This window comes from Mauremys reevesii, linkage group 6, assembly GCF_016161935.1.
Source record: "Mauremys reevesii isolate NIE-2019 linkage group 6, ASM1616193v1, whole genome shotgun sequence".
Lineage (NCBI taxonomy): Eukaryota > Metazoa > Chordata > Testudines > Geoemydidae > Mauremys > Mauremys reevesii.
In genome coordinates this window covers 86303467-86525287 of record NC_052628.1, presented here as the reverse complement: position 1 = coordinate 86525287, position 221821 = coordinate 86303467, and the positions used below count along the sequence as shown (strand labels likewise).

The 221821-nt window shown below is 42.6% G+C and overlaps 1 protein-coding gene and 3 long non-coding RNA genes across 9 annotated transcripts; 3 read left to right on the top strand and 1 right to left on the bottom strand.

The window, feature by feature from the left end:
* The first annotated feature begins 63586 nt into the window (after positions 1 to 63586).
* On the top strand, positions 63587 to 67875 carry LOC120408490. The gene is made up of 3 exons (XR_005600724.1): positions 63587 to 64080; positions 65806 to 66114; positions 67217 to 67875. It is a non-coding gene; the product is annotated as an uncharacterized LOC120408490 (long non-coding RNA).
* Positions 67876 to 94767: 26892 nt separating this feature from the next.
* On the bottom strand, positions 94768 to 218356 carry SLC28A3 (solute carrier family 28 member 3). 6 transcript variants are annotated; one of them, XM_039545388.1, is made up of 18 exons: positions 218196 to 218312; positions 144061 to 144144; positions 137785 to 137864; positions 131688 to 131779; positions 129150 to 129339; positions 125464 to 125608; positions 121948 to 122061; positions 119109 to 119186; positions 110836 to 110916; positions 110647 to 110727; positions 109748 to 109873; positions 108403 to 108533; positions 107340 to 107508; positions 105566 to 105763; positions 101738 to 101819; positions 100672 to 100770; positions 97699 to 97822; positions 94768 to 95102 (listed from the first exon to the last, which is right to left on the bottom strand). In XM_039545388.1, the coding sequence occupies exons 1-18, from the start codon at positions 218205 to 218207 to the stop codon at positions 94976 to 94978; spliced, it is 2013 nt and encodes a 670-aa protein (XP_039401322.1). In that variant the 5' UTR covers positions 218208 to 218312; the 3' UTR covers positions 94768 to 94975. The 6 variants fall into 6 exon arrangements, with proteins under 6 accessions (XP_039401322.1, XP_039401325.1, XP_039401320.1 ...); XM_039545391.1 differs by lacking the exon at positions 131688 to 131779 and adding an exon at positions 167180 to 167244 and having other exon boundaries at positions 218233 to 218256; XM_039545386.1 differs by lacking the exon at positions 218196 to 218312 and adding an exon at positions 156659 to 156774.
* Positions 110490 to 131875, top strand: LOC120408443. Its single transcript, XR_005600688.1, has 4 exons — positions 110490 to 110600; positions 129179 to 129334; positions 130910 to 131091; positions 131776 to 131875. It is a non-coding gene; the product is annotated as an uncharacterized LOC120408443 (long non-coding RNA).
* On the top strand, positions 193642 to 196437 carry LOC120408442. Its single transcript, XR_005600687.1, has 3 exons — positions 193642 to 193738; positions 194958 to 195111; positions 196174 to 196437. It is a non-coding gene; the product is annotated as an uncharacterized LOC120408442 (long non-coding RNA).
* Positions 218357 to 221821: the final 3465 nt, after the last annotated feature.

The window sequence follows — 221821 nt, the reverse complement described above, 5'->3', positions numbered from 1 at the left end:
CCTTTGATATGCGCAGAAGGTCTGAAAGCATTTGTTTTTTTGTTTTTTCCCTTGCACCTTTTTTACAGTAGAAATTTGAATCTACTGTAAAAAAAAAAGGTGATAATACTTTTTCTTCCACCTTTATGTCGTCTATTTAGGTTGTAAATTCTTTAGAAGAAGGACTGTCTCTTTATATGTTTTACACTGTAATACAAACTACAATATATAATGGTCTTAAACCATTACAGTGTAAAAACACACACCAATCACACTATAATACAAACAACAACAATGGTTTAACTCTTTTGACACCAATGTAGTTACTGCTGATGAGAGTAGAATCAGACCTGTTGCCTTTATTGGGGAGTACTGCTTAAAACTCAGTATCGAAATATTACCCTTTGTTTTCTGGAAAATTAACACAAAGGCTGATTTTTGCACTCAGTCAGACAAAATCCCCCTTGACTGTGTGTGCGAAAAGTGAACTGATAATTATTTCTATATTGAGGAGGAAATGCTTTCTTTGGCAACACTGAGAATAAGCACAGAACAAGCATGGTGAAAATTGCATTAAATTGCATTGTGGGGAAAATGGTATTAAATATGGCAGATGAATAACTGATTTTAGGTGGGAGCACCAGCATTCACAACACATTTCTAAATTGTATAATAGATTTTAAAAGATGAATGTCCAGCTTGGAGAGCACACTTACCATCTCTTGACTGTTGTGCACATCTGCCCAGCTGACCATGCCAGCTACATGATCCAGATGTGCTCCTGCTTGGAGTAGACAGGAGATACTGGATCTCCTGGGTGCATGGAGAGATGACACTGCAAGCACAGTTGTGGATTAGCTATAGAAACAGATATCTACAAGTAGATTGCACAGGGGATGCAGGAGAAGGGGTACGATGGGGAAAAGCAACAGCAGTACCGCCTGAAAGCAAAGGAATTGTAGTAGGAATACCATAAGGCCAGGGAAGCCAATAGTTGATCTGGTGCCAAGCTGCAGACCTACCCCTTTTATAAAGAGCTTTGAATGCCATATTTGGCAAAGAAGCCATCACCAGCCCACATGCCACTGTGGATACCTCCAAAAAGCCCAAGGCACAGGCTCCTGGCATGAACAGTGAGGAGGAGGAGGAGGATGGGGGACATGCAATCAGAGGGTGCAGCTATGCCATGAGCCAGGACTTATTTGAAACTCCACCACAATCCAGTAAGTCCCAGCAGTTGAGCACAGATGAACCTGATGCAGGGGAATAAATCTCAGCCTGGGTAAATGTGTAAATTTTTTTCCAATTACAGTGATCGCACCGTCAACTCAGCAGGATCCAGCTATCGACTTTTCATTAATGTACTCATACTAGAAGAGGTAACGGTCCAACAGAGAGGCAGAGTTATCTGCCTTTCATTCCCCATTAGGCGGGGCAAAGCATGCTGATCAGTTTATGTTTATGTACACAGTGATGTCCCTTCAATCCTGAGAGATCTTGATGAAACTTTCATGGAGGTACTGTGCAATCCTTTCCCCAAGTTTTCTGGGAATGGCAGCCTTATTTCTTCCTCTGTGGTAGGACACTTTCCTGCACCAATCAGCAATAAGTCACAGTCCGGTGTAGCAGGAGACGATTAACAGCCCTGCACGCTTGCATGACAGTAGCCCCCAAGGTGGATTTTCTAACTCCAAAATGAATTTCCACTGACTGGTAGCAAGCCAGTGTTGCAGGTTTCCACAGTTTGATGGCTGCTTGCTGCTCCACTGTCAGTCCAGTTCTCATTTTGGTGTCCCTGCTGGGCTGGGATGAGCTTGGCACACAGATCCAGGAGTGTGGTGGCCTTGTGCATCCAAAAGCTCAGCAGCTACTGCTTGTCATCCTAAACGTGCATTATGTTGTGATCCCATCAAACAGTGCTCATTTATCGGGTCCAGAAGCAGTGTTCCATGAATAGCACCAACAATCTTCAATTGGTTCTCGTTATGTCCCACATGCTTCTATCAGAGATCACATACAGTTACAAATCCTGCATGGGTTTGTGGGATTTTCAGAATAGGAACAAAGTTATGGGACAGAGATGGCATTATAGGGTGGAGAAAGTTGCATGATAGGAACTTGCTCCCAGTCAACCTTGCATGATTTGTTTCAGCCCCACCGTGCATGTCCATAACTTTCCAAAAGATAGTGTGTTGTATGGTGGCGAGTTGCATTCTGGGACACCTATCCATGGTGCACCATATCATGCACTGACACGAGAATTCCTAGTGGGCAGAGATTACCTGTGACTGCCGATAGTGGGGTGGCAGAGTGAGGGCAGCTGGCTTCAGCAGTGTTACTGAGCATGCTCAGTACAAGCCAAGCATAAAATCTGGAGAGTGGCACGTGACCCTGAATGTCCCCCCACACAGTCACCTCTCCTAGTGAGCATGCGCAGTACCAATCTATGGCACCAATTATGCATGCACACAAGCTATATGACAGGTTTCAGAGTAGCAGCCGTGTTAGTCTCTATCTGCAAAAAGACCAGGAGTACTTGTGGCACCTTAGGGACTAACAAATTTATTTCAGCATAAGCTTTCGTGGGCTACAGCCAGTGATGAGCTGCCAAATTTTTAACAACGGGTTCCCTCCTCCCTCCAAAATTTTAACAACGGGTTCCCTCCTTCCCCCCCCCCTCCGGGGGGGTGGGAGAGTCGTGCCCCATCCAACCCCTCATGTTCCTTGACACACATACTCCGAGACCCCTGACCCATCCCCCCCTTCCCTGTCCCCTGACTAACCCCTTGCCACCCCACCCAACCCTTCCTCTCATTCTCAATGGCCCCCCAGAACCCCTACCCCATACAACTACCCCTTCTCTCTGTCCCTGAGTGCCCCCACCACCTCATCCAACTCTGCTCTTTCCTGACTGCTCCCCCGGACCCTTGCCCCCGTTCAATCCCCCTGTTCCCTGCCCTCTGACCCCCCCACCCCCCAACTCCCCAACCCGCACTCCAACACCCCCCCCCTGCCCCCTTACCGCGCAGCCAGGACGTGGCTGGGCCGGGACAGGAGTCGCGCGGCCGGAGCCGGAGGATGCAGCGGGAGCCCAGTGGCCGGAGCCAGGTGGCTGGCCGGGTGGAGCCAGGGAGGGCTGCGGCCAGAGCTGGAGCCGGGCAGCCGGGGCCGCTGCCACGCCCAGACCCGCGCTGCCGGAGCCCGGCCCCCTGGCAAAACAGCAGGGGCGGCTGGAGCCACGGGGCCAGGCCGGGCTGGAGGTGGGGGGCCGTGTCCAGAGCCGAGCATCCCGGTAGGTGGGGGCACGGCAGGGCCGGGGTGTGCGGCCGAGCCGGGCGGCCGGGAGGGGTTCGGGGTCGGGACGCGGGCCGTGCCGCAGCCGGTGAGGGTCGGGCGGGGACCCGGGACGGGGGCCGGGCAGGGCGCGAACGCGGGGCCGGGAACGCTGGGGCGTGGCCAGGAGGGTCGGGCGGGGACCCGGGACGGTAGGTGGGGCATGGCAGGGCCGGGGTGCGGCCGAGCCGGGTGGCCGAGGGGTTCGGGGGAGTCGGGGACGCAGGGCCGGGCAGGGTCGCGGCCGGGAGGCGGAAGCCTGCCTGCTTCTCCCCCCCCAGCTTTCCCGCCGAACAGCTGATTCGCAGGAAGCCGCATGGCAGGAGGTGGAGGCAGACAGAGAACTTTAGCATCTGGCTACAGCTCACTTCTTTGGATGCATAGAATGGAACACAAGCTATATGCTAACTACAGCAGCTTTATGCCAATGTAATGTGCTGCATCAAAAGTTTGTAGTGTAGACATGCCTTAAGTCATTTGGGCCACTGATTTTGAGTGCCTCAATTTTGGGTGTGGTATTTTAGACATACTGGACATGATTTTTAGACATGCAGAGTAACCACCATTGGAGCTGTGGGGGGTCAAATTTACTAAAATTTGGTATCCAAGAACAGCCTCAAACATGAATGGACACCTTTGAAAATTGTTACTTCAACCTGAGCCTCAATTTCTCCATCTTTAAAATAGGTATAATACTTTGACCCACCTGGCAGGGTTATTGTGAAGATTAACTGCAAAGCATTGCAGAAAATTCTTGGTCTGATTACATCTCTCCTCTTGATCCAACTTCTGTCCTTCTCCTGCAGAGACTAAATGATCCATTCCCCATACCACACCAGAAAAGCTAACCGATGTTCTAATATTGACTCTTGGGGCTGAATAATCAGTGGTTGCATGTGCAAAAATGCATGCACAATTACAATCCTATTTTGCCTATACAATTACTACAAGTGCTCATACAAACAGCTAAGTAAGGGGTATCAATTTGCATGTGTAGTTACTCAGTTTATATAAGGTGGTGCAGCAATTGTACAAAAATACATGCATGAAACTGCACAGACAAGTGAGTTTTCGTTAATGAAATTTGTCTACATATGTGCTCTTTCGTTCAAATGCCCTTTTGTCATTTCTGTACCATTGGCAGCTGCACAATCACTAGTATATGTTCTGAGGGAACTAATTTTTAAAAAAATGTCTGATTTGCAGACAAAGGTGAAATATTGTTATCTCTTCTGTTTATGATTCTGTGTAAAGAAGATTTTTTTCATCTGCATGTATATTCCTATGTGAATCAGACTGAAATAGCTTCATTTTTAGTATTCTATTTTTTCTTTCTCACATACTATTACAATAACTGTACCAGTCTGATATATTCACAGGTCAGCAATGTAAAATAGATACAGCACCGCACTGCCCTCGCCTGTGGGTACCTCCTCTGAAGCTCCCATTGGCTGAGGTTCCCCATTTCTCAACCAATGGGAGCTGCGAGGGGTGATGCCTGCGGGCAAGGGCAGCGCACAGAGCCCTCTGCCCCCCCCCCATCCGCATCCAGTGGCTGCAGGGATGTGGTGCCGGCTGCTTCTGTTAGCGGCACAGGGCCCGTGGTGCCATGGGGGTGGCAATCCTGCTGGCCCTAGTTTGCCCACCCCTGCTGTAGATAATGCTGAACAATATGGACTAGTATAGTGTTTATCATTTATCTGTGACGGACATCAGGGTTCTTTCTGATCTTTCAGGATCCAAGAGAAAGATATGTTCTATTAAAGGAACAGGTGTCTAACAGACATGCATGTTGATGTTGCTCAGTTAAGGTTTTGCATTACTGTGATTATGAGGTATGTGACATACTTTTTTGTCATTATGTGTGTTAGAGGTATATAGGTTTTATTTATAGAGGTGTGTCGTCTGTTAGTGAAATGAACATGTGATGGAGGTTAAGATATAAAGAAGGATATTTCAATTGGATATTCCCTTGCTTTTAAGGGATTATGTGGGACAGCATTCTCCTTAACTAATTTTTAACATTTTTAACAAAGTTTTCTCTTTGTGGAAATATATATTTAAACTAAGGCGTCTGTACTAGGTAAGGAAACAATGGCCCTTACATACCCTGGCCCTAGGTATTCATGTTGTGTTGTTAGCCTTTACAGTGTGAAAGCCTAGCCGTGCTGAAATCAATGGCAAGACCTCAGTTGACTTCAATGTGGTCAGCATTTCAGCCACAGTGAATGCCTTCCAATATTTCTGCACTGCCCACAGATTTTCAATAGGAAAACTGTAGACTGCTGAGCTTGACAATAGTGCCACGTCCAGCATATCACAGGGACCAATAGCTTTGATGGTTACTTCAGGGAAAAGACCTTTAAAAAGCTCAAAGTTCTTGGCAAACCTGTGGCCTCATCCTACTAAGAGATTTTTGCCAGTGTAGTTATACTGACATAGTTAAATTGGCAAAACCCATGGATGTTGTTTTATCAGTGTAAAAGTGCTTATAATGGTCTAGTTTATGCCAATTCAAGGAACTGGCATAAGACAAACTGGTATAAGCACAGCTGTACTGATATAACTGCCTCCAGAATAGGGCTCTGCCACTATAGCTAAGGCTCAGATTTTGTCACGGATATATTTAGTAAAAATCATGGACAGGTCACGGGCAATAAACAAAAATTCACAGAAGCCCGTGACTTGTCCGTGATTTTTACTAAAAATATCCCTAACAAAATGGGGAGGGAGGAGAGTCCAGCACCCACAGCAGCTGGGCTGCCGCAGGCACCAATCCCAGCCATGGCGGCTGGGCAGATGTAGGGGGTTCCCACTGCCTCCGGGGTGGGCTCCTGCTGCCCTCCGCAGCTGGACTGCTGTGGGGTCCCCCTGCCCTCCTCCTGCCAACCCCTGCGGCTGGCCGTGAGTCCATGACATAATCGTAGCCCAACTATAGCTATGTCAGTAAAAAGACATCGCTAACTAACATAGCTATAACAGTATAACTTTTAAGTGTAGACCAGGCCTGAGACAGAAGTGGAAAAAGAACAAGGAGTAGATCATTTTGGACACAATGCAGTTTCTAATGAATTGGGATGATGAGAGAATTGTTGTCTTTTTGAATTGGCAGGAGGAAAGGAGGAAAAAGATATAGTTAACGGTCAAGAAAAAAGGCAAGATAGGAAAGCTGAGATGGATTCAATTGTTTGAGTATAGCTAGAGAAACAGCTGGTCGAACCCTTTCTTTTTGTCTGTTTCTGTCAGCCCAGTTAGGAGCACAAAGGGAAACAAACAAGGGGAAAAAATCAAAGATACAAAACAAGTGATAACTAGGCTGAAAAATGTCAATAGCCGTAGAGAGTCAGACTTGAGTGCAGGAGACAGTAGAAATGGGAAAACAAAACAAAAACACACACAACGAAGAAAAGAAAATAATCCAAATACCACTTATATGAGTAAGGATGTCAGAAACCTGAAATGCTGGGAAAAGGTTACTTAAATTAATAGGGTTTACCATCCCCAAGCTATTATCTGCTTGGATTTTCATTTTTTTTTTAAAGGCAGGTACAGTGACAAAATATTTGTTCTATACAAAATGAAAGTTGAATAGAATACTAAAGTCTAAAATACCTGAAAATATTTAGTAAGTCTGTTTCTCCCTCCAACCAGAGGGTATGCCTCAGTGTAATTTAGGGCCCAGTTCTGCTACCCTATACGGTGAGTAGTACATTACTCTGCCAATAGACCTACTGAGTTCAACTTAGTGTGAGTATGGACTCAATTCTGCCATTGCCTTCATTAGTAATTAGAACACGTTCCCTCATGCTCACTGCCGTACTCACCCCTGTAAGAAATATGTTTTCATATGAAAAGAATCAGACGCGGCCAGTTCCATTATGTAGACTACTTAAGCCATTAGAAAAGAGCCCTGTATGGTGAATATTGTAGCATTATTTAAGCATGGGAATAGTAGTTAGGAAAAAAAGAGAAAGGATTATGCTCAATGCTAAGTTTTCCCCTGCTGCTTTTTAAACAATGCATTTATCTGGTCTACATTTTTCTAAGTATCTTCTCCAGCTGTGCAGTTCTAATTTAGCAGTAGTATGTACTGTCACTTCTGCATTAGTAAATACCCAGGTCCTGCTGAGTAATTACTGAATAACCTCATAATGAAATGCAGCAAAGAGTTCTAATTAAAATTTAAAGTTGCTTAACAACTACTCTACTTAAAATGAGAATTTTCCAGCTATGTACCCTAATGAGTTCTCAGAATACATTACTAAAAATTTGTAAATGATAAGGTAAATATAGACTATTTCCTCCTGTGTGTGAAGAACATTTGTAAACAAAATAAACACAATATACTCAAAATATTAAAATGCTAAATAATATTAAAATGCTGGGACAGGTACATTAAATGATTTATGAACTCTTGTATTACAAGTCAGGAAAATGCAAAGATAAGGCTAGGTCTACAATATAAACTTTTGCCAGCATACTAGGGGTGTGATTCTTTATGACATTTTTAAAATCATACAAAGCCCAAGATTTGGTGGTGATGGGGGACTTCAACTATCCAGATATATGTTGGGGAAATAACACAGCAGGGCACAGACTATCCAATAAGTTCTTGGACTGCATTGCAGACAACTTTTTATTTCAGAAGGTTGAAAAAGCTACTGTGGGGAAGCTGTTCTAGATTTGATTTTAACAAATAGGGAGGAACTCGTTGAGAATTTGAAAGTGGAAGGCAGCCTGGGTGAAAGTGATCATGAAATCATAGAGTTCACAATTCTAAGGAAGGGTAGAAGGGAGTACAGCAAAATAGAGACAATGGATTTCAGGAAGGCAGATTTTGGTAAGCTCAGAGAGCTGACCGGTAAGGTCCCATCGGAATCAAGACTGAGGGGAAAAACAACTGAGGAGATTTGGCAGTTTTTCAAAGGAGCACTATTAAGAGCCCAAAAGCAAGCTATTCCGCTGGGTAGGAAAGATAGAAAATGTGGCAAAAGACCATCTTGGCTTAACCACAAGATCTTGCATGATCTAAAAAATAAAAAGGAATCATATAAAAAATGGAAACTAGGACAAATTCCAAAGGATGAATATAGGCAAACAACACAGGAATGCAGGGGCAAGATTAGAAAGGCAAAGGCACAAAATGAGCTCAAACTAGCTACAGGAATAAAGGGAAACAAGAAGACTTTTTATCAATACATTAGAAGCAAAAGGAAGACCAAGGACAGGGTAGGCCCACTGCTCAGTGATGAAGGAGAAACAGTAACAGGAAACTTGGAAATGGCAGAGATGCTTAATGACTTCTTTGTTTCGGTCTTCACCGAGAAGTCTGAAGGAATGCCTAACATAGTGAATGCTAATGGGAAGGGGGTAGGTTTAGAAGATAAAATAAAAAAAAGAACAAGTTAAAAATCACTTAGAAAAGTTAGATGCCTGTAAGTCACCAGGGCCTGATGAAATGCATCCTAGAATACTCAAGGAGCTAATAGAGGTTTCTTTGGAAAATCATGGGAGACAGGAGAGATTCCAAAAGACTGGAAAAGGGCAAATATAGTGCCCATCTATAAAAAGGGAAATAAAAACAACCCAGGAAACTACAGACCAGTTAGTTTAACTTCTGTGCCAGGGAAGATAATGGAGCAAGTAATTAAGGAAATCATCTGCAAACACTTGGAAGGTGGTAAGCTGAGAGGGAATAGCTAACATGGATTTGTAAAGAACAAATCATGTCAAACTAATCTGATCGCTTTCTTTGATGGGATAACAAGTCTTGTGGTTAAGGGAGAAGTGGTGGATGTGGTAAACCTAGACTTTAGTAAGGTATTTGATACGGTCTCGCATGATATTCTTATCAATAAACTAAGCAAATACAACTTAGATGGGGCTACTATAAGGTGGGTGCATAACTGGCTGGATAACCGTACTCAGAGAGTAGTTATTAATGGATCCCAATCCTGCTGGAAAGGTATAACAAGTGGGGTTTTGCAGGGGTCTGTTTTGGTACCGGCACTGTTCAATATCTTCATCAATGACTTATATATTGGCATAGAAAGTACGCTTATTAAGTTTGCATATACCACCAAACTGGGAGGGATTGCAACTGCTTTGGAAGATAGGGTCATAATTCAAAATGATCTGGACAAATTGGAGAAATGGTCTGAGGTAAACAGGATGAAGTTTAATAAAGACAAATGCAAAGTGCTCCACTTAGGAAGGAACAATCAGTTTCATACATACAGAATGGGAAGACACTGTCTAGGAAAGAGTATGGCAGAAAGGGGTCTAGGGGTTATAGTGGACCACAAGCTAAATGAGAGTCAACAGTGTGATGCTGTTGCAAAAAAAGTAAACATGATTCTGGGATGCATTAACAGGTGTGTTGTGAGCAAGACACGAAAAGTCATTCTTCTGCTCTACTCTGCGATGATTAGGCCTCAACTGGAGTATTGTGTCCAGTTCTGGGCACTGCATTTCAAGAAAGATGAGAAATTGGAGAGGGTCCAGAGAAGAGCAACAAGAATGATTAAAGGTCTAGAGAACATGACCTATGAAGGAAGGCTAAAAGAACTGGGTTTGTTTAGTTTGGAAAAGAGAAGACAGACGGGACATGATAGCAGTTTTCAGTATCTAAAAGGGTGTCATAAGGAGGAGGGAGAAAACTTGTTAATCTTAGCCTCTAAGGATAGAGCAAGAAACAATGGGCTTAAACTTCAGCAAGGGAGGTTTAGGTTGGACATTAGGAAAAAGTTCCTAACTGTCAGGGTGGTTAAACACTGGAATGCATTGCCTAGGGAGGTTGTGGAATCTCCATCTCTGGAGATATTTAAGAGTAGGTTAGATAAATGTCTATCAGGGATGGTCTAGACAGTATTTGGTCCTGCCATGAGGGCAGGGAACTGGACTCGATGACCTCTCGAGGTCCCTTCCAGTCCTAGAATCTATGAATCTATACTAGAGTCCTATTGTTGACACAGTTATAATGGCAAAAATGTCCCTTTCTCAGCATGATGATTCTTGCAGCACCCAGGACTGAGAGTCACCTTGTTACCCCCTGCGTCCAGCATGACAGTCTTGCTTGTGCCTAGTGGGGTGTCAGCTCCCTAATACTACTAGCCTGTTAGCCACTCAAGCACTCCTCTGACAGGGAACTATGATAGCCCTGTCTCCACACTGCAGGTTAACAATAGGTGCATCGCGGTCCCCGAATGCCTTTGAATTATTCCCCTGTGATATCCAGCCCCTGACATTGGCTATTTACAGAAATCCCAGATCCTCACCCCGCAGAGAAGCAATGTAGATTACTAGTTTTACCTTAAACTACTCATCATATAAAAATCACACAGAACTTGTGAGCACTTATTTTAAAACCAGAGGTTTATTGAAGAAAGAATAAAGATTCAGCTTGAAACAGGAGAGAGTGATGGAAACAAATGGTTACAATACACAACAAAATAATCAAACATGAACCTGGGTCTACACTTATTAATAGTTACCTTTCCTAACTAATAAAGTAGGTTCCCCCCACCAAAGTTCAGTCTCTTGCAGAGCTGGCTGCCTTAACAAGAACCAGGATCCAATTTTTCATGAGAACATCCTTGTGTCCCAAGATGTCTCCTCTGTGAATGGATACAGAGTTCCTTTCTCCATCCTATGTTACACTGAAAGAGTCTTTTGTCTTCATTCATAGGCAGCATGATTCTGAAGCATGGAGCCCGCACAGCATTCATCATTATCATGAGCACTGCAAGCACAAGACACATGATCCTCCGGTTTTTGCAGAATCAAGAAGAGCTGTGGGGAATATGACAATTTCTGGGACTCAGATTGCTGTGGGACATAATAAGAACCAATTGAAGATTGCTGGTGGCATTCACAGAGCAGCTACAAATGGTGGAGCGCCACTTCTTGGCCTGAGAAACAAGCACTGTTTGGTGGGATGGCAATGTAACGCAGGTTTGGGATAACGAGCAGTAGCTGCAGAACTTTTGGATGCACAAGGCCACATTCCTGGATCTGTGTGCCAAGCTCATCCCCAGCCCTCCTCCAAGGGACACCAAAATGAGAACTGCACTGACAGTGGAGCAGCAAGCAGCCATCAAACTGTGGAAACTTTCAACAGTGGCTTGCAACCAGTCAGTGGACATTCATTTTGGAATTGGAAAATCCACCTTAGTGGCTACTGTTATGCAAGTGTGCAGGGATGTTAATCATCTCCTGCTACACAGGACTGTGACTTATTGCTGATGGTGCAGGAAAGTGTCCTACCGCAGAGGAAGAAATAAGGTTGCCATTCCCAGAAAACTTGGGGAGAGGATTGCACAGTACCTCCATGAAAGTTTCATCGAGATCTCGCAGGAGGACTGAAGGGATGTCCCTGTGTACATAAACAAACTGATCCACATCCTCTGCCTCATCTAAAGGGGAATGAAAAGCAGATAACAACTCTTCCTCTCTTTGTACTGTTACCTCTTCTAGTACAAGTAATTTAATGAAAAGTTGATAGCTATGTCCTGCTAAATCAGGAGTGCCATCACATTAATGGGAAATAAATTTACACACTGATCCGAGGTTTCTTTCCTTGTGTCAGGCTCATCTGTGCTTGATTGCTGGGACTGACTGGACTGTGGTGGAGTCTCAAATAAGGCCAGGCTCACACAGCATAGCCAGACCCCCTGGTTGCATGTCCATCCACCTCATCTTCACTCTTCGTGCCAGGGGCCTGTGACTCAGACTCCTCTGAGATATCCAGAGCGGTGTGCGGGCTGGTGGTGGTGTCTTCACCAAGTATGGCATGCAAAACTCTTTATAAAAGGGGCAGGTCTGCAGTTTGGTACCAGATCAGCTGTTGGGCTCCCTGGCCTTCTGGTATTCCTGCTACAATTCCTTTGCTTTCAGGCAGCACTGCTGCTGATCCCTGTCGTGCCCCTTCTCCTGCATTTCCCATGCAATCTGCTGGTAGATGTTTATGTTTCTATAGCTAGTCCATAGCTGTGCTTGCACACACAGGCGCTGACTTCCCCTCTTTCCCCTGGGTGCTCGACCCACCCTCTGCCCCCCTCTGCCCGAAAGGCAGGTCATAGAATGGACATGAGCAACACATCTCGAAGAACACCATTTATGGAAAAGGTAACTGTCTTTGCTTGGAGTGCTTGCTCACGCCCATTCCATATTAGGTGATTCCATAGCAGTAACCCTGGAGGTGGGTAGGAGTTCATGAATGTATAGATTTCAACACAGCTCTGCCGAACCCAGCATCGTTGCTGGCCTGCTGAGTGATGGCACAATGAGCGGTAAACGTGTGAACAGAGGACCACGTTGCAGCTCTACAGACGTCCTGGATAGGGATGTGCACCAGGAAGGCCGCTGAAAATGCCTGAGCTCTTGTCGAGTAGGCTCTGACAATCAGCGCTGGCAGAACCCCCGCCAGGATGTAACCGGTCCTTATGCATGAGATAATCCAATTGGAAATCTTCTGCAAGGACACTGGATAACCCTTCATCCTATCCACTGTAGCGATGAAGAGCTGAGTTGATCTACGGAAAGGCTTGGTACGTTCTAAGTAAAAAGCCAAGGCCCTCTGGACATCCAGGGTATGAAAACGACTCTCTTCACTGGTCTTGTGCGATCTGGGACAGAACACTGGAAGGAAGATGTCCTGGTTCATATGGAAGGTGGAGACCACCTTTGGCAGGAAGGCCAGGTGGGGCTGCAACTAAACCTTATCTTTGTAAAAGACCATGTATGATGGTTCTTAGGTCAAGGCTTTAATTTCCGAGACTTGTCTCACTGACATCACTGCCACCAGGAATGCGACCTTCCATTACAGATGGGAAGGGGAGCAGGACCCCAGCAGTTCAAAGGGCAGGCCAGTGAGCCTAGAGAGGAACAAGTTAAGATCCCACTGCAGGACAGGAGCCTGCACCTGCGGGAAGAGTCTCTCCAGCCCTCTCAAGAATCTGACCGTCATGTCATGGGAAAACACTGCCTGTCCTTGGATCAGTGGGTGAAAAGTGGAGATGGCACTCTGATGGAAGAGTGTGCCAGGCCCTGGTTCCTCAAATGGAGCAGGTAGTCCAGGACAGCCTGTACAGAGGAACGCAAGGGAGAGATCTCCCATTCAGATGCCCAGTGAGAAACCTCGTCCACTTGGCCAAGTAAGTCAGTCTGGTTGAGGGCTTCCTACTTTCCAGGAAGACCTGTTGGACTTCCTGTTCCTCCGGGTTCAGCCACACAGCATCCATGCCAAGAGGTGGAGGGGGACCCAAGGTTGGGGTGTAAGAGCTGACCCTGGTTTCTTGGGCATGGGCCAAAGAGAGGCTGCTGACAGGCTCATGAGCGTGCCGAACCAGTGCTAGTGAGGCCACTCTGGGGCGATCATGATAACCTGCACCTGGTCTCTCTTGATTTTTGCCAGGGCCCTGCTGATGAGTGGAATTGGAGGGAACATGTACATCAGGCTCCCTGACCATGACAGGAGGAAGGCATCGGAGAGGGAGTCCTTGCTCAGACCCTATTGAGAATGTCGGTGGCATTTCCTGTTCTGTCTGGTAGCGAACAGGTCCACTTGGGGAGTTCCCCACCTTTGGAAGATCGTGCAGGCTACCTCTGGATGGAGCGACCACCCATGGTGAGAGGAGAAGTCCCTTCTGAGTTGGTCTGCCAGCGGATTCCTGACGCTGGGAAGGTGACAAGCTTCCAGGTGGATTTTGTGGCTGATGCAGAAGTCCCAGAGACAGAGTGCCTCCCGACAGAGAGCCAACGAGCATGCACCCCTTTGCCTGTTGATGTAGAACATCAAGGCTGTGTTGTCTGTCAGGACTCGTACCACTTTGCCTGACAGGTGGGGCAAGAAGACTCCATATGTCAGCCGGACTGCTCAGAGCTCTGACATTTGTGTAACCGCACCTCCTCCGTGGACCACATCCTCTGTCTGGAGGTTGCCGAGATGTGCCCCCCAGCTGATGTCTGAGGTGTCTGACACCAACTCAATGGAGTGAGGAGAGTTGTCGAATGGAACCCCGTCCAGGACAGTCCTGCGGTCGGACCACCATCTCAGCGAGATAAGTCTGCCTGGGGAATGGTAATGATCTTTTCCAGGGGGTCTCGGGACTGGGAATAGACTATTGCCAGCCATTGTTGCATGGTGAACCACGTAAGTGCATGCTGCCACGTGGCCCAGCAGGCGCAGACAGACCCTGCCTGTAGTCAGAACACAGAGATTTCTGCGATGAGGTTCGCCATCGTGTGGAACCTTTCCAGCATCAGGAATGCTGTGGCACAGGTAGAGTCGAGGACCACTCCAATGAACTCTATCTTCTGCACTGGCACTAACATCAACTTTTTGTTGTTCACCAGTAGGCCAGAGAGCGGCACTTGGCCTGAAACACCACGACATCCCTTCAGACTTGAGACCTGGAGCCGCCCTTGACAAGCCAGTCATCGAGCTACGGGTAGATTTGGATACCCTGGTGCCGGAGGTAAGCCGCTACCACCAATATACACTTGCTAAACACCCTCGGTGCTGTCACTAGGCCGAATGGGAGGACTGTAAACTGGTAGTGGTGGGGCCTCACCATAAACCAGAGGAAGCATCTGTGTCCTCGAAAGATCATTTTGTGGAAGTATGCGTCCTTCAAGTCAAGGAGGGCATACCAGTCTCCTGGATCCAGGGAGGGGATAATAGAAGCCAGAGAGACAATGCAGAACTTTAGCTGCTGTAGGTACTTGTTAAGGTCTCACAGGTCCAGGATGGATTACCGTTGGCCTCTGGAATTAAAAAGTATCGGGGATAGAACCCTTTGTTCCTGTACTCGAGAGGAACTTCTTCCACTGCACCCAGCTGTAGTAACCCCTTTACCTCCTGCATGAGGAGACTCAGGGGTCCCTGAAGAGGGATGGGGAAGACAGGTGGGAAGGGGTGGGGGGGTAGAAAGGAACTGGAGGGAATAACCCTGTCCCACTGGGCTGAAGACCCAGCAGTCTGAATTTATAGCAGTCCACACTATAGAAAGGGGAAATGCGGTTGGAGAACACTGGGAAATATCATAGGCAGCGACTTCACGGGTGCTCTGGGGCTGGAAAAATTGGTGGCTGCTTAGCACCCAGCAGCAGCTCCCCGCCCCACCCCAGCTCACCTCCGCCTTGTCCAACCAGTGCCAGTCACTGCATCCCAAAGTCGACCTGTCTGAGCAACTGTAGAGGTGCTGGCCGGGGCTCAACTCTCTCCAGGGTGGCGGGGAGCCACACTGACTCACTGCACACTCCTGAGGTTTAGGGAATTAGTCCGGCTGCAGGAGTCTTACCTGGTGGCCCTTGCGGTAACTGGAATAAGTACCATAAGCCCAGGCCCTGGGTCAGGGCGGGGCAACAATGAGTCAGGTGCTCAGGCCCTCAGGCAGGGCTGAGCAGTAACAGTACAAATAGTATCAAGCCCAGGCCTTAGGTCAGGGCGGGGCAATACCGAGTCAGGTGCTCAGGCCCTCAGGCAAGGGCTGAGCAACAACAGTACAAAGAGTAGCCAGCCCAGGCCCTAGGTCAGGGTGGGGCAATAATGAGTCAGGAGCTTAGGCCCTCGGGCAGGGCTGAGCAACAACAGTAGGCCCAAGCCTCCAAGGCCTGGAAGAGGGGGAGACTGCCACCCACAAGTTGGGTGGCAGGGGGGATGAAGGCCCTCCCACTCCACTGCATCCCAGCCCGGGGCCCTAGCAGCAGCAGAAGACCCGCTGCTGAGAGAGTGGGGATCCTGGCCGCAACCCCCTCTTGTGGTACCTGAGTCACGGTGGTGTCCTCTGGGGGGTCCAGCACCATGGGTTCCTCAGAGTAGTGGTCCAGCGGCCGGCCCGGCAGTTCCACAGGGTAACGAGCTCAGGGCAGGTCTGGCAACTCCTCTGGGTAGTGGCCGCAGGGCAGGTCCGGCCAGTCCTGGCAGGCACCTTGGGCCGCGGGGGTTTCCCATTTGTGAGCTAGGCAGGAGGCGTCTGGCCTCCCCGGTGGCTGAGGCCCTACTGAACTCTGAGAGCGAGCCTTTATACTTCCAGGTCGCCGCCTGACCCTCTGAGGGGCGGGCTCAGAGATCCCTAGCCCTGCCCACTCCCGCCTCTGGATGGGCTCGTCCTGCTCCGGGGTGGCGGGGAGCCACACCACCTCACTACAGCGACACTATCTTGGTCAAGCTTTCAGGGACTGACAGTGTTCGGTGGCTCTGTGTCGGCTACCCGGCGATCCACACCTCATGCTGCTTGACTGGTACCGGGATGTCAAATGGGACTGGGAGCTATTATGGGTTGGTTCATCCTGAGTAGGGCAATCTCCTTCTTGGAGACAGGTGATGACGGCCCAATGATCGGCGGTCTCTGGCGTCCGATTGGTCCCAGGATCGGTACCAGGCTCTTGGAGATGGTTGGGGCCAATCCCAGAGTTCTTTCTGGGTGGCACGTGCCTCAGAGGGTCTGCACCAATCTACCATTGAGGTATGCCTTGAGTCCCTTGATCACTGCCCCCGGTGTGGACACAGAAGAGGGCCTGAGCCTGCCTCTCCTATTCTGAGACATGACGGTTTTGGGCGGGAGAATGCTGGTGGGACGTGCCCCTCGATGGGGAATGGTGCTGCTGAGGTGGGGACTCACGCATAGGTCCCAATAGTGGGTTTTCTCTGAGACTAGGGTACCACGGGAGCCAGTGTGGGTGGCACCAGAGCTTCGGGCGTCAACGGCACCTGAAGCTGGCTAGGGCCTGCACCACTATCCAGGGTCGCAGGCAAAGCATGGGATGGGCTGCACCACTCAACTTGAGCTGGGGCCCGACTTCCAGAAGGGGGTGTTGAGTTGCCTGGTGCGGGTCGTGGCTCACCCCCAGTCCTCTCCTGTCCCTTCTGTGAGGTAGGAGATCTTTCCCTCCCAGTCTTTTTTTGGCTTCTTCCCCAGAGCCATGGAGGGGGACTGGCACTGGCTCGTGGACAGTGCCGGCAGAGCACTGTGCACAGAAGCCGTGGTGCTTAGTGCGGAGTTGGATGGCTGCTCCAGTGCCGGAGTGAGTGCCGACTTCATTAGGAGCACTTTCAAATGGATATTGCACTCCTTCTTCATCCTAGGTTTAAAGGACTTGCAGATACGGCACTTGTCACTTATGTGCCCTTCGCCTAAGCACCTTAGGCAGCTGGTATGTGGATCACTGACGGGCATAGGCTGTTTGCAGCGATCACAGGGCTTAAAGCCTAGGGACTGGGGCATGCCCCATCCCTCCGCTGAGTCCCATTTGGTATGAACGAAAAGTTGAGAACTACTACTAAGGGTAACTAAGAAACTACTAACTATATACAACCAGTGATGAGCTGCCAAAATCTTAACAACTGGTTCCCTCCTCACCCTACGAGGGGGCTGTGCCCACACCCCGGGACTCCTGCCCCATCCAACCCCCCGCATTCCTTGATGCCTCCCCGGGACCCCTGCCCCTTCCATGTCCCTGACTGCCCCCTGCAACCCCATCCAATCCCTCCTCTCATTCCTGATGGCCCCCTGGGACCCCTGCCCCATCGAACCACCCCTTCTTTCTGTCCCCTGACTGCCCCTGGAACCCCTGCCCCTGACTGCCTCCCACCGCCCCATCCAACCCCTGCTCCTTCCTGACTGCTCCCCTGGGACCCTTGCCCCCATTCAATCTCCCTGTTCCCCACCCTCTGACCGCCCCAACCCTATCCACCCCCCCACCACCCTGAACTCCCCTGCCCTCTATCTAACACCCCCTCCCTGCGCCATTACCGCACTGCCTGGAGGTGGCTTGTGGCGCTACAGCCACGCCGCTCAGCTGGAGCTGGGCCAGGCCACTGCCACCGCGCACGACGTGGAGCACTGGTGTCTGGCAGTGCTATAGCCGTGCCGCTCGGCCTGGAGCACCAGGTCAGGCCGAGCTCGCCGCCCGCCGCCCAGAGCATGCGCTGGCGGCGGGGGGAGCTGAAGCTGTGGGGGAAGGGGGACAGCCGGAGACAAGCCTCCCTGGCCAGGAGCTCAGTGGCTGGGCAGGAGGGTCTCGTGGGCCACCGTAGTGGGTGCCCACCCCGCCCTGCCCCTAAGAGCCAGAGGGACTTGCTGGGGGGTAAGATGGGGAGTCCTGGCGGTGCTTACCTGGGGCGGCTCCCAGGATGCATCTGGCAGGTCCCTCTGGCTCCTAGGGGCGGGGTAGCGTAGCTAGGGGGGAGCAGGGGGTTACCTGCCATGGCGCGGGCGGCCCTCCTCATGCCCCCCCGCCCCAGCTCACCTCTGCTCTGTCTCCAGCTCCCTGGGCCTGAGCACAAAGCCACCACTTGCTTCTCAGCCCTCCCAGACTTCCGCACAAACAGCTGATTTGCAGGAAGCGGGGGTGGGGGAAGAGAAGCGGGGTGGAGCGTTTAGGGGAGGGGGAGGAGGTGGAGATGGAGCGGAGGTGAGCTGGGGCCGGGGGCGGGGCGGGGAGCTGCCAGAGCTCATGGAGTTGGCGCCTAAGGTGCCACTTTAAATTTAAAAGCCCTTTTAGAACCAGTTGGACAACTGGTTCTAAAATGGCTTCTAAATTTAACAACTGGTTCCCGCGAACCGGCTCCAGCTCACCACTGCATACAACTATGTTACAGGTTTTCAAAGTTCACAAGAACAGAAAATGAAACAATACTAGCCGAAGCAGCAGATGTTCCAGAACCATCACTGGTGGCAAGAAGGAACTGAGGATGGGGGGAGCCGGTGGCGCACCATGTGCCATGCTGTGCGGGCTCCATTCCAGGGGGGGCCAGAGCCAGTCCCCTATGGATTCTGCCGAGGGAAAAACTTCTGGCACCAATGCATGTGGCGAGCACACACACCTAATATGGAATGGACATGAGCAACACATCTCGAAGAACACCATTTACAGAAAAGGTAACTGTGTTTTTCATTCTGGGAACTGGTACAATTTATATCGGCTGGGATAATCTGCATCTCCACTACGGGGGTTTGACAGTACAGCTATACTGGTATACTCATATAGCTATACTGGCAAACTCTTTGTAGTGTAGAGTGTTACCCAGATTTCACTAGAAACCAACCCAGGGTTACACTTATATTGGTTTTATTAAATGCTGCTATTGGATCAAACAGAAAAGGGATGGAGCTTACTCATGCACACACATTCACTGCATTCATACCCTCACGCACCCACACACTCACGCAGGTGGAGAATTACCGGAGACAGCAGAGGAAGCTGCGAAGTTGAAGCATAGCAGATCTGGTGTGTCCGCCTGCGGACACGGATCCGGGCCGGCGAGCAGGTCAAGAAAAAGAGAGCTTGTGAGCATGCTTTCTTCCTTTTATTGGAACTGGGCAGTTCCTGTCACTTACACTGATTTTTCCTTCTGTGTCTGTCACTGAGAAACATTCCCAGTCCTCATTCTTTTCATGCATACCAGGTTCTTCTTTTCTTTACAGCTCCCTGTGACTGCCTTCTCAGGGCAGATTACATCAGACAAACCTGGCTCCTGGCTCCCAGTTCTTTTCTCTTTGCAGTTCCTCTATGCCCAGTCCCACATACACTCCCTTGTTCACACTCCCTTATCTCCCCCCCTCACACTCCCTTGTTCACACTCTCCCTGATCGCATGATGGAATATTGCAAAGCTTGGAGGTTGTACAAGTGGTAACTGAAAAGGTTACAAAGCTTGCAAAAGTTACAAAATTTAAAAGGCTATGCTAACAATGACTAAAAGTTACAAAGTTTGCAAAAGGTTACAGAACTTAATGATTATACTAGCAATAACTGAAAAGTTACAGATCTTACAATCGCATTCTACTGGATTGAGTGGAGGCTTTACATGGCATAGAGTAGGTCTAAGTCATCAAGGGATGCTATCTGGTTTAAAAAAATGTTTTTTTCATAGTGGTTTTATTATATATATTTTTTATTTTTTAAATGCAGGATAACTTATCATAACTAACCAACCAACTAAATAAAACATAACTAATTAAACATTGCTAACCAATACCAAACAGGCTTAAGCATAGTAATGGAAAATAATAATTATATGGAGTACAACTTAATATTTATAGTAATATCAAGTAAAATGGTTTATCACATTGACAGAATTCAGTATCCAGTTTATAATTAGTTATTGAAGACCAATTAACTCAAGCCTAAATTGAGAAAAAATGTTTTAAAAAACTAATTATATTACTGGGAAGAAGGATGGTCTTGTGATTAGGGCACTGGGTTTGGACATTGGAGTCAGTTCCTGGCTGGGCAGGTCATTTAATCTCCCTGTGTCTCAGTTTCTCATTTACAAAAAGGGAGATGACAATACTTTTTGTTCTCCCCTCCTTTCTGTGTCTATTTGGACTGTAAACTCTTTGGGGATAGGGACAATTTCTTACTGTGTGTGTGTACAGTGTCTAACATACAAGTCAGTGCTGATGTCAGTTGGGACGTCTAGGCGCTACCATAATACAGGTAAATAAAACAGATTGCCTTACCTGTGGTTCCATATAGTCTCGTCTGCAGGCTTTCACTATTTCAGGAACAGGTAATTCAGTGGGCTAGACTCTCAGGTGAGCAAGAACCCCAACTTTCAATCTGTCCCCACCACCCATAATCCTGGGGGAATCTGGGAATTGTTTTGGCTGTTGGCACAGTTTAAGGCAGCCTCTGCAAGCTGGGGATTGCCAGAATGACAGACAGATACCCAGCATGGAAAATTTCAGTTTAAACAGTTAAAGGTTTACAAAGGTATGAACAACTGAAAGCAGGATCTTGTACTCGGCAACCTTAACTATTATAAGCATTGCTACCTTTGCCACCTATAATATCATTAGCAGAAGTTTTCAAGGAGATACTGTCACCGTACTTGAATTAAATGTGTAAAGAATCTAATTACTATCTATTTAATATATCCAATAGTTAATAATTGTGTTTACCTACGTCTTACACTATCAGATTTTTTTCACGCGTAAGCAACTTTTTACTTATTTATTTAATAAACGTATATTTTATTTTAAGTCAGTGAACGAGATGAACCACACTGCAGAAAGGAATAAAGGAAAAAGATTTACAGATTTTATTTGTCCTTGAATGAAGTTTATTCTGGTTTAAGATTCACATTAATGCTGGATAAATATTACAGGCCTGATTCTCCTCCCACTTTCACTGAAGCAAATTAGGAGTAACTCCACCAAAGACAATGAAGTTACACTGATGTAAAATTGGTATTGGTAAGAGGAAAATCAGGCCATATAATTTGGTAAATTGCCCTGACTGTAAAACTTTTAAGCCCAGTTCTGACTTCACATTGGTTTTTTACCCAGCTCTCCACTGACTTCAGTGCCTGAAGTATATTGTGGTACTAATTGTTTAAAATTAGTCATGTAATCACCAGAGGGCCTCCCAGTGGAATGGATCTCTCACATGATTCACCCTCAGCCTGGATCTGCATGCTCAGAGACTAACCTCTGTGGGAGATATCTTGTTACATAACTAATAAAGAGAGTTCTACTTTAAAGTTTATATCCCTGGTCTCACTCTGGGTTGCTGAAGTGGCATATTCACAAGGACAATACTCTCTGCTGTATCATTGCATTGCATAGGAAGCATGCAGTAGCCTTGTCTAGACTTGGAGTATTTTAAAAAAGGCATTAACACATTTTCAAACACCATCTAATACCTAGTGTAGAAAAGGGTTTAAAAATGTGCTAGGTGGTTGAGGTCAAGAGGTTGACCAGGACCAGCTAATATTTTTTTCAAGGTGCTAACACTGTTTAAAAGTGTTAAACCATGTCTATACATGTATTTAAAATGTGTTAATTAAAACATGTTAGCTAAAACATTTTTAAAGAACAGGATATAGTTCTTGCTGAATCAACTCCTTATTTTAGACTCCGTGGTAAGGCATAGAAAATATTTTGAAGTAATAATGTTATAATACCTTGTACTTATATAGTGCCTTTCATCAGAGGAACTGAAATAATTCACTTCTTAAGGGAACTTGTATATCACAATCTGATACTGTGAGGATTTGTTTTCAAACAAATCTTTTAAAATTACTTTTGTTTTCTTCCTAGATGTTTTATGGCACTAATAAAGCACTTTGAGATCTACTGATGGAAAGTGCTATATGAGAGTTAAGTATTATTATAATTATGATTAATATAATTGGGACTAAAATAGTCTTAATGAAGAGACTCTGAAGCATTGTACACTGGGCCCAATCCTGTAAATCCCTGCTTCCCTGAGAGTTCTTATTCTTGTTATTTTTTCATTGAAGTGAATGAAATTAATTAGGTGATTAAGGATTATGCCTTCAAGAATGGATTTGGAATACTGTGTCTATTGTTGTAATCCCCAATGATGTAATCCCAGGGGGGAGGGATAGCTCAGTGATTTGAGTATTGGCCTGCTAAACTGAGAGTTGTGAGTTTAATCCTTGAGGGGGCCATTTAGGGATCTGGGACAAAAATCTGTTTGGGGGTTGGACTAGATGACCTTGTGAGGTCCCTTCCAACCCTGATATTCTATGATATGTACTATGATTTGCTATAATGGGCAGTATTAAGGATAATGTTCAAGCCCCTTTCTAAGGGTATGTCTACATTGCACTTCAACACCTGCATCTGGTCCATGTCAGCTGACTTTGGCTTGTAGGGCTCAAACTACAGGACTGTTTAATTGCATTGTTGATGCTTTGGCTGGTCCCTGAGCCTGAACATCTACACCACAATTAAACAGCCCCAGCCCTGTGAGCCTGAGTCAGCTGACACAGGCCAGCCACAGGTGTTTAACTGCAGTGTAAACATACAGTTATGTCTTTTCTGTTTTATCTATTTTCATATAAGACCTAGAAATAAGTAAATCTATGCTGATTTCATGAAGATCCATCCATTTCAATCTATCCATTTCCTGTTACAAAAAGTGTTTCTGAAAGCAGTTTCGCAGTAGGTGGGGCAAGTAGCCAGATGAGAATAGTCACTAGGTTTTTGTGCTGGAGGAGATGGAATGGTATTTTCTATTCCTGAAGATGTGGTCTTATTAAACCTTTTATCAAATAATTTGGTTTCACAATACATTTCCGGGAATTAGTGAGATTGATTATGTTCCTAATTATGTTTTTTAAAAAATGTCCTTAGTCTACTTTGAAAAATTTTAAAGTGGACCTTTATTATAGTTACAGAATTGTATAAAAGAGCATTGCCCTCATAAAATGAGGGTCACAGGTGGAATGTAGCAGGGCTAATATGAAGGGTAATGGAAAAATCCACTACATGTGTTCACTACTTAAATGACATGGTTGGGTAAATGGATTTCTCTCCTTCCTAGGAGTGTGCTTCTACATTAGTCTAGCAGCAATTAGAGAGAAGAGGTTGCTCTGCAAATTGGCTCTGCGAACCATGTAGTTCATCTTTTTATTGTGTAAAACATAAAAAATTGCTGCTAATCCATCCACTTCAACTCTCTGTCTAAAAATTATTTACCATCCCTTTCAGCCTAGAGCACTTGGCGAATGTTTTCCTTAAATTCACTAAAAGGAGGAGGTATTTGTATCAATAAGCAGATTATGGTTATGTGGGATAAATCTTACCATGGTAGCAGTAAAGAAACTGCATTATTACTCAAGAGTTCTTAACAAATTGATTAATGCTTTTAGAATAATTAGTCCACATTTCAGATGTAATAGTGCTGTCTTATTTATTAAATCAGAGATGCATTACTTGACCATAATGCTAAAACAGTTTGGTTTTTTTCTTAAATAGGAAATAAATTGTTTTGAACTTTTCTTTGTTAACAGACAGTAAGTCACTTATTAAGCACAATTTGGCTTTCACAATAACATGTCTCTCTTTTTTTCAAATCTACATTGTGACTTGGGCTTTTCCGGACAATGACAATAATTGAGGTTGTGGCTTAACTATAGTCAATAGTTTCCACATCTTGAAAGAGTGATCTGTGATCAGTCCACCGGACTGGGTGTCGGGAAATACGATTTCTACAGCAGGCTTTACCATTCACTATGGACAAGTTACTTGACCACTGTGTCATATTTTCCCCATCTGTAATAAGGGAATCATATTTACATGACAGGGGTGTTGTGAGGCTTAACTATTTGCACTTTGAAATTCTTGGAGGAAAGATGCTCTAAAAAGAAAAGTATTATTATCCAGATGGACATTTTGAATCCAATCATTTAGTCTTCACTAAGACAAAGCTGAAATGCAAAGCATCTTTATTGATTGTTACAGCTGACTGGAGAATTACAGTTCAGTTTCATGAAAACCTTTGAGTTTTCAGAATTTGTTTTTATTTTGCATTAGAACAAAAACAAAAGCTTGTGAACATTATCATGAAACAGAATGATATTGAAACATCTGTTTCTGGACTGAAAAGGTTCAAAATAATTTCTCTTTGTCTTGCTTTCTTTGGTCAGAACCCAGAGGTGACCAGGGAGTCCTGGACCTCAGAAACTTTACCACTGAACACCTCACTCGTCAACCCCTTTTCCAGATCATTTATGAATATGTTGAACTGCACAGACCCCAGTTCAGATCCTTGGAGGATCCTGCTATTTAACTTTTTCCATTTATTCCCATCCTTTGTTTCCTATCTTTTAACCAGTTACTGACGACTTTCCCTCTTATTCCAATACTGCTTACTTTGCTTAAGATCCTTTGGTGAGGGACCTTGTCAAAGACTTTTTGAAAGTCCAGGTACACTATATCCACTGGATCACCTTTGTCCCCATGCTTGTGGATACCCTTAAAGCATTCAAATAGATTGGTAAGGCTTGATTTCCTTTTAGAAAAGCTATGTTGACTCTTTCCCGTTTATCTGTGAGTCTGAATTCTATTCTTTACTATAGTTTCAACCAATTTACTTATTACTGAAGTACCTACCAGCCTGTAATTGCCAAGACTGCCTTTTTCAAAAACTGGCATTACATTAGCTACACTCCAGTCATCTGGTACAGAAGCTGATTTAAGTTACAGGTTACATTCCACAGTCAGTAGTTCTGCAGTTTCATATTTGAGTTCCTTCAGAAGTTCTGGTGATTTATTACTGTTTAACTTAACAATTTTTTTCCAATACCTCCTTTATTGACACCTCAGTCTATGACAGTTCCCCACACGCAAGCCATTTTTTAAAGGTGATAAATGTGAGGATCTCCCCCATATCCTCTGCAGTGAAGATCAATGCAAAGATTTCATTTAGCTTCTCTGCAACAGCTTTGTCTTTACCATGTGCTCCTTTAGCATCTCAATCATCCAGTAGCCCCACCACGTGTTTGGCAGGCTTCCTGCTTCTGATGCACTTCAAAAAACAATTTCTGGTAGTTTTTGTCTCTTTTGCTAGCTGCTCTTCAAATATTTTCTTGTCCTTCTTACTATACTTTTACACTTGCCAGAGTTTATGCTCCTTTCTATTTTCTTCACTAGGATTTGATGTGAAATTTTTAAAGGATGCCTTTTTGCCTCTTTTAGCCTGCTGTTTAGCCATGGTGGTATTTTTTAACCTCTTTTTTTAATTTAGGGTATATATTTAGTTTGAGCCTCTATTATGGTGTTTATAAATAGTTTCCATGCAGTTTGCAGGCATTTCTCTCATGACTGTTCCTTTTAATTTCTGTTTAAAGAGCTTCTTCATTTTTGTGTAGTTCCCAGTTTTGAAGTTAAATGCTACGGTGGCGGGTTTCTTTGGCATTTCCACCCCTTACAACAATGTTAAATTTAATTACATTATGGTTGCTATTACCTAGTGGTTCAGCTATATTAATCTCTCGGACCAGATCCTGCACTCCGCTTAGGCTAGATAAAGAATTGCCTCTCTCTTTATGGGTTCCAGGACAGTCATTTATGGTGTCTTGAAATTTTATGGTGACATGTTCCCAATCAATATGAGGATAATTGGAATCCCCCATTATTACTGTGTTTTCTAATCTTCCTGATTTCCTCTCTAGTCTTCCTCACATTTCACAATCACTGTAACCATCCTGATCAGGTGGTCAGTAGTATATTCCCATTGCTATACTCTGATTATTCAAGCCTGGAATTTCTATCCATACAGGTTCCATGGTACAGTTTGAATCAGTTAAAATTTGTACTTTACTTTTACATATAGTGCCCCTCCACAACCAACATGACCTACTCTGTCATGCCTATATATTTTATACCCTGGTATTACCATGCCCCATTGATTATCCTCATTTCACCAAGTTCCCACAATGCCTATTATATCAATATACTCATTAGTGCCAGCCACTCTCGTCCACTCATCTTAGTATTTAGATTTCTAGCCTTTATATATTAGCATTTGTACATTTTGTCAATATTCAGTTGCTTGCCTTCATATGTTACATTTAAATGAGACTCCTATGTTTGTCTGTTGCTCACTAGCTTGTACCTGTACTTTACTAACTTCTTTCCTGTCCTCTTTACTAGGATATAGACTTTCCCCTTTAATAAATTAATTCCTAAGGGATATCTTTGTCTGAAATGTATGCTCCTCCACATCTTTCAGCTCCCCCCCAGCCCTTAGTTTAACAATCCTCTACAACTTTTTAAATTTTACATGCCAGCAGTCTGGTTCCATTTTGGTTTAGGTGGAGCCCATCCTCCCTGTATAGGCACCTTCTTCCTCAAAAGGTTCCCCAGTTCCTAATAAACCTAAAATCCGCCTCCCTACACCATAGTCTCATTCCTGCACTGAGACCCTGCAGTTCTGCCTGTCTTTCTGGCCCTACATGTGGAATGGGATGCATTCCAGAGAATGCTGCCATGGAGGTCCAGGACTTTAACTAGTAGCCTAAATTTGGCCTCCATGACCTTTCTCCTCACAATTTGACATCCAGGTTGAATTTGCAGGATTGGGAGGTAGAACAAATGTTTTTAAACTTGTAAACTGATCAGATTTGATATGGAAATCATAGAGACACAATGAACAAGAAACTCTATGATGACATTTTTATAAGATTATTTTCAGACTAGAATAGTACTTTAATTATGGTGATTCTGACTTTCTAGCTGCAGACACAACAAGACAACTGCACTGGGACATGACATACAATAACAGTATTATGTTTACATTGTCAAAGCTAACTTCACAACCAAAAGTCAGAAGTGTTATTTATTTTAAATTAAAGTTTAGATCCTGGAGAAAATGGCAAAATTCACTTTTAATTTGGTTATGGTCACAGACAAATGCCTGGTTCTCCTGTGCTCCAAGGAAGTGGGTTTGAGGGACGAGCACTCAATCAGTATTTTAAAAAACATTTCAGGGTACTGAATGGCTGCACCAAAAACTTAGTTGGGTCACAAACACACACACACACCCTTACACAACAAACTGCTTGTGAGTAGCAGAGAGGGAGAGAGACATTTGATAAGAATCTAGGAAAGATGGAAGTGAGGATAAGAGACTGGCAGGAACAGAAGAACATAACAGGGGTGCAGAAAAAGTATTAGATTTACGGTCATAAGTTTGGAAAAGCAACTGAGGGATACTGCAATACTACATCATGTTGGCCTTGTATATACTGCTTGCTAACAGGCTCTGGACTGGAACCCAGGGGTAGAGACCTGGGTTCCCCTACCGTTCACTGAAGAGTGGCATTCCTTGGGGCAGTGAACAGGAAGACTATCAGAGTCACTGCAGGAGTGACATAGTCAAGGCAGCAGGAATGAAGACTGTCTGACACTACTTGTGCTGAGTGACTTGGAAAGACGCCCCCGGAAGGGGAAATCACAGTATGGCCCAGCTGGAGGACCAAGTCATGAAGCAGCCGTACTGCGACTCCATGAGTGGGAGGATAATGTAATGGTGGAAGAAAAGAAAAGGGGTGCTGAACTGGGTGGAGCTAATCCCAGAATCGCCAGAAAGGGGTGCCACCCAGTGGTGAATAGAGCACTTCATGACAACACCTCAGATACAACTATACCACACTGGACTCATATCACCTATAAAATGAAGACATTTGCTTCTTTACATACTGTTTGAATATACTGCGTCTGAAGCCGTAAATCAGAGGGCAGGTTCTCTGCTGCTGCTGAGTTTTGCTCAGTGCAGTGGAGGGTGTGGGGTATCAGGGAGTTGCTTATAACTCCTTGATTAGTTTGGCTCCTCTGCAACATTGACTAGTAAAGATTAGGAGATGCTTTGACTTACACCAGCTGGCAAATTGTTCATCAGCAGCATTCTCCATTCACATGCTTCCCCACCCTCTACAGTAGTGCTGCAGGGGATAGAGGTGTAGGTGCTGACTTTACCAGCTCTGTGCTGTCTGGTGACTCTCCAGTACTATGCTAATCAGCAGGGGAGATACAGTACTTTCTGTTTTTTTCCATTACTCAAAGAGAACAAAGGGAGAGAAGTAGGGCAATAAATCTGCTCCCAGGAATTGTTTAGATTCATAGATTCCAAGGCCAGAAGGGACCTCTGTGATTATCAAGTCTGACTTCCTGCATAACCCAGGCTATAGCGCTTCCCCAAAATAATTCCTAGAGCATATAATTTAGAAAAACAACTAATCTTGATTTAAAAATTGCCAGCAATGGAGAATCTACTATGACCCTTGGTAAATTGTTCCAACAGTTAATTACACTGCTCTACAGCCAAAATGCTTCTGAAATAAATGTAGTCAAACTTTACTAATTCTGGGTCACTGAATGAAAATGATGCTTAAAATTGTTGATTGGCTCTAGTTTTCAAGTTATGCTATTGGGTCAGTATATACGACCCTTGACTTGGGAATGGCAGAGGATAAGTGAGTTATAAAGGGAAGGGATCTCAATTTAAACCAGAAATGACTAAAATACATCTTTGACTGGATCTATGAATAAATCTATGACTGGGTTTGGACAGTACTTGCTTTTTAGGCAAAACAATGAATGATGCAATCTGAAGCTGGTATTGCGTCATACATGATATGAATTGCATCATGTTATTCCTAGAAGTCATGGATGATGCAATCATAATGAAGCTTACATCACTCTGCTGAACAAATTGCCCTATATCAGCTCTAGAAATCATACAGTGTTGTGCTCTCTTATTTGTCAATGTTTGATTTTGCAAAGGGACACATTTCTGTTTTAGCCAAAGTGAGCAGAGATGCCTCGTACTTGTGTGAACAGTGCAGATAACTTCTGCTATGTTTGTGGTTAAATGACTTTTGCATCACAAAAGCGCAATATAACCACTATGGTTAAGAAAGCCTATCACCTTTATTTTGGCTGCAAAATTGGAGATCAGGACAAGAGGTGGGCAACTTTTGAGGTGCATAAACTATGACCAACATCAGTGGCAGCTTTGTGGCGATTTGAAGGTTGTTGCTCTCTTGCTTGGTCTGCAGACTGGATACACAAAGTACTGCTGTTTTCTCTGTGAATGGGATAGTCGTGCAAGAGATTCCCACAACATCAAGAAAGATTGGCCACTCCGACAGTCATTGGAGCCTGGGAGGAAAAGTGTTTAGCATCCACCACTTGTTGAATCAAGGAAGATTTTGTTACCACCCTTACACATCAAGCTGGGTCTGATGAAGAACTTTGTCAAGGCCATTGACAAAACACAAGCAGCTTTCAAGTACCTCCGTGGAAAATTTCCAAGGTTAAGTGAAGCTAAGATAAAGGAAGATGTCTTTGTTGGTCCTCAGATTTGTGAACTTCTTCGAGATGATGCATTTGACCATGTACTACCTGGCAAGGAAAAGATGGCATGGAAAGCCTTCCAGTTAGTGGCAATAAATTTTCTCGGAAACAACAAGGCAGACAACTACAGGTTGTTGGTGGAAAACCTCCTCAAGGCATACAAAAGCCTTGGTTGCAACATGTCACTAAAGATACATTTTTTGCACTCTCATCTAGATTTTTTTCCACCGAACTGCGGAGCAGTGAGTGACGAGCACGGCGAGCGATTTCACCAGGACATTGCAACAATGGAGAAACGCTATCAGGGCAAATGGAGCCCATCAATGCTTGCAGACTATTGCTGGACAGTGACAAGAGATGCTCCATTTAATGAATACAAGAGACAAGCCAAGAAGCGCCGAGTAGACACTGAATAGGACTAAACTATGTACATAATAGTTTTTTGCCTTTTGTTTCATAATAAATTTTATTTATATAACCCTTTTGCTGATTTTTAAAGTGTTACATAAACAGGACAGGTGAAATATTATCATGTAAAGCAACCATAAACACATGAAAAGACCTAGGTTTACAATTTATGATTAAAACTCTACTATCTACACAATGTACATAGACATAAAATGTAAAAACTTAAATATCTTAGAAACAGTAGCCAATCAGTTGTTTTAATTGTCATATTTTAATTTAGCACATCAAAATACATAATAAATATCACATTTTATCTCTGAAGCAGATGAATTCAAAAAAATTGTAGACCAGTGTTACCCTTGCTTTCAAAAATTTACACCTTATGTCCAATCTGAATTTGTCTAGCCTCAACCTTCAGCCACTGGATTGACAACAGACTCTTTTGTTAAAGGTTTTGTAACTGGAATTTTTCTAAACTATCTTCTAATTCAAATGAAGGGGGATAATTCTTCTACTGATAGCCAGACAGCTGAAATTTCTAAGCATTTGGATATGTCATTGTCAGAGAGTTCAGATGCTGATTACATTTATTAGTCCTTCAAGGACTTTGGTATACTTTCCTTTGCTAGTTTGTGTCTAGTACAGGTTTATAGGTTAAACACAATTTCTGAGGCTTTGTGAAAAGGATGCAGCCTAGAATGTTTTTAAATAGGGTTTAAAATTCATTCTCGTTCTCTGTTGTTCATAAAAATTCTTTGGTAGTCTGACATTGAAATTTGTTTCCAGACTCAAGTTTATTTAATAATTTTTATAAAAATAAAAAAGTAAGCAGTGTGCAACACCTGAATTTAAAAAGAAAAGATTTTAGAGGTTACATTAGCAAAGTCTTAACTCCATAATTACAGATTTTTTGTTTAAATGCTGACTGCCCCAGTTGCAAAAGAGGGGAAATGAAAAGACAAGATTTTAAAAGTACTGTTATTTTATTAGGTAAAGGATGGTTGGTCTTGTAACTTGAGCATAGGACTGGAAATCACCTCAGGCAATTCACTTACCTTACCTATGCCTCAGTTTGCACAACTGTGAAATTGGGATATTAATACTTCCTTCCTAGAGGGGCAGTATGAGGTTTAATTCACTAATGTTAGACTTCAAGCTACAAGATGCTTGAATAGAGGTGCCATGGAAGCACAAAGTATTATTTTTAGGTTCTTAAAAGCCATGATTCTGACTCTCTTATCTAAAATGTCCCAGCATGCAGTATGCCAGTAACACCACATCACCAGGGAACCCAGCTAGAGAGTGGAATCAAGGTTTGGGGATCAGATTAGGTATCTAATGGCGCTGGAGTTTGGCTAACAGAAGTAGCAAGTCTATAATGGTAAGGGATGAGTCAGTGTTACTCTCAGTGTCAGATCCAATACTACATCAGGATTTGCTAGCATGACACCTACATCCCATGCAGACTTTAATGCAGGACTGAGTCTTTAGATCATAAAAACGGAACATGCTTTCACTAATATAAGGAGAGGGTACAATACAAGCAAAACTTGGCTGGCTGCTGCATGACAACCCATCAGCAGTTGGAAAGACAGCTACTATGCCCAAGCCACACGATGGTAGTTATTACCACTTGGGCACTCAGATACTACAGTGATGGACATAGTCTAATAACCTAAATAGATGGATATACTGCAAGGTAGTCTTTAGTTTCAACATATTTGACTCCTCAAAAGTTACCTTGCTTTCTGTATAATACTGTATTTTTTGAAACTGGATGTCCTCTGCCTTGCTGTTTATCAATGGGTATCACAATATGGATTGTTGCATGCACTGTTTACTCCCTTCCTCTCTCCATATTTATTTGTAGTCCTAATAAGACACTGATTTTGTGAGTGGAAACCCCACCCTGCAATCATTTTCAAGCCATGTATCTTCTAAGGCTTTTCTCTATATTTTGGAAGTCTTGCATTTGGGTCAGAGAGAGAAATAAAGTAATTCCATTTACATAGAGATGCTAGATGGAAATTCTTGCATGTATCTGTTGGGCTTTTCATTGTTAAGTGCTAGAGTTGCACAGGGATATTACAGAAGAGTAATTTAAAAAGTAAATTTTAACCCCCCACCAATTTCTAATTTGATTACTGGGCATTCTTGGAAACAAATCTTTTGAATGTCATTGTGAGAAAAGAATTCAAAAACCTGGATTTTAATGGATATGCTTGCATTGAGAAAGGGGTGAGTAGGTACAATTAATGAAATGTTTGTGCCCATAATAATAAAGTATTTACCTCTACAGGAGCATGCTGTTTATATAATTAAAATAAAAATGTATTTCTCAACAAGTTACATGGTACTTGAATGGCAAATGTTGCTATGGCAATACTGAAACAAACAAGAAGGAACTGCATTCAGATGAATCATGACATTATATGTAGAAGACAAAGAATCAAATGTTTTCCAAATGGGGCTAGATATAAAATTATAGCAAACATTTTAATGAGTCTTTTCTTAATTGTTTCATACTGTATGATAAACAAGAGGAGTAAGTAGGAGCAGGGAATTATGTTTCTTATACAGTGTTTCAGCAAAATGCAGTTGAAGGATAATCTCTCTCACACGCTCGCTCTCCCCACCCTATTGCTCCAGTAGGGCTTATTGAAAGTGGTGGTAAAGGAAGGCAGTATAGCTTAGTGGCTAGAGCACTGGACTTGGACCGAGGAAACCACAGTTCAATTCCTAGCTATGCTACTCTCACCGGCTGAGTGACTGTAGGCAGGTCTATTCCCATCTGTAAAATGAGGATAATGAGACTGACCTCCTTTGTAATGCACTTAGAGAGCTAAAAAACACTATATAAGAACTCAGCATTATTATTAAATCGGGAAGGCACACCAGCCTGCTGTAGATGTGCCTCGAACATCCTCTTCACACAACATGTATGTATTTTCCACTGCTAGGGATGTCAAGTTCTAGAAGCTAGTGTGGATAAGAGAACATATTTCTATACCTAACTATATAAGGATCCTGGGCTAGTCAGCTTTACCACTGACATGCTGTCCTATCCACAGTAAGATTAAAGAAAACGGTTAGAGCACAGAGATCCCTGGTGGTGATGTTATACAATAATTATATAATTAAAAAACACGCTAGAACATGGATGCCCTTGACTGTGGGAGACAACTCTGTTAACACATGACTATACCGCTTGTCTGAAGCCTTCTCTCTCTCTCGGTGTACTACTCTCTAACAGCCATTCAGTGCTCTGAGTACCTCTTTATAAGTGTGGAGTGTCTTCAGCTTCCTTCAGTGGGAGGACTGGTAAAAAGGACAAGCTTCCAAGCATCATTAATAAGGGAACAAAAAAGGACAGGAAAAGGTACTCATGTAACAACAGGAAATAGTAACATCTGAAACGAGACAACTGAAGTGGGGAAAGGCAGGACAGGGCCTGTGAAAAGTAAGATGATGAAGTGCTTGATCTCACCAGATAGAGGGAGGAGCAGAGAGTTGGAGGAAAAAATATTTTAAAACTCTCGGTGAAAGTAGGGGAAATAGGCTCTTTCATTCCTAGAGAAAACGTTTGCAAACTATACTAATGGTGTGAAAAGGAGAGATGTGCCACCGGGGGGAGGAGGTTATTGACATGGAAACATCTGCTTCAGGAAGCCACTTGTAAGGTAAGTGTGCGCTTGAGTGGAGGAATCACCTGCAACTGGCCAACAGCAGAGCAAAAGAGGCCAGTCTCCTCTTTGCTCCTGCAAGTAGAAGAACCTTATTTTCAAGTTCTCTCTGGTCATGTTTTATGATAGTAAGACTGGTCAAAAAGTTGGGGGACCACAGTCCATTGCTGGAGATAGTCAAGTATCAAAACATGTTCTTGCTTTTCCCTTGCCACACACTCTCCTGCTTCTTTATTTTTTGTTCTCGTCTTTACTATTTCTCAACCTCTGTACTCTGAATGCCACCACATGTCCCCCAATCAACCAGTTTGGGTTCTACAACCAAAAGAGTAAACAGAAACTCTATCTTGCAACTAATTGGTTCATGCTCTTTGACAAACGTTAGCCAGTTTCCAGAAGGCAATTGGAACCCACTTCTGCACTACTATCGCCTCCCTCACTCAAGTGGTCTGGCACTGGATGGTTGGTGCAAGCTCCTCAAACAACTCCAGGGACATTTACTTTCTCATGCGGAAGTTCTAGAGCCACTCCAGGTCATCCCAGAGCTGCAGGACAATTTGTTCCCATTGTGCTGTGGTAATTGTCTTTCACAGAAACACTAGTTTACCCATGGAAAATAAACAGCAACTGTGGCATTCATTAGGTCTGTCCAGTCCACCATGAATTAATCCCCCTCTGAGTACCACCACTTTTTTTTTTTTTGGGTCTCAGAAAGTGCTCCTGGAATGCCATCCAGCATCTTGCTGATTGTTCTGCTGCATGAATCATTTATCCACAAGCAGGAGCAGCTGATCAAATAGATCAGGGGTCAGCAACCTCTGGCACACGGCTCACCAGGGTAAGCACCCTGGCAGGCTGGGCCAGTTTCTTTACCTGCCCCGTTGGCAGGTTCGGCCGACCGCGGCTCCCACTGTCCCAGGCCAATGGGGGTGGCGGGAAGCCGCAGCCAGCACATCCCTTGGCCTGCACAGCTTCCCGCAGCCCCCTTTGGCCTGGAATGGCGAACTGCGGCCAGTGAGAGCCACAGTCAGCCGAACCTGCCTATGCGGCAAATAAACAAACTGGCCCGGCCCGCCAGGGTGCTTACCCTGGCGAGCCGCATGCCAGAGGTTGCCGACCCCTGAAATAGATCCATGCCGTGTCTCTGGGTTGGAATGCACAGAAGTGAGGAGCATGCACAGCCAGATATGCCTCAGAAAAAACCTGCATTTGAAATGTTGCTGGCTGAAAGCACTTATGCACAGGGGTCTGAAAAGGACAGACAAATTCTCCCACAACACACCACAAATCAAGGATTAGAGCAGCTCCAGGTGGTGAGGATGTACAGGACTATGGGATATGCACCCATAAATCCAAGCACGAATCACATGTAGCTACAGCACCACTATGGACACAGCTACATGTGTCTGATGCATGTGTGAGTCTGCAGAGTGGACTCTGGCAGTGGACTTAGCTAACACGCGAATGCATGTGCACAACCCAGGATGCAAGTTACACACACTACAAGAGCTTCTTTTCATAAGATGACACTAGAAAACTGTAAGCTCTTTGGAACAGGGACCATCTCTTTGTTATGTGTTTGTACAGTGTCTAGCAAATGGGGTCCTGATCTATGACCCAGACCTCTAGGCACTTCCCTAAGTAATAGTTAATAATAAGAGCCTTATAATGACTAACTAGGTACTTACTGAAACTCTGGCCGCTAAATAGCAATCTATAAACACTTTGAAACGGGCAAAGTATTTTCTTCATTTCCCAAATATGTGCGTGTGAGAGAGCATGCGTGCAAGCTTCCAAAATACTAATATATTGTAACTCTGTACTACAGTCAGCGGCAGCTCCAGGCACCAGCGCTCCAAGCGCGTGCCTGGGGTGGCAAGCCGCAGGGGGTGCCCTGCCGGTTCCTGCAAGGGCGACAGTCAGGCAGCCTTCGGCGGCTTGCCTGCGGGAGGTCCACCGGTCCCGTGGATTCGGCGGCAATTCAGCAAGCCTGCCTGCTTGGGGTGGCAAAAAAGCTAGAGCCACCCCGACTACAATTGCAATGAGATGTTTAACATTTCATTTTCTACAAGCACTTTAAAAGGATGCTGAAAAGGACCACACTGGAAATGCTGAGGCTTATATGTAAGCAATGTTTGCCTGCTCAAAGCAATTCTACTAGGCTGGCACTATTTTAATCATTTAAAAATTTTTTTTTTAAATGAACAAGGAAAGCACGTTACCAAACAGAGGTACTGACTTCAAGCCTGTGTAAGTATAATGACTAAACTGGAGTCAACAGGCCAAATTCTGCTCTCATGGGTGCAACTCCCATTCATTTCAGGGGGAATGACTTCTGTGTAAATGAGAGCAGAATTCTTTCTTACTGAGTTCCAGTGTACCAGTTGGCTAGAAGTGTCTGGGAACAATGAACAAATACACTAGCTTCTAACAGTTTGTCCATCCACAGACAGAACTGTGGGCAGGAGTTTTCTGTGAAGTGGAATGTGCAGGCTTCTAACTCCTGTTTAAACCTATCATTCTGTTATGACTATTTACTATTTGTATTACTGCAGCACCTAGAAACTCCAGCCAAGATTGGGTCCCCCCATGCTAGCCACTGTACAAACACCTAGTAAATGGCAATCCCTTCCTCAAAGAGCTCATCTTCTAGCCAAGATAAACAAAGGGTGGGAGAGGAAACGGAGATGTAAAGTGACTTTGCCAAGGTCACACACCAAGTCAGTTGTAGAGCCAGGAACTGAATTATCCTAACTCTCTGTCCAGTGCTCTAGCCACTAGACTGCACTGCTTCCCCCTTAGAACCTTTTCCCCGTGTTTGCTGAAACTGAAAGGCGCATATATCTACACAGTGTAGGAGGTGCCCATCCTCCACCACTTCTGATCAGCCCAAACCCTCTTCTCTTTGTGAAGCAGAAGTGCACCTCTTGCACTGCCAGGGGACCCTCTTTGGCTACACCAGCAGTATTGCCCCAGAATGAAATTCAGTTTGGCAGTGAGAGTTTGTGCAAGGTGCTCTACACCACTTAAATCCTGCCCTGTTCCCATGCAGAGAGAGGCCAAGTGGAGGAAGATTTTAAGGGTGTGCTGCTGGAGGAACTACTGCAGAGCCAGTGGCTCAAAACCAATGGACGTTAATTGTTGACCTCTATTCTGGGTCATAGAGGGGCTGCTCTTTACAGCCCTGCAGACTGTGTGTGTGTGTGTGCGTGTGCGTGTGCGTGCGTGCGCATGGATTCCATCTTCCCAACCTCCCTGGAGTTTCCCCACACAGAGCTTGACCCCTGAAGGCTTTGTTAGTAGAGGAGTACCTTTTACCTCCCTAATGAAACCACCTTATTGCAAACACTGCCTTGTGTCTAAAAGGCCCACAGAGCTGATATGGGGGCATCTTATGTCATCTTCACTGAAATGGAGTCAATGCGATAGGTGGATTAATTAGAACAGTTTCATGTATATTAGCTCCAGCTGACCCATGGACCTGAAAAGTTGTTAAAAGGATTTATCTGCAACATTAATGTCTCATGGACTTGCATTCACATCAAAGCCATAAAGACGTCAATGCAAATGAGACTGAGATGTCAGTGGGAGACTTTTTTTTAAATACATGTTTATTTTGTATTAGTTATTTTATAGGCGCATTAAAACAGCAAAGGGAATTAAATACAAACACAACTGTAAAATGTCTGAAGCCAGCAAGCTATTGTTATTGTGTCCTTTAAGGGGCACTGTCAAATTGTTGAGGACCATAACGTAGGTCTGCTTTTAAAAATTAAATAAAAATAAGACTTGGTCATGCTGAGCTCTGGGCTCTCAGCATCTGGCCCTAACCTTTAGAGGTGACATTCAAGTAGTGAGTGGTATTTATTCCTTGCCCTTCCCTCAAAAGCTGTTGTCTCCAGGTGCTGACATCTGTGAATACTATATTTTGGTCTGGATTTTGAATGTGAGGTGGAAACAGGAAACTGTATGGAAAACAGTAGGGAAGACAAAATATTTTTGTTTCTCTCTTTTTTCTCCTTTACGTGTTCAGTATGGGGGGAGGGCTATAAAGATAGTGATCTTGCCTTAGCCATTAGCTGTAGTATATTATGTTGTACAATATGGGATTTACCTAACCCACTTCCTGTGACCACTATCTTTTAATCATAGAGCCTGGACATGAACACCTCAATTCTGCTAATACACACACCAGTACAGTGTCCCACTGAGGTCAATGGAACTCCATGAAGATGCAAGGGCCTGTATACCCAGCTCTATTTGAAGGGATGTGGCCTATATTCTGCCTTTATGATACTAGGAGATACTAAAGTAGAATTTTTTTGTGATTTTGATATTGTTCCTTACCCCCACATACCATGTAATTTGAGCATATGCAGTGGCTTAGTCTATAATGTAGCCATGATTTAATTCCATTTTTGAACTAGAGCTGAGTGAATAATTGATTTATTTAGTTCAGGGGCCAAACTGAAAAAAAAAAAACCTGAAAAGAATTTCAGCCAAAACTAATTTTGCCCCCAAAGTGAGAAAAAAAATGGTTTGGGTAAATCAAATGTTTTGTTCTATCCAAAATGGTTTCCCCCCCCCCTGCCAATTTTTGGTTTTGTTTCAAGTTTAATGAAACACTTCTTGAATTTGAGCCAAATCTGAACTTATGAATCATGTAATCTTTAACAGAACCCCTTAAGTGCATAACAGCCAGAAAAGAAAAAAAATGACCAAAAGAAAAATGAAATTGAAATATATTATTATGAAAACTGAATGAAATGCAAAAAGCAACATCATAAATGGGAAAAAGGACATCAGATTTTAAAATTATTTCAATTTCAGTAATCTGTGATGGTGGTAAGTGTCACATGGAAGGAGAGAAGACAAACATTTCAGGTGCCTACTACCCCTCAGAATTTGGTTCCATTAAGTGTCTCTGACATGCAAAGGCATACAAGCTTATAGTATATTATGTAAGGTCACCCACTGTTCTTGTGGGCTGCAATATATGCAAGCACAGCAGAGGGAGTCAAGGATAAATGTCAGACTTAGGAATTTTCTAGCTTGAGTCAGTTTGACTTAGTTCCCAGAGGACTTCTGTTTAGCTGTTTCAGAGGGACTTGGATAAGCATCTCCAATTATCATGAATGAGAATTATGTGCTGCAGTTCTTCATGCTCTGTTCCTAAACTTAAACATTACTTTGTGTATCTTGTTTGCATTTAATAAGGTTATAATTTAATATAGACCAACAGTCAGCTTTTCCCCTGCCTGAGTTATTCCTTCATACGGTGAATGAAAAATCCACAAATTCAAACTTGGGAAGTTTCCTGATAATTCTCTGTTGGGAGGAGCATGGGGATTTCCCCTCTTCACTCCAAAAAATAGTCAGGAGAATCCTCAAAGATCTGCATGGATTTGGGTGACCACAGGAGGAAAAGGGCTTCCACACATAGCCACTTGCCTCCCAGCCCCTACACAGCCTGACTTCTACAGTAGCCAAGATGCCAGTTACTCTCCATATTGAATCCTGAGCCCTAATTTGTAGTAGTGGATGGACAGTCAGGCCAATCACTATAGGAGTGTAGTGGATGCAGTCCACTGCTTTCCACTATGAGGGATTTTTGGCCAGCACATGTGCAATGTGCATGGACATGTTGACAAAGCTCTCATCTGCCCCCAATCCATTTCGTTAGGGGCGAGAACCTCTGTGGAGCACAGCTGTGTGATTTACAGGGGCTGCAGAGTTTCCCTGCACAGAGGTGATGTGGCATTGCAGCTACTTTGACATTTAATGTGGCCATGTATTTGCTTATCTGATCCACACTAGTCTAGGGTTTAATTTAGCTGCTTCATCTTGAAGGCCGAGGCTTTCTTTCTTTCCATTATAAGCCTGATTTTGGCTTACTCTCTAAAATCCTCAAGGTGGTCCTTCTCATTTCAAATGTGTCCACAAATTGTATCCAATTTGAAGAAGAAGAAAATATATTTTTCAAAATTTCTAATTAGATATCTAGCATACTGAAGGCAATCATTCCCCACTCATCATTTAAATTGCAAGTGGCATCAATTATACAGGTATAACCAAACACAGATTGTGTATCTATATTATAAAGATATCCTGGACCCAGTTCAGTATAGAACTTGCATGAAAAGAACAAAGATTAGTATAGGATGAAACATCATGTTTGGTACTGGAAAGTCTCTCTCTCTAAAATTTGAAACCAATGATAAAAATGATGTTTGGTGGTTGCTCTTGTCAATACTCTATCTGTAAGATGTACAGTACACCGTCTTTTCTCAATTTAAAGATGTGCACAGACTGCAGACTTCTTAAAACTCTTGTGAAAAAAGATGGAGGGAAGATAGTGGTGGTAAAGTCACTGTATCAATACAGAAATCTTTTTCCAAATGTAAGATGTCCACAGATATACATCTTGATTCTGCACCATTCAAGTCAATGAGAGTTTTTTCATTGACTGGAATGGGAGCAAAATCAAGCCCATAGTCTATGAACTACTTAAAGCAGTGGCTCTCAACCTTTCCAGACTCCTGTACCCCTTTTAGGAGTCTGATTTGTCTTGCCGACCTGCAAGTTTCTCCTCACTTAAAAACTACTTGCTTACTAACAGCACCAGCTCCAGCTTTTTTTGCCACCCCAAGTGGCGAAGCAAAAAAAAAAAAAAAGAAAAAAAAGATAAAGCCGCTTCCTTCTTCGGCTGCGGGTCCTTCACTCCCTCTTTTCCTCTTCGGCGGGAGCTCGAAGAGGAAGAGAGGGACTGAGGGACCCGCCACCGAATTGCCGCCGAAGACCCAGACGAGCTGCCCGTTTCCATTGGCTGCCCCAAGCACCTGCTTTCTTCGCTGGTGCCTGGAGCTGGCCCTGCTTACAAAATCAGACAAAAATACAAAAGCATCGAAACACACTATTACTGAAAAACTGCTTACTTTCTCATTTTTACTGTATAATTATAAAATAAATCAATTGGAATATTTATATTGTACTTACATTTCAGTATATAGAGCAGCATAAACAAGTCAGTGTCTGTATGAAATTTTAGTTTCACTGACTTTGCTAGTGCTTTTTATGTAGCCTGTTGTAAAACTAGGCAAATATCTAGATGAGTTGATGTACTCCTGGAAGACCTCTGCGTATCCCCAGGGGTACCTCTGGTTGGGAACCACTGTCTTAAAGTTCTTAGAAAATCACTGATTCAAACATAACACTTTTGAGGGGACAATGGGAGGCTGGCATCACTATAGGGGAAGAATCAAAGTTGTTTGGGTGTTCTAAATTGTGGATTTATATACTTTCAAAGGTTTGGGTTTCATTTATTTGTAACCTCAGCTTTCCTGAGTGTCTAATTGTTGTTTTCTTAAAATTGTTTCTCTCTGCCTTAATTTCATATTAAAGTTTTCAATCTGATAATACAATGTAGCCAGACAATTCTTGTCTAACTGCTAGCAGTGGAGTTCTGTGGCTGGAGGACTATAAAAACCACATAGAAAATGATAAATTCAGAGATCAAAGACGTTTGAGAAATGTTTGCAAGCGAGTGTGGTCAATCAAGTAAAATTAAGCTTTCACGTCTGTGATTTAAAATAACTCTCTTAAAAAAGATTATTTGAAAATTAGGTTAATTGAGTCCCACTAGGTAATACCAACTAGACAAAACAAGATGTTCACCTTTGTCTGATGATACCAAGTCAGACTGTTAAGATCTCTCTTTTCCTGGTGTACCATTTTGTTATTTGGTTAGAAATATGTCAGCCTTTTGCAACTGTTAATCTTTTTATTTTGACTCCATAAATAACCTTTAAATAAATGATACCTAAAAAAAGGCATATGTCCAGCAGCTGTAACCCATAACCTTTACAAAGTTAAAATTTAAATCTACACACTCTAAATATTGAGCAGATTTTTTTGTTTTGTTTCACATTTTCTCTTCTCTAACAAGGGGAAATTGGTTTGCTCTGTGTTTCCTCTGGGCCATCAGCATTAATACTGATGGGAAGCAAACAGCCATCTCACTTTCCCCATGCCAGGTGTTCACTGATTGTAAAACTGAATAATGGATAATAATACATCCTAGTCTATTTATCAATCCACATATCTTTTTACAATGCAAAAGAGGTCATTTGAGACTCTGTGTAGGTTTTTTCAACTCTATCTATTCATCAACAACAAGCTGTCTGTAAAGGCTGCTGTGTGAAAAAGAGGCCACATTACCTGGAAACAATAATGGAGTGTGACACTGCATGAAATTGTAATTAGGTTTGACCAGGGCCAGGATACAGTTGCTATAATCAGTATCACTCAGAATTAATTTCACACTTATGAAAGGATTTGAGGTGAGATTGATTTAATGGTGACCAAAGCTACCCTATTTCCCATAAACCCAAAACCTTTTGAAAGGGGAGGGAGGGAAAAGAGAAAGAAAATTGAGAGATGCTCATCATATTATTAGCACCATGGCGAGCACCCTGATCCCCTTAAAGTAAAAATGTGTTGCCATTTTAGTGAGCTCTAAGGGAATAATAACATGGTGATTATCTTCTGAACTCCTAGACCTTTGTATTGCTCTTTAGGTTTCTAAAGGTAAAACTAAAGCACTAAAAATGTAATTCCACCCTTTCATAAATTTCACATTTAAAAAAAGAAATGTATGCAGAGAGCAGCATTTTAATCTTTACAGGGCAGAGGTGAAACAAATAATGAAGTTGGGAGTATATTTTATTTAGAAAGCACTCGATAGACAGACAGTCCACATGCACATCTTATTTTTCTGTGTCTTCAAATGAGTAAACAGGATTTTTCCAAGAAAAATTAAGGGGCAAGAGAGAGACTAGTTCTCCCATTGCATCTTGATTGCTGTGCACAATCATTTAACTCCCCCCTTCAGGAATGGAAAACCAGTTAACCAATGGTATTTTAGAGTAAATGCAATGTAATTTTCTTTTTAGCTTTATAATTCAGAAAAAGAAAAAGCTTGTGAAGGATGAAGGATGGGGCAAGAAGAATGTAGTGCATTTTGGTCTTAAGGCTATGGAATTATTTTACCAATGTGATATCCCACGTTATCTATTTTCTTGCATTCTTCCTCTTTTTCAATCTCACTGCCAACTGACTGCTAATGAATAGACTTAACATGTACCATCTGTTGTTATACTCTGGACCTCTCCACGGTGCCCTCTTGTTTACTACAGCATTACATTTAATCAGTTTTCATTTGCCTCTGACATTTAAAAACCACAGAGACACAGGTGAACCAGACCATTTCAAATCACTGCTAAGCTGCATAAAACACCTCCTCATACATATGTTACTACATTTTCTTCTCTTTGAATTTTAGGAGCCAATTAGTCTTGAGATACATCCTAGTTCTGTTTGTTTGAGGAAGGGAGGTTGTTATTAATGTACCTTACTGGAAGGGCAGAGGTGGAGATGGAGGTCAAACCCTATATGGTTTAAAACATTAGATTTGGTAACTGAGGATTAATAGATTAGATAATTAGAGTTTGCCCCCTTAATCCCCTTTCCACTTTTATTAGGTTTCCTCCTTGCTCAGCTGCAATCTAATCAGGAGCCAAATGCCGCTCTCATTGGAGTCTATGAAAAAATGCCATTGACTTCAACAGGAGCAGGATAGGGGCTATGGAGCTAAACACTTCTATTTGCAGATCAAAATAGTCTCATCTTCTCTTCTTTACCCCTTAAATGGAAGCAGGAGCTCTTCAGAAATCAGTTTACTAATGTTCTTAAATTCAACTCAGGCCATATGCAGGGTACCTGGGCATTTAACATAACATTACTTCTGAATACCACAAAGGAGCTGTAGTGGGTGAGTACACACACATCAACTTCATGATGAAGAAATAAAAATATTTTAGAAATGCAGCTGACTACTATGGTGAAATAAAACTACATTCCTGCCTGAATGTGATTCAATACTGGGAAATTTTAGTCCAGGGTATATCTACACAGCAAAAAAAAGATCTACCGCAGTGAGTTTCAGAGCCTGGGTCAACTGACTCAGGCTCATGCTGCAGGGCTAAAAAACAGCAGTGTACATGTGTGGCCTCAGGCTGAACCCCAGGCTCTGAAACCTATGCAAGGGGGAGGGTCTTAGATTGCAATTTTCAGCCCCTCAGCACAAGCCCTGTGAGCCCAAATCAGTTGACGTGGGCAGATACTTGCTGACACTTTTTTTTTTTTTTGCTGCTGTGTAGACGTACCCTTACTCACTATTGTCATTATGATTACATCACTTGTATAGTTTTAGACCATTTCAACAATGGCTATTATGTGCTTGTAAACTAGTGGAGTTCCCACTCTACTCTGCAAATAATTTACACACATTGGCTACCATTTTCAGATCTGAGTGCCTCAAGTTTGGCTCCTAAATCCACATATTGTTACATGAATGAGGGTGGTCTGATTTTTCAGAAGTTCTGAGAATGCACAAATCCCATTGAAGTGGATGGGAGTTGCAGGTGGTCAGTATTTTTGAAAATCAGGGCACTTGTACACAGTGACAAGATATGGATTCATTTCTTCACCTCTAGAATAAGAGCAGGATTTGGGGTGGGAAGTGAATGCAGATCTCGGCACTTAACTAAAAGTGGCTGATTTTCAAAAGGTATGGATGGCTTTAGAGGAGGTAGAGGATGCAGCCACATAACCCTATGGAAGGTAGGGGTCCCTGGTTAAGGAAGCTCTAGTTCCATGGAGGGCCCCCCCCCACCCTGCTCTTACTCAGCAAAATCCCTCTCCCCACCTTTAGATGGGAATATGATGTGTTGCTTCTTCCCTCCAACTCACTACTCTACTTCCCATAGTTTCATGGAGCACTGACCCTATGGCGCTTTAGCTGAGGGACTTCAGTGAGGTTCCCCAGGAATGAGAAAGGATGTCATGGAACTGCAGCTGCCCCCAGCAGGATGTATCGTTTTAGGAGTGGAGAGGATGATTGGGCCCCATGTTATTTAATTACTAAACTGTAATAGCTTTTTTCTAGGATTTAGGCATCTTTTAGATAAATAGTTGTTTTAGATAGCCAGAGCATAACAGTTCAGAAGGGGCAATGACACATGCATTTTATATAACTTGTAAGTTAATTCTTGCCGTTTTAAAATTAAATTGATATTTAGAAACCTTGTTATCAAGATATTCCAGTAAGTATTGGTTTAGACTGAAATATTGTAATGTTATTCTTGTTGCTCCCAACCTTTGCAGCCTGAACATTTTGCAAGCACTCACAGTGCATTCTGTGCTAGAGTGACATAATTCTAAACCTGCTTTCCTGCATATTTCTCCGGTCTATTTAATTTGTATTGAATTTTTTATGATAATATGAAACTAAAAGGAATCATGAATTTTATTAACATATGATGTATTTTACTGATAAATGCAGAACTCAAAGACCAAAATATAGCACAGGCCTTTTAAAATGTACGCAATGCCCCTAAAGTTGTATTAATTTGCAAAAAAGTGTCCAACATGCTAAGGGTGATGAATATAAAATACAATACGCAGCACACAAAAAATAAAGTATCAGGAGAAAAATATAAAACAAGAAGCAAAATAAACATGCTTGATAGCCAAAATAGCAATTCACTTATTATTGTTTAACTTCTATATGTTAGTAGTAGCCAGAAAATGCCCCATCAGGACCATGGCCCCATTATATTAGATAAATACAAGATATTTAGAACTGACAGTCTTTAAGACCCCAGTTCTGCAACAGGCACCTCATCCCTACACCCATGCTAAGCCCCATTGATGTCATTGGGACTTCATTGTCTCCAATGGAATTATTCATCTGCATAAAGTTAAGCATGTATATAAATATTTGGAAGATCTGCACGTAAAGACTTGGACAGGAGAGAGCTATATTTATAGTTACAAGGGCCCAGATGTGCCTATAAATAGAGATAGGCACTCTTGAAAATCCCACTGTGTGGATATCTGCACCATTAGGTGCCTAATACCTTTAAAAAATTGGCCCAGAGACAGGTCTCCTTCAAGGCCCAATCCTCCATATTTTCTTTAGGGTGAGATTTATCACCACACCCCCTCCCTTCTACCTGAAGTAATCATGCTTTGTATGGGCTCTCTGCAGGGGGCTGCAGAATATAGAAGATTTCAGCCTTTACTTTTCTTTGCTGAAAATTGTATCTTCCTAATGCTTTCAGAAAACAAAAGCTCCCTCTTTGTAATACATTCCTGCTCTACAATTTGAAGCCATTATTATGCTAATAGAGCTATGCATATTAAAATATTTTAAATTTTGTTGTTGTAATATTCAAAAACTGTGCCTTAAATTTTTAAGTTTTCTTTTTAAAAGATACCAAAAGTCCGCATTGAGGACTAAAACCCTTTAAAACATCATTATAAATGAACAGGAGTACTTGTGGCACCTTAGAGACTAACACATTTATTTCAGCATGAGCTTTCGTGAGCTGTAGCTCACTTCTTCGGATGCAACCGAAGAAGTGAGCTGTAGCTCACGAAAGCTCATGCTGAAATAAATGTGTTAGTCTCTAAGGTGCCACAAGTACTCCTGTTCTTTTTATTATAAATGAAGACATTTTGAGTTATAACAGCTCAAATATTTATATATTAAAAAAAATCAGGAAAAGTCAAATGTATATTCACTTCCTATGAAATTGGCAGTCTGGATTTAATTAAAAAAAATTATTTAAAAGGAACCACCAGTTAGGTCCTCCTTAACTGGACCTAACTTTAAGACCACAGAAAATCTTCACAATTTAATCACCCGTCTTAAAATACACTTGTACTTTAGAAGAAGGAAAAGAAATCCTGTCAGGAGTCACGTAAGGGGAGGTTACACCAGGTCTGGAGACTTTTTACATTTACAAATATTTCTATGAAGGGACTGGATAACTCAGGGACTTGGTAATGGGATGCCAAACCTTTTGCCTCTAGGTCACCAGTCTGTTTGTTAATAACTGATCATTGTTGAGTGTTGGCTAGTGGCCTGTATGAAAGGGGTATGTGGTCTCAGTTCAGTTTCAAGTGAACAAGTGACCCTTCCACAAAAACCTAACCTCCATCCCTGGCACTTCTCTTACTAATCTCAGCAGAGCATCAAGGGAGCAGACAGACATGAAGACTGAACTGTCCTCTTGGCCCAGAAAGGTGGTCTTGCCAAACAGAACTGAGGCACACTGGCTGCATAGTGTGGGGGACACTTGGTGCTTTTGCTACATGTGCTGGACCTTGGGAAATCTGGAAGTTTCATGAGCAGCAAATTTACTATAAATAAAATAAAGTTCTTCTGTGAAAACTGTTCTGATAATAATATAATAAAACAGAATTTTTCTGAGGAAGTCTTGTTAGATTTCCTTCATATACACTGGAAAGCTTTGACTGAACCAAACAGGTATATGTTTAAAGTGCCAAAAACCGTTTGGTGATTTGCCTTCAATTCTCTGATGATTTTTTCAATATATACTTATTTCTGCAAGATACCTTATCCTGCTTCCACTAATGATTAAAAGCCCAATTCTGCCACAGATTAAATGGGACAACTCATGAGTAAAGCACCAGTTATGAAAGGAGATGCATGCAGGTAAATCCCTCTATCACCCAGAGCCTGATTAGAATCAGTGGGGCTCCATGCAGGGTCAGGTGTCTACCTGCCTCTCTCTGTAGCATCTGTACCGAACATAACTAAGGGTAGGTCTATACTTATCTGCCGGGTCGACGCGTAGCGTTCGACTTCTCGGAGTTCGAACTATCGCGTCTAATCTAGACGCGATAGTTCGAACTCCGAACGCGCTCCCGTCGACTCCAGAACTTCACCACCGCGAACGGCGGTGGCGGAGTCGACGGGGGAGCCGCGGACTTCGATCCCGCGGCGTCTGGACAGGTAAGAAGTTCGAACTAAGGTAGTTCGACTTCAGCTACGCTATTCGCGTACCTTAGTTCGACCCCCCCACCCTAGTGTAGACCAGGCCTAAGGGTGAGAGAATTACACCCTAAACATACATGGGGGAAAAAAAGGCAGCTGGAAATAGATTTTGTCTGAGAATTATTGGATCAGCTGCTTTTGTATTTCAGCATTTTCACTTGAAAGTTCCAAGAGTAATCTTAAAATTACTTGTAAATAGCAAGAAAAGGAGGATCCATAATGCACTCATGTCTTCTCTGATGCCTAAGTGATTATAAATATAACAAAACTGCTCTTTTAAAATTCAGAAACTGCATTCTGGAGCGTTTTAAAGACACCATCTGAGACCTGAAGCAAACCACAAAGACATTTAGAAGGAGCAAAACATGATTTTTTAAATTGCAATTTACAAGAGTGCAGCTGAAAGATGGTCTGCAATATTAAATGAACAGTATATACCATTGTTGGCTGTAAACAGAGTGCTTCTTCTAACTCCAACTAAAGCTCCAATTCATTTCTAATTATGGTGTCTCTTGGAAGAGCCTTTCACATTTCTGTATCTTTTAGAGATACACACATTTCTGGTAATTAAACACAAAACAAAAACAGTAGCTTATCTTGTATTTGGAGGGTGTGTTTCTACCAGGAAAGTGGAATTATTATAGTTCAGTCATAATTTATACTGGAGGTAGGCGAAGTGACATACATTTTAATTCCAGGAGAGGATACAATGAGCATGTTCTAATTACATTACAAACCCTGCATTTAAAGTCCTTCAATAAGAAAAAATGGTTCTAATTATTCACCTTCATGATGAATCAGTTATACAAGAAAAAATCAGCCATAGGAAATGCCAAAATGTTTTTTTTTTCCTGCTTAAAACTCAAGTGATGCATATTTGTGCAGATTTTTTTCCCCCCTCAGAAGAAAAGTTGGATTCCCATTCCATTTTAGGGCAAAATCCCAAGCTCCCTACTCATGGCTTGTTTATGCATGGGCCTTATATGCACACACACACACACAGTCCCACCCGCCATGGTGGAGGTAGAGCACTACAAAGTCAGGCATAATAGCAATCCCTGCATTCAGGAGAGCTGAGGTGCTGAAGGGCAGGGAGAAAGCAGAACACAGCTTGTAGTGCAGGACTGGTGCAGCACCCAAAAGTGGCCTGAGGAGTGGAGCTTGCAGCTGTTCCCTCTGGAGCACAGTAGAAGGTGGTCTTTGCATTTATTATTTTCATACATCACATTTTTAATTTTCTTTTTATTCACTTTAAAGTATTTAAAGTTATAACAATCAGCCATCACCAAAAAGGAGAAAGAAAATAGAAGACAATATCTACCTACTGCATATCTAATTCTATGGACATGGTGATCAGCATTTGGAGTTGATTGGCTTAACTTCCCAGTGACTTTATGGTATCAAGGCCTTTGTAACAGCTGTGTTATAACGACATTATGCCCACACACAAGGCAGCATACCAGGATTACTAGGTCATTCATACTATGCAAGGGCGGATCAATATGCTCAGCCAATATAATACAGGACTTCCTGTCAGACCTTGGCAGGAAATCCTTGGTCTAAGATAGAATGTCATATTGATGTCTGGTATCTCTTGATCACAACTCTTAATTCTTAGGCACCAAGAGATTCAACAAACAGGAAAGAAAAGTAAAATATGCAGTCCAGCTGATTAAATGTGGCTGAGTTTTATGGTTCTTAGGGCAACAGTGACTTTCCATCTCCTGACATCTGTATATGTAAAAAGTGTGATGATGTGCTAGTGTACTGTAGTCCTTTTCATTTAACTTCCTCATCTTAAAAAAAAAAAAAAAAGAAAGAAAAGAAAAAGAAAAAAGAAAAGAAAAGAAATAAGGTACCTGTGATTGACTACACATTCAGATCAACTCATCATCACTTGTACATGCATGTATTTGAATGTGCAATAGGCAATCAAATGATCTCACATTTCAATATGGTATTTATATAAGTTCAGAGTCCATACATCTGAATTTTCTCACATGCAGAGCATATGTGATCTCACAGTCAACTCATATCACACATGCCAAGTTAGAACATATATAATGAAGAAAATTTGAGTTATCTAAGAGAACAGTTTTGAACAATTTTGCTAATGCATGAAAAAACTCCCACTTTTATTTTGCAATTTGACAAAAAGCCCAAATAGATTTTTTTTCCAAATTTTCCAAAACAATTATTTTTATATTTGTTTTTTTACCCAAAAGTTACCAGCTAAAAGGGTCAATTTCTTGAAAAATTACTGGTGTTTTTAATGAAAATGCTTTCTTAACTGTAACTGTAGCATTGCTATCATGGCTAACACAAAGGGTCAAAATCCTTCCCACTTTACTCACACAAAACTCCCATGACATCAATGAGAGTTAGGTGAGTAACATAAGAAGGATTTGGTCCTAACACAGGAAGAAGATATGTTTTATAAAACATGACGCCATGGCTCAGGTGCTCAGATACGGGATGAGACACATACATATGTTCAAAGGCATTTTTCCTCCAAGTATTCTTCAAACATTTGAGTTATATAGCAGATTAAATGACAAATATGTGTAGCCTGGAACAAATGAGTATGGAGTGTTCAGAGTGGTCTTTAGAAACGTATTAATTAACTACCTTGAGTTAACTGACAAATAAGTCTGGGTAAAACCTTTAGGTGCATTCATGTTAGGATTTTTTTAAACCACCATGTTAGTTAACACACTGTAACTAATATGTGATAAAATCCAAGTGTTTAGTTTTCACATATGTGAGCAGGATGACTATGGGAAATCCAAGGGCTCACCTTCATTACCTAACATGTGAAAACTATGAAGTGCCTTGTCCACACTAGGATTTTACCACATAACACATGCCAAACAAACACCTCTTTTCCTAGTGAGGACAAAGTCGTAGTGCAGACACAGCTATAGGATCTTTCAAGAAAGAGTATACAAGAGCTGAATTGCTAATGTAAAACAAACACAGATCAAAAAAAGTTGATAAAAACAATCATATCAGGTCTTCATCAAACAGGACAAAAACAAAAAAGGGCACAAACCCCATTTCCCCCTCTTTTGCAGTCTACCTTTAAAATAAATGTTTAAGAGAGTAGAGAAAAACAGAAGGAGGAAGAGAAAGAATTTTGAAAGTTAAATACAGCCTGCATGATGGCTGCTTGGATTTCCTTCAGTTATACAGACTACAGCTGTGATACAGTGTTTGAGTTGCAATACAACTTATCAGGAAGAAGCAAAAGGCCCAATCCTGTATTCCTTAAGGACTCGGTCAAAACTTCCATTGAAGCTAGGCAGTTTTTCCAGAGTAACTACCACAGACAAAAAATTTTTAAAAGCGCCTGAGTGACTAGGATCTTAATGCCCAACTCACTGGTATTTGGGCTCCTAAGTCACTTAAATGCTTACAAAAAATGACTCAATAGGATCAGTTCCCAAGTTTTTCACATTGGTATTTTTCTGCCCTTTTAATAACTTCTCAAAACACAGATTGCTTAAGAGGGAGTTTTATACACTTTGGCCCAATCCTACAATGTGGCTAATGTTTGCAGCAAGGTATTTAGCAATCCCTAGTCCCGCTGGATTATAATTGGATGCACTCAGTCCCCTTTGTTGGATTGGGCTCCCTTAAACAACAATTACAAATAAACAATTTATGAGGAATTCATTATAAACATTTTGTAAAAATAAAACCTTTTTTTCAGGGACAACTACGCAACTTTCACTTTCAGGAAGCTTGTTGGCTGACAGAAAATCCACTGCATATTCTAAAGCACTGAAACATGAACATGTTTATAACAGTTCTTTACTGCATTATACTTTGTACTAAATAATCTGGTTCCATGAAAGGTACCTTTTAATACGGTAGCACTTATTTCCCACTATGCTTCTAGCATGAACAATTGTGATCCAACACCATCAATACCTGCCACCTGTATAGACTACATAATGAATATTTTAGAAGCAAAAATTTACTTAGGAGTTAAAACCTTGGATAGTAAATATTCATTAGGCACTTAAATTATTGTTTTAAAACAGCTTTTGTGATGTGGAGGGCATGTTTTTTTGTCAGCTGCTCAATATTTATTTTAAATGTATTAAACCACCTCAGAAATATTCATTGCACGAAAACCTTTTTATGTTTGAGTGGATTAAATTTACAAACCCAAATTAATGCTATAAATTACATTTACATAATTCATTCTCCACAAAGCAGAGTTTGTTTTGCATGTGTAGCTGCTAATATATGCATTGAAGAAGAAAACACAGCACAGTATTGTTGCCCACACTGCTAATTTGGCCTAAGCAGAGCTTATGAACCATTTCCGCACCCCTCTGGTTGTAGGATCTTTTTTTCAGTAGCTATATTTCACAATTAAGTATCAGGTACATGTGTTCTCAAACAACAAGGACCTTGCTAAGTAAACTCAAGCAGCTCTCTCTCTGGCTCTTAGTAACATAATAATGCTTAAAAAGCAATTATTAGTATTTTGCTTATTACTGTAAACAAGAAAAGGCAACTGGGGAGAAGTGAAGTAATTGAACAGAAGGTTAGACACTAACGTCTTTCCTTGTTGATTTGAAACATCCACAAGAAAAAACAAGCTGAGCTCAAATTCTTGTTAGTATTTAACTTTTTTTTTAAGTTGAAATTTTCAAAGCCTACTACGGGATGTAGCTACACAACTCCACTGAAATTAATGGAAGCTGTGTGGCTAAATCCAAATCAGCTTTGGAAATATCCACCAAAAGTCCCACAGTAACTCCCAGTGGCTGAAAACCAAGTTGATGTGGTGCGTGTGATCAAGTACATGTGATGTGGTAAAGCTGGTAAATTGTTCGGCAAAATTCAATGAAACAATTCTATTCACACATTTTCTGGTATAGAAAGCATGACCTATGAGGAAAAATTGAAGAAAAAATGGGTTTGTTTAGTCTGGAGAAGAGAAGACTGAGAGGGGACAGTACAACAATTTTCAAGTACATAAAAGGTGGTTACAAGAAGGAGGGTGAAAAATTGTTCTGATTAACCTCTGAGGATAGGATAAGAAACAATGGGCTTAAATTGCAGCAAGGGAGGTTTAGGCTGGACATTAGGAAAAAACTTCCTAACTGTCAAGGGTAGTGAAGCACTGGAACAAATTGCCTAGGAAGATTGTGGAATCTTCATCATTGGAGGTTTTTAAGAACAGGTTAGACAAACCCCAGCCAGGAATAGTCTAGTTATTACTTAGTCCTGCCCTGAGTGCAGGGGACTGGACTAGATGGCCTATTGAGGTTCCGTTCCAGTCCTATACTTCTATGATTCTATGACAACAATCTAGGGCCACTAGTCCTCCAATGCTTTCCCACAAACCCCCAGAACCCCTCTTCCCTCTGGCCTTTTCTTGCCATCTTGTCTAATCACTATTTTCTGACCAGAAGCTACCTACCATTGCAAACAGGCCTGCTCAGAATTCTTCCCACCTGAGGCACACACAGCTTCTGGTAGCAGGAATTGCGCACACTGCTGGAACAGACTATTGTATTTTGAAAATAGCCTCCAGGCTGACATCATCTCAGTGTGCTGTCAGCTAGACAGAGGCTGGTACTCAGGCAGGTACTGGTGGATTTCTCATGAGAGGATAGCAAGACCTACAATATTGAAAGCAAGAACCAAAATGCAAAGTTTTACTATTAAATTTCTAAGAAGTTATGGGATAACAGTTTAGGGAGAAAATCAAAGGCATTAAGACGCAGGACAGAATAGCCAAGGACCATAGCTCCCAGGCCAGTAATTCCATGATGATGTGCCCATATTATGATGAGATGGATTGTGTCATTAGCAACACCCCAACCATGGACCCCCATTTTAGACTGGGCTGTTTAAAGGCACCAGGCAGATCAGTGGATTAGGTGGACAGGGGGAGCATACAGAGCCAGAGGATGGCGAATTGGAGCAGTTGGAGCTAGGTCCAGAGTCCAAAGACCTATTCACGGAGAAGTCCAAAGTGGCGGGAAGACTTGAGATGGATGTGGCAGAAGGTCTGGCATCATAGCCTGTTAAGATGTGTGCTGCCATTCTGGGTTAATTACAATGAGGGAGGGAATGGGGGGAGAGGGTTCACCTGCTAAGGGCCATTCTCGATTACTGTTAGGAGTGATATTACAAAATGGAGTGTGGCTTTTTGCTATAACCAATATAGTGGTATCTGGAGAGAGTCTAGAATCACAGCTATGAGAGGTCTGAACTGTTCTGTTAACCTCAGTTAGGCATTAACACAGACACCCAAAAATGATAATATAGATATCAACTATGTAACTACTATGTTACTGACTGGACACAAATCAGATATTAGGAATGGCAATACACAAAAACCTGTAGGAGAACACTTCAATCTCCCTGGACACACAATAGCAGATTTAAAGGTAGCCATCCTGCAGCAAAAAAATGTCAGGACCAGACTTCAAAGAGAAACTGCTGAGCTTCAGTTCATCTGCAAATTTGACACCATCAACTCAGGATTAAACAAAAGACTGTGAATAGCTAGCCAACTACAAAAGCAGTTTCACCTCTCTTGGTGTTCACACCTCAACTGCTAGAAGAGGGCCTCATCCTCCCTGATTGAACTAACCTCGTTATCTCCAGCCTGATTCTTGCTTGCATATATATACCTGCCTCTGGAAATTTCCACTACATGCATCCGACAAAGTGGGTATTCACCACGAAAGCTCATGCTCCAATATGTCTGTTAGTCTATAAGGTGCCACAGGACTCTTTGCTATGTTACTACTGAGCAATCATGTAAAAAGAGGGTGGGGGGGGGATTTGATAGCTGCTTTCAACTACCTGAAAGGGGGTTCCAAAGAGGATGGGTCTAGACTGTTCTCAGTGGTAGCAGATGACAGAACAAGGAGTAATGGTCTCCTGTCGCAGTGGGGGAGGTTTAGGTTGGATATTAGGAAAACCTTTTTGACTAGGAAGGTGGTGAAGCACTGGAATGGGTTACCTAGGGAGGTGGTGGAATCTCCTTCCTTAGAGGTTTTTAAGGTCAGGCTTGACAAAGCCCTGGCTGGGATGACTTAGTTGGGGACTGGTCCTGTTTTGAGTAGGGGGTTGGACTAGATGACCTCCTGAGGTCCCTTCCAACCCTGATATTCTATTATCTAATCATAAAAATTAAAATATCTGGATATAACATGATACTCAAATACACTTATGTTGCCATAATACTTTGGGTCAAGTTAGCAGTTGCATACATGTATTTAAGAACTTAACTTGGCCATTCCTGTATAATTAACAGGAAAAAAAGCAGCATTTAAGTAAAGTTACTCAGTGACCAAAGACAGACAATTCACAATTAAGCTCCCCCGTAACTTATGTTGTTAGCAGTACACTTAACTCAGCAACACCACATTTCACAGCTCTTTAATAGTGTGTGTTAGCAGTGGCAGATTAGTCACTGGGCCATAAGACCCATGCTCAGGGGCCCCAGCCAACTGGGGGGCCCTCAGAAAAATGGACGCCCCCGCACAATGACCCACTCTGCCCGCCTGGCACTCCTGTGGGCAGAAGGGGCGGGGAGGGGCCCCCACTTGTTCTGGCCCAGGGTCCCACAAACCCTTAATCCACCTCACTGTGTTAGTGTTTCTTACCTTAGTATTATTAACACTTTTGTGTGTTATTATAGTAGGGTGTTTCATGGATGGTAGCACTGCTTATTTTGAAACACTTAGTTTATCACTCATTTCTAGATAAACAGGAATGGATTTCAATTTAAGAGCCTGCCCCTGCTCCTATAGAAGTCAATGTCAAAACTCAAACTGACTTTAATAGGAATAAGATCGAGTTCTTAAACTGTAAGGTCCATATCATGAAGAGTTCATGGCAAATTCTGGGTGGGAGGAGGATAGGAGTACTTACAGATAAACAAAATGTATGTTTTGAACAAACCCAAGAGCAAACATTTTGAAACACTGCATTTCTTATGAGTCAAAATCTGATAAGCTCAGAACATGTATTGTTTTCCCATTGTACAAAGTGCTTCTCCTGAGAATCTTCCTCATCAAAAAGTTCCCTGAGGCCTGGTCTATCCTGGGATGGGGGGGATTGATCTAAGTTATGCAACTTCAGCTACGTGAATAATGTAGCTGAAGTCGACGTACTTAGACCTACTCACCGCAGTGTCTTCACTGCGGTAAGTCAACTGCTGCCGCTCCCCCGTTGACTCTCGCAGTGGTGGAGTACAGGAGTCGACGGGAGAGTGCTCGGGGGTTGATTTATCGCATCTAGACTAAATGCGATAAATCGACCCTTGCTGGATCAATCGCTGCCTGCCGATCCGGCAGGTAGTGTAGACATACCCTGAGATTCCCTTATTTCCCACCCTTTTCTGTGCAGGACAGTTTCACTCAAGTTGGTCCTTATTAAAATGAGTGCTTGACAACCTCTGGGCAATAATTATATCCATTCTCTGCTTGTTCTCACCTCTTGATGCCTATTGGGAAGCATTTAACATCTTTGATTCCTCTTACAATAGTTTTATCCAGACAATTTGGGCAAAAGCTGGTTATCAAACAAAACATGATTTGGATAACTTGTGCTATCCCTAAGCATACAGAAAATCATTTAATCTAGCTGTTTTCATTATACCATTCAGCTTCTCTGATCTCCTGCTTGAACTTTGCTCCTGTTGATGATGTCTCTCTCTCCCCTCATTGAAATATATCTGGTGGCTCCCTCTCCCAGTAAGACTCCTGGCAGCTGGCCACTAGGAATGGACAGTAGGCATGACAGACAACTGGAGTCTTGCCCAGCTTTTCTGGTGAATGGTTTACAATCTACAAGAGGTGGTGAAAAGCTGGAATTTTCCTGGAGTTGCAGCCTAGTTGAAAGGTTATGCCTTTCCTCTTGCTTCTTCAATACAGCTTAATTTTCTCTATCCCAACTCACTTTGCTACATTTTGTTAAAAGGAGTTGCCTTGTGTACCTTGATTGCTTCTGAACATTTTAGTGTCACTTGAACCAAACTGCTCCTGCTGTTTTATGTATGAACACATAATGAATGAACCAGGAGTCTTACGTTTCTCATGCTACAGAATCAACCAAGTCTATTATCTCTGTCACATTTGGCACCTGCGGCTGCTTAGAGCTGTATATGGAGGAGCAGGAAACTGTGTGGGCCTGCATACCAGGGAGCCTTCAGAAAAGAGTTGGATCTTTGTTTCTTAAACCCTTTGGCAGCAAAATGTAGCCTTTCTGGAGAAGCACATCAATGTAAAATGCAAGTAGATTTAAGAGAAATTCACCAGGAAAATCCAATTCGACATACGAACTTCTGAAAATTCTCTTCTAAAAAGTTTCAGCTACATGAGTTCTGAAAAGGTTTATTTTGGTGCCAGAAAAACTGTTCAGGTGCAAACAGGAGGCTCCTCTCCTCCAGCCAGGACTGTCATGTTTTAGTCTACTGAAACATGATCCAGAAAGTGCAACTTGCATTCAGCAGATGCTTGTGTGATATTTGTATTCTGAATTTGTGCGGTGCCATAAAAGGAAGCTTCTCCAATGGCTATCCTAGAAGAGCTCTGCATTCTGGGAGTCCAGCCCAAAAGCAGAGGGAGGAAGAGTGTTTGGATTCCCATTCCATTTTGCTGAATTTGTAGTCAACAGATGACCCACAAACGTGAACTTCTCCTGATTTCTCGCTTACACCTCAGGTGTCTTGCCATGTGAGGACGGCAAACTCATGAGTTATGGTGGAGCTTTCCATTACAAGTCAAATTTTTTTAGAAGTTCTTTTCACTTCAGGTTTTGCATGTGTGCTCTGTGTCCAGGAAAGATTTTTCCCCTTGATTCTCAGGTGATTTGGAGAGCATTTTGAAATCTGGGACTCAGGAAAAAAAATGTATGGAAAATTCTTCTAATGGTTTTTTGCCACATTTCATTCCCAAAACAACTTGTATTAAAAACTTGACATGAAGTTCATTTGAAAGATCCTAATGAGATCCTTTACCATGATGGGGAAAGGCATAAGAAACTTAGAAAGTTAGAATAATCTTGTAGGTTCTAGAGAACCAGATGATACCAAATGACTGCTGGAGATCTAAGCTTTCATTACAAAGTAACAAAAAAGTATGTTGGTCTCTTTTCCTTGCAGAGTTAACTTTTTAAAACCATAATAAAATTATTTCAAAATGTAAAGAGATTGTCATGGAAGTTTATCATAGAGATTTTATCTGGGAAAAAAATTAAATCAAAACATCACAGACTGACTTCCCCACCATCTTCGCTTAACTCTCCTCTTGGTTGATAACCCTCCAGCAGCAGAGATCCTATCTTCTCCTTCCCCCTGTGGTCCACCAAAAGGAGTTTTCATTCCCCTTTGTACTCCTCCTAGATTTTTTGCATGTGTTTCCAGTGACAGTAGTAGCATTGCCACCAGGAGAAACTGGTGGTGTTGTGTTATGCACTATTTAATAGTGGCTGTGTTGCACCCAAGAGCTGGCTACCATACGTGATGGGAGAAGCAATACCCTATATGTAATTATTACAACTTTGTAGGGTACTGTGAGGCTTAATTTCTGTGGCAAAGTGCTTTTAGCTCCTTGGATGAAAGATGTTACAGAAATACAAGTATTATTGATCCACCAAAAATTGTGATTCATGAAAATTAAAATTTAGAAAACATTAATTGTTCTAAAGGAATCAATCTTCTACTTCACAGCACTTACAAAGTAAAAATGATCCCCATCCCCAATGTTCATTATATGCTGCATTGCCACTTAAAGGAATGATGCTGGAAAATGGAGAGCAACCAGGAAAATGTCTGACATACAGTTGCCAACCTTCCAGGATTGTCCTGGAATTAAAGATTAATCTTCAATTAAAGATTTTGTCATGTGATGAAAGCTCCAGGAATATATCCAACCAAAATTGGCAGCCCTACTGGCATATTCACTTAAAAACAGAGCAACAATAATAATATAACTTCCATTAATATCCAACATAATGGGGAAGTAACATCAAATAAGTAAGTAGATAAAGTCTGTAGGCTAGTGTCAGCAGATATATACTTTGAAAATCCTGATTATCCTGATGTACATAAAAAAAATGGATTCCTTAACAATCTACAGATGCCCCAATCTACAAACACACACATAAAAGGGTAACTTAGAAAATGCATTAGATGAGAAGACTATTAATGCACTAAATAATGGGAAAACAGAGGGCCTGGATGGTTTACTAAGAAAATACTCAGAAGTCTTTAAAGAAACTCTGGGCTCCATTTTGTGTGCAGTACTCCATGTAGCCTCTGAATGTGATAAATCGCCCAAGACATTCTGGAGCATTCTTATGTAAAGCTACAGATGTGTAGCCTTTATCTAGCTTATCAGCAAAGTACTTGTAAAGGTATTGCCAAAAAAATGAAATCTATTATTCAGTAAAACATGAGAATTAGGTTAGCTTGTTAATTTTTTTTGACAATAAACTTATTAACTTTGATAAATGTTAATCAGAATAAATACAACAGAGGCCATTGACTGCAGAGAGTTATTTTTTAAGCACTGATAATGTCCTTGTTCAGCTGTAGGAGTTGTCCATACACCAAAGAGTTTACAATCTAAAAAGACAGATAGAGAGAAGACGGTATATGCTGGGAGAGACCCAGAGGAGGATTTTTTTAAAAATCTAAAATGTATTTTGGGGGATTATTTTTCTAAGAAAATGCCAGGAAAAAGAGAGGGAAAACATAACAGAAATTTAACTTACCAGCTAGAAGAGAAAGAGACACAGCTAGTTACAAAGCAGCCAAAAACAAACAAAAATGTGCCATTGCATTTCTGCACTGCAGATCCAGAGGCATCATCACCACTAGCTCTTACAGTGCTTTTCATCCGTAGATCTCAAAGTGCTTCACAATCTGTAATGTATTTACCCTCACAATACCCCTGTGAGGTAAGGAAGTGCTAGTATCCTCATTTTACAATATGGGAACTGGGGCACAGAGAGACTAAGTGACTGGTCCAAGGTCAGACAGTAAGACTGTGGTGGAGCAGGGAGTTGAACGCAGGCCTCACAGTCTTAGGCTAGGGATCTAACCACCGGACCATCCTTCCTTTCTTCCTCATGTTAGGGAATAGACGATTCCCTCTTCACTCTACTGTTGAGCCTGTGGTTAGAATTATGGGCACCTCAACCAGAGGAAGACTGCATCAACAAAAATGCTTCATCTCCTTAGAAGACAAGATTAAATGGACTGTTGTAAATATATTAAACTTGATGAAAGGATGGAAGAAAGTGGTGGAAAATAATCAGTGGAAAGGTGGAAACACTTAGGAGGGAGGGAATGATTTAGTGTGGTCCAGGGGGTAGGACTGGATATAGGTCTATTAGGCTGAGGAATAGCTTGCTAAGTAACATGGTTGAAGCCCCATTGCGTGAATCATTTAGAATAGACTACAGAAAGCACATGCACAATACTTCATCTGGATGTGGGAGGAAGTGCTGGTCTGTTCCCTCCTGTGGGCCACAAGTCTGAAGACAATCCACATACAATGGTGAGCAGGCCCAACCTGAGGGCTGTGTGTCTTACACAGAGCCATAGGCTCTTCCTACCACATACATCTCCAGTAAGTCAGAGAATTGTCCTTAACTCCCTGTTGTCTTCCCTCACTGAAGGACAAGCAGGACAAGCAGCCCTGTGGCTGGGCCATAATGAAATAGAAGATTTTCCCTCCACCCTGTCTAGGCCAAGGTTTGCCCAAAGACTCACCCTGGGCTTAATCTGGACTGTCTGCCTCTCCCTTCATCTGCACATTTCTCATGGGGAAAAAACAACAGCAGCAAGAGGATTTATACATAGACAAATTCTAAGTACAGTTATGCATCTTGCTTTTCTTTTCCTTGTTTCTCTATTCCTCTATTTATCTTGTCCCTATATTTTCCCCTCCCACTTTCATGTGCATTTCATCCCTTTTCTTTCTTTCTCTCCTTCTATTGCTTTCTGTCACCCTTTCTTAGGTTCACTCATCTCCCTCTCTCATCTTGTCCAGGTTACCCCTTTACACTCTTTCCTGCCACCTTTTCTAGTTACCCCTTTCTGTCTCCTCCTCCCCGATTTTCTCTTCTCTTGGCTCCCTGATTTCTCTTTTCTACCCTCATTCTTCTCCCTCTCTTCTGGTTCTTCAAATATTTCTTTCCTTCTTCTCTAGCTCCCATATTTTCTCTTGCTTCCATACTTCTCCCTTCCCTGCTATTTCTGGCTTCCTGTAAGTTATAAAGCTGCACAGTAGTTGCTGTTTGTCTCAAGGTAGTTAGTGCATTACAAAGAGAGCAGAGTTAAGACTGTTCCAGTGACCGTAACTGTGCATTTTATATTTTGTGAATTATTAAATATTAAAGTTAATATTAAAAGAAACCCATTTCCTAGCTTCCTAAATGTTTGTTATTTGAGTATCACAACCAGGCTCTCACATGTTCCATGAAGCTACATAGGGTGTCACACCTTTATACGGCCCTGGCTGCAGATTAGTGCCCCAGAATCCAAACTTCTATTAAATATTTTTCTAGCCCTTATGGTAACGAAAAAAGCATTTAAAACATCAACCACGTATAACCAGTGCAGTGAGTCTGCACATGGCATGAAACAGCTCAGAAATATGAGTTATTCATCTATCTCAGTGGGAGGTGAACTCTGAAAACTAATGATGACAATTTACAATACTAACTATTTTGCAGCTAATCATTTCAGCAGAAACATCCAGATAGTGTACAATCCCCAAATCCCATGCAAATCATACATGAAAGTTTTCCGAAGAGGATTTTACCTAGAGGAGAATGACTTTGTAGCCCACGAACAGTCCCTTGAGCTGTCCAGTCATATATTTTCATAGTTCACCCTCCTCTCCCCACCCCAAAAAAGAAGAACAAAACCAAACACAACAAAGCAAAATATAGTAACAAGACTAAATTTTGACTTGGGTTGTGTGCATACAATGTCCTTTGGAGAGACGAGGGACACATTTTTTCTTCTTAAAAACATTGGGATAGCCTCTCTATATAAACCACAATGCAGATAAAGTGTGCTTAAAGCTAGTTACACACACAGACCCCCCTCAGGGTCTTGATAATATTTCAAGCTACTTGAGAGTCGCTCTTCTGGTTACCATGTCATCAGACCCTTGATATGTTTTCACAGAATTATAGCTCATGGCAGTGATTTTTCCTCTCCCCACAAAACACACTCAGTTAATACAAAATTTAATTTGAGAATTTAATCCCTAAATAGTTAGGAAATTCAGAGTCAAGCTTCCCACATTAACTTCAATTCTTCCTTTTGCAACAAGGCCTGGTTTTTGGAGGCATGTTGCGCTAGTAGAATAAATCCAGGTGGCAGTACGTTGATTTACATAGGGCTTGATCCAAAGCATACTGAAAAGAGGCAGCACAGTCTAATGGGTAGAGCACCATGCAGCTACTCAGGAGAGAGGGGTTTTATTCCCAGCTTTGACGTGGGAAAGCCACTTTTCTGTTTTCCCTCTCACCTTTTGTCTATTATGGGCCAGACAGAAATCATATTTGTTTGTGAATACTCTCACTGACTTCACCTGGATTAAGGTACTACTCAATGTGAGTAAAGGTATTAGAATCTGACATTTAGATTGTAAACTCATCAGGGCAGGACCCATTTCTCACTTTGTTTGAACAGCCTCTGCAGCTCTGATCTCAGTAGGTGTCACTAGCCACTACTGTAGTGCAAATAATAAATAACAACAAATGAAATCAACTAGAATCTTTGGACTTCAGTGGAGATATCACACACTTTTCTGCTACTCTCCTCAGTTTAACGTCTCCCAGCAACTCAGACTCATATACAAGGCTGAATAAAATAGTAATGTATACCCTTTGGGAAACAGCAAAAACAAATAATAAAGCCAACCCATCCAGAAGAGACAGTAACTTACCTAAGACCCTATTGCTTGGCTCTGCAGTCTTTGGTGTCGTCTTCTGAGCCATCACACAGGAGCTGCATGGTATCATTTCAGTAGAACTCTAAAAGGAGAAGAAATTGAAGTTTTTAATTGTTTGCATAATGAATGGCCCGTTGGCCTGGTTAGTTCAGTACATATTTCTGTAATAAAGTACATGTACTAATTGTATTTTAAGATCCCCTTCCAGAATTCCTATATCAGGCATAACATATATACAGCACATGCAATTTACTAAACCCATTCCTGCATTATATTTCCCTGAAAGCAACATTGGTAGAGTATATGTGTATTTCTTTTCCTGTTCATACTGTATATTTGTATGTGTTACAGAACGCAAGGATAGCTTACGCATACCCTTAACCAATATTTCATGGCCATAAGCCTATCTTCCTTATGCTACATGTACACTATACTCTCTGACTCTGATTCAAAAACCCATTGAAATCAGTGGGAGCCTGTAACGGAGTTAACAAACTCCATATTGGGTATAGGCACAAGGGACAGGAAAGTCTTCCATGTTACAGGCAGTCAGGCTGATCACACCCTGCACAGCTGCCAGAAGTGCCAATCATGGAGACATGCACCCACAGCTGTGACCAATAAAGAAAACAAGCCCAGTTATAGGGGAGGGGGAACACAGAAGGAAAAGGCAGCAGAAAGGCAACAATCCCACATCATGCTGCCTCTGAGAAACCAGCAAGGAGACAAAATGAGACTGTAGCCTTGGAGCTTAAGGGCTGATAACTTAATTGAGTTAAGAGTTTATGGACTGATCTAATTGCAGATGAATTGAAGGGGACCAGTTAGGAACCAGCTGGGACCCCTAGAGAGATTGCACCAAGAGCAGAGGACAAAGCTTTTCCATTAACTTTAGGGAACTTTGGATCAGGCCCTACACTACTTAGCCAGTAATGCTGTGATCCTTTAACAATACATTAGATTGGAATGATTTTAGTACTCTGTATACTCATATTTTAGTCTTTACAGCTTATATAATGCCATAGATACCTAGAACACCTTGTAGAAAAGGTAAAGAATTCCCTCCCCAGAAGAACTTATCTTAATTTATAAGAACAACAGGAAGAGACAACACACAGAGGAGTTGGGGGAGAGGTAGGATAAGGAAGAGGACAACATGATAATGCAGTCACTTGAAAGGTTAGTACATGGTTAAAATATTCTTAGTTATATATTAGGATTAAGTTTAAAGTGAAGAAATGGATTTGGAGATGGGATTTAGAAGAGGAGAGGAATGCAGTGTAGCTGATGGGATCAAAAAAGTCATTCCAAGAACAGGGAGTTGTGTGAAATAAAGTAACAAAGTGAGGCCTGGTCTAAACTACAAAGTTAGGTCGACGTAACTTGCATCAACCTATTTGTGAATAACTACTCTAAAACTTGTCTGTGGCTGATGTAAGTGCCCTGTTACAGTGACACAGTAAAACTGTCACTGAATGCTGTGGAACCATGGTTGACCTGCTGAGGCAGTGTGAGTGTGACCTGTGTCAACCCTAACTGTTTTCCAGAAGCTGTCCCACAATGCCCCATTCCTTGGGACAGTGAATGCTGTAGTCATAACTGTAAATGCCACTGTCCAGAGATCATGGAGACTGGAAACCTTCATCCTCTTTAAAGCCCCCCTGTGTATTTTTGAAATGACTTTTCCTGATTACCCACCTTGGGAAGCACATCTAGCAGCTCTCCCTTGTCGTGTGCAGCTGCCCAACCAACCATGCAGGTTCCATGCACTAGATGCTCTCCAATGCCAGGAGGCATTGGATCTCCAGGACTTGTGGGAAGAAGAGGCTGTGCAAGCATAACTATGGACCAGGTGTAGAAACGTGGACATCTATGAAAAGATTGCATGGTGGATGTGTAGGGATATTAAAGAAGGTTTATATTGAGCATGGTTTATATGAAAAATGATTTATTGTTAGAAATAATTTATTGTTAATTGATACTTTATAATTTAAGATTTATGTTAGAAGTAAATTTGTGATTCCCAGCATTTAGCCTCTAACCTGCAAGCCACCAGCTGTGTCTGTGTAAAGCCTGCTCAAAGAGATACTTGGTATAAAACTTGTTAAGCTCAAAGAAATACTTTGTATAAAACTTGTTAAACATTAATTATCTCTAAGTAAGCCAAAACAGTAGCTGTTATAGTGTATAGATAGAGACCCCCACCCTTTGTAAGTTTTCATCTCACTTTATCTTTGCTTGTTAAAAGACAGGGAGTCTCACATAAATTGGTAACACCCCAAAAAGTAAAGAGACAGTGAAATAGATGTGATTAAGATAGAGAATGTATGTGACTGAATGGTTAGGGAGTCACCAGCCTGAAGAATTCAGTGTCGGCTGAAGAAGGTGTCAAGTGGGATCAACCAGATGACCCCCGGAGGGCAAACTGGAATCCACCCACCACACCTCAAAGGAAGGAAAAACAAAACACCTATTAACATGGAGCCAGCCATCTGCTGATTGATTTAGCAACAGCAAAATGAAGCAACTCTCATGAACTGACATAGGAATAAATTCCTATAAAACTGGACTCTAAAGACTGAGGACTTTGAGTCTATGGTTCTGCCGCCAGCCTCCAGGAGCATCAGATGCATCTGACACAGACTCGGCTCCATCCTCATGACCAAGATACCTGGCCAGTAACTTGGCATGAGCAACATCTAGGCTGGTAACTATAACATCTATACAGAACCTGAATGAAAGATTGAGTGTGTGTGTGTGTGTGTGTGTAAGGAATAAGTAGTAATAGAGACAAGTAGAAAAACATTGTTTTTTGTTTTGTTATGGTATTTACAATAAATGTGGCATCTTTGCCTTATCCCTCTTAATAAGATCCTGCTGGTTTTTATTATATTGGTATAACAGATGCAGGCAAAGAAGTTAGGTCAAGGATCATCATCAGTGTTGCATGAAAGTGAAGGACTTGCTTATTTTACAATGAGCCGCATGCCATGTTGGGCGGAGATCCCACCAGCTCCTCACAGACCACCATGGATAGCTTAGAGGAACCTGAAACACAGACGCATGCCATGAACAGTGAGAAGAAGGAGGAGCAGAAGTGCTGGGGGGAGTGGGCTCCAGCAATGCCATAAGCCAGGCCCTGAGGCTCCACTGAAGTCTAGCCAGTCCTGGTAGCCACATACAGACGAGCCCAATGAAGGGGAAGGACCTTGGGTAATTGTGTGCATGCATTTTTCCTTACAAAGTTTAAATATAAAGATGTTGCCCAGACCATCCCCAAGTTGACAAGACATGAGTATCAACTTTTCATTATTTTACTTTTATGAGAAGAGGTAGATACAGGGGTAGGCAACCTATGGCACGAGTGCCGAAGGCGGCACGTGAGCTGATTTTCAGTGGCACTCACACTGCCCGGGTCCTGGCTACCGGTCCAGGGGACTCTGCATTTTAATTTAATTTTAAATGAAGCTTCTTAAACATTTTAAAAGCCTTATTTACTTTACATACAACAATAGTTTGGTTATATATTATAGACTTAGAGAAAGAGACCTTCTAAAAATGTTAACATGTATGACTGGCACGCAAAACCTTAAATTAGAGTGAATAAATGAAGACTTGGCACACCACTTCTGAAAGGTTGCTGACCCCTGAGGTAGAGGTACAGCAAACAAAGGTAGAGTTGGCATCTGCTTTTCATTCTTCTGTTGGATTAGGTGGGGGCAGAGGGCATACAGAGCCGTCAGTTTATGTACACAGGGATGTCCCCTTTATTCTCCTGAGAGGGCGTGAAACTTTCATGGAGATACTCTACAATTCTCTCCTGAAGCTTTTTAGGGGTAGCAGCCTTAGTTCCCTCTGTGTGATAGGTCACACTTTCTCACACTACTCCATGATGAGTTCAGCTGGCATCATTGCACTAAACGGATTAACAGCATATGGGCCTTGGCAGCTTTGGGACACCAGAAGCAGCTCTCTGTGCCTTTGTTAACCTCAGAAATGAGATATCAGATTAACCATCACCGCCTGTGGAAAATGCCAATATTCAAAACCATTGCCCTATACTTGTACCCATGGAGTAGGAACCAAATTTTTTTTGTTTTATGCAGCTGAAGTTCTTTCCCCAACTCACCCTTGGTGGGCCACACTCACAATGGCTGGGGCTGGAGAAGTGCTGTGCAGGGGCGTTCCAAAGCTGAAGCGTCAATAAGTCTGTCTTATTAAAAGTTATGAGAATAAGGCAAGGAAGTTTTGAAATTCTCTCTCTTTCCATTGTGACTGTAACTCCAATGACACGTCTCTCTGTTTTTATCAATAGCCTCTTGCCATTGTGGCCTTGAGGGGTCCTCCTCCAAACCTGCAGAATGCATGACCCTGATGAGAAGTAGAAAGAAAAGGACTAGGAGGACATGTTCAGTGAGAGATTCTGCCAGGAGGTGCTGCACTGGATTGTAAGCAAAGGGCCTACATGGCAGATGGCCTGGAGAAAGGACCAGGAATTCCAGCAGGAAAAGAGGGAGATGTATCAGGAAATAATGGGTATTCTCAAGAAGCAAACCCAAATGCTGCAGACCTTAGTTGACCTACAGGTCCAAAAATCCCAAATTCCTCATCCTTTGCAGTCCTTGGAGAACTCCATGGCTGCAGCTCCCTACATCCAACATACCACATGACATCCCAGGCTGCATCCTTACCCCTATCACTTTACATCAGAGGACAGCAAGGAAAACCACCGTTTCACATACACTGATGTGTGAGAACCATTATTGGTGTATGTGCAACCACAATAGACTACATTTGTGCACTGAAGCTGACAAAAATGTTTGCTGCCTTTTCAATTTCAAAATCCCATTCTGTTAGTTTGTTTAAAATTTGCATTGTGTTGCTTGTTAATGCAGAAAAACAATGTGCAAAAACCATTTTTGCCAGTCAATAAAGTTCACAACACATACTGCAGAATGCATAGCAGTACTTAAAGCACTTGGTACTTGTAAATGTACAGCAAGCATCACATAACTCATAACTTCAGGGAAACACAGTTATATTTACAAATGTACAGTACGTACTACACCATTGCTAGCAGCACACAATGCACCAGCCCAGAGAACAGTCCAGGACAGAACATTACTGTGGCTGACCATTGAAGCGCTCTTTCAAACCTCCTTTAACCCCATAGCTCCATGCTGAGCTCTGGTAATGGCCCCTTTGTCTGGCTGTTTAAAGTCAAATGCTTCACCTCTGCCATCCACCCTGGTGGCAGTTTTTTTTCCCTTTACCTCACAGATATTATGCAGCAAGTGGCTATAACAAGTGGGATATTTTAATCACTGAAATCAAATCTAGTGAGTAAACACCACCAGCATCCCTTCAATCTATTAGAAGCACATTCAACTGCCATTCTGCACCTGCTGAACCAATACTTGAATCTTTCCTTGGTGCTCTTGAGCTGGCTGGTGTTCAGTGTTATGAGCAAGGAATAGGCTGGGTCCTGCAGAATCCCCACTGACCCTTCAGTATCTTCAATGATAATCCTCTGGTTGGAAAAGAATGTCTTTAATTACAGCTTTCTGAACAGTCCTATGTTCTTAGAGAGACAAGTATCATGCACCTTCCCTGAGCTTTCCACACTGATGTCGGTGAAGCATCCCTGGTGATCTACCAGCGCTTGTATAACCATAGAAAAATAGCCCTTTCTGTTAATAGGTGGGAATAGGGAAGGTGGGTTTGTGCCAAAATAAAGATATGTGCGGTGTCTATTGCCCCACTGCAGTTCAGGAATCCCATTGCTGTAAATCTATCCACTACATCAGCGGTTTTCAAACTTTTTTTTCTGGTGACTCAGTTGAAAAAAATTGTTGAAGCCCGTGACCCAACGAAGCTGGGGATGAGGGCTTTGGGGTGCAGGAAGGGGCTCTGGGTTTGGGGGGGCTCAGGGCTGGGGATTGGGGTGCAGGGTTGGGGCATGGGCTTAACTTGGGTGGCTCCCGGTCAGTGGTGCAGCGGGGGTGCTAAGGCAGGCTTCCTGCCTCTCCTGGCACCTCAGACTGCACTGGAGCTAACAGCAGGTCTAGCTCCTAGGCAGAGACGTGCAGGTGGCTCTGCACAGCTCTCACCCACAGGCACCAGCCAATGGGAATGCGGAGCCAGTGCTCGGTATGGGGGCAGCACACGGCGCCCTATGGGCCCCCCGCCTAGGAGCTGGACCTGCTGCTGGCTGCTTCCGGAACAGGTAGGGACTAGCCTGCCTTAGCTGGGCGGCACCGACAGGACTTTTAACGGCCTGGTTGGCGGTGCTGACCAGAGCCGTCACGACCCAGTGCCTTACATTCCATGACCCAGTACTGGGTCACAATCTGCAGGTTGAAAACCACTGCACTACATCTTGCATGCTGCTGACAGTCATAGTCCTGCATAACAGGAGACTATTAATGACCCCACATAGTTGTCTGACCACAGCCCCCACTATGGATTTTTCCAACTCCAAAATGATTTCTCATTGACTGGTAGCAATCTGGCCTTGCAAACTTCCACAGTGTGATCACCACTCACTTCTCCACTGTCAATATAGCTCTCATTCTTGTGTCCCTGCACTAGAAGGCTGGGGCAAGCTCAGCACACAGATCCAAGAATCAGGGGGTAGCCGTGTTAGTCTGTATCCACAAAAACAACAAGGAGTCTGGTGGCACCTTAAAGACTAACAGATTTATCAGTTAGTCTTTAGGATCCAAGAATGTGACCTTTTGCATCCGAAAATTCTGCAGCACTGCTTGCTGTCCTAAATCTGAATTATGATGCAATCCCATCAGTCAGTGCTCATGTCTTGGACCCAGAAGCAGTGCTCCACTGTCTGCAGCAGCTCTTTGAATGCTACCAACAACCTTGAATTGTTTTTTTGCTATGTCTCTTAGCAAACTGTCCTCAAAGAAATCATCATGTCTCCCATCATTGCATTACTTCTTGTGGGTTTGCAAATACAGGAGAATTGTGTGTGCTGTATTCGTAACATTGATGAGAATAGTGCAGAGCTCTGTGGGCTCCATGCTTTTGTCAGAGATGATGGACACCAAAAAGTGCCATGATGGGGCATGGATGGCATTAGGGGATGGAGAAAGCTGCATGCTGGGAACTTGAGTCCTAGCTCCCAGAGATCCCAGCACAACTCATTTCTGTCCCACAAAACACTGCAATCAGTTTCTGAAAGGCATTGTGCTGGAGGGTGGCACATGGCACACTGGGATATCTATCCATGATGCACTACACTTTGCATCTACACAAGTACTCCTGATGAGTATGCCCCGCACCAATGCAAGCAACAAAGTGTGCATGAACGAGTGATATACAAACTTCAACAGTTGTATGCTATGTGACAGACCCAGGCCAGTGGGGTACAGGAGTCTGGTAGAGGGCAAATATACTGGTCACTGGATGAGTAGTTTTCTGTTCCCTGAGTGACCAGAGCAGGGGCTGCACTAGAGTAATCAGGAATCTGCTAGAACCAATTAAGGCAGACAGGCTGATTAGAACACCTGCAGCCAATGAAGGCAGGCTAATCAGGGCACCTGGGTTTAAAAAGGAGCTCACTCCAGTCAGGGAGGGGGGAGCCAGAGGAGAGGAAGTGCGTGTGAGGAGCTGGGAGCAAGAGGCAAGGAGCTGAGAGTGAGAGCGAGAGCGTGTGCTGCTGGAGGACTAAGGAGTACAAGCGTTATCAGATACCAGGAGGAAGGTCCTGTGGTGAGGATAAAGAAGGTGTTTGGAGGAGGCCATGGGGAAGTAGCCCAGGGAGTGGAAGCTGTCATGCAGCTGCTATAGGAGGCACTATAAACAGCTGCAATCCACAGGGCCCTGGGCTGGAACCCGGAGTAGAGAGTGGGCCCGGGTTCCCCGCAAACCTCCCAACTCCTGATCAGACACAGGAGAAGTTGACCCAGACTGTGGAGAAGATCACTAAGGTGAGCAAATCTGCCAAATAAGTGCAGGACCCACCAAGGTAGAGGAGGAACTTTGTCACAACTGGTGTCAGAAGTGGGATTTGGTGTGCACAACGCGGCAGAAGGAGGGTGATTTAAAAAAAAAAAAGAGGGTTTATTTTTTTTTCACCACAATGAATGACTTAGTGCGGGCATTGATGCAAGCTACGGCGGCCCAGCAGGAGGTTACCCGTGTCCAGGCAGCCGCCCAACAGAAGGCAGTGCGGCTGCAGCAAGAGACTAATCGCCTGCTAATGGACCAGGCTTCTCAAGACCGAGCTATGTTGCGGGAACTGGTAAACCAGGTAAAGACCCTTACAGAGCTGAACCGCGGCCATGATTGGACGCAGATCATACGGGCCAGCCATTGGCTGCAGAAAATGATGCGGGAGGATGATGTAGAGGCATACCTTCTGGCCTTTGAGAGGACAGCCCTATGGGAGGCCTGGCCTTGAGATCAGTGGTCTGGCATCCTTGCCCCATTCCTCTGTGGGGAGGCCCAGAAGGCCTACTATGATCTGCCTGAAGAGGCTGCAGTAGACTACCCCCAGCTGAAAGCAGAGATCCTGGACAGATCTGGGGTAACAACTGCAGTGCGGGCCCAGCGGTAGCATGAGTGGAGGTACCAGGAAAACAAACCCCCCGCGGCTCCAATTGTATGACCCCCACCCTAACGCTTCTGAACCAGTAGAGGCAACAGAGACTGGGCCCCTAGATCTTGGGCAGATTAGCCCCAGAAGAGGAAATTTTGGACGGGACCAGGCTGAAGACCCAAGGTACGACAACATTAGAAAGGAGGTGACTGAAATAGATGGGGTCCCTGTGAAAGGGAAAACCCAGGGACCATGACCCTATTTCATAATGAAGAAGAATCTCTTATACCAGGTTGCACCAGTACAGGGGCAGAAGGTACAGCAGATCCTAGTACCTCAAAAACACCAGAACGCTTTATTAAGTCTTGCTCATAGTCATCTTTTTGGGGGGCACTTGGGGGTAGAGAAGACCCTGGCACGAGTCCTACGATGGTTCTTCTGGCCCGGAGTACATGAAGAAGTGCGGAGGTACTGTGTGTCCTGCCCGGAGTGTCAGCTGCACAGTCCCCGTCCCCACCTGAGGGCACCGTTAGTACCCCTTCCCATCCTAGAGGTCCCCTTTGAGCGAATAGCCATGGACCGAGTGGGACCCCTGGAGAAGACAGCTCGGGGCCACCAATATATACTTGTTGTTTTGGACTATGCTACTCGCTACCCGGAAGCCATCCCCCTGCGGAACACAGCCTCTAAAACGATAGCCAAAGAGCAGGGGGGGATTTTTGCGTGAGTGGGGCTACCAAAGGAGATATTAACAGACCAAGGAACCCCATTTATGTCAAAGCTAATGAAGGACCTCTGTACGCTGCTCCATATACATACCCTGAGAACTTCAGTCTACCATCCGCAGACTGATGGGTTGGTAGAAAGGTTTAACCGAACCCTCAAGGCTATGATAAGGAAGGTGGTAAGTCGGGATGAGAAGGATTGGGACACCCTACTGCCTTACCTTATGTTCGCTATCCGGGAGGTACCTCAGGCCTCGACTGGGTTTTCCCCATTCAAGTTATTATACGGGCGTCACCCCCGTGGCATACTAGATATCGCCAAAGAGATCTGGGAAGAGGAACTCAATGAGGGGAGAAATATAATAGAACATGTAATACAGATGCGAGACCGGCTAGCCCAGGTCACCCCTATTGTACGGGAACATTTGGAAAAGGCCCAGGAGGCCCAGAGAACCCATTACAATCGCCAGGCAAAAGTCCGACAGTTCCAACCAGGGGATCGGGTGATGGTGTTGGTACCCACAGGAGAAAGCAAGCTTCTGGCCCAATGGCAGGGGCCCTATGAGGTGGTTGAACCTGTAGGGGAAGTAACCTACAAGGTGCGGCAGCCAGGGCACCGAAAACAAGAACAGATTTATCACATCAACCTTCTAAAACCCTGGCATGCACAAGAGGCATGCATAACTGTCCAAAAAGACCTAACCCAGGAAAACAAGGCTTCCAAAGAGGTGGGAGTGTCTCCCAATTTAACACCAGACCAGAAGAATGAGGTGTCTGAGATGATCTTCCGGAACCAAGATGTGTTCTTGACAAAACCGGGTTGAACAACCGAGACATATCACCACATCGTCACGAACCCTGGGGCCAGAATAACAATGAGGCTCTATCGGGTGCCAGTGGCCAAAAGGGAGGAAATAAAAGCAGAAGTAAAAAAAATGCTGGAGTTGGGGATCATCGAAGAATCCCACAGTCAGTGGTCCAGCCCAATCATGCTGGTGCCCAAACCTGATGGCACCACAAGTTTTTGCAACGACTTCCGGCGACTAAACAAAGTATCCCAGTTTGACGCGTACCCCATACCTCGCATAGATGAGCTAGTGGACCGTCTGGGGATTGCCCGGTACTTGACTACCCTAGACTTGACAAAGGGGTACTGGCAGATTCCCCTTGCAGAAGAAGCAAAGGAAAAGACTGCATTCTCTACACCAGAGGGTCTTTTTCAATATACTGTCCTCCTTTTTGGACTACATGGGGCCCCAGCTACTTTCCAGCGCCTCATGGACAAGCTATTACGCCCGCATAACAGTTATGCTGCTGCCTACTTGGACGATGTGGTCATTCATACCCCAGACTGGGAAACCCACCTAGAGAAGGTGGAGGCAGTCCTTGATACCTTCAGGCGAGCTGGCCTTACAGCAAACCCTGCCAAGTGCGCTGAGGGTTTACAGAGGCCAAATATCTTGGCTACATTGTGGGAAAAGGTCTGGTAAAACCCCAAGTGAACAAGTTGGAGGCCATCCAAAATTGGCCCCGACCACGTCGCAAGAAACAAGTCCGGACATTCCTAGGTGTAGTGGGCTATTACCGACGATTTATCCCCCACTTTGCCACAAGGGCAAGCCCTCTGACAGATCTAGTGAAAGCCCGTGGACCTGATCTGGTGAGATGGTCTGACACAGCAGAGGAAGCATTCTCAGACCTACGGATTGCCCTCTGCAGTAACCCCGTACTGATAGACCCTGATTTCTCCAAGGAATTTATCCTGCAGACAGATGCATCGGAAATAGGGTTGGGGGCCGTTCTATCACAGATGGTCGGAGAGGAGGAACACCCAATTCTCTACCTCAGTAGGAAACTCCTTCAGAGGGAACAAAAATATGCAGTGGTGGAGAGAGAGAGAGTGCCTCGCTGTAAAATGGGCCATGGAAGCATTGTGCAACTCCTTGCTCGGGCGCAGATTTGTCCTCGTGACCGACCATGCCCCTCTTCAATGGATGCAGCGGAACAAGGAGAAGAACACACGGGTGACCAGGTGGTTCTTATCCCTCCAACCTTTCCAGTTCCGTGTGCAACACAGAGTAGGGAGCTGTCACGGTAATGCCGATGGCTTGTCACGTGTGCACTGTCTGGCATCCCAAGCTGCCCAACCTCTTGGTGTTGAGCAGGGGGGAGGGATATGTGACAGACCCAGGCCAGTGGGGTACAGGAGTCTGGTAGAGGGCAAATATACTGGTCACTGGATGAGTAGTTTTCTGTTCCCTGAGTGACCAGAGCAGGGGCTGCACTAGAGTAATCAGGAGCCTGCTAGAACCAATTAAGGTAGACAGGCTGATTAGAACACCTGCAGCCAATCAAGGCAGGCTAATCAGGGCACCTGGGTTTAAAAAGGAGCTCACTCCAGTCAGGGAGGGGGGAGCCAGAGGAGAGGAAGTGCGTGTGAGGAGCTGGGAGCAAGAGGCAAGGAGCTGAGAGTGAGAGGGTGTGCTGCTGGAGGACTAAGGAGTACAAGCGTTATCAGATACCAGGAGGAAGGTCCTGTGGTGAGGACAAAGAAGGTGTTTGGAGGAGGCCATGGGGAGTGGTAGCTGTCATGCAGCTGTTACAGGAGGCACTATAAACAGCTGCAATCCACAGGGCCCTGGGCTGGAACCCGGAGTAGAGGGTGGGCCCGGGTTCCCCCCAAACCTCCAACTCCTGATCAGACACAGGAGAAGTTGACCCAGACTGTGGGGAAGATCACTGAGGTGAGCAAATCTGCCAAATAAGCGCAGGACCCACCAAGGTAGAGGAGGAACTTTGTCACAACTACTATAACTTTTTTGGACCAAATTTGTCATATAGACATGGCCTGAGTCAGAGAAAAACATGATAGGGTAACATTGAGATGTGTGGGAGGAGGAACAAGAGCAGAGAGGTGTGAGGGAGCTAAATTGTGGAAGGGATTTTAGGAAGGGCTGAACATGGCAGAAGCAACTGGCAATGTAGATGATTTTAGCATCAGATTTTTGCATGGGCTGGAGAGGGCTAGGGTGACCAGATATCAAGTGTGAAAAATCAGGATAGGGAATAGGGGGTAATAGGAGCCTATATAAGAAAAAGCCCCAAATATTGGGACTGTCCCTATAAAATTGGGACATCTGGTCACCCTAGAGAGGGCTGAGATGAGTTTCAGTGAAGGTAGGGAGAAGGTAGCAATAGTTCAGGCATGAGACAATGAAAGCCTGGATAAAGGTCATGATGATGCATATTTTCTAGTGGTATGCTTGCACAATGTAGCCCAGCTTGGATTCAAGTATTATTAGTCCAGCAAACACATGAGATGGAAAACTCGGGTCTTAGAGTACTCTTAATGTTCTGTTATTTCAGTCCTGAGAATCCTCTTTATGCCTAGATAGGATAAAGCCAGATGAGACTATTAACAGTGGAATGCCAGGAAGCTCAAAGTGAGGTCACCATCTCATAGAGTGCCTGGTCTAGGGGATAAGTGCAACTCAATCTAAACTATTTCTAGAGTACCCATCACCATAGTATCTAAGCACTAGCGAACTGAAGGGATGTTGTGGCAGCCAAAAAATGAAACTAAAAGTTTCTCCAAAGTTGAAAAAGTTTAAAGAGGGAACATTAATTCCAGTCTTGAAAAATTTCCACAGAAGGCACACTTAAATTTTACTGTAGCAATTACATTTTTTGAAACTGGGTAAATCTAAGAGCCAGGAGGAAATGCTGTTGCCAGACAACATAATGAATGAACGATAAATGTTTGTGCGCTTATGAGAGTTTCATGGTGGAGGGTCAGGCTGTAACACTTGTCTGACCTCATATACATTTCATGGGCATAAATCTTGTAAAAATATTTTTAGCAAACTAGGTTTTAAATGCAAACACTATGTGCTTATTATCTCATGAACAAACATAGGTTTAAGCAAATTGATTTTATCAGTTACTGTAATTCCCCTAGAGAACCTATTGTATTTCAGACTTATGACATATGTATATTTCTTAATATTACATATTCCAAACACAGAACATCAATAAAAGTCAGAATTATAATATTAATGAATAAAAAGCTTCAGTCAATCCTGGATAACAACGTACTCTCCTGTTTTAGAATATAGATATAATATGGAAATCCTGCCAACAATTCTAAAATATTTTATACTTTGACTGTTTCCTAATAGTTGATATTTTTAAACTCCTCTCTCATTTTTTTTAAATTAATCAGTCCTTTATTTTGGTGTTTATGGGGTCAGTAGTGGGGAGTGTATGTTTGGGGCAGATTAAACTTTTCAACAGACTTGTTTTGAATAGGACAGTCCTGAGTGTTCCAGGTTCTCCTATCTGTCTTGAGAAGTCAGTTAACAACACTGCCCAGACATTGTGGTACGGCTCACCCCCAATCCCACCAGATGTGGATAGCAAGCCACTAAGCTTCTCCACAAGATGACATCTTGTGAAGAGGTAAAGGAGAGTCTCACAGGACCTGATGGTAGGTGCTATAAATTCGGATAAGCAACCAACATTAGGATGCTCTTGAAGCTTTGTGGTCCACATCACTAAGCATGTTTTGGTATTCTGATGGAGTTTTGAGGCTCATATGAAGCTCAATACGTTTCCACAACACTGTATCATAGGTATGAAATATTGTACAATGATGCAATATCAGGATGCAATATAAGAAGCATAGAATGAAGGGGTTTGTAAATTTTGGGGGGAAATTTTTAAGAACTGTCTGAAAACTTTAATTTTTGATGTGCTGATAATTAAAATACTGGTGTTTAGAAGGAAAGAAAATAAATCCAACATAACGAGGACATAACCCTTTGCAAGCTGGACACCTCACAGCCCTCCTGTTTTCTTGGAAAATTGTTCCAGGAAAATTTAATAATACAGTGGCAACCACAGACAACCTCTACATCCCTTTCAGAACTCTTAGAAGCTGCTTGTACTTCCTTATCTAGTATCGAAGTCTTTCATGTGGTCACTATCCCTTCAACTGAGAGCGGATAGGACTATTTCTTGATTGGACAGATGCAGAAGATATGCACATACACTTCACGCTAAGGAAATAAGTGTTCCCCTTCCTACAATCCCCTGTATTGGGTCTCTAAATCACTATTTCAGACCTTGCTATATTTTTTCAGGGTTTAGCTTTTCCACAATGCTTATGCTGTGAGTCAAAGAACCTGATTTCCATCTGGAAAGCTCAAACAAAGACAACGGCAAGGGCAATTTTTAAGGGGTTGGAAGATAAAGGTAGCTTTAGGTGACCACTCTCAAAGGACTGTGACTGCCTCCAGTGGGGCTGCAGATCACTAAGGACTTCTCTGCACTGTGGCTTTGGGGTGTGAGGGTCAGAATTTCAGAAGAACTCAGCTCCCTAAATAAGGGCCAGATTTTCAGAGGGCTTCAGCTCATTTGGTATGGAGCTCTTTGAATATCTGGCCACAAGTATCACATGGCGAGTTGCTGGGACCTGAGCATTTTGAAAATGTGGCCCTTATTTAGGTGCCTAAAAGGGAGCTGAGCTCTTGAAAATCAGTCCCCAAAGTCTTGTTTACACTGTATTTTTTGTTTGTGTATAAAATATACCAGTGTGGCTGCACTAGGGTGAGTCACTTTTTACATTGGTGCAGCGTAGCTGCATTAGGGGTTGTATCAGTTCAGCAAAAATAAAACCCAGCATAGACAAGCTATCCAGGGCAAGTAGGATGGACACCAGAGTGGAAGCAAGAGGCATCTGTTTTCCCTTGTCCCCTTCAGAGCCTCTAAAATGGATTTCACCTAGTCAGGAAATTCACTGTAACTAAGTAAGCAAGATTAAAAAGAATACATTTTATCCTTAAGTGCTCCTATAGTTTGTGTCAGAGTAATGAGAAAACAACAGAGATAGAGATTGCACTAACTAGAGGCATTAGACCTGTACCTGTATCACATTTTTATGAAACTAATAGTCAAATAAGGTAGTTTTGTATTTCTGATTAGGCCGGGAGTTAAATTAAGGTGATGACTCAGTGGCATTTCCATTAGAGTCATTTAGTGTGTTTGTGATTTTTTTTTTAATATGTAGCATTTAGGCTTTTGGAGTTTTGTTAGTTTTAAACTCCAATGTGCAGGGCCTACCAAAACAGTTTTAGGGTCTAACCTTGGAAACATTTACATACAGGAGTGGCACGTTGAGACTTGTGCTAAGGACTACTCCCATGAATGAAGACTGCAGGTTCAGGTCCTTGAAAGCGAAGTCTATAGGCCAGCCATAACATTTCTAATCTTACAGGATAGAGACGCCATTATCAAACTGTGTTTATGGAGTGGATTGGGTACCAGTGTCTCAACTGCACCCAGAAGTGGTGGGCACAGCTGAAAAAAGGGGAGTATGCAAAAGAGCCCTTTGCATCCCCCATCTCCAGTGTTGGGTCCAAGTTTACACTCACATCGTCCTCAATGTAGATTGAAGCAACAATCTTAGAGCTTCTCTAAGCTATATTGGCTGACAACAGACTCCACGGGTGGTTCTGGCAGTTGGGGATCTCTGGGATATAGTGATGTCGCAAACAATGGCATACACCCGACTCCAGGGGCAAGGGCTGGTTGGTGATACTGGAGCTCCTCTGGCAGTTCTACACCATCTACATAAAAAGAATCCTCCACTGGCCAGATCTCATCTGCCAGGTTTTAAGGATGCTTTTTGCTCGGAGACTGGTGCAGAACTACACTAGTGGACCAGTGAATTGGGCCCAATGCTCATTTTAGCATTGACTATATGTTTAAGGTTGTATTTTCTGCAAAACTATAACACATAACATTATGTATATTTAAAACCCCATAGAACCACATATTTATAAAATGAAACCCACTCCAGCTCCCCCAATGCAAGCAAGACTGGGAGTACTAGTGTAGAGTGGCCACCAGCAGCTTTAACCCCTGGTCTGCCTACACTTGAAAACTATAGTATATCATCATGATGAGTTGTCTGGCATGGACACAGAGTCTCAATGGCCCTGTCCATACAAACAAACTGAAGCTGCAATTCACCACCAGTGCTGAATGACAGCTCTGGAGTTTGTTGGTGTAGTCACAGCCCCAGTGTTGTGTTATACCCTTGACACAATAGTAAATGAGAGATATTATTCGGCTCAGTGTAGTAGTTCATTAAAATCCAGGGACTATGCCATAGAACTAGTTTAAAACAAAGCTGGATGTTCATTCTCTTGACTGGAAAGACGCTAGGGTATATTTGTACTATACTTCAATATTGTACCATCAGTGTCTGCTTCATTTGTACTGTTTTTAATTTAATCAAGAAGGCACCTCTATGATTACTAATTTACACAAACAAACCTGTCTCTCATTACCTTGTCCACCACACCTTCTTTAGCTTGTTCTGCTCTAACAACTGGATTGAAAGCTCTCTTAGGCCAGGACTGTCTTTGGGTTATTCATTTGTGCAGTGGGGCCTACTCCTTTTTTGGGGTCCTTAGGAATAAATAATAATAGTGTATTATTTTCATAATGTGTTTTGGGATAAGGTTTGCCTCCAACACTGCTGCTGAACAGAACAGTGTCAAGACCAACACAGACTTATTTTGGCCTATTCTGGAAGAAATGTCTCAGTGCAGCATTTTGAGCTGGGACATATTACTATCTGGGGCTCTTTACCAGATGTAGCTGAATCCCACAGAACCAACAACTGAAATCATAACAATAGTATTGAGTAGATTATTTCTAGTGGGAAAATTTAATAATTTACAATGCCGCCAAGATAACCCCAGGGCTGGATTTACACCTTATGTGTCCCTAGGCACAGCATCTTCAGCCCTGCGCCCCTGCCCCACACCTACAGCTGATCTTTGTGTTGCACACAGTTTTAGAGAGGTAAGGCAGCCCTAGAATGCTGGTGCCCCTAGGCACATGTCTACCGTTCTTAACTGGAAATCCAGCCCTGGTTAAACCTCATTTCATATGTATTCAGGGCTAAGGGTTTGCATACATCTGAAATGCTCCAGCAGCACCGCTGCAGAGCTTCTGTTTAGATACTCACTGCAATGATGGTAGTGTTCTCCCATTGGTGTAGCTAATCCACCTCCCTGAGAGACGGTAGCTAAATTGATGGGAGAATTATTCTATCGATGTAGCACTGTCTACACTGGGAGTTAGGCGGGCTTAACTACGTTGCTCAGGGGTGTGGATTTTTCACACTACCAAGTGAGATAGCTGGATTGACTTCACTTTTGAGTATAGACCTGGCCTATGTATTGTCTCCTTGATCCCTCTGCATTGGGAAAGGAGACCTGCAAAAAAGAGGGAGCTGTGCCTTTCAATAAGATGCAAGTCTCAACATTTCCCCCTCAAAATAAATGAAAATAAACTATTCAGATTATCATTTTTCCCTCTGGTTATTTTTTACATTAGAAATATCAGGTCAGGTCTTACAGGTCTTTGGTGGTCTCAGATGTTTACATGTAGAAAAAAGAGATTTTTCTTCTGCTAGTGCTGCAAACTCAAACAGGGTTTTGAGAATCAAGTTAGGTCCTTTCACTCTTGTACATCACCAGAGACATCTGGTAACTATTATTACCTTAACGGTGTGCACAGAGATGCTAGGAACATTTCTTTTTGATGATGCACAAGGAGGAACAGAATGCAGCTCATTGCCTCTTTGCTGTGTTGAATCTGTAGTGCTAGTGGGAGTAAAAAGCAGTAAACTATTAATTTTGCCACCTAAATAAGCAGATATGACTAACTACACCCAAGGAACAATTCTGCTGAGTAAGAAGAGACCATTTTTGCCACGTCCTTTTGTGGACAAGCTAATATTGTTAGGTAGGAATATGGTGTGCAGCTGCAGAGACCAAAAGTCATTGTGATGGGGTGCCTGCCCCACACTGGGCTCTAAGGGGTCAACAGAGCCCTAGGGAGGCTGTGCAGGAGGCAGCCAATCAGAGGAAGACTGAAAGACGCAGACAATCAGGACCAAGCAGGCCCATATAAAAAGGGAGCTGCAGGGCAGAGGAAGGTAGTTCTCTGCTGGGAGCCCAGAAAGGAAGGGCTGTGTCTCTGGAGGACTGAGAAAACTACCAGCACTCTGTACGGAGCAGTGCTGCTAGCAGGGACCAGGAGAGTGAGAAACAGCTCCTGGCTGGCTGCTGGGATTTGCAGGCAGAGGGCAGGGCAAAGAGAATGCTGGGGCCATGAGGAAGTGGCCAGACAATTTGCTGCAGTAGCCACTAAGGGAAGTGGCTGAACAGTGGACTGTAGAAGGGGGGAGTACAGTGTGTGGCATGGCCGGAGGGCTGTGTCGCTGAAGAGGACGCTGCGGTCTTTGGAGAGATGTGGGTCCAAGAGGAGAAGTGATGGTGGCAAGGCACCACCTGAAGAGGGCACACTAACATGCAGTGCTAATCCCCAACACAGCCAGCAGGAGGTGCCAGAGTGGTGAGTGAACCCCATTACAGTCATCCTCTATTTTTTAAGACTCTATTTCTGGACTGCTGGGAGCTTTTAGCTGGCTTCATTGCTGTATTATGGAAAGTTCAAATAATAACAATTTGATTCTTAAATGCAAGCTCTCTGTGCCTTAATAAGAACAATACAATCCATTTTCAGAGAACAACATATTTTGTTAATTGTTCTGCACAGCTGTTCTTTGGATACAAATATTGGACTTTAGGTATCAGTAATTTAAAGTAAAGTAGAATGGTAGAAGGCCAGAACCAGGCATATGCAGCTCTGAAGTCCTGCTTACATCCTCAAAATAGGCCTTTTGCACAGTGATGAATTTCATCTATACTGATGAAAATAGCAGTGATTAGCTGAACATTTTTTTTCTTTGCTATTGAGATAGACCTGACCTGGAGCAGGAAGTCTCTCTCTTTATCCCCAATGCGCAACACACTCTGGAAAGAATTTCTAGCATTATGCTTCATAGAAGGGAAAGGTATTAATATATGTAGTACCGTCTCTGAGAATAAAAGGAATAGGAAAAAATACTGCAATGACTTAGCATGGTACTCACTCCATTTTATTTTGACTTGATCTTTTTCTTTTAATCTTTATTTGACAGCTTCTGCACTGAAAGTCTGCAAGCCTGCAGCTCAGAACTGCAGCATTTGGTACAACTGAAAGCATCTCTAGAACATATGCTGTCCTGATTAAATAGATATCTATAGGCCAGCCATAACATTTCTAATCTTACAGGATAGAGAAGCCATTACCAAACTGTGTTTATGGAGTGGATTAGGTACCAGTGTCTCGGCTGCACCAAGAAGTGGTGGGCACAGCTGAAAAAAGGGGTGTATGCAAAAGAGCCCTTTTGAGGCTAAATTGCTTCAATGGGAGATGGTTCAGTAAAGTAGCCATCTTGAGTCAGTGCATCTGAAGTAAGTGGAGTGAATTATGTTATGAAAACTAGGTGCTTGGTTACCACGGTGATGAGCATTGCATAAGAACCTAGCTAGAACAGTACTAGAAAATGAAAACAGCTCACTTAAACAGATCTAATGTGTGTATATAAAAGCTTTCTCCAGCAGCTTGAGAAGCTTGTAGGCTTTGTATCTCAGCCATACCACCTCCAGTTTCTAATCCTTTCCAAGTTTTTAGTGTGTTTTGGGAATGGTTTCAGGTCATTTTTCCATGAGGTAAGAATTAGTTCTCAGAATACTTCCACCTCCAAGCATGCTTTTTCTTGAAGCAGTAAATAATTCAGCCACAGCTCCGAGAGACAAGAACAGCCAAGTAAGCAACACTGTGGTTTGTTGTCACACGTTAGAAGGTGGAACATCTCAATCTCTCTCTAAGAGAGAAAAATGAAGGACACCATCTTACTTCTATTCTGAAAAGATTTGATAAGAATTAAAGAGCCTTCTTTGTACTGTAGAAGCTCTTGCATCTTACTGAAAACAGGTTACTGTTCTGTGAAGTGGATTACTTTTCCATATTTAGCAGTGATAAGTATTTAAGCCCATGAGCAGGGTTTCTAGCATCTTTGGAGGGCAAGGCTATTTGTGTTTCCTTCAGCCTTCTATATAAAAGTTTACCAGCATTAACAACTAATGCTTTCCAAGAAACATAACATTTTCCATCTGGACTAAGTTTGAGGTCAATGATCATACTTTTTGCTAAAGTTCCTTTTCATTATCCCTCTGCAATACTTCCAACTCCCTCTCTTTGCCCGGGCTACTATTTTCTAGCGCCACTAGCTTTGCCACCTTTAATATCTTATTCCACTTCTTAGATGGCTTGACCACATCAGCTTCCCCTTACAATTAGAATCCAGCTGGGGAGAATTCCCCAGTGCACAAACTCGATAAGCACCTCAGGTTGTCTTATGAGGCTCCTTTGCAAATGCCATTGTAGGGGGCATGCTGAGGCCTGGAGGGTGGGACTCCAGCAGAGGCTACTAGAGTTATTTGGGTCATAGAACTGCCTATAGTCAGTGTGGCAGGGCTGCTGTAACTCAGGCAGCCCGCATTCTCTCCCCAGCTTCTTAATATTACTGTGGGCCATTTTGCCTCCTACAAGCAGCCCAGAATTAGGAGGATACAAAGGTGTCATAAAACCAATTTTCCTTACTTGCAAGTTTTGTGCTTTGTCTCTTAGTATAGCACAAAATCTCACCCTAATTGTTTTTAATTGCAATATTAATCACTTGCCACCATAATTCTACAACAACCTCAGTGAAAACAGCTTTTAACATCACTGGCCAAGATTTTTCAAAAGTGACTAGTGATTGTGGGTGATGAATGAAAGTCATTGAGGGGCCTGATTTTCAGAGGCTGGATGCTCTGCACTTTATAAATCGGGCCCTTTAAAAGAGTCGCAAGTTGGGGATCCTAACAATGAGACAGCCAAACTGACTAGTCACTCTTCAAAATCGTAGTCCAAAATTGATGGTATTTTTGTATTAAACTGGTATTGGACTGAGTTAATAAAAATATTTCTGCTTTCATTGTGGGCAACAGACATAAACAACTTGTCTCAGAGTAATACAGTGAACTGGTTTGTTACAGTATGCAGGTTTTCTTGTGAAGAACTTTCACTGATGATATTCTGCCATCTAGTGATATTTATCTGAGAAGGGAAACATTCCAACATTCTGCCAGTACATGAAAGGCGTTACTGCAAAGTACCGGTAATACATGTTTCAGAAAAAGGAAAAGATGTTTGGGAGAAAGGAAGCCACAATCTTAGTAGCATGAAAGTCACATGAGCATAGAGTAAAAGTGCAACCGGAGGTCTCATTCTGGGCTACACTGTGGACTAATTATGGCAGCTCAGCCATCCTAAAGAGGGTGTAAAGAGCTGCTTGACCATTCTGAGGGAATCCCTCTAGTGCAGGGGATTTGCTGGGTGTGGTCAGGTCAGCATAATTGAGATCAAACTCTGGCTGGGCCAGATTCTGCCCTAGTTACATTGGGGTAAATCTGGTATAATTCAGTTTACATGGTAGCATTGCTCTGGACTGCCATTAGAATAACTGCATGGATATAGAGCTGAATTCTACTCTCAAACAGTTTGAGCAAAATTCATGGGCAGTTTTTTTTTTCCAGAATTTATGGGGCTACATTTCATTCATACAATACTGTACACCTACCACACTGAATCTTTGCAGTGGCCTCCTTGGGTACTACATGCAACACAAATGATTCAAGATACATGGAAGAGCTATTATGGAGCTTATGAATTGTGTAATCAGTGGTAGATTAGGGCAAAATTGAATGAGTTGCATGCAAGTATATATGTAAATGATGGGACCCAGTTTTGAACACTTGGCCCACAGAGTTAATAAACTAGGTAGAGTAGGCAGTTGTGGATCACATGATGGTAAACAGTGACTGCTTGCTACTGCATGAATTTAAATGCATCTCCTGTTATTGTTTCCTGCCTCATTTTCAATCAGGTCCTATAGTAATTGGTTGGTGTTGCATTAGATAATAATAATTTCCTTTCTGTCATCTATTAAGGGCATAGGCGCAGACTTATATGGGGCTCTGGGGCTTTAGCCCCATGAATAAATCCCAAGCAGGGGCTCTGCCCCACCAATGTTTTTTCTCCCCTGCTTGGAGCGCCCCCCCCGCCGCTGCGCCGCCGTCGCCACGGCTGCCCAGAGCCCTTTAAATCCCAGCCGCTGCCGGGAATCAGAGGGCTCTGGGCTGCCTGCTGCAGCGGGAAGCCCAGAGCCCTCTGATTCCCGGCTGCGGCTGGGATTTAAAGGCTCTGGGCTCCCCGCGGTTGCAGGCAGCCCAGAGCCCTTTAAATCCCAGCCGCGGCCGGGAATCAGAGGGCTCTGGGCTGCCTGCTGCGGCGGGGAGCCCAGAGCCCTCTGATTCCCGGCCGCGGCTGGGATTTTAAAAGCTCTGTGCTCCCCGCGTTTGCAGGCAGCCCAGAGCCCTTTAAATCCCAGCCGCCGCTGGGATTTAAAAGGCTCTGCGCTCCCCGCGGTTGCAGGCAGCCCAGAGCCCTTTAAATCCCAGCCGCCGCTGGGATTTAAAAGGCTCTGCGCTCCCCGCGGTTGCAGGCAGCCCAGAGCCCTTTAAATCCCAGCCGCGGCCGGGAATCAGAGGGCTCTGGGCTCCCCGCAGCGGAAGCCCAGAGCCCTCTGATTCCCGGCCGCGGCTGGGATTTAAAGGGCTCTGGGCTGCCCGCCGCAGCAGGCAGCCCAGAGCCCTCTGATTCCCGGCGGCGGCTGGGATTTAAAAGGCTCTGGGCTGCCTGCCGCAGCAGACAGCCCAGAGCCCTCTGATTCCCCGCCGCGGCTGGGATTTAAAGGCTCTGGGCTGCCGCAGCAGACAGCCCAGAGCCCTCTGATTCCCGGCTGCGGCTGGGATTTAAAAGGCTCTGGGCTCCCCGCGGTTGCAGGCAGCTCTGAGCCTTTTAAATCCCAGCCTCGGCTGGGAATCAGAGGGCTCTGGGCTGCCTGCAACCGCGGGGAGCCCAGAGCCCTTTAAATCTCAGCCGCGGCTGGGAATCAGAGGGCTCTGGGCTGCCTGCAACCGCGGGGAGCCCAGAGCCCTTTAAATCCCAGCCGCGGCTGGGAATCAGAGGGCTCTGGGCTGCCGGCAGCAGCGGGGATCCCAGATCCCTTTAAATCTCAGCCTCAGCTGGGAATCAGAGGGCTCTGAGCTGCCCGCTGCGGTGGGGAGCCCAAAGCCTTTTAAATCCCAGACGCAGCTGGGAATCAGAGGGCTCTGGGCTGCCTGCAACCACGGGGAGACCAGAGCCCTTTAAATCCCAGCCGCGGCTGGGAATCAGAGGGCTCTGGGCTGCCTGCAACCGTGGGGAGCCCAGAGATCTTTAAATCCCAGCCGTGGCCGGGAATCAGAGGGCTCTGGGCTGCCCGCTGCTGCGGGGAGCCCAGAGCCTTTTAAATCCCAGCTGCAGCTGGGAATCGGAGGGCTCTGGGCTGCCTGCAGGGGCAGAGAGCCCAGAATCCTTTGAATCCCAGCCGCGGTGGCTGGGATTTAAAGGGCTCAGGGCTCCCGGCGGCTGCCAGCAGCTCAGAGCCCTTTGAATCCCAGCCCCTGGCTGCTGATTGCCCCCGCCCCGGACCCCCACCCCCTATCGAAGCACCACTGGTCCTTGTCCCCCATTACCCACTCCCCAGACAACTGCCCCTACCTGTCTCTTGGGACCCCAGCCCCTATCGAAGCCTCCCTGCTCCTTGTCCCCAACAGCCCCCACCTGAGACCCCACCCAACTTCCCGCCAGGACCCCACCCCCAACCTGTCCCCTGATAAACCCCCTGGACTCCCATGCCTATCCAATTGCTGCCTGTCCCCTCACTGCCCCTCCGAACCTCTGCCCCATCCAACCCCCCCTGCTCCGTGTCCCTTGACTGGCCCCTGGAACCCCCTACCCCTTCTCCAACCTTGTAATCTTGTGGCACTGATGCGTTATAGCTTCATTTTATATCGGCTTACAGGGCGGGAGTGGGGGGGGCACCACCATTTTGGGCCCCACCAAAAATTATACAAACCTGCCGCCTATGATTAAGGGATTATTTACTTCCTCCTTTTGTGGACTAGAGTGGTCCTATTCTAAGTCGAAGGCCCAAGACAATAGAGTTGCATCTCCTTCTACCAAGCCTGAATTTGAGCCTATGACTGGGGGTGGGGGGAAGTATTTGCTCTGTGATTTCTACCTCGTCCTTACTCACATGCCTTACAATGATCCTGCCCTCACAATCCATCTGTCTAACAACGGCCTGGTCCCCATCACTGTACTAGCTGACCACTTCATAACCACTGATGAATGTACTTTCACAACATCTCTATGGGATGGGGAAGTATTATTCCCATTTTACAGCTGGGAAACTGAAGCACAGGGAGATTAAATAACTTGCCCATGTTTCCACAGGAAGTCTAGAGCAGAGTCAGAAATTGAACCCAACTGTCCTGGAGTCTAAGTCCAGTGCTTTTACCACAAGACCATTCTTCCTAAATGGGGAACTCACTTTCCTAATGTTATTAGGTCATATGATTTTTGAAGCTGAGTGAGAGAAACATTCTCATAGACCTAGGAAAAGCCTCAGGAAGAAAAAGCTACAAAAATGTGACGTTTCTTAAAGATTAAATAATTTTATTACATTTTTCTGCACTATTAGTAAAATGCAGCCTATTTTCTGGTTTCCTCTTGACAAACCAAAACCTGAGCTCCAACCCACACTCACAACAACTGAACACAAACCTACATGCTAACACTTTGATGAAAGGCTATTGCAGCTGCCTGACATCTAGCTACCTGGCGCCAAAGTCATCAGTCAATAGGGAGAAAAAAATCCCTGGGTCTGTTTTCACCATGGCAACCCATGCATAGTAATCAATGTCTCTCTGGTTTGTATGCTGGTTGCTATAGTGAGTCCCTATGCTGCAGTATACTATAGCAACAAGAAAATGCCATAATTCTTGTTTGTTTACAAGGCAACCTAAAGAGGCTGTTTAATCCTGAGCCAAGACTTGATGATATTCCCTAGTCTGTTGTGTTGCATTTACTTAGCTACACAAGGAAAGACAACAGTAGTGTGTATAAATACACAGGACCTGATTCAGATCCCATTTACACTAGCATTGTAATATCAGGAATAACTCCCCTGTCTTCAATGGAGTGATATGAGTTTTAAACCAGCATGAGAGCAGAATCAAGCCCAGAGAGTCAGTTTACCCTCCTTTACGCTGTTGTAAATGCAGAGTAACTCCAACTTCAGTAGAATGGCTGCAAATTTATACTGGTGTCAATGAGAGTAGATTTTAATTAAGGGTCCCTGACCTGAAGAATTTACATTTTAGGCCTGAGTCTGTTGTTCACATTCATGCTGAGTATTGCCTTATTCTGCAAGAAGTTCCATTCATCCCATGGGGCTACTTGTAGCGTACGACACTGTTCCCTGTGAGTAAAGGTCTGGGTTTAGGGACTCCATTTTCAACCTTATTCACACTAACAGTCCCAATGACTTGAATATGGCATTGTTCATGTAACTACTTTTTTAGCACCAGTAAGAGGTGCAGAATCAGGCACAGTTAACCTTCCCATCCATGACCTGAAGAGCTCTGTGTAAGCTCTCTGACCAACAGAAGCTTGGCCAATAAAAGATATGACCTCACCCATCTTGTCTCTCTGGGACCAACAATGCTACAACGCCACTGCATATTTCCCATCCATGGAAGTTCAGAGTTCCCTTCCATTTTCTATGAAGAAAAAGCAGCTCATTTTAATTAACATCCTGTGTTCATTTTGTTACTTTATAGACTACATGCCATGCCCTCTAGTTTCACTATTCCGCTTTCTGACAGCGTGTTTTGGCAGTCATTTCAACAACTCCAGTCGTAGATCATAAGAAAACTGTTTGCTTAATAAATGCCCTTGAATTGTGTCATTATTGAAACGTATCTTACAGGGGTAGCAACTTCTCCATATTTAACTTTAATATAAGCTGTTAAATATACACAAATACAGCTCTTGTACTCTCTAGTGGGTAAGAACGAATTTCTCATACAAGATACACACTCTCTTTAAAGGGACATCATCAACTTGAAATCTAGCCAATTTTTTTTTAAATATTAAAAGTAATTTCAGGTATTGCACTTGCCCTAAGTTCCACTGCTAAGTGTTGTGTTTTTACAATCATGTTTTCCTACTTTTTAAAATAAAGGGTGGGATAGTCTGGGGGAAAGGCAATTAAAAACTTAGGAAAATGGGATTAGAAAAACCACAAAAATTCCCAGAAGGACACAGTGGCAGGTATAGTACCTGAAGTTAGCCTTAATTTATTTTTAAACTGACAAGATTTAAAATTGATAGGGGCTATTAAAAATATGCCTACTCCTGCAGTTCTAATTTAGGCCAAATTGCCATGCTAATGGCAATAGGAGTCCTTTTAATTTCAATGGAAGTTCTACCAGAGAACTTACTCCTGGGGGAATTCTGCACCACAGCTGGCGTGCATAATAAATGTGTAGCTTCTGTCAGAAAGTTGCTGCAGTTCTGCCTTTTGCCCACTAAAGGGCACTATGGTGCTAGAACAGAGCAGCCGCTCCCAGACAGCTAGGGAAGAGAAAGAGCCTGCTGTGCTTTCTTCACAGCGCCTCTCGTGCCAGGTCAGGAGACAGGGGATATGGAGAGACAGATAGAATGGGGTTGTTGGGGGGTCAGATAGAGGCTCATAAGGGCTAATGGGGGCGGACAGACTGGGGCAGAGGCTGAATGGGAGAGGGAGGTGCAGGGACACATGGGGATATGGGAGAGGGTGCAAGGGCACATGGGGGAAGAGGGATGGCTGAGTGGGGGCACAGAGACACATGGGGACAGAGGGGATGGGGTATGGGGACAGAGGGGATGGGGTGCAGGGACACAGGGGGTTGGGAGTGGGTGTCTGAGTGGGAGTGGAGGAACACGTGGACAGGAGGTGCAATGATACATGGAGGTGCAGGGACATATGGGGACAGGGGCAGATGAGCCTGATTGAATGGGAGAGGCTAGGGGGTCAGCCAAGGTCTGCATGGGGGAAGCTCCTTAACAATCCCTCCTCCCCACCCCCCGACAAAACCCTGTTCCATACTTTCCACACCCATATCCAACAGCCCTCCAAGCTCCTTCCCAACAATTACTTCCCTCTCCCTCAGCTCCTCCATTACCCCGACTCCTCCAAGCCTATTCACTGCTTTGGAGGTGTGCAGGAAATATGGGTCTATATTGTAGTTAAAATTAATTATTACTCAGAGTTCTGTATTAATATCCCTAGTAAGGAATCTATTTGTCAAAAAACATTTCCTGAATCTTTTTTGTTGTCTGTATTGTTACTTGCTGACAGGTATATTGAAATAAATTACCAAAATAATTGAAACTGGTGTGATTATATTTTGTTATTTTGACAAATAAAATATGCAGAATTTTAAAATACTGTGCAGAATTTTTAATATTTGGCACATAGTTTTTTGGCACACAATTTCCCCAGGAGTAAGAACTGTAGGAGCTGGCCCAAAGTTTTGACAACAAGGCTATTTTAAGAGCATCTGTAGCACACAATACTTGTCTGATAATACAATAGATTGTTATGGGTTGGGTGAAACTTCATTGAATTTAGTGGGTGTAACAGCTGCATAGTTGCATTCAGGGTAAATGTAAAAAGCAATTGAGGGTTGTTTTTTTTTTAATTGAATCAGATAGCTGAAACACAAAAGAAGAAGCAGAAAGCCAAAAGACACAGCCCTGTTAGTGTGATCCTGAGGAGGGATGGTGGGGGAAGTTATAGAGTGCTTTTGGATGAAAGATGTTTGGAAATGTAAATGAAGAAAATATCTCTTGTTGTTTCCTTCTTATTATGTTGAAGGAAACAGGACTTTATGTACATTCTTTGTAAATAAACAGGCTTGCCTCAGAGAAATACCTGACTCCACCCGGAATCTCTCCTACTAGCCAAAACAACCCACCAGTCCCCCCAAATTGGCTAACCGCTGGGGTCAAAAAGGGCTAACAATATTCTAAAGCAAAAAATAAATGTTAGCATTTGTTTTTTTACTCAGATTTTTTTCTGTGTAACAATTATGCTGCTAATATAGATTATTTCCTGGTTTTTGATATTCACAGAGGCCTTGATCTAGCAAAACACTTAAACACATCCATAACTTTAAGAATGTGAATAGTCCTCTTGATTTAAAATGGGATTATTCATGTGCTTAAAGCTACACAGACTCTTAAGTGCTTTGCTAGATTGTGCCCAGAGAGATCTTGTGTTAAAATTAAAGCAATTTCCTTTGATTGTATATTTCTTTTGCATTATAAAGAGTATTAATATGTTTGCTGGAATTATAGTCAATAGACTGACTAGCTTAGCTAACTTCCTAACCATACTATATAACAAAACTCCTCAAGGCCTTGGAATACATCCTTGCATCTGGTAATTAGCATACATGATGTAACTGAGCCTATTTTAACAAAGCACCTGGATTAGATCCAACACTTTATATTCTGGTTTGTCAGTAACATAGGATAAAGTTGCAACCTTCCCTTGTGTGTGGGAACTGTAAAATGGGGATAATACTATTTAGGCCTCATTGCATCCTCTGAGATACTTAATTAGATGTCATTTGAAGAGTGCTTTGAGATCCTTAGATGAAAAATGCTAAACAAAGTATTAGCAATTTGATTTAAAAAAAACCCAACCATTTATTACCTCTCTGTCCCTCATTTTCTTCATCTGTAAAATGCTTTGAGATCTACTGATAAGTGCTATGTACGAATGAGGTATTATTATTATTTAGCTTTGTGCCTACCAATGCATAGTTAGTGTGAATTATTCCACAATAATTCACACTCTGCCATGGTTTACTGATTAATAACAATCACTGGTTTTTACAGAAACCATTAAAAAAAGTAGGAACAGTATGACAATAAACGGAATATTTGCTGTATATATACACTATGTAAACTTTTAATAGGTTGATTCGCTCCCCCCCTTCTGTTTTAGGAGATAACCTGTAGACTGATGTTCGCTGTGTGACAATGTGCTTGTGGAATGACTCTAGAAATGTTATCACCAAAGGAGCCTGAGCTTTTAAACATCCTGGGAATGTGGTTAGGAGACCAGCACCACTTGTTTATGAAACTCTGGACTCTGAGACAAGCAGAACTATTGGCAGCTAGGCTGTTAGAAATTTGGCCTGCTCTGGGCTTTTCCAGTTTATTGGATTAGTCCTAGCATATATGAGACTTGGATCTTCCTTAGCACGTTGTCACACCACTACCACAGAAGCTCTGACAGTGGAGATTGTCATTGACAGAAAGTGGTCTTTTGGAAAGCATGAGTGCCCTTGATAACAAGTTCCTTCTGTACTCTCTGCCTCCCTTGTTCTGTCTTAAGAGCTCTAGGAACAGGGTGGGCTGAACACCTCTGTCACTAGATTCCTTTAATTTAATTTAATTCCCTCCTCTAGGAAGGGAACATGCCAAATCAACCAACTGGTAAAAGGATTACTCCCTCAAGTCATACAGGAGTCATTTTTGAAAGTGAGACGGGACTTACCACTTGTGTACTTTTACTAGAGAGAGTGGTCTTGCAAGCCAGGCTTAGAAATACAGTCACAGCAATGGCAGCCATTTTAGAAGGCAGAACTGGGGTGGAGCATGCTAGGAAATAATGAGAAGTAGAGAGAGTCTGTGGGTCCTATTAAACAGGATCCCTCTCTCATTGATAGGAAAAGAGGTTCTACATCAGGGAAGTTTGGAGGAATGTATCTGGTCCCAAGTCCCACTGCTACCTAGGAAAGAGATTTCAGGTTTAGCTCTGACTTTGCTTTTCTGCATAGCTAATATTTTTGATTTTCTGTTTATTAAGAGTATATGTTTCTGCATTTCAGTAACCCTAAACTTTCAAAAATCACAAGTCAGGCTCCACCACATATCATGAGATTGACTAAAAGTCATAGGATAAAAATATTCTGGGTTTTTTTCTTCCTTTTGGTTTTTGAGCTTTTAGGATGAACTTATTTCATGTTTTCAAGCTTTCATCTGCAACCCACGATGGCTATAAACTTACCTTAAAAAAGAAAAAGCTGAGATTCTCAAGCAATCTCATGATTCTAACAGTTGGGGCTTTTTAAAAACAACAACAACAAAAAACACAACCCAGCAAGTATGTGAGCCTTGCAATAATGAAAGATGGCAGCACTGGCATTTGCTGTTTGTGTTGGGGCTGAGGTAATAGACATCCTTCCTTTTATACACACTCTTCCTCCTCAGTTTTACAGAATATGGACACTTTTCTTAAGGAACCTAGAATCAGAAGTGAGTATCATAAATCCCAAGAAAATAGCGCTAGCAGCAGTGGCCTAAGGGCTTGACACAGCCATGTAAGGATAAAAATTTAACAAACCAATCAGAAGTGCCAAAAACAGGTTCTCAGGTGTTTAGATGGAAAAGTGAAGGATTTGTTAGTTCATATTTTGGTAGAACTGGTTGACTTATCCCATACCTGTATGAGTTAAGGTTGGTGTGGGAATCTCAACCAACAATTTCCTCATATTTAAATTCTTCATTTTAGCTTTATAGTAACATCTTTGGCATTAACATGGTCTTGTGCTATGGAAATATATACTAAAAGCTTTAAAAAAGTAAACTCCATGAAAATGTTTTCAGGCTCAAAAGACCTTGGTGTAACTTATCATGTGAAAAGAATAAAGCCTAAATCATGACACATATACTCTTCATTTTTTTAAAGAAAATTCTTGACATAGGCTAATTATCATATTTTCTCTAAATAACAATTAAAAAAGCCCAGATATCTCAAATATAGAATAGCTTTATTATGAAAAGGCACAAAATATTTTAGTTTGTTCTGTCAATTTAATCTCAACACATTTTAATAAAATATATACAGCCAGATGACAAATAAAATGAGCTAGTTTTCCCAAAAGAAGGATTTTTGTAATGCTGATAGATTTTTTTTTTCATGGTTAATTTCAGTGTTCAAGACTCACAGATGTTCTCCCTATGTCAGTGACAGAGCAGAGGCCTGATTCTGGTATCATTCACACAGGATTTACATCAACTTAACTCCATTGATTTCAATGGAGTTACTCCTGATTTAGCCTGGTGTGATACCAGAATCAGACCCCAGAATTGCAATAACAAAGGAACCAGTAGTGATAATACAATGAATTTCACCTGGAATCTCATCTGATTTGGAAATTAAGTCACAACTGGACCTTTCCAATTATACAGTTACCATCTTTCTGCAAGAGCACGAAGAATCCTGCTACAGAGATTTCAGACAGCAAACAAGGTCATTTGTCTTAGCAAAGCAAAAAAACTTTAGACTCAATATTATAAAAAGAAGAAATACCAATGGCAGTAGATGACAATTTTGAACATGGGAAAATTATGAATCAAAACTGAACAGCTACCAATGCACTAGGCCCTATTCTCTCCTCACAGCAGTTTTACACTAGACAGATTCCATCAAATTCAGTGGAGTTACCCTGATTTACACTGGCGCAAGAGAGAGGGGAATCAGATCCAGCAGGTAGGCCCATGATGGTAGTTCGCACATTCTCTTCAGGCTGATTTCATGACTGGAGAACTGATCCGGTTGTCTGGGCCTGGTTGTCTTTTTATTTACCCCAGAATAATTTAGGAGTAATTCCACTAAAATCAAAGGAGTTGTACTGGTGTGAAAGGAAACTAAGGCTCAAACTATTGCACATTCCTTAAGCAGAAAAATATTTCTCCACTCTTAATTTCTTTCCACCTGTCCAACAAACAGATGTGACCCTATTCCAGCCTCTTGGTTATGACTGGTCCCAGTTCAAAATAATGAAGTGGTCCAACTGCAATTAAAAGTGGGAGAGTCCAGTATTTGGCAACATCCTCTCAAAGAGCTTAGGCTGTAGTTTCCTCCTAAGACGATCTCTTGAGAATTGTTTGCAGTGGTGCTGGTGAAGGAGGGGGAAAAAAGGAAGTTAGGTTTATTTTTACAATATACATATTTTGGCCAGGGGGGTTAGAATGTTAAATTATCATACTTGAAATGGGACTTAAAATAGACAGTTCTAAACCCCTGCAATGCTAAAATGCCCATATGTCCTGGTTTTATTGGGGCAGTCCCAGGTTTCCATATGAAATCCCTGTGCCCCAGGAAATTCTTCCAGGACAACTGAAACATTCCACTGAAGATTAAAAAAAAAATCTGATTGAAAAAATGAAACAAACTGTCTGCTCAATATCACTATACTGAGTAGAACTTGCTCTGTGTTTACCAGGAACAAAGAATCAAGCAGAATGAACATTCAGTGTGATGAACATTGCTTGGAGTGAATGGAATATGCCAAGGAGAGAGGATCCCAGCGGAGCTGGATTTTTTGCTCTAAGTAAATGTTAGCCACATCTGTTCACTGTTTTGTGATAAACTCATTCAGAACACTGTTACAGGAAAAAGTCCTCCACTCCAAGTAATATGCATTTAGTCAGAAGAAGCTGGTGGTAATGGCACCAACATGCTAGTTTAAACAAATAAAACCGTGTTTGCCTATAAGTTTTTGTAACCATAAAAATGTCATCATAAAAGCCTACAAGGTTTTGATTTTGAAAATATGGTCATCTTTCCCATTGAATATGCAATATAGAAAGCTACTTTTCATATAAAGTCATCCAAGCTAGAAACATATTTAGAAATCTTAAAATGACAAAAATAGAAAATTAATGTTAGGACTGTGACCTAGATCTGTATTAGAAAGAGAGAAATTTCAGCTGGAAGTTTAAGTTGCCACAAGCCTGCAGGATGCTCTGCAAGATCACATTTCCAGACTCTTGCATGCAGGGACAGGAATGAATAGCACAGCCTTCGATGATGTAAATTGTCATAGCTCCATTGAAGTCAGTGGAGTTAGTACAATTTACACCAGCTGAGGATCTGTGCCAGAGAATACAGCCAGGCTACATTACAGCAGCATCTATACTGTATTTACTTTATAAATTATATTTCGGGGGTTTTTTTGTATATTTGAATAACTTTCCATAAAAGATTTAGTGGGACAAACTAAATAGAGATATGAAATAAATAAGGACTATATTAAACCAAGTTTATGGAAGTGTTTCTATGATTTATCCTAAAGTCTGTCTCAGTCATCACTGCAATTATACAAGGGCTACCTCCTCCCCCCACACGCAGAAAAACCTGGAGTGGAAGGTTCCTTTGATTTACATTTGTGTAAGAGCAAAAAGAATCAGACCCTTGATCCTTAACAGATAATAGATTTATTGTGGAAGTGAAAGGAAGGCATATTAGAGTGAATAAAATATGTGCCTGCCATAACTCAGAAAACATAGACCTTTGTTGCCTCATGTCACAATCTAAACTTGGTTTAATATACTCCTTATTTATTTAATATCTTCATTTACTTTGTCCCCTTAAATCTTTATGGAAAGTTATAGAAATATACAATTTACCTCTAGACCTGTTTTGGTTCAAATGTATACAGTATTTTCTAAAGAAAAAATGTTCTCTTTTTAACCAGACACACAGACTGTTGGAGGAAAAGACCCTGGCCTATCTCAGATATGTGGTTATGGTCATGTACTGTGGTCAGGGCTGGCTCCAGGCACCAGCAAAAGAAGCAGGTTTTTGGGGCGGCCAATGGAAAGGAGCAGCACGTCCGGGTCTTCGGCAGCAATTTGGCGGCAGGTCCCTCAGTCCCTCTCTTCCTCTTAGAGCTGCTGCCGAAGTGTCGCTGAAGAGGAAGAGAGGGAGTGAAGGATCCGCCATTGAATTATGAAGCGTCGCAATTGAGCTGCTGCTGAAGTGCCACTGATTGGCTTTATCTTTTTTATTTTTTTCCGCATCGCCACTTGGGGCAGCAAAAAAGCTGGAGCAGTCCCTGACTGTGGTAGTTCAAATACTTAAGGTTTTAATAGGTTTAGAGATTATCCCTAATCATAACACAGGATCCAACAATACTCAGACTTTGGGGATGTGTGCTTCTGGGTCAAAAATGTGACCACCAAAACAATGATTCAAATGAGAGTTCCAGATCTAAAATTCACTTGAATTTCACATTTTGTTCTGAACTTCTCAGCTGTCCCATCTCTAGTTGATATCTGATAGAGAGGAAATGCACAATTGCAAGAAAAACAAACCGGGTTAAAATAATTTCTTTGAGGTGTGCAAAAATCACCTGCAGCCAGTGGATGGAGATAGACCAGATATTCAAAATAAAATCAGGCTGTTGGATGTCCAAATGCAAAGCTAAAGAGCCAAAGTGAGTGAAAAATTCCATATGCTCTGGACGGTAACTCTTATATTCCATACTTCTGAGGCACCACATGCATTGTTCTGGTTATTTACAATGGAAAATGTTATTTTGGCTCCAAAGCAATGTCTGTGGACATTGATTTTTTTCCCCTTATATTTCTATTACTTATGCCTTTATTTACCACGGTTTCCTAAAAGACTGCCATGAAAATACAGCAGCCCTGGGGAATAACTGACTTCACAGAATTGACTGCAAGAGAGAATGACGCACTCATAAATACCTGTTAAAGAGATCTTGGCAGCATCCAACTACTTTTGTGGTGTTGCTTGGCAAATTTGTTACATTGAAAGCATCCCCTAATAAAATGTGGCATGGAACCTCCACAACCGCTACAGATAATATTCCTGGAAATTGAATACGGTAGTGTCAGTTTCCTTTAATAATAGAAATCGCTAGGTGGGTGTCTTCACTAGGAAAAGAGATGTGTTCTTACCGCATGTTAGCTAACGTGGTAAGGAACACGAGGTAAAATCCTAGTGACGACAAGGCAAGTTGTAGGTTAAATAGGAATTAGCAGGTCAAGGTAAAGGTTAACTCATGTGAAACTACAAACAACTGTGTCTTCATTAGGATTTTTTATCTCATGTTACTTACATTAGCTAATGCACAGTAAGGTAAGAATATTCCTTTTTTCCTGAATACAGGGCCTAAGATACCACACTAAACTCAGAGAAGAGTGATGGACAGTTTCTCCCATTCATATCATATGACACACAATGCTGCTGACACAGGAGAGGCCAGATTCTGGGTGAAGCTCATTCATTTCAGACATATCAAATCCTTTGTTCCAGTTCTGAAATAACCTCTTTTTAAAAATTAGTGGACAGCTGTCTGCCTTCCTCACACTTCTTGCTAGGCACTGAGTGATGTCATTTTTCAAATAAGTTCTTAAGTAATGGTTGACATTTCGAGGGTTTATCTCCTGCCAGCCAGGAAGGAAAAGCCTTTTTAGTGATGGTGATATCAGGTCTGTATGGGTGTGTCTGCACTTGGAGCTAGGGGTGTGATTACCTGCCTGCACAGGCATGCTCACGCTAGCTTGCATTGAGCTAATACACTGCAAATAGTAGTGTAGCTGGGGCAGCATGGGCAGCAGCGAGTAGCGGCAGGGGCTAGCAATGCAGAGTACAGACCTTCTTGACCCCCCTGGGTACATACTCAGCATGGCTAGCCATGCCACTGCTCCCTGCTGCCTGTGCGACCCCTTGCTATGCTACTATTTTTAGTGCACTAGCTCAATGAGAGTTAGCACAAATATATCTACATGACCTAGGAGGTATGAGCCCATTTCCAAGTGTAGAAATAGCCTCTAAGAGACCAACAGCGACTGGAGTTTGAGCATGGCAGTCAGTGGCCCATGAATTTATAGGGAGCTTAAGCCTAAGGGTAAAATATTTGAAAGTGTCTAAGTGACTTAGGAATCTAATGGGACTTAGGTTCCTAAGGGTCAAATTTTCAAAAGTATTTAGGTGCCTAATATCAATGGGAGTTAAGTGGTTAACCTGCTTTGGCACTTTTGAAAATTCCTCTACGTGACTATCTGCATCTTTAGGCACCTAAATACATTTGAAAATTCTAAGTCACTTAATCCCTTCTGAAATTTTACCCTAAAATCTCCTCTCATATTGGTTTAATGTCAGTGTGACTTTGTTGACTAATATGGAGTCACTCCTGATTTACATCAGGGTAAGTAAGCCCATTGTTTTGGTAGCTTTGGGCATAAATTTTAAGTTCTGTTAAGCATTTTCCAAAATATAAACTATACAGGTATAAAATGGTCTGAGGAGAACCATGTTCATTAATGTCTATGGAGTTTCAGGACTTGGTCCCATGTCTCTATATACTCAGAAAGTGGGAGGAGGGATAGCTTAGTGGTTTGAGCAAACCCATGGTTGTGAGCTCACTCCTAGAGGGGGCCACTTAGGGATCTGGGACAAAATCAGTACTTGGTCCTGGTAGTGAAAGCAGGGGGCTGGACTCAATGACCTTTCATTCAGCATTCTTTCCAGCTCTATGAGATAGGGTTACCAGAAATTACTTGGATCTCAGAATTTGTTCTAGGCATAAGAAAAGCATTAACTATGGCAGAAGTGGGTGGAATACAATTTTCTTTCCACAATAGATTTTAATATATACAGATTTGCCTATGGATGTTCTGGATTCTTAGTCAACCCAGGACCTTCAAATTGTACTGTTTGCTAAGATTTTCTAATGCTTCGGTTTTTCCATGCAAGGTAAAGTTGTCATTTGTCAAAAACTCAGAGAGCTGTAGAACTAATGTAATGTCAAGGGTACTAGTTTCATAGCTTTCAAAAAATAGAAAGAGCTACATGGGGCCATAGTGAAAAAAACTGATATACTTAAAAGTGGACTTTTCTGATTTGGGACATGATCTGGCTGTGCTATTTATGCACCAAGATCCTGTCTAAACTAAAGAAACATCAATTCTTTGATTTTGATAATGACAGTTCTGGATATTACATGCTCAGAAAGGAAACTGCAAGTTAGGGGGAAAAACTGTTGCACAATTTAATCACAGCTGATTTTTTTTGGAAATCTCACTAACTGGCTAATGAATTAAGCCCTACAGTGGTATGATTCCTGATATTGCGTCCTCTTTTCATTTCCTCTCTGAGATAGTAATTTCTTTGTAACTCATGATTCAGCTTGAGACTTTTACCCACATTTTGATGGGATTTTGAAAATAAAGGCCTCGTTTCTGATCTCACTTATACTGGAGTAACTTCATCGACTTCACTGCTGTGACTCCTGATTTACCCCACTCTGAGAATGGAATCAGGCTCATTAAAAAATAAAAGTACTCTATTTCCCCCACTCCTCCCCCTCTTGTACCTCTTCTTTGCCTTCTAGTTCTAAATTAAACCAGGATAAAGATGTGGGGGAGTCCTATAACTCACCTGTAACTGGTAATTATCATTTCTTCTAGATGTATCAGTAATTATACGTTGACTAAAAATTTTAAAATTGATATCTTAGATGTAAAAGACAATCTAGGCAAAGTCTTTTTATATGCCAAACTCCAGGAGCTCTTCCTCACTAACAACTTTTAATCATCTCAAAGCGAGGAGTAACTTACAGGTAGATAACATGAATGATCTCATTATAAAATTAGTGTACTAACATACTGACACCTCGTGGTCAGTCAGAGATATTACAAATTTATACACAGTACCTGCAATACAAGCTGTCATGAAGCAGGCGACAGTACCAGCAATCATCGCCCTAAAGGCACTATCAGCAATGTCCCTTTTTTTGGAAGGAGCCATAGATGCTGGGAAGAAAATTAGAAAAAATCAAATAAAAAGAGGATGAAATTCCTAGGAAGCATATCCTCTAGAAAAGCAAATTGCAAATCATGGGACTGACAAATAGGGGCAAGTAAAATAAATCTGAAATTCTCAGGGAGATATGCAAACACAAAGTATATACATGTTTTTCTTTCTACTAAAAGGTGAGCTGCAAATAAAAAATGTAATTTCCATTTACCTCAACAATATGTGCTGAATACCCGACTGAAGCTGGCTAATAGATACCAACTACAGTGAAACCACTTTTTTCCCCTTGTATCAGAATGTCACACCCATTGATTCCTGCTCCTCTGTGTTGCCCCAGCACGCACCATTCTCTGACAGCAGAGCTGTCACAGAACCCAGTGCAGACAGGAGACAGCCTATATAGGATCAGGTCAGACTATTTTAAATGGTACATTCTGGTTTTCAAAGTTCATTTTTAATTTTTTGATACTCCTGAAGAACAGGGAAGTTGGAAGTTTATAAACTGATTCATTTATGTGGCGTTCTTACAGAAAGTTAACCAATATTTTCCAAAATACCAGCAAGAATACAATGAAGCTAATGAAATGGTTTATTTTGTGCAAAGTCTGAGGGTCTGCTCTGTAGCACTGGCTGTCAATGGCCAAGAAGGGAGGGTACAACAGCAGAGGACCGCCAGGGCATAGGACTGCCCTGACCACACCCACAGCCACAGGAGTGGAGCATAGGGACTGCCACAGCAGCTTTACACCACCCAAGGATCAACTAAAGCTCTTTGCTGGCTGATTCATTCAGGTTTAGGGCAGCTTTACACTGAGGGAGAGGCAAAAGCTGCCCTAATGCAGCTAAGATTCCGGGCCTTGTTGATGTGTAGCAGTTCATCAAGAATGTATCCCACAGAGTAGTTTTATTTTTAATTATACATGCAAAAAAAAGGTCAAAATGAGAAAAACATATTGTTCTTACTGAGTCCTCCTATCACCATTCCCAGAGAACCAAAATTTGCAAATCCACAGAGGGCATAGGTGGCAATGGTTTCAGAACGGATCTACAAACAAACAAACAAACAAACAAACACACACCTCAGACAAAAAATAAACTATTCAATTGTTTGAAAGTTTGCAGCTGATACAAAATTACTCAAGATAGTTAAGTCCAAAGTGAAGAGTTATAAAGGGATCTCACTAAACTGGGTGACTTGGCAACAAAATGGCAGATGACATTCAGTGTTGATAAATGCAAAGTAATGCAGATTGGAAAACATAATCCCAACTATACATACAAAATGACGGGGTCAAATTAGCAGTTACCACTCAAGAAAGAGATCTTGAAGTAATTGTGGATAGTTCTCTGAAAATACCTGTGCAATGTGGAGCTGAAGACAATGTTAGGAAGCATTAGGAAAGGGATAGATAAAAAACAGAAAGTATCACAGTGACACCCATACTTTGAATATTGCAGGCAGTTCTGGTTGCCCCATATCAAATATATCTTTATATATCTATATACCTATATATCTATATCTATAGATTAGAAAAACATCCAATCTTGATTTTAAAATGATCAGTGATGGAGAATCTACCACAACCCTTGGTAAACTGTTCCAATGGCTAATTACCCTGAGAGTTAAAAATTTCTCTAATTTCCCGTCTGAATTTGTCTAGCTTCAAATTCCATCCATGGGATTGTGTCATACCTCTCTCTGCCAAACTGAAGAGGCTATTACTAAATATATGTTCCCCATGTAGGTACTTATAGACTCATGGTTCTCAGCCTATTTACCATTATGGTCTGTATAAGCAGCTGTGTGTGTGTTATGTGGGCAACATCAACACATATATACTACCTGTACATCTACCAGAAAAATCAAATAAAAAAAAAAGGTTTAGTATTTGTTATATGACAGCCAGATGATTACAATTGATATAATACCTTTCATTTCAACACTGGCAAATGTCTACAAAGAGCATTTTAAATTAGCAAAACAAGTCAAAGCATTAACTGTTAAAATTAATTAATTTACTATAAGGGTTATACCTCTGTGCAGTTATAGTCTATAATCAAGTCACCCTTTAATTTTCTTTTTGTTAAGCTAAATAGACTGAGCTCCTTGCGTCTATCACTATAAGGATTTTCTAATCTTTGTCATTTTTGTGGCTCTTCTTTGAACCCTCTCCAATTCATCCTTGAATTGTGGGCACCAGAACTGGACACTGTATCCAGCAGTGGTCACACCAGTGCCAAATGCTGAGGTAAAATAACCTCTCTACTTCTCTTGAGATTTCCTTCTTTATGCATCCCAGCTCAAGTTCAGGTGATTAAAGGGTTGTCTGGATTGGGATTGAAAATCCCAGAGGGTTTGATTATCCAAACTGGTTTAGGGCCCCTGCACTAGCTGGAAATGCTGCAGCTTAGGAGGCATTCACTCTGAGGTAGGACAGGTGGTGTTACTTACTGAATGCTTCCTTCAGGAGAAAAAGCACATTTAAATTGTTATTGGGCCTCCCCAGGAACCCCAGGGGCAGAGTCGAGATCAGTGCATCCCCTGGCTGCCCTTGTCCATACCTGCTCCCTGGCCAGTGCCGTCTTCTTTTGGGGCAATACTTGCTCTCTATGGACCTCAGAGCAAAGAGAAGTTTGTATTGCTTTCCATTTCCAGATGCTCACCTCTTTCCTCAATGGACTTTCCACTGACAAGAGCCACTTGCAGGGTATATGATAGCTTCCCGAGAGGGTGAAACTAGGCTACAGTCCTTGAAGAAGCCAACCTAGTTGAAAGGTATGGGAAAACAGGGAACATGGAAATGGAAAGCTTTGCTCCCTGCATCCCTTTTCCCATTAACTGCATTTTAAGCCCATACTGAAGTCTGAGGAGTGCTCTCATAGGTTTCCTGTTGATTAGAAGCTCCTTTGTTCCTGCTCCTGTTTTCTGAGAACCAATTTGTAGATATTTGCAGTCAGCGGCACATATGCAAGAGAATGCTTGTCAAGTACTCATTCTATCTGCTTTCCCTAGAAACGGCTTTGTTTCCTGTGATTTCCCTGCCTTCACTTGTACTCTCCTAGCTTTGAAAAACAGGAAGCCTTGTTGTTATAGGCTGTGGGGGTGGATCAGAGTGCTCTCTCTCTCTCCGAGCACATAGATATATTAGAGGGGTCTGAGGTTGAATAGAAGTTAAATCTGAAAACCTAAACACCCTCATGTCCAAGCCATCAGGTCACACTTAAAATTGCTACTAGCAATAAACAATTCCTGCAGTAATGATAATAATCCTTTGCACCACAGCATAGGTTCAGGAGGATGAAGGGGACCTGTTCCTCTCAATGCTGATGCAAGACTAATGCAGTCCCATCCTTGATTCCCCCCTTCTCTCCAACCTTTGTATGTGGTTGCATCACTAATTCCTGGCTCTGCCATTCCCTCCCTCCATGACCTTGGGAAAATCTCTTAACCTCTGAGCCTCCCATGTTTCTACATCTGTAAAATGAGAGTGATATTTATTTTACTCAAATCTACCTTCAGTCAGGGGGAAAATGATACTTTGCAAAGTGCTTTGAAACCTATGGATGCAAATTCTTATGAGTGCTGTGCATGATTTTTATTTTCTCATGTGAGGATCTCAAGCTCTTTACCAAGGAGCGTTAGTTTGACTGCCTGTATGAACCAACAACAGTAGCTCTTCTGTACCACAGAGGATAATAATAAAGTGAGATGTGACCAGGTAGTCAACAGCATCCATCTTTCAAAGCTCAGGTTTACGCAGAGATTTAGAGCCACATACTGTTCTTTGTTAGGGTACAATGAGTTAATAACTCTGCTGTTGGAAAATATTCCATAGGATCTTTAATGACCATAAGTGGTTAAGATATCAATTTTAAATTTTATCTGAAGAGAGGGCACTTGCAGTATCACACAACATTGGGTCATAGATTCAATCCTGGCTCATAAGGATGGATGGCCAGAAAATAAGGATTCTGTTTTGTTGAAAACATTTTGAGGTTTTGACATATGGTTTTGTTCCCATGCAGGACAAAAATGAGACTTTTGAAATTTTTCATAAAAAAACATGAGAGAGCCCTGCCTGATTCAGAGCAGGTTCTTGAACCTGGGTCTCCCACATCCCCAGTGAATGCTCTAATCATCAGGCTATTCTGAGGTGGGTGGGTCTGTCTCTCTCTCTCTCTCTCTCTCTCTCTCTCTCTCATTTTGACCAGAAAATCTGTTGGGAAAATTTTGATAGGAAGAAGTTGTGTCTAAATTCATTTGACCAGCTCCACTCAGAAAGAAGAATGCCACCTAACTAGGTCTTGTCTACCTTGGCAATTTGCCTTGATTCCACCAATTGAAACCAAGCCCGGCCCTATTGGTGCAAACCATGAGCTTGGGCTTCCAACTAGTGTAGCTACATTTGTGCCTGGCCATTCTGTACTAGAGTCAGGACAAATTCCCAATAGGGACAAGACCTTAGTCTCTAACGCCACTTCCTGTGGCACACTGGGCTTTCCTTGGAGTTCTTTAATCCTAGAAGTGACCAGGCCTGACCTTGTCTGGCTGGTGAGATCTGACATGCTCACAGCCCAGGATGGCATGGTTGCAAGAACATAGCTGGGTCTGGAGAAGGATGAACTTGTAACTGAGGTCCATTGGGGAAAGATCAAAGGAGGTTTAACACAAGAGAAAATGTCAGAGTAATTGGCCATATTCATCCCTGTTGTGATTCCACTAAAATCAGTGGAGCACCATCAGGTAAGAATTGGGCCCAGTAAATCAGTAGACTATAAAATGTTACTCACGGTCATATATTGCTTCACACCACCAATGTACATGGGCCCACCTTTCTCCCGCAAGTGGATCAACATTGAAAGACGCTCATAAGCCACAAATTCATTGAAGAAAGTCTTGTAACCTAGGAGTCCACCGACAATAAAACTATCTTCCCAGTCTACCCCCATCATAAAAGAAAATGGCATGAAGACATAAGCGCAAATGATCTGCAAAATATATAAGACAGAGAGAAGGGCCGGGTGCACAAGCCCAAATATTTGCTAATCACAAGAGAAAACGTCAATCAAAGAATGAAGGTATCTGCTAAATTCTTTAAAATAAACTTCTATATATATTTAAAAAAAGTATATAAAAATAGTTCTTGGCATCTTGCTGCTATCTCTCTAATAGTCTGGGGATTTTTAATGGTAAGGTCTACCTGAATTATCACAAAAGTAGCAATTTAAGGTTCAGATCCAACCAAAGTACTTAAGCATATAGTTTAATTTTATGCCTCAAGTTAAACACATGCTTAAAAGCTTTGTTGGATTGTGGCCTAAAATGAGGGCCGTGGTTCAGGGAATTGGTAAGAGAGGTGGAGGTTTAATTTCTCATCTGACATAATCTGGTGTAGCTACACTGAGAAAATGAGCGTTAAAAAATATGTTAGCTAACATTTTTTAATTACTATGTTGACCACCACCTAGGGTAGACAAAGGGGTTGTCTATGTCTAAAAGATGTACAGCTTTAGCTATACTGGTATAGTTAAGCCGTATACTCCCTCCTTGTATTGATATAAAAGTGCTTTTAGCAGTATGGCTTATTCCTGTATGGGAAGAGGAATAAGCTATACTAGTACAAGGCACCTTTATACCGTACAATTGTGCTTGTAATATTTTGGTAAAAAATACCTCCCCCCTCCTCCTGACCAAAATAGCTATATCTATACAAAAACAGCATGTAGACCAGGCCAGAGACCATTTGGTTTAAGAAGTCTCTTAGCCCAGCAAAATGATGTAGGTATGTCTTACAATTAAAGATCTACAAACTCAGCTAACACATTTTTAAACACAACTTTGTCTAAACTAGGAACTAAGTGCTGTTCAAAACCGTGCCAATTAAAACAGTTTCTGATACACCTCATTTTCCCTGTGGAAGGGCTGGTCTAAACTGCAAAGTTAGGTCACCTTAACTACACTGCTATGGGCTGTGAAAAATTTCACACCCTGTGTGATGTATTAAGCTGACGTAAGCCCTGGTGTAGACACTGATAGGCCAACAGAAGAATTCTTCCATTGACCTACCTCTCAAAGAGGTGGATTTATTACAGTGACGGAGGAACCCCTTCAATCAATGTAGTAAATGTCTACACTACAATGCTATCGCTGTGCTGCTGTGCCATTTCTTGTGTAACATAACCCTCACAAGCTTTGTCTAGGTAAGGATAAAAGACTCAGTGCAGTGGTCTGAAGCGAAAGCCATTGTGGGTGTTTAGTGAAGTGTTAATTGTGTGGCTGGTGCATGCAAATAGCTCTTCTGGTTTTTCTATTAATTGATGGTAGCTCTGGCACAGATTAGAGCCAAAGCAAACTCACTCCGCACAAAATGGCAGCCTCTTTGGGGTGAAGTCATAGACATTGATGGCTACAGAATGTTTACATTGCAACAGGTATTTTTCACAGATTATTTTGTTATACAGGGATTTAAAGGAGTTGTTCTTTTTAAAAGAAATATATATTTAAATATCCAATGTTTGATTAAAAGAAAGACAAAACATGAAAAAAAAGTTATGGGGACAATACCTCGAAGTTCAGCTGTGGGTAGTTAAACATATTCCCCAACCAAGACAGTGCTGAATCAACGAAAGAGAGCAAAGCAAGGAAGGCGATCAGGTTCACAGCAATGTTCGCCACCAATGGGATGGAGGCAGAGGCACCCTGACTAGCAGCTTCCAGCAGGTTTTTTGAGTCTCTTTACCAAGGAAAACAAAAAGAGAATTTGAAAAGTAGAGACATTTTCCAGTTCACGGACAAGTTGAGAAACAGTAAAGGTTACACTACAGTTGATTATAAACTAGCTATTTACTCGCCTCGCTCTCTCAGGTGTTCTGGAGGGGGTGCAGAGGGGCCACCATGTGAATGAAGCCTCTAAGAGAAATTCTGGCAGATTCAGAATTCCTCCCAGGAGATCCTAGGAAGTGACCTTGAGGATGCCCTCAAGCTTTGCCATCCTTGGAAAGAGTGGAACATGCTCCTCATTCTTCTCTGGCTCTTTGGGGCTTTGATCCAAGGCCTACTGCAGTCAGTTGCGGCACTCTTTCTATTGACTTCAGTGAACTTTGGATCAGGCCCGGGCACTGCTCATGCCTGCAGAAATGAAGGTGTGGGCACTGTGCTCACCACAGGGTCAAGGTCAGGCCTTACACAGAGGTGCAAGCTGATGAAGAGAGGCTCCTTGCATTTTCTGCCTCTTTGCACTCCTCCACAGGGATTTTCTTGATCAAAAATTATATGCACTGAATTCTCTGATTTTTGTATGCAAAATAATCCACTCACCTTCACTTTTGCTTACAGGCATTTAGTACATGCTTCTGAGTAAAGCAAAGGCAACAATAAACAAATAGAAAAACATCCCATAGAATTGCACTGGACTTTTGCAGTTCTGTCTCTGTGAAAATGCCAGTGGGACAGCTACACCTCTGTACAGATCGGTCTGTTGGTTCTTCATCTGAGTTCAGAAACTATTTACTTTTGGTTTCCTTAGTGTGTAATTAGTGTAATGTGTGCAAAAGCATTGTATAGCTCTCATCAATATAATATTTGAGCACCTAGGTATATTGCTGTTTCTAGGCATAGATCTACTTACCCTTTCTCCATTTTTACACCACTCTTCAGAGTTATTTGGGGTATTTTAGTCTCAGGCCAGAATAGTTTGGAGATAGCCAGTGATGCTGGTGCTGACATCACAGAAGCAGTTAGTAAATGGGAGGCTGAAACCTGGAATTCCAGATGCCAGAAAATAAGCTTTGGTCAATTCATCTCAACAGAACATAGAAACGGAAAAAAATTCCAGAGAAAGGCAATGAAAATCATTAGACACCTGGAGGATTTTTCATATCAGAAGAGCTTGAAAGAACCAGCATTGTTTATATGGGAGAAGAGTAAGCAGAGGTATGATACAGGGATACAAAATAGTGAATAGTATGGAGAAGACCACCTGTTTACCTCTGATGATAACACCCTCCCCACTGGCAGAAGCTGTGGCAAAAGCAGCGATGGGGGAGTGAGAATCAGACCCCATAACCTCAAAGCCCCTGGACAGCAGTGATGTCAGCAGACTGCATTCCTCAGCTGGAACTCTGGACATTCTTTTCTTCTTGATTGTTTGGCCTGATCTCCTCCTGCCTATATTCTTTCCACCCTCTCCCACACAGCCCCACATGCATCTTTTCATCCCTCACCTCCTTCAGTGTCTTGCATCCCTTCCTTCCTTTTCCTATTCCCTTAGTCCCTTAGCCCCTGCCCTTATAATGTATATTTTTAATGGCTTGACAAACATCAAGTTAGTTCCACAGTCACCCTGATCATTCTGCGTGTATGTTGTATCCCTTTCCCTCATCTGTCTGTCGTGTCTGTTAGACTGTAAGCTCTTTGGGGTGGGGAGTGTCTTATGATTGCCTAGTACAAAGGGGCCCCAATCCTGAATGGGACCTTTAGGAGCTACCATCATATAACTAAATAATAATAAATCTCAGAAATATCTGCTTGAGGTCACTGCTAGGATCCTGGAGCAGTTGAACCATGGGTATATTCCACTATTCCAGTTCCTACTGCATGTAAACTATAAATATAAATACATAAATACATCCATTATTCCCTCTGCCCTAGAGCTGGATGAATCTCTATATTACCAAGGTAAACATTTCTGCTACTGAATGCTGCACTAAAGGTCAAGTCAATGGGTCTAGTTTCCCATACACATATGAAGATAGTCATAATGGGAATTACACATATAAACCTTGGACACATTGATGGAAGCATTAGACCCACTATTGGTCAGGAATCTCAGCTACAGACATTCTTCTGATTCAAAGTGCTGTTTGAATTTGAATCCATAATACCCTGAAGGGAATTAGGACTGCTACAGGTGCAACATGTAAATGGGATTTGAACACACACTATATTTTCATGATTTATTTTCCCCTCCTTACCCCAAAAGAAATGTATGCTCCTAAGACACTGCCGGCGATGGTTGAGAACCCTGAAGTCATGATCGAGTGGAGTTCAGACTTGGTGACATACGGTAAATAGGGCCTCACTAGAAGAGGAGATTCTGTCTGAAAATGAGAAGCAACAGTCAAATGAATAATTTTTGTATAAACCCTCACAGAGTGGCCAGTTATTTTATGAATTAATGCTAGACACAGTTCAATCACAGTGTCTTTGGTGCTATCAGACAGTTAATGTTTGTGCTGACGAGTGCTCTGAATATGGGGCTTTCTCAAGGCTAAGTGCTGTTTTTCAGGTAGTGCAGTTGTGCTGGATACCCACCCCGCCTGGCTGAAGGTCATTTCTTGGTTGCTTTAATGTAGTGGTTCCTAATCTTTTTTTTTTTTTTTTTTACTGGAGTCCCCATTGTCCTGTATGTCCTAGGGCCATGTCCTCACACAGTTGACCCCTTATCTTATGTTTCTGCCATTGTCTCTCCTGTCCTTTTCTGTTTCTGTTCCCTTTCCCCCATTCTTATCCCATTTTCATCGTCTATTAGTTTTTTTCTTTTTTTGCTTTCTTTCTATTTTTAGACTAGTGCCCTCTTGAGGGGGTCTGTCTCCCAGCTTCATGCCAGAGCTTCATGTGTAGACATAGTATAACCTTCAGAATTTACCCGATTGTGTGTCATTGCTGATTTATAAACTGACGGAATTCTGGCCTCCAAAAATCCAAGCACCTGACCTGGTGCAGTAGAGTCCTAACGTCACACAGAAGGGATGTTTATTGGAAACAGAAGCTCATTAAACAGTGGTATTTCACTTTCCACAGTCCAGGATTTCTGTCTTTCAATAGGTGGGTGATTAAGGGTACTAGCCTATTTTTCTATTTCATAACTCACCTGTCCCACAAATATGTTGCCAGCTGCTACCAGGGACTCAACGGGAGTTGTCCCCAAGGTAACCTGCATTATCCAACCAACCTAAAAATGATAAATATTAAATTTTAAAAATGCCACAATTTGACTTTATGGGTGCAACAGCTGAATATCTCAGATAAAAAGCATTAACAAAATTCTGTGCCGTGGTACCTTTTTAATGAGCCATTGCATGAATCCAACATGGTAAAGCATAGACACGACTGTGCTGAAGAAAACCACTATTGGCAGGACCTAATTTGGAAACACAAAATTAAGTAACTTACAATTTTAAAGAGTTTTTCTTTTCTCTCTGTCTGAAAGAAAAGGCCAATGTCTTTGACATACATTCTGGTTTTGAAATCTTTTAAAGATCTTGCAAGCTCAATCATTCAACCTCAACTATTCAGTTCAGAAATTGTTTTACTCTGGAACTCTTAGAGTTGTTTTCCGTGTAGATGTGTTGAGTTTGGATGAATTGCTTTTCATGGATTTGGATACTTTCCAGATCAAACTGTGATAGTTTTGAAACGGTTTCATAACCATATATTGCAGGTTGGCTGTAGCCATGTTTAAAGCACCTCAGTAGTCCGCACTCAGATACCTACTGGACATTAGCAGCTGCAAATATCTGGATCAAAATTCTGTAAACTTTGTGCGTGTTTCAGATGTGGGGTTTGGTGGACCTGCATTGCAAAGTTCAGATCTGGAACCAAATTTAACCATTGTTATACGAGAACATAAGAATGGCCATATTGGGTCAGATCAATAGTCCATCTAGCCCAATATCCTGTCTCAGACAGTAGCCAGTGCCAGATGCTTCTGCACTTGGAGGTTTAGGGGTACCCAGAACATCAAGTTGCATCCCTGACTATCTTGGCTAATAGCCATTGATAGAACTATCTTCCATGGAGTTACCTAATTCTTTTTTTAACCCATTTATACTTTTTAGCCTTCACAAAATCCTCTGGCAATGAGTTCCATAGGCTGGCTGCGTTGTGAGAAGAAGTACTTCATTTTGTTTGTTTTAAATCTGCTGCTCATTAATTTAATTGGTTGAGCCCTCATTCTTGTTTTATGTGAAGGGGTAATTAACACACCTTTATGCACTTTTTCCACACCATTCAGGATTTTATAGACCTCTATCATATCATCCTTTAGTCATCTCTTTTCTAAACTGAAAAGTCCCAGTCATTTTAATCTCTCCTCCTATGGAAGCTGTTCCATTCCCCTAATCATTTTCATTGCCCTTCTCTACCCCTTTTCCAATTTTAATATTTTTTTTGAGATGGGGTGTCCAGAACTGTGTGTAGTATTGAAGGTGTGGGTGTAACATGGGTTTATATAGTGGCATTATGATATTTTCTGTTTTAATATCTATCCCTTTCTTAATGGTTCCTAACATTCTGTTAGATTTGTTGACTGCCACTGCACTTTGAGCGGATGTTTTCAGAGAACTATCCACAATGATTCCAAGATCTTTCTTGAGCAGTATCTGCTAATTTAGACCTCACAACTTTGTATGTATAGTTGTGATTATTTTTTCCAGTGTGCATTACTTTGCTCTTATCAACACTGAATTTCATCTGCCATTTTGTTGCCCAGTCACCCAGTTTTGTGAGATCCCTTTGTAGTTCTTTGCAGTCAGCCCCGGACTTAACTATCTTGAGTAATTTTGTATTTTTGGCAAATTTTGCCACCTCACTGTTCACTCCCTTTTCCAGAACATTTATGAATATGTTGAACAGCACAGGTCCCAGTACAGATCCTTCAGGGACCCTGCTATTTACCTCTCTTCTTTGTGAAAACTGACCAGTTATTCCTACCCTTTGTTTCCTATCTTTTAAGCAGTTACTGATCCATGAGAAGACCTTCCCTCTTATTCCATGACTGTTTAGTATGCTCAAGAGCCTTTGGTGATGGACCTTGTCAAAGGCTTTCTGAAAGTCCAAGTACACTGTATCAACGGGTTCACTTTTGTCCACATGCTTGTTGGCCTCTTCCAAGAATTCTAATAGATCGGTGAGGTATGATTTCCCTTTACAAAAGCCATGTTGACGCTCTTGTTCTGTATGTATGAATGAAAGGAAAATTTTAATTTGGATCTTTATAGGTTCAGGTCCAGATCTGGATCCAAGTTTCCCAGAAGTTTGAGAGGGTTTGAATCAAAGGTTTTGGTTTGGACCCATTGACCTGACATTCGCAAGATCAGGGGCAACTTGCTTATTACACTCCCATCTAGTTTAACTGTAGATTAACAACACACACAGTATTAACAAAGTCCTCTTCTTGTCATTATTGAGGTGAGCTCTGCTCCCCTTATAACACTGATTATGTCAGTGTTGGATGTTTGAGCTTTGCAGCAGTGAGCAGAGTCACTAAGTTCCTTAAAAGTAACTCCACAGGGATCTATCCATTGTATGGCAGTGAAACTGAAGGAAAAGAACTTTCTTTAAACATATGGTTTAAAAGAATCACAAACGAAGTAACACAAGCATGGCCCACAGTCTGGCAGGTAATTAGCTGCTTTCTGTTCTTCATCCTGAATTAAAATTGGATCATTTGGTACGTATATATCTTAAACACACAGGAACTCAACATTTCTATGCTAGTATGTAATAGGGAAAAAACCTCTCAGTACAGGTTCACGATAAGCCAGAGAGATAAGTAATGTTTAAACCAATACCTCTAAAGCCAGAAAGCTTTTTAATTGTGCAACTGAAGGAGTCACACGTCATAAATAATGAACATGGACAGAATAAAAAAAAAGTATAAAAAATCAAATGCATCAGTACTAAAGTATTTGTCAATAAATTCAATTCTTAATTCTCCAGAGGAAAGTTACTACCATAACTTATACTGATGAAGTTTGAAAAACACCCTCTCTCAAAATATATTAATGTGACTCATAGCCATAACTGCCTCTGCCCTTCAAAAGAGTTACTATTGGGATACTTCTAGCTTGACTCTATTCCTCTAATGCATTTAATCATTTAAACTGATATTAGCTGACAGTCAGGGGAACCTTTAGCATTAGCTTGTGATGCACTGAGGGTTCAGGAATTAGGGAGAAGTATCACAGAAGTGAGATTAAATAAACCATCAAACAGCCACCACTCTCTTTTTCTAGGCATAATCCTTACAATGGTCCCAACTTTCTTCTTATCCCATATTCTGTACTTAAACTTGTGTCCCTACAAGAGATTAAATGGAAATTCCTCAGATTCTAGGAACATGATTATCCAGCAGGAAAGCATTGCAGGGAGAGGAAGAAGCCTGGTGGCCATGAACCTCAAGTAGCATATGATCAAAATTACAAGCAAATATCTTTCCTTTCTCACAGCCCAACTGGAGGCAGAAGGTTTCAGTGTAGCTGTGGGAGTGTGTGACAAGTTGGAGAGGGAAAGAACGAACGTGCCATTTAAGAAGTGACACTTACTACTCCCTGTCATTCTCACTACACATGTCACTGGCCAATGCTGTTACAGGCTTGTCCCTGATAAAATCACTTTACAAACTGACTTTAAGAAACTGAGTTTTAAAAGTGGTTTGCCATTGTGCACCTGAAGACAATTACAGGTCCAGTTTTTGTTCCCAAAAGTCAGGATGTTCCAATTGTGATCATCTGCACCCTTGATTGGATATGGAACTTAGCAAGTTAGTTTTTAAAAAATCAGTCCCTGATTATTTAATATGATAGCAACTTTTGTGTCAATGTCTTCAACAGAAAGTGGCACACAACCAATTAGCATGTATCTAATTACTGAGATGACCTCTCATACCCAGGCTAGCTTTTATCTAGAGCATGGAGGAGTCAATTTGAAAATGTCAGACTTTCCTTCCCTAGTGTGACCGAGAAGAACTGAACTACATGCAGCATGTGATAAACTATTTTCACATGTTGCACCCACCCTGATTTCTCAGTTGTGCTGTGCTCACTGGCCCATATTAGACAAACACAAAGAAAAAGACCTTAAGTTAACGTTAGGGAGGCTGCAAAAGCAGAGCTGTTTTGAATGAAGGAATAACAGCCTTAATTCTCACCAATATGCCTAGGTCTTGCAGGGTTTTCTAAATAGGGGGCAGTCACATACATTGTAGATACAGAAAAATCTATGCACAGCAGGCCAAGTTAAGGGTACAGTATCAGCCTCTCTTTCCTTTGCTTGGTTAGTTAGACTGTGAAATGTATTGGACAATAAAAGGTCAGATGCTCCCCTCTGTTCTTCACCAGGGAGCAAACATGCACTGATTGCATGAAACTGGGCTAGAAAAAGCAGAAGGAGTAGGGCGGACACCAAGTGTCGTGCTTCTTGGGCCCCCAGGTAGCTCTTCCTGTGCACCACTCATTTGTGGTTCTGCGGGTGTATGGCTACCTGAATCAGAGATAAAAGGGAGATTTTTCCTGTATGCCCTCCCCTCTTACTTTCTAGGCTGTGACCAGGCATGAAAAATGTCAGGCCAAAGAGAATACATAAGAGAAAGTTATGAGTAAGGCTACTATTTAGTCACAGGTATTTGTAGTAAAAGTCATGGACAGGTCATGGACAATAACAAAAAAATCATGGCCCATGACCTGTCCATGACTTTTACTAAAAAGACCCCTAACTAAATCTTAGGTGCTGGGTAGGGGGGCGCTCCCACGGATGCTGCTGCTCTGGGGAGAGGGGAGGGGAGGGGGGGAAGAATTCAGGTGGATGCTGCTGCTCTGGGGGGGGGGGCGCCACCGCCGCTGCTTCAGGTGGGGGGCGGTCTGGGGCCCTGCCACCACTGCTGCTCCCGGACCGCTGCTCTGGGGCAGTGCCCGGGACCAGCTGCCTGGGGTCAGCCGCACTGGCCACTGCTGGAGTCACAGAGGTCCCAGAAAGTCACAGAATCCATGACTTTCCAGGACCTCCGTGAAAGACTCACAGCCTTAGTTATAAGCAAATGTTAAGACGGTCAGAATAGAAGCTGGAACTCAGCCTCAACTATGCCCTGTTCTACCTGTGCCCACTGTGCTATGCTAATGCCCATGAAGGTGAGTAAGGGCTTGTTTATGTGGAAAAGTTTCACCAGTTATACCAGTATAATTACACTGCTGTCATTAAACCATTATAGTTATACCAATATAACTCCCTGGACACTCATCTACCAGAATACAAGAGTCCTCATAGGGAGTTATGTTGGTATAAACATAGCGCTTCAAATTCACATTCTACCATATACCAGAATAATTTCCTTGTGCAGACAAGTCCTAAACCAGGAATAAATTAAATAAAAGTGAACATCTAAATGGAAAAAGTAAGTCTCAAAAAGCTTTTTACGATTGTATGTCTGTTAGCTACAAATGTTACATTCATTGCTATTAGTGTAATAACCCTCCAAAGAAAATAGAACTCTCTCGTTGTTATGCCTTTATAATGTGTTTTTGATTAGCCACACTGTTACACATCCACTGCTAATTCTGATAAATATGAGAAATCACCTTTGGACCTATAGAAGTGTCATTTGACTTCTCAGCCATGTCACCTACTGTTTATGTGGCACATGACTCTGAGATGCTGAGTACTCATAACTCCCATGGAAGCTGGGCATTGTGGGTGCTCAGCATCTTGCACAATAAGACCCCAAATAAGAAGCAGGCGGCAGATGATGTAAAGATGCATTCTAGGTTTGAAACCCTTGGAAGATTCTCCAACCTCAATCATTCAAACTAGACCCTTATACTTAATGAACCAGAAACCTCTTGGCATAAATAAAGAGCAAGCAGTCAAAAAAACCAAAATCCAATAACATGTCACCTCTAAAGAAGTATAAAAGATTTAATTCTGACAAGTAAGTTTTAGCTGACCTATCTTTACTTATGTCAAGAGGCAATTGGGTGTGATCTTCTTACTTTATGGAGCTGGGAAAAGGGTAGCATCACCTGCCTACAGAGATTATATTTATAACATCTCTGTTTGTGAGAGTAAATATTTAAATAATGGGTTTAATCTGGGCTATATTTTCAAAAATAGGTCTACATTGTGCCTGAAAAATATGCACGTACACACACAAATATGCAATAGTATGCATTTTAAAATTAACCATTTTCTGCACGTATATACATATTTTGCCTCTGCCTGCCTATTTTGTGGGCACATCTTGGATACCTGCTTTTGAAAATGTTGCTCTTTGTGTATTTAGTGAATATGACTGCAGAGGATAAATCCTAGCCCACATTTTCAATTACTCTTGCCCATGTATATAGGGACATGCTCTTCTGTGTGCACAGCAGGATGGCTATGTACAAAGTTTTATGCATGCACTTACTCTAATTAGCAATCTGATTAGAACTGTGTGCAGCCAAAGTTGGGGTCTGGATACTGAGTCTCATTGCAGGCACTGGGTTATTGCAAAGGGGCAATCCAATTATCCTGCTCATTTCCCCCCCCGCCCCCCACTCCTGGGCCAACACAGTTTTGGGTGGTACCTCATCATCTCTTTGAAGCTACCGCAAAATACAGTGCGTTAGAATTCCACTTGCAAAAAATGGAAGATAGTAATATCACTTTTGACCAGCTTGATACCCAAGCACTGGAAAAAATATTGCAAGGGTTAGAATATGCAGGAGGTAAATGGACTGGGTGGGTCTGTCTCCTTAAATGTATCTTTTACTCAAGTTGGAGGAAGTCAAAATCCAAGATAAACCATATTGATGATCAGCCAGAGGGAGGATAAGAAGCTATTTATGCACCAATGAGTCCCAGCTGCTGCTTTTTTTTTTTTTTTGGCCTACAGTAGGTGGCCCATAGGCCAATGGAGGGCCGATGGGAGACTCAATCACCTTCAGGCTGGCACCTGCTTGACACATAATTAGCATGCATATTCCTAAACTGAGCCATGTGCAATTCTGAAAATAAGCAGCATACACACAGTTTTGAGGCCACATCAACCATGCAGCTCATTTTGAGTTGTCTGTCCTTCAGTGTGAACATTTTCTGCTGGTATCCAATCCCACTTTAAAATTTCCATGTGTGTCCTTCTCCAGTTTATTCCATAGAAAAAGGCACATATGGATGTTTGAACACATGCAAACTTTTGAAAATGTAGCCTTAGCTAACATATCAGTCCACAACATGCCTTTATCATTGCTGGAGCATTTTTAAAAAAATAGGCTATAGCTCCATGTGCAATCAAACTCTTATTTGTGCAATGCACTCATCATGCTTTCACAAAACATACAGTGACTGAGCATAGAAATGGTCCTTTAGGTGCCTGACTGTGTAAAAGTGAGAGAGAGTTGGAAAACTGAAAAAAAAATATTTGAAAGAAAAAAAAATATGTTCCCTTCTGGTTTTTGTTGAAATTTTGGGGTTCTTTTGCTGATTTTTTTTCTACATTTTTCTAACTATCCTTAGAAATAACCCACTATAAGTGCACAATCATGGGAATTGTGCATGGAAACAGAGGCGTACAATTTCTTATGAATTGTGTACTATGTGTACCTTGGGCCTTCAAAGCGGCAGAGTGATTCAGTGGGTCAAGTTTGAAAACACAGTGTTCCCCTGACTGGATCTTATCACTCAGTGTTTGTGTTCAAAGTGCACTAACTATCGTCTACAAAAGAAACAAACCAGGTTGGTCTTATATAGCTAGGAAGCTAAATGAAAATAATTCCAGTCTGGGCTATCACCTCCGTCCATGGGAGAGAGAAGGTATAAGAGCTTGGATAGAGAGACATTTCAGCTTCTTATCTCCTGCAACAATGGGATCAGTGATAGCCCATTTCCCAACCTATCTTCTCAGGAAGGGAAAGGAGAAAGATAACTTGCCTAACTGTCAGCTCTTTCAAAGAAGGGAAGTACTGTTGACCTGTGATGAGCTGCAGAGAGAGCCTTGGGTAAAAAAATGCTTAATTCAAAACAGCTTCTCATTTAGTCCTCTAAACAGCTATTTTTATGGAGTTTCTTGCCTTCCTACTGATGAACCTTATTGGCCTGCACCCTCCAGCCCTGCCTCCTCTAATTCTTTCCACCTATCCATGGTATTTATAAGACACCTAGTTCCATGGTATCTCAGTACTCACATCTTTCATTGAGTACTTGTGGGAGGGAGGATAAGATAGGCAGAAGTTAACCCTGTGCTTACCACTGACCAGGTAAGACCCCTGTATCCTGCCATGCCTCTATTTTGAAAATGTGTCTGCTAATACTGTCATCCTGTCGAAAATGTAAATTGCTGCAGCTGGGTTAAACAAATTTAGAGCAAACAAATGCATAACATGAAATGGCAAGTTTAATCCCCAGTTCCCCAACTTTTTCATAGTGTGGGTCACATCTTATTGGGGAGATTGTCCCCTGGACACTTCCTCTCCCATTGGTAATTTCAAACATGCTGTAAATCATACATGGAACATGTTTTCCAATGAAACTCTTTTTGTGGCCAACTATATGTAAAATACCATATATATAATAGCTGTTTACCTTAAAGGCAAATAAATGATCTGTATATTTTTCACCAAACACAAATTTAGCACCGTCATCAGAGTATTCCAGGAAAATCTAAAGAGAAAAAACAAACAAACAAAGCATCTGTTATAAGCAGAGGGTCACTGCTAAATAATAAGCAAATATTGCACAGATTAAAAAAAATCATAAAGAGTGAGATTGGCTGCTGGCCCTATTGCAGGCTTTTGGGGGAGGTGAGGCGCCTTCCTTCTGTTCTGCATCTTGTCCAATGAACAAGTACAATCGTAGTTCAGGATCTGCTCTCTAGGACCCAGTGGTGAACATTGCCTCAAAGGGAGCAGATGAGAGACATAGCCATAAGTCACACTTGCCCATCTGTACCAGACTACTGAGCTGACCAGCTGTGGGAAGGGGAGTAGTGTGCACTATCCTAAACCTTCCCTTGTGGTAGGGCAGAGCCACCCAGCCATCTGCTCATTATTAATTAGTATTTGTGTTACAGTCGTGGCTAGTGGCCTCAGCTGAGATTGGGGACCCATTAAGCACAGTTCAACATGTAGTAAGAGACAGTTCCTGCCCCAGGACAGTGGCGAAATGCGAGTCCAAAGGAAGTGTTTATTTTTCACTCCGCACAGATGCCATTGAGGTGCATCTGCACATTCTACATGCTGTTGGCAGAACTTCACAGGGCAGCTATGAGCAATAAGTTAACCATTTTCAAACTGAAGCCTGAGGGCAAAAAGAAGGTATTGTCAAAAGAATGGCCATGTGCCAGGTGGGATCAATGTTTGAGCGGCCCAGCTCCATCTGAATCAGAATGGGAAGGAAAGGATGGCAGGGACTCTTGTTTCCTGGAGATTAGTGGCCATACTTTAGGGTTAATTTCTGAATGGGGGTCAGGGGCGGCTCTAGGCACCAGCAAAACAAGCTGGTGCCTAGGGCGGCAACATCTAGGGGGTGTCCCCTGCGGTCGCGGGGGGCAGCGGGGCTGGGCCGGCGGACCTGCCGCAGTCATGCCTGCAGGAGGTCCACCGGAGCCCCGGGACGACTGGACCTGCCGCAGGCATGACTGCGGAGGGGGCGCTCGTCCCGCGGCTCGGCTGGACCTCCCGCAGGCATGACTGCGGCAGCTCAAGCAGAGCCGCCGGACCCGCGAGCCGCCGAGGTCCTGCCGAGCCACGCGGGACCAGCAGTCATGCCCGCGGGAGGTCCGCTGCTCCCGCGGCTCCGGGGCGCCTCCCGCGCATGACTGCTTGGGGCGGCCAAAAAGCTAGAGCCGCCCCTGATGGGGGTAATTATATTTTAATAAAATTTTTATGTGGGAATAGTGCCGCATTATTTGTCTACATTGGATTATTCACCTGTACCTTTTAAGGGCTATCAGAGAGGGACACAATATCTTTTTGTGCCAAAAGTTTGAATTCTCCTCACTGTATAACACACTGCCCACCTTTTCCACTGTTACTCTCCAGCAGTGGATGTTTTTTTTACATCAGTTGTCTTGCAGGTTGGCCACATGTAGGAGCTCACATTGGATGCAGCCTCCACTCCAGCAATGCTACAAAGTCACGCTAGTTTCAATGAGCAGCTTCTTGTGCAGAATTCTATCTCCATCTCCACTTATGTTTCTGCCACCAATGCTTGAATTTTATTCCTTCTGTTTCTTCTATCGCAGGTCATCTGAGAACCATGGGGTCTGTGGGGGCAAGGAGTGTAGGCTTTGGTGCTAGCGTGACAGTGGCTGTGGTGATAGTATTTCATTAGATCTTCTACTACATGGCATTTTAGTGGACAGAGTTTCTTGCAAGGATGTTTCAGAATTGGACCATGAGCTTCTGTGAGTGGACCAGTGTGATACTCTTGCCTGGTGATGGGGTGGGTTCTGATTTCAGCCCAAATGAGGTGATGGTCAATCAAGGATGGGGCATGTTCTAATTACTATTTATTAGGCCTGCTCTACATTACAGGGCTGGTCGACATTAAGTAGCCTTGTGTCAACCTAGCTGTGGAAATGTCTTCACTTAAATTTGGCTCCCAGCAACAGAAGTGGCTCTCTACACCGATTTAGTAACACCACTTCCCTGTGTGGCATACCCTTATGGTTGATGTAATAAGGTTGACCCAGTGTCAGTGTAGACACTGTGTTGCTTATGTCCACTGTTACTGGCTTTCAGGAGCCATCCCACAATGCCCCACCTGACAAAACAAATGATACAAGTGCTCTTGGTGAGGACATGCACAACCAACACAAGAAGTCAAGTGTGCACACACACAAGTGATTTAATAATGGTGGTGGCTGTATGACAATGTAAGTTAGGTCGACATAATTCTGTAGTGTAGGCATGGCTTTAGGCCTGACAATTTGGCATAAGAATAACATGCTCATTTGACGACAGTATGCAGAGAGAAATGAGGTGACTGGGTCTGATTACTGGGCAGGTTACCCCCCAGAGGACCCTATTTCTCCCAGGAAGTCAAAACAGTAAGGATCTGATTCTGCTCCCTTTGACTTCTATGGCAAAACTCCCATCGACTTTATGGAACACCTGGTGCATTAGCCTAGGAACATTTCATCCCAAGAGGAAAAGAGGGTGACAGTTGTGTTCAAGAAACAAATGTTTGACTCTGATAATCTGGCTAACTGACTGTTTCTAGTGCCGTATTCATATGTAACAGAAGGTAGCTCTTCTGAATAGTAGGGGACTGCAGACTTATACTGTGTAGAATATATAAAACTTTCTCTTATTAGTGTCTTGTTTACTTTTGTAGTCAACATGCTCCTGTTCTAATATAAATACCCCAATAAAGAAAATGTTAAAAAGAAAAGAACTTTTTTTTTTGGCTAATGCCTTACCTGTATCTGCCTACCCAGCCAATTAAATACATCAAATCCTGCTTTAGTCCTCAGAGTAACAAGTCCAAGAATAAACTGCAATCCAATTCCCCAAAATACTGGTCTCCAAGCAACCTAGCCATACAGAAAAATGAAAATACAGAAATCACTTGATATGAAAACAAATATGTTAGTTTAACATACATATAATTAATGACGATTTAGCTACATTGTAGTGTATTGGGGCTGCCAAATGGAACATAGGGAGGTTTCATCTCTTTGGGTTACCACAGTTGCCCTCCTCTTTACTATGGAGTGATGGACTAATGCCAAATCCCTCAGTGTGATGCTCCCTTTTGATCCAAGTTAGAACTGCTCAGATAAAGATGGAGCATTGAATGCTGAGCACTGAAGAGCACAAACCATGAACAATAAGAACAATAAGAAAAGAACAAGAGGCATATCCCTCCCTGTATATAGTACAGAGGTGAAATAATTGTTATGTGAATGCAACAGACAATGAAAATGTTATCACATGAGTCTTCTTTCATCATAGCAGTGAATATATCACTACATGCTAATATAACATCACGATGTTGCTCATATAAATGGATAAAGCATTGGGCTGAGAAATAGGAGACTACTATTGTCTCACTATGTGATCTTGGTAAGTCATTGCACTTGACTATGCCAGTTTCCCCATTTGTAAAATAGGGAGAAGGATGCTTCCTCAACTTTGTAAAGTGCTTGAACGTCTATGAATAAAAAGGGCTTAGAAGAACCTGTGGGCTCTAGGCTGCTGATGCTTCTGCATAGGAAGTTTAGGCTGGGTTTTTGTTAGAGGAGCCCCTGAAGCTAGATACTGCAGGAAGTACCACCGAGCAGGGCCTGAGCGGCTGCCCGTGCAACCCACTGATAAACTAGGAAGCCAACACAGGGAGCTGTCTGAGCAAGAATGCTTGCTTGCTCATGCTCTAGGCCTTGCCTTGCTGTGGACCCTAAACTCTGACATTTGACACTGGTTCATCCCTGACTGCTACTTGCCTGCTGCCTCTGACTAGGTGCCTAATTCTGACTTCCTGGTATCCTGACCCAGCTTGATGCTGACTTTGCTACTTCCTTCCTGCCTGCAAGTGTTCCTGAGCCTAACTTTGTGGTATCCTGACCTGGCTTGCCCCTGACCCTACTACTTGTCTTCTGACTGGAACTAGCTAACTGACTGGTGTACACAGGCTGCCCACGGCCTGGCCCTGCCAGGGCTACATGAGTGTTAAATGTTATGATACAAGCATTCATTATTGGGTTATTCTAGGGGTGGCCAACCTGAGCCTGAGTAGGAGCCAGTATTTACCAATGTACACTGCCAAAGAGCCACAGTAATACATCAGCAGCCCCCCGTCAGCTCCCACCCCTGCTCCCAGTGCCTCCCACCCACTGGCAGCCCTGATGATTGGTGCCTCCCCTTCCCTCCTGATCAGCTGTTTTGTGGCATGCAGGAGGCTCTGGGGTGGGGAGGGCCGGCAGGCTCAGTGGATGGTGCGGGAAGGGGTGGAGTGGGGGCAGGGCCTGCGGCAGAGCCAGTGAGCACTCCCCAGCACATTGGAAAGTTGGGACTTGTAGCTCCAGCCCTGGAGTCGGTGCCTATACAAGGAGACGCAGATTAACTTCTAAAGAGCCACATGTGGCTCCGGAGCCACAGGTTGGCCACCCCTGGGTTATTCCATCTGGAAATGTGAATGGATGACTATAACCCTATACTTCAGGCTTTCTGCTCTGCTATCACAGTTTGCATATTGTAAATCTGATCAATTTACAAGGACTGAAGTAAGGTACAGCCTTGCTGATTTGCTCTCACTTTATTAAAATAGGCCAATTAGATGTAATGAAGACCCATGGGAGAACACCAGATCTGGCACTTATTAATTCTCACTTCAGTTGCTGGTAGTAATGCTTTGAAAGGGATTATAGAGTAAAAGCCAAACAGGCATGTCTCAGGAATGGAAGGGGCTGTCAGGAGGACAGAGTGACAAAATGAGCATCCTCTGGAGTTCTATGTGTTGCTCTTTCCCTTGGCTGTGAAAAGCTTCAGCATAGATATAGAAGTGTTCCAGGAGGCTTTGCGCAATCTAATGAACCAGACAGTGGATTAATGTATGACTCAGATGAAAAACACTAGTGCTATGCATAAAAAGAGCAAGTAAAAACTGAACAGGGATTTCTGGCAATAAAAACATAACCTTTCAAAAAATCTCTCCAGTGCAGAGTACTGAAGCGGCTATCACAGTTCCTTGGAAAACAAAGATAAATAAACCAACAGGCATATTTAGAAAATATAGTGAAGGGGTAAATAGAGTGAATTAGAGCATAAGCCTTGCACCTCTGAGGGCCTTTGAATTAATACTTTGCACTCTACATGCTTCCTCCCTCTTTCCATGGAGTTATACCCTACCTAATGCTATAATAGGCCTGGTCATTGCTACTAGGAAAAACAACATCTCTGAAGTACAGATTCATTTTGTACTCAGTCCTTAAATAGGCAAAACTCCCATTGTGGCAAATCCTGAAATTAATAGGAGATTCATCTGATTAAGGACACAACATAAAATGAATAAGGACTGTAGGATATAGCTCATTGTTTTTTAAAGTTTTAGGAGATACTGAAGTGTACTTCATTCCTTTTTTCCATTGATGCTCCCCTTCTCCCTTTTACTGGATACTACTAAAACAGATTCATGCTGCTACCCTTCTAGCAAATGTGTCTTCATTGTCAATAGGATTATTTGAACATATGTAGACAGGGACTTAGACCATTGAAGCCTGAATGCCAGCCAAACAACAAAGATAATTTTCACCAATTGACCCTGAGCTATTAAATGTAACTTGTACTGTGGTTTTTACACAAAGTCAGAGTGAAATGGTTTCTTTTCTTACTATAGAGAAATGGTGAAAATGTTCTGCATAGACTTGTATTTTAATTGTACAGAGCATAGAAATAGTTATAGTCAGAGTCTAAATCTAGAGAATCTGGGATTTTCTATTGCTCTTATTGGGCACAATTTTGCAACTCCCACGTGCATTTTCTTATTCAAATTGAGTAGTGTTGTATGTAAGCAGTTCCACTGTCTTCACAAAATACACATTGACTTCAGTGGAACTCTTAACATGAAGTACCACTCAGTGTTAGTAAGGGTTTCAGAGTCAGGCCCACTGTGACTGCTGGTTATCAGAACAATGATTAAGATTTTTGTAAGTGTACAAGTATCTGACCAAATGCATCCATGCATATTACCATATAGGTATCTCTCAATACTACATTAAAACTAAAGTTGCGAAGTCCAGCACTCAAGTTAGGAAATGCCAGAATTCAGGTTGCCTGTGCAGTACAGTAAATATAGTAACTAAAGTTAGGTTTTTAGAAAATTTATATCATTACGCGTAAATTGCAGTTGGCTGGGTGAAACTGTTCAGTCCCAGTGAGTACATTCTTGAGACCTAGTCAAAATGAAGGAAAAGATCAAGAGTTAGCCAAATACTTACTTTGGTTGGGTATTTGGAAAAGATCAACATCAAGAGAACATACATCACAAGCCCACCAAAGGAGATGAGCTGATTGGTTCCCTGTTTGGCAGTGTCAAAGATGAGCCAGCAAATGATAGCTGCAATGAGAGCTATCCACACCACCCTATTAAAAAGGAAACAAATATATCATCATACACAATATCTTGATAAAAAGAAGAGCTATCAATTACTCCAATTTCTATTTTATTTTAGTTTTTTTCAGATCAATACTGCTACATCAAAGACCACCCATCCCAGCCTCTGAGCACTGGTGGCAAATCCTTAAAAATACATTTCTACATAAATAGGCAATTACCCAGAAATAACATTACCCTAGCAGCAATAGGAATATAATAAGAATCTGTCAATCACATAGGGTGACCGGATAGTAAGTGTGAAAAATCAGGATGTGGAGGGTGGGTAATAGTTGCCTGTGTAAGACAAAGCCACTAATATCAGGATGGTCCTGATAATATTGGGATGTCTGGTCACCCTACAACCAAACCACCACCAGAATCCTTCTCCAATCACTGCCAAAATAGAGGAAAAATAGTTTTGCTTTTTTGCACAACTGTTGTTTCCATTTTAAATACTTTGTTGAACTTTCAGATATTTTTGGACTAGCTCTGGCTTATCTCAGACACAGCTATTCATATTATTTATTACTATCTTAGGTACCTATTTGGCCCCCATTTTGGCTCCTTCACAATCTTCAATGTAGGTATCCTAAAAGCCCTGTGAGAGACAGAAGTGCTAATATCCCAAGTGTATAGATGGGAATTGAAGCACACAGAGCCTAAGGCCCAGACCCTCAAAGGTATTTAGGTTCCTAACATCCACTGAAATTAATAAAAATTAGGAGCCTGAATAACTTTGAGGATCTGGGTCTAAGTGGCTTGTCCAGATTATACAGGAAGTCTATGAGAGAGCAGGAAACTGGACCTGGGTCTCTTAAGATCCAGGATAGCACCCTAAACATGAGACCATTCTTTCTCTCTCTATAATTGTTTCCCAGGAAAAAATAATATGCCTGCCCAATAATAACATGCCAAAAGCTACACATAAATGAATAAATGTGTGGCACAAACCTATCAAAATTAAGAAAAGTCTGTATTGCAGGTCTTACAATAGGGCAATGATGTGATGGGAATATTTGAACAAGCTACTCTAAATTTTTTCCCATTGTCCTGTGTCAAGTCCCAGGTAACAGAAGTACATGTGCCTGCAGAGGGGGGAGGGATTGAGGAATCTGTTTGTTAGCCCATTTTAACAACAATATCTTCTCTTACCTATAACCAAAGAAGGAAGCAACAAACAAGTTGCACTTGGCTGGATATTTGTATAGCTTGTCTCAATTATTGTACATCAACACAGTATACTGATAATTTATTTTATATGGCCCTCACTACTGTAATATCTGAACACCTCACAAACATTCGTAAAACCTGTCTGTTGTAGGGCAGTACTGTTATCCCCATTGTACCAATGGGGAACTGAAGCATGCAGACCAAATAACTTGTCAATAGTCAAGCTGAAAGTCCCACATCAGCACAGAATTGAACCTAGGTTTGTCAGGTCCAAGCTAGTACCCGAACCACTAGACTAGCCTTCTGTGTTATTAATCAGCATGCTTATTATGCTAGTACCTAAGATGGTCACTGCCCTGAAGCACTTACAATCTAAACAGGTGAGACACAGGGTGGGGGGAGGGGTAGAATGCACAAGCAGAGTGAACAATGTGATGGCAGAAAACAGCATGTTAGTGCCATATTTTTTATTAATTTTGGGGGTGGGGTTTACTTAGGAGGGGATCAGAAGGGGAAGGAGGGTTAGGGGGACAGAGAAGGGGAGAAGATGGTAAGAGGGGCAGGTGTGGAGTGAACCTGAGGTAAAGAAACAGGGTGGGAGGTGGGTTGGAGCAAAAAGGGCAGAGAAAGTCCAGTTAAAACTAGAGAACATTCTCTGGATGTCCAGAGGTCCTGGCTTTGGCTGCTTCTGTCCCTGCTGGCTAGAGTGTCTGATTGGTTCCTCTCTGCAGTTTTCTACCACATGCACCATCTGAATCCTACTGCCCCCAGAGTGTGTGTGGGTGTCTCCCCTGCACAGTTCTGGGTTCAGGATAGTGCTGGGCAGAGGAGGTGTTCCCAGCTTGTTTCCATTTTGACCCCTCCCTCCCACTGAACATGCCCCCACTGTGACTACTTCTGTTCTGACTGCCCGGAGACAATATAATGTTCAACTTTTATAACTGGATTGAGTGGTGTGTGTGAAGACCACAGGATGGATACACTGGCGTCAGTCAGGATTAACTCCAGTGAAGTACTGGATTTACATCAGTATAGAGGAGAGAAGAATCAGGCCCTTTATGAGCACATATGACTGGGGGCATTCTCCCCAGAGAAACACTTGAAAATTCCCGCTATTAAGTGCAAACAGATCCCTACCAAAGACAAAAAATAAAATACAATAAAATTGCTCTTCAGAAATATTCTTGAGCCCTAGAATAACTGAGAAAGGGTGTGAACTGCATCAGAGGCAGGAATTTTGGCCAATTTCCTTTCCCTTTTGTGTCAGGATTTTAACAGGATGGGAACCTTTAAGATCAGGGGCGGCTCTACCTTTTTGGCCGCCCCAAGCAGTCATGCGCGGGAGGAGCCCCGGAGCCGCGGGAGCAGCGGACCTCCCACGGGCATGACTGCAGAGGGACCGCTGGTCCCGCGCGGCTCAGCTGGACCTCCCGCGGCTGCGGACGGTTCGCGGGTCCGGCGGCTCCGCTTGAGCTGCCGCAGTCATGCCTGCGGGAGGTCCAGCCGAGCCGCGGGACGAGCGCCCCCTCCGCAGTCATGCCTGCGGCAGGTCCAGTCGTCCCGGGGCTCCGGTGGACCTCCCGCAGGCATGACTGCGGCAGCTCAAGCGGAGCCGCCGGACCCGCGAACCGTCCGCAGCCGCGGGAGGTCCAGCCGAGCCACGCGGGACCAGCCTGCCGCCTCCCCCCCCCCTCCCCGGCTGCAGGGGACAGGCCGCTCCTCGGCTCGCAAGGGCAGGATGAGCTGGGGCCCCAGCCTTTTGCCGCCCCCTAGATTTTGCCGCCCTAGGCACCAGCTTGTTTTGCTGGTGCCTAGAGCCGCCCCTATTTAAGATTCCCCTCCAGCACATCACTCTAATGTGGTATTCCTTTTGCTGCCAGGTAGGGGCCAGGAGGACTTGATGCTAAGTGCTCCAAATAACCAACCACTTTGTTAATAACATGTTATTTTGCACAGTAGACATGTTTGTCTCCTGAGGAGTAAAATTATGCTCAGATACCACAGTGATGGGGCCATACAATACCTAGACAGATTAGATATAGATATAATACATTGCAGGCTTCAACAATTTATTCTTCTTAGATATGTATAAAGCCCTGAGAATTATACTTTATAATGGGGAACCTGACACAACTTGAGTGCTAAGGAATGGTTTGAATAGCAGTGATCTAATATTGGAGAAAAATTCATTCAGGGTGCTTATTAACTTGCATTTACATTCACTTCCCAGTGAAAACAGTAAAATGTTTTTTTAAAAATGGTCCCAGTGAAGTCATAAAATGTATAAACAGCTAAAAGGCTAAATTAACTTAATGATATGATGTCCCTCTGCATAAGTAAGAAGCCAGTTTCATTTACCATTTTAGCCAAAACCACTGTTGTTTCAGAAACCTTTCACAAGGGGAAAAGAACTCAGCTATTTTGTCTTCATATCTGGCTATTAAAAAATCCCAGCAGATGAAGAAGATGGCTAGAACAGTGAGTACAAAAAGCGCCAGGGCTCTCTGAAAATTCAGGACACATGCTGCGATGACTATCATCAGGTAAGCTGTCAAGGAAACAAGCATATGTATGTCAGTTACACCTGTCCTGTAAAAAAAAGCAAACAAGCAAAACACACAACAGATGGCTATTTACTTACTTGAGCTTTAATTAGGAAATAGGAAAGCAAAGCCCTGATTCAGGAAAGCACTTGAACATGTACTTAAGTTCCACTTGATTTCAATGAGACTTAAGGATGAGCTTGAAGCTAAGCATGTGCTTAAGTGCTGTCCTGGAGGATAGCTTCCTGATTCCTGGCTGAAATGTGGACAGTATTATTATATGCAACATATTCAGTCACTATCAAACCCCATCACTGGGAAGTGGGGAGAGAAAGGGATTCTGGTGTGTGGCCAAAGCAAAGTCCATTTTTAAGGTAGCAGCAAGGTAATAATAATAAACCAAACTCATAAATAGCACTATTCATCCTTAAATCTCAAAGCAGTTTACAAAGGAGGTAAGCACCACTAGTAGTGTTACATATGGTAGTAGAGTAATGTCCACAGTTTCATTAAAAACAAAACCAGTAAATGTTCATTCAGATTACAGGTCTGGTGCCAGAAGTATGGGGTGATGCGATGCAAACAGTTGTCAAAAGTTGACGCAGAATTTGGATAATGCCCTGCAGTTGGGTTAAGGGAGTTTTGAAGGCTGAAAGCCTACTAGTAAGAGGGCAGGAAGTATTTCTAGGAGAGAGAGAGAGAGAGAGAGAGAACTAGGCTTTGCTGAAGTAAGCGGCAACAGTAGATACCAAAGCTACTACATTGATGTGCGCACTATAAACATTTCAGGGATAAATAGTTCTGAGGAAGGGGAGAGCAATGCAGTTAAATAAGAATGGTTGGAACCTATAGCTAGCAGATGGGATAGGAGGAGAGATGAGATAAGACCTGGCTCATGGACATGGGGCAGGGATGAGGAAGGGATAAGTAAAGAAACCAGCAGAGAAGAATCTAATAACAACTCATTTAAGGTGTACATTAGACAATAATCCCCAGATTAAACAAGAAATAATTTTGCTCCTGTATTCAAGTAATCCAAATAAAAATGGGCTTCTAGGGGCTTCCATGATATGTTTCTGGCTGAACAAAGCCTACCATGTATTAGAAGAAGGCAGTTTCTTTGATCACTGGGTCAAAGTGAAACATCCTATGAAGCAGCATGTGTTCTGTGCACAAACAGAGTGATTTAAAAATAATGGTGCCTATTCCATAAATAAGGAGAAGCATTCAGAGATTTACCTCTGTAAACTGGGCTATGCAACAAGGGCCTGACTCGTAGCCTGCTGAGATCAATGGGAGCCTTTCCAATGACTTAAATGGGCTTTGGATTAGGCCCCAAATTTGCTGCCTGCAGTAACTAGCTACAAACGGATTTGGCACATGACAGTTTCCTGGATAAAATGTGGGGCAACAGAATACTTAATACACATAAATAATGACCTGCTTTTGCATGCCTATAACAATGAAGCAGTAGTTTCTTTTCCTTTTGTAAGGCAAGTTGTATATATTAAACACTGACATGTTCTTGGGAAGCCTCTCTCTTGAGTTATTCTGAGAGTTATTGTAAGAGTTTAGGTCGGAGACCTCAAAAGGAAGCTCATAAAAGGACAGAATGGAACAACCCAATTTACTGCACAATCAGGAGAGGGACAAACAGGACCATTTGAATGAGTTCTCTACGTATGCTGGAATGCTGAAGCTTTATGGCATGACGTCTCCATAAAGAAACACTTTGGCGTGGGCACTGAATGGCTCAGGTAGGAGAATGTTAATAGGAAAAGGAGCCTTTCACTTCTAGAACACTGATTTGAATCCAGTCTAAATCAGTACTAACTAAAAGACTTTAGTATCTGATTGCTGTTTAGTGGTGTCTCGTATAGGAATTTGTAGTCTCAAGCAAGCTCCTAGAAGATATAATTTAAGATAACTGACCCCACTGTCTCAGCAGAGAAACTGATCACCGAATGGACATGGTAACTGAACTACCCTTTTCATCCCTAAATGTAGTCTGTCCAGGTCAGAGATAAGCATATTGGTGGCACAGCATATGGAAGCTTCCACTATTATTGCTCTTGCTGTACTTGTCTGCTGAATAAATGGAGAATTTCAGTCTGGAACCATTATCCAGGACTAGAATTCACTTTAATCTTCTATATCTTCTCAAAAACATTCAGAAAGATTTGATGGACTTTTATCTGTAAAAATGTCTTATAGTTTTCCAGTATGTTATATCAATTAAATTCTACTTCACACTTTTAATTCAAACATTGACAGCAAAACATGCATAGCCTGAAATCAAAGTAAAACTGAAAGAGGGTACAGTTGTTTCCTATGGTTTTAAAAAATAAAGTACCTGCTATTAAAATTCCATATATCACATATCGAATTCTGGTTTTGTATTTCTTGCAAAAGTCACAGACTTCCTCATATTTCCTTTCCAGATACCTAGAAGTATACACAAGCAACCAAAGCAAACAGAACAAAGAAATAAATTCCACCAAAGCAGAAAGAAGAGTAATTCATATAGGAACATTGCAGAAGATCTATCAAAGCTCCTGGACTGCCAGAGAGTTAATTTTGCATTTCCAAAGTGCAAAATAAAACTCCTTTGATAGTCTTGGCTATCTTTTTGGAATTATTTTAGTATTAGTTGTTTGACTTTGGACTAGTAGGATGAAAATGGATTTGGGAGACCCTTAAAGGGCCAAAATTTTGAAAGATTAAGATGTGGGTCTGTCCACACAAAATGCACATGTAAATGCACAACTGCACGTGTCTGCAATTACTGTAACTGTGTGGAAATTAGATAATGGAATTAACATAAACTAGTTAGACTCTTAACTAGTCATTAATGTACTCGTTACCAGATTTGTGTGCACATCTGCAATAATCCTGAGCTTTATTGCAAAGGTGTAGTTTTTTGTGCATGCCAAGCTCCATGCACAAAATCACTGTAGTAATTCTGGATCTCTTGAAAATATAGCCCATCATTACAGGCACTCAACATTTATCAAACCTTTGATTATATGGAAGCTAAAATTATCTAGTGTGTCCAAATACTGTGAGCGTATCTTAGCATCTGCCCTTCCCAGGTGTTAAGTGATCCATTTTTGGTTCTTTTTTCATATCTATAGTGAATGCCATGGGATTTTACCATGGTGCACTAAGATGTAAGGGAAGAACAGTGTAAGGGAATGAATTCACCCAGATTTTCATTAATATGATATATGGTGGTACAAATTATGTGTCTAGACCAGTGATGCAGCTCTCTGTGTGTTATGTGGGCCACCACAGAATATATATACTACCTATATGGCCCTGAGGATGTCACGGGGCCGCAGATGCGTGCTGATTGGTCTGCAAGCACCCCGTGGGCTGTGGGTTGAGAATCACTGAGCTAGACAATCACCTAAGCTTTGTGTAAGCTTGGAAAGAATTCACAGCTACAGAAATGACTCTTTAAGTCAGTTCCTGACAACCTTTAGACTAGAAAAGCAAAGATATATTTAAGGATAATAATTATCCAGACTGTATTCACATGGTAAACAGATGCAGCTGGAATCAAATATACAGTGAAATTTAGCATGAGCTTTCTCCTTATGCTGTGGTAAATAATGATTAATTTTAAAGAACCAGGAAATGACACAGGCCACTGTAATGTGACTCATTTTTATCTAGTTCAGATTAGCACTCAAACAACAGATTAGGAAGAAGTTTGCTCACCAGGTCAAACAGTAACAGGTCTTTGATAAATGTTGTTTGCTTCTGACCTGTCAGTTTTTGTTACTGGAATTTCTATTGCCATACAAATTATAGCTATTATTTCATAGGACGTTAAATTACCCACTAAGCCTCTGCAAAGAGATTAGGTACAAGGAAAAGGAAAGAAAGCTGAAGAGAAAGACACATATATAAGACAGAACAGCCTTATCAATTTTAATTGTTGGTGAACGAATTAAAGATTATTGGCGATTACCTGCAATGGTGTATTCTTACAGTGATATTGTAATCGACAGATTTATTTTACAACTTAGTAATAGATAGTTAAGATAGGGTATGTTCATGAAAGGATACTGTCACCCTGTGGAACTCTTTGCCAGATGATGTTCTGAAGGCCAAGACTATAAGTGGGTTCAAAAAAGAACTAGATAAATTCATGGAGGATAGGTCCATCAATGGCTAGTAGCCAGGTTGGGCAGAGATGGTGTCCTTCACTTCTGTTTGCCAAAAGCTGAGAATGGGCGACAGGGGATGGATCACTTGATGATTGCCTGTTCTGTACATTCCCTCTGGGGCACCCGGCATTAGCCACTGTCAAAAGACAGGATACTGGGCTAGATGGACCATTGGTCTGACTTATGAGAAGAGGCTGAGGGAACTGGGATTGTTTGGTCTGCAGAAGAGAAGAATGAGGTGGGATTTGATAGCTGCTTTCAACTACCTGAAAGGGGGTTCCAAAGAGGATGGATCTAGACTCTTCTCAGTGGTAGCAGAAGACAGAACAAGGAGTAATGGTTTCAAGTTGGATATTAGGAAAAACTTTTTCACTAGGAGGTTGGTGAAGCACTGGAATGGGTTACCTAGGGAGGTGGTGGAACCTCCTTCCTTAGAGGTTTTTAAGGTCAGGCTTGATAAAGCCCTGGCTCGGATGATTTAGTTGGGAATTGGTCCTGCTTTGAGCAGGGGGTTGGACTAGATGACCTCCTGAGGTCCCTTCCAACCCTGATATTCTATGACCTCCAGAGGGCATCGAGTCCAGTCCCCTGCACTCGTGGCAGGACTAATTATCTAGCCTGTTCCTGATGGGTATTTGTCTAACCTGCTCTTAAAAATCTCCAATGATGGAGATTCCACAACCTCCCTAAGCAATTTATTCAAGTACTTAACCACCCTGACAGTTACGAAGTTTTTCCTAATGTCCAACCTAAACCGCCATTGCTGCAGTTTAAGCCCATTGCTTTTTGTCCTATCCTCAGAGGTTAAGAAAAGCAATTTTTCTTCCTCCTCCTTGTATATGTTGTTGTTAATGGATTGATTTGTTTCAAGGCTTGTGACACAGGAATGCTAGGCTATTGGGAGTGATTTTTTTTTTTTAAATAAATCAGTGAGGCATTGGCCTTCAAAATAAAGGACACATAATGAATGGACTTTTCAAGAACATGGGAAAAAATAGTCAGGCTAAATGTTAGGTCCATCTTGAAGTTTTAATTCACAAATAAAAATTTTATAGGCATACCACTACCCCCACCGTATGCCTGATATTCTACTCCCACTCTGTGTTCAGTGACATCAAAAGCTAGCTTCAGAGTAATTCAAGTGAAGCAAAGTGCTCTTTGTATTACTGTGTGAATAGAGATTTCTTTACTGCAAGTAATTATATTTAGCTGCTGGTGGAAGAACAAAATGACCTGGAGAACAATAATAAAGCACTGTGGATAAACCTTAATTATGTTGGAACTTTCAATGGTATTATAAATAAATCAGAATTAATAACTTCCTAACATGTGCCCTTCATCTTCTTTGCCCTTACTCATCTTTCCACTCCTACCTATCATAGATTCATTACTATTCTTTGTTCGGTTTTTCACCAAGAAGGTTGGTGGTGATTGGATGTCTAACGTAGTGAATGCCAGTGAAAAAGAGGTAGGATCAGAAGAGGCTAAAATAGGGAAAGAACAAGTTAAAAATTATTTGGACAAATTAGATGTCTTCAAGTCACCAGGGCCTGATGAAATGCATCTTAGGATATTCAAGGAGCTGAATGAGGAGATATATGAGCCATTAGCGATTATCTTTGAGAAGTATTGAAGACAGGAGAGATTCCAGAAGACTGGAAAAGGGCAAATATAGTGCCCATATATAAAAAGGGGAAAAGGACAACCCAGGGAATTACAGACAAGTCAGCTTAACTTCTGTACCCGGAAAGATAATGGAGCAAATAATTAAGCAATCAATTTGCAAACATCTAGAAGATAATAAGGTGATAAGTAACAGTCAGCATGGATTGGTCAAAAACAAATCATGTCAAACCAACCTGATAGCTTTCTTTGACAGGGTAACAAGCCTTGTAGATAGCGGGGGAAGTGGTAGACATGGTATATCTTTACTTTAGTAAAGCTTTTGATACTGTCTCGCATGATCTTATCATATACAAACTAGGGAAATGCAATCGAGCTACTATAAGGTGGGTGCAAAACTGGTTGAAAAACCGTTCCCAGAGAGTAATCAGTGGTTCATAGTCATGCTGGAAGGCATAATGAATGGGGCCCCGCAGGGATCAGTTCTGGGTCTGGTTCTGTTCAATATCTTCATCAATGATTTAGATAATGGCATAGAGAGTACACTTATAAAGTTTGCAGATGATACCAGGCTGAGAGGGGTTGCAAGTGCTTTGGAGGATAGGATTAAAATTCAAAATGATCTGGATGAGAAATGGTCTCAAGTAAATACAGTAGGATGAAATTCAATAAGGACAAATGCAAAGTACTCCATTTAGGAAGGAACAATCAGTTGCACACATACAAAATGGGAAATGACTGCCTAGGAAGAAGTACTGCAGAAAGGGATCTGGGGGGGGTCATAGTGGACCACAAGCTAAATATGAGTCAAGAGTGTAACACTGTTGCAAAAAAATTGAACATCATTCTGGGATGTATTAGCAGGAGTGTTGTAAGCAAGACATGAGAAGTAATTCTTCCGCCCTACTCTGCTCTGATTAGGCCTCAACTGGAGTATTGTGTCCAGTTCTGGGCACATTTCAGGAAGGATGTGGACAAATTGGAGAAAGTTCAGAGAAGAGCAACAAAAATTATTAAAGGTCTAGAAAACATGACCTGTGAGGGAAGATTGAAAAAACTGGACAAGGAGGAGGAAGAAAAATTATTCTTCTTAACCTCTGAGGATAGGACAAGAAGCAATGGGCTTGAACTGCAGCAAGGGAGGTTTAGGTTGGACATTAGGAAAAACTTCCTACTGTCAGGGTGGTTAAGCACTGGAATAAATTGCCTAGGGAGGTTGTGAAGTCTTCATCATTAGAGATTTTTAAGAGTAGGTTAGACAAACACCTGACAGGGATGGTCTTCTAGATAATTAGTCTTGCCACGAGTGCAAGGGAGTGGATTAGATGACCTCTCGAAGTCCCTTCCAGTTCTATGATTCTAACATTCTAAACTTTAGGGGCGTGATTCTGAGAATGGGAGTCTCTGCTTAAAAATGTGCACACAATTGCATGTTTGCAGATGCTTAGTTTGTACACACAACTATGGTAATTGCAAATGGTTATTTAGACATTCAAATGCTTAATTTGCACTCACAATTACAGCAATTTCCACCCTTTTTTTAAACATGGCCCTAAAATGCGAAATTGTTTCATAAATGCTAATAAAACCACAAGTTTCCAAAGAGCAGGGAGGAGTGACTAGAGAAGAATAGTTCATTTGATTATGTAAAAGTAGTTAATTACTTTACAAGTTGTGTGGCATAAAAACTAATGCTAACTGTTTAAGAAATATTTTAATGTTATGACTGCTTGTGAAACTGACCAAATTATGGGCCGGGTTTTCCAAGTTAAGTGTGTAATGCATATTTTTTGCATATACTTAATTTATGGATCCAAATTCCCAAATTGTGCATATAAATTAGGTAATTTTACATGCATATGGCCAGGTCAAGTAACCCAGTTTGAATGAGATAAATTCAAAATACCTGGCTACCCAGCAGCTGAGTTTCTAGAGCTTGCTGAACTATAAAACAGGAAGACTAAGATTCAAAACTGAAAGTTGTGAAGACAATACCTAACAAAGCAGTGATATAAATTGAAGGAAAGAGTAAAGCAGAGCACAATGTGCTTATATGAAAACTTCTCCCAACCCAATATGGCAGAAACATGTTAATTCAAAAGTCAGTATTTTATCTCAAGCTCAGGAACCTCTTTTATGGAGATGGGATGCGCACACACAGGGACTATCAGCTCAATTCATTGTGTAATCACTGATATCTGTGCAAAGTAGTGTAAAACACTACAAAACAGGATGGTAGTGGTTTACATCTACTTTGCACTGGTGTGAATTACTATACAGTATGCATGGCAATGATGAATCTTGAACTTTCAGTAGGAATCCATTAACAGGCTCAACTGTGCTACTATGCAAAAGTGGTGCTGTTAGATCAAACGGGCAAATCTAGTTTATGTAAAACTATTAGCTTCTCTAATTTGCAAAGATTCCTGATCATAATCACATGCTCAGTTCCGTGATCATATACTTTTAAAAAAAATTTAAATATGTAGTTTTTTCAATACACAAATTACTAGGAGATACAAAGGACTGCCTGGCTTAGTAATATGGCAGCTGAATTTTTGCCTGTCATGAAGGAGGCTGAGACATTGGCAAATTTTTGTTTGGAGTGAGGGTGAAATGGGTGGAAAATTTGCTCATTAAAAAAAAAATTACCCTTTTAAGAATGTTTTCTCAGCTACTGAGTCTTGTTTGTTTTTATGCTGATCACTCTCGATATTGATGTATGTATCCTCCTGGAAAACAGATACATAAAAATATAGTGAATATGACATATTTCCTGAGTAGTTTTCAAAAGAGAAGATTCTCTTAAAGACAGCTGGGTGAGGTGGTTTTACAGGGCAAAATTTGGTTTCATTCTGTAGCTGAATCACAATCCGCATGCAGTCTCAACAGGAACTCTTTTAAGAGTAACATCTCATTCCACTAGCTCTATTCATGACACACATTCTCTCTCTCATTTTGCATACACAGCTCTGATTCTGCTGTGTGGTACCAACACTGTTATTAACATCAGGCAAACCCAGTAGTTATATAGCATAGCTGTCAAGTGATGAGCTTTTTTAATTTTGAACCTTCTCAAAGCCCATAAAATTTAGAAGGGGGAGGTAAAGAAAGAGACTAGCTTGTCCCTTCTGTTAAAGATGAGGAAAAGAGCCAAGAACAGAACAGTTTTGTATAGATGATCAAAAGTGAATCTTATATTGTAGGTGGATCTTGTAGCACTGCCTATTAAGGTTATCTGACACTTCTCATTATAAGACCGTTTTCAGTTAATTATAACTTTGCCAAACTTTAACCACTTAGGCTGAAATTTGCCATGCCAGGTGTTTGCCCCAGGGTCAATGTTTTTTGGCTAGTTTCAGTCAAAGTGGTCCAGCTGCTTCCAAGAAGGTGGCTAGGGAAGACTATGTAGTTTTGCCCATGTTTAAAAAATTCTGGAAACGTTTTATTTGAAAATCTCTAGCACCCCCCATGCTTTGGAATAAGGACTTGAAGTTTGGCAGGGAGGTAGCCTTTTTGTCAGGGATATCCTTTTAGGCCGATTTTCATAGAAACAACTAAATCTGGCCAAGTTATAAGCCTTTGAAATTTTGTAGTTTACATATGACAGCTTTTGATTTTAACAGCTAAAAACGCTACAGATTTTATCCACCCTGACCATGCTTGAGCCTCTCACAGCTCCTAGTGCTGACCAGACTGCATGTGCAATCCACATTGAACAACTGAGCATGCTCTATCCATGGCTCTACCCTCACAACTTTTACAGGTGAACAAACTGGACATGCCCAATCCCCAAAGAGTGACTGAGCATGCTCCAGACCAGTGATATGGAGGCTCAGAAGGACTTTCCCTGTAATAGCAGTTCCCAACAGCTCAAGACTGGGGTGGGGCCAGGTACTGGAACTGAGAGCAAGGAGCCCGTCTCTCCTGTGCTCTCTGTGACCCTACCCCCTGCTGGCACCCAGACAGTGGGAAGGAGGAAAGCACCTGATTTGAATGCAGAGGGGACAAAAGGCAGCATTGGAGGAGGGAAAGAAGTAGATTGAGACAGTTACTTGAGGGAGGAAACTGACTAGAAGTTGGCAGGAACATGCTCCTTCATAAACCATATTTCTCTGAGGTATAAAGTATGCATCAAACATAGCCAGAACACTTTACTGATGCAACCATACTATGGACTATACACTAGTCTCCAAAGAAGTTTTTTTTCAAGTTGGCTGGCAGTTTGGAACAATTGTGTGTTGAGTAATTTTAGTCTTTGTACGCAATAAATATTTATGCTACATACGTTCACAAAACTAGTTTATAAATCAAGACCTATCACTGGTTTTTCTCCCCTTCAATCTATTTTTTTCTGCTGCATATTATACACTCTGTTGAAAGCTCTGAAATGCCCTAAGTTAGTTTCTAGGGAGACCATTTGAAGCAAAACAGCTCAATGGGAAAACTAACAAAATAATTAAAGTGGCATGTAGGGAAAAAATTTTTTTGCTCAGAAGCTGCCACTCATTTTCCTATGTGATAGTCCAAAACTACATGGATAGAGGTCTGTTTTTAACCTTCGTGATTCAAATTTCCATGAGAGGGCCTTGAAAGCCTTTCAGCTATGTGGAGCTAGACTATTGTATATTATCTGCCCTATTCTACTTAACTTTGATTACTCTCTTTTTGATATTCACTGGGAAATAAAATGAAAATCAAAAGTGAATTAAGCCACCCGTACTTTTAGGTAGTATTTGCCAACCAAGGGGTTCTTTCCACTGTACCTCTGTAGCAGGGTTCTATCCTGATAGATCTAAAGGGATGTGGCTATCAGAGTGCCATTTTCTCTATAGTTAAATTAGGGTTATACTGCATCTGTTCATTTTGGATAGGTTGAATCAAGACACTCAAACCTAAATTACAGCTGATCACATACTGCGAAGTAAATGTGCCCATTTTTCATTCTATCTTCCCAAGTCAGACCTCCTAACTCTCAGTTTTGCCATGATACAGTCATGTTTAAAATACTTGAGCCACATTACCCAAAACAGTGGGGGCTAAAATATTATTCTGATTGTCTTGGGAAGAGAGCACTCGTGGGAGTCATAATTAAGGCTACAGTTTTGTCATGGAGGTTGTGGAAGTCACGGAATCCATGTTTACAAAGACCTCCATGACTTCAGCCTCAGCAACTGGGAACTGCAGGGTCCCACCACCTCCTGCAGTGGCAGGGAGCTGTAAGGTATCACCTCTGCCTGAGGCAGCAGGCTCCCAAACTCTCAGTTGCCATGGGCAGCAGAGGTACTCCGCAGCTCCCAGCTGCCACAGGCAGGGAGGGGTACCACACAGCTCCCTGCCAGCCAAAGCAGCAGAGGGACCCCCAAGCTCCCTGGCTGCCATCGCAGGGCAGAGGAACCCCTGTAGCTCCCCGGCTGCTACCGCGGGGCAGGGGAACCCCTGCAGCTCCCTGCCGCCACAGTGGGGCAGTGATACCCCCCACAGTTTTTATCTCATTTCCTCAGTTTTTTTTTTTCATTTTCAACAAAAAATACAAAACTGACAAATGTTGGTTTTCAGCAGTTTTTGGCTGAAAATTTGTTGTTTTTGTTGAAATTTTCTGTAGAAAACCCCTAATTTTCTTATCTTTTCTTATATACTCCTCATCTTCCTAGAATCTTAGTGCCTCACAATCATTAATGGATTTTATCCTCATAGCACTCTTGTGAGGTAGGGCAGCACTATCCCCATTTCCTTAGAGAGGGAACTAAGGAAAAGGGTAGATTAAGTGACTTGCCCCAAATCATGCAGGAACTCTGTGGGTGAGCCAGGAGTCAAACCCAGCTCTCCCAAGCCCAGTGCCCATCTTTCTGCCTTCTAGCATGGGCTGGGTCTTAAGGGCACAATCTTACCTTACCAGTACTCTTTCTAACCTGAAGAATTTCACTGATGGCTCTTTAGATTAATTTGTAGTTCCACTTTAAAAAAAATATTTTTATTTATCTCTAATACATAACACCCTTATAAAGGAATGGCTGTTTGTAAAGTGGGTTTCTTTTGTCCCACTCTCCTATTTAAAGTAGACTATAACAAAGGTACTGAATAGTTAAAGTTTTGAAAATAATGATACTTTGCCTCAGAAGCATTTGGAATTGTCTCATGTGACACCAGCTCTCTTGGCTGACACACCAGGGACTGAATGCGTTGGGTGACCTCCAGAATTAAAAGCATGAACTACTGCAACTTGAGCTATAGCTCTGTAGCTGTGGTCTGTAACAACTCATATCTTCAGGGGATTGGCACAGAGGCGGAATGGTAACACCCTCCCCCATCCCCGCTGAGTTATACAATGTTAGCAATTTCTTTAAATATCCCTGAATCTATGTCTATTGAGTTAAAATATTTAAAAAATATGAACTTGGAAGAGAATTTGATTTTTTTGGCTTTCAGACTCATTGTGTCTGGAAACATTTGTTAGGGGTCCCACACTGCTGTGCCCTTTTAAGTCTACAATATTTTAACCTGAGGACCTCCCCCGTAACCCTCCCAGCACTGCTGGAAATTACTGTAGCATATGAGCTGCTGGAGTGTGGTACAGACTGCTGGAGTTTTGCTAGTGAGCATTTACCCCATATTTCTCCAAGTGATTGGATTTACTTCCAAAAAATAGTATTGTTGGGCCCACCACAAACACAGTGGGCCAGATTCTGATCTCATCTTGACCTATGTATTTTAGGAGTAACTAGAAGGATTCCAGATTTACAGTGCTGCAACAAAGATCAGAACCTGGTGTAACATGTCACCAGTGGAAGAGCAGAACCATTGTAGGCAATCAGAGTAGCTAGTGATGAATTAACTCTTTTTCTTGCCCTGGATGAAGTCTAAAAAATGTTGGCCTTGCACACTCACACCTTACTCCTTGCATTTAAGGGCAGCAAATGAAAAACTTGTTACCACTGCTTGCAGGCCTCTTGCCACCAAACTCAATCACTAGACAAGACTTCAATATAGGCAAATATATTAACTAAAGCATCTAATGGAGCTGCTTGAAATATGAAGATTTTTTTGTGAAAATATTGATGAAATCTTTGCTATGCACTAACTTCACCATGCAGACAAGCCCTAAGTTCAAGTTCCGGAATTGTCTGACCTTTCGAAGGTAAAGGAAGGAATGAAAAGTTTTGAATTTCAACATTTTTTGACTAACTCTAGTATATCTAAGTGATTAGTGACTCACCACATAGAACCATAGGACCATAGAAGATTAGGGTTGAAAGAGACCTCAGGAGGTCATCTAGTCCAACTCCCTGCTCAAAGCAGGACCAACACCAACTAAATCATCCCAGCCAGGCCTTTGTCAAGCCAGGCCTTAAAAACCTCTAAGAATGGAGATTCCACCACCTCCTTAGGTAATGCATTCCAGTGCTTCACCACCCTCCTAGTGAAATAGTGTTTCCTAATATCCAATTTAGACCTCCCCCACTGCAACTTGAGATCATTGCTCCTTTGTCTGTCATCTGCCACCACTGAGAACAGCCTAGCTCCATCCTCTTTGGAACCCCCCTTCAGGTAGTTGAAGGGTGCTATCAAATCCCCCCTCACTCTTCTCTTCTGCAGACTAAACAAGCCCAGTTCCCTCCGGCTTTCCATGTAAATCGTGTGCCCCAGCACTCTGATCATTTTCGTTGCCCTCTGCTGGACTCTCTCCAATTTGTCCACATCCTTTCTGTAGTGGGGGCCCCAAAACTGGACACAGTACTCCAGATGTGGTGGGCCAAGTCATACAGCCAAAGGAAATGAAATAGAAACATTTGATGTAAAACCATCTGTATAGCATTTCTGTCACCCTTTGACCATTGGATGTTGCCTCTTATTTACTCTTGCCCTGGGATTTGGGCCATCTAGTGGATGGGTAATTACAGTGCAAAACCAAGTATGTGCTCAAATCAGTGAGAAAGGGTCTCATTTTATGTCCTGTCTGAAAAATAGCCTCACTACAAGTGTTGGTGAGCCAGACCAACATTTTCACTGTGGTTTTCCAAAAAACAGCAAAACCTAAGAGGAAGAAAATACTTCTTTCAGTGTCAGTGGATTCTGGAAAGTGGAATTCCATTTGCTTATGGTCAAAAATGTTTACAGTATAGAATCTGCCCATGAGGTTTTAAATTAATAAGTTAAATAAAACCCATAAAAACTCTTTTGATAAAGACAGAGAAAAAAATCAGGGGCCCCATAGTAGCAAAGAATTTACCATAAAGGACCACATTCTACTCTCAGTTACATAGATTTGAATCTGGAAGAGCTCCATTGCTCTTTAGACTATTTATAATACTTTCTATGGAAAACTGTCACCACCCTCTCTGCAGGTATATCAGCAAATTGAGCTGGAGGTGTAATTTCCAGATTTAAAAGGTATACCTTTACTAGACCTGATCGAGCTAGGAAGCTAAAAATGGCAGTGTACCCACAGAGGTGCAAAAGCAGCAGGAGGGGCTAGCCACCTGAGTTTGTACCCATTCAAGAAGCTAGGCATATACTTGACATGGCTAGCCTGTTCCACTGCTATGGTTACACTGCTGTTTTTAGCTTCCTAGCTCGTTCAGAGCTAGCAATGTCTCTTCAAGCTGGAAATTACATTTACAACTCAAAGTGCAGACATACCATATGTCAGCTCTCTGCCTTTAGTACTCATCATGACCAGCATTGCTATGCCCCATGTACATTTTGGATAGAGCTGTTTTGATGGATTTCTGAGAACAGGACTGGCTCACTGATTTCAGTTCTAATTCAGTTATTCATTTTATTCCTGGATGTACTATCACAAGTGCATATTTATTTTCTGCCTTGACAGTATTACCAACCCTACTATGTTTATGGTTCATTCTGAGTGTAAACATGGTTACTCTAGTGACTGGATATTATTTAATCTGAAGAAAAACAAAAACTTACCGGGTTACTATGCACAGCATCCCTGTTTTGTAAATTCCTGCTTCTTAACCCCTCCTCATTTATAACATCACCTTCAGAGTCATTCTGAGAAATATCAAAATTGTAAACAAGACGTTAGTTCAAAACCAGAATCAAACATCTTTCTTTAATGTAGGAATAGTTGACTCCAGTTGTGACAATCATGCTTCTGTGCTTTACTTTAGCAAGACAGCAAAAGTACAGAGTTGCTCTGTGCTCAGATACTGATCTGCATGCAAAACTCAAGGGTTGAATGGAGGAGAAAGGGGTGCTGTTCTCTAGATAGGTTAAGACCAAAGTATATTATTCCCCCATCAGCAGTGAGTCCAATCTAAGTGTATGAGAGATGATAAAAAACAGTTTATAGATGGGTGAGGGAATTTAATTTAAGGGTTGGTGAATCATGGCTGGACAGAGGTAAGTTGTCTTAACTAAGGCCTTGTCTACACTACAGGGAAAGATCAATCTAAGCTATGAAATTTGAGTTATGTGAATAGCATAACTCAAGTTGATGTAGCTTAGATCTACAGTAACTCCCGGCTTAACATTGTAGTTATGTTCCTGAACAATTCTACTTTAACCGAAATGATGTTAAGCGAATCCAATTTCCCCATAAGAATTAATGTAAATGAGGTGGTTAGGTCCCAAGGGAAAAAAGATATATATATACTGTGTGCACACAGTATAAGTTTTAAACAAACAATTTAATACTGTACACAGCAATGATGATTGTGAAGCTTGGTTGAGGTGGTGGAGTCAGAGGATGGAAGAGGGTGGGATATTTCCCAGGGAATGCCTTGTGCTAAATGATGAACTAGCACTTGGCTGAGCCCTCAAGGGTTAACACGTTGTTAATGTAGTCTCACACTCTACAAGGCAGCACAAATGGAGGGAGGAGACACAATAGACGCATGGCAGTGGCTGCAAACATTCCATGCGGAAACTGAACCCACACTGATGAACCCACGCTATCTCACTGGAGTGCACCACTCCCTCCACTTTCCAAACTGCCAGCGAGTGTGCATGTGTGTGTGAGTGAGAGAGACAGAGACACATACCATGTGTGTGTGTGTGTGAGAGAGAGAGAGACGTGCATTTCCCCTTTAAGTCCACTGACCCTGCTCTAAGTATGCTGCCTTTTTAAGTAGATCAGCAAGTTGAGACAGCAGCTGCTGCCAGCAAGCTCCCTCCATCCTTAGCCCTGTAGTGTCCGCCCCTGCTCTGTGGAGATGGGGTACAGAAGCAGGGGGCAGGAGCAGGGGAGGGGGACACCCTGACATCAGCACCCCTCTGTCTCCTCCCCTCGCCCCCATGCACAGCAAGCAGGAGGCTCCTGGGAGCAGCTCCAAGGCAGAGGGCAGGAGCAGCACATGGCAGTGGGGGGAGGGACACCTGAACTGCCCAGCAATTGATAGCCTGCTGGGTGGCTGCTGCACAGGAAACTTAGGGGAGCAGGGAGCTGATAGCAGGGCTCCTGGCCCACCCTGGTTCCAAGCCCCCACCAGCTAGCTCCAACAGGCTGCTCTTCCTGCAAGCAGTGGACAAAGCAGGCAGCTGCCAAACAACGTTATAGGGGAGCATTGCACAACTTTAAACGAACTCCCATGCCCCCTGGTGGAGGGGATCTTGAGGTGGGGTGTGTGTAGTGGGGTGGTCACCTGCTCCTGCTCTAAAGGGTTGAAATCAGCCCTTGGAGAGGGCTGTGGCAGGGGGCAAGCAGACCAGGCTGGTTGGGGAAGCAGCCTCATCTGTAGCCACATCCCAATCAGGGCTCAGCTGGCCCTTATAAGAGGGCAGTGGGCCAGGAGCAAAGACAGTTTCCTCTAGCTGTAGAGGGAGATGGGCCTGGCTGCAGGGAGCTAGAGGCAGGGTACCTGAGTGGAGCAGGGCTGGGGAAAGGCTACGGGAGCTGGGGAGCTTCAGCCTGGAAACCCCGTAGGCTGTGGCCTAGTATAAGGCCAAACAGGTACTGGGGTTGCAGGGAACAGCCCAAGGTTAGGCAGAGGCAGCAGGTCCAAACCCAACCTTGCCAGTGATGAGTGGCTTATACTGCAGTCAGCTCCAGTGAGTGGGGGCTAGTTGGTGACTGGCAGTAGCCTACAACTGAGGTGAGGTGGGAAAGTGGGTGGGGGTTCCCCTGGAAGAGGGAGACCCAGAGATGGTTGGGTTACTGCCGGGGGGCAGCACCCCAGTGGAAAGGGGCACTGGGGTCCGGGAGGGACATGGGGGCCCAGCGGTCGTGAGACACTGGCCTGCAGAGGGCGCTCTGATGGCTGGCAAGCTAATCCCCAGGACAACCAGCAGGAGGTGCCGCAGGGGTGAGTCCTACACCATTACACCCGTCAACTCCCCTTACTCTTCTAAATTCGGTGGAGTACAGGAGTTGACGGGAAAGCAATCTGCGGTTGATTTAGTGGGTCTTCACTAGACCCGCTAAATTGACTGCCGATGTATCGATCACCATGTGTGGATCCCCCGATAAGTGTAGACAAGCCCTAAGTCCTATGACCTGAAGTAAATATTTCACTCAGTTACTTAAAAGAAGCCATTTAAGAGTTACTCAACTGAAATAGCAATATTTCTTATGAACTCATTCAATTGCTTTAAGGATCTTGACACAGGCAAATATATGAATGCTAAGAATCTTAAATTCAAATAAGTCCCAACATTTCTCTCTTTTCCCCGAGGTTACTTTATATCTCTTCTTCAGGAGTACATAGTCTAAACAATCTGGTGTTTAACAGAAGTTGTTGGTACCTTAAATTACAATAGCATTTCAATATGAAAATTATTACAGGAATTATTTAAGTCTAGTCTATTGGCAGTGCTTTTGGAAACATTAAGTCATCAACGATGTTGATGTCATCACATTGCAGAAGTAGTGCTGGACTGGAAGGTTGCTTCTTAACAATGCCGTGTTGTGGCTTGTTTGTTCTTTGTCATCTTGATTCTGTTTACTTGCATGGCTGAGATGAGATGAACAGCCTAAAATGAGAGTGCTGAGTGGTATCTCAGTTCAGATAGCTTTATACCCTTCTCTTTCCATAGTCTCACTAAAGGTGGCAGCCACACTGTGCTACAGAGTAAGTCTTCCAGAAAACGTAGAGATGCCACACCGTGTGTACTCTAGATGCAGTATTGGGTTTCCTGGGATGCACTTCCTGCTGGGACAGAAACAAAAGCAGCCCAGTTGCAGGCTGCAGCTACACAAAGCAGTAGGAAGTTTGTTTCCTCATTGCTGTTCATGGTTCTGCCAAAAAAAGGATTTATCTTGAGGCTTCAGTAAGATACTATATACACACCTCTTTCAGAGGCTTGGCTGGATCCAAATACCTGTTGCTGTCACCTCTTCACAAGCTCCTTTATGGGATGGTCAGCTACTGAATATGTAATCTGCTAAAGCATATGCAGCAAAGTTGTACATTTTCTTCACTTCATATTACTTTTGTCTTTGTGGTATGACATTTTCAGAACATCTTTACAGATAGAGTTTGACTCTTTCTTTTATTTAACTCATTTTCAGAGATGCCCCTTTAGTTCCATCAGGATTTAATACACATTGAAATTCCCTTTCAAATGAGTCCAAAAGCTTCTGTTTACTATAAAGAAGTCTTTGAGCTTTCAAAATACGTCCTTTTAAATGTAAATGATTCTTAGAGAGAGTCTTTAAATTTATGCGGTCATCAAAGAAGGTATTACCTCTTCTTAACAACCTTTGGTTCTCGTCTAAGCATCAGGATCCACAGGTCTCAACTGCCATCCCAGGACTCTCTAGGAGTCAGTATGTTCTGACCCGCCTCCCAGTGATCTGTTAACAGTTGCTAGAACTCAAAGCTCAGCTCAGTAGAGGATGACAGTCCTGGGATCTGACTGGCAAAGCTCTAAGGTTCCTGACTGGTTCTCTGCTTCTATTTAAACCAAGCAGAGGAACAGGAAGTCATTTGTGGAACTGGAGTGTTCCCTGCATAGGACTGCCTCCCCTACACTACCTGATCCTGCTGCCTGGCTTTGACCTCCTGGTATCCTGATCCAGCCTGCCACTTGACCCTGACTTCCAGTCTGCCCTCTGTCTTGTCTCAGACTCTGATCACCTGGTAACCTGAATCTGCCTGGCTCCTGACACCCAGGGGTGAAAGTAAAGTCAAAGACTTACCAGTACGGGGGCCGGCTCCACGCTCCATCCCTTCCACGCTGCCTGGCCCATGCCGCCCAGGGTTCCAGTGGCGATTTAAAGGGCCCAGGGCTCTGGCCGCTGCCATGGCAGCAGCAGCGGCCAGTGGCCAGAGCCCTGGGCCTTTTAAAATTGCTGGCCCCGGGGCTGCTGCTCCTTCCCGACAGCGGCAGACAGGGGCGGGGAGGGGGAGGGACAATGACATTAAAGCACTGCTGCAGGGTCCTTTGCCGCGGCAGTGGTTTAAAGTCAACTGGGTATGGGCCAGTACTGGCAGCCACTTTTTATCAGTACACCATACCAGCCCGTACCGGCTTACTTTCACCCCTGCTGACACCTGACTCCTGGTCTGGTCTTTGGCCTGTCTCAGATTCTTGTCTCCTGGTATCCAGACCCAACCTATCTCCTGGCTCCTGACTTCTCTGACCACTAAGTCAGATCACTCATGTCCCAGTCGTGAAACTGAGTTTGGTCAGGAAGTTGCTTAACCATTGCCTGAAAACTAATTAATTCCCCAAGTAATATAAATATTTGATACTCAAGTGGCTTCTTATATTAGTAACCATTTATAAGATTACTTTATTCCATATCAGTACATAAAAGATATTACTACTCACACAGCACTGGTATCAGTAAATTGTCTTACATGGTTGAATTTAGATACAAACCATTTGCAAGTGAACATCACAAAAGAAGGTTATAGCATCTTAAGCACTTAAGGAATAAACGATCTAAGGTTTCCACCTTTTAAGTGGAAATGTGACCTTAGATATAACCAAAATATTTCCCAACTATACATATTTTCCTTAAAGTTAAACAAAGGAATACTTTAGGCTATATAAAAATCAGTGTCCCTAAGAATATTTCCAGAATTCTTTGTATGGATTTCAAACTGAGGTTTTTCTCCTTGAAGAGAGGAGGGAGGAAAGAAATAATGACAAGAGACTCCTGGTTCAGCTTTTGTGGCCTTGATATATCGAGAATCAAACATCATTTTTCTTTCAGATACTAGGAAAAGTCTATCTTCAGATCCCAGTCGAAGGGGGAGGAAAACCACTGTTGTTTGTTCACACTGACAGATGCTTGCGCAATAGCGTGTTCACACTTGCAGCGCTATTTGGAGCGGTGCACTATGGGCAGCTTTCCCACAGAGCACCTCTTTCTTTTTTGCCGCTAAGAACTGTGGGAAGGCGGAGGGAGTCATGGGACATCCTGGGTCCAGTCCCAATGCCCCATGATTCATTGCTTCGCATCCCAGCAAACCCTCTGCTTCCATCCGCATTTGGTGCCATCTTTCAACGATTTGTGTACCGTGTGCCCTGCCTGTTTTAGGCTGCAGGAATGGATCTTGAACTGCTGATCAGTAAGCTGCTTGCTCTGACCAACACATCATGAATAGTAGTGGAGTTATTCCTTAAACTACAAAGTCAAGAGGAGTGCGATGTTGATCTTGCCACGCGTAGTAGCTATGATATGAGATTGCTTGTGGCTTTCACCGAGGTGCTGACCACAGTGGAACACTGCTTTTGGGCTCGGGAAACAAGCAGTGAGTAGTGGGATCACATCATAATGCACGTCTGGGATGATGAGCAGCGGCTGCAGAACTGTCACATGAGGAAAGCCACATTAATGGGACTGTGTGATGAACTTGCCCCAGTCCTGTGGCGCAAGGTCACGAGGATGAGAACTGCCCTGTTGTTGGAGAAGTGCATGTAGAAGCTGGCTACTCCAGACTGCTACCCATAGGTCGCTAACCAGTTCAGAGTGGGAAAGTCGACCATTGGACTCTTGTTGATGGAAATGTGCAGGGCCATTAATCGCATCCTGCTCTGAAAGACCATGACTCTGGACAACGTGCCTGACATTGTGGATGGCTTTGCACAAATGGGCTTCCCTAATTGCTGAGGGGTGATAGATGGCATGCACGTTCCAATTCTGGCACCAGACCACCTAGCACATTAATCACAAGGGGTATTTCTCAGTGGTTCTCCAGGCGCATGTGGATCATCTCTGTGAATTTTAAATGCAACATTTTACAGAAATAGTATGTTTGCAACACAGAAAACACTGATTCAGTGCTTTAAAACACAGCCAGTACTCACACACCTGTCACTAACTGGCTGACCCCAGGCAAACACACATGAGCCACAAGACCCCCACAGCCGCAGGGGCAAGGTGAATGATTGTTTCTGGACCCTCCTGTACACTGGGCACATGGCTCTTGTGGGGGGGCCTGATAATCATTCCTGTCCCCACACTTTCCACAGGATGGAAGATATCTCACTACTGAGGGTGAGCAGGAAATCGAGGGACGGTCTTCTTCAAGCCTGTGGCTTCCGCCTTCGCCCCTATGTGGCTCCCCTGTGTGCAGCAATGGTCCCCCTCCCCCTACTGTGATGGCACAGAGGCACAGGAAAGTTACGGTTAATGGGGCAAGAAACAAAGCAGCTCTGCCGAGGAACCTTCGGCAGAGGATTGCCCAGTATCTCTACGAGAGTTTCCTGGAGATCTCTGAGGGAGAGTCCTGTGAAGTGAGGGATTCTATCAACAGCCTGTTCTGACATTCAGAATAGGCATGCAATGGGAGACAAGCCTGCTTTCTGCAACCCTCCTTCCCCCAACAAATTGCTTCAGCAATTCCCCAAATCAGATCCACTTACCAGAGGCCTCCTCTCCTGTTTGCGCTTTGCCAAGATCCGACTGCTGTGACTGGCTAGGCTCCTCCGGGGTAGAAAAGAGCTCCTGTCTGCATGCATCTCTGGCCTCTGAGCCATCCTCTGCCTCTGGGTCCTCCTCCCCATCTTCGTCCAAGATTTCCTCCTCCTGGCTCGGTCCACTCTTGACTGGCACGTGAGCCAATGAAATATCCACAGGGGCCTTCGCAGTGGAGGTGGGTTTGTCATGGAGTATTGTGTCCAGCTGTTTGTAGAACTGGCAGCTCATGGGCGCAGCATTGGAGCCGTGGTTTGCCTCCTGAGCCTTGTGGTAGGTGTTCCACAGCTCCTTCACTTTACCCTACACTGCAATGTGTCCCAGTCATGGCCCCTTTCTATCATGCATCGTGAAATCTGTCCACAGGTATCATAATTCCTATGGCTGGAGTACAGCTGGGACTGGACAGTCTCCTCTCCCCAAATGCCAGCGAGGTCTAGCAGCTCGGCATTACTCCAAGCAGGGGATCGCCTGGTGCATGGAGCAGGCATGGCCACCTGGAAAGATGCGCTGAGACCACTGCACGCATCACTGAGCAATCAGGAAGGGGACTTTCAAATTTGCAAAGGAATGTATGGGGTGGGGATGAGGGTTGGTCACCTGAGGGCAGGGCAGTAGAGTTCAAACCAATGACCAGAGAGGTGAGAACAGGCATTGTGGGACAACTCCCAGAGACCAATCCCAGCACTGTAATCGCCACGTCTACACTGGCACTGCAGCGCTGTAGCCCTGGCGCAGAAAGCTGTTCGCCTCTTGGCGGGGTGTGTGTGTGGTTTTTTTTGTTTGTTTTAAGAGCACTACAACTGCACAGTTTCTGCACACTAAGTGGCTTGGCAGTGTGTATACCTTGGGAGTTACAGCGCAGAAAGCTGCTTTACTATGCAGAAACTTGCCAGTGTAGACGAGGCCTAAATGACATCCTCTTAGTCTAAGAAGACAGGTCTCTTTGCCGTAGCCTTTCTACATAACCATGTCCTTTGAATTTGGAACCATTTGGTTAACTTCTTTTGCACTTCCTCCACTTCTATCATACCAGTTTTGAATAAGAGTATTCTAGATGTGACTCCACAGCAATCTGTTAAACAAAGCCAGCATAGTTTCCATTATCAGTGTTTAGTATTCTGTCTAGACATAGTACACACTCAAGAACTTTTCCAGATGATGATGATGAAAGATGGGCTGGCATCAGAGCACAGAGGTAATTACTTAGAGGTTACAGATTGTTTAGGAAGGATCTGTTATATTGTTGTTAGAGATTAGTCAGGATAACTTTGAACCCCAACGAATATCTGGTGTCTACTGATGTAAATGACGCTTAGTTGCTTTTAGTGTGTGGAAATATTTGATTTGTTTGCACAATTAGAATAGTTGCATGTTCAAATATAAGTACATAATTGTTCATGCTTTTTTCTGTCTGGACATCCAAAGCCTTTGGTTTCTAATTGACCTGTAAAGTCCATCTTCTCAACATTTCAGACATTCATTCATTCAGTCAATTGCAAATGAAGATGTCTTTTATGTGATTCACCAAATCCCATTTTCCCCCCCACCCCGCAGCACATTGTTCATCCTGGCTTCGTTCTTCATCCTGCCTTCTCTGTTAACTAGCATGTCACTATCATTTATAAAGGCATCAATCTGCATGTTCTATCCTGAGACACAATTTTCCAGATCAGTAATGCTGAGGTCCAGGAATAGTGAGTTAGGAATTTTTAAATCAATTGTTGGCAGCATATGCTGAAAGAGTTCAAAGTTACTGAACAAGAGAGAGAAATTGTATTGAATTCAAGCAAATGGCCCTCCCATGTACAGTGCAGAGAGATGGATGATGAGCCAGCAGATTTAAATTCAGTGGGCCCAAAGTGAAAGTGCACAAGTAGTGTAAATTAAGCCCACTTGTGTACATTTGATATTTTTAAAGGTTTAAATCAGCTGTGCGGAACAAGGCAGCTGTAAATCCATGATACAGTGGGTGGACCGATGTGACAGACCGGCTAAGTGTGTTGCACAACTTGGCTTATAGAAACCAATAGAGAGCTGCTCACTGTCACAGCAGACAACACTTTAGACAGGCAGAGAAGTAAAACCACAGGAACTGAAGTGGAAAGAGAAGAAGCAACTCTTGAAGCTGCTCATAAAAAAAAAAAAAGTCAGAGTCATAAATATGATCCTGACTTCTGGTCTGCCCTCTGGCTTGTCTTGGGCTCTCATCTCCTGGCAGTCTGACTCTGCCTACCTCCTGACATCCCCATTGCTGTGACATTCACAACCTACCTGTGTTTAACTTAATTTATACTTTGTTTGCTGGGTACTTTAAAAGTCAGGTGGTTTTGAGTGTATTGGAGTCCTTCTCACAACTCCTCACTATGTACCACCTCCCATGGCTCTGGGGAGGAGGAGTTGAAACTTCTTGGTTATCCACAGTTATAATAAGAGCCCAGAGTCTTAGCACTGACTTAGAGCAATCTTCAGATAACAACCCAATTAGGGTGTTTGAATGATGAGCCAAGTTAGTTTCATGGATATATAAGTGGGAACTGAATTTTGTTACTGAATAGATTGTGGCTCTAATGCCACAGCCTTGAGTAGGTGACAGCATGGCACAGATGTCCAGAAATCAAATCCATGAGGTGTTCACAAGTGTGACATTAACAGTATTCAAAGTTAGATGACACAATATTGCATAACCTCTGTACCACACTACTAATGTATATTGTAGATATATTATATATATATGAGAGAGAGAGAGAGAGGTGAGACACAGATATTTCAACATCTAACACTGATGTTCTGTTCAATAAATACATAGCAACTATCTATGCTTAAACATACACAATAACAATTTATGTTCCTTAAATTATGTGACATTTTCCAATGCATACATCTGTTAAAAGCCTGAAGACATTGACAAAAATGATTTGTGTTAATTCATGAGTTCTAGCTACAAGGTATCTATTGAAACAAGGAATTTAGCATGTAGGTTTTATAGTTGCAGTGAGGCCATCTTGTGTTATTCTGCAGGGGTAAGAGTGTGCTATGGGGGTTGGATAAGATTCAGTGCAGGAGGAGCTACATATGTTGTGAGCCATACATGTAAGCAGCTGACACTTATGAATCTCCATCACTCCTTTTTGCTACTTCAAAATGATTTTTTATACACTAAACGGTGCCAGTTCCCTGATATGGTTTTAACTGTAGTTGGATTTGTAAGGGGTGCAGTGGCTGCTGTACAAATCGCAGGCATTCCTCTTGTTCTTTAGAGACACTTATTAGAAGCTGAAGCTGCAAATGATGAGGGGAAAGTGCTTATATGACAAAGACAGCAGTTTCTTAGACATACGTATCATCACAAAGCAGTTGGGAGGGGAGGTGCACTGGGGCCATTACTACAACTAGCTCCAGTGGGATCCATGTAACACAAATGAGAAGAAGTTGATCCTAAGAAGGGCTGAAAGCAGGAACCACTAAAGACATCAAATGTACTATAGAAAAGGTTATACCCATGTGGTACAGTGAGAATGCTGTTATATTAGCTAGGGCTCTGTGAATTGTTTAAGTATTTGTAGACAAATGGAAACTGAAAAAAGCTCAAATAGTTATACAAATAATAAAAATAAGTAAGAAATAATAAGTAAAATAAATTGCTCTCTTTACTTGTGTTCTAGCCTGTCTGTCAATGTACACTCTCTCCACATTGCGAGGCAAATTGTCTTTCATGCCTGATGAAGGGAAATGCAGATATGACCCTTTGACCACAAACCATTTACCAGTCAAGTCCACTGAGCACCATTGGAAGCTGTCTTATTTACTTTCTAAAACAAACTTACTGCAGCAGATTTACGTCGTCCCTGTCTTATTTTCTGTTATTTTGTGGTTTAGTCATTAAACAGTTCATACACATCCGAGAGTTTGTTTATAGCGTGGTACAACAGATTCAAAGGGATTTAAATTAAATTAATCACTTTCCTCAATGCCATTATATTTATGGCCTGGAGAATTGCTGACTACTTTGACCTTTTTATTGTATAGCAGGGAAATTATTGGTTGTTTAATATAATATAACCAGTACAACAGAAACTACCAGACATCATGTCTTTGAAGACAATAAGGGCCTACTCTATGCTTAAGAGAAACAGACAGAAGGAAATAGGGGGAGCTGACGATCCTATTTTTCTCCTTGGCCTCTGTCAAGTGATTTATTTTTGTGCACAGGAAGCTAAACATCATCTTCTGATTTTCGTCCTTTGATGGAATGAGTAATATGTTACAAATAGAATCCCTATATAATGAAATCTTTTTGTTTTCTTCCAGCAAAAACTTCCCTATTGGTCAAATTCAGATATGATAATCTGGAGTATGCACCACTGAAGTCACTTGGATCAGGTCCTAGGTGCATTCCACGTCATTGATTTCCTAGAATTTGAACCCTCTCATACCAAGTCTGAATTTGTTCTGTAATTTAGCTGTAGCACCAGAATTGCAATGTGCCCTTTGTGTGTTGAGGTAATTCCACTTCACTATGACTAGGGTTTCTGTCTGTCTGAGCTCACTGTAAGACATTGCACTAGTAATAACTATATACCATTGCTGGGTTTAGTTCAGTCAGCAAAAATGTTTATTTGGAAAAAAAACAACCTCTGCAGATGATATCTGGTTGGTGTGAATGTTCCCATTAGCATGCAGAGTATAATAGGAGTCACATATTATTCTGGATGCTCTGTAATATGATCTTGATGCCCTATGTGAACTGTGACTGGCATATGTGCATGGCCCGCAACAGTAAAAGCCAAATACTGTCCTTCCTGCTGATCCCCCTTGCTGAGCTTGGAACAAGGTGGGTTTGGGGGTTGTGGGAGGAGAGGAAGGAGTCTGTCCCGCACAGAGCAGCTTCAGGACCATAGTCTCTCCCACACGTGTGCCCCAGTACTCAAGGTGACAATGCTGCCTGATGGTGGATCCATTGGCCTCTCTGTTCCTTCTTCTCCTGTCCCTACCCTGCTACTTATGTCTTGCTGTGCATGGATATGCAGGGAACCTTTGCTAAGCTGGGCTCCATGTCCCTCCTTGTAAATCCTACCTGTTCCTTGTCCCTCCCTGTAGCAGAATGTGCTTTTGCAGTCACTGCATCTAGTGAAGGAGCAAGATTTGCCCTGAGTGATTATGTGTGTGACTGTTTCTCTTAAGCAAGGGCAGCTCTTTGATTAGAAGTTAAGGTTTGTGGGGGTCTAATACTTTCCTCCTATTAATTTTCCTTGCTTTGATGAGAAAGCTGTTTGCACCACAGTGATGACTAATTCCAATGCCCTCAGCTGCAATCAAAGCAGGCACTGTAAATTAACAATCCTAATAACTGAATACAATTTTAGTCTGAGATGCTCTGCACAGAGAAGATAGTGGGAAAAGTCAGTGGTGAGATCTGTGAGCACAGGTGACACACTGAATTCAGGAGGCTGAATGTGAACAAGAGACTTCTCAGCTATCCCAGCACACTGGGTAACAAAGGAAGGCAGTAAATGGAGCCTCTGTAAGTGTGCCAGTTCTGGTCAGTCCCTTTATTTAAGAGCCTTGCACACTGGCAGGATAGGTTTGCAAGCGTGCTGTAAAATATTTGTAGGTGCAGAGCAGAAATTGTTCTCTCCGTGCAGATTTCAAAAGCCCAGTAATTACTTTCCAACCCCCTACAAAAATCAGGCTTACCTGAAATGAAGCATTATAGAATCCATCCGCCCCAGAAAGAGCACTGCTATTTTCTTTCAGCTCCATGTGTGTAACTTGGACAGGGATTTCTACCTCTCTGTTCAAAAAGGCAGGTTGGCAGCAGCACTTCGTTAATCTAGCTAGTATTCTGTTTCTATTACTTACAGTTTACCTGTGACCACTCCCATTCTGTTATTTCATGGCCCCACCTTCTAGCTCTTTTGGAACATCCCCCTGCACATCAAAGCAGGGTGAAGCAGAATTCCAAGCTTATTAAAATGACAGAAGGATTCATGCATGCAACAAAAGAAAAATGCCTTCCAGAGTGATCCAAAAGCAAAACATGTATTTTTACATAGCCTTCATTCACTCACACACAGAAAGCACATAGTGCACAGAAAATCCTCCTCATCCAGATCTTTGAGAGGCAGCACTCATTTAATCTTTTGTGATGCTTGTCTCAAAATGTCAATCAAAATCTATGAAAATATCTGTTGGCAGCTATTGAAACAAATGACTAATAAAAATAGTCAAAATAGACAGAGCCCTAGGATATTAAAAGGCTTGCTTTTCAAAAGATCAGGCCCTGGGATAATGTACAAGTGAGTGCAATTGCACATTTAAGTGGCATGCACTGTGAATGTAGTTGTACCTGCAAACTGAGAGGACAACTTACACCAACGGAGTCTCTGCCTCCCAGAGTGTAGTGTAAAGGGGCCTTTGTGTACATAAGAATAGATTCCAGGTGTTTCTAGTTGAAGCAAGCAGCCAGCCTCCACCCCCACCAGCCCCTTCAGCTCTTCTTTATCCAGTATAAAGACGCTAAAGTCAAAAACATTTGTTTCTTCTCTGCGGATCACCGTTAAATGGGACTGTCTCAAAAACAATTACTGGATTCCTAGTCATTTTGGGAACTGGAAGAATTACTGAACTGAAGGGCCCATTGTCTCTTCCATATACACAAGTAACTTCCATTAGTGTTCCTGTGAGTTAGCCTATTTATACCCACCGTGGAGAGAATTGACTATAGAATCAAAGAATTTTACCTTTACAAAGACTGATACATAATTAGATACAATGAATAGAAAACAATATCAAAAAGAGAACCTACAGCTTTTTATTTGTAGTGTTTCCTTATCAAGTTTGTACAGGAATGGAGATAAATTTTAAAATACCAAAGTTATTTGGGAAATACATACTCCTTGCATAGTCATCTTTCTTATGTCTGGGGAAATCTGAATTCAGTGGAGTTACACTCAGTGGTGTAAAACTGCTATCAGTGAGCTCAGATTCAGACCTATGGTCCAGGAATTTCAGATGAGGATTGACAATTTGCATGCCTTCCTTTCTCCTGCACCACTGAGCTCCATTCCCTTCCCTTGTTCAGCCCAGTACTTTCATACCACATGGGTGTAGCTAACATTCCATCGTCTCCTTTTATTAAACAAAATGAGCAAATGAAATCCTGTATGTGTTTACAGTATTGCAGGGTGTCAGATGCTGTTACACAATGGATAGCCATCACTTCACAACAGTTACAAGAGAAAACAAGAGATTAATGCTCTACAGAGGACAACAATTGTTGAAAAGCATCCATTTAACATCTTTCCCTTTCCCCAAAACAGATGGGAGGTTTTTTCAGTGCTGCCTGAGAAAGATATCAAGCTATTTGAAAAGACTGACTGCAAAAAACTAACTTTCTTTGTGAATCCTGATAGACATATAGACAATTGTAAAGAAAAACACAAGTCCTGCTAAATGGATAAACCTTCTGCCTGAGCTTTGTGCTTATATACAAATTTACCTTTGAATACGAGAAAAGGATGGGCAACCTACAGCTACTGGAGGTGAAACTGATAGCCATCTTCAATGCTTCTTGGGCAACAGACACAGAAATGTAAGTAGTAAAAGATGAAGAATTCTGGCAAGCAAATAAAGGTTCCAGTCTTCAAAACAAGGCTGCCGCCACAATGTGACTCAACTACATTAACCACAAAACTCTAATCACAAGAAACAGCAAACAAAACACTAGGACTCTGGAGTGTTGAGTAATGGGGCAGCATTCAATTTGCTCTTCCAAGTCTGCTTTGAAAGTCATTCATTCAGCCTTGCGAGACCATATTATGCAAATCAAATTGTTTCCGTATATTTCCAGTAGCTGAGCAGATTAGAATTTTTACAGAACCCAAAGGCCTCAATCCACATCAGGGCCTCATTGGTGTAGGCATGGTGCCAACACATGGACCTTGTCTACACTGGCAAGCTTAAGCGCAGTAAAGCAGCTTTCTGCGCTGTGACTCCCAAGGTGTACACACTGCCAAGCCACTTAGTGTGCAGAAACTGTGCAGCTGTAGTGCTCTAAAAGAAAAAACCACCCCGACGAGAGGCGTAGAGCTTTCTGTGCCAGGGCTACAGTGCTGCGGTGCCAGTGTAGACACCGCGGCAATTACAGCGCTGCAATTGGCCTCCGGGAGTTGTCCCGCAATGCCTGTTCTCACCTCTCTAGTCATCGGTTTGAAATTTACTGCCCTGCTCTCAGGTGACCAACTGTCATCCCCACCCTGAAAATTCCTTTGCACATGTGAAAGTCCCCTTCCTGTTTGCTCGGTGATGTGTGCAGTGGTCTCAGCGCATCTTTCCAAGTTGCCATGCAGGCGCCACGCACCAGGTGATCCCCCCCTTGGAGCAATGCCGAGCTGCTGGACCTCATCGGCATTTGGGGAGAGGAGGCTGTACAGTACTCCAGCCATAGGAATTATGATACCTGCGGACAGATTTCATGATGCATGATAGAAAGGGGCCACATTGCAGTGTAGGGTAAAAGTGAAGGAGCTGCGGAACACCTACCACAAGGCGCAGGAGGCAAATGCCTACTTAACAGTCATTCTGCACTTGCTCGGCATGTTGTTGAACTACTCCTTGCTGCTGTCAAGTTGCCCCGTGTATGGCTTCATAAGACATGGCATTAAGGGGTAGGTGGGGTCTCCCAGGATCACAATGGGCATTTTGACTTCCCTTACGGTGAACTTCTGGTCTGGGAAGAAAATCCCTGCTTGCAACTTCTTGAATGGGCCATTTCACTGTGGTTAGTACCTCCATGAATGCCACAAGCAATCTTGTGTTGTAGCTACTAGGCATGGTGAGATCAATGTCATGCTCCTCTTGCCTTTGTAGTTTAAGGAATAACTCCACTGCCACTCGTGATGTGTTGGTCAGAACAAGCAGCACACTGGTCAGCAGTTCAGGATCCATCTCTGCAGCCTGAAGAGGCTGGGTGCGCTGTACACAAACCATTGAAAGATGGCACCAATGCGGACGGAAGCACAGGGATTGCTGGGATGCAAAGCAATGGATCACGGGGCATTGGGACAGGACCCAGGATGCCCCACGACCCCCTCCACCTTACCACAAGTCTTAGCTGCAAAGGAGAAAGAGGTGCTCTGTGGGATAGCTGCCCAGAGTGCACTGCTCCGAATAGCGCTGCAAGTGCCACAAGTGTGAACACACTATTGTGCGGGCAGCTGTCAATGTGAACACACAACAGCGGTTTCCCTTCTGCGCTCTCTGAGCAGCACTCTAACTGCCGACACTGTAACTTTGCCAGTGTAGATGTGCCCATAGGAAGATGTTGTCCCAGCCCCAAAGAGATTACAATCTATACAGAGAAGACAGACAAAGGTTTGAGGAGAGGAATGCAATATATAAACAGAGTAAGGGTTGACAAAAAATTTTTTTTAAATCATGAATGTGGTGGTAGCAACTTCATAGTTAAGGGCACTTTGGACTTTTTCACTTAAAACAGCACTAATATTCCTCTGCTGCTGTGGTTCTCGACCTCTTCAGACTCCTGTGCCCCTTTCATGAGTCTGATTTGTCTTGCGAACGCCCAAGTTTCACCTCACTTAAAAACTACTTGCTCTTAAAATCAAACATTCAAAAAAGTGTCACAGCACACTGAACAATTGCTGACTTTCTCATTTTTACCATGTAATTATAAAATAAATCAATTGGAATATAAATATTGTGCTTACATTTCAGTGTGATACTTGAGTCTGTATTTCACTTGAGCCTTGTCATTCTGGGAGGCACTGAAGTGACAGCGACAATTAAGTTTTTCTTCACACTGAGTCCATTCCTACTCCTGATGGCAATCATAGCAGAAAATAAGACTAACAGAAAGATATGTTGACCCAAAAGGTAACAGAACATCCAAAGCATGGTTCCCAAGGTCAGTGTATTCTTTTGTACTCAACACCAGAACTGGTTGGTGTGGAATCATTAAACTTCATTTGCAGACCACGGTCTGAGGACAGCTCAAGAAGATTTTCTTGCTGACTGGTAGAGAGGTTAATGCTGCTTACATCTGACAAAATGAATGTGTTTCTGACCCAGCTGGGTTGAGCTGAGTTGTGCTGAATGTTGGGAAATATGACTTGAGCTCAGATGTCAAATGGGCCAAATGATCTACTGTTATTTCTTTAATTTTGCTCTGCTCAATTTCCCCAGTTCAGACATCAGTGACATATGCATGAAGCAGTGGAAAACAGGTAAAGTCTTTGTCTCCACATTTGCACTTCTGGAATTCAGTTTTTTTTTATAAAAGCATCCACTTGGTCATAGAGAGTCAGAATGTTAGTGTCATGGCCTCACATGGACAAATTTAGATCATTCAGCTTGCTAAATGTATCTACGAGGTAGGCAAGTTGAGTTAACCACACAATACTGTCAAACATAGAGGCAAGAGGGGATGAATAATCAGAAATGTGTGAACTTCTGTGCATAATTCAAAGGCTATCAAGTACTTCCCCTCTTCAGAGCCACTGAATCTGTGTGTGAAGCAACAGTTGCTGATATTCTGACCCCATCTCTTTGCAAAGAATGTGAAACAGGTAAGCAATGAGTGGCTTGAACTTGATAAAGTTGAGAATTTTGAAAGACTCATTTAAAATTTCATGCAGCTAAGTCCCATCTTTTTTGAAGTAAGTGGCTCTCTGTATATGATACAGTGCACCTACTGCAAGGAAGGCTTTTCTTTCCTGATCCTAGTTACAAGTCTGTTCACTCTCCCAGTCAATCCAGCGACCCATCAAGTGCAGACAAATTTGCATAAATTCCAGCTCAAATCGTGTCCAGGAAAAAAAGTCAGTTAGTTTAAAAATGGCCTCTCCAATTGAGTTTGCCTTTCTAATTTGCAAAACAGTATGTGCTGTTGAGATCAGTGGTTTCAGGGCATCAAACTTAAGCAATTAGCTGAGCTTCTCCACTAATATCTGTGGACTCATCAAGCTGAAGGGCAAATGTTTTTGCCATTTTAAGTTTCTCTACAAGTTGACAGACAATATGCTCAGTCATTTCTCCAATTCTACAATACAGGTGTCATTTGATAAGGGTATTTTCTTGAGAGTATCGACTGCTTATTGAGCATGTTTTCTGCAAGCGCCACAGTGGCAGGCAGAATCAGATCTTCTGCAATTGTGGATGGCTTCTTTGATTTTGCTACAAAAAGGCAGACAGCATACGAAGCTTCGAGTGCTTTTGTAGAAATAGTTGAAGCTTTTTTTTCATTTTAAGATGGCAAGTCTGGGACTCAGAAAGCTTGCTTTGAAAAAGTTCTACTGGCTTACCCACATGCACAGGGTGTTTTGTCTTCAAATGACATTGCAAATGCGCCAGCTTCATACTGTTGTTTGATAGAGTTTCTCTGCAAAGGAAACACAAAGCTTGAGGTGGATTGCTATTTGTGGATATGAATCCCAAAGCAATATATTTTTGCAGAACTATGTTTTTTTTCCCCCACTCATTTTCAATTCCTTACAAATTTCACTGTCACCACTACTGCTGCTTCCAGCTCCTCATTTTAAAAATATATTTTTACAGTGCAATCTCATATACACTGTGATATAGCACGGCCAGAGGGCAGCAGGAGAGTGATAGATGGGAGATATGTAAGCCCCAGGATGATAAGAGCCTTATTCCCTGTAGAGGGAAGAGATGCTGCTACAGATTAATTAGAGCACCTGAAACCAATTAAGCCAATTAGAGCACCTGAAGCCAGTCACCTGATAACCCCCGCCCCTGCCACTTCAATCAGACAGTTGGAGGAGTTGAAGCAGAGTGGTTTGGTGTTGGAGCAAAGAACAGTTTGGAGAAGTGCTGTGGCAGGCCAGAAGACCAAGACCCTAGGTAAAGGGAAACCTGGTTTGTGCAGAGCAGAGGGACTCTACAGACACAAGGGGTTGGGAGAAACTTGGCCCAAGTGGAGAAAGGGCAGGACGCCCCACAAGCTGAAGGCCTGGAGAGAGAAGTAGCCCAGGGGAAGGAAACTAGTTCAAGTGGTTCATTGCTATACCTAGGGCCCCTGGGCTGGGACCTGGAGTAGAGGGTGGGCCCAGGTCCCTCCCTCTTCGCTCCCCTTTTCTGGGACACTAGTTGGACAGTTGATACCCCAGTTCAGGGAAGAGAAATGTTGCCCTGAACCCCCACAAGAGGAGAAAGCACGGGACGCATCATAATAGTGCCGGCAATTTGCCACAACACCATGACAACTTCTACTTCATTAATGTGCTTTCATGCATCAGGAAATGACATAAAATGCATGTCTAATACAGTGCATATATGCACATTATGTTACCTTATAATATATAGAGAGCAATATAAAAAAGTCATTGTATACAATTTTAGTTTGTATTGATTTCACTAGTATTTTTTATGTAGCCTGTTGTAAAACTAGGCAAATATCTAGCAGGGTTGATGTGCCCCCTGCAAGACCTTTGCATAGTCTCCAAATTTACCAGCTACAATTTTATTTTCTAGAATATTTGGGTAAAATTTGCAAAAGTATCTAATCCATCAACTTCCTATGAGACCTACGGTTTTCATTTTTGAAAATGGGACTTGGCACTTTTGAAAAAATTTACCCATTCTGAATAAAATATTTGTCATCTTTGCTATAGAAAGCCATTATAGTATAGTCTGTCAAAGTGTTCGGTAGGATAAGAATTAACTCAAAAAATTCTTGGGAATCTATTTTTGAGTCACATATGCTGCCCTAACTTGTTATGATCTCTGCAACACCCAGCACACCTACTGCAGTTGCTAAAAATATGACTCTGATTAGGTTTAGGAGAGAGAGAAATATCGACCAAATTGCTCTGTGCCTTTGTCTCATGTCTTTCACTAGAAAGATTTTTTAATTTGATCTTACTCCACTAAACTGTAACTTGTCTGGTCTGTAAAACTGAAACAGATCAGGAGCTATTACCCTCTCTGAGATTTAGATTCTTTAGAAAAAGTGGAATTTTTGACCCCAAAGGCTAATTGCTCCTAGGGAGTTGGCCATCATATCCATTCTTAAAAGACTGATTCACTGTTGCCCTGCACATAAGCAGTTATCTACATCAGTGCCAAATGGGTGTAAAATAATACCATTCTGAATTGGAAGCATTTTATACCCAATTTGTATCAATTTTGAATAGAAATTGGGTAGAAAATGTAAATTGATGCAGTTTGCAGGTCATAGACCTGGTAGACTAATTATTATGATACAATTACAGCTGCTTACACTCTACTGTACTAATATAGGCTTGTGTGCTAGAACATTTGAGGGCATCTTCACTTAAAAAAATAAAAGTAAGAGATGCCTGGGCAGAAAGTCATTTATTGGGTTTGAACCACTTAGTGTGACTGATCCATAAAGTTTTTAAGGCATCTTCTAGGGTCCGGTATATGCTATAGAATAGGTTTGAACATGGTCGTGAAGATACAGGGTTAACTGGGATGGTGCTGAATGTGAGTTAGTGATCAAGAAAACGTATGTACAGCATCTTGTCTGATGGGTGTAAACATGATTGGCTGACATAATGCTGAACAAAAGTTGTTTTAGCCCACTCTATTATTCCTAAAAAACCTCCCAAACTGACTCAAGTCTGTTGCATCCCTTGGGATAAAACAATAAAAAAGGTATTCCACCACAACAGGAGTACAGAAACCTTGACTTCAAACCAAAGGAGCTGAAGGTTAGGCCATGACATAGATATATCCTCTCCAAACCCAATCCAATCCAATACTCCTCTGCTCTGAGCGCTCATGGGTTGCTACAATTATAGAATCAGTAGAAAATCCAATCAGTGCCCACTATTTTCTGCCTGAGTCCCTGCTGGTCAGGGTTTTTGTCAGTGCAGCTGATAACTCCACAGAAATGGCCAATAGCAAAAAAGTGAGCTTTCGAAAGAACGAGGGAAGAACTGTACATGGACAAACCTATTTACTGTTGGGTGTAATAGTTTAGCATAGATCTCAAAGGAAAGGTGAGAAACAAAACATGGCCACTGTTTCCAATGGTGTAAAATTTCCTCATTTTGCTAAGGAAAATATTTGCTCTGAAAACTAAGCACCTGATCCTGCACACATTGTCATTACCAACCCTGCACTAGTCTTGACTTCAATAGGTGCAGTATCAGTCCTGTACAGTTTTGAAAAACTTGGACCGGTGAGAAATGTGTCATTAATCCTTATAACGGCTGTGGAATTTCATAATCTCACCATTTTACCACATACACAGTTTTTCATAACCACTTTCTCTAGCAGAAAATTTTTACATGGTCATGAAAATGGTAAGGGTGACGGGAAGGAGTGAAGCTACTTCTCAATACAGGGGAATATACAAAATAATTCCAGGTAGATAAGTAGTAATTTGGTCACTTTTCTTGGCAAAAGCCCAACTTTTTGGGCTAACAGAGAACATTTTTGTGGGTGTACTTCTCTGCTATTGCTCTTGAAGTATGGGTCTTTCAGCAGCAGTACAGACGATCAGGTTAAGATGAGATACTTTGTATTTTCCAAGAATATTTACAACACCGCTTACAGAACAAGCCACATCTCATGGGAGAGATCAGGGGGACTACCCTATAAAGAGCAGTGAGAGGCTTCAATAAAGAGGAGAAATCAGGACATGGTAGGGAGACCGCAGAGTGTGAAAGGCTCCCGCAGGGAAGACTTAGGGCACGTGTATATTGCAAAACACAGAAAACAAAACACCCAACCCATTCAAACCCCCGTGGCAGTGAGTCTCAGATCCTGGATCTATAGACTTAGGCTCATGCTATAGTTCTAAAAATAACTGTGTAAACATTCTTGCTTGGGCTCTGACAAACGTTCCCACTGAAATGGTTTCAGAGTCCGAGCATGAGCCCTGAATCTGTAGACTCATGCTCTGAGACTCGCTGCCATAAACATATTTCCCACCCCCCACACCCCTCCCTCAGCATAGACATAACTTCTGAGGTCCAGGGAGCTGTGAGAGAGGAGCTAAAGTGAGCAGGAGGCTTCTGCTAGAGACCCTGACTTGCAGAAGGACTTGGGCCTTGAAGCCAGAACCACAGGGCTGAAAAAGGCTGAGCTTCAACTAGGTCAAGTCTGAGATCCTGACTGGGAGAAGGACTTGGGGGCCTGGAAGCCATAGGGCTGAGCTCCAGCCATGTAAAGCCTAAGGGCTGACCTACACTAGAAAGTTAGGTTGGCTTAACTACACTTAACTGATCAGCCCCAGTTGTCATAAAAAATAAAGATAAGATCAAAAGGTCATTTGTTGGGGTAACACTTTGAATAGACACGTTTCTCTCCTCCTTTCACTGGCTATGATAAGTCTCAGGTATCTTGGTGGGAATCCCTGGTCAAAATCAAAATAACAAAACATTGAGAGACAACTGTATCAACGTGCTTCATGAAAGCTATGTGTAGGGCTAGGCATATATGTAGGCTGGCGGTTACTTGATGTTTGGTTGATAATGGAATTCCTGCTTCCTGCTCATGCCTCTGCAGGGGGACAGCACGACATCCAAGTATAACTGAAGTATCACTTGAATCAGAGGTGGGCAAACTACGGCCCGCGGGCCAGAGGCCTCCGGGACCCTTCTGCCCAGCTCCTGGCCTGGGAGGCTAGCCCCTGGCTCCTCCCCTGCAGTTCCCTGTCCCCCGCAGCTGCAGCTTGTTGCCACCGGTGCAGTGCTGTGGGCGACAGGGCTGCGAGCTCCTGGGACAGCGCAGCTGCAGAGCTGGGGCCTGACCCGGTGCTCTGTGCTGTGCGGTGCATGGCTGTCTCCAGCTGGGTGGCCACCAGCCACCGGTGCTCCAGGCAGCATGGTAAGGGGGCAGAGGGCGGGTTTGAATAGAGGGCAGGGGAGTTCAGGGTGGTGGTCAGGGAGCGGGGGTGTGGATAGGGGTTCCGGAGGCGTTCAGGAGACAGGGAGAAGGGGTGGTTGAATGGGGGCAGGGGTCCCAGGGGGCAGTCAGGAAGGAGAGGGGGTTGGATGGAGTAGCAGGGGGAAGTCCCGGGGAAGGGCAGGGCTTGTCAGGGGACGAGAAGCGCGGCGGGGGGCACGGATATGGGGTAGGGGCTGGGCCATGCCTGGCTGTTTGGGGAGGCACAGCCTCCCCTAACTGGCCCTCCATACAATTTCTGAAACCCGATGTGGCCCTCAGGCCAAAAACTTCCCTGCCCCGACTTAAATCCTCAAGACAAACCTGAAATGGTACTTCAGCGGTGCCTGGGTCTAGTGCTGGCCCTCTGCAGATGTGTGAGTTTCTCCCTAAGACAATAAATGATACAATAAATCTGTTATAAATGATACAAATTCATTAATATCGCTTCAGTGGGAGATGCAGGATATGACCTATATTAAAAATCTCAATTTCCTGGTATGAGTTATTAGCACTCAATCTTGATTTGAATAAATCAACAATTTTTTTAAAGTCTTTTTAAATAGTAGGCGTAGACATCAGTGGGCAATTCAGTCATCAGTGTAATACAATCTCACACAAAACCAGTAGTTGGGTAATGCTGATCCTCTGGGTCTGGCAGCATAAAGAGTAAATGTTTCTCTTAAGATTAAGTATTTGCAAGGAGAGCTATTGCTTTAGCACAAAAGAAGAGCCTTTGTGCAGGGAAACCTGAAGAACTGGAAAGTCCTGAGAGCAATTAAATGCCAATGTACCAGGAACAGAGGTACAAATACAGTACTTTGCAGGTAAATCCCCTTCTTTATGATTATAATTTCCTTGACATGTTTAACAATAATTCTGAGCGAGGGACTTCACAAATACATTAGGAACTGCTGGATCTAAGTTACCTGGAAAGCACTTAAATATTCTGGTGATAAGCATTACAAAAAATCCTAAAATAAGTAGAACAGTGTTTCTCCCTAATCTGTCAATAGTTCATGTTTACATTAGCTCTCACTAGTCTTGGAGGATCCCATCCTAGAACTCAGCTTCTGATAGGCAATACTATGCTGCTTCTTTTGAATGCCACACATTCTGGCCCGTATTAAATTCCTGGGCATAACGATGGAGGACTACTGGACAATAAGGGAGATGGACCTTTTGGAGGGTCAGAGAAGAAATAGGGTGTTAAAAAGAAGTTGAAAGGGAAACCCTTGAGAAACTCATTCTGAACCTGAATGTTAGGCTCCAAGTACATTTTGATAAAGTGGTACATGAGCAGCTGGTAGTAGCAAGACATCATGTAGAACAAGCATCTAGTTAAACTGAATAATTCCAGGAAGGCTGAATAAAAACAAAACAAAAAAATCAGTGAAAGGCAGGATTGGATAACCACATTAATGAACAGGATGTTCTTATAAAGATAGACTCTGGTGCAGAACATAATGTAATGACAGATGCAATATACTAGCAAATGCTGCAGAGCATAATTCAAAAACTAGACAATTTCACATGTGGGTCACCAAGTAAATAAACTAATTTTTTTTTTAAAAACTAGGCCTGGCAAGGCTACGTAGTCCTGAATTCCTTGTCCAATCTTATTGTTGTGGCATGAACAAAGTCTCTGTTCACACATCTTAGAGCTACTGACTCATCTAACTGGGGAAGTTTACTCTTCCTGTCATATACAGACACACACAATCAGTTAGCTAAATGCATCTTTGTTTCTGACTTACTATCTAAGGGTATGTCTACACTCTGACCAACACGTCACGAGTGGCAGTGAGTTATTCCTTAAACTACAAAGGCAAGAGGAGTACGACATTGATCTCGCCACGTGTACTAGCTACGACACGAGATTGCTTGTGGCATTCATGGAGGTGCTGACCACAGTGGAACGGCGCTTTTGGGCTTGGGAAACAAATACTGAGTGGTGGGATCACATCGTGATGCACGTCTGGGATGACGAGCAGTAGCTGCAGAACTTTCGGATGAGGAAAGCCACATTCATGGGAGTGTGTGATGTGCTCGCCTCAGCCCTGCAGCACAAGAATGAGATCTGCCCTGTTGCTGGAGAATTGAGCAGGTTAACACCTAAAATTGATGCATTAACATATGTTGTTGCCCCAAAACAGGTAACTGCAGGAAAAAAAGGGCACTCCTGCAATCTGTTTGGCATGCAGACAAAAACAAGACACTGGAGGAACAAATTCAGGTTTTACAAGAGCAGATAATGACCCCCACTCTCATCTCAGAGCCAGGATAAAAACCCAGGGTGCAGTTTCCCAATTGCTTTTACCCACAGAACCACACTCAGCTAAAAATATAAGCTTCTTTCTCAAATATTTGTACATACCAGTATGTTTTCTTTTATTTCCTTTATCAGTTTGCTAAACTTGCTGCTGCTGCCTGTACCTTAAGAGTTAATCACTCTTGGCTCAAGTCCAGGGGCGGCTCTACAAATCACGCTGCCCCAAGCAGCGCGGAGCGCTGCGCCGCCCTTCCCCGGTCCCGCGGCGGGTCCCCTCTTCCCGCGGCTCCGGTTGAGCTCCTGCCGGCATGTCTGCGGCAGGTCCACCGGAGCCCGGGACCAGCGGACCTGCCGCAGTCATACCTGCGGGAGCTCAACCGGAGCCAAATGCCGCCCACCCGGGAAACGGCCGCCCCAAGCGCCTGCTTGGTGCGCTGGGGTCTAGAGCCGCCCCTGCTCAAGTCTCACTAAGTAGCTCTTCACCCCCCCCTCGCCTCTCCTTACTTTTCCCCTGCCTCTCCCCACTTCGACTCTTTCTCTGTTTTAAAAGTTAAATGTTATAGGTTTTACAGAAACCTCCAAAAGATAAAGCAGTTGAAAACAGAACAAAACAGGAAACAAAAAGAAAACAAGGTAAAAACTTTACTTTAAATAAATCCAGTTAATTAATTAATTTAACCCTTCAGGAATGCAACAGCTGGAATTATTCCTAACTTTCTTGAAGATATGGTTGCTAAGCAACAGAAATGCAGACTCTGCTTCTAATCCTAACCACTGACTAAGATTTGAAACATGGGCTTTCCTTATTTCCAGATAGCAGAGTTTTAAAATAAAGTTTGATATAAAGTAATAAAAACGCCTTAAGTTACTAAATTAAGACAAGAAATGTGGCAAATAACCTATCAATTTTTATTAAAAGTTTTAAATAACAAGGTAATAACTTGCTTATTTAAATGTTTAACCCTTTTGTTTATTTTGTATTTTTGTTTGCCTTATTTTGTATAGTTATAAATAGAATTCTGGCACCATTTGTTTTTAACTGTAAGCTAGTCCTGTATGTCATGTATGTTGTCCTGTGTTGTGTGTGTCACATGACTACTTTTTATTATTTTTATTTTGTTGCAACAAAAGTCAATTATAAATATGAAGAGAGTATAAGTGGTACCACACTATTTTAATATTGTGGTTGGGGTATAACCCTCATATTATGAATACCATTTGTTTTTTCAAAGTTCAACAAGGTCTCAGTTATAAATATATGTACATATATTCCTGCCTCAACAAATAATGCAATTGCAAGCAAAAAGAATTCTCTTTTATTAATCACAGTTTTTGTTTGTTTTTTAAGCTTTTTTGATTTGTTATTCAAAGAAAAAATGTAAGGGGAAACTCTCAACATTAAGGTAAAGATAATATTAACAAAATGTCAATTTCTTGTTTGGGCTTTTTATAAACTTGTTTGAACTTTTAAATACAGTTATAAGAATGTGATAGCAAAAATGTTTAAAAATAACAATTTATGCATAAAGCTAACCAAACAAATTCAACAGGTTTCCACATTTCCAACAGGTTTCCACCTTTGGCTCCCAAACACAACAAAGCATCATGAAAGTTTAATACCCTCAAAGTATTTGCATGGACCTGTATTTAAAATTTATTTTGGTTTAATTGTATAGTTGGTTTAAGTTTTACGGCTTTTCTTTTGCTATGTTATGTTACTGGGAAGCAGTGGTTGTTAAAGTTTGTGCTTCTAAACAGTTAACAAGAGTGAAATAGGTATCACAAGAAATTAACTCTAAAAAGCTTGGTAAAAATTATGTTATTGACTCTTTTGCTAACATAGAATGTTCAGGGGGGGGGAGCAATACACCTTCTCACAGAAGATTGTGAGCATTTATTTTAGCAGTTAAGCATTACATTTGGAATAAAATATTATTAATACACCTCAAATGAAAAGGAATGTCTATACAACAATTGCAAAAGTATAGCTTGTGTTATAAAAGACTCGGTCCTATTACATTGTCCCTATTACATTGTAAACAAACTAAGTTAAACTTTGTATTAAGTTTGGGTTACTGAAAACAAAAACAACAAACAAAAAACTTTACTGTGTTAACTAACAAAAGTTGTTTAAGTTGCATCCCACAGACCAAAGACACCAGAAGATATCACACCACAAAAACACCAGATCGTATCAGTATACTATGGAAAAAAACCCCAGGCATCAAGAAAAGAAAAATGAAGTGCTTTATAAATAAGAGACTGGTCAAATACACTTCAATCTACCATATATGAACAATTAAGTTGGCAATCAGCTAGAAATTACTGTCAGTTAATTTGAATTTGGCTACTGTGTAAAAGCAACTATTATTGTTATATTACTGCTGTAGTGTTGTATTATTGTTGTATTACTGTATTATTGCTCTATATCATTTACAATGTGCATAATATTGCTAAACTGTTTAACCAACACACAGGTAAAAATTAACAAATGAATGGCAGCAAACAACATGAAAGCAAGGGAAAAACAAATTGGTAAAGAAATTGTTACACAGTAACTATACCAGTCATAATTTGGGCTACTAACACTGCATCCTAACTAAGGCATATGTTATTCAAAACAATCTTGTTCAGTGTCTGGATACCAATACTACATCCTGGCACAGCAATATTTGATCAATTGGTTACTGTCCATTCAGTAGATTATCTGGAAGACACCACACCAGTGATGTCTGACGACACCCTGTACCCTTCTGCCAGTTGTTTATGTTTAATTGCAGCTTGTGACTGCTCGTAAGAGTCTGCAAACTCAGCCAATCGACCCGCTGCATCCACCTTTTTGACCCACAAATACTGTTTTCCATCATCACGGCACATATTCAGGAATTGTTCCTGAGTAACCAAATCACACATTCCCTCAAAGCTTGTAATGCTTTCCCTCCTCACCCACTTGTCTAACAAATCTTTCATTTCATTTACATAAGCCACATTACTCAATCCAGATCCCCTCTTAAGACTCCTGAATTTAACCCTGTAGGTTTCAGATGTAATCTGAAATGGTTTTAAAACCAGTTCCTTAAATTTACCATAGTTTGAAGCATCATCAATTGGCATCTTATTGACTATGTCCAGAGCTCTCCCAGTCAATTTTGCTACCAATGTGGTCATCTTTTGATCTTCAGGAATTGCATGGAGGGTGCATAGTCTCTCAAAGATGATGAAATATTCAGCAATATCACTGGATTCATCATACTGTGGACATAACTGTTCCCATTTGTGGATTTTTGGGGCAGTGGAGACAGTTGCTGAAGGATTTTGTCTCTTCCACTCCATAACAGTCAGTTCATGCTTCTGGGCCTCAATCTGGGCCTGTATTCCTTTGTCTTTTAACTCCAGAGCTAGCCACCTCTCTCTTTCCTTCTCTTGCTGAGCATCTTGTTGTCCTAGCCTCTGGGCTCTTTTGTGAGCAGCTTCCTCCCTGGCTGCCTCTGCTTCTTTGAGCTTCATTTGAAACTCGTGGTCCTTTGCCTTCTTTTGTGCTTCCTGTATGGCCAGCTCTAGTTTTGTAGCTGCCTCACTGGAAGTCATTTTCCTGCTTTGTTGTGCTATTTTCCCTCACCCAAAATAAACAAACAGAAAATAACAAACCAGTAACCATTTTGTCTGTTCTCCAGCCACCACACTTAAAACTCACTTAAAATCACTACCAGTGTCTCAAAGCAATCAGCTGTGCACAGTGGTTCCAAGTAATAACAGACAGAAGTAAGTTACCAAGTAAAATAAAGCAAAACATGCAAGTCTAAGCCTAATATATTTAAGAAACTGATTGCAGATGAAATCTCACCCCCCAGAGATGTTCCTATAAGCTTCTTTCACAGACTGGACTCCTTCCTAGTCTGGGTCCAGTAATCACTAAGACACTCCCATAGTTACTGTCCTTTGTTTCAGTTTCTTACAGGCATTTCTTTGGGGGTGAAGAGGCCATCTCTTAAGCAAGCTGAAGACCAAATGGAGAGGCTTCCAGGGCCTTTTATATTTTCTCTCTTGTGGGTGGAACCTCCTTTGTTCTGTGCAACAAGATGGAGTTTGTAGCCACCAGGCAAGTCACATATCCATGAATAATCCAGCTTTTTGCAGGCTGATGCCATTGTTTATATGTTAGTTTGAATGTTCCTAGGAAAGCTCAGATGTGGATTGGCGTCTCCCAAATTCCATGGTCAGTTAAGTGTTTCTTGATTGGGCACTTACTGAGAATAGTCCTTTCTGAAGAAGCTGACCAAATGCTACTTAGAATCAAAACACATTGGGATACAAGTACATAGCCAATATTCATAACCTCAAATACAAAAATGATACACACATACAGACAGCATAATCATAGCCAGCAAATTACAGCCTTTCCATAGACACCCCACTTGACCTCTCTGTACAAGATGGACCTTTGGACTCTGTATAAAGGTCCATCTCCCTTATAGGACCCTGGTTGCAACAGTGATCTATATGGTCACAGTTTATGTCAATAACGTCACACCTCCGAGTCATCCTCTGCCTCTGGATCCCCCTCTCCCTCCACATCCTTGTCCAACATTTCCTCCTCCTGGCCTGGTCCACTCTCGACTGGTATGCGAGCCACTGAAGTATGCACGATGGTCTTTGCAGTGGAGGTGGGGTCACCACCGAGTATCGCGTCCAGCTCTTTGTAAAACCAGCAGCTTGTGAGTGCAGCACTGGAGGGGTGTTTTGCCTCCCACGCCATGTAGTAGGTGTGTTGCAGCTCCTTCACTTTGACCCTGCACTGTAGTGTGTCCCGGTCATGGCCCCTTTCTGTCATGCATCGTGAAATCTGTCCGTAGGTATTATAATTCCTACAGCTGGAGCGCAGCTGGGACTGGACAGTCTCCTCTCCCCAAATGCTGATGAGGTCCAGCAACTCAGCATTGCTCCAAGCGGGGCATCGCCTGGTGCATGGAGCAGGCATGGCCACCTGGAAAGATGCGCTGAGACCACTGCACGTATCACAGAGCAAACAGGAAGGGGACTTTCATAATTCCAAAGGAATTTAGGGGGTGGGGATGACAGTTGGTCACCTGAAGGCGGGGCAGTAGAGTTCAAATCAATGACCAGAGAGGTGAGAACAGGCATTATGGGTCACCTCCTAGGGGCCAATCGCAGCACTGTAATCACGATGGGGTCTACACCAGCACTGCAGCGCTGTAGCCCCAGCACAGAAAGCTCTGCGCCTCTCGGCGGGGTGGTTTTTTTTTTTTAAGAGCACTACAACTGCCCAGTTTCTGTGAACTAAGTGGCTTGGCAGTGTGTACACCTTGGGAGTTACAGTGCAAAAAACTGCTTTACTGCACAAAAACGTGCCAGTGTAGACGGGGTCTAACACTAACTCCTCTAGGGACAGCTTCAATTATTTGTGATGGATTATTTATTTTACACAGTTTAATACTTAACTACTTTAAAGTTTCCAATGGAAGAAAATTAACTTCCATATCTGCCTAAACCAGCTGCAGAAAAGATAGTCAGAATCAAACCATAATGGATTGGATTCACACTATAGCTGTAGCAGTGACTGGGGGTTGGGGGTACTTAATGCAAACAGAGGAATTACTTGGTTCTATTGCATTGGAGTATGTTCTAGAGGCTGAGGGCCAAATTCTGCTCTCAGTTCTTCCAGTGTAAACCTGGAGTAACTCCACTGAAACAATAAACTTACTTTGTATTTACTCTAGTGTAAACAGGAGAAGAATTTGGCCACTGTTTGTAGCATATTGCTGCTGGGACTTGAACCAAGGGCTATCAAAGTGAAAAGCAGTAGATCTACTGCTTGAGCTAAAAACATATTACCAGCAGCTGTTTGTCTTTTTGTTGACTTGGAGGCTTGCAAAATGGATATAAACACTACCATGTCTATTATTCTTATGTGGACTGTAGCTGGCTCCCGGCTGCAAGTGGCTGCTCTTGACCAAGAGTCATAGGCACTCATAGCTGACGGGTTAGCGGCAATATGGTCTGACCAAGAAAGACTAAATAATGGGACAAACATTTGAGTCAGGAGTATGGATGGATACACTTGTTTAGCATAAATCTGAATTTCACTCTGCCATTGTGAGTTCAAAGGTTTGACTTGAATTCAAACATTATTGGGCTCATCTTCTGCTTAGGAGTTCTTTTCAATATCTGGGCTCCTGCTAAATCTCATGTTGTCTTCCTCTTTATCAATACCAAAATTCAGCCTTTCTTCATTGTCCCAATTACTATAACCAGGGCACAGAAAAAGGGTATCTCTTACCTTGATTTACAGTAACCTCTTTTCTGGCACATTTGTCATATTTTCCCTCTAGTATTTTAGCTTCCTTGCCCTGAAGGATTTGCATTTTGTCTTTCTGAGAGTGCATAGCACACAACACAACAGCCCTCTAATGCCAGTCGGTATATACGGTAAATATTTAGTTAAAAACACTAACAATAGTTTATGCCAGTCCCTGGTGATAAAAATCATCTTCCTGTTCCATCACTCTGATCACATCATTTGGAAAGCTTTATTGGTTTCCTTTCTCTTGACACATGATATTCTGGCTCTTAGTCCTCACCTAGAGACCCTACACAGTCTTCCTCCTGCCTACATTAGGGTCTCACTTTATTTTGTCCTCACCAACAAGGCTCTATATAATCTTGCTCTTGCTTTAATTTCCAATTACATTTTCTCCTATTCCACTCAGTTCCTATGCTTCTCCCAATCACTCAACTTTCCTGTTCCCTTTCTCTCCTTCTCAGCTTCCCATTTTATACCATGCTGCTTCTTGGACTTGGAACAATCATACATTTTCTGTCCATAAAGACTCCTCTCTCTCTGCCTTTCGAAACCACTCCATCCAAGAATCCTTTCTCCCTTCTCCTTCTCACTAATAGTCTCTCTGTGCACTCTGTTCCCTGCTATATTGTCTCATCTTTCGTTTTGTTCATCTCTTTTGCACTACAAGCTCTGAGGCAGGGAACTTGGTTTATTCAGTGATTGTAAAGCACCCTGTACTTATACGTGTTTGGTACTAGAAGTGCTTTTAAATAAATAAAAAATAATAATATGAAGAGAAAATAATGCTTAATGTTCTAGAGAGATGATGTGGACACTGTACCAATGTTTAGCCTTATTTTGTGCAAGGTGGTAATGAGGATGATCATAAAACCAGAAAGAAAAATGTTAAGGGATTGATATCTCCCTGATGGGATAGGTTGCATCTCCTTTCTCAGCAGGGACAGCTATGCCTAGGGAGATTCATACCTTGTGGAGTGTAGGTGATGTTTCTACCTCCACCCTTTGCTGGGATTCTGCTAGGGAGAACTGATTTAATTTGTGATCAGAGCTTTATAGGAGCCCTACTAGTAAGTGCTGCTTAGGGGATGCTCTGAATTAGTAGAGCTCTTTGTGGGGGCCTTGCAATGGGACAACCCCCTTGGGAAGGAATTTTCCTCCAGAGCAGATTGGCAGAGGCCCTGAAAGTTTTTCGCCTTCCTCTGCAGCATGGGGCACAGGTCACTTGCTGGAGGATTCTCTGCACCTTGAGGTCTTTAAACCACGATTTGAGGACTTCAGTATCTCAGACATAGGTTAGAGGTTTGTTACAGGAGTGGGTGGGTGAGATTCTGTGGCCTGCATTGTGCAGGAGGTCAGACTAGATCATAATGGTCCCTTCTGACCTTAAAGTCTATGAGTCTATGGGTGAACTTTCCTCTGCCACAGGTTGCAGCCTTGGGCTAGGTATTCTAGGTTCCAATCAAGCCCGTGGATTTGAAATCTTTTTTTAGGACATCAAGAAAAGGAATAGACTGTATATGTACACAGGCACATATATAGAACCAGTTAGTTACACCAGTGTAAATCATCACTCTGACTGCAGTGGTGTCACTGGGTTAACATTGTGTAAATGAGATCAGAATCTGGTCCATACACTAAGTATTTTATGTCTTGCTCTGAATAGATTTTTGTGTTAGCAGAGTTGCCATGTTTCTGCGCTTGTTTGCATACAGGTGCTGCTGCTGAAGCAATTTCTTCAGTGATGATGTAAAATGGGCACTTGATGGCAGTATTTCACTTGGATTTGCCTTAACTCTAGTAGTTAGCAAAAGTTAAAGAAGACTTTATAATAATTTGTTAGTCTTTTTGCAAGTACTCCTGTTTTTTTTGCGGATACAGACTAACACGGCTGCTACTCTGAAACCTGTCTAGTAGTTAGATCACTGGTTTCTATCATAGCCTCAGGAGAACTCTAGCCATTTCTGGGGAACTAGGAAGTAAATATAATTTACACTCAATTCTTGTTTAGTCCACATCATATAATCAAACAATATTCTTCATACATTTCATTTTCTTGGTTATTAGTATTATCCTTCTGTCTTGATCTTTGAGTAAACATATCTGCTCAATCACAGGACATTAGTGACTGTGTGCTTGGATAATCTCAATATATGAACTATCCCAGCACAGCTGATAACATTTATCTGTGTTAAATTTATTATGACTGGGGTTAGGCTTATTATGTCAGCACTAGCCTCGAGTAATCATTGCACTCAAGGGGCCAGATCTTTGGCTCTGATACAGCCACTTTGCACTCCTCTGGTGGTGCAAAGAGATATCCCCATGTGGGGCAGCAGAGCTGATATTGCTGGCTCTGTGCCACTATCTCTAGCAGATCCCAGAATAGGGCAGGGGAGGGGCTAAAGCACTGCTATCTCTTGTGATCCCTCTGGGGTTAATACCAGCTAGTATAAATTAGAGCAGCCCTGAGGCTGCTCTAACTTGTACTGGGGACTGAACCAACTCCCAGTAGATCCCAGGAAAAGGAGTGTGTGTGGAGAGTATAAAGGTGGCATACAGCCATCTTTGCATTCCTATTTTGGGTACTCCACCAAGTGCATCTCAACCAGACCCAACTATTGGAAGTTCAAGGAATATGCCCCCACCTCCAGAGGGATAGAAGAAAGGGAGATGCTCCTTTCCTCTTTCTACCCCTTCTACAGTTGGACAGGACTATTCTAAGCCTATTCTGTAAGTAAATTTCCACATTACATTCTGAAACTGGTGTGGGGTGGAGGGAAGGCAGATATTTTCAATCCTCTATTAGCAGCAAACTTGATCCATGGAAAAATTTGGCAAGTGCTACCTGTAATGTGCAGACATAAATCACAAAGAGCCATGCTTTAAGCACCAACTAGAGAATTCTCTAACCAGGAAGTTCCTACATTTATTAAGCTCCCTGCTGCAACACATCCTAGTCCTCCCCTCTGGTAACTGTGGAGAACCAGGAACTTTATAACCACACCACATCTCTTTTTCTTTATAATTAAATATTAAAACTTAAATTATAAACCAATATACCCCCCCTTTAAAATAAACTTCAAATTACTTAAAATTGTTTATACTACTATGTCCCCTTACCAATTGCATTTAAATAGTCCTGAGCAGTATTCTTTAAAAGATCAAATCTTTGAGGGGGGGTCTGATCAGTCTTCCAGACCATTATTCTCACTTCAGCTGAGTTTGTGCATAGAGTTCGCTGTGGAGAGGGTTAATTTCTGACAGAGTATTTGAAGGTCTCTGATTTCTCTTTATTGTGTTGGCAAATACTGAAAATGAACCTGATTTCCTCTGGGACAGCCTTTTGGAGTCTCCACTAGGTAGGATCTGGGAATTTCTGCCAACTTCCAAACAATTCCAGCTTTTGAGCCAAACATTGTCCTCTGGTCTCAGCTCAGGTAATGTTTTAGTTCTGTGTCAAACACTGAAGTTTTGTTGCTGCCAAACTTTTACTTCAGCATCCTATTTTTTAATTTCCTTCAGGTAAGGCCACTTAGGTTTTAGCTATTTTGGTGCCATAGGTTAAGACATTCTTGGTCATCTTCCCATCAGAAGTTCTGTTGGAGACAGGCCAGATAAGTGCTGTTGACTGATATATCAGGAGTGCTTTATGTGGGTCCACTGATTTTTGTAGAAGTCATCTTAAAGTCAGCACATTTTCTTCAGTTCCCATTGCTCTGGGTGTAATGTGGACTACTATTGCAATGTTCAAAATCAAAGTGCAAATGCTAGGAATTGGAGGTAAATTGAGACCTATTATCAAATATGAGCACTTCAGGAACTCCATGCCTTGGAAATACTGACTTTAGTTTCTGGATGACGTGTGCCGAGAAAGTCTGTAAGTACAGCCAAGTCAATATATTTAGGGAAGGAATTGACTCCAGTAATGTACGTGTCCTTTCCAGAAAAATAAATCTGTGGCTAGCTGCTGCCAAGTCTGTCAGGTAACTTATCAGAGAGTAACGATTTTGGTGGGTTTCCCCAGCCTTCCCACCCTCCCCCCATTATTACTTATCTCATAGCCCTCTAATAAGGTCTGACTTTGCTTATCCAGACTGGGCCACCATACAGATTGTTGTGCTCATGCCTTCACTTGTTTATACACCTTGATGTATCTGATGGATTTTGGAGAGCATTTGTTTCTGGAGTACCATGGGGATAAGAATGCACCATCTTTCAGAAGCAGGCCATCAGCCACGTGAAGATCATTTTCATTGTACCAATATGGTAGGATGTCTGTTGGAACTTGATTCCTTCAATCCCGCCCCTCTCTGGCAAAGTTGAGTCAGTTTCTGGCAAATCTCATCCTTTAGTTGTTCATCTCTAATTTGCTAAAGTCAGCTGGCAGATGCTAGAATTAATGCCAGATCAAGATCAATGTAGACTTTGATATCTTTCCCTAAAGCCTTTTCTTCTTCCATTGGTAGCTGCTTAATTGGGGCTCTAGATAGCGTCTGCTGATATGAAAGCTTTTCCAGGTATGAGTTCAGTGTTGAAAGAAAAGCACATCTGCTATAGTCAAATTCTTTGAATCCTAGGTGGGAGGTCAGCCAGTGGCTTCAAACCCAATAATGCAACCAAGAGCTTGTGGTCTGTTGTAGTGTTAAAATTCAAGCAAACAGATATACACTGAGCCATTCACAGGCCCATACTCCACTTAAGCATACCACTGCTCTGTTTCTGTGAGGCTTCTTTATATGAATGCAACAGCTCTCTGGTCTCCTTCTGGTTGCTTTTGTGTGAACACTGCTCCTAAACTATATGAAGATGCATCCACAGCTACTACCACTGTTGATTAGTTTATTGAATATTGTGCCAAAACAGGTGGAGATGTCAGTAGTTTTTATTTTAATAAATGTGTTTTTTGTTGTGGGCTATCCTAGATCCACCTCTTGTGACCATTAAGGAGATATCTTAAGGGTTTTGATAGATGAGCTAAATTTGGTAAGAATTTCCCTCAATGATCTGTCATGCCTAGGAATTTTCTTACTGCAGAAACATCTTTGGTTCAGGTAAAGTGAGTAATGCCTTCAGTTTGCCTGAATCTGTCTGAATTCCCTGTTTGCTAAGTACATGGCTGTGACAGGGCACTCACCTCTGGAGTGCCTCCTGCCAGCCAGGTGTGGTACTGTAATGCCTTGCTAGGCAGGTCTTCACTGGTTCAGCCCTCTGGCCAACTCACACTCAAAAACTGGAACCCTTCCAGGATAGCAAAGAGTTCACCAAACTGTCCGTTCTCACCTGCTTCTTCAGGCCCACGTCTTGGCTCTTTAAATCTAGTCCTTTGCTCAGGCTTCTAAAGCAGCCTTGCCCCTTCCCAGGGTTTAGGCCGCTTTGCTGGTGGGGGAACCCGGGCCCACCCACTACTCTGGGTACCAACTGAGGGACTCTATAAATAGCATCCACATATGGCTGTCTCTAATTAGTTGCTGGTACATTCCCTGGGCTTCTCCCCACCTGGTCCCTTCACCTCCACTCACTACCTTAGATTAAAGTTCTAAGGTCTTCTCTCCCTAGGGCCAGTAAATGCAGCCAGTTAAGCTCCTTCGTCAACCATCTTGTTCCAGCCACAAACTGATCTGCTCAGGCCCTGCAGCTTTTTAATCTGAGCATTCTGGGCTCTGATTGGCTGCTTCCATGCAGCCTTTCTAGGCAGGTATGTAGGATCTATCTTTGCTGCTCCTTTCATGGGGTGGGGTGTACTAGGATCGCAGGGCCTCCAGCAGGGGTCCACAAAGGGTCAGGTAGCCCCCGTCACAATGTCCTGTAAATTGTATCTGCTACTTTCCAAATTCACATTTCTCATGCAGTGAGGCCAGCTTGTTGGAAGTATAAAATTGTATGTAGTTGCCCATCCTGTTCACTTTTATCTCTGCCATATATCATCACATCATCTATATGGCAAAGATGCCAGGAAAACGCAACGTGATCTGACAGATTCTCTTTTGGAAATGTTCTGGTGCTGAAGAGTTCTCAAATGAAAGATAATGGAAACAGTACTTCCAAACTGAGTGGTGAATGTAGTTAAAAGTAGAGATTCTTTAGCAAGGGGAATTTTGCCATTAGGCTTTGGCACTACATACAGGTCAGTTGGTTCTTCCATCTGGGAAATAACCCCCATATCTATCACTCAGGTTTTTCTTTGACTTTCCCTAGCAAGAGTCTAGGGATGCAGTGTGGGGCTGAAAGAGCAAAAGACAATCATTGACAGCAACCGGTTTATTTTATACTCCCCTAACAGCTTTCCTAGCCCTATGAAGACGTGTGGATACATCTCTTATATAGTTTGCTTTTTGCCATTAATGTGTTCCTGTTTCTCTCAGAGATGGGGAGTTGTCAGTCTATTACATATAGTGTTTGATAAAGAACTTTCCATCCTTACCCCAGTTTCCCCAATTTACTGTTAGTAGCCCCACAAAATTTATTTGGTCTTTGCAGATCTCCAGCCTGGGATCAATTATAATATTTTTTGAAACAACGGTGACTGCAGTCCCAGTATCAGTTTTGAATATAAGGTTCTGACTGTTTAGATTCATGCTAGTGTATCAGTTGCCTATTCTACTGAGGATATAATTCCTATAAGTATGGACTCATTGTCATCTGAAAACACTTTCTCTTGGAGTGATTCCAATACTCTTGGTGACTTGCATGCATAAAAAATGTCTCATTTTTTGGCATTTCCTAGATCCTGCCTCTCTTGCTGGATGTTGCTGCGAGCTGTGGCTTGGCATCTTGCCGCATTCACAGCTTTCCCAACCTTTGCTCCTATTAAGATTCTTTTTTTTCCCCCTTCCATTCTCTAGTTGTGCACTGTTCTTATGTTGTGAATTGCGTATGTCTGCTCCTTTCACACTTCTCTCTCCTCTTTACTGTGTTAGTATTTTCTGATGCAGTCTCCCCCATGCTGCTGGCATGTAAGTCACATTCCTGGTTCTTTATGGCTTCTTGCTTTTGCTAGTATGAGCTCGGAGTCTAACTGAAGCCGTGCTGATAAATTGGTGTGTCTTCTACCAACAACTATCCTGTCTCTTATTAGTTCTTTTAATATTCCACCTTTGCAATGTTCAGCAAGACTGTGAACTGCAGTAATAAAAGCCTCAGCTGTTTCCCCTTGATCCTGGCACCTTCTATTAAATCTGGCCATTTCACGTATAATATTCTGTCTGCCTATGAAATGGGCATCAAAAGACTTTCGCTTTAGCATATTCTTTCTTTTCCTTATCAGTGAGGGGTAGGGCATAAGAGGATATCATCTACAGCATCACCTATGGCAAATATTAGGGCATTGACCTGGTATTCTTGTACTTTCTCTGAAAGCAGAAGCCATCCAGAATAGCTCAAATCTATAGATCCAGCACAGTCAGTTGTTTGAGTTGCCAAAATCAAAGCTTCTCTAACATGGCCATTTATGTGATTGGCTCATTGCTGCTCTGAGACAAGGGTCTGCCTCCTTCCTGCTGATTTCACAGGTCCCCCCACCCCCGATTTTTCACTTTTCCTTATTACTCACTCATTCACCTCCCTGGCAGGCTGGGGCGTCTTTTCCTTTCTGGATTCACTCACTTCTAACTAGTGATGAGCTGCCAAAATCTTAACAACCGGTTCCCTATAAAAAGTTCTGATTTAAGGGGGGGAGGAGCAGGGGAGGGGCCGGAGTGGGGGGAGACATACTCGTGGGGCCGGGGGCCCCTGCAGGGCCTGGGCCAATTGCCCCACTTGCCCCCTCTCCTCCCCTCCCCTCTGGCCAGCCCTGGAGCTTGCAGCAGCCCCCCGCTCCCACCTTGCCGGGCCACTCAAAAAGCAGCAGCAGGACAACTCCTGAGCTCAGCTCAGCTGCCCAGCTGGTGCCGGTGGCTGGCCACGCTGCAGCTGGGGGGAAGCGGGCGAGGGGCCCGGGGAGCCTCAGCCTCCCCAGCTGGGAATCCTGGGAGCAACAGGATGGTCCGGCCCGCGGACCGGAGTTCTTTGCCCACCCCCTGGCCCTTTAACAACCGGTTCTCCACGGAGGTCTAATTTTAGTAACTGGTTCTTGAGAACCTGTGGGAACCGGCTCCAGCTCACCACTGCTTCTAACACCATTTAGCACGAGGACACAAACACAAAAAGCCATGATTTAAGCAGCAAATAGAGAACTCCCTAACCAAGAAGTTCCTATGTTTAAGCTCCCTGCTGAAACACAACCTGTTCCTCTCTGGTAACCGTGGAAGACCAGGAACTCTAACACTCCATTATACCAACTGCTCTTAACAAAACTGTGAACTTTGAGGCATTTTCCCCAGGGGATATTTGCCTTCCCTACTACAGTCAGCTTTTTGCAGCAAATTAGTTGGAGGGGGAGAGACAAAACTGAGAAGTATTTAGTTTTTTTTTCCAGGGTATTTGGTCTTTCTCCCCTTTGTTTTTCGCAAAATGTTGTTTTTCTTTAGTCTCATTCCATCGTATGAAATGGCTCTGGATGTTTAGCAAAACCATGCCTATTTTATATTCTGGTGCTTCTTAGTGCTTAGGTATGGATGTTACTTACGCGTTCCTCTCATAAAAATAAACATTTCTCAGAGGGTGGAAAGGAGAAAAAATCCAAACAACTCTGGGCCAGGTCCTCAGTTGGTAAAAAAACAAACAAACAAAAAAAACCCATAGCTCCACTGATGCCAAGACCAGCTGAAGATCTGATCTAAATAATTACTTAGAGATTGGCGCACCCCAAATCCTGATTTTGAGCACCTCAATGTGCAGGAGTTTTCGAGTCCATGCTTTTGATTTGGGCCATCGCCAAGTGTTTTAAACTGCTAAGGCTTGAGTCCAGATATCCCATAAATAAGAGCTTCCAACTTGCTCTCAGTTTCACAGCTGATGTCTTTATCCAGCTGAATTATTCCTCTCTTCCCTTGAAATGCTCTGTAATAAATTAATAATTTATGCTAATTGAAGCGATACTGCTTGGAGCCAAGCTGATCAAATACAAAGGTTGCTGGGCCCACTGAAAGCAGTTGCTGAAATCCTAATGGCCCCCAAAGAGATCAAAATCTATTTGTGTGTAGGGGTGGGCAGTTCAGTGATGGGAGGAGAGTTAGGCTGATGGAAATTTGCTCAATTTTGTCCCTTCTCCCTCTCCCAAAGGAAAGACTGGTGTAGCCAGAATCCTGAAACACAGCAACACTGTGCTGTTCTTTAATAGGCGGGTTACGTTTCTGAAGAGTTGATGCGTGATGGTTCCTGTTTCTTTATTTACCTCTTTAGAGCAATGAATCAGACTGTAGACCCCAAAATCTCCTGTGGTTCACTAGATCCAAGCCCCTTCAGCCAACAGGGCTGCATCCTGTTTTATTCTCTTTATTATCTAATTTTTTTCTTCAAATACCCCCAAGAGATGCTCTATTGACTACCTCCCTTGGCTGACTAAGTGCCTAATTGCTCTGGTTTGGCTGTGCCTTTAAGGCACAGTTTTGTGTAGTGGGAGCTGCAGAGCAGTCCGGACGGCTTTGAGATGATGTGTTACAGAAGTACTCTATAAGAGCAAGGTGTGTGTGTGTGTGTGTGTGTGTGTGTGTGTGTGTGTGTGTGTGTGTGTGTGTGTGTGTGTGTGTGTGTGTGTGTGTGTGTGTGTGTGTGTGTGTGTGTGAGAGAGAGAGAGAGAGAGAGAGAGAGAGAGAGATGGGCTAGCTGAAAATTTTCAGTTTGAACAGAAAATTGGGGATTTGATTACATAAACATTTTTGTGGAAAGTGTCTGCTTTCCTTGACATTTTTTGATGTAGGTTTTCAGTTTGCTAATGAAAAAAAAAGTTCTATTGGAAACAGCACAAAATTCAGTTTTCAGCCAAAAGCCTAAGCTGTCCCTTGAAAATTTAATCAAAAGTTAAAAATTGCTCTATGAAATAGATCAGATGCCAGCAGCTGGTACTCAAGAATATGCAGCAGGACCCATATATAAATCCGTGATAGAGATCATTCTCGATTTGAGGGATTGCCATGATGATGATGATTGTTCCTGGGGTTTGTAGGAGCAGTAAAACTGCTTGCTGTTGTGCACTGAAGAAGCTATTTGTAGTGCACCTCCTGGAGTTGGAGGGAGAAGCTTACCCTGCGAGGAGCAGTGTCTGTATTTCCTTGAGCGCAGAGACCACAAAAGCCTGATTTCCAAAGATACTGAACCCTGTAGCCACAGCCTGCAAGTGCTTTAGTATCTCTGAAAATCAGGTCCAGTTGTCCCTAGCTTTTGCAACAGGCATGCAAAGGGGGAAGGTCCCTCCCACTCCTCGAGCGCTCCCTGAAAGAGAGGAGCCTCAATGGGGAAGCAATCTGCACAGCTGGAAATCACTGTTCAAGACTGCATATGTTGAGCTTCCTCAGCCACCTAGGACTGGATGTTATTTCTTCCAGTCCTCATATCACTTCAGCTGCCCTTTTCTCACTGATCAAAAGAACCCATCATAAACCTCCTCAGAACCTTTTGTAATTCTGCTCTTTGAGGGGATGGGAGTTCGACCAAGATTTTCCACAATGTGTGCCCAGTTTGGCTTCTGAATCCATATTGAGGAGCCTAAATAAGGCACTGAGGAGCCCCCCCCCCAAAGCTTATGGGAGGTACTGGGTGCTCAGCATGTCTAAATATGGACTTAGGAGCCTCATGTTAGGTGCTCACTATGGAAAAACTTGACCCATGACTTTGGATAGTCCCTATTCAACACATGCCGTACTGCTGGATGCTGCAGAAGTAATATTCATAATTACTGATATTTAATGATATACTTTTGGTACATGATTCAGGCCCATGAATTTGAGTATATAGTTAGACTTGTTACTGATACACTCACCCTCTATTTTCCCTATTGATTTTTATGCTCATTTGTTGCATCTTGTCTTAAATTTGATCATAAACTTTTAGGCACGGGCAATATTTTCCTGTGTATTTGTACAACACCTAGCACAGTGGGGCTCGGATGCTGATTAGAAACTTTGGGTACTACAGAAATAATAATAATTAATAATAATAATAATGATAGTAGTAGTAAATAACATCCTGATCTTCTGGGCCTTTTAAAGATAACTAGCCAAGACAATGATGTTTGCTACAACATTCTCTGTGAATGCACCCAGTCTTTTTTATTTTTATTTTATAAACATAGCAAGAAATCTGTAGTATCAAAGTCTTGATTCACTGCAGCTGTAATCTCCTTTATGCTAGTGGGTTCAGGAGTTAGAGATAGTCATAGATACACCACCAACCTTGAAAGCTGAGAGTTTACTTTGAATGTTACAAGCAAATGTATTAAACAAAATGATAAAAAAGTAATAAGGCTAAAACAAATTTTCATTGCTCACCAAGCAACATTTGGTGCATGACCTGAGGGGAAGGCAAAAGTGGCTGCATGCTACCTTTGTGCTCCTCAATCCCTGGGCTGCAAGGGGTAGGGTTAGCCTCTGGTTTAAATTAGAGCTACCTCAGGGCAGCTCTAATTTATGCCATTGGATAGTGGCTCCCTCTGAGGTCATTACTTGTCTGGGAATCACCAGAGCACAGTCACACTCTGGCTATGTTCTCTCTCTGGCTGTGTCCCCAACATATACCTATACCACAGCCTGCAAAAGGGGGTCTCTCTATTATGCCTATTCCAAGGCAATCCTCAAGCTGCCTGGTTAAATCAGCTTTACAGAGCCTCTTTGCCATCAAAGACATGCAAAAGGGCTGTAGCAGGACCAATGATTTGGTCCAGATAATCTGTATAGAGATTGTGCTGAGCTGCAAAATTCAGTTTTGAGTTAAGATCTTGATTTCAAATGCCACAGAGTTGTGGGATGTTTGAACCCAGAGCTTTTTTTTGTACTGCTCTAGTGATAGCCTCAAACTTCAGAGCCAGGTTTTGGTTTCTAAAACTTCCTTAAAGTATGGAGATGTTTGGCTCTGTGGTTTTGGTTCAGGCTTATCTCTAGTTTGGACACATTAGATAAAATATAATAAAGGTAAAATACACTTCACGGAAATCACAAAGATTTCTTCCTAGTCTTCACCTGTCCCAATATGATGACCATTGATCTTTGAAGTGTAATTTTAAAAGTATGTCAATGAATCAGTACTCAAGCCACTAGTTGCATTATTTATGCAATCAATAATGATGGCCACAAAGATGTTAAAATGAGTATGTTTGATGGTTGCTTGGGATCTTTGGGGAGTTAAATTCAATAAGAAGAGAATTTCAGGATACTAAAAGAGACCAAAATCAGGATTCATGACAAAGGGCATCCCACTTACACTGAGATAAATCAGGAATTCATGAAGCTACACCAGTGTAAAACCAACATAAGTGTGATATTTGGGCCAGATTCTGATACCCTTATCACACCAATGGTCCCAATGGCATCCATGGAATGACTCATGGAATAAGGTACTATTTAACATAATATAACGGTGTCAATGTTGCCCTGATAAGGACTTAATCTGCTTCCTCAGTCTGCACATTCTCAAACAGGCGGCTGTATCATCCCTGTAAAGTCCATGGAGTTGCCACTTTAAAAAACAGAATTGCTCCTTTTAAAATTATTCAGTGAGATGTGTGAACCCTTCACAAATACTGAAAGCACTAATCCCACTATAACAAAACACAAAGTGGGAACTAGTGGAGCAGCTAAAAAATGAACAGGTTTGAAACATGGTAGTGGTATAATTGTTGTCATGTTCATAGAGGAATGTTCTTGAAGGATAGGCTTTTAGTGTACACCAGACAAGTTATAGAGGAATGTTCTGAATAGGAAAGAGTTAAGGTGGTGCTGCTTAAAACTAAGGGGCTGATTTTTCATCACTTTACTCCAGTGTCATGTTGATTTCAGTGGAGTTATACTGGCACAGACTGGTATAACTCCCTAGAGAATCAGGCCCTAAATATGGAGTTCAGGCTTCTGTGAACCTTTGAAGTATTTCTTTGGATTTGTAAAGTTCACAAAACTAGTTTGATCTTACTAACCTTTGAAAGGAAGTACGTATACCAGCCCAGAGTCTTTGAAGCATAGGTGCCGACTTCGTGGGTTGCTCCAGGGCTGGGCAGAGTGGGGGTGGGAAGAGGCAGGATGGGCTGGTATACGTACTTCCTTTCAAAGGTTAGCTTGGGGGAAAGGGACAGGTGGGGGTGGGACCTGGGGAGGAGCATGGGCCGGTGCCTATGCTCTGGAGTGTTCAATTCCTGCTAGGCACAGCACAGAGCAAGTGCTATCAGGGAGCAGGTTATGGCTACTTGATTCTCTATATGCTTCCAACCCTGGGTGCCAGTTAGAACAGCCTGGGAGCTGCTCTACTGTGTCCCAGATCACTATGGTCCCCAAAGGATCATACACCAGCAGGGATTTGTTGGAGTTCATCACTCTCTGGCCATTTCTTCTCTCCATCTCCGCAGCAAAGGCAGTCTGAGTGAGGTATAGGAGCCACACAATCTCTCTGCCTGCTAGGGATGCCCTAAGGAAGGAGATATCCCCAGAGAGAGATTTATGGTCATTCTCTGCTGGTTTTGTACCACATTAGCCACACACAAAAGAAAGGGAAAAAAAAAAAAGAAGCAGAGCACAGTGGATAATCTTGTCCATCATATTTATATTTTTACCCTAGAATTGCTCTCTCCTTTCTTGTGTTTCTCTTTGTCACAGCTTCTCCATGTGGGACTTTCATTCTGTTAACTGCCTGCTCCATATTTGTCTCCTTTTCCCCCCACGTTGGATCTTTTCCATCTCTCTCTCCCACCCGAAGAAAAACTTCCAACAACATTCAAGTCAAACTTTTGAACCTATGATGCCCAATTGATTTCAAATTGGGAAAAAAACTAACTTGCCTTGTCTTCAAAATGTATTGCTAATATGTACTGAGAATACCCATAGTATAATACAGAGTAGATAGGAGTGACTGGGAAGAGTATGTATAAATAATGGGCATGAAATTGTGGTTCAATTATTAATAGATTATCACTATCAATAAATAAGTATATAAATCTCACATGTTTACCATAAATTACATCCATTAGGTCCTGCTTTCCTCAAGCACATAAATCCATATAGTCTGAGCATACATAATATATTTATGGATTTAAAGGAACTGGTGTAATAGTTCTCTTTGAGGAGATAATGTTTTGGTCAATAGTTTGTTAAAATGTCTCAAATGAAGCAAATGGGCTTCGAGGGTATTATTTATGGAGGCTCAGGAGTGCAACGCATAAAACATAAATAAAATCTCTCATCAGCCAAGAGAACACAAAACCACTAACTTCTAACACTGAAGGGAAGCCAGTGAAAAAACTGACCCTGGTATTTTGGATTACTTTGCAGCTTGAAGATCTTTGTAATGGATCCTGGGTGATCTCTGAGGGCTTGGCTACACTTGCAGATGTAGAGCACAGGGAGTTAAACCAGCCTTCATAGACAGCAGCAGGGAAAATGCTGCCATGCGTTTACAATGTCAGCTGCAAGCGCAGTGGTGTGGCCACATCAGCAGCTCTTGCAACACCACAGAGAGCAGTGCATTGTGGTACCTATCCCAGTGTGCAAGCGGCCGCAGCATGCTTTTCAAATGAGGGGGGATGGAGTGTAACAGGGAGTGTGTTGTGTGTATATGGGGGGAGAGACAGTGTTTTGGGGAGCAGAGAGTGTGTCAGCATGCTGTCTTGTAAGTTCAGACAGCAGCAGACCCCCCCCCACCACCTCTCTCTCTCTCTCACACACACACACACACACACACACATATATGCACAAATGCCTGCCTCCGCAGCAGCAGCATTCCACAGTAATGGTTTGCTGTGTGCCCCGGGGCAGATAAGCATGCTGGCTGTCAGAAACAGAGCTTTGAAAGGGGATATCCGCATGCCTGCAGCTGAGTTCAAAACAAATACCAGAGTGGCCACTTGACTTCAGGGGATTATGGGACATTTCTGGATGCCAATCACAGTGCAGTAATGCAACACATCATCCACACTGACACCCAGGCGTTTCAGCCAGGGCACAGCAAGCTTTATGCTTCTCATGGAGGTGGATTACCAGGAGCGCTCCAACTGCAGAGTCCAGGCGCTCTCAGTGCTTTGCCAGTGTGGACACCTCAGGAGTTAGGGCACCCGGGGCTGATTTAATGCCCTCTAACTTGCAAGTGTAGCCAAGCCCTGAGAGTTTTAACATAAGAGACAAGCGTAGAAGCATGACCAAAAACAAACAACCCCGCCTTATTTTAATTGCCTTTGTATTGTAAATGTAGTTTTTCCTTTGTCTTAAATCCAATGGCCTGTATATTTGGCAGCATCCTGCTAAACACTCACCTCCCCCCTGCCACATATGCTACTCCAATAGCTGAGCAGAAGGGACAGGACACACCTCATAAATTTAGATGCAGAGACAATGGGAGAGAAGCACTAATGACCTCCTTCATTATAATTTTAGTAATTACAAAATATAATTACAGATTACCTTCTGTCCCTGAAAGAAGCAAGGACATGCTCGGGTTCCACTCCAGCTTAGCAAAGAGGAGCACATTATGGTAGTATCCAATCAGTGCATAACAACTCTGTAGGACAAGAAGCACCCAGAGTTCTTTGAAGAAGTGTGGTGTTTAGATGTTGCTTGTGATTATTAGAAGTGGGAGCACTGGCTGTTGGGAGTCTGAAAGGACAGGAAACAGGAAGGAGGAGTTGAGGAGACAGAGTGAGAGTTACAGAGGGTGCAGCAGCAGCTTGGTAAAGAGGTTTCCACTTTAAAAATAAAGTCCTGTTGAAGTTTGTTAGTACCTTGCCTGCTTGATACAACAAGAAGGGACTGCGCCTTCCTATGTCTGTACAGTGCTTAGCGCATTTTTGGTGCTACTATAATGCAGATAATAAGGAGTTCATTAATACAATGTGTAGTGTTAGTATCCCTTGATGAGACAGTAGCTTCAAGCTAAGAGACTTAGAGTCTGATCCATGTACCATTCAGTTTAACTGAAAGATGCCCATTGGATTGAATGGAAAGACCACCCTGGGACTTGGATAGGTCCCTTGTGATGAGTAGGGCTGGTTGGAAAACAATTGCTTTGTGAAAAATGTCAATGTTTTGAAACTTGTCTTTGTTCTGATGCAAAATAAAAATGAGACTTTTTGAAACTTTTCATTAAAGAACGCAGGAACAAGAGGCCCGAGATTAGCCGAGGGGCTGGAGCACTAAAAGAGGATGTTTGAGACCCAGGTTCAAATCCCTGCTTTGCCTGCTTCAGAGCAGGAATTTGAGCTTGAGTCTCCCACACATCCATCTAGGACACTACTAGGTTTAGTCTATTAGGTCTCTCCCTTATCCTCTCTGTATCCTGGACCTGAGAATTTTCATTGAAACATGTTTCTGCAAAACATTTTGGTTTTGACAAAATAGTATTTTTTTAAATGGAAAAAAGTTTTACATTTTTGACCAGCTCAAGTGACACAGTCACACACCAAGTTGTGGTGTCATTGCATAGTACTAGGCAGTTCATATAAAGCAGAAAATATAAAATATTCACTTGTAACTTTGAGTACAACTAATGATATAAAGTTCAGTAGGAAAAAGCATGTAGAAAATTTCACTTCTGTAGTTTCACTCTTATTTACTGCAGCATGAGCTGATTTTCCCTAGTCTTTTAACATTCCATGGGCATAATGAATATTATCTGACACTGCTGGGTTTCTGCAGCTGTGACTGTGAATGTATCTAACTGGAAAATTGCCCAATGGGCTGTTGTAGGCACATAATTGACCATTTAATCTCTGAACCACATCTGAGCTGTGATAGGAGTGTGATGTTGGATTCTTTAAAAACCTTGCATGGCTTTTGTCTGCATGGTTATATAAATCCATGAAAAGCAGAGTTATAAAGCAATAGCAGGATATTCGTCCTTTGGTAGTTTAAAAAAATGCTATTCAAAAACACAATGGCAAAATAAGACCAAAGAATATCCCAAATAAAAATCTATGGCATTGTGATTCAGACTATGGGCTCAGTCCTGAACCAATGCAGTTGATGGGAGTTTTGCTATTAATTTGAATGGATGCAGGATCAAGCCTTGGACTGTGTTTTTTTGTCTAATGCTGCTACAAATTGTGTTGTACGTTAGGAGCTTGATTCACAAAAGGTCTTAGGTGTCTAATAACGACTGAAGAGCCTAATTCCCAGAATCAGGCTACACTTGGATTTGCAACCCCTCCCCCCCCCAACTCAGCTGCTCCTGAACCCTGTAGGTACCTAAATTCATTGGGGTTTAAATTTTTGCAGTAAAAGTTCCCTAGATGCCTATGTTTCTGCCTCTGGGCATGAGCACTACAGCCCTGTGCCAGGTGTCCAGATACATAAGCCTCAGAGTAATGCATGAACAAATGGAAGATAGGTGTTCCTTAACTAACTTGCCTGTGAAGCCCAGTTCAGTAAGCATGCTCAGAGCTCACCTATCAGATTGGGCCCTGCAGCGGAGTGGCCAACCCGCTCCTGCCCAAAGGGGTTAAAACAGCCCCGGAGAAGGCTACAGCTGGGAAAAGAGAGACTGATTCGGGGAAGCAGCCACAGGTGGGGCCACGCCCCAATCAGGCCATGGCTGGCCCTATAAGAGGGCTGAGGGCCAGAGACTGAAAGACACAGGCATTCTCTCTCTAGCTTTCTGAGAGAGAAGGACCTGGCTGCCTGGGAGCTGAGGCAAGTACCTAGGGTGGAGCACTACTGGGGAAGGGCAGAGGGAGCTGGCGAAGCCTAGCAAAGCCCCAGGCCGAGTTATGGGCCCACAAAAAGGTTCTAGGGCTGCAGAGGGGCAGCCTAGGAATAGGCAGAGGCAGCTGGTCCAACCCCCCTTGCTGATAATGAGTGGTTTATAGACTGCTGTCTGTCTCAGTGAGTGGGGGCTAAGACTGGCAGTAGCCACTGAGGCAAGGCAGGATATGGGGTTGGAGGTTCCCCTGGGAGGGGAGATCCAGAGTGAGGAGGTACTGTGATGGGCAGAACCCCTGGGCAAAGGGCAATGGGGTCTGGGAAGGACATGGGTCCGAAGAGGGCGCTCTGGGCTGGAAAGAGCTAATTCCCTGGACAACCAGCAGGAGGTGCCGTGCAGGTGAGTCATCGCCCCACCAAAGGCCCCTATGAGCAAACTTACATGAAACAGGGGAGGGAGGAGAATCTCCCTCGTAACTTATAGCCTGGTGATCAGGCACTTACCTGGCTGCAGGAGACTGCTGGTTTAAATTCTCCCTTTGCCAGATGAGATGAAGAGATTTGAAGAGGCATCTGTGACTTCTCAGGTGAGAACCCTAACCATGAGGCTATGCTTTTAAAAGTATATAAATAATAAAGCAATGCTGGCAGTCAGACCTCAAGTAGCCTTCATCACAAGGGTGTTAACATGCTACAAACAGGAACCTTTTTATTTCCAGATTGGGCATATACAGAATATCAACCAACCCAACACAGATATAATTTACATGCTTTGCTGCAGCTCCCATCTTATCTAGTTAGGAATCTTGAACTATGCTGAATGCAAGAAGAAAGGATTGGCTTCTTCCAAAGATAACCTCACTTCTATCAGAAACTCAGAATTATAAGCACTTTGATATTTGCCTGAATTGCATTAAACGTTTCTCTTTATCAAAGGATTATTGGCTTGACTTGAAGGTTACAACTGTAAGAAACTGCTCAGCCAGCCAAAGGGCCAGATTCACTGGAATTACTTTACCCCTCTCTGGGGATGCAAATCAGCCATAATTTGCTGCTTTGCATCCCCAGTTGCTGGCATAACTGGCATATTAAATCAGTTTATGGCTGCTTTTCATTGCTGGAATAGGACTAAACTCTCAAAGTATACAGTGAAACTGTCCATGAAACTGGAATTTGAAGAGTAATGTGAGGCTGTTGATGCCTCATTTACATTGGCCTCTTCCAGTTAAAATGGGAGGAATTATAAACTAGAATTGAGTGAGAGACCTTTGCTATGTGGAGATCTGGTAATACAGCAGTGACCTGCAATAAGGAACTAAAAGTTTTACTTAGAGCTGGGCAAAAACTTTTAAAAATCCAAATTTTGACATTCAGCCTTTTTACTGGCTTCAAATGTCTTAATTTTATTCATTCTAAAAGTACATGGATGTTTAAAGTGAATGCAACTTTAGATATTGCTAATTTTCTACCCCCAATGACTATCACACTGCCATCCATGAGAGTTTTATCCCTCTCAAAATGAGGTGTAGTCCCTGCCACTGAACTTGTACCACCTTGGGGGAGAGGAGAGGAGTACCACTCAAACCCAATGTCTTTGAGGCAGTGTCAGGAATTCCATAACCAGCATATTGTGGAGACAAATTAAACTCTTATCTTTTCACATCACATCAGATTATGCCTGAGAGCATCAGATTCTTCTGGATGTAACACAACATAATAGGATATGAAGAGTCTGCAGTCTGGAAAATATAAACTTAAAAAATGTTTTGGGAATGTATATGTAACAAAATACTCCATCTCTGTAAGATACTATGCTTCGCATGGCTGGCAAACAAGGAACTCCTGGAAGAAGATAGGAAAACAGATGTCCCCCAAATATAAAAGAAACCAGCTTTTTTTGTCTTCCGAGCACTGCCTGAAATGATTGTCAATTCAGTGTCACTCCACTTATATAAAAAATGTAAGTTTTAAATTTCAGTCATAAGTTGAATGATGAATCTCTAGGACAGGGATTGGCAACCTTTGGCACGCAGCCCATCAGGGAAATCTGCTGGCGGGCCAGGACAATTTGTTTACCTGCAGCATCCACAGGTTCAGCCGATTGCAGCTCCCACTGGCTGTGGTTTGCCGTTCCAGGCCAATGGGGGCTGTGGGAAGTGGCGTGGGCCAAGGGATGTGCTGGCCGGCGTTTCCCGCAGCCCCCATTGGCTTGGAATGGCAAACTGCAGCCAGTGAGAGCTGCAATTGGCTGAACCTGCAGATGTTGCAGGTAAACAAACCGTCCTGGCCCGCCAGCAGATTTCCCTGACAGGCCACGTGCCAGAGGTTGGCACTCCCTGCTCTAGGCTTTAATTTAATTAGAAGAACTAGGAAAGTTCCAGAAACTTATAGGGTGTAGGTGAGAGAGATTTCAGCACGAGTCTCCTTGGCTGTAAACAAATTTGAATTGAAAATGTGTATAAAACTTCTTAGTAGTTTTCAAAAAGGTCTACAAAGAGTTGATGTATAGATCTGAATGAAGCTACTGATTCTGCAAAGGTCTTAACCATTTGCTTAAATTTATGCCCATGGAAGACAATGGAACTTTCCATGTGCAAAATACTTTTCTGAATCAGGGCCTAAATGTTCATGTTAATTTTAGGGGGGGGGAAATTCTGTATCTGATCTAATGAGGTAATAAGAGTGCAATAGCTCTTTAATATGGGCCAGACTGCATTTAGAATCACTCTGGGCAGTATTCAGAATAAAACTGCCACATCAGATATCTTAATTTACTGGGGTATGCAAAGGAAGAAAAAAAAATGCTTCTCAGAGGCTGTAGTATAGTTTGTTCTACAACTGATAGAATGCAACTGTGACTGTAAAGATGTATAAAGTCCGTACTCTTGCATCAGTCCTGTACAGTTATAAAAAGAAAGGGGGGGGGGGGAAGTAGAGAGAGAAAATGGGCAAGCCTAGTTCTAGGAGATAAATGAATACAAATAATGTATGTGGGGATCCTTGGTCCTATTATCTTTTCCAGGGTGTCATTCCATAGTGGTCCATGCTGGTTTGCTGCATGGAGGCTCTTCCTGCTCAGCAAAAGCTTAACTATGATATTTATCGGCAACATGGACTTCAATCAAAACGAACTTTATGTAAATTGAGAGAATTACACATTATATGCTGATTAAATATGCAACAATCATCAAATACAGGGCCTCTTGTTCCTATGGAAGGGAGAGATCTGGCTTAGCAGCTTGCTTGGCAGAGATTTAATGGGATTCGGGCTCTGGGGAGCTCTTAGACTGGCGTCCACCCCCAGAGGAGCTGAGGGTGGGGTTCACAAAGGGTTTAGGCATGTAAGTCCCTGTTTTAGACTCCACTGTGTTCCACAATATTCCTGCCAAACCTTGTAGGTGCCTAAACGGCTGCTGCAACTAAGTTTTCTGGGTAAAAATTCCCTCAGTACCTATGTTTCTTCCTCTGGGTACATGCATGACTGCTTCATACTAGGTGTCCAGATGCCTATCTCCCACATAACCCCAGAGCGATTCATCAACTGGGGAAAGCCAGGCATTCATCCACCTAGATCCCAGGCAGGACCCTAACCACTGGACTACAGAGTCATTTTTCTCTCTGGCCAGTGACTGTTTATCCACAGTCATTGGGAGAGAAAGAGAATGATTCCCACCTGGGAGGTGGGAAACCCAGGGTCCAGTCCTCCTGCTCCAGTCACTCTTTCTTTATTTATCCACAGTGCAACAGCTTCTACAGGAGAGACTGAGGGAGCCCCAACTCAGAATATACCATAGCTCAGCAGGTAGCGCACTCCTGACAGAGAAGGGGGAACTGAATCTGTGTCTCCTACATCCCAGACAAGTACTGGGATTTTTACATGGAGTGAGGCAGATGCCTAACTCTTTCCTGCAAGACAGCACCGAGGCACCTAAGCCTCCTTACTCCAGGAGAGGGGTTCCTGGTTATAAAACATTGGCAGAGAGAGACACCTGTCTCCATGAGAGGAGTGGGGCTTAGCATATTCCCCTGACATTGGCATCTCCCATTGGTAGGTTAGAACAGTAGTTCTCAATCAAGGGCATACAGAGGTCTTCCGGGGGTACATCAACTCATCTAGATATTTGCCTAGTTTTACAACAGGCTACATAAAAAGCACTAGCGAAGTAACTACAAAAAAAGTTTCATGCAGACAATGACTTGTTTTTACTGCTCTATATACTATACACTGAAATGTAAGTACAATATTTATATCCCAATTGATTTGTTATAATGTAGTAAAGATGAGAAAGTCAGCAATTGTTCAGTAATAGTGTGGCTGTGATGCTTTTGTATTCTTATGTCTGATTTTGTAAACAAGTAGTTTAAGTGAGGTGAAACTTGGGGGTTTCGCAAGACAGACTCCTTAAAGGGATACAGGAGTCTGGAAAGGTTGAGAGCCACTAGGTTAGAGGGCTCCTGGCCTAGAGTGCTGGCTTTTGCGGATCACATCCTAAGGCTCCTCCTCTCTCACCATTTATTGTATAGGGAGCCTAGGTGCCTGAGGCAAGCTTGTGGATCACAGTGTTCCTGTGATTTTTTTTTTTTTTTTTGGTAGGCATCTAAAGGTTAGTTGCTGTGACATTTAGCATAGCAACATCTAAGTACCTTTGTGGATCTGGCTGCCTCCCAGGTACTGGAAGGGACCATGTTGAGCAGCTGCCTGGTCTACCTAAGATTCTCTCCAACATGGGAAGCAATGAAAATTAATACAATTCCAAGGCTGGAGATTTGATCTGCAGGGGCCAATAGGAGCTGGTAGAGGAGAGCTGAGCAGGTACATTCCGTCCAATAACCCACCTGGGTTTTGGATGGAATTTCCTCTATGCTCACAAAGGATAAGTTTCTTCCTTTAAGTTTTTTGGCCATTTATAAATGTCAAAGTGCTCCTCACTTAACCCTCATCCTGAAGTACTTCCTGTGCTAATGACTAAAACGATTTCTCTGTTTTACATCAGAAATTAGCCAAGTGTCACAGGTATACAACAATTCTGATTTAAATATTTTTTTCAGAGAAATAACGCAACACCTTTAACAATGCATTTCTTTTTAAAAAGTCACTGGAAACTCAGCCTCATACAGCCAGTAAGATTGATGCCCTGACTCTACATTAATAAGAAACATTTCACGAAATCAAACCACAGATTTAAAGAACTAAAAGGTTAATATTTTTAAATGAAGAGTGTTTGCAACAATGTTCCTGAAAAACTACCATTGAATTCTGGGTGGTCGAGATTTCACCCGGTAGAAAATAAAGGTGTAGGGCTACATCCTCACCTGGGATAAAGTGATGTCAGTAGAACCTGCTGCTTTGCACCAGTTGAGGATCTGACCCATACAGTCCACTTCTCCTCATTTACACTAGTGTAACAGACAGTAGCTCCATTGAAATCAATACTTTCACTCTTGTAAGACTGGTATAAATGAGAATATAATAAAGCCCATTATACCCTTATGTATCTTCCTCCTAGCTCTCCAGACCATCACATCAAGGGGGAAAAAAGCCTTGAATAATCTTGAAGGTTTTTTTTCCCCCTAGATACAGGACAAAAACACATAGCTACAGTAAATCTGGGCTAAGGGTCACTTCTAGAAGCTGTCACAACATGCCGAAGTCCTGATCATGCCAACTTTGTGCATTTATTATTCTTACTATTTGTATTACAGTAGCTCTTAGAGGACTCACTTGATATTGGGCTTCCATTGTTCTAGGCACTGTGCAAACACATAGTAAGACGCAGTTCCTGCCTTAACTGAAGTAAATAAAAAACAGACAAAAGAAGCATTGCTTTCCCCATTTTACAGGTGGGGAACTGAGGCAGAAGAAGTGCCTTGCCCTTAACCACACAGAACTCCATAGCAGAGCTGGGAAATGAACCCCATGTGCTTAATTGTGATCTAGTGCCTTACCCATAGGACCATCCTTAATCTAAAAAAAAATCCTCTTGAATTTACTAGGAGTTTTGCATCTGTAAGGACTGCAAGAATGAGCTATAAGTATAAGAACAACAAATCTGTATAAAAAATTTATACATCAGGAGCTAATATCAACTGTTGGGTTAGACTGTGAGTCTCATTCGGCAAAGATGTACTATATGACTCACTAGTAGCCCAGAAGTGTGAGGGGCTGAGCTTCCCCTGGGCTTGAACTTGCAAGAGATGCAGAAACGACTAGAGAGTGGCACAACTCAAGTAGCTCCCAAGAATTCCAAGCATGGTGCCCATTCCCTTGCAATCCAAGAACTTCTCCTCTTTTCCTGGGAGTTCTGCTGTAAGGAGTTCACTTGTTGGCAGATCGTTCATTAGCATTAAAAAGTACAAAGCGCAGCTCCAATTGAACCACCCTGGGACTGAATGGGGCTACTAGAGAGTAAGGCTCTAATGACTGTGACCGACGCTGGCACAGCTAGGTCCAAAGAAAATAATCAACAGCTCCAACTTCCTGTGCAATCTACATGTCCATCACTGCAAAAACTGCTGTTCCCCAGTGCTCAGTGCTGTTTTCCAGTTGTTCTGCTACTCCTACCACAGCCATCAGATGCAAAATCCTCAAAGCTGCTAACGACTAAACAGAGTGGACTTTGGAGCAATGGACCAGCAAGTAACATAGGCTCTTGAGAAGGAAAGGGAATGTCCGGTGTGTTAGTGTTACAGCTGGTCAAAACATTTTCTGTCAAAAAAGTTTCTGATGAAAAGTTGGATTTTGCAACTAAAGAAAAAAATTACATGGAAAGCATCCTCCAAAGTCTTCAATACTTTTGTCAGAAAACCAATTCCCCACCCTCTCAACCACATCTTTTTGGCCAAAACTTTTCATTTTTCACTGAAGATGTTCAGTTTTAATTTTTTAATGGAAAAAAATCAATTTTGAACTGACAAAAAAACCCAAAACCAAAAACCACAACACCTCAAATGCCTTCCAGTTGTCTAGCATGTTTGTGAAAAGCTGCACATGTGATTATAGCTAACTTGTTAATTACCCTTCCAGACCAGTAAAGGTGCCACCACAGAAACTAATTCCTGTCCTTAAGTAGGAAGCTTGTGTTCAGGGAACTCTGGAGGTCTCCCAAGCATGGAGAAGCTGTGAGATTGCCTGTAATGCAGTTTAATTTCTAAATAATTGGAAATAGATAAGGAAAAATGCTGGACACAGTTGATTTAGTTCTGGCACTTCATGTGACAGCTCCAGAGACCAAAGATACTCACTCCTTGCCCTTATTCTATTCTACTTGCTTGCCTTCTCTGAAGTCCTATTGTCCCATTGCTTCATTTTTGGCATGAAGATACACTATACTTGTTTAATATAGATATTGGACATCAAGCCTCAGATAATTCCCCAGCCTCTGGATGTTGGAAGCTGAACGTACCCTTTTGATTTACATATATGAAGAAGAGACAAGTTTTCTCACACTAAATTTTTCAGAGCCTTCCAACATACTTGTTAGATGTGATATAAACTCCTTAATGATTTAATCTATTTCCACAACTATTCCCTAGGTACAGAAAAGTAATTTTAAACAAGCCCTGCTTTGTACATTTCAGAATGAAATCATGTTTCTCTTATTTTAGATATTGCACAATATATAACACCATATGTGAATGAAAAAAAAAATTGAACAAACATACATATTTTAGCTGGATAGGACTCCTGAGAAAACAATTGATTTGGCCAGAGATAAACTGACAAATTCTTAGCTGAGCCCTGTAAAGACCTGATGAGAACTTAAAATTAACTTACAGCGTAGTAATAAAAACTCAGTCATAAGGGGCCAAATTTTAAACAGAGACTCAACCTGATCTCCATTTGCACATGGGTCCTTTTGTGTGAGCATAATCCCTAGCTTGTGCTATTTTTAGCATACTAACTTGTAGGCACAAGTTAATATACAGGGGCTAAACAATATTTGTTCAGACCAGATTGTGCTAATGAAAAGTGGCTGCATTATATGGGAAAATCTGGCCTGTAAAGCTTAAAATGTGTATGCTAAGTGCCAGACCTTGCACATGCCAGTGATTGTGTGCACGCAAATTAGGACCACAGCAGCAGTGGCACTTCTACACAGCAAAAGGATGATAGCAAATTCCAGAAGTCAGCATCAATATGAAAGTCCCTCCCGAAGGGAGGGTGGGGAGAGAGCCGGGCTTCAGAGGAAGGGTGTTCAGTCTGCATGGACAGAATTTGGGTGACTATGGTCACAGTGTTGATGATGAGATACAAAGTTGTGGTGGGGGCAGTAGAGAGATCCATACTCAGAAAGACAGGCCTGAGCTATATGCCTGCCCTGGCAATGACATGCATTCTAACGGTTTCAAAAGGCAGCAGTTAAAAGTGCTAACTACCCACCTCCTGTCACCACTGGGCCTGATTTTCAGAAGTGGTAGGCACTAAAAACTCCAGCTGAATGAAACTGGAGATGCAGGTGCTCAATACCTCTGAAAACATGCCTGCTCTGTAGAGTCCAAGTGCTCACTCTTGTTTGCCTGTGGAGTGGACAAACCCCAAATGGACTGGCACAGGCAAGTGTGAGTGCTCTGTCCTGGAGATGGACTGAAGCCAGCCCTGCCTGCAATACTTGCAAGCAATGTGAAGCTTGCAAGGAGAGCCCTCCAGTTGGAGAGAATCAAAGAGGAAGCAGGATTTAAAGCTAGGCTGCCTTGGGAGAGGAATATTGGGTCTAAGGCAGAGGGGAAGCCAAGCTCTAGGAGCAGCCAATCTTAAAGTGAAGGCAGGGCTGGTTCCAGGCTTTTTTGCCGCCCCAAGTGGTGGGAAAAAATAAAAATAAAAATATGTAGCGATTGGCAGCAATTCGCCGCTTTCTCCTTTGGCGACATTTTGGCGGCAGGAGAGCCTGACCTGCCACCCCTTCCCCTTGGCCGCCCCAAGCACCTGCTTGCTGAGCTGGTGCCTGGAGCCAGCCCTGGGTGAAGGCTTGGACGAGACTTTAGGTTGTCTCAGTGTTCATTTGTTTGTAATAAAGTGAAATCCCAGGAAGGGGGCATATTTTCACCGTACACAGAGCAAGTGGACTGTGTCCAATAGCTGGTGGGAAAGTCACCAGCTCACAATGTCTAAATGAGAGCCCAGATGAGGCCAACCCTATCTTTAAATGTGCAACTACATTTTCATCATGGACCTCTATTGATTTTATATGAAATATGAATTAAGACCATGGTAGCCACTCAATTGTCTGGGAGCAGGACACCTATATGATTGCCTGAAGTTCTGGCATGAGTACCATGGTGGATAGCTCTGCTTCTCAGAGCTGTCCTACACAAGGGTACAGCTTGTGTGTGCTGGAGACCTAGTCGGAGACTGTGGAACATATTCCCCTAGGATCTAAGAATTGCCTCAAACCTCACCTTTTCCACTGAAAGTGCAAGGCACACTTCTTGGCCCTTACCTTCAATAACAGACACACACATACCACACTACAGTAGACATAAAATACATAAAAAATTAAACAAAACCAAGCCTTACATAATTTCCCCCTTGTAGAGGAAAAAAATGAGAGAGAACAACATGCAACAGATGTTAGTGATGTTGGATAAATGCTTTAGTACTATGATGAGCATAGTGTAAGAACCTATATAGAATGAAATACTACAGTGATGAGGTGGTATAAGGACCTGAGTAGAATATGATTATTGTATGGAGCAGGTGGTAAGCTCTTTGGAGCAGGGATGGTCTTCATTTTGTGTGTTCTATAGAGTCAAGTACACTATCCTCGCAGAATAAATAATTAATATAATGAGTGACCAAGATGGGTACTCTCCACCCCGATGGAAAGCCAAGTAGCAACTGTGCTAAATATTTGCAGCTGGAAGTCATTTTATTATCTTGGCACAATGGCACTCATGTTGTCTATACAAGATAGACATGTTTATCAGTCTCAACAGCAGCAGGATTTTTTCTTGAGTTTTGTTAACTATTTTTTTCCCTTTTTTTGTTAAGCTGCTACCTTCTGTAGCATTATCCAGTGAAAATAGAAGAGTTATTGTCAGGGTTCCCTCCCCACTCTGAACTCTAGGGTACAGATGTGGGGACCCACATGAAAGACCCCCTAAGCTTATCTCTACCAGCTTAGGTTAAAAACTTCCCCTAGGCACAAATTCTTCCTTGTCCTTGGAACGGTATCGCTCCCACCAAAATTCACTTTGTTCTGTCTGTTACTACTTGAAACCACTTAAATCCTACTTTCTGTATTTAATAAAATCACTTTTTACTTATTAACACATACTTTGGGTTAATTAATACGGGGGGAGGGGAGACAAACAGCTGTGCACATCGCTCTATCAGTGTTATAGAGGACAAACAATTTGAGTTTACCCTCTATAAGCTTTATACAGGGTAAAACGGATTTATTTGGGTTTAGACCTCATTGGGAGTTGGGCATCTGAGCGCTAAAGATAAGAACACTTCTGTTAGCTGCTTTCAATTAAGTCTGCAGCTTTGGGGCAAGTAATTCAGACCCTGGGTCTGTGTTGGAGCAGACAGGCTTAGCAACACAGGGTGCTGGGGCAGAAGCAGTCTTGGCACATCAGTTGGCAGTTCCCAAGGGGTTTTCTGTGATCCAACCTGTCACAGTGGCCTAGTCGAGCAGGATCTGTGCACAGCTGATTGCTTTAAAATACTGGTAGTGATTTAAAGTGAGTTTTAAGTGTGGTGGCTGAAGAACAGGCAAAGTGGTTACTGGTTTGTTATTTTCTGTTTGCTTATTTCGGGTAAGGAAAATAGGAACAAAAAAGAAAGCAAAATAAGTAAAAGTAAAGATAAAAAAGAGCTATAACTACACAAGTTGCAAATTGCCCCAAAAGGCTAAACACTGGGCACTGAAAAAGTCTCTGTTAACTAAAAAGCCCCTGAGCTGAGTGCATCTCAGTTTCAGTAAACTGCAAATGGGTGTGGCCCAACCTCTGTGTCTGTGGGCTTACTACTACAACGCTGCAGGCTGCAGGCAAGGTGTGAAAACACACTGCTGCAGCGGCGCTGCCTGCAGCGCGCCAAAGCAGCAGTGTAAAAGCGGGCCCCAGCTCCCCCAGCCGCAGCGCTGTCCCCCCGGGAGGGGAGGGAGGGAGGACACAGGGCTGGGAGTTTTTCTCCTGGCGCTGACTACACTACTACAGCGCTAGCGCGCTGCTGCGCGGCCAGCCGCGCGGCAGCGCTTTGAAGTTTAAGTGTAGCCATAGCCTGTGCTGAAGCTGACTGAAGTGTCTAACTTAGCAAGACCGGAGTAAAGGCAGTGGTGAGCTGGAGCAGGTTCCCACAGGTTCCCAAGAACCGGTTGCTAAAATTAGACCTCCGTGGAGAACCGGTTGTTAAAGGGCCAGGAGGTGGGCAAAGAACTCCGGTCCGTGGGCCGGACCATCCTGTTGCTCCCAGGATTCCCAGCTGGGGAGGCTGAAGCTCCCCCGGCCCTTCCCCCACTTCCCCCCAGCTGCAGCGTGGCCAGCCGCCGGCACCAGCTGGGCAGCTCCGCTGAGCTCCGGAGTTGCTTTGAGCTGCCAGCAAGGTAAGGGGGGAGGGGGCTGCAAGCTCTAGGGCTGCTGCGGGGGCAAGTGGGGCAATTTGCTGCAGGCCCTGCAGGGGCCCCCGGCCCCACAAGCATGTCTCTGCCTGCCCCGGCCGCTCCCCCACTCCCTCCCCTTCAATCAGAACTTTTTATAGGGAACCGGTTGTTAAAATTTTGGCAGCTCATCACTGAGTAGAGGGGTGTCTGTTCTGGCAGGAGGGGGTTCTCCGTGGTATCCCAGCTCATCAAATGATGGTCTCAAGGGAAGACAAATGAAAATTGATGTGCAATTTGCCTGGGAAAAGGCTGCCCTGAAAAAAAGAAAAGGCTGCTCACCAGCAAACCCTGGACTTAAAAGACAAAGCAATTAAGACCCAGAAGCATGAACTTGCTGTAGGAGTGGAAAAGGTGCACAGAGCCATGTATCCTGGAGCTGGAAGTTGGGGTCCTGGTGACTGCTTCAATGGGAACAATCCCCAAGGACTCTGTAGCTGGAAGCAAGCCTAACCTGAGTGAAAGTGGGGGGCAGGGGCGGGGTGAGTTTTGCTGGCCAGTGAAAGGTCTGTCATAGCCGGTAGCTGTGAGCCTACAGCTGGATCAGGGTCTCTTTCCCTTTAGGGGGACACAGAAGTGTCTGCCCCAGAGAGAAGCCCGAAAATGAATTTTAGGTATACTGCCTCCGCCATGGTCAGTGTCCAAGTCTCTGACAGTAAGTTCAAAAGGAGGGCGTGATGATTCTATATGATTTTATAAAATATGCTAATAAGTTTAAATATAATGTAACTGAAATATGCTTCATGCAAAAGGTCTCTTGTTAAGGTATCATTACAAAGCTTATAATCTACTGAGTGTGATCATCCTATTTGTATAAATGTACCACTCTTGTATATGAAACTAGAAATATAAAATATAACTCTGAGGGCCTATTGTAATTATGCGAAGTGTGGCCCATTAATGGTGGTTTGGAATCTTGATGACTCCCATTAACCAGGACAATTGTCTGCAGATGGCTCGGTTTTACTTGTAAGTCTCCCTGTATACCTGTGTGCTGGCAAATGGGTAATAAAGTCTTACAGTGACATGTGATCATGTCACCTGAACTGCAATCCATCTTTAACCTGGTCCTTTTCCATTGAGAAGGAGGGAGTGGGAACCCAGAGAGGGACAAAGGATTCCCGCCTTATGCAAAAGATATATAAGTGAAAAGAACAAAACAAAAACTTTCCCCCACAGATTTGAAAGTATCTTCTCCTCTCATTGGTCCTTTTGGTCAGGTGCCAGCCTGGTTATTTGAGCTTCTTAACCCTTTACAGGTAAAGGAGGGATTTTATGCTACCCTTAGCTGTATGTTTATGATAGTTATAAAGGCCCCTTTACCCGAGTTGGTCAAACTTATTTTCCCTCAAATGTAATTAAAATATTGTTTTTCTGTGTTCTAGTGCTTGACCTTGACTAGAAGTCTGTGACCTTCAAAACATTATTATTGTGATGTTTCCACCTTTACCTGAGTAAAATGAACCAGTGTTCTTGTCCTGCTACACCAATTACATCAGCAAAGGCAAACTTGCTGCATCTACAGGTTTCAGATTTGTACTTGATGAACACCAGAAAGGGATTCCTATATTGCATCCACACCTACTATAAGGAAATCTGGTCAAAGTGAGATGCTGGTTCACATGATTATTATTGGTTGATAAATCCACAAGTACTGTAATACATGTATTATTTTGGATTGTTCAACAGTTCATGTGCAACTTAATGATTGCAAAATATGCTATTTTCAGACTATGGGTGAGATTTTCAAAGGCATGTATGACATTGAGGAGACTAACTCTCACTGACTTGCAATGGGAGTTAGTATCCTAACTGCTATTTGTGCCTCTAAAAACATCCCCTATTATAATTGCAGAGGGAACGGATGGCTCGGAGTGTAGTTAATGGAACATGGAAGCTTTCACCTATTAGTCATCTGTACAAGAATATATTTTTGGTTATTGGTAGTAACCAAAGTTAGTACTATCCTGTGTCTCTTTGGAGGCTTTTGTGATGGCCACTGGTTGGTAGCCAGTGTTTAATTTCTACTAATCAGGGTATCCACATTACAACTAGCACATGACAATTGTTGGCAGTCTCAAGATAAAAGCCAAGGATTGGACAGGTATCCATCCTGGACTCTTCTCATCTAATTCATACAACTTTCACCTCTAGATCAGGTTTGAGTCACAGTGTGGAGGAAGCTTACACTGAAGTTCTCTCTACTCACAGAAAAGGCAATTTCCAGTGTTGTCTATCCACCACTACTTCTAAGCACTAAACTTTACTCTAAAACAGTTAGAGCTTGTCAACAAATAGGGAGGAAATTGTAAGAGTTTTCATATAAGTTTTTTGTCTGTTTTTAATATAAATTCTGGCCAGCCCAGAGCTAGCTGAAAAATGGGAAAGAAAGGTGGGGTGGCAGGGGTGTCATGAATATTTAGTATAAGCCTTTTATAATTATTTTGCTGACATTTTGACAAAAATTCCAGGCCTCAAATAGATAAAAATCCATACTGTTCAAGTTATATCAATAGTTTCCACCACCACCTTCCTACTGCATTGATTAAACAAAACACTAAAGTGAGAAATGTATTGCATTATTATATTTAAAAGTTCACTAACCTCTATTGGCAAAGGGGTTGGGATGCAATCTGTAGGCACGTGCAAACAGGGCCGGCTCTAGCTTTTTTGCTGCCCCAAGCGGTGAAGAAAAAAAAAAAAGCCGTGATCGGCAGCAGCTCTACCGCGCTGCTTCATTCTTCAGCGGCAATTCGGCAGCCGGTCCTTCTCTCTGAGAGGGACTGAGGGACCTGCTGCTGAATTGCTGCCGAAGACCCGGATGTGCTGCCCCTTCCCATTGGCTGCCCCAAGCACCTGCTTCCTGCGCTGGTGCCTGGAGCCAGCCCTGCCTGCAAAATAAAAGGCTGTGTGAAGACTAGGCCCTATATCTTTAGTTTTTGTGTTTCAAATTTTCCCTTAGTTTAAACTTTCTTAATTGCCACCCTCCATTTTACCTATTATACTTTGTTTTGATTCCCATGTCTTGGACCCCAAAACTCTAATACCATTTTACATGTATCGTAAGGATTATTTAGGGCTTCATTTTCCTCTCCAGTCAAATTTTCTTTTGATAAAGTCTATAGAAACTATTATCTACAAACCTAGTCACCAATCTCTACAACCTATTATTCTGATATAGTTTATAGCCAGGAATAATGACACTTAATTGATTGTTCTCAGCATAACATGTTTATTGAATAAGATCAATAATGAAGTCCGAGGACAGCTATGTGGAACAAAACAAAGAAGCATTTCAATTTTGTAATTTTCTCAAAAGGTTATTGTTTGTAAAGTTCATTTAGGCCCTGATTCAACAAAGCAACTAAGCATGTGTTTAAAGTTCAGCACATGTTTTGCTGAACAGGGATAGAGTTAATCATGAGTTTAAAGTTCATAGCACAAGTATATGCTGTTATTACTGTTTTACTGATTACTGAAGGCCACATTACTGCAGAGCTGACGATGCATGCTGATCTTCCTGCTAGTGCACACACAGTGCAAGAGGTGGTTATGGCCAGTGCAGCCAGGCTAGTTAGTCTGTAGTGAGGGCTTGTTTGGGCAGGTTAGGAAGACAAAGCCAAAGCACAGCCTCACAGTACAATGGATAGCGTAAAGGGACAGCAATGGAGAGTGCATTGGCTACATCTTTTCAAAGGGTAGCAAGACCCACTTCTCACTCTTACCCCTTTCTGCCCCACCTCAATACTTCTGGAGAGCTTACACATAATATCTGCAGTGCACAGGCAGGGCACCACTTCCATTTCCCTGTGCAGATGTTCTCCGTTGAGCTGTAATTTAACCACGAATGGAGGACCAAAGATGCTAGGCCCAAATTCATACACAACTTAGGTGAATGGGTAGCACAATGGCAGATGAATTTCACTGTCAATAAATGCAATTAAGCCTTTAAACTACTCCTACACCTCACTGCATTCTAAATAAACTGTGACATGGCAGCCCAGGAAAGGAACCTGGGCATCATTATGGGTTAGCTCAATAAAGTTCTCTGCTCAGTATGCAGCTGTGGTTTAAAGGAAAACCAGACAAGATGTTAGGATGCATAAGGAAAAGCATGATGGACAATACAGAAAGCCTCATAATGCCACTATGTAAGTCAATGGTATGTCCTCATCTGCAATACTGTGTTTACAATTTTAAGAGGCTATTGCAGAATTAGAGCAGGTTCAGAAAAGGACAATGAAGATGGTTAGGGGCATGGAAAGCCTTTCTTAGAAAGAAACTGAAGAGACTGGGATAGTTTACTTTAGAAAGGAGAGGAATAAGAAGGGCCATGATAAAAGTATATAAAATAGTGAATGGTCTAGAAAAGGTAGAGATTTTGCTCCCCTTGTCTCATAACGGGACATTCAATGATATTAAAATGTGGCCAATTCACAACAGATAAAAGGAAATACTTTCCCACACAATGTGTAATTATTCTGTGGAAAGTTGGGAAGTACAAGAATTTAGTAAGATTCAAAAAGGGACTAGACGTTTATCCGGATAACAAGAATATCCAAAGTTGTAACAATTAATGATAAACATTTTGAAAGGGATATTAAACCTCATGCTTCAGGTTTTAAACCAATCTCTAGTTATTAGACGTCAGGGTAACATGGGGCGTGGGGAGAGGGGCAGGTTATTCCATATCTGCTTACTGCAGATTCTTGCACCTTCCTCGGAAACTTCTGCTACTAGTCAATGTCAGAGACGGAACGCTGGATTAGACGGACCTCAGGGCTGATCCAGTAAGACAAGTGTGTTTCTATACACACTGCCATAGCATGCAGTGGGTTTTTACCTCTCTGGCTATTATGCACCATAAATAAGTTGGACTGCATTTTTCTTTGTAATATGTAATTAGGTCAATGAATAATTTGGTGAAGCATTTTCTATTTTGTAAATTGCAATGTTCTGATTTATTTTGAGTGCAGATAGTTAATGTGTAGAAAACTTTGGTCTCATTAAAATGGAGACCCTTGTATTCTACCATTCCATATCTCTGCTTCAGTCTGATGGGATCTCATATATTACATTGCCTAACGCACAGCCATCTATAATTCACTATGCAGTTACCATAAACATAGTTTTAACATTTCTGATGTCTGCGAGTAATTGAAAATACACACTAACAATAATAAATCACAGTTGGGGAGACTTACTCCTTACTAATCCCACATGATGAGTTTATCACTGTCTGCTGAGAAGTGGCAGATAAAGACTGAAAATCTGAGTGTTTACCATAATGTCTAGAGATTTGGATAAGATCGAGACAGATGGAAAACATACCTCTTGGCCTTTGTTATTAATGCATTTACTATTTGTTTATAGTCTGTGGTTAGAGCACTACATGTCTGAGAAGGTTACTTCTATAAAATGTAGACAGAAAAGTTGGGAAAGTGTATATAACTGGTACAGAGGGGCTCCTCCAGCGGGACCCACAGTAGGAGTAGTGTAGCATTATGCCTAATGATGGTAAGATTATTATTATTTGCCTACAATCTCCAATCGTGGATCAGGGTCCCATTGTGCTAGGTGCAGCATGAACTCATAGTAAAAAGATTATCACAATTCTAAAGAGTTTACAATCTAAGTAGGCATACAGCCTCCAGAGGTACTCGCTGAGGTGCAGTCTTCAGTCAACCGCAGGGAGGTAGGACCATCACTGATCAGATACATCTTATGGGGGGCATTGAGCATGACCATCAGCACTGGCCAACTTCCATTCTTGGGACAGGTTGCCTCCTGTCCAAAAGCCTGTAAGTCCTCTTCCCCACTGTGCACCCCTGCTCCCATGTCAAAATTTGACTCATACTATATGCCACATGAAGCTTTCCTTTTAGTGCTATGCTACATATTAAGGGGAAAGATCTGTTTAAAATATGCAATTTGGCATAGTGAGGCTAAATTGCCTAATCTATGCTGTCTGTGACATATTGTGCACAGTATGAAAAATGACATTTTTATTTTCATGGTGATCCTTAAAAAGTAAATGCATAACATATGCAAAGTATTGAAGTGCCTAAACTCCAGTTTCCCATTCACAATGCAAAGACATATAATGCACCACAATGCAATCTACAGAAAGCCCATGCTGTACATTTGTTTATAGGACACTTCATTAGTAAATGCCATTTCATTTGAAAAAAAAAAAGAGTTGCTAGATCTTCCCTTTATGATAATTTTCTATTGAATGGGGCTCAACTCCCCAGAGAGAAGGCACTGTGCAGAACTTTGTGGCCCTCTGGCACTGCCTGTCCCATGTCCTGAGACCTACAACATGTGAGAGGTCACACTGTCTAGGAACACTCATGGGCCGCAGACTACAAAATCTCTACTGCCTTTACCTGGGATATTGCCTTCCCCTTCCTTCCAGCAGGAAACCAGAAACCTGTCTCTGTACCCTTGTATAGCATATTTTTTATTTTCTAATAGGTCATCTTGACTTTTGTACTTATATAATGTATTTGCCAGTTGTATATGGAACAGAAAGTATGATATTGGGATGTTACTGTTTGTTTTACTCATATCTGTACCCAGCTTTATGGCGTGAGCTTTCATGTCTCTTTAATCTTCTCAGTACTTTCAGTCCTGATATGCCTCAATTAATGTAAAAAGATTTACAGCTGCACCTCTAGGAATGCAAAAGGTCTCTTGTCTATTGTACCACCTTGCCGTTGGGACACTGGTGGGCCTGGGCCCTGTGAGAGACTGCTCCTGTGAGCCAAACATTTCAATGTCTAAGCATATAAAGAGAAATAAAACAAAACTAGTGTTTAGAATTAAAGATCTGGGCCCAGAGCACCCACTTCCAGACCTGATGACTAATATTCTCCAGGGAGGGCTACCCATAAAGATCACTTGCAAGTTGTAACTGGTGCAGAATGTCCAAACTCCCACAGAGACAAACCTCATGGAACTAACCAGGACAAAACTTGCATTAGAGAACCTATTAATCTGAATGGTGAGTAACTTTATTTAGATGAAGGCCATGGCAGGGAGGAAAAGCAGAGCAGTTTCTTGCCACGCAGTTGTGCACCCAGCAATTCAAAAGGCCTATCCCTGGTATTAGATTACCAGATGCTCAGGTTTTTACTAACCCATTAGCTATTACAGCTGCATTCCTTGTTTTTTATAAGAAGTGCTACAGCTGTGAATCCATTAAGTGTCTCCTGAAGTGATGCTGGACTCTGGAGATTATCACTCACCTCTCCTTCAGAAAAGAATGGAACCTCCCCAGCGGCCTCATAACGCTGGAGAAGCTCCAAGATAACCTCATACTGTTTAATCCTAGCAAGTCTTTGGGAGGGGGAATGGAGACAGGGACAGATTTCTCCCTGAATTCTCTGAGTTCTTACCTTCAGGTGTTTCCTGTTCTCCAGAAGGTGTGTGAGGACTGACTATAAAGGTACTTTTGTCACTCCCTTGAATTAGGTTTTCAGAGAGACAATAGCAGCATGCAACATATTTAGTTATACACCTGTCTTCTTGAAGGTGAAGAAACTCCTGGTAAGGTGTTGGCCCAGATGCCTAGAAAACTTGATCCCCATACCTTGGGCCTGATTCTCTTCTACTACACAGGGTTTACACTGGTGAAAAATAGAAGAATCAGGCTCCTTTGCCAATCCATTGGCAAAAAGTGATCATAGCAGAGCCCAAGATCTGTCCCTCTCTTTACAAGATTAACTAAAATGAAAGAAGAATTCTCACTTGCTCAGCACTGCTCACACAACCAACTATGTATGAATGTATTTTCTTATGGCTCTTTCAGAGCATGGAGGTACAAGGTATTTGAATAGAGATGCTCTGCTGTTTATTCCTTCTCCCATGCCACTGTATAATGTAAATTTGATAACCATAGTTGTTGCTATTAGTCTGATTATCAGTGTGCCCATATTTTGTTCCTCATTAGCAAAATTTAAATCTCCCTCCCAAAAGGCACCTTTGCAGACTCTTCATCAGGATTTAAAAGTAGTAATCTTTGTACAGCATTAAACATGAAATGCTAAATTCTTCAGTTGACTCCTCTTTTTATCTTCACAACTTATCTGCAAACAGGTTATAACTCTTTCAGATTTGTTTGCTATTTTCAATCACTGGCACAAATGATTTGCCAAACAAATTTTAGGCTGTAGGTTGTTTATGGCCTGTCTGCTATAAATAACCAGGGATGGCTCTGATTAGTCACCTAAATCACATGTTTCTGTTCACTAATTGGAAGGCCTAATCTTTATAACCAGGAGGAATACTTGAATAAACCAATCAGGAAGAGGGTGAGGGAGCACTTCAGACCAGGGGAAAGCAGAAAATCAGCAATAGCTCAGTCCTAGAGAACAGTTACAAGAACATTTCCCCATTTCTTTTGCACAAGTACATTATGTTTGGCTAGGTATGAAGATCCCAGATTTAAAAACACTTGGGTTCCTTCATTATTGAGGGAGAAAGATGTAAGCCAGATAACTGACACTGTTGCACTTAGAGTAATTTGGGTATAATGTTTGTCCTATGCATTTGTTAACAAGTCACAGGGCATCATTTTGGAAAAACTGCGGGGAGGGGGAGAAATTTGCTATCCTAATGACCTCATCTAAAGTGGGGGTGGGAAGAGACCAAGGGATGGGGAGCAACTTCCCCCTTAGCAAATCATGCCCCTGACAGCTTTAAGTTTGTTGCTCCTCTTTCCCCTGTCTATGTTTAGACTCCGAGTTCCACAATGCAGGCTTCATGGCTTCTGCAACATTTGGAAAGTGCTTAGCACACTAGAGAAGGACACCAGAAATTAGTAGTAATTTATAGCCCCTCTAGCACCCCAAGTAGTTGCATATGTTTGTGTACATGCATGTGTGAGGTACTAGTTGTGGAGAAATCCTTGTCTGGCTCATTTACTTACCCAGGAGGTTCAAGTTGTTGCTAAATGTTGTTCACATCCCCCCGAGCAACAACACGTAGTATTTCAAATACCTCCCAAGCAAATTAATTAAATCCCCTGATCTCCATTGTATGTCCCTCCCTTATTGCCAGTCAGGCTGCATAGTCATTCTTTTGTGTGTGCATATGCACAAAATGAGTCCAAGTATACTTCTCCATCTCAACATATTAACTGAGTTAGAGCCAGGACTCTGGTCTGGGATTTCAGGCAACACTGTTTTACTGCTGTGATTTGTCCCACCCAGTAGAGAACCATGTTTTACACCATACACTAGCAAACAAAACACTATAGTCAAGCAATTTCTCCTACAGAATGGACAGGAAAAGACAATTATTTTTTGTTTTCAGCTATTGGAAGGTGAAGCCACATAAATATGAGAACTGGGGAAAAAGGGAAAGTAAGGCCATCTTTGCTGCCTTTCACCCTCAGGTGTGCTTAACACTGCAGTTGCATAACTTGGGAGATATTCTGACAATAAAAATTCAGGACTCATTAGGTAGCACAAGATTCCATACCTGCTGGAGACACTTTTGCAAAGCACCTCTGTGCTACAGTGGGAAACCGAGCAGGGGCTACCCATAACTGAGATATTCTTCCAGCTTTCCAATATAGTATTTGACTTAAGTTAATATGGAGGGATTTGCCTAACAAGTCAGGGTTGATTTAGAAGATTGTTTTAAATAGAACTCATATTCAGCCACTATATTGGTAAAAGAAAATCTCTTAAGTGTTCATTAATCATTGTTAAATTACAATGAAATGTCTATGGAAGTTCATATGATAACCACAGCAAGACCACATGTATTCATTATGGTAACTGCTACTTATAACAAAAATGAATTAATAATGTTGGGACACTAAAATGAATAGACTGGCACTTCAGTACTGAAATATTCAGTCATAGAATCATAGATTCACAGTCTCTTTTTTTCCTAATGTCATTCACAAACAACGTTCAGAAATTCAGCCAAATTCAGTCCTGGGTTAAGAGACTGCAAATCCACTTCCAATGGAGTAAATCAGATGTGACTTTGGCCCTATGTTTGGAAAGCCCTCCAGCTGAAATGAAACGAAACCCATATTTTAAGGATTAGACACATTTGTTTGGAGTGAGGAATGTGACAGAGATGCACATTCTTTTTTATTACCAGAATCACATCTCATATTAAACAGAAGCAAACATGGCAAAAGACACATGATTGTTTCTCCCACCCCCTGCCTGCAACTCAAGTTTTAAACTTGCCTCAATTTTAATCTTGCTCCAAAATGTCATTATTTCATTTCTAACCAGTCTTAGTGTTTGGTTTAGTTTTGTCCTGCATAAATTTGAAAAGAAATTAGTCTGATAAAAAGAACAGGTAGGAAAACCTAAGCCAGTATCTTCTATTGTTTACAAATCTTTTTCTATTATAAAGATCTGATCAATACATGATTAACCTTGTTCCATTTTTAAATGGCTTTGGTCACAGTAATTCAGTTCTTTTGAAATTTAATAAAATGTCAGGACTGGATTTAATTATGTTCATTTTCATGCATAGCTGATATAACTCTTGGGTGTGGATCTAATCTTCATGCTTCCTTGAAGAGCATGTGCAGATCCCATTTTAACTCTTAGTGGTACTGTTAGGGGCTCCAAAACTTATTTTTTTCTGTATGGTTTGAAAGAAGGTAAGCAGGCCTGCTTAGTCAGAGTCTCTTGTTGGGATATCATAGTATAGTCAGGGAATGTACAGCCTAGAAATACCTGAGGCAGAAGGGAGTGAGATGCATGTCTCCACTGAAGAGAGGTTATGTCCAGGGGAGCCTGAAGCCTAGACCCTTGCTGAACCAAAGATGGAGAATATAGGTGCAGCTGGCCTGAAGTGTGACAGAGGGTACTCCCGCGGTGTCACAGTAGTATGATGCTACTTTTTTCCAACAACAGTGAGTTTGTAAATGCTCAGATTTGCTCAGGGCAAGCCAGTAACATAGGTAAAGTGCATGCATGTAATAGAAATGACAGACATTCAGATTAATTATTCTGTTCAGTCACACAACTTTAAGAGTACTGTTGGCAGTAAACTGACCAAACAGATTACTGCTATAGGAGAGTCTTTTTCCATGGTTGCCCTTCCTTCCCTTCCTGTCAAAATCATCTCAGACTCATTAAGATATTGGTAAGTCTGGAATAAGAGATTGTCAGTTGTCCTCCATTATAATAAGTTGCTCTGATGTCTCAGGACAATTTCCAAATCTGGGGCCCTATACAGCAGACCTTAGTCCTGCAAAACTATTGTTTGTTAGAAGTGCTACAGGTTGAACAGCCCTTTGAGTCCAAGGTATTTTTCATCTGTTAGATAAATTATTGAAAATATTGTAGCCTAATTTCTTTCCCACCCCTACCATTTATCCATACAGCTGAAGTTCCATAGCACGAAGTGACTATCGGAGTGCATTATAGCAACCACATGTGTGATGCTACAACAAAAAGCTGTATAGCTTTGATGTTTCATCCCACAGAGTACTGAGATAAAGCACAGGAGTGGCAATTTTCATGTCTTACAATTGTAAGAAATATGAAGGTCATCAGGCTTGGATTTTGTACACTTACAATTTAAAAAGTAACTTTAAGACTACAATTATACAGGCCATTTCTATTCTTAACTTGGACTAGACACATGGGACCAAACTTTCAATTTTTCTGTTTGATTTGTGCATGAAAGTGACAATTCACATGAGTGAATTGTCACTTTCATGCACAAGTGACAGAGCACAAAATAAGTGTATGCAAGTGATTGCACAAAAGGAGGCCAATGTGAAGTCTTTTGAAAAGCTGGCCCAATATCTTGTATGGAGTATTAAAGTCTGTCAACAAATGCTTGACTTCAGCTGCAGAGGAGATGACTTATTTTTGCAGTTCCTCAAAACTATGCTTTACTGTATGGATAATAAACATTAAATAAATTAGAAAAGGTAGTTTTTGATTATTTATTGTATCACCAGTATAGAAAGATAGCTTTGACTTCAAAATGAGTACAACCTGTTGGCAATTCTAAGCATGTTTTGTTTCAATTTATCACATTCAGTGTTTTTTTATTCAATCAGAGGCATGACGCTCTTATGCAACACAGGCAAAGTATGAATTTTTAAAGTATAAGCCTTATAAAAGCTAAAGTTAATATCAGATTCATGTGAATTCTACATTAAAATGTTGGCAAAAGATTCAGTAATAAAAGAAACAAACAATCTGTACTTGAAAGAGCACTAAGCTTAATTAGCTCAATGAAAATGCATGGAGGCATTAATAGGAGAGTCAAGATACATTAATTTTCCAGATGCTTAAAGTCAGCACAAGTGCCCAGTACCTACGTAGGCAATACTTCTAGGGTGAAATTCACCCTTGTGCAGAAAGCCAGCACAAAGCCTACGCACCACAAAAGTCTACTGCTTTAAATACAGGATGAGCCCATAAGGTTTATTTGGGGCAGAGACTTTGTGCTGGCTCTTTGCCTGGGGATTCACCACTAGTGCTTTACATAGTGTTGTAGAGTAGGATCCTGATTAAATGATACAGTATATTTTATTCTGTCATATTCATTTTTATCACAAGCATGAAAGTGATCAAGGCAGAACTAGATGACCCTACTTAGTACCAGAGTTAAATGTTTGCATGCCCTTGGTGAACTAATCTGTTAGCTTGGTTACTTTGGCAGCGCTGCAGCAGGGCAGCAAAGCACAGGGTGACAACACTGCCCTGCTGCACGCTGGCGCTAGCGCAAAGCGCCCAAAGCCCCAGCCCAGCGAGCGCGCGCCCAGCAGCGCTGTCCGTTCCCCCCCAGGAGCTGGAGAGGACAGCGCTGAGAGAGAGTTCCCCAGCGGCGGCGCTTTGACTACAGCGCTGCTTCAAAGCGCGCGCGGCCAGCGCTGCCGCGGCAGCGCTTTGAAGTTTAAGTGTAGCCATAGCCTTAGAAGGTAGCCATCTGTTTTTATGTGCTATGACATTAATCAGCAGCAATGCCTAATCATCTAGCCCCACCCTTGTCACATTCAAATTGCTCCTAAAACCCCACTCCTCCTGCAGCACTGCTTACCAGAAAGAAATGCTTTCAGACCTCAAAAACCAGAACACTGGAATTAACAAGATAAGCAACTGCCATCACAACAATCTCTTTGTTATATTAAAGTAGGAGCATGCATGGGCTAAATTCATTCCTGCTACAACTCAAAAGAAATGGTTATAAGGGAACTTTGGCCCATTTTCCTTTTGTCATGTCCTTAGGAGTTACAGAATCACTCATTCAGTCACAACTTTCCTAGACTCAATATCAATATACAGAGCATTAAAAATAATCTCTTTCCTTGTCCATCCCTACCAGTTCTATTGTCTCTGCTTTGGTACTTCATTAGTTAGTAAGAAGGGAGTACTGAAAATAAAAAAAAACATGCTTTTCATTGCTTCTCTCCTCTCCTCCTGTCCTGGATGGAGATTCTCACCTTTGCTCCCATTTATGGACCCAATGCACAGAAATACCTCAAATCTGTTCTTTCACAGAGCTTTTTCCAAGGTGGTAACCACACATTTCACATGAGAGTTTCAGAACAAGATCAGACAGGCCAGAGCACTCAGTGCTAGGATCAGCAGTCTCTTCAGCTCACCCTTCCAAAGCAATCAGATGAACTCAGTGCAGCTGAGCTGGCTAATGCCGACACAAACCTAATAGGTGAATTAAGAATTCTGCTACCATTTTTAATACAAGCTAATGAGGGTTGGATTGACAGAATGCAAACAAACCATTGGCAAAGAATTTGTAGGGTTTTTTAAAAAAATATTAAAGCCTGCAATTTGCTCTCAAATAGAATTAATCACTGGTGTAATCCCTCTGGAGTCAATTGATTTAGAAGAGAGATTATTTTAGCCCGATATGCCTTCCTGAAATCCCCAAGTACACCTATTGTTGAATAGAAGCATTTGTCCAAACCTCTGTTTTGTAAGGAATTAGAAGGGAGGCTAATTTCATTAAAATGTTGGATGTTAACCAGACAGTTATTCAACTTATTTGTTTACAATACAAGGCAAAATATACTCCACTTAAACATTCCTGTTTCATGGAGTTATCTGGCTATTATAAAATACTTGAATTTCATAGTTAACCTGGGGCTGGATGGCTGGATCCGTATTTCCTCCAAAGCCAGGCTGAGCACCTCTGGAGAGTGGACCAGATCTATAAAATGAAATAGGGTTTTCAAAAGCTACTAGAACTCCCTCTCTATGAAAATGTTATTTCATGTACATTCATCTGTAAATTAAGGCAGCACTCTTGTTTCCAGAAGTTTTTATTTTCAGTACATGTGAAGTTTGACAAATACAAGATTTCAACACCTTTTATATAATGCTTTTGCTTACTGTGGATGGTATGTTGTGTTTGTCCAAGATCCAGTGCTTATATTATCCATCAGCTTTCTAGGATGTAGAGATCTTAAACAAATGAACATATCAATCTTTCACCTAGGCTTTATTTTCCCTTCAATATCTAAAACCCATAACCACCCGCAGCGTTCTTAAGACTCTGATTTGGTATTTCCTCTGGCTTTTTTTACCCACAGGACAGAAATCTGTAAATCCATAGTTTGCAATAAGACCAGTATGAGTCTGATCTATCTTAACATTGGCTATAGGAATTATTGGGCGAGTGTTTTCTGGGCAAAGTAAGAAATGTGCATGGTTTGGTTTCAATTGTAAAGATACAGGAGTATTTTTAAAATTCAGAATTTTAAAATGCAATTAGCAGCAGCCTAGTCTATTCTGTACTGTTATTTTTACAAATTAAGGTGTAAAAGCCCTTCAACAGTTGGGAGAAGAATTCCCCCGGTGTAGGCATTGCACAGGCACCTTCAGAAGCCCCAGTCTGTGGGGTACATTGGGGCAAGGCCATAGCATATGCTACTGAAGGGATTCTGGGCACCTCTAGATTGCAGAACTTCCCATAAGCAACCCAGCCAGGGCTACAGTAATTTAGAGCTGTTCCCTGGTATGCCTAAATCACACCATGTACTGTTTTGGTTCCCAATCATCCCCACCCCCAAATCCCAAGGATGTGGGCTTAAAAATCACCTTTGTCCTCTGCCTCCCCTTTGTGTGTTGCGCCTCTAGTGCACAATCTCATGCCATGTGTAGGACTTCCACTGAAGTAAATTGTATTTCAGCATGCACAGTGGCTGAAAGATTACATGCTCAGAATGATGCTTTAATGTATTATACCTGGTTCATTTTCCTATAAACTTTGAGAAATGGTACTCCTCAGTCATTCCATTGATGTCAGAGAAATGTATTAGTTTTTCATTAACATTTAAAGAGACATTTATACTCAAAGTTTCATCCCAAGCTGCTGCTCTGACAGGTCCCATTTGGGGTATGTAGCACATTTGACCACGCTAATACTCCCCATGCCTATGTTCTGAAGAGGTGCAAGCACTGGGATTCTGCCTAACCCAGGTGAAGGTGTGCAAAGAGGGGTAAAAAGCTAAATGGAAGCAACCAGAATGAAGCTGGCCCATGTTCTCTTTATAACTTTGCACATAAGATCACCATTAAGAACAGAATTATGGCTGATTTCAGTTTTAATCATATTTACTGTCCAGATTACTGCTACAAAAAGACTAAATACATGAGACCATTTACTCATTTCCCTAACCCATCTCAAGTAATGAATGTACAGTGAGGCATCTAGAGGATTGGGAGGGGAGGCAAACATCCCAGTTGTGGGTTAGCGAGCAGAGGCCAAGAAAGGCAGCAAAATGGGCATGACACATTAATTTAGCACTTTGTGGAGCCAGTATGGTCTAGTGGTTATGGCACTGGAGTGGGAGTCAGAAGACTTTGTCATAGATTTGCTGTGTGACATTGGGTAAATCTCTTCATCACACTGGTTCCCTCCCACCCTTTGCTGTGTTATCTCACACTTGTAAATTCTTGAGGGCAGGGACTTTCACTCACTTGTACAGTGCACAGCCCCCAAGATCTCAATCAGAAACTAGTGTAGTACAGCTTTATTAAATGACAGCTACATGGTTTTGCACTGTATTCTGTGGTCCCACAGTTTATCACAGGAGGTACCTACGAGAAGCTAACAATGGTTGAACAGAGGTTTACTGAGGCCTGAGTACAGCAAGGGGCTGGGCTTTTCCTTCTCAGCCTGGACAGGGAATGTCCACAGCTAAATGTCAGAGGGGTAGCCGTGTTAGTCTGGATCTGTAAAAGCAGCAAAGAATCCTGTGGCACCTTATAGACTAACAGACGTTTTGCAGCATGAGCTTTCGTGGGTGAATACCCACTTCTTCGGATGCAAGTAGTGGAAATTTCCAGGGGCAGGTTTATATATGCAAGCAAGAAGCAAGCTAGAGATAACGAGGTTAGTTCAATCAGGGAGGATGAGGCCCTGTTCTAGCAGTTGAGTGAAAACCAAGGGAGGAGAAACTGGTTCTGTAGTTGGCAAGCCATTCACAGTCTTTGTTTAATCCTGAGCTGATGGTGTCAAATTTGCAGATGAACTGGATCTCAGCAGTTTCTCTTTGAAGTCTGGTCCTGAAGTTTTTTTGTGCAGGATGGCCACCTTAAGATCTGCTATTGTGTGGCCAGGGAGGTTGAAGTGTTCTCCTACAGGTTTTTGTATATTGCCATTCCTAATATCTGATTTGTGTCCATTTATCCTTTTCCTTAGAGACTGTCCAGTTTGGCCGATGTATATAGCAGAGGGGCATTGCTGGCATATGATGGCATATATTACATTGGTGGACGTATGGACGTATTACATTGGTGGACATATGGACGTATGAACGTATTACATTGGTGGACGTATGGACGTATTACATTGGTGGACGTATGGATAGTACACTAAGAAATGTAAAGGTGAGAAACCCTGGAGAAGCATATCCAAGGCTGTAATATCTACTTCCTTGCACTAAACAGAAACAGTTTAAAAAAAAAGCACATTCCCAGCCATTAGCTTTTACAGTCACGGTTGGTAAAATATGACATAATCCCCTCTGCAGTGAAGCAATTTGAAAGCTGAAAGTTAAAAAGGAACACAAAGCTAAACTATAATATGAGGATTTACAGTATA

Coding starts and splice junctions, on each gene's coding strand:
- SLC28A3 (XM_039545386.1), bottom strand. CDS start 156,724: ATGGAGCTGAAAGAAAATAGCAGTGCTCTTTCTGGGGCGGATGGATTC. Junction 144,145..156,658: donor TCTATAATGCTTCATTTCAG/GTAAGCCTGATT, acceptor GATATTTCTCAG/AATGACTCTGAAGGTGATGT. Junction 107,509..108,402: donor GGTGTAAAAATGGAGAAAGG/GTAAGTAGATCT, acceptor TCCTTGGTAAAG/AGACTCAAAAAACCTGCTGG.